This window comes from Vigna unguiculata, chromosome 11 (genome assembly GCF_037176805.1).
Source record: "Vigna unguiculata cultivar grain cowpea cultivar isolate G323 ecotype 2 chromosome 11, ASM3717680v1, whole genome shotgun sequence".
NCBI lineage: Eukaryota > Viridiplantae > Streptophyta > Magnoliopsida > Fabales > Fabaceae > Vigna > Vigna unguiculata.
Genome location: NC_140802.1, coordinates 1,218,225 through 1,462,186, shown reverse-complemented (window position 1 = coordinate 1,462,186; position 243,962 = coordinate 1,218,225). Strand labels below are relative to the sequence as shown.

Here is a 243,962-nt window from a genome sequence, read left to right as displayed (position 1 = left end):
GGTGTGTGTGCATGTGTGTAGGGTGGGTCAGTGTGTGTGTGTGTGGGGTGGGTGGTCGTGTGTGTGCGTGTGGGGGTGGGTGGCTATGTATGGGCATGTGCGTGTGTGTGTGTGTGCATGTGTGTGTGTGTGCGTTTGTGTGTGTTTGTGTGTGTTTGTGTGTGTGGGTGGCTGTGTGTATGCGTGTGTGTGTGTATCTGTGTGTGTGGATGGGTGGGTAGGTGGGTGTGTGTGTGGGGGGGTGTGTGTGTGTGTGTGGGGTGGGTCAGTGGGTGTATGGAGTGGGTGAGGGTGTGTGTGTTTGAGTGCCATTGTGTGTGCATGTGTGTGTGTGTGTTTGCATTGGTGTGTACGTGTGTGTGTGTGTGCGTGTGTGTATGCGTGTGTGTGTGTGAGAGAGAGGGGTCTGTGCGTGTTTGCTTGTGTGCGTGTCTATGTGCATATGTGTGTGTGTGTGTTCGTGTGTGTGTGTCTATGTGTGTATGGGGGGTGGATCGGTGCGTGTGCATGTGTGAGGGTGGGTGGGTGTGTGTGGGTGGGGTAGGTCAGTGGGTGTGTGTGAGGAGTCGGTGAGGGTGTGTGTATGCGTGTGGGGGGATGGCTTGGTTTGAGTGCGTGTGTGCGCGCATGTGTGTGTGCGTCTGTGTGTGTGTGTGTGTCTGTGTGTGTGTCTGTGTGTGTGTGTGTTTGTGTAGGGTGTGGGTGTGTATGTGTGTATGTTGGTGTGTGTGTGTGTGTGTGTGTGTGTTGGGGGGAGGATGGGTGGGAGTGTGTCTTTGGGTGGGTGTGTGTGGGTGGGTGGGTGTGTGTGTGGGGTGAGTGGGTGTGTGTATGTGGGGGGAGGGGTGTGTGTGCATTGGTGTGTGTGTGGGGGGGTGGGTATGTATGTGTGTGCGTGTGTGTGTGGGGTGGGTGGGTGTTTGTTTTTGTGTGTGTGTGTGTCTGTGTGCGCGTGTATGTGCGTGTGTATGTGTGTGTGTGTGGGTGGGTGGATGGGTGGATGGATGTGTGGGTGTGTGGGTTGTGTTTGTGTCTGTGTCTGTGGATGGAGTTCTTGAAAGACTTCGACTTCGAGTTGTTGTATCATCTGGGGAAGGCAAATGTCGTGGCTGATGCCTTAAGCAGAAAAGCAGTTCACGCATCTCATATGATGGTCAGGGAGTTAGACTTGGTGGAACAGTTCAAAGACATGCAATTACAGGTGGCTTTAGGTGAAGGTGTTATTAGATGCAATCATCTAACTGTGTCTAGTGATTTCCTCGGCCTGATAAAGGAGAGGCAACTATCTGATCCCAAGCTGCAAAGAACAGTAGAGTTGCTTGGCACTGAGAAAGCCAAGGACTTTGTGATAGGAGGCGATGGGGTGTTAAGGTTCAAAGGCAGAGTCTGCATACCTGAGGATACAAAGGTGAAGGGCATGATTCTTGAGGAGGGGCACAAAAGTCATTTTAACATGCACCCAGACATGACTAGAATGTATCATGATCTGAAAGAATCTTTCTGGTGGTCGGGCATGAAACAAGATGTTGTTCGGTATGTGTCATCCTGCTTGACCTGTCAGAAGGCCAAGGCAGAGCATCAGAGACCTGGAGGGGTGCTGCAACAGTTGGAGATATCATAATGGAAACGAGATAGCATTGCTATGGATTTTGTTACCCATTTGCCACGGACCGTGAGGAGCCACGATGCCATATGGGTTATAGTAGACCGTCTGACCAAGAGTGCCCACTTCCTAGCAATGAACTTGAGGATGTCCATGGCAAAGTTGGCGCAGTTGTATATCAGTGAGATCGTGAGGTTGCATGGAGTGTCGTCGAGCATAGTCTCTGATAGAGATCCACGATTCACCTCCCGTTTCTAGCAGACGTTGCAGGGTGCCTTGGGTAGCAGATTGATTATGAGCTCAGCTTATCACCCCTAGACTAATGGTCAGTCCAAGAGAACGATCCAGTCACTTGAGGATCTCTTGCGGACATGTGTGCTGGATCATCTGGGTGCTTGGGATGAGGTCGTGCCTTTGGTGGAGTTTACCTATAATAACAACTTCCATGCAAGCATTGGCATGACGCCATATGAGGCTCTCTATGGCAGGAGATGCAGGACGCCCTTGTGTTGGTACCAAGATGGGGAATCAGTGGTGGTGGGACAAAGTTGTTGAGGCAAACTACTAAGAAGGTCAAGCTTATACAAGAAATAATGAAAGCATCCCAGAGTAGAAAAAAATCTTATGCTGATCAGAGGAGAAGACCTTTGGAGTTTGCACCTGGGGACCATGTCTTCTTGAGAATTACCCCGACTACTGGTGTGGGAAGGGCAATTCGCTCGAGGAAGTTGTCTCATAAATTCATTGGTCCATACAAGATCTTGAGAAGAATTGGACCAGTGGCTTATGAGATCACCCTGCCTCCTCAGTTGGCCAACCTCCACTCAGACCCCTCTCATGTGCTTGAGATGGAAGACTAGCAGATTAAAGGAGATCTTTCAGTAGAGGTTCAGCCTGGTTGTCTTGGCGATATCCAGACAAGACAACTCAGGGGAAGTCCATCAGTCTAGTGCAGGTCATCTAGGACAAGAGAACGGGTGATTCCACTTGGGAATTAGAAGATGAGGTGAAAAATTCATATCCACACCTATTCTCGGGTAAGCCTCAAATTTTGGGACGAAAATTTTTATTGTTGGGGAGAATGTGAGACCCCCATTTTCCTTTTCCTTATACTCTCTTTCTCTCTACTACCAATTTCACAGAACAACACACTCCACTTTCACTCTACATTTTCTCTCCTTCTATTTTCACTACCTTCTCTCTAACCAGAAAACTTGAACTTCCATTATGATCCATCCTCCATTTCTGTTACAGCAAACGAACCTGGAACCAGAACATAAATCCTTCTCCCAGTTGAGTCTCCCTCTCCTCCAAGTAAGTCAATTTCAATTTCCTCAATTCTCTTCAAATTTTGAAATTTCTGGAGCTCCATTCTTACCAAATCGAATTAGGGTCCTATCCTCACTCTGAGTTTATGCATTCCAGTTCCTTAGGTTGTGCAATTGAGGTGCCCCATTGTTGAAAGTGTTCTTGCTAGTTGGTGATTGCTAAGGTAAGGGAAGCTAACCTTTTGCTCAAATTTCGTATAGAAATTGTCCTGGCAAACTTGGGTTGCATGATTTCGTGTTTGATTTATGATTTGGATCACTTGTTTGTGTTGAATTGAGATTTCGGTATGAATTTTGTGGCTCTGCATGTGAAAACAGATTGGAATTCTAATAATTTCGCCCAGGCGAGCAACTCTCGCCTGAGCGAAAATACCAAAAATTCACCCCTATTACGCGCGAGGTCTCGCCTAGGCGAGCTGGTCTCGCTTAAGCGAGAGTCACTCTCGTCTAAGCGAAACAACTTAGCCTGAGCGAGAATTCGCTCAGTTTTGGAGTTAATCTCTTTTTGGGGCCTCGCTGAGGCGAGAGTGACCCATCTAAGCGAGACAACCCTTTCGTCTAGGCAAGATCTTCTAGCTTGAGCGAGTTCCACTGCAGAATTTAGTTTATTTCTCTGTTTTAAATGAATGAAGCCATACTAATTGAAATGATGTGATGTTTGTTCATTCTATGCTTGGGTTGTTATGACTGATAGTATATATGGTGGAATTGTATGGAGTTGGTTATTAGAAAATGTGATTGAATTAGGATTTCAAGGAAAATTCTAAAAGGAATGTTTTAGTGAATGTAAGGGCATAAGGACTCAGTTTTGGTGGTATCCTGACGCTTCAATAACCATTAAGACTCATGTAGAGTATAATGGATTATGTCGGAAGGAGTAGCATGAGGTCCTAGTCTATGGACCCAATCAGTCATAGACGCGAAGGGGACTTACCCTAGGAGTGATTGGGTGATAACCCCTTGTGCCCAAACTCTGCAGAGTTTGGGAACTGTCACAGGTGCAAGCCACTAAGAGCTCCAATGTCTTTTACATAATCTGGATATTGAGTCTAGAGTCATGCACATGTATTGTGGTTGTGGTGGTTTAAATAATTCTGAGAAATGTGATAAGCCCCTGATTGATATTTATTATTGAATTGCATGATTTCTCTTAATCAAGTTAGCTTACCCTTTTTGCTTATGTTTGTTCTCTTTGTGTGTTTTCCCTTTTGCAATGATCGCCTAAATTTGGTGTGAGCAGATAAAAGTACAGGTGAATACACACCACTCTTGGATAGGAGTTGATCTGTGGCGTGAGAGATCTAGCAGTAGTATTTATTCCATGTTCTGCTTGAACGTTGGGTGTTTTGTTAACCCTTTCTTAATGTAGGCAGTATATATATATATATATATATATATATATATATATATATATATATATATATATATATATATATATATATATATATATATATATATATATATATATATATATATATATATATAGCTTGTGCAAATATGGTTGTTTTGGATGACTGTATTGATACTTTATAGATCAGCGTATTCCTACTATGTGCTTTTATTAATCATAATATAATGTTTTGTTTAGTAGCGTAAAAACTATTAAATCGGGATGTTACAAACTTTTTATTTTAAAGTATATAATAAAATAAAAAAGTGATTCAATAAATATTAAAAGTAATATAGTTATTAATTTTTATCTATTTTTGTGTGTTTATTGTCATGAATAAATCAACTATTTCATAGTTTTTATCTTATTTTATCAAGTTTAGTGTGTTTTGTATTGTTTTGTGCTTTAGTTGTTCCATGCTTGTTGTTCTAGTTTTTATCTTGTTTTATCCTCAAGTTTAATGTATTTTGTATTGTTTTGTGTTTTAGTTGTTTTATGTTTATTTAGGTTCTAATATCTCTTTTAAGTGTGTTAAAGAAATGAATAGGGAACAAATCTAGTGCAGAAAAACAAGCAAGAACTCAAGGAAACATGTTTTGGACAACAAAAGATTGATTTTAAGGCAAATAGCACATCAAGCGCCAAGGAATCGCACCCAACACTACAAAGTTAGAGACAAAATTTAGTTGCAGAGCATTAGAGGGTTGGGCGGTGGTTATGGTGGTTGGGTGCTCGCTAATGGTGTTGGGCGTTGGCTTCACAAAAACTATTGTTACGTATTTTATCTTATAGCGCTTGACTATGCTGAGATGAAATCGACAACGACGTTGATGTGTCAAAAATTGATATTTAAACATGTTTCTTACGAAGCTTTGGGGCATTATCTCCCTCCCACGATTTCTCTCCACCTAGAGCAACTGAGAGAGGTCCTTGGAGGTTGTTTGAGGTGCTGGGAAGCTCTCTCACTCCTCCTTAGGTCTTTAATATCCATCCATGGTGTTTTCTCCATTTTGGGATTGATGAGGGAGATGATCTACAAATTGGAGATGTTGATGCAAAGGGGTGGCACAATTGAAGCATGAAGTAGCTGCTAAGAATCGTAGGGGAGAGTGTTTTGCGTCTTCTCTTTGATTTTTATTTCTTCCACAGCTCTTCTATTTGTAAACCCTATGTTATGCACTATGAAAAACTAAACTTATTTGTTGAGATTAGATGCAATGAACTAAATTCTTGTGTAACTTGTGTTGTTAATATATATATATATATATATATATATATATATATATATATATATATATATATATATATATATATATATATATATATATATATATATATATATATATATATATATATATATATATATATATATATATATAATTTTCCAATTCAAGTTGGTATTTGATTTCTGTATTTAATGCTTGTTGTGGCTTGTTTACCCATAGCTTGTTTGTGATTCTTGAGGTGTTGGAAAATGTTTTTTGAACCTATAACTAAAATTGATTACTAATGGAGCTTGTATCTAAGGATAGAACATGTTTCCTTAATAATATTAAGACTCTTGAACTTAATGCATGGTTGCTTGCTAAGGATTCAAGGAATTGGAACTTGATGAGTTATCATAGGTCAAAGTCACTAGAAGTAGGATTTGAGTAATCTTATGTGTTGATTTTGACTTGAATATGGAATTGTGATGTTTGTGAATGCATGAAAAAGAAGTGAAGAAATATAGTCTTGACAATTGTATATGCTCTATTTTGAATCTTTGTTGCACACCAATTGTTTGAAAAGAGTACAAAAAGAGTTTATTTATGTTTTTGTGAGTTTTGTTGTCTAATTGAGTTGTGAATTATGAGAGTTATCATGTGTTTCACAAGCCCCCGTGGAGAGAACGATATTTATTACTTGTTACGTGCGACTAATATACTTATTGTTTTCGACTAACAATGTCATTTTAGTTTTTTTCTTCTTGTTTGGTAGAACTCTTCACAACCCCTTTTAACTTCCTAAAATATGCTAACAACAAGTCCAATTAGTATAGTCTCCTTTGTTTAACACCATAACCAATCGTTTGTCTGGTTTGAATGTCCTTAAACAAAAATTAAGCCAAAAAATAACAATACAGTCTAAGGTTTTAGTGATTTGAGAAAGACAGAGGGTTATATTCTGGAGATGGAATACCTAAAACAAAATCAAAAGTCAAATTATTAGTAAGAGTCAAGGGTCATTTTTCAATAACAAAGGTTGTGTTACCATTAGCAGTGGAAATCAATTCTTTTGAGGAGGGTTTCATTAATGAAATTTGTCTAGAATCAAAACTCATATGATTAGTAGCATCTGAATCAATTATCTACGTCCTATTAGTAATAGGTATAGAAAACTCACCACCATTACTTCTAGTTGCCATAGTGTAGTGGACTCCTTAGAGGTATCATCTATGATCTTTGCCTTTACAGTCACTACCATTGGAATTTTTTTTCTTCGTTGATCCCAACTATGATCGCACCATTTTGGATATCCATTAAGTTCAAAACAACGAGTAATGAGTACATTTAAACTTAGACTTATCTGTATTTGAGTTAGCTTAAAGGTGATTCTCTTTTGTTTAACCATGCCAATTTCGATTTCGATTGTTATGTTGTCAGAGCTTCCAGATTCACCTTTCAAAGTTGCTCGACGTATTGCCTATTGAAAGTCAATGCATAAAAATTCTCTAAGTTTGGGACATGTTCTTTGCATAAAATCTCTCCACGAATTTGTTCAAACTCATCATCTAAACTAGTAAGAAATATATGCACCTTTAGTCGTCCAACAAATTTCTTGTAAGTTGTAACATCTCCAGGATCTTTCATCACCACCTTATCACGATGATCTAATTCTTGGAAAATTTCTATCAATTCTCCATAATACTCCAGGATTGACCCACCACTTTGTTTGGCAGTAAAGGCCTTTTTGCTTTGAAGTAAAGACTTGTAACTTGTCATCTTTATTGTAGAATGCCTTAGATAATGCAGTCCAAATTTCATGTGTAGTGGCTAAGCGTAAGTAATGTTTCATAATTTATAAGCTCATGGATAACAACAACCACTTCTTCACTTTTTCCTTCTTTGCATACCATTTTTCATAACCAGGATCTTTTTCTACATGTTGCTTCTCCTTGCCTTAAATATATGAGAGTTTCTCACTCTTTACAGTATGCATTTCCATTATTTGTGACCATATGTCATAATTGGTTTCAATAAGAGTGATTGCATAAGTGAAAGCACTCTCAGATTGAATGACAATAGGAGTTGATGCAGACCTAGACAATTTAGGTGTAATTAGTTCATCAAACATCTTATAGGCTCACACTTAACAAGGGGTTTAAAAAAAATAAAAACATGGTGGATCAAGCTTAAAGAATTGGGCTCGCTATACCATATTGGATAAAAAAAAATCAAACTTATGTATATGATTGCAAAGACTAAGTATATATACAGTAGTAGTAAAGAAAGAACTTAAGTGATTGAGCCACAAGTTTTTTGTTAAATTTCTTATGGTTATTAAGAATTATTGGCATAGGAAGGATCAAGGCAAGTTTCGTGTTGAAAAATAGCCTTTTGAAACAAAGCGAGTCTTGCTTGTCTTGTAAAACAAAGTTCTTTTATAGCCCAACCACATTACAAGCCCAAAAGACCTCAGTGATCTTTGCCAATCATGTGTACATGGCTGTTAGGAATGAAAATATAAAGTCAAGTGGACAATTGCAAAAGATGTTAAGAAAGCATACACTTTGAACACTTGAAAGGATGCAATTCTGCACTTAAACATAAAATCATTTGAGAGAGCCTGTGTTTGATCTTTAGCTATGATAACTGAACTACATTGTGTCTTAATTGATTACATTGGTTCCAATTCAAGTTCTTGATTGCATTTCTCTTAGCTTTTTTTTGTAAGTGTGAATTATAAATTCCTAAACCAACCACAATCAAATCTTTTGAAGCCATTATGTGGAACTATTTCAATCTTTGCTTAGGGACAAGCAAAGAGCTAAAGTTGGGGCATGTTGATAAGTGTCTAGTATTAGTTAATTTACATAACATTTAGACGCTTATCTTGCATTAAATCAATGTAAAAATCATCAAAATGGCCTTAATTGCATATAGATACAAAATGTGATGATGAAAAATCATAAAAAGTGGAATTTAATACATTTGTGTTGTTTTTGCAGGTAAAATGAAGGAAATTACAAAGTTGGTGCTAAGCCCCAAAAGTTGCAGCTCAAGCCAGAAAGATGAACTAAGAAAAGTAAAATTTAAGTCTACGGTTGAGCGGTGAATTTGGTGCTAAGCCACAATTTAAGAAACATTCATCGCATGGAAACATCAAGCTCTAGGTTTGAAGTTGAGCGTCAAAGGAAAACCTCTATGGGAGGGAAACCTCCATTGTTGACCTCCAAAGTTGATTGCCTAAGCTTGGGAAGAAATCCACTCATGAAGGAAACCTCCATGGCTAAACTTCAAAGATGGAAGCTAGAGCAACACTCAAATCTCTATAAATACAAGGCATGTCCCTGAGATTAATATGTTGATTTTGTACATTAGTTTTAGAGAGAGAAACTCCCTAGATAGCTTTAGTTCTTGTTGTATATTCTTATAAAGTTATGGAAGGAGGAAAGCTACTCCAAGTTATTATTGTATTCATCATCATGAGCAGTTAAATCCTCCATAATTGGGATTGAATGTAACTTCTAATCTCTCTCTGTAGTACACTTGATTATATATGTATTGTGTTCTTGTTCTTGATCATCATACCTCATCAACACAAGATGTAGAGACATCTGGTCTAGTGTTCCAATCAAGTCTCATAATCCTTAGCATATACCATATATGGATATACAGATTTAGTTGATTTAAAGAGTCTTGTTCTCGAAACAATACTAATTTCTTATAAACTTATTGTAATTTGAAATAATATTGATTTCTTATGTATATTTGACTTAAATTTCACTATACCCATAAGAGACTCATCATATTATTGTAATTTGAAATAATATTGATTTCTTATGTATATTTGATTTCTTATAACACCATCAATATTAATTTTAATCTAATTGACCTCAACATCTCCAAATAAAATGTCTAACTAATACCTCCTTTATTGATCTAATTTGTATATAATTAAATTATCATTAATTATTTATTTAACTTAGTCACATTCTAAGGTCAAACAAACTTAGGTTTTTTTAATAACACTTTTACTTAACTCATCATCATCATCAAAATATATATATATATATATATATATATATATATTTATTTATTTATAATATGTTATTGTTTTAGTTGTTATGATTCGATCTTCTCTTTAGTTAGCACAACAGAATCTTTAAATTCTAGTTCTTAAGTTTTTTTTTTATTACGCGCTAAGTAGTATTAATATATTATTGTAGTGAAATGATGCGAATTTCTTGAGTAAAATATAAAATATATTATACAATGAGGTGCTCATTTTCAATGGAAGTTATTATATATTCTAAAATGATTATGATATGAATAAGCTTCACATGACCCATTTTCTCGAGTTACATTACACACGTAATTAAACATCATCCTAAATTCTTCTAAATTATAAATTTTAATTATACATAATGTAATGTATAATGTAAATATAGTCACAATTAAAAAAAAATCTATAAGAGCAACCAATAAATTTTCAAATAGACAGTAATTGTTTTCTTTCATGATATTTTGGAAATATTTTATGACATATATAAATTTTATGACCATACAAACAAAGCAATAAATGAAAACATGCATCAATATTAATTATGCATATTGGAGAAAATAAGAGATATTGATTAAAATATATTACTTGTTCAGTCCTGCATATAGGTGATCAATATTAATTGTGCAGATTATGAATTAAATGTCATAAAACATAAAATATATAATTAATTCCATGACTTTTTTACTTTATACAGATGTCATAAATCTACGGGGTTTATGTGATAAATTCTCTTTGTACTAGATAAAGCAAAGATATGATTGGTCCAAAGAGAAAAATGAAAAATGAGAAAAAAAATAGAAAAATTGAAGGAAAAAAATTAAATAGATTTCCTAATTTTTTTTTCCATATTTTTATAAACCAAACTAAGAAAAAAAAAAGTGTTTTCCTTCTTATCAGAATATGGATAGATGTTTTTGTTTCTCAAATAAAAAATATTTTTTGGACAAATTAACAAATTTATTAAATAATCTTTTTTATAGAAATTATAAAAGTAAAGTAATAAAATTTTAGAATTGTTTTTACTAAAAATTAATTGTTTGTCAACCCGAATAAAATTTTATAAAAGTATAATTTCCCTACTCAAATTATTCATAAGAAAAACCTTTGACATAATTTTCTTTCTCTGAAATGGTTCAAAATAATTCTCTCTCTGTGAAAACAAAAAGAGTATAAATAGGCAGCTTCTGTAGTCACCATTGCAGTCGAAATTTCTTCACTCTCCCGCCATCTCCAACGTCAATGGATCTTCCCGTCATAGATCTCTCTCCCTGTCTCTCCGGCAAGTGGGACCCACACCTCTGTGCCGAGGTCAGCCGCACGCTCAGGGAGACCGGCGCGTTGCTCGTGCAGGATCCTCGCTGCACCGTTCAAGACAACGATCGCTTCATTGACATGATGGAACGCTACTTCTCCCAACCCCACCACTTCAAACTCCTCCATGAGAGACCCCACTTGCATTACCAGGTGAAGGGTCGTTTTTTTTCTATTAAAGATTCTTTCTTTCAATCCAATTTGGAGCTATTGACGTTTCTTCCCCTTCTGGGGTGTGCTGAATTTTTCATCATTGTAAAGTAAACCTTATTGAGTAAATTCCAGAGTGCTGAAATGAAGAAGGAAATTTTCTTTATGAAATCTTTCAACTTTAATTCCATCATACAAGAAGTTTGGATTTAAGCTTTATTCAGTTCTACTAGACAGGCCATGAAGGTGATAGTTGGTACTTTATTGGAATATTACACAATGTTTTTCTTGTCAATTATATCATATCCCCTTCTGTGGTGTGGCGGGGTGGCTGGCTTTCGATCGAGTAAAGATAGAATAAATAATCTTGATCAGTTGTTGACATTAGGCTGACCTGCATAACAAATCATGAACAATGAATATGTTGGAATATTACGTAATGGTTTTCTTTGTTAACTATGTCGTGTTGAGTAAATCAATTGTTGATATTACATAGATGTGGGCAATGAATCAAGAATGTGTTGGAATCAGAATTTGGCCTAATACTCTTGTTTTCTTTGGAAGAATCAAATCCAATCCCCTTATCGCACTGCTGAATCCCTGAATCCCTTTATCGCACGGTTGAGACCACAAGTGTCTAATGCTTTAGTCTCTGCTTCTATAAAACTCTTGATTTATTCTTACATTTTTGGAATTATCCTTCTTTTTCAAACTTCTCTATTTCATTTTGTTTGCCTCTTTATCATAATGAGCTGAATGGAACCTCTTTTTATGCAGTTGGGAATGGAGGGGAGATTTTATGAATCTAGTGATTCAAGTTAATAAGATATATGGTTTTGGTGACTAATTTTGAGTTTTCTTCTTTCTTTTTATCTATGTAATTTTTGTTGAGTTAGGTTCATTTTCTTCCTGGAATTGCCAAGATTTTAAGAGTTTGCATTGTTTTTTACCCTGTAAATATTATCTGGTAATTGAGGTTTATCTGTGGTAGATGGATATACTTGTGTCTGAATTTTTTTTTCTCTTCAATATGATTTATCGTTTTGGACGAGAATTTAGTTGTAGAATATGGGGCTGTTCTAGATTGTTTTGGCTTGAGGTCCTTTATTCTTGGACCAAATTGTGGAGATTTTACAAACAGTGAAAATGGTAAATACAAGCATCCTTTTTGGAAACAGAACAAGGACCATCAGTGGTTAGGGTCTTCCTTTTGTTCTGTGGCTTGTGGATCATTTTATGGTAGTTTTTGTGATCTCATCCAGACAATTTTGTTGGCAAAAAAATATGCTTAAGTAATGGTAATGCTAAATGGTGCTTCAAATGGGTGCAACAGGTTGGGGTTACACCAGAGAGAGTTGAAGTTCCAAGAAGCTTGGTTGATGAAGAGATGCAAGAAAAACTAAAAGCAATGCCTAAAGAACACCAGCCTCACACTCCTGTTGGGCCAGATCTCAAATGGCGATACTTTTGGAGGATCGGTCCTCGACCCTCAATTACCCGTTTTCAGGTCTTTTGCTTCTCATTCTTATCTATAAAGATGATACCTTGTTCTTAGTTCTAATGTTCATCTAAATTATACAGGAACTGAATGCTGAGCCAGTAATACCAGAAGGTTTCTCTGAATGGAAAGAAACTATGGATTCTTGGGGATACAAAATGATAGCAGCAATTGAAGTCAGTCATTATTATTTGGTTTTTTCATGTTATTTCTTATATGTGATCTAAATGTGCATATTTGTTCCTTAGGTTGTTGCTGAAATGGCAGCTATTGGATTTGGTCTTCCAAAGGATGCATTCACTTCTCTTATGAAGCTGGTAAGTACATCTACTGCTTCATGGCGATTTGTTACCTATAATTAGGCAAAAAAACTTATATCTCGTGACAAGACACAAATTCACACTTTCATGTCATTGATAACAGGCATTTTCTTTTGACACAGTGCATCATCATAAGCATCTTATGTTAGTATTGTCCATTTCTCAACATGAAAGTAAAGGTTACCCAGTTTCTGTCACAATTTTATTGTCAGAATTGCAACCTTTTTTTCATTTGATGTACTTACTATCACATTTTGATACTTTTTCTTGTTTAAAATTATATTTGTATCCAGCAAGACATGTATTCTTTGATACATTCAAAAGGAACAGGATGGCCTACATGTGCCACAGATATATTGCACAAATCTCTTTTGTATAAACGGAAAGCACAAGTTCTTTGATAAATTTTCTCACTCTTAGCTGGTTCAAAACTATCAGTCCCTTACTTTTCCAGTTCAATAGAACGCTAGCCTTCACTACACTGGTGCTTTATGCACTGGACTGCCACTTCTGTTACTTTAATAACAAAAGGAGCATCTTTGTTAACTTAATTTTATTGGCTAAAAATGTCAAATATTTTGTAATAATACATTTTATTGGCCAATACCCTTTTAGCATTATGAACAAGTAGAATAGAATGATAAGCTAAATCATATTCTTACTTTCATAGTTCAAGTAATTACAAGTAGAATTGAACGATAGTGATTGTATAACGTATTTTCTCTCTTTACCATGTACTAGGGCCCACACCTGTTAGCTCCAACCGGTAGTGACCTTGAAAAATATGGCCAGGAGGGAACAGTTTTTGCAGGATATCACTATGATCTTAACTTCCTAACTATTCATGGTAGAAGCAGATTTCCTGGTTTAAACATCTGGTTAAGAAATGGACAAAAAGTTGAAGTAAAGGTTCCAATAGGATGTCTTCTTATTCAGACAGGAAAACAGGTAATTCAAAATTACTAAATTTTGCTGATATTTTCATGAGAAGGAAGTTATAGTTTATATTGCAGCTTGAACATGTACTTGATTCCTTATCCTCTCATATTTCCTGCATTTTTGATGGAATAACCTTACAAGCTTTCTAATTCTGTCTATTCTGTCTTTTCTTTTTTTTAGATTGTCCAGTTCAGCATTTTTAGTTGTCTCATGATTTCAAATTCCTTTTGAGATCAAAATTTGAAAGTCCTCTATGATAAGTACGATTGACTCTGCATTATGTGTTCTTCTGTGTGTTTTCTATTTTTGTTGCTTCAAAATACAGATAGAGTGGTTAACCGGAGGGGATTGCATAGCTGGCATGCATGAAGTTGTTGCCACAAAGAGGACAGTTGATGCAATTACTTTAGCACAAGAGCAGAATCGTAGCTTATGGAGAGTCTCTTCAACGGTGAGTGAGGAATGGATGATTATTTTTCAAACTAGGAAAAAAAAAAGCTTCATAAAATTGACTTGTCAGAGTTATATTGATGATAAATTTGTGTGTGCGTGTAGTTGTTTGCTCACATAGCATCAGATGCAGTTCTGAAGCCATTGGGACATTTTGCAGAGTTGCCACTTGCAAGCAAATATCCACCTATGTGTGCAGGAGAATATGTTGAACAAGAGCTTGCAGTGATCAATCTCAAGGGAAACAACTGAAAACTTTCACTGTAGAGATCGTAATGGAAAGTTCAATACATTTTTCTTAAACTGGATCACATTCACACAGCTTTTTTTGGCGCAAGAAACTGAAAATTGTAGTTTCATTTTTTTCCCAAGAAATGGAACAATGTGACTGATTAATTTCAATACACATGAAACGTTTATACATGCCTCAGCATTTTATCTCTTTATTTACAATCATATCATTGTTTTATTTTTCCTTTGTGAAGTGCCACTAACTAGATATATAAGATCAAATCACCATTTTCATCATTTAAGAATTGTCTTCTTCCTGAAGTGGTTCTTAAACTAAAACTATTTTACTGGTCTCTGCCCAAGCAAAATATTCACAATTTCATGTTCCTTGAGTGAAAAAAAAAGATCTAAATTGTAAAATAATAATGACAAAATATTGACATTTGTTCAAATTAAAATTGAAGAATAAAAGAATATATCCGACTAAAATTTTAAGAAGAAAAAAAGACACGCATAGGTTACACACAAAATTACTTTTTTTTTTCAAGTTTTTAAGAGTTAATTTACTAAAATCTTAAAAAAAGATAAAACAAAAGAACTACGTGAACGCATGCAGAACCGAAAATGAACACGACCATGAACATGAACGTGGCCTCGGAGCTAAAGAAGTGTTTGGTTTCTGGCTGTCGGTCGTTGCAGAAAGTGAAGCAATGCCATTGTCGCCTTCTCCGACTTGGTCTCAACCACGACACCTTTCTCATCAACACCCTCTTGCGCACTTCCCTCAACCTCCGCGCCACGCAATACGCCACCGTCGTTTTCGCCCAAACGCCGCACCCCAACATCTTCCTCTACAACGCAGTCATCCGCGGCCTCGTCTCCAACGATGCCTTTCACGACGCCGTTTCGCTATACGCTTCTATGCGCCAGCGCAGCACCGTTGTCCCCGACAACTTCACCTTCCCCTTCGTCCTCAAAGCCTGCGCCAGGCTCAAAAACACCCACCTGGGTCTCACCCTTCACTCTCTCGTTATCAAAACCGGGTTCGAAAGGGACGTGTTTGTTAACACCGGCCTCGTTTGTTTCTACTCCAAAAACGGGTTTTTGAGTCATGCTCGCGGGGTGTTTGATGAAATTCCTGACAAGAATGTTGTGTCTTGGACTGCCATCATTTGTGGGTACATTGAGTTTGGTTATTGTGAGGAGGCTGTTGGGTTGTTTAGAGGATTGCTGGAAATGGGTGTGAGGCCGGATAATTTTACGTTGGTTCGGGTTTTATATGCGTGTTCGAGAACGGGGGACTTGGCTAGTGGACGGTGGATTGATGGGTATATGAGGGAGAATGGGTTTTGTGGGAATGTGTTTGTGGCAACCTCTTTGGTTGATATGTACACGAAGTGCGGGAGTATGGAGGAAGCACAGAGAGTGTTTGATGGGATGGTGGAGAGGGATGTTGTGTGTTGGAGTGCCTTGATTCAGGGGTATGCTGCTAATGGGATGCCAAAGAAAGCGCTTGAGGTGTTTTTCGAGATGCAGAAGGAGAATGTGAGGCCGGATTGTTATGCCATGGTGGGGTTTCTTTCTGCATGTGCGAGGCTGGGGGCGTTGGAGTTGGGGGATTGGGCTAGGGGTTTGGTAGATGGCGATGAGTTCCTGTGTAATCCTGTGTTGGGTACTGCATTGATTGACTTCTATGCCAAATGTGGAAGTGTGGGGCGGGCAGTGGAGGTTTTTAAGAGTATGAGGAGGAAGGATCGTGTGGTGTTCAATGCTGTTATTTCTGGGCTGGCTATGTGTGGACATGTTGGGGCTGCCTTTGGGGTGTTCAGCCAAATGGGAAAGGTTGGAATGCAGCCTGATGGGAACACTTTTGTTGGTTTGCTCTGTGGGTGTACTCATGCTGGTTTGGTTGATGATGGTCGGCGTTATTTTAGTCACATGAGTTGTGTTTTTGATGTGACTCCTACTATAGAGCATTATGGATGCATGGTGGATCTTTTGGCTCGTGCAGGTTTGTTGGTTGAGGCACGGGATTTGATCAAGAGTATGCCGATGAAGGCGAATGCTATTGTTTGGGGAGCACTGTTGGGAGGATGTAGGTTACACAAGGATACCCAATTGGCTGAACAAGTGTTGATGCAGCTCATTGAGTTAGAACCGTGGAATTCAGGACATTATGTTCTCTTATCGAATATATATTCAGCGAGCCGTCGATGGGATGAAGCAGAAAAAATCAGGTCAAGTTTGAGTGAGAAAGGGATGCAGAAATTACCTGGGTGTAGTTGGGTTGAAGTTGATGGGGTTGTTCACGAATTCCGTGTAGGAGACACTTCCCATCCTTTAACACACAAGATATATGAAAAACTTGAAAGTTTATTTAAGGACTTGAGAGAAGCTGGCTATAGTCCAACCACTGAGTTTGTGCTCTTTGATGTAGAAGAGGAGGAGAAGGAGTACTTCCTGGGCTGTCATAGTGAGAAGTTAGCAGTTGCGTTTGCACTGATCAGTACCAGTGTCAAAGATGTGATTCGTGTTGTTAAAAACCTTCGTGTATGCGGTGATTGTCATGAAGCTATAAAACTTGTTTCAAAAGTTACAGAGAGAGAGATTGTTATTAGAGATAATAATAGATTTCATCATTTCAGTGAAGGATCATGCTCTTGTCGGGATTATTGGTAAAAAAATTATATATTTATTCTGAGATGTGAAGAGACATTTTGAATTTACTCCCACAAAATTTAAAACGAAATTACATGGAGACGATAGGAAATGTATTTTGCAAATTAAACTTCGGATAGTGAATGTTTATTCACTTGTAAGCTTGATTTTTCATATTATATTGGACTCGGAATCTTCCTTCCCTTGTAGAAAAAATGATCCATTATAGTATATGTGAGACTTGTTACTTTTTATAAATGCTTAGCTTGAAGAAAATGCATTGATTTTTTTTGTTATTCAGTTACCAATTTATCCTTGTTTTTACACACTTCTATTATCAAGACATTTGTAATTAATTTATATACATTTATGCTATTCATTTCCCTTTTTGTAACTTCTTGTGTATTTCTACTATAAAAGTATATAAAATATTTTTAATACTCCACTAGTTATTTCTATTTTTGCTACTTTAAACTACTATTTATATTCCCGTCTTTAATTATTTCCTATTTAACCATTTTATTTTCTGGTTTCATACTATTTCCAATTATTTATAATCTCTCTACTAGCTTTCATTATTAATTTATTAAGTCTATTTGTACATTTTATGTTGATAATCTTGAACATTTTAAAGGAGTATTTTGGTTTTTCTGTTGAGAATCCCCAGATAAACATTTAAGCAAAAACTTCCAATTATAGCTTCTCACAAAATGTACATAGGACATGTACCACTGAATGTAAAAACAAATAGAGATAAGTTATAAGTAATGTTCTCGAAAATGATACTTTTAGATTAGGTAGCATATCAATCCGAGACCCAGTAAAGGCTAGTTTAACCATTATGGTACAAAAAGAATGACAGTATGTGACTTGCACACCTGTTAAAAGAAAAATATGTACAAAATTGACTACAATTCCATTGATGTATAGGCCCAAGGGAAATTATCTTCTAAATACTAACCTTTCAAATTTGGATTGTGATCTTATGACAAAAATATTACATACACTATGTGGATGACAAAGAAAAAAAAAACTTTAATGCTCCTACAAAATTTCTAATAGCAGGTGGGTTCCCACCCAGTTGAGCATGACTTTGCCATAAACAAATAGTGGAGATTCTGCAGATATTTTCAACCAGAAGCTGAAGCACTTCTCCGTTTATCAAATTCCTCTTGCTCTTCCTTGGCAAACTCTTCAATCAACTCTCGTTGTCTCTGAGTCAGGTTTCTGTAATAACATTTCAAATACAGAAGTTTTATATGCTAAGCATCATCTATCATAGAACCTAAACACGGAGTACAAAGCACATTGAAAATGATACAATAAAATATGTAATGAGACACTCACGTTGGGATATTGACATTAAAATGAACATATTGATCACCAAATGTGTAAGAATTTTTTGTCTTGATCCCTGTTAAAAGAATAAACAAAGATTAGAATGATGAAAGAAATGTGCTTAATGGCTTATACTAGAAGGCCTTTAAGAATTCATGCAGCATGATGTCCATACATTTCCAAATGAATTGACAAATTGTATAAAAAATTAACAAAAATTCACCGATTTCGGAAAAGGGTATTAAATTGCTTACCTTTCTTTTTCAAAACCACTTTCTGACCAGGTTGGGTGCCTGGGCGAACCTGCCAAACAAGACCCATGAATCAAACTTCCCCAGTTACTGAAAGTGCCATAAGAAATAAAATTACGTACTGTGATATAATACTAACCTTAAGTACAACTTCTCCAGTAAGAGTCGGGACTTGAATAGTTCCCCCCAAAATCGCCTGAAACCCGTGCATACCAAATTTCAAGTATTTAGTTTAATTACAATAAATCTCTAAAAGCAACATAAACATGTAACAAGATGTTGGAGATCCAAAATATTGACAATAAACTTCCACCACCACTACTACTGCTATCTTTCATAAATGAAACATATGTCAGCCCACACTCTCTTAGGGGCCTCAGTGGATGTAGTATAAACAACTATGTTGCTTCCAGACAATTATAAATCATCCAGTTAAAAACAGACACAAGTGGATCGTGAGAAAGCTTAACCAGATAACTGCACAAAATATTGCTGAGAGAATTTCTTCGTGATCGATAATTACCTGAGTGATACTTAAAACAGCATCTACGTGAATATCAGATCCTTCTCTGCGAAAAACAGGGTCTTCTCTAACCTGAAAAAAAGAAAAACAGAAATAAAAATGCTGATCTTAAAAGTATTAACAATTTAAAAAGCGACTTCCAACTTCCAAGCTATTGAATTAATTACCTTGATAGTAACATAGAGATCACCATGATGATCTCTATCAGGATCTGCTCCACCGCCTCCGAAAACCTTTATGGTCTCATTGGTGTCTATCCCTGAAATGTTAAAAACAAAATTACTCAATATATTAAGAAATAAGAGAAGGGATGTGCATACATATAGCAAGGAGTAGATTAGAGTTGGCACATGGATGGATTATAACACATTGGATGAATATGGTCCACTGATGCATTAAAAATTCAATTAATTTAATACTAAAAGTCCATTCAATCCATCCATTAACATTTATTTATGGAAGGATATCCAATCCCTCCACAAAAATGATATTTTATAAAATTATTCTCAGTGGTTTAAACTTAATCTTACAAAATCAGCTTGTAATGTAAAGAATGTCTCTACTTATATATTGTATTTTAAAATATTCTTCCTTTCTCTCTTACTTCTACACAATTTGTATGTTCTCCCAATGCTAAGTTGGTTTCATGATCAGTGGATTCGCTGTGCGGTTGTGTTACGTTATGGAAGAAAAAAATATTAAGGGAAATCCCTTGCTGAACTAGATGCATATTTGAATGATCAATCATATGGCAAGGTCCAGGGAGAACCTCTCCAATATGAGATGGTTTACAATATCATTGCCAATTCTGACTATTTTAATTTTTCATTAGGGAGATTTAGGCTGCAAGTTTGTATAACGATTTCAATATTAACAAGTGCCAAAGTTTATGGTATTATGGGTGCAGAGAAGACCATAGATATGTAAAATACTGAAGTTGACTGAGTTTAATAATTTAAGTGGACTTTTGTCATCAATTTCCTTGATCAAATGTTGCATCCATACTCCATTAATATATCATGACAAATGAATATCACGTATAGAAGTGTATCAATTTGGGCACTTCAATTTGTAAATTGTAAAATAGTATACAAAATAGAGAGATAGAGATGAGGGGGAGTGTGAAAGAGAGAGGCTAGCATTTTTTAATTTTTTTTTATCCAATGGATTTTACTTTTTTATTTAATAAAATCTATGGATATTGAAAAATTACAAATTAACTATTACCCATCGATATAAAATTAAATGGATGTATAGGAAACCATTTGGTTAGCAATGGATAGGATAGATTTACCTATAGACCAATAATAGATAAAATGAATTATTTTGTCAGTCCTGGCAGAGGTTGAACCAAAATTTGTAAAACTCTTCAACTTTAGTATCTTAATGAAATTATTTAAAATTTAGGGCTTCCCAGCTTTAATCAGACATTAAGTATCTTTTCTACTGCATGCTGTTATTATTATGATTATTATGTTTACGTATCTAGCAGTAACATTTTATAAAAAATTTAAATAACAATTACCAGGCATAATATCCAACTTGACCGACTTCGTTCCTTTGACAACCTTCTGACCCCTGCAAGACTTGCAGAAATTCTGATATCGACAACAAACATATTATCACAATTTTGTAATCCGTATGAAAAACCATCATATCATAGCCTTACGTGGATAAAGCAGGGAAAGGGCTAGTAGAAGGATAACTTCAGATGTAGAATTTTCCCAAGCAGCAACAATATAATTAACATGAATAAAAAGGTTATGTGGATCACACTATCATTGAAACTCCATCCATCATATTGTCTAAACTGTAGTGCAAAAGATGAAAAAAAAATATAAAAAAGAAAAAAGACTTAATACTACAAAGGAAAAGGAGGGGTTATATACACCATACCGATACAATTTTTCCAGTTCCCTTGCAGGTACCACAGGTACTCTCCATTCTGAATATGCCGGCTTGTACAAATAACTGAATGTTTCCAAAATTATCAATTTAATAACACTTTGCTGACTTAAAAATTATAAAAAGAAAGTTATTTTCGAGATAATACTGACCACTCCTGATCCTTTACATCGCTTACAAGTTTCAGGTCTTGTACCAGGAGGAACACCACTCCCACCTGCAATAGTTCATTATGCAAAAGGTTTGTGGCTGAGAAATTCATTCCAGGTGCATTGACTTGACAAAATACAAATCAATATGAAAACAGTATAGTAGAGACAGATAACTGTTTGGAGCTTGTTAATAAATGTACCACAAGAATTACAAAGCATATCTGTTTCAAATGTTATAGTTTTGGTGCACCCTTGTACAGCTTCCATAAAAGATAGCTCAACAAAAGTCTGAAAATGAAAAAGAAATTATTTAGATGACTTTGGTCAAACAACTCCTTAGCATACTTAGAAGTGTCTACATATGAACAAAACTAACCTTCACATCCTCTCCACCAATATTCTGATGGAAGAAGCTCTTTACAAAATCCTGTTCACCATTGAGAATTGGAAAAAAAAAAAACAATTAGATTTCAAATGTGGAATGAATGCCACATGAAAGTCCATAGGCATTTATATTTAATCAAACACTACATAATTACAAAATTAGAAATTTCAGGATAAAAGAAACTGATGCATTATCAACCATCAATTAAAAGGAAAATTTTGACTAAATTTTATAATATACATTTTTGTCTGAATGCTTAATAAATCTATTGTGTAGATTTTACAATTGAAATGAGATAATAATGACATTTTCTTATTACTGTGAAGTTTGAATGTAATCACATAGTTCAACAACAATGCAGGGCAACAAAACAATGAAAGAAGTATCCCTAGAAGACACCATTAATAAAATAAAAAGGGAAGAAACTACCAAGTCCTTACATGATCACGGAATATCTGCTCGAAGGGATTGAAGCCACCCTCACCACCACCGAAACCAGTGCTTTGTTGGTTTACATAAGCATCATGACCAAGCTAGATATTTATATTAAAAGTGAATCAAATGAATAATCCATTCAACAATTTGAAAATACTCATTTAAGTAACAAACATGCACACGAAGTATGAGTTGTACTAAACCATGAACTAAACCTAAATTTTTACTGGTACAAAATATGAAATGCTAAAGCCATAAACACTACTGGAAATGTAAGCAAAAGTTTCCTAGTGAGTACAGACACTACAAAATGAATGTTGTCTAGATTTAGATTTTTACAAGATATTAACTCAGCAAATGACCACATTCTCAGCTCTTTTAGAAATATCATCACTGTACACCAAGAAAAAATACCAAGGATAAGAGAATATTCATTATATTCCAACACAAATGTGCATGTTACCCACTCCTTTCCTCAATTTTTTCTTCGTAAGTATCCTTAAGCAATTTTCTAATTCTCCATGAAGCAGAATTCCACTGTCTGAATATTCCAATTCCCTCTTCTTCTTATTGCACTAAAGTTCATGTAAATTCATTCATCTTACAATGTATCCCAACTTAATGAACAATAGGTAACGGAAAAATTGAGAGCAGAAGAACTAAAAAGTAGTGGGGGAAATGCTAAACCTGATCATACTGTTGTCGCCTTTCCTCGTCCTTTAAAACCTACCACACAAGAAAAAAGACAACAAATAAGCAGTGAGCCAATTTAGTATTTGAAAATTTCAAATAGACCTCTGGCGGTACAAACGAAAAATGAGAACAAAAGCAGCAAGAATCCACCTCATATGCTATCGAGACTTCTTGAAACTTCTTTTCGGCTTCGGGATCATCTTTGTTTGTATCTGGATGGAGCCTTTTTGCAAGCTGCAAAGCATGAATAGACTTTAATAGAAAATAAGAATATACATACTATCATTTAGAAAGGTAATTCCTATGCTGGCTAATCGTTTTTGATGACTTCATGTCAAAGTACAAAGATGAGAGAAAAGTAAGGATGAACTGAAGTACTTTCACAATTATGAAGCACAATATAAAATTGCATATTTAGATTATTAGAAAAACATATAAAACAAAATAACAACAATAGCCTCATTATCGTGTGACAGATCAATATGTAAATTGATGTAGACCTCTCCTTATAGGAAAGTCCTTACAAACTCTTGCACCAGTAATTACCACATTATAGTAGTCTTGTACAGCCTAGATCAGATATAAGGAACATGGACATCTTTCTTTTCCAAAATCTTAAACAATACGTCTCATGACACTTGATCATAGACTTTTTCCAAGTAAAAAACATGTAATTCCCTTTCTTTACTTTCATACCTTTCCATGAGCCTCCGCAGAAGATAAATATCTTTTGTTGTAGATCATCTTAACAAAAATGCAAATTGATTCACCACAATCCAAGTCTCTTTTTTAATGAAACACTATTTTCCCTTTATTTCATAGTGCCTCATAAGTTTTATCTCTTTGTAAGGTGTACAGTTTTGAATATCTCACTTGTTCGTACATATCAGAACCAAAATATTCATCCTCCATTCATACATTTCTGTAAATCTCATAATTGTTTACACATGTTCAAGCGTCAATACAGCTCAAACTGAAATTTTGTTCTAGTAAGCCAAAATTTTCTCAACCTCAAGTTTCTAACCCTTCCATATTACAAATTCTAATCTATCGTTGAAAAAATTTACCAATCTCTTCCTCATCCACTCCACTCCACCACCAAGATTCTTCCTCTTCATTTCACCTAAGATTACTTCGCATGTGTAACTAGGAAGTGGGTCAGACAACTATCTATTTTTTTCTATTCTACCATCGTATTTCTTACCTATCTATTTTATTCGTCATCCAAACAAATCATCAACAAATTGATAAAGTTTAACCATGAAATGGATAAGATAACAAAATTCCAAATATTTCAGTACATAAAGTCATGGGTATTGACAATGGCAAGGGAAAACTTACCCCATAGTAAGCTTTCTTTATTTCGGAAGAACTTGCGTTCTTACTCACACCAAGAATATCATAATAGTCTCTTGCCAAAAATGCTGTAATAGAATTTGGGGAAAACAAACTGGTCACCAACATGCATGAGACAACTAACAAGTATGCATTCGGAAGCAAAGAGAGTACTGAATTGAGTGAAAGGTAAACAAACTTGAAACTCCTTCTGTAATAGCAAAAATCAAGTCAAAGTATATGATGTACAATTTTAAAATTTATACCTGAGCCATGAATTAATCTAGATGCCTCCCAATATTTATTTGCAGAGCCCAATAGTAACCATTTCTTCAAATTAACCCCACCTCCAACTGCAAACGGATAAAGAGGAGCAGGTGAGCATAAACAACAATTGAAAAGTATGTAACACTTAAATTAGACTCAACATTACAACAAAACAAGATATGGACCTGTATTCAATTCATTAAGCAATTTATGAACTTACATAAAATCAAATAACCATATAACCAAATAACATAACCAAAAATGAAAAATTTGAAACTAGACAAAAATTCACAATTTGCTTAGTTTCCCAAACAGTTACACAATGAAAAGGGAAATAAATAAAATAAAAGAGTTTATTTAACACACACCATTAGATGCAAAAGTACCAGTAACTCTGGATGGATTGAAAGGCCCAGAGTTCAGTGTCCTATAACCCCTTTGGAACACTGCTTGATAAACCTGCAAATGAGAATTTCCATCACAATTGGAAGACCATATTTCATAGAAGCACCCAGAAAATGAATTTGAAAAGATGCGTACAGAATTGTTGGCACCACAGGAAGATCGACGAGCAAGGCGATTAATGAGAGTGACGCCATGTGAGCGAACCATTTGGATAATGAGAGGGAGAAACTAAGAAGGCCAATCAAAAGGGGTTTTGGGAATTGGGGGAATTAAACCCTAGATAAACCCTAAATTGAGGGATTTGATGTGGAAGGTTCTGGTAAGAGCAGGAAGAGAGGGGAGATGAACAGAACTGACAAGACCAACGGCTCCTAAGTTGATGGAACTCTTGTGACTGTGTGGTTCCTGACCGTACAAGTGTTTGGCTGGGGATTTATTAAATTATAAAATAATTCTATTAAAATAAGTATAAAAATGAACAATTTATCCAATTTTTTATTATTAATTATTTTATTATAAATAATTCTTTGAATTTGAAAAAGGTAATTATTAAAAAAATAAAATAGTGAAATAATTATTTTAAATTATAAAATAATTAAAGTTAAATTAATGTCGTGATTTAAAGAAATAAAAATAAAAATGTAATTATTTTAATTTAAAATAAAAATTACTTAAAAGATAAAATTAAAATATGTTCAAAAAAAAGGCAAATATTTTTTTATATATAAATATAGGTATAATATATTTTAAGTAATTCATCATTATTAAGATTATTAGTTTAACCAATAATCAAAATATATTTATTTATCTAAAATTATAATATTTTTCACAATCATGTTTAAAAATTATGAAAATATTTAAATATAGTAATTTTTTAACATTTTAAAAAAAAATCAAATAATAATTAAAAATAATAAATATGATTCCTTAAAGATGGTATTTTGGTAGATATTTATCAAGTCATCATCACGTTGATGTAATGTTAATTTAATAAAAAGGACACATTCATTCTTCTTAATAAATATTAAATATTGAATAAAAAAATGAGAAAAAAACATTAAACAATTATTACAAATACGAAAAATAATAAAATATTTATTTCAATTTAAGAAATTACTCATTTTTTCCGATTATCATTAGATAAGTACCCACTTCTAAATTATTTTCTTTTGTTCTAGCTTTATTTAGAAGACTGGAGTAATTAATTATTTTGACTAATTATTACTTCCTTGATTTTTCCACGTAAAACTTGCATGGAATATAGAATCACAAATTTCAACAATGAAAAAAAGTGTGTTAAAAATTTATTCTTAATTAACACTCCTCAAATACCATTATAATTTATAGTACTCAATCTTTTAAAAAGAGAAGGAGAATGAAGCACAAGAAAAGTATCATAGTAATTATCCTTTGTTTTCTTGCAGCTTCAGCTATGCCTTTTCTGCTACTTTTCTTCACTTTTTCTTCACTTAGACATTGCTGCACATTCAAGAAAGCAATTATCCTCAAAATTCCATACACAGTAACCAAGTAACTAATACACTCACACACAGAAAGTTCAGATTCATCTTTTGCTTTATCAGTAAGTTAAGAATCATACAAATTTTCATTGTTGTCTCATTAAACAGTGATGTTAAAATTACATACACAGTTCATATTTTATACTTTTAACCGTTACATTTTAAAAATTTCATGCATTTCACCAATCCATTAAATATGTAACAACATCATGATAAATAATACACACACAAAATTTGTGTAGTAAAATTTGAAGTAGTGATTATATTGTTGAAGAACTAGCATAGAATTACAAGAACCTTCAGACCAGAAGAATGATCCTGGCTTTAAGTTAGATCAATCAGAAGCTTTCTCATTCTTTTCTGCTTTCTCATGCAGCTTCTCAATGAAATTATTCCTTGCTTAACCAAAAGTGAAGCAAGAACTTGTGAGAAGCAGGAAAGTGAAAGAACCATAACATAACTCTGTTGTTTTCTTTTGCAAGAAACTGGTTACTTTGCATAGCAAGAACTTTTGCATTCTTAACAAGTAGAACTTCTCTGGTTCAGAATCGAATTTCCTGCTACTTTGGCAAGCCACCTAGCTGCAACTACTTGTGGAGTGAGGCTAGAAAGAAAAAGGGACATGAAACTGGTTGTGGAGGTTATTAATGCTCATGATCTTATGCCAAAAGATGGTGAAGGATCAGCCAGTCCCTTTGTGGAAGTAGACTTTGAAAACCAGCTTAGCAGAACCAGAACTGTCCCAAAGAACCTTAACCCCACATGGAACCAAAAACTACTCTTCCATTTGGATGCAACAAAACCTTACCATCGCCAAACCATTGAAATATCTGTCTACAACGAGAGGAGAGTTACCCCAGGTAGAAACTTCCTTGGAAGGGTGAGAATTCCTTGCTCCAACATTGTCAAGGAAGGTGAAGAAGTGTATCAGATTTTCCCACTTGAAAAGAAATGGTTTCTGTCACCAGTTAAGGGTGAGATTGGACTTAAAATATACATTGCATCAGACTCCACAAACTCCAAACCAAAACCTCTTGTTTTCTCTTCAGAACTAGAAAAACTCCCACCTTCTACTCCACTCCAAGCACCAGAATCAACAACTAGTACTACCCTTCCTCCTCCTCCTATTACTCCTTCACACAGAACAACATCAGAAGCTGATTCCATTGAAGATCTTCCAGCATTTGACACCCCAAAATCAAGTATAGAAGAAGCAGAAGTATATTCTGGTGCACAGGTTCGGTCTAGTGGTGTTGATATCGATCCAGAGCTAAAGAAAGAAAGCAGAGAAGCTGTGCCAGAGACAACTCAACAACTAGACAAGCATCAAGTTCTTCAGCCGCAGACGATTTCAGTACAGAGAAGACCACCAGGTACTTCATCTGCCATGCATTCAGTTGATCCTCAAGTCCAATCTAGTCATCATCATGAAAACTATAACCACAATGACACCAATCCACAGCCTAGGATTTCAATAAAGAGGCGACCTCAAGCACAAGGTACTCCTTTCACAATGAATCCACAAATCCAACCAAGCCATGGTGAAGGCTACAATCACAATGACACCAACCAGAAGCCAAGAATTTCAATCAAGAGACGAACGCGAGGACCCTTTAATCCACAAGTCCATGCTAGCCATGATGAGGCCTACAACCTCATGGGAACCAATCCACAACAGCCAAGAATATTAGTAGAGAGACAACCTCAGAATACTCCACTCACCACACACCAAGTTAGTCCCCAACCCCAACCCCAACCCCAACCCCAACCCCAACCCCAACCCCAAGTCCATACTAGCCATGATGAAAACTACAATCTCAGTGACACCAACGCACGTCACGGAGAAAGGTGGCCAAGTGGTGGAGCTTATGGCAGAAGAGGGTGGATGAGTGGTGGTGGTGGTGACAGATTCACTAGTACATTTGACCTTGTTGAGCAGATGTATTATCTGTATGTTCGTGTGGTGAAGGCCAAAGATCTTCCTCCAAGCACCATCACCTCAAGCTGTGATCCTTATGTGGAAGTGAAGCTGGGGAACTACAGGGGAAGAACAAAGCACTTCGATAGGAAACTGAACCCGGAGTGGAACCAAGTGTTTGCTTTCTCCAAAGACCGCATTCAGTCTTCTGTTTTAGAAGTCTTTGTGAAAGATAAAGCAATGATGGGGAGAGATGAGTATCTTGGAAGGGTGGTTTTTGACCTCAATGAGGTTCCAACAAGAGTTCCACCAGATAGTCCACTGGCTCCTCAGTGGTATCGGCTTGAGGACTGGCGCGAAGAAGGCAAGGTGAGGGGTGACATCATGCTTGCAGTTTGGATGGGAACACAAGCTGATGAGGCTTTCTCAGATGCTTGGCATTCTGATGCTGCCACTGTCTATGGAGAGGGTGTTTTCAACATCAGATCAAAGGTTTACATGTCACCAAAACTGTGGTATCTCAGAGTGAATGTGATTGAAGCTCAAGATGTAATACCGGGTGACAGAAACAGATTACCTGAGGTTTTTGTGAAAGCTCAAGTGGGGTGCCAAGTACTAACAACCAAGATATGCCCCACAAGAACAACCACCCCATTTTGGAATGAAGATTTGATTTTTGTAGCCTGTGAGCCATTTGAGGAGCAGTTAACAATCACTGTGGAGGATCGTGTGCACCCTTCAAAAGATGAGGTACTTGGGAAGATAAGCCTACCAATGACCCTCTTTGAGAAGCGTTTAGACCAAAGGCCTGTTCATTCCCGCTGGTTCAGTCTGGAGAAATTTGGCTTTGGAATGATAGAAGGTGATAGAAGAAATGAGCTCAAGTTTTCAAGCAGGATTCACATGAGAATTTGCCTTGAAGGTGGATACCATGTTCTTGATGAGTCCACTTTGTATAGCAGTGATCAGAGACCAACAGCGAGACAACTATGGAAGCAACCAATTGGGATACTCGAAGTAGGCATCTTAGGAGCTCAAGGGCTTCTCCCAATGAAGATGAGGGATGGAAGAGGCAGCACTGATGCATACTGTGTTGCCAAGTATGGTCAGAAATGGGTCAGAACAAGAACACTGCTTGACACTTTCAGTCCTAAATGGAATGAGCAATACACATGGGAGGTTTATGATCCTTGCACTGTGATAACATTGGGAGTTTTTGACAACTGCCATTTAGGTGGAGAAAAAGATACAGGTAGAGATTCTCGTATTGGAAAGGTAAGAATAAGGCTATCAACACTTGAAGCTAATAGAATCTACACCAATTCTCACCCTCTTCTTGTTCTACACCCACATGGGGTTAAGAAGATGGGAGAGCTTCAGTTATCAGTGAGGTTCACAGCACTCTCATTAGCTAACATAGTTCACATCTATGGCCAACCTTTGCTTCCAAAGATTCACTACTTGCACCCTTTCACAGTTAACCAAATAGACAACTTAAGGTACCAAGCAATGAACATTGTGGCTGCAAGGCTTGGCAGAGCCGAACCACCACTGAGGAAAGAGGTGGTGGAGTACATGCTGGATGTTGATTCCCATATGTGGAGCATGAGAAGAAGCAAGGCGAATTTCTTCCGCATCATGTCACTTTTCTCTGGTATGATCACAATGGGAAAGTGGTTCAGTGATGTTTGCCTGTGGAAGAACCATGTTACATCAATCCTAGTTCACATTCTCTTCCTTATACTGATATGGTACCCGGAATTGATCCTACCAACTGTGTTTCTATACATGTTCCTGATTGGTCTGTGGAACTACAGGTTCAGGCCAAGACAGCCTCCCCAAATGGATCCTAAACTCTCCTGGGCTGAAGCTGTTCATCCTGATGAACTAGATGAAGAGTTTGACACATTTCCAAGTTCAAGATCACAAGATGTTGTGAGAATGAGGTATGACAGGCTTAGAACTGTGGCAGGTAGGATTCAGACAGTTGTTGGGGACATAGCCACACAAGGGGAGAGGGTTCAGTCTCTGCTGAGTTGGAGAGACCCCAGAGCAACAAGCCTCTTTGTAGTGTTCAGCTTCTGTGCTGCTGTGATTCTCTATGCAACACCATTCAGAGTGGTGGCTCTGGTTTCAGGCTTGTACTTTTTGAGACATCCAAGGTTTAGGAGCAAGATGCCTTCGGTGCCAAGCAATTTCTTCAAGAGGCTCCCAGCTAGAACAGATAGTTTACTGTGATCTTGTTTTGCAAAGTTTTCGGTTCTTGTAATACATAGTTGTTGTTGTTATACATAGTTACACACAGTTTGCAGTTTCTTCGTTTCCTGCTTTAGTAATAATATATCAGTGTTACTTCAGAATAACAATCGGTGCCTTGAAGTCCCACATCGCTAGAATGTGAGTTGTTAAACAAGTCAGGTTGCGATAGATTATCAATCACTTCATGTATAATAGTGTTTATCAAATTCTAACTATTATTTTAGTTTATGATGATGACTACAAAGTAAACTAAAATGGAAGTTGGAATTTGATTTTCGAAACACTAAATTCTGTAGTTGTTTTTCAGTTTTTTTAGAAAAAATAAATTTTGAAAAGCTATTTCAAATTAAAATTTTAATGATTAAAATAGTTAAGGTGATATTTGAAGTTTAACAAAAGAAAACGATTATTAACAATTAACAAAAGAAAACGATTATTAGTTAAGAAAACGATTAACAAAAGAAAAACTTTTTCCTAAATGAAAAGAATTTAAGTAACATTATTAACATTTTACTACTTGATTAAATGTTGTAATAATTTAAATAGTTTGATTAATTTAATTATATAATATTTAGAATAGCAAATTAAATTAAGTTGTAAATGATTATAGTGACATGTTATAATTATATATATTTTAAGTATAGCATTGTTTTTAAAATATGATATTCGTAAAGAAACTTTGTGCTTTAAAATAAACTACATTTTAAGATGACTGATTGTAAGAAATTTATTTGATAAAAAAAATAAGTTTAAATATTGATTTAAATTAATAATTTAAGTACATTTAAAATTAAACCTATTTATTAACTTAGTTATATAAAATATGAAATAATATATACATATTTAAGAAATTAATTTCATTGTAATATCTTATTTGCGATAGTTAATTGATGGAAAAAAACTATATATATATATATATATATATATATATATTTATTTATTTATTTATAATGAGTGTAGTAAATATTTTAAAATTGAATGAATAGATTTAATTTTGTTCTTATTATTTTGTGACGTTGAAGTAAATAATAAAGAAGTATTTAGAAAATATATAAAAATAAAATATTTCTGAAATGAAAAATAAATAGTATATTAATTGAAATTATTAATATTTTAATAATTTATTAAATATTGTAATGATCTAAATAATTTTATTAAGTTAATTATTTAATATATAGAATGACATATTAAGTTAAGTTGTGAAATGATTGTTAATAAAATGGCATATTCCAATTATATATTTGAAGTATTATAGTATTTTTTTTAAAAAAAATATGATTTCTTTTAATGAAAAAAAATAGAAATTGAAATATTGATTTAAATAACTAATTTAAAAGTATATATAAGTAAATCTATTTATTAACTTAACTATGTAAATCATGGAATAATATATACATATCTTAAAAGTAAAATTTATTATAATAGCTTATTTGCAACAGTTAACTGATTCAAGATATATTTTTTGTAATATCTTATTTGCAATACTTAATTAACGGAAGTATATAATTTTGTTGAGTTTAGTAAACATTTTAAAACTGAATAAATATATATAATTTTGTTTTTAATACATTTGTAACATTGAACTAAAATAATAAAGAAGCATTTAAAAAATAAAAAGAAAGAAAAAGCTGTCTAAAAAGAAACAGAAATGGTATATTGTTTTTTAATGGAAAACTGTGTTTTAAAATAAACAATATCTCAGGTCAGGTCCTTTGATTTTAAGAAAATTTTTTGATACTAAAAATTTAAAAGTTGAAGTTATAATTTAAATTAATGATAAGATAACAGTATAAATATGCATTTTCTATTTTTTTGTATATTAGCAAATATGTTTTAGTATTGAAATAATGCAAAATAAGATTTTAAAAAGAGTATGAGTAATCTTTGTTTAATTAAAACATAATAAATAAGTATGAATTAAATGTAGACTCTATCCTCCAATCTCCTATCTCAAGGGGAACAGCTGGTTCTCATCGATCACAGCTTTTTGCCACTAACAGCTGTACATTCTGAATCTCTGTCACTGCTTTTGTTCTTATTCTCACACTCAAAATACATTTCAAAATAATTAATTTCATTTCAGTTTCAAAAATCAATTAATCTCAGTTAAAATATATTTTTTTCTTTAAAAAATTGATAACATTAATGAAAAGTTCTAGTGAAATTAGCTGCATAATTACAATGGTTTTGACCCAGATTCTTTGAAATTTGACAATTCTAGGAACAAAGACAGATAACCTAATTTGATGTTATTTAATGTAGTTCACATCAATATCCTATTTCTGAGGATAATGGTTCCAAATGGCACCCTAATCCTATCTTTAGAATAAATCAAACTGATAACCTTCTGCTTCAGATAATAATAATATCAAAGAAATTTTGTCTTATTCCTGGATAACAATTGATTTATTTAATTAATACCTTGATTGATACATTTACCAGATAAATGTCATCCCCACCAATCTCAATCTGGTAATAATACATATACAAGGTTTTATGTTCTCAGAAATTGCAAGTGTGCCATAAACTGAATATTAAATTAAACCTGATCTGATATAAGCCAAATCTTTAACCTTTGTTATGCTTTGAAAGGGAAACAAACACAAACATGGTATGGTGGTAATAAATGGAGTGCTAATTTTTTTATGGTTAACACACAAGACCCTGTTCAATTATTCAATCACTGGTTCAGTTTCTTGCATAAGGTGATCTAGAAAGAGCAAATAAATCCATCCAAAACTGGGAATTTATACTGATATGTACTACAAAGAATTGGGAATGTACTATACAAACTCTATAAAGAATCAAAGAATGATCTGTTCTATGCACTGATTGAGCCTATTATCAACTGATGAAAATCTACATTGCCTCACATAGTTGAATACATATTCTGTGTATTTAATGAATAATGTGAGGAAAACCTACAGGGACATGCATGCTTCACTTCATGCCTCTCAAGATGATGCTATCAAGAACTGTGGTTCCCATGGAACTGACCTCAAAATCATACTGATTGTCAAAACCAGCTTCCTTTCATGTTTGTGCATCCATTTGTACCAAAAGCTTGGTATGATATGTGCAATTAACTAGGATGAATGATGTTATGAGTCATTGCACATGCACTCAGGAATAGGATATTTAGTGACATCTCTTGCAGCCTTGCTAGTCCTGAGTTCTGGCTGACCTAATGAGTCTTGATGCAGTTCCTTGATGATTCTGTTGAACTCTTCTTCAGGGAGGGAAGAGTTCAGAAAATAGGGTAGCATATGTCTTTTGTTTGGTGTTATATATTTCTTGTGACCTGCATAAGCCCTGTGACCCTGAAATAACATAAAAGTTTCAAAAATTAGAAGCTGTCACATTGTTGTAATATATATAATGCAAACAAAACAACCATATATAGAACTTTCTTAAAGTAGAAGCTCTTTGAACCAGGAATCCAACTAGGGGACTGATTGAGTAAATTTCTCCATAAGCTATTTCTATCTTCTAGAGAAGTTTTTTCCTTTTAAATTTGTCTCCAATGAATGCTTCTAAAAAGGTTTAGCCAAACTTATTCTAGCTAAAGAAATGCTTGTTATAGTCTTACAATACCTGAATTGCATGGCCCATATTTCCTCCATGAGATGGCATGAAAACATCACTCTTCTCAGAGACTATGTAATCTATGGCAGCCATTAGGGAAGCTTTATTTGCAAATGGTTCTAGTTCTTCAGGTAATGCAAGATCTTCCTTGCTGTAAAGATTTTGAAACTCATTGATTAGTGGTTGCAGTGCCTCTTTACCACCTAATGGTTGTCCTCCAGCCCAGTAAATTCTTGCACTTTTTGGAGCTCCTAGAGCTTTAAGCAGCCTATAAGGAGAAAAAAGGATCAGAAAAGCTTCACACACTAACACTTTGAAGACACCTAAATCCTACTTGAACAAGGATTAAGGTCACACTAGTCACTTTTGTTGACAGAGATTAATAACTGATAAAAGCTTATCATGGTAGAAAAAAATCAAATGAAGGATTATTTATATCTACCTGGTAACCTCGACAGCATTTAAGGGACAGAGACCAGCCAGCTTCCTTTCATGGTATGTCATGTTTGATTTTGCAGTTAAGAGCTCAGGCCTATTTATCCTCTCAGTTTTTACAATCTCATCATACTCGGGACTCAAACCAGGTAGACAACCAGTTCTCACCCAGACATCCTTTTCCATCCGTAGATGAAGAGCAAGGTAAGGTCCCTTGCTTTTCATTCTCTCAGCAATGTTGTTACCAAGTTCCTGAACAGGCTTTGCAAACCTCAATGCATCAAAAGCAACCTGAAAAACAAGTGACAACATTCAGAATGTTTTTCTCTAGAGAAACTACCAAATGCCACTTTCATCTTTATATCCAAACATGCATATAAGGTATAAAGGAAGTTCCAAATTGTCTATCCCTCTTTATCATGAGAACATAGACTTTTTCATACCTTGCATCTAAGCTTCTGAAGATCAGGAGGAAGATCCTTTGACAGCCTCGAATCCAGTCCACGTAAAAGCAAGACACCTTCTCTGTTGAACTGCATAGGACAACAAGAATCATGTTAAACTCTTGTTCAACAAGAACACATTTGAGTAAAAGCATAGAAATGATAAACTCTTGTTCAACAAGGACAACAACACTTGTGTATAACACTGCAACAGTTATATTTCTATCAGAAATTTTAGTGATATCCACAGAAATGAACAAAAGTGGAGATAAAACAAACTTACTCTTCTGAGATAGTGTGACCGAATCCAACTGGGAGTGGCATGAGGAGGAGGGCTTCCCTCCACTGGCCTTGTCATTAGATGTGTTGATGGCAAAGCTGAAACCACCCTCACATCATTGGCAAGAACACTCTTGAAGTGCTCCAAATCAAATATATCAGCAAATTCACTGCAAAATGGAAACAAACCTCAGGTAAGGAAAAAGACTCTCTTGTGACATTTCCAAATAAGGAAAGAAATTAAACCAGTATCAAAAACTAGATTGAAACTGCACTTATGCTTTGTGGTCATCATTAAAATCTAATCCAAAAATGATAATCAACTCTTCATTTAACATGAAAGATCAATCAAGAAAGAGACCAGAACAAGAATCTGTATATCTTTTTACCTTTCATCTTCCCAAATGACATTGACTTGCAATATAGGAACAACCAAAGCAGCCCCAAGAATCCTAGCAATGACAACGGCATCAACAATCTGATTCCTCTGCTGATTCATCCCTCCAGAAACCACCACCATGAGGTACCTCCTCCGGTTCTTCACAACTCCCTCACTCTGCCTCCTATACTCCCGGCTGAAACCTAAGCAAGGTTTGTACCCTAACCCATCTGGCTGCTCCCAAAACTCACTCTTTTCAATCTCTTCACCAGTTTCCACCCCTCTCGGAACCTGTGCATGTAACTGCACACTGGTAATCAGAGGCTCAGAAACAGTGTCATCGCCACCATCCAAAACACCACTCTTCCGTGATAAAACTACTCCTCCGGGGAGGGATTTTGAGAAGCCTACTGAGGTTGCACAGGGGAAAGGAGAAAATGGGGTGGCCAGATTGAAGCCCAGCTTGAGCATGGTGAAGAAGGCGAGGAGAGAGAGAATGAAAAGGAACAATCTTGGCCTACCCCACTTGAAAAAGCTGAAGAATTTTGAATGTCTTGCACATTTCTTGGGAGATTCTAGCAAAGATTGAAGAGAAGAGGAAGATATGGAGTTGATGATCTGAGAAGGGACTGAAATGTAAGACAACTTCTTGGCATTGTTCTTGGACTTTGCCATGGCTTTCTTCTTCAAGATTCAATGCTTCTTTGATTGGTGAGTTTTTATAATAGCCTTGTTGTGATGTGTTGTTTGTTAATGGCTAAAATGGCTTTTTCTATTTCAATTATTTTCTAGAGAGAGAAACTATGGAGGAGAGAGAAGAGGCGGCGGGAACACCGAGTTTGTCTGACGACCAAAGGCAACGCGTAAATCAAAAAGTCGCTGCGGTTTTGAGTTTGGACAAGATTGTTTTGTTTGCTCATGATGTGTTTTGAACAAGATTGTTTAATTTTATTGCCTTAACAAATACTAAATATTTATTTAAATGCATGTTCTTTAATTATTTCTATTCAAATACTAAAATAATAAACATTTCTACAAATGTATATTAATTAAGTTAATTGTGCTTTTAAAATCTTTTTTCACACTATACTTTTTAGATAGCCAAATAATTGTTAAATAAGTCTAACAATTTGTTTTTTTTTTTTACTTATACAAGGATCTAGTTTTCTTTTAATAAATAAATAAAAATCAATATTAAAAGTTTGAATAAAAAAATAATATTCAAAATTGAAAGCAACCTAGATAAGCATTAAATATAGATTCATTAATATTATAAATGAGTAACTTCTTCACTAAATTTAACTCCTCTCTTACAAATATTATCACATTAATCAACATGTATAATTTAGGTATTTTCACATGGTGAAATATATACTAGATCTTATCTTATTGTTTTCTTTTTTTTTCTTTTTCTAGATAGTGTAATATAGTATTATTTTTCTTTTTTTTCTTCCTATAAGTCCTCCTAAATACTATCCAAATCTTCCATCTTTGAGATGCAAGAATGAGAAGGTTATTAAAAAGAGAAATTTTATTAAAAATGGTCACTAAATCTTTAAAAAAGAATAAGAAATTAAGAAATATTTAATATCAACATGACATTAAAAAAAGGGTTTTGCCAAGTACAGCTCACACCAGCAGATAGTGAATAGATGGAATAGTAAGAAATTGAAATTTGAAACACATGATGGAATAGAAAATTTCTTGAAGTGTGAAAAAGGGTAATAGAAAAAAGATCATGATAGAATATGGAATATTAGGGTTAGGGTTTGGCAACAGTCTCTATAAATGCATAAAAAATAGATATACATTGAAGTGTGTGTGCATTTTTTTCATGGCTTAAGCCAGCTGCCATGGAAGAATGAATCAAAAAGTAAGAAAGGTATCATTGAATATTTATTGGTAACTTCCACAATGTTTATTCTTACCACAAATTGAAAAGTAATTACAAACACTTTTTATATTATATTATGAACATATTTGAGATAGTTTGCTAAAAAAAAAAACTATCAAAAAAATTATTTTATGTATTATTCCTTCTAATTTACAAAATTTTATATTTATCTTAACTCTTTTGTATTTAAATTTAGCCTTTCAATTTTATCCTAACAGTTTATATAGAAGCAAATCTAAATTTTTTTTTTATTTTAGGTATTTTCCATGTGAAAGTAAAATTCATACTTTTTTTCAGATTTGTGAAAAATAATGAGAAATAATTCTAAATGTGAGATTTTTAATATTCAAAATAGGTAGAATTATTATTATTATTATAATAGTCTCTGTTTTAGGACCCACTTGTCATTGCCAGCTGGATCCTCTTCATTCTACAGACACCTCTGACACGTGAGACAAACTCATGTTCCAACAACTGACACGTCAGCACTGCTTTGTCGTGTGGGAATGTGCCCTATCACAATTTTTCTTTTTGTCCATTTGTTAAATTTAGTTATGTTTTAAATAAAATGGAATTTTTGCAATTATTTTTTAAATTTTATATCAAGTAAATCTTATTTTTAATTCTTAACTTAAAAAGTTATTCACAGAAATAAAGAAACATGGGTTTTTAATTTGGTCAACATTTTCCACCAATGAAGAAGCTTTGTGTCTTCAAGTTTTCACAAAAGTCATGTCAACAATTATGACATTGTTAGGTTTACTGCAACTACTTTGTTACAGTGTTCTCTATCAAACTTTTTTCAAAATGATTTTATATAATTGTATATATAGTAAATTATATTTTATTTCATTCATAAAATCACATTTTAATTCATTTTTATATTTTTTAAAATAAAGATTAACCTCAGAAAAAAACACACCTTAGAAAAATGGAGATTAACTCCATGTGTAGCCTCCAAAAACATCTTTTTTTGTCACTTTCTTTCGCCATTATATTCCTAATAATTAATATTTCATTTTCATTCCATCATAAACATAGAAAAATGGTGTCATTTAAAAAAATATTATGAATAATTGCCACTACCAAGCACAATCTCATGTCACCAACATGATCTACTTAGTTTCATGATTTTAATATATAACAATTCAATTATCAAAGGATACAAACAATAATTATTTCATCCCAAGCCTTCAATTTATTAAGCTAAATTTTAAATTATCTACTATAATGCTTAGTTGGGTTTAATCATAATAGAATTTGAATGTAAAAAATTTATGTACGAGTTCAAATAACTAAAAATTAAAAAGTTTAGTATTTTATTAAAAATTTATTATTTTAAGGTTTTGAGTTAAAAAATAATTAAAAAATTTATATAAATTTAAACTTATATTTTATGATGAATTATCCATTAAATGACAATATTTTTAACTAATAAATAAGATGTTATGGTAATGATAAATTTTTTTATTGTGTAATAATCTCTAACTACTTATAAACCATGCTTTAACAACTCTTAAATATGTGCAAATGGGTACCTAGTTTCTTTAGTTTTCTACAATTTTCTTCAATTATTTGATCATTATTGATTGTTTTTCCATGATAATAAGTAATTAAGATTAAGAAAATAGTTTGTGGGGATATTAAGGGCAAGTGGGGGAAAACTTTCTATTAATATTATTAAGACTTTAGGAATATGCCAAAAACTTCATATTTGACAAAGAAAGAGAAAACCAACCATCATCAATATATTCATATCTTTCTTTTTCTAAGCTTAAACCGATTTATGATTGGTCAAAGTCATTGAGAATTATAAAGGCTAATGTCCATATTAAATAACCTAACATTTCCCTCTCACATGACCCATTAAGAATAGCACATAGCATTTTATTTTATTTTTATTTGTTTTTTTTTTTAAGGAAGAGTGCATTGTAATGGAAGAATATTAACCCTGTACTAATGATATTGGAAACCTAGTTTGCATCCATTATGACACATTTTCTATGGTTGGAATGGTAGCAAGAGAAGGTTGAATTGCACCATTAACTAACCACTACTCAAGCTATTTATTAAATCTTTTTTCAATTTTGTAGTATTAAGCAAGGAATATTGCACAAACAAGTAACTCTTTGCAATTGAATTGTTGAAAATTCGGTGATTATGGTCAAATTTGAGTATAATTGAAGAATCCATATCTAGTTTTAGTTAAGAATATGTTATATATCTTTGAAGAACCTATCTCAAAATTAAAAAAAAAAAAACATCATGAGAATTTGTTCTAATAAATTGTGTTAAATATGTTTTTGGTCCCTTAATTTTTAATAAAAATTTAAATCAGTCTCTCTTCGAGACCAATTTAGTCTCTCATCTTTAATAAATGGGTGAATTTAGTTATTTTAACCAGATTTTGTTAAGTTTATTTGACGTTTAGATGCGTTTCTAAGTAAATATTGAAACAAAAATGAGTTAAACAAGGTAAATAACTCAAATATTATCATAAAATGCGTTTAAAAGTCAAATAAACTTAAAAAAAAACGGGTTAAAAAGACTAAATACACGTATTTCTAAAATTGAGGGACTAAATTAGTCTAAAGTTTCAATGATGAATTATTTTTAATTTCCACCGAAAGTTAAAGGATAAAAAACATATTTAATCCAATAAATTTTAATGATGTAAGAATTGTAAAATAAATAATTGATATTATCTTGAAATTTTTAAATTAAGAAATTGGTAAACATATTCCAAACCCATTAATGGTGTGGGTGAACACCAATCATGGTTTTGCTTCATCATTGACAAAGTAGAAAAATACAAGAAGGTGACAAGTGGGTCCTACCCTAATGTGTACATATTAACCTAATTTTATGAATAAACCCCTTTTGAAGGAACTCTACCTTTAATTCCAAGGAAATTGAATGGCCCATCTTGCTTTTGTCAGAACAGACAAGTTATATAACTGGGTTCTAAACATGGCCCATTCGAGTTTTTTTTCTTTAATATTTAGTAATCACAAGTATATAGAATTTTTATTTGTTATCTAACTAATTTTCACCTTTTGTGTATTCTAGTGTAAAAAAAACTAGTATTTAGTGAAATTAAATAAAAATAATAATTCCTAAATGACACTATTATATTATTTTAAAGAAAAATTATATCTTTACTCTTATTATATATAGGATAGAAATATTAAATCAACTAACTACTATTTTTAATCAATAGAAAAATAATTAATTTTTTGTATAGATATTCAAAGTGAAAATATTCAATCTTTTTTACCGAGATGAAACCATTCTAGTTATCTAATATTTTTTTATTGAATACAATAAAATTATTTATCATTTTTCATTAATCTCAGTATTTTTTATATTAATTATAAAATTTTATATCTCTTGAGAAACGAAGACAAGTAAGCAAAATTACAATACAAAATAATAATCACGTTATTAAATTAGTGAAAAAATTAAATGATTAGAGCTTCATTGAAAAATATAAAATTGTTGAATATTCAATAAAAACTCAATTGAAATAATCAAATCTAGATCCGAAACTTAATTACACAAAATTAAATTTACAAAAATTAAAAAGATCAATTAAATATTCAAATTGTGCTTGTTGTAAATATATAAAACAAAAGGATAAATATAACAATGATAAAAATAAACATTAATAAAAAAAACAAGAGTTTTATAAAAAAGATGTGTTTAAATAAAATACAAATAATTGGAATCTTTTTATTTATCTAAAAACTAAAAGTGCAAAAGATAATATGTAAGATATTGTGACTCCCAATTTCTTCATGTTTAATTAAGCTAAATATAATTATACATAATTTGAGAAACTATCCTTAACTACCCTAACATATAAATTTACATTGATTAAACATAAAATGAAATTATAATACATGAATGTAAATTTCAGAAGACATAAATTTTACATGGTAAATTAAGATTAAAATTATATTTTAAAATATTATTTAGAAAGAATCTAAACAATTATTGAAAGTGAAGATTGGGAGAAGCAAAAGTGATTTGAGAAAGAGGATAAGGAGAAGAGGGTGTGATTGGATTTAGGGTTTGGACACACCAAAGTGGGAAAGCTTTGTAATGAGGAAACAAAGCTTTGTTACATGTGAGGATTGTCTCTTCCATATGCATTTATTCAATCTTTTTGGTTCATGTCTATTTAACCAAACATTCCATCTTCTTTTTAATCTTATAAAAAAAGGGACTCCATTGTGCATTATTGGAGCTACAATGTTTCACCATCATTCTAATTATCTAAACATAAACCAAAAGAAAAAAAAAAAAAGTCACTCATAGTTGGGTCTTATATTTCTTTGTTAATTTAGTTTTGCTTTCAATGTGTATTCTAATATTAGTAGGAGAAGAAATTGTCTACCCTTATTTCTATTTTTTTCTCCAAAATTTTGGATATAAAAAAATTAGCTTTCGAAGGTTGTAGAGGAACATTGTTGTTGGCCCCATGCCTATGATAGAGAACACACTACACCATTGATGTTGGGGAGGAGAATTAAAAATGCATTTTTTTTCTCAGATAATGTACTATATAGGCATCTAATCAACTTAAACTATCGTGTTTTATTTTTCAGAATTTAAAAGTTTGTTAAAGCATTAAATACTTAAATTTGTATGAATTAAATGAATGCCACTTAGTTAAAGAGTAAGATCTATTATCAAGTTGATTAAACATTGTTTATAATAAGTAGGGGTGTGGTCGGCGGGTCAACCTACAAGCTCGTCAAAATAAGTTAGGCGGATCGAGATATTGAGTTCGTTGGCTCGCAAAAGTCAAGTTCGCATAATCTACAGCTCGCGCAGATTGGTCCGCGGCCAACGTTATAAAAAAAATGTGCACTTGTATATACTAGTTACTTTGCATCTAGACTTCTGCATGAACGTTCCAATTTTTTTGTATGAGTAAAAAAGACAAGTGCTATGTATTTTTAAATGTGTTAAAATTTGAAAAATACATCATGTATGTCAAAGTACAAATATTAATATGATGAAAATATTGAATTATCAATTTATCATCCAACTCCCCCAAAATCTTTGCTTAATTTTTGTGAACTTGTTAAAACTTTTCAATTCATTAAATATTGAAAGCTTTGTTATACTTTAAAAAGAAAAACGATTCAGCCTGCAAGCTAAAACTCATACTGAGCGGGTCAAACTTTCTCACCCATCACACGTTTTGCAAATCAAGTACGGGACGAATCTAAAGAGATCCACTCGGACTTGTATTACCACCCCTAATAATAAGGAGAATAAAAGTGAATCAACAACTTAGCCGAAGTAAGTTGGCTCACCACAAATTGCTAAAAATAAACCAACAAAATTCGACTTATCTAATATGTTATTCATTTAATTTATTTTATATATTTATTATATTTCAATAAAAATGAATTGACTAGTCTCAATTTTTTATAAGATTAAAATCAAACTGTTCATTTATTTTATCAAATATTATTAAAATAATAATTAAAATTTAAAGTATTAACTTAAACTGCTAACAAATAAATTAAATATTCTAAATATTAAAATATTGATGAACAATATTTTAGTCTTTGAAAATATCAAACTATCAACCTACAAAATTAAATAATTACAAAAAAAAACTTATGAAATAATCAATAAACATGAAAATAAAGATTTGTTATTAGAATGCACCTTCATTTTGCCTAAGTTTAACTCACGAGTTAAACAAATCAATTACAATTTATACAACATTTAAAAAATAATGATTTTTTTTTACCTAAACCACGTAAGTTAACTTACAAATTAGAAACCATTTTAATTTTAACCTTACTAGTTCCGACCCAAATCATTAAGAAATGAAATGCTAGTTCGGCATAAATTGTAAAGTTTAATTCGTTCATTACAAACTCTTCTAATGTTAATTGATATTGGGTATTCCCTTTTTGTATATTTGAGAAAATGGTAGAATAAGATTTGAGTATATCATGTTAAATATATTATTTAATTTTGTCATTTTTACCTTACATAAAACTTAGACTCACACTCAGATTATTTTCGACAAAATCAAACACAAATATAAGAAGTAAGACAAAAACGCAAAACTGAGGAAGAGATTAATGGAAGTTACACAGATAGATTATCAGAAATCATCAAAGTCTGCATAGTTCTTACAATGGCCTAAAGCAAATGACAAGGATTAAGAAAGAAAAACAGCATATTCTTTTCTTTACCTTACTCCATCAATTCATTGGTGAAGAAATATTTTGAACCACAAAGCTGATCTTTTACGGTATCTTTTGAGTCCATTCTTGTAATCCACATAAACCAGTCCAAACCGAAGACTGTAGCCAGCACGCCATTCAAAATTGTCCAACAATGACCATGCAAAGTATCCCTTCACCCTCACTCCATTCCTACCAAATTCATACTTTTAGCCTTCCAAATTCTTTGAACTCATAACAACAATGAACACTTTAAACTCACCTTATGGCTTTATGAAGATACACAAGGTGGTGGCTGTAGTAATCTATCCTTGCTCTGTCATTAAGTACCATTTTTCCATCATTAACCTCATCAATTCCTGCAAAAGTTTGCATGGCACAATTCATGGATACAGAAAAACCAGTGTTGTAGCATGGTAAAGATTGTATTTTAGAAAGAACAAAAAAGTGACATGGATCACCCCAGAAGATTTTTTACCATTTTCTGTTATGTAAATAACAGGGTTGTTGAATTTCTCCTTGGTGTATTCTAGTAGACCTTGAATTCCTGGTGGATAGACGTAGAGCCAGTCCGAGGCTGCCTGCAAAATATTCATTTCTCACATGCTTTGTGAAAAATTCTATGGAAGAGGTAGGGTGAAAAATTCAGCCTGGATCAGTTATCTCGACTCGACTTTTAACCCAGGCTTAAAGCGTTGTTTTTAAGATTTAATTGAAGTATTGTAATAAGGTCAAATCCAACTTCGACTTGACCTTAATCCATTTGAGAGGGGAATTTGGGGGTTGAGACTTTTTTTTCGGCCTTGTCATTTGGGGTCAGGACTGATCCATGGGACACGAGCCAAATTGACAACTCTAACTCAGACTAATGTAATGATAAGTAATCATTGTCATGCACTGAATGACAGAATTTAAAGTGAGTAAAACTTATCTTCATATACAAGTACCTTTGGACCAATGAGAACTCCATTTCTTCGAGCTGATGCAAATGCAACAACAAAAAGGTATCATGCAAGTTTATGAGGAAAACTCAATAGAAGTTGATTGAAAAGTGTGTGTGAGCTTCAGTTAGAATAGCTTACAGGTAAGTGTAACACAAGCATCTGTGAAAGCAGTTGGTCTTTCACGTGGGCATGGAGCACTAGTTGCATAAGCTGAAGTGTAATAATTTAACCCTATGAAATCAAAGGACCCTTTAACCATCAAATATTCACTTCTGGTAAACTTTGGCAAACGTCCTCCAACATTTTTTACCATTATCGCCGGATATGCGCCGGAGTAAAGTGGTTCCATGAACCTTGAATGAACACAAAAAAATGAGTTAGACCTAACCATGTCACAGAAAATGTTAAAAACAAAACCAAATCCAAGACATTCCTAGTGGTCAATGGCTAATAAGGAAAGAAATCCTAAATGGCTCAAAAGCCTTACATTTTCTTAAAATAAAAGATATGCAATAGAAAGGAAAGAAAGATATATTTTTCTGCCATGAAATTTACCATGAATGTAAACAAAAAAAGAGTGTTTCTTAGTGGAAAAGACACTTACCAGTCATACATAAAAGCAAGACCTCGATATGCAGCTTCTCTGTCCTCTTTTGATTGAGAAAGTGGCAGAACCCAGGCAGAATTCAATGTTACCCCAATTTGACCCTTCTGAGAAACCTATTAGAAAATCATTCACCATCACATAATTTTCTATGTAAAATCTTAAAAAGTGATCTTAATCTTAACTCAATACTACAAAACCAGTTTTTAAGGTAAAGATTTCCCCTAGTTTTATATACTATATTTGGACACCATCTCCAGTTGATATGAACTTGGATTTTTTTTTTTCCAATATAAAACAAGGGAAAAAAAGTGATTTTTGGTTCCTATACTTTCAATGAAACTTCACTTCAGTCCCTCCACATTCAAACTGATAATGTTAATCCTCAAACTTCTGAAAATATGTGAACTGAGTCCTTATTTCAAGTTTGTAATGGTCAAAAACTGTTACTAAATGCTAAGTTTAACAAGAGGATGGACTAAATTCATACCATAACCTCTTTTCTCTCAAAGTTAGGAACTAAAATCTCATTTTTACTTTAAAAACAAGAATAATGCATTAACCTGGAACTTCTCCCTGTAAACTTTTACAGCTGCAGCATGAGAAAGAATGAGGTGGTGTGTAACCACATAGGGCTCAGTGGTAGAATCACCGGCCGTGCAGTTAGCAAACCACTTGGAGCATCTATTGGGTGGGGATCCACCATCTCCATAACCTTGAGTGCTATATAGAACTGGTTCATTTAATGTAATCCAGTGTTTAACCCTGTCACCAAATTCCCTGAAGCATACTTCTGCATAATCTGCAAAATCCTGACTGTTTGCATAATCAAAAAATCAATTCTTTATCAGTTGTGAGTGAAGGGAAAGGACAAGTCCATGTCCATGTCCATGTATTCTAGAGAACATAATGATCTCACTATTGCTTACACAATTTTGGGATTCAGAAAACCACCATATTCATCTTCAAGAGCTTGAGGGAAATCAGAGTGAAATAGAGTTATAAAAGGTTGTTGTCCTGTAAACAAAAACAGATACATCTAGTTTAGTTTGATTTGTAGAGTATCAAGAGAAAGAGAGCATGAAAATTAATTCTACAAACCATTTGCTATCAGATCATTTATGAGATTGTTGTAATATGCAATGCCTTCGCGGTTAACTCCTCCCTGCAAGTTTCCACCTAAAATCAAGGTAGTTTAAACTTAACTGCATTATGAACAAACCATACAAAGCTCTTCTGACCATTGTGTGTGATTCAAGATAAAGTGTTAAGAATTTCCTCAAAACATGCAAACTCATGATTTAAATTAGCATCTTGTTATACAAAACAATAAAAGAGATGATTATAGTTTCTCACGGGGTAGTATTCTTGGCCAAGAGATGGAGAACCTGTAGGCATTGAATCCAATATCCTTCATCATAGCAACATCACCCTAAAAAAAAAAAAAATCAAAATCATCAATCTAGATGAAATAAAATCTCACAAAACTAGGGCAATTCTTCTAGAACTAGATTTCTAAGTTCAAAATTATGAGAAAGAAAGTACCTTGTAGCGGTGGTATGAATCAATGGCAACATCTCCATTACTGTGGTCTGCTATTCTATCTGAAAAACCAAGAAAAATGTCTCAACATTTTGTATAAACCAACTTCATTGTTCAACAAACCAACTCTGTTCTATCAAATAGTACATTGCATAAACCAACTTCATAATGAGAAACCCAAAATCAATTTGGTCAAGCAAATGGTGGACATGCAAACAAATAGAAGGCATGCAAACCTGGGTGGTTATGAGTGAAAGTGTCCCATATACTAGGGCCTTTGCCACCTTCACGTGCAGCACCTTCATACTTCAAACCCCAATAGCACAGAGCCCAGAAAGGAAACAGAAAAGTGCCAAGTAAGAGACAAAGATCCAACCTTTACACATAAAGATGCAGAGGTTTGAGCAACTTGGGACAGAACAAAACCTGGTAAGCTGAAGAAGCTGTTCCAAAGAAGAAATCTGAGGGAAAACTGCTCCGATTAAGAGAAGCTGCAGAGTGAAAAAGAGAAAGCGTTGCAAGGAGAAGAACAACCTTAAGCCACATTGTTCAAATCTGAACGAATGAACTCAATTCTCAAACTTGGTTTGGTTTTTGCCCCCCAACACTGAAACTTTATATTATTTAACTATCTTCACCATGTATTTAGGAACCCCACAAGGAAAAGTAGGATTCTTTGTTTTTTGCAAGTGAAAAGGTGAGAAAAATTGCTGTTATATTGATTATTATATTTGTTTTTTTAGATGATGTGGTAAGAAAGGGTAAAGTACTTGAAATGAAAAAAGATGCTATTATTCCAGAAAAGGGTTAAGAGGTTCCATGCTTAAACCACTTCAACTTCATGCCATCTTCCTCATACCATTCCAGTTGTGTTGTCAAAGCTATGAAAATGTGTTATCTTTTCTTGAAGTTGATGAAAACCTTTGAAGGAGGGTGAAAAATAAAATTATTATTTCTAAAATTTAATTTATTAATTTTTACAATATGTTTACTTGAAGATATCTTTCATTATATCAAATGTCTTAGTTTGTGTTATACTTCCCTAATACCACATCATTTTAAAAATTTTAATGTATTTTTTATTTCAATACATTTCAATTTTAAGATTTTAAAAAGCTAATTTAATTATTATAATTAAATTTTAATGTTACTCTAAACAATGTAGCAATGAAGACAACCTATACTATGGTACTTCAAATTAGTTCCTAAAAATGTTGAGTAATAGAAGTGGACAACCTATGATACTAAAAAAACAGTACCCTAGAATCCAAACTTAAATTAGAAAGCTTGTCAGCGCATTTACTTTCTTCTTTCTATAGATGTGTGTGTGAGAAAGAAACATGAAAATCAATAGCCTTACATATATACAAATACAACATCTTCCTCTATTAGATCTTAAGAAAAAGCGACAACTATTTCAAACACCTTTGATATTATCTTTCAAGAGGAAACCATTATCATTGAAATTCTTTAGAAGTTGCAAGATAGTTATCTCATCCCACAATACATAATCATAAATTGATAAAACAACCGTTCAGGTTATCTTTCATATGTGTAGGAATGACAATCTAAGATAGATTATGAGTCTGTAAGAAAATATGTAGGATAGACTAATTATTTTAGTCTGCTAATCCGTTTAGGTTTGTTTTGTGTAACTCACAATTTGTATGACTTGCATGACTAACATAATTTAAATTTCTAAAATTTAGTAGCACCAGCATAATATGTCGTATGTGTTCTTTCTAAACAACTTACTTATTTGTGTTTTTTCTTCGATCCATCAAATAGTACCTCGCTCATTCGCATCTAATCCATCCAAAAACAATTTTCTTACCAATATTTCTTCCATTATTTTAATTCAATTCAAAATTATATTTATATTTCAATACTTGTACTTACAAATTAAAAATTATAAAATTGTAAATATTATTCATTTTAAAAAATAGACTTACAAAATTTATTATTTCTAATAATTTAATTAAATAAAAGTAGAAGTTATTAAAAATTTTCATTTTAGTATTCTACATAAATTTTGTTTAAACATATAATTTCTTACATGGATAGATCGTGAACCGACCTACAAACTAACGGGTTACAAACCGACCTACAAATCCACGAATTGAACCACAAGTTTGTAAATCAAATATTATGTGAAAAAAACTAGAAAAATTAATCAACATTTCTTATATCGGTCAAGTCAATCCAACCCTCTTTTATCATGAGTTAAAACCAAACATAACGTTTGGATTGTCATTCTTAATACTATGTAATCATTGATACAACTTAACCAATATTTTTTATTTTTTATTGTTTTCAATTTTATAACATGTTTCAATGGAAGATTCCTAATACACCTTAGACCATCTTTAATGCAAGAGTTACCATGTAAAATTTTCTTTTTTGGTCTCACTGTAACACTCATGTTTGTTACAACTTGTTAGAAAAATGGATGTTTTTAAAACATTTTTGTTTACTATGTTTAAGACTTCTTACAACTCATTGGAAAAGAATATACTTTTAGCATTTTTGTTTTTATTTTTAGATTTTGGAATCTTTTATAATAATCGTAATCTTAAATTTTATGTCGTATATTTTTGATTTAGACGTCTTAAATTTATGACTTTTTTATATGATACGGGAATGTGGCTAGTATTATATTTATGATCTTAAATATAAACATATAAAGAAAGACACCTTAATAACAGATCTGTAAAGTGTATCTCAACAAACTACCACAATAAATGTCACCATTTTTTTATAGAAATAAAATAAAGATAGCAAACATTTATCGAATTTTCTAATAGATTATATGTTAAATTATTCAAGAGGTTTTTATTGTTATAGTCAAATCTCAATAGATTCCCTCATTTTTATTTTACTTAATTGAGTTTTTATTTTGAAAAATTCGTTGTAATTAGGTCATTTTGGTTAGTAGTACATTAACATGGTTAATTATGTATTACGTGTTAGCATGTGATTTTTCTATTTTTTTAATTATTTATTTATTTTTTATAATTTAAAAAAATAAAAATTGTCACGTGTCAATTTGATATTGTGTCAAGTGACAGAGACAATGTGATGTGATAGTGATAATGTCAAGTGTCACATTAGATGTGAAAAGTCTTAATGTAATCCTTGTATTTGTTATTTTATCTCATTTGAGACCAATTTTTTTAAAACTGAATCAATTTCATTCCTATATAAAATTTAATTTTTATATAAATTTTACAATGGTACTTTTATTATAATTGATATTTTTAACAAAATTAAGTTTATTTAAATGTATATTTTGCATTGAATTTTATTTAAATTTTGTTTTATATATATATATATATATATATTTAATTTATAGATAAATGTTAGAGTTGCTTTAAAAATAAAAACTTTATAAATTCAAATATAAAATTTTAAAACAATTTTATTCAAATCCAATGTCCTTCGTTATATCTACATTTTTCTGCTAATTTTTCTACAAAAGACTTAGAAATACCTCATAGCTATGATAAGAATCAATAATAGTGTCAGATTTAAAACTCTAAGTCAATGGAAACGATATACTGATGGAGGAAGGCAAATATATAAGATTAGAGCAGAGTAAAATATATATTTTTTTTATATACTTAGTAATAATTTTAACAAAACAAAGAATGAACTTATCTACCCTCGTGTACGTGTAGGTCGGCCATCGATCAACAATAGACTCTCCACTACTTTGATCTCTTATCCTATATGCTAAAATATTAAAACACAAAGAAATTCTTGTGACCACTTTAAATTTAAGTTGGCGTCAAAGTTAGTAAGGTGATGTTAAACCAAGTTAACATGCTCAAGGACTCATTCTTCAAAAGAAAAAACAAAAAATCTTACAAGTTAAAAAAGTAAAACCAATGAAAATTTTGGCAATCTTCCAATAAAATTGGTTCATTTGTCACGGATGAACAAAGAAAGAAAGCTCAATTTAATAAAAAGGGTAATGTTTTACAATTTTCATACTAGTTGGAAAAAATTCTTGCAACAACAAAGAAAAAATAGTGAAGAGTGGTAGTTTACAAAAGTCATGGAAAAATAGTGAAGAGTGGTAGTTTACAAAAGTCATGGAGGGATTACCAACTTTGAGAAACTCAAAATTACAGAAAAAGTAGCAAAAGCACAAGAAAGATCACAGATTATGCCATTTACACTCAAAATTTGAGTTCTCATGCTCACACTTTCTGCCTTGTAACATAAACTGACTGTGAAATGATTCACCAATTTATACCTTAGAGTACATCGTCTTTAAGAATCTAAATATCTAAATATGAATCTAAGTCTCACATTAATTAAAAATGAGAAAGTAGAGCATTATATAATTTTTCTTAATTTGATTTTGAAAGGTATTCTCTACCTTATAATTGACATTGATGCAATTTACTATCTGTATAAAGCTGTTTCTCTTTTTCTTATAGTATGACATATGAAATTTGACAAACAGTTAGTATTTGATAAACATTTTCTAAGTTACACACTTGGTCGAAACTTCATTGTATTTATTTAGTATGCAGATATTAAGGTAGTTCAGCCTTCTCTGTCCACACATCCTTATATTGGACCTTCTCAACATTATATCAATTGAATTAATCAAGAATAGCATAAAATTGATGAAATTTATTATTTATGAATAAAAATAATTGCTTTATTATTTAAGGCATTTGACCACATCAGACTTTGTAGGTTCTTATTTATTTATTTTTACATAATTAGGATAGTTTTTTTTTAATTATCAAAATTAATTTATCGAAAATATTAAATAAAGGACCAGTTGGGTTTCAAAAAAATAAAATAAAATTCAGGACATAAAAGTTGTATTTTGTAATCTGGTTATTTTTATTAAAGTATATTGTATACACAATTTTATTTTAACTATAACTTTTATTTTTTTAAACATGATTTTAAATTTTTTATTTTTTATGCAAATTCATTTTTTTTATTTTAATCCGTTTGCATAGAAGATATTTTATTTGAATTTTCAAGAAAAAGTTATGCCTCTAAATGCAATCTTTGTTTTAAATGGAAGAATTTTCCTAAGAAACTTTATGAGGAGTTGAATAGAAAGGTAAGAGCAGGTAAAGGATTTAAATGAAGATATGTGACTTTTATAATAATTAGCAAAACTCTCAGATTCTTTATAATTTTAAATAATTTTTCAAACTTTCAAGGATTACTTATATATTTTAGCACTAAATTATTATAATTTCACAAATTTTATCGTTTAATTTTATTATCATACTTTTGAATTTTATTAATTTTATGAATCATATAGATTCGATCATCTTATGCTAATTTAGTAGTTATTTACTAATCAAATGGTTGAACATGTGCAAAGACTTTGCAGTGTTTTGTTATCATACAAAGAAAAGAAACAAAAAGCTCAAGACAAAGACCGTATCAAACAATAGCAGAGACCATGACAACAACGAAACCATGGTATCATCATATAAAAATGTTGTTCGATGAATCAAAATTCAAAGGTTGGTTGAGAGCTACGATGGCTTCTCTAACTTTTCCTTATTCGTACGTTGTTCTGCTAACCGTTCTCCTCTTTCTCTCATCTTTGTTCAGTGCCGCTACTTCTTCAAACTGTGGTGATTCTAGTGTGAACTTAACCTCCTCTCTGAACACCAATGATTCATCAACGACATGGAATTCACCTTCTGGTCACTTTACCTTTGGTTTCCAAACAGTTGTATACGACAACAAGGAGTTCATGTACGTGCTCGGAGTTTGGTTTGCCAAAGACCCCAACAAAACCATGGTATGGTATGCAAAGCCAGAAAACGAAAAATCTCATCTTTTTCCATTAGGGTCAACGGTGAATGTCACAGACAAAGGAATTGTAGTGTATGATCCAAAGGGTCGTGACATGTTGTGGCAACGTCCAGAAAACAACACTGTTGCTTTGGTATCGTGTGCTTCTGTGCTGGACAGTGGAAGTTTTGAGCTTGTGGGTGAGGATGGGAAGAAGGTTTGGGAGAGCTTTGGGGAACCCACAGACACTATTTTGCCTGGTCAGAATCTGTCTAGGCCTAGAAGCTTCAGAGCACGCCAATCTGATGCGAGTTTTGATGATGGGAACTTTGAACTCAGTTGGCAGGGTGATAGCAACTTGGTTCTTTACTATTATCCAAAATCAAGCAACGATGATGGTGAAAGAGCTGAGTCTCCAACACACGAGGCTTATTGGGCCACTGGAACTGTCGGAACTGAATCACAGCTTTTCTTTGACGAGTTTGGACACATGTACATAAAAAATGACACGGGCACGGTGCTCAGTGATATCACAAATGGTGGATCTGATGAGTTCTTTTACATGGCGAGAATTGACCCTGATGGGGTTTTCAGACTATATCGCCACCCAAAAGGTGTGTACCTATGAAAAACATCGTCATTGCCATTTGTTTCATGTTTAAGATATAGAACTATGTTTGAGATAGAAGATATAGAACCATGTTATTCTTAATGTTTCAGAAATATGTTCTTAATTTGGTAGTATCTATGTTTCAAATATAGATGAGAACAAAGGTGTTGCTAATAGCTGCAGTGCAAGGTGGTGGAGTGTGGAGCAAAAGCATCCAGATGATATTTGCCTTTCCTTCACGAAGCAAACTGGGAATGTTATCTGTGGTTTTAACAGCTACTGTGTTAGCATCGGTGACAGGACCAATTGTGAGTGCCCAGAACATTATTCTCCTTTCGAACATGACAATCTCATAGGTTGTAGACCAGATTTTCCACTGCCCAGTTGCAACAGAGACGGGTGGGAGCAGAATAAGGATCTTGTAGATTTCAACGAGTACACCAATCTGGACTGGCCTCTCTCGGATTATGACAGATTAATAGAAACTGGAATGAACAAGAGTTTGTGCAGACAAAGGTGCCTTGAAGATTGCTTTTGTGCTGTGGCCATATACGGAGAAGGAAGTTGTTGGAAGAAGAAGTATCCTCTGAGCAATGGAAGAAAACATGGTAATGTGACTAGAATAGCTCTTGTCAAGGTGCCTAAAACAGATTTAAACAACGGTGGAAAAGAACAGACCACACTTGTTCTTGTCGTGTCAATACTCCTAGGAAGCTCAGTGTTCATCAATGTTGTCCTACTTGTTGCTTTGTTTGCTGCTTTTTTCATTTTCTACCACAAGAGGCTTTTGAACAGTGAAAACCTATCAGTTGGTACGGTGAGTCACTTCACCTACAAGGAGCTCGAAGAAGCAACCACAGGGTTCAAACAAATGCTGGGTCGAGGTGCTTTTGGGAAAGTTTATAAAGGGGTGTTGAGATCAAGATCAAACACGAGTAGGTACGTTGCAGTGAAGAGGCTTGACAAGGTTGTGCAAGAAGGTGAGAAGGAGTTCAAAACAGAAGTGAGTGTGATTGGACAAACACACCACAGAAACTTGGTTCGTCTGTTTGGTTATTGTGATGAAGGGGAGCATCGTCTTCTGGTGTACGAGTACATGAGCAATGGTTCATTGGCTGGTTTTGTGTTTGGGATCTCAAGGCCTCATTGGAACCAAAGAGTGCAAATTGCTCTGGGGATTGCAAGAGGGCTAACATATTTGCATGAAGAGTGCAGCACTCAGATAATTCACTGTGACATAAAGCCTCAGAATATACTCTTGGATGAGTTTTTCACTCCAAGGATTGGTGATTTTGGGTTGGCGAAGTTGTTGCTGGCCGAGCAAAGTAAAGCTGCTAGAACTGGTTTGAGAGGGACAATTGGTTACTTTGCACCAGAATGGTTTAGGAAAGCTACGATCACAACGAAAATAGATGTTTACAGCTTTGGAGTGGTGCTGTTGGAGATCATATGTTGCAAGTCAAGTGTTGGTTTTGCGTTGGAGAGTGAAGAAGAGGCACTCATAGATTGGGCTTATCGGTGTTATAGCCAAGGGAAGGTGGGTAAAATGGTGGAGAATGATGAGGAGGCTGAGAATGATGTGAAGAGAGTGGAGAAGCATGTGATGGTAGCAATTTGGTGCATTCAAGAGGATCCTTCACTGAGACCTTCCATGAAAAAGGTTACACAGATGCTTGAGGGTGTTACACCAGTTTCTGTGCCCCCTTGCCCTTCTATCTTCACTTCATCTTCTTTTTAAACCTTGATTACTTTGTAACTGCTTGATGGTCTTACCAAAATTTTCTTTAATATCGGTAGAAATACAACATCAGGGAACTTCAATTCAAATATAAGATATTAACACCACCGACTCAAAACTTTAGATTATATAATATATCTGCTGGGTGTGAAAGTAGGTCAACATTTCTATGGGCAAATAGGGAGTTTCCTAATACTTATCCAAGTACTTATTATTTTTGGATTTTGGATTGTAATCGATATTTTATTAGTTTCAGTCCTTTTGATTATTCGAAATATGTAAACTATTCTCACTTTCGATCATAATTTATTTGATTATGTTTTTGAATTTATTTGAGATGTTAACAAAACTCAGATAGGAGAAGAATATGGTTTGTGCATTCTTTTTATTGGAATTTTGTTTTTATCTATGTTTGTTTCTAATTGGTCAAGGGCGAGTTTATGAGTCTTCGTTGTTTTGATACGATGTTAATCATTTTAATTTTTATTCGATATCAGACTTAAACTCATTCTTAAATTTTCGGTCGATGGTTATACTTAATGTAAGTGTTGCAAGGGAAACTTTTGATGGAAAGAATCTTCACATTTGGAATTCTTCAAATACATGAATATTATGAAGACGAACTAATGATTCTGATACCGGTTTTTTTTGAAGGAAATTCGCAAAATATTCAACATAATTTTTCTAGTATCTTGGAAGTGATTCATTTTAGTGGTTGGTTTCTTTCATTCATCTTATGCAACTTTCCAAAATTGTGATTTGGCTCTGAACTTTCCAGATAAATATGTGTGCAGTATTATTAGATTTTGTTTTCTGTCAAAACTGAAATTGGATGAATATAATAAGAGAAGATAGAAATGATTTAGGTTAACTATCATGTTTCAGATAATGTTTATTTAAAAATTGGATGTTTTCATTTCACAAATAACGTATCCTATAGTAGAACAAGATAATAAAATATTTATAAATTATTATTGGTTTTAAATAAAAAGTAAGAGATATGAATAATCTTTAACTCTCTTTTTTTTTCCTACAGATAATAATGTTTTAATATTAAGTTAGTCAAAATATCGTTCTTAAATTTATTATCCAGTTTGATATTAATATGATTATTGGACATATATATTTTATATATAATCTTTGCTTTTATTTTTTAAAAGTATATTTTTAATAAATTTTTCAAAAGATATATAACAGTATTTTTTTTAACCAAACACAATAAACCCTGAAGATAATTGAATAAAAAAAATACGAAACTAAATAAATAAATAAAAATATTTAACTAAAATTTTAGTTATCCAAGAAGCACAAGTGTACAATTTTAATATTTTACGCTCTATAACTGTAGGATCTTATTTTTTAAGTTTGATTTCATTTTTTTATAATTAGGGTTACTGTATTTAAGATATCGTACTTTAATAATAATTAACTTGATGTTGATTTCATTCTAAATAAAGGGATAAATATGTTTTTGTCTCTTAAGTTTCATTAAATTTTGGAATTAGTCTTTCTTGGAAATTTTATACCAATCTAGTATTTCATCTTTAAAAATCGTGAATCCAGTCATTCTTATCAAATTTTGTTAATTTTATTTAATATTTTAAACGCATTTTATGATAATATTTGAGTTAACATTGAAACGAAAATGTGTCAAACAGGGTAAACAATTCAAATACTAGCATGAGATGTGGTTGAAACGTCAGATAAAACTTAACAAAATTAAAAAGATTAAATTCACGCATTTTTTAAAGATAGAGGATTAATTAATCAAAAGTTTTAAAAATGACTAATTCCAAATTTAACTGAGTCTTGGACCAAAAACATATTTAATCTTTAAATAAATTGTAATTGATGTGAACAAACTCTTGGTTAATGATAATGTCTCTTGGTTAATGATAATGTATAAGAAGATAGTTTATTTAATATCAAATATTTTAGTATTTGATGTGAAGATGAAAATTCAATTAAGTTTTTTTTATTAAATTTAGTTATTTAAAAAAATAATAATTAGCTAAACTTTTATACAAATTTAATCTTTCACAAGCTATAAATGTAGGATCTTAATCTTTTTTTTTTTCAATCTCAATATTTTTTTTCTAGTATAACTAGGGTTAATGCATTTAAAGTATCATTTACTTCAATAATGAGTAACTTGATCATGATTTCACTTCAAATAAATTGTAATTGATTAGAAACAATTTTAATGAACCATAACAAACCCTATATTAATGTTAATGTGTAAGTAAATGATACTTTGTTTAATATCAAATATCTTCTTATTACTTGATGTGAAACAATTTAAATCAACAAAATCTAGATTAATGTTGATATATAAGAAGAAGATAGTTCTTTAATTATCAAATTTGTCAACTTTTATGAAAACTTAATTAAGCTATTATCTATAAAATTTTAAAATAGTATCTATAACAATATATAAAGGGGATTCCCCTTTCTGTGTCCACTTTCTTTAATTCCTATTTTACCCTTTTTAATAATATAATAAATTATTTATTATTTTTAAAATTGTTTCAAAAGTAACCGTTATTTTACAGTTTGTTTTTCTCTGCAACCACATCATTTCTATTCCTTTCGTGAAGTTGTTTTGCGTTGCTTATTGTCTTTGTTTTCACACTCACTTTGTCGATGTTATTTATTTTCATTGGACTTCATTGGAGAAAACAATAACGGTATTTTCCATTGTTCCTTTTCATTTATGATTATTCGCTTTGGGTAATTGTCCAATTTCCTTTTTTCATTTATGTTATAGATGTTGGCGACATCTTCTTCGTTGGTGATGGAAATCAGGGTCTCCAAGTCTCCCTTGGGTAATTGACACTTCAAGATCACGAACGAACCGCAAAACTCAGTAAGTTTGACTATCACTTCTGCACAACGACGCATCAAAACGTTAAATTAAATTCATGAAACAAAGTAACGAACCTGAAAAGGAGATGAATGAACAAAGGAACAACAAAAACACTTACTTTCGGAACCTCCAAAACATGCCAGATTCAAAGCCAACTTAAGGATACTTCATATCTGGAACATTGTAATATATTTCATATCTGTTTTCAAATTAAATTAACGCAATGTATTCTAATTTATTTTAAAAAGTACCGTGGCCACTATAAGATAATTTTCTAAACAAAAGCTGTAGTTTATATATAGATTAAATTATTTTAACTTTGAAATCTGAAGGTTAATTAATTCTTAAATTATCAAGCACTGTGCAAAGGAACAGTGTAAAGTTTTTCGTTATGGAGATAGAAGATGAGCGAAAACTGTAAAATAACAGAAAATTGCAAAATGTATATAAAATGTAGGCTGAATTAAAAAGTTCAAAATACACACAGGCGCATAATTCAGCCTGTGTTTTAAAGTTCAATTTTGTGACAGAGAATACCGAAGAGTATAGTATTCATCAGTTTTTAAGTTTGATTATTTATAGAAATCAATTAAACTTAATATTTTTAAAAATAGATGCTTGAACAATTTTAATACGGTTGGAAACAAAAAAACTTAAGGCACTAATGTTAGATTTATTTATATTTAGCCAGTATACATCTTAATGTTCTAATTAAAACATATTTTATAAACTTTTTAATTCAGCCTACATTTTATATCCATTAGTTCAGCCTACATTTTATAACAATTGCAAAATCTTTAAATCTATTCAATGCATAATAATGTTTAGGCATGTGAATTTAAATAGTTATGATGAGATGCAAATCGATGTTCGTGGTTCTTTATTGTGGATTTTCCATTATTAAATATTTGTTCCTTCGGTTAAAATTCTCACCTTTATGTATATTTAAACCATATCCAACAAACTATTTACTCTATCAAGAAGATGCTACTATAAGTAACAGTAGAGTTTTTTCAACCATTGGACTAATTCGACTTATCTGAATTTGATTCATAAAAAAAAAGAAGAAGATGAAATTTAGATTTAACCTGATTCATTTATAATTTAGATGTGACCAAATCCAGTTAAAAGTATAATCCATTAATAATGATTTTTTTAATATTTTTATTATAATTATTTGCCGTTTGTAATTATATTAATTGATAATTTAATCTATAACAATATATAAAGGGGATTCCCCTTTTTGTGTCCACTTTTTAAAATACCGATTTTACCCTTTAAATATAACAATTTATTAAATTTTTTAAAATTGACCGTTACTTTTACAAAAATTTTATAAAATCAGATGTCTCTGCTTCTTCTTTATTTATTAATGGTTATTCTTTTATCTGTTCTGATATATTTCACTTTATTTTTAATAAATATAATTCTAATATATATATATATATATATATATTAACTTAATAACATTATCATATTATCACCTACTAATATAATATCACGTATATTTAAAAAATATATACACACAGGCGCGATAGCGCCTGTGTTGTTACGCTAGTTATTTTAAAAATAATATATTATTTATGTAACACAGAGAGAGCGAAATTGAGATATTGTATTGCATTGGAGTTAGAGGGTATTTTGTAATTTTGTGTTGTGTGACGGTGGCTGAGAGTGTCCGAGTCGGAGTCCGAGTCGACCCGCCGCGATCTCATACACTCATTCATTTTCTCCGACTCACAAACCCAACCTTTTTGTTTTTTCTTCGCTTCTTCTCTTCCAATCCCAATCGCTCCACCGGATTGCTTCGATCTGCAAGCTGGCTATGGACTACGAACCCTACGACAGTAGCGGTAATCTCTCTCTCTCTCTCTACTCTCTCTCCTCCTTTTAGGTTTAGGGTTAGGGTTTCTCTTTTTCTCTTCTTCTTCTTCTTCTTCTTCAATCTCCCTCAGCTCCTTTATTTTAATTTTTTCCGAATCGAAACTCCTACGGACAAAATAACCGAAGTGCCGGAGCCGCAACGACTTACGGCATCGATTCGTCCGACGATTTGTGTTTCTGTTTGGTTTTCCTCGATGAGCAGCTACTGAGATACGCTCTTTGCTTTGTGGTTCTTGCTCGTTTACTCGCGTGGCCTGAAATTGGGGGTGAGGCAGGGGGTTTAATTGGGGAACGAAAAGATACTGTCTGTGCTTCGAGTCGAGATCCTGGAATGTTTTTCTTTTTTTCGTGCTGTTGTCTTTGAATGGGTTATGTTATGTTCTCTTTGAGTGGTTTACTGTGATATTGACCAACGTTGAATTTAAGCTTGGGGATTATGGGCTCTGTTAACGGAGTTCTTAATGGGTCAAACAAATGCTGGCATTAATGTGTTGGAATTTGAATAATTCGTGCATGGTGAGAAGTTGGTGGATTGTTTTTAGTTTGTAATTGGTTTAACCCAGGCAAAGCAACGGCATCTGGTTGTTTTTTTTATGTGCTGGTTGTGTCTTGTGCTGTGTGGTTAGTTACTGCTGCTGCTCCTTATGCAGAGAAGTGTTAGTTGCAGTGTGTTTCCTGTGGATGGGTTTAGCTTTCTGACAGTGCTGACAAATATTGGGGTGTTGATATTTGATTCCTGAGTTTAAGGTTCGGACTTGGTTTTTATGTTGCTTTACTTGGTTGTGATGATTTCAGGAACTGATGATGATCTTCCACCAACACATCAAAATAGAATTTCCAGGGGAGGAGGTGGAGGAGGAGGAGGTGGGGGACGTCTTGCCGGGAATGGAAGATCTGCTGTTGGTTCAATTCCGTACCCTAGGATGTATGGGGAAATTGATATGGAGACCCAAATTCATCAGCTTGAGCAAGAGGCTTACAGTTCAGTTTTAAGAGCTTTTAAAGCTCAAGCTGATGCCATCACTTGGGTATGCTTTTTTATTGTTGTTTGTACAAATATAATGTTTTTGAAAATTTTTATTAGGTTTAAGTGACTTCTATTCACACCTGACACATTTTGTTTTTCAGGAGAAAGAAAGTTTGATTACAGAGCTGAGAAAAGAGCTGAGATTGTCGAATGAGGAGCACAGAGAACTTCTTGGGCGAGTTAATGCAGATGATGTGATCCGGAGGATAAGGTCTGATTGAATATTGAAGCACGGTTTTTGTTATTCTTTTTTGTAGTTTGTCATGAATTTCCACATATGCATGCACTGTCATTGTTGTCAATAAATGCTTTACTGGATAATGACACCAGGGAGTGGAGACAGACGGGAGGCCATCAGCCTGGTGTACTTAATACTGGTCAAGGTCTTCATGACTCGGTTCCCAGTCCCACAGTCTCTGCTTCTCGCAAGAAGCAGAAGATTACACCATCCGTACCATCACGATCTTTTGCCGGGCCTTCTCCCCCGTTTCACCCCCAAACAGTGAGTGCACCCCACCAACCATCTTCTTCTGCAGCAAAACGAGGATCTGTTCCTGGATCAAAGGGAAAAAAACACAAACCAGTAAGTTGGTTTTGTATAGAATCTTGAGTGCTTTTTTTTTTTCTTTTTTCTTTTTATGTACGTTCACTGAGTTTATTGTGATTTGTTCTTTCACTTGCAGGGTCAAATATTACCTGGAGTCTCTTCGATGAAGCAGTACCCTTCCACTGGACCAGGTGGAAGGACTCAAGTGCCAAATAGAGCTGTCACGGGTGAGCATGCAGAAGGAGCATCATTTGACTCTTTGGTTGGTAGGAGAGTGCGGACAAGATGGCCTGATGATAATAACTTTTATGAAGCTGTTATCACAAACTACAATCCGGCTGATGTATTTACAAACCTGAATTACTTAGGCATTTGTTTTCCATTAATATGTTGCTTAAATGTTCACTTTTGTTCCTAACTTTTTCAGGGACGCCATAATCTTGTCTATGACATGGGGAGTGCAAATGAAACATGGGAATGGGTTAATCTTTCAGAGGTATATCTGTCCTCCTCTGGTGATAACTGATTTAATCTGCCTATTGGATTATTCTTTTTAACACTTACTTTTGGTACTTCATTTTTATAACACTTACTGTAAGATGGATGTTACATTATTTGATGTGTTTCTTTATCTCATTTTTTGTATTTTAGTCCTGGATATTGTGGCTGCTTCGTGGTCCACTTTATTGATGGTTAAAGATCGTAAAATATTGTGGTTCTAGGTTTAAGAAACTTGACAAAACCCAAATCGAGAGCAAAATTAAGTATGTAATGTGTGTTCAATACACCTGATTAGTGTAACACTGACATGTATAAAACAGAAACCCCTAGTGAAGCAAACAATATTTTCATTTGTTTTTAACTTTCATTTAATTCTCAATTGTGTTTCTGTGATTTTGGTAAGATGGAATACATGATTGTCCTATTTTCATGAATGTTTAATACAGCCTGGAATATGGTTTTAAAAAGTCTTGATATTGACATGTTTAACACTTGTTAATGATATATTGTTTTTGCTAATTCAGATGCAGTATTTTAACTGCAGATATCTCCTGAAGATATTCAGTGGGTTGGTGAGGATCCAGGAATCAATCATCGTGGGGGTTTTGGGGGCTCTGGTCATGGGATGAATAGGTCAGTTGGACGGGATGGTGTTCCTGGAGGTGGAAGAGGTAGGGGAGCTACAAAGGGGCAATCCAGAAAAGATTTTTTGTCATCACAAAATGGCATAGGAAAGAAGGCGCCTGATGATATACAAATACTTCACACAGACACACTAATCAAGGAGGTAATGGAAAGCATTTCAATTTGAACACTCTTTGAGATAGTTTTATCTTTTATGGTTTTAATTGATAAAGCAATAGATAGTCTTGCTGAGCCCTGATCACATGAAGTATAGCAGTTCACTTGCTGTCTCTATAAAGTTTCCGACTGCGTATTCTCCAGTGTAGTGAAAATCGTGGTTAAAAACTTGGAAACACACGATTTTGCCCACCATGTCCAATTTAGAGCCCATGTAAGATCGAGCTAGAGTGGGATTGGTGGAATCATTGTTGAAGATCGTGTAAATGGTCAAATCACAGTCTTTTTGTGTTGAGTCGCGATTTAGGGTGTGGGGTTCTGCATTACTCAAAACTCTTCTTGGGTCTATGGTTTCTGGGTGAAAACTCAAGCCCAATAAGTTGACCTCCTTCATGCACAATTGGTTTCATGTAATTACGTTATTGGTCTTGTGTTCCTCCTTTCTTCTTTTCTGCAAGCAACCTTTTTCCCCAAAAGAAAACTTGACCAATTGCTCGATCATACTAGAATGTAAAGCTGTGCAAAAGCATACCACTCGGTTTCACGTTTTTCTCCTTCACTCACAGTTGTAACTTTTTTTTCAATTATTTAAATTATTTGTTGTCGCACACACACACACATGTATTATGTCATAGTAGAATCTACTATATATGTTATAATCCCACAATTCTGATTGCTTGACCATACCATGATTTACAATGAGTTGTATCACAATCCCATGATTTACTATCTTGAGCCCTTTAGGATCCCAACCATAATCTCAATCTTTACTACCTTGGTATTCTCTATCCGCAAACTGCAAAACGTTCTACCTAATTACAAATATACCCTGATACACAACTGCGATCAGTTATTTTCTATGAGTAACTTCAAAGAGGCATTTTTTTAACACTGAACTAATATGGAACAGTTAATGCAAGATAAGTTATTTCGTATCACATTCTAATAATACATGGCAGCCCGTTGGAGTTATTTATTGCTTTTCACTCCTTTATTCCATATATTAAATTTCTGTGGTGAACTCACAGGTGGAGAGGGTATTCAGTGCAAATCATCCTGATCCCCTTGAAATTGAGAAAGCAAAGAAGGTATTGAAGGTAAGGGGACCATTTTATTTCTCTGCTATTATATGTACTTAAGGTTATTGACTTCTTTGAATTTCTTGCTTTTGGCGTGTATTACCTGATCTATATTTCATGTATTGCAGGATCATGAGCAGGCTCTTATTGATGCAATTGCAAGACTTAATGATCTTTCTGATGGTGAAAGTGGTACATCTCAGTTTCTGTATCTCATTGCAATACTTCTGATTCTTTGTCTTTTCCTAATTACCCTCTAAATGGTAGTAATTATACTTGTGGTAGCTGTGTGTAGTAGTCAACTCCAGACAGCGGTATAGCAGATCATACAGTGGCTGCTCCACTAAAGACAGTTGATAGAATGAAGAAACTTAGAAAAATGTGCAAAACCCTATCAATAATCCTAACGGTTTTAAACTCTAGTACCATAAACAAATGAACAATAGGAAACTATCAGCCCTCTGAAAAAAATCCATGAAGTTACTATAACCAAAGAAGTTTCTGTTTAGATTGAATTATTTGAATGATTTCTTTTCAAGCTTCCCTATAGACCCATTGAAGATCAGGAAAAACATCTCTCCTCCCTCCAAGAAAAAGAAAAAACATATACCAAACGTGAAAGTATATTACTAGCGGGTGGTGATGCTAAGATCAATGAAGCCTTTTCTTTGAATAAATTTCCAATATAATAAATGTGTTTGGCATTCCTGTAATCATGTTTGTCATTATGAGGATTTGGGGTTACCTTGCCTGTGTGGCTGGGAAAGAGGGAGAACCTATAGAAGCAAAAACAAATTGAAAGAAATGCTGGAAGGGTAGGCGGAGAAAATTCATCCAGTAATTATTGTCTTTTATTGTCTTGTTAGTGATTCTGACATGTAATTGAGTTCTATCCGGATCTCTCTGTAATGAAAGTCTTGATGTTGAAAATTCATCCAAACAGTATATTGATGTTGTTATGGTTGTACAGATGGGGCTGGACACCATTTCTCACATGCTCAATCAATGGATCGAGAGTGATGAAGAAGACGTGTTACTTTGTACAATGAGCAGAGGAGGCAATGTGGTGCGAAATTCTGGAAAAAAGGGTGTATTACTCTTGTATTATGACATAAAGATTATTACCCTCTCTAACAGTTTATAGCTGTAGGCATTATCTAGGATGGCAAATATTGTAGTTTGGTAATAATTATTTATTTCAGTTTGAAAGTTGACCTAGGACCAGCTGATACTTGTATAATTCTATCTCACTAGTGATTAATGTGTGGTAGTGTATAAATTCTTGTATTTGATGTGTCAAATTGACCTTTGGATCCAAATCTCATTAATGACGTTTCTTAGGAGTATTTTAAGTAGGTCATACTAGTCACCATAATTACATTAACGCTTTTAATTACTTATCTTCTCTTTCTAAAACCCCAAAGGAAAACACTGTAACGAGGACGGATTAGACTTAAGTCTGAAATAAATGCAAAATTCCCAAATTTTCAACTCGAACTTGTCACGTATTCAACTTTATACAACAAACACCATATATTCCCCTTTTTAATTTCTCCTAAGGCTAATTTCTTATTTTAATTCTGTAAAAAAAATCCGTTTATCATATTTTAACATTAGTAGTTGTTTTTTATTCTAATTTTATATGATACTTAATAATTTATTATGTTAGAATAAATAACAGATGTTATGACTATTCCACGAGACACCCATTTGTTATGACACAACGTTGTCTGGTAAATATTTAAAAGATATTAAAATAAATACTATTTATTTAAAAGATATTAAAATAAATACTATTGATATATCTTAAACAAATATTAGTGATAAAAAATAGTTTTTTAAATTTTTGGAAAAATGAAAAAAAAATCAACTTTTTATAATGACAAGAACACAAATTCACTTAATATATACAAGGATGAAATACAATGTTGTTTTTAATAAAAATAAAAATAAAATACATCCATTTCAGAAAGACAGAAAATATATTTAATCTTAAAATACTTATATTTGCTGATTATAGATTAAACCGGTCCAGCTCGCGGGTTCGAACATGGGGCTAGGGTGAATTGAAGAACCCACTTAAATTTTTAAAAAGCTATTTTCTACAATCAGAACCTAATTTCCATTCTCTCTGTTGCCGCTTTCGTCCACTTGGACACACACACACACACACACTCCTCTGTAACACTCGTCTACGTGCTGATCCTCCGTCGTCGTCGGTCCTCCTCCGGCAGTCCTTCTCCGGTGATCGTCATCCTCCTCCATTCATCGGTTCTTAAAGTTGGTGATTCGTCTACCATTTCGTCAATTCGTCTGCGGCTACTCCTCCTCCGTCGTTGGAGGTTGCTCTTTCGCCGTGAGTCGTTGCGCGTCCGTTATTGCTCTGTTGGTTCTCTTCGTTGTGTTCTTTGTGTTCCTCAGCGACTCTCTCCGTTCCGGCGTCAGTCCTTCAGCATTCGTCTGTTGCTCCTCTGCTATTATCCTCCGGGTAGGATTAGTTTGTTAAGTCTAGTTTGTTAACTCGTCTTTTTTATTTTCAATTTGATTTCGAATGTCTTGAGGACCTGTAACAGAAGTTAAATTATACACTCCGTATTTGGTCTCTACTCTGTTGACATCCTCTGGAATCTGTTATGCTATGTCAAAGAGAGTGTATGTTCTGTTCTATTTTTTTTAGTGAAATGATGTCTTGTTTTCTCTCTTTCAGTGTTCTGTTTGGATAGGTACCTTATGTTTCCTTTCTTCCTGTTCTTTTTTTTTTCTCGCAATTAATATTGTTTTATTCTTATTATTGCGGAATAGGATATCTATATGCTAACATCTATGCCTTACTGTTGTTATTTTGTGTGATCGTCTTTATATTTCAGCAGTACGCGTCTAAATAAATATTTATTATGCACTTTTCCATTTGATTGCCAGAGTTATGTACCTTCTAATATACACAGTTCAGTGAAAATTTGGTTCCAAATCGTGTTTCTTTCATTTGTACTCCCTGAGTATGGAATTTGACATTTCCCTTGACTTTTCAGTTTTACGAGCAACATGTTATTTTGAATATTAATTTGATTACATCCCATGGTTCAACAATAATGTTGTCCTGTACATTCAGGCAATTCTATTTTTATCTTTCTTGAATAGGAGATAATGTGCAAATGGGATATGCTAATTATTATTATTATTGTTGTACAATTTGGCCTAATGAGATGTTATGCAATTTCTTTAGTGACTTCTTTATCTTCTTTCATCTTCTCAGTTCCAAACTAATCCAATATGACTCGCGGAATAAAACATCGGAAGAAAGCCAAGAGCAAAAACAAGGTTAAATCTCCTTCCCTATACAAAGTTGTTTTTTATTACTATTATTATTATTATAAGCTCACTTCATTATGGTCTTTTGTGGACTATTTTCATTGTTTTTCTTTACTTTTGTTTAAATTTATGGAAAAAAAATCAGGGCTCTAAGAAAGAGAGTGGGTCTTCTCCATCTTTGGCGCCACAAATTCCAGCGAAGGTGTGGCAACCGGGGGTGGATAAGTTAGAGGAAGGTGAAGAGCTTCAGTGTGACCCTTCTGCTTACAATTCGCTTCATGCCTTTCACATTGGATGGCCCTGTTTGAGGTCTTTTTCCTGGCTCTTATTTCTGTTCAGTCATTTGTGTTTTTGGTGTTCTGTTTGAATCAGAATCGAGAAAAACTTTGAGCTTTTTTTGATAAACTAACCTGTTTTTCTTTTGCTTGTACTGTTGTTTTTGATAATAATGAAACCATAAGTTGTTATGTAAAGTTCCTTTCGAGTTGACATTGCAATTCAATTGAGAATCTTGGCCAACTTTACAGGGCATTTGCTTTACTTTCTGCTTAGTATCGGTAATTCTTCTATTTTTGCTTGTCATCAGTAAGTAATCTTCTACTTATGTTTTGGGACATTTGACAGCTTTGATATTCTACATGACTCTCTGGGCTTGGTTCGAACAGAATTTCCACATACGGTATATTTCATGGCAGGGACTCAGGTCAGTGTTGTTTCTTATATTTATTTTTGTTTGAGGATGTTTCATTATTGAAATTGAAGGTGGTTGGTATTCATGAGCAATATCACATGGGGTAGCATATATTAGGTTTTGTGGTTATAAGAAAACTTTCCTTTAGAGGGCTTTTGAGTTTTGAAAACAATTTTTTTTTTCTTTATTATAATTTGTAATTATTTCGAGAAGAGTTAACTTGCTATGCGTTAAGTTAACGCATAGCAACAAATAGTTATTTGGTCACTTGCTTTGCTTCCTTTGTCTTTTTTCATGTTGCTTCTTTTGATTGAGAAACTCATGTTATGGAAATGCATGAGCCACAGGCAGAGAAACCTTCTTGGAATTCTATTGGAATTTTTAAAGTATCAAATATTTCTGGAAAGAGACGGGAACCGGTACCTAAAGTTGAAACCGATGACTCTGAAATGGATGAGGATAGTGATAGTGATGCTGATAGGGAGGATGAAGATGAAGGTGTTGTTCAGGGTCCCAGTTTGCAGGTATCTTTCTCTTCATTTTAGTATTTATCGTTTCATTTGTTCACTGCTTTAGATTTGGTTATTCTATCTTTTTCATGCCTTGGTTGACTACAGTTACGAAAGGTTGCACACCAAGGATGTATCAACCGTATACGCTCCATGCCACAAAATCCCCATATATGTGCAGCTTGGGCTGATACCGGTCATGTACAGGTTAGACTTTTAAAGATTTGGTTTTCTAATTTGTCATAAATTTCAAGAAAACGTTTCCTTGTGTCTTTGGAATTAAAAATTAGGGCAAATTCATGTGATTTGGCAATGTTCATTATGTTATGTGATAAAATGAATGAAAGTAAAACTGCCATATAATGGAAAAGTGTTGTTTCATAGTCATATCGACTTTGTTTTAAGACAGTGTAATGCTAAATGTTCACGAAATGACTCGTGGCTAAGGCTAAGATTGACTATTATCTTAAGTCCTAGTATTTTATGGTTTTGGATGCTATTTCTGAGTTACATTACACTACAAATTCTTTTTTAAGTTTTCTGAGATGTATGGATTGGACCTTGACTAAGGAAATATTTGGTAAAATTGCTAGTGATTTTCTAAATAAGTAATTAGATTAGTTTTCTTAGTTTAATCTGAAACGAATTTAGATTCTATTTGTTCATGAAAGGAGCTCTTATTTGGCACTTTTAAGTTCTTTGCAGTGTCAAAATTTTCCTTCATGTTTTCCGAAGGCTTATTTTAATTTCACAATTATCTTCCAAAAATGCAACTAAGACAAAAGGTTCATAAAGGGAATCTGGGGAGTATATTATTTGATGGTTCAAGTTCTTTTCAGCCAATTGTATTGTCCAGTTTTATTTTGAATGCTATTATTTGTCTATGAGTTGACAACCCAGATTTTGATATTGCTAGTTGAGCCATTGTATATGTTCAGCATTTCCACAATGTTCATTTCCTTCACTAATCAGTGGGCTTGTACTGCACCCTTGTATAATAAAAGAATTTGCATCAAAGGTTATAGAAGATTTTAAAGATTTAGTTATTGACTTAAGGAAAATTAGGGACAAAAAGAACATGCTTTATGGTCAAAGATGAAGAAAGGGAGATTTCACCAATTCCTTGAGAAGTAACTTTGGGTTCACTGGCTAAATTAATAACATGAGGAATTTTAGGATGAGAAGTGGAAGAAAATAAGGAAGCATTATGAGAAATGTGATCAAAAGCACTTGAGTCATTTATCCATAGTCTTAAACATTCCAAGGTTTGAGAGATGCAAAGGGTGTGCTTGGCTACCCGACTTTGAACAGAGATATTTTTTATATTCTTCATTAGAAAATGTGGTTCAATCTTATTGGATTGAAGATGTTTGTTGTCTTGCTAGGAAAAGTATTCAACGAGAAACATTTATTTTGAATGTGGCCAATTCTTTTACAAAAGAAACATTGAGGACGTTTGTATTCACCTTGAGAAATGGAAGACAATTGCTAACTACCCACCTTGAGAAATGGAAGACATTGCTAACTACCTATATTAAATACCTATGTTAACAACTACCTATATTTCATACCTATTTTAACATTAGCATAATTAAATTTCTGAAATTATTAAATTATTAGCTGCTATGGTTAAACATTGTGGAGTGTATTTTCTGTCTTCTCTTTTATCAGAAAATTTATTTACCGTTCCAAGCCATGCCTTCTTTTTATATAGTTTGATACTTGAGAACAATTTGTAGGTCTGGGACCTAGGCTCTCATCTCAATGCTCTAGCTGAGACCGAAACAGAAGGTGTCCAAGGAGTTGCAGCAGTTTTTAATCAGGACCCATTGCATAAATTTAAACACAAAGACGAAGGTTATGCTATAGACTGGAGTCCTCTTGTTTCTGGAAGGCTTGTATCTGGTAATCTTTAGTTCTACTTTTTTTTCAGTTTATCTATATTTTTTTATTTTTCCCTGGTATGTCTTCATATTTTGTGATATTTTTGTGATATTAAGCATCTTCATTTTTAAGGGGATTGTGATAATAGCATTTATCTGTGGGAGCCTACATCTGCTGGAACATGGAATGTTGATAATGCTCCATTTACTGGACATGCTGCTAGTGTCGAAGATCTGCAAGTACGTGTACTAATCTCTCACGTTACTAGTTTGTCTTTATTTTTAAATGTGATAGTTGTAATGTTCAATTGCAGTGGAGCCCTACAGAACCTCACGTTTTTGCTTCTAGTTCTGTGGATGGAAATATTGCTATATGGGATATCCGTTTGGGGAAGTCACCCGCCGCATCTTTTAAAGCACATAATGCTGATGTGAATGTCATATCATGGAACAGGTATTGATTAGTACATAATTCTATGGTGTTCCATGAATTGCCATTCTAGATCTCTTCATTACTTTGTGTGCTATATTGTACTGAGCAGGTTGGCTAGTTGTATGTTGGCCTCGGGAAGTGATGATGGGACTATTTCTATTCGTGATCTCAGACTGCTCAAGGTATAGGTAGTCATCATAACGATCAAAAAGATGGTAAACATGCTTCATTTGATGCATTATGGGGAAGAAATATTATTGTGGGAGTATGATTTAGAAAGTAACTTTCATGATGTTTGATTTGTTTCAGCTTATTGATTTACTTTTTGTTGTTATTAAAGCTGACATGAAAAGAGCATTCACTTATGTGCAGGAAGGAGATTCTTTGGTAGCACATTTTGAATACCACAAGCACCCAATCACATCCATTGAGTGGAGTCCACATGAAGCCTCTTCATTGGCCGTTTCATCTGCTGATAATCAACTTACGTAAGTACAACTTTTGATACTATTCAGAGAGATTTAGTGGTAAAATAGCTGAACTTTTGTTGGACACAGAAATTTATGGTATCCTTGGATCCAAATAGCTGACTGATACCACTTGGTGGTAAAATCCTTAGTTTTTTGGTACTTTATTATGATGTGGGATTTAAATAGTTTTATAACCTTTCACACAGAATATGGGACCTTTCATTAGAAAAGGATGAAGAAGAGGAGGCTGAATTTAAAGCTAAAACCAAAGAACAAGTTAATGCTCCTGAAGATCTGCCTCCCCAACTATTATTTATTCACCAGGTAAGTTCATCCAAATGCCCAACTCTGTTTATCTGAATGGTAGAATAAACTCCCAGATTAACTGTTCATTCGTTTGTTTTTTCCTTGAATTAAAACAGGGACAGAAAGACCTGAAGGAATTACATTGGCACGCACAGATTCCTGGAATGATTGTTTCTACTGCAGCAGATGGATTCAACATACTTATGCCTTCAAATATTCAGACCACACTGCCATCAAATGGATAAGCTGTTTCTGTGCAATCTACTTGAATATTGGAGAAACTTTCTTTGTACTCTTTTTTTGCCTTTGTTCTTGTTGTTTCCTTTTTCGCCCATGCTCTGGCTTTGTATGCTTCACTTGATTTTGATGCAATTTTCGTGTATGCTGTCTAAACTGATGCTCATAGTAAGGTTAGAATGGAAACAAACAGGCTAATTTACCCGAATATTTGTCTTAATTTTGTCGTTATATTGGTACGGAATTTTGATAACTAGGATGTTAAATTTTTATGTGAACTTGTGTGATTCCCCTCTCCATAGTCTAATCACATGGAAAAAGACTCCTAAATATCTTCATATTCAATGTAAGTATTTTAAGGATTAAATATATTTTCTGTCTTTCTGAAATGGATGTGTTTTATTAAAAACAAAATTGTGTTTCATCCTTGTATGTAAATTAAGTGAATTTGTGTTCTTGTCATTATAGAAAGTTGATTTTTTTTTTCTTTTCTCCAAAAATTTAAAATAATTTTTTGTCTCTAATATTCGTTTAGGATATATAAATAGTAATTTTTTAATATTTTCTAAAAATTACCTGGTTACTTGTCTCGCAACAAATGGGTGTCTGAATGAATAGTCATCAAATCTCTAATTCTAAGCAATTAGTAAGTACAATATAAAATTAAAATAAAAAACAGCTACTAATGTTAAAATATGGTAAAGGGATTTTTTTCTTACAGAAATTAAAATAAGAAAATTAGTCGTAGGAGAAACTAAAACTATCTTTAAGTGAAAGGGGAATATATATCAAAATTAAGTTTTCTCTTTTAAGTTAATTACGTGTTCGCGTTGAAGGACGCGATATATATATAGTAAATTTGTCCTTCTTCTTCAACAACGATTCATGTCATTATCAATGTAAGAAAAACATCATACGAAAACTATGCTAATTTATATTTGTATACAAAAAATTGTATGGAGTTATTGGGACAAAAAAACAGAATTATCTAGTACGTGTTTTTTTTTCTTAATAATTGTGTCGCTGCTGTTTTGGCGTAACATCTGATGTCTAAGTCAATCCTTAAATTGTTATTGGACCAGACACGTACACGAACGCCTTTCTGTAACAGTAATCACGTAAAAGTGATAAAATCTGATTATTTTTTGTTAGATCGTTCCATTGAACTCATCTTTTACTTTTGATACTAATTTTTGGATTAAGTTTTTACTCTTAGATAAAAGTTATAAGTCTCGATTTGGTGGGATGATCGATTGAATATATTAAAAAATTGGGATAAATATGTTTTTGGTCTTTTAATTTTCGGTGAAATTTGAAATTAGTCCATTTTGAAACTTTGGACCAATTTAATCTTTCATCTTTTAAAATATGGGAATCTAGTCTTTTTAATCAAATTTTGTTAAGTTTATTTGATATTTCAAGTACGTTTTATAATAGCATTTGACTTAATATTAAAGCAAAAATGTGTCAAACATTATAAACAACTCAAATACAATCGTGCAATGTATACAAAACATCAAATAAATCTAACAAAATTTGATTAAAAAGACTAAATTTACGTATTTCGAAAAAATGAATAACTAAATTGGTTAAAAATTTTAAAATAAACTAATTTCAAAATTTACTGAAAATTTAGGGACCAAAAACATATTTAACCCAAAAAAAATTGATACTCAATTGAATAAAAAAATTATGTAAATAAAAATAAATTATAAATTTAAATAAAAAAATTAAATTGCTTATTAAACATATTAATAATTTAAAAAAAATAATAATGTGGATAATAACCAGAACAAACAATGACAATATTATTAAAAGATCGTTATTATTGAAAGTTAATATATTAAAGAAATAATTGATATTACTTAAAACTGAACAATTAATTACTCTTAAGGAAAAAAAATTATTTTATTTAAATTCTTATCTGTCTAAAGAACCTATTAAAACGCTAATGTCCAGAGGTACACAATGAAATATCATATATTTGAAGACACTTAATGATACTAGTTATTGCATTAATATGTGATGTTAATAAAACATTTAAAAGACATTAAGAAGAACCCAAATAAGAAAAATATTTAATGATTCACAGAAATTCCATTTATTTAATTTATATTGCAAAAGTGTTGAAGTTTGTCTAATTTATGTGAGTTTCAGAAAAAGAACTGGCAAAGCGCACTAAGGCTGTTAATAGAGTACTGTGTTGAAGCAGAAGAAGACACTGTTTTTGTTCATCCAAATTCATCAGAAAATCCACTCTCACAACCATCTGTTACTGAATTCTTCATCCAATCCATTGGTGATCAATGGCTTCTGTGCAGATCCTGTGTGCATGCACAAGTAGTAGCCAGGTTCAACACCAGGGTTCGATCAGATACAGATATGGATACCCCAGTGAGAAGATGAATGAAAAAAGGTGTTCAGTCAGAGTTGAAGGTGGGAATGGAATGGTTCTTTCAAGTTCAGAGGAAGAGAAGAGAAAGCTGAGAGTGTTGGTGGCTGGTGGAGGCATTGGTGGCCTTGTTCTGGCTCTGGCTGCAAAGCACAAAGGGTATGCAGTGAAAGTGTTTGAGAAGGATTTGAGTGCTGTTAGAGGGGAAGGTAGGCACAGAGGCCCAATTCAACTCTTGAGCAGTGCCCTTGCTGTGTTGGAAGCCATTGATCAGAGTGTTGCATGGCAGATAATGGAGGCTGGCTGTGTCACTGCCAATAGGACTAATGGCCTTGCTGATGGTCTATCTGGAGAGTGGTAATTTCTTATGTTTCTTCATGTTCTTCTCTCTGATTGCTGTTCTTTGAAGCACAACATGAAACTTCAATAAGACAACATGGTATATGCTATATAGTATAGGACAAAGCATAGATACTGTTTTTTGACTGTTTTTTTTTGTATTGTTCTTTGATTAAAATTGGAGTTTCATTTCATCTCAGAAATTTTTGTTATAAAGGTGTGCATGCACTAAAAGATTACTCTGATTACCTATGTGAAACTCCAATTCTAACAGGAGAATAATGCCAGAAGAAGATCCTGAAGAACTCTGTCTAAGTTCTGTCATATATCAGACACTATTTAAATTTAGGAGTACTAGAAATACACTCTCCATCTGCAATTGGTTAAAAATTATTGGAAACTAAGAATCATGGGAGAGACTCATTACATAAGAAGTAAAATCCAATCCACAAAACCTTGTGATTTCCAATAAGTTTTGGTCAGTAATAAAACTTGTATTCAAAAGATTGTGTTGCTAGCATTTTCATTTTAGTCAGTATGTGTTTGAATATGGTTGAAAGAAACCACTGTACTGTGGCATGCTAATTATGTTAGTTACTATGTTAACTTGGCCTTCTGAAGGCTTGTACTTGAAAAAGTCTTCTGTGAGATCTTAGATTATTGCAGTTTTATTTTCTATACATTGCTTATGACCATCTCAGAAGGTTTTAGGTGGTTTAATATACAAATTTTGTTTTATTGTCACTCTCTTTTCTTTTTCTTTTTTCCATTTCAGGTTCGGTGAGTTTGATCTTTTGACTCCTGCTTCAAGGAAAAGGCTTCCTCTTACCCTAGTCATATGTAGGATGACACTGCAAGATATATTAGTGAATGCAGTTGGTCCAAACATACTAAGAAACAAATCTAAAGTTGTGGATTTTATTCAGGAACCTAGCAAGGTTTGAGTTTCTCTGAACAACTAATTTCTGATTGCACAAGACTTGTGTTAGTGTTTTTCTGATTTTTGACGTTTTTTCCACTCACATCAGGTTAGAGTGATCCTTGAAAATGGTGAGCAACATGATGGTGATATCTTAATAGGAGCAGATGGAATATGGTCAGAAGTAAATTATACCACCCTTCTCTTCCAGTTTTGTTTTCAAGCCAGTTCCTTGTTTTTCTTGCTTTTTCCATTCAATCTATTATGTTTTGTTTTCTCAGGTTCGTTCGAAACTCTTTGGGCGCCAAGAAGCAAATTACTCAGGTTTCACATGCTATAGTGGATTAACAAGTTATGTACCACCATATATTGATACAATTGGGTAGGTACTTCATTCCCAAATAACATGTTAGGACAAGGTTAATAAGCTATTCTACTGTTTGAAGTTTCTGATTTGGTGATTAATTGAAGGTATCGGGTGTTCTTGGGCATGAACCAGTACTTTGTTGCTTCAGATGTTGGCCATGGAAAGATGCAATGGTATGCTTTCCACGGGGAACCCCCTTCAAATGTCCCTTTCCCAGAAGGTATGTTTACCTTGTGTTGTATGGAAATTGGATTTCTGTTGTCTATCTGTCAAGTTTTCAGAATATAGTGATGGATACTGATTTTAATGTTTTAAAATATATTCAAAGTTTTTTTTATATATCAACATCAGTGTATTTTGAGGTCTCAATAGAGAAACAAATACCAAAATCTCAGCAGAGAATCTGGATTTGTGCTGTGTGTATCAATTGCTATGGTGGTTGAAAATTTGAAACAAGTTCATTTGTCCAAGTTTCAGCAGGTAAGAAGAAGAGGATTTTGGATCTCTTTGGTAATTGGTGCAATGAAGTGATTGCACTCATATCAGAAACACCAGAGAATATGATTCTGCAGAGGGATATATATGACAGAGACATGATAAACACTTGGGGAATTGATAGAGTGACTTTGTTGGGTGATGCAGCTCATCCAATGCAACCAAATCTTGGTCAAGGGGGTTGCATGGCAATAGAGGTTGGTCATCTGCAACATTCAACATCCAAAATGAAATGCATTTCCTTCAGAATACACAATTCTGGCAGCATTAATATATATATATAGTGCTTCATGTATAATATATACGTTATAACTAAAATCTTCATTTTGTTTATTAATGTGCCTTATTTTCAGTTTCATTCCTCTATAAAACTATAGCTATACCTAAGTAGCTAACCTCTTCAGGAATAAAACAAGAATCAAAGGTGTGAAATGTATTCTCTTAATTTCCCTTCTTCTGTTGTAATACATTTTCAGGACTCTTACCAATTGATACTTGAGCTTGACAAGATTTCTGAACATGACCCTGATGAGTCTGAAGTTATCTCAGCCCTTAGAAGGTATCATATTTGTATTCTCTTTTGTTTTCCTCTTTGGTATGTCATTTGTTATTTTAAACAGAAAATGATTCTCCCTTTTGATACCATCTGAATGTGAAAAGCATCACATTCTCTTACAACTCCTAAATGTGTTGTCACCTTAATTCATGACCCTGAAACTGGTATGCTGATAATTTGGTTGAACTTTTGTGACTTCATCTTTTGTTAGATATGAGAAGAAAAGAATTCCAAGAGTAAGGGTGCTACACACAGCTAGCAGAATGGCATCAAAAATGCTAGTCAACTATCAACCCTACATTGAATTTAAATTTTGGCCCCTTTCAGTATGTCCTCTCTTCATCTTCATCCCTGCAGAATTTAATTGAGACAAAATTTAGATGCAGTTTCTTATGTTCTTTCAATATTGTTCTCAAAGTAGAATCAAAGTTTCAACTTGATAGCTCATACAGGAACGTTTCCATTAAAGCTCATAGTGACTTATGCAGGCAATTGTTCCCACAAGACAAGTTTTTCCACTCCAACCTGTTTGATAATTTGTTTTTGCCCTCATAGGACAATTTTCTTAAAGAATGTAAAAAGATGTAATAGAGAACAATTTGGAACTTATTTTATCATTTCATCTTCTACTATATACACTTTTTCTTATAATATACTCACTGACACAAAAATGTAACATTTCAAAACAGAAAAAACAGTCCTAAACAGAGGCAAAAGTTAAGACTCATGAGATTATGTACTTGGTAAAAGCTTGAAATATTTTTCTTCTGTGAAAATATTTTTCTTTCTGAAAAACGTCTGTATTCACCATTGAATAAGAGAATAGCAGCAAAAAGCATCTAAAGAACTGCATATAAAGTTTTGTCCATTTAAATGTGTAAAATCTCCAATTCTATCTACTCACCAAAACAAAAATGTTGTGACACTTGACCTTTTGATCTTCAGAATAATATAACAAATATGCAGATAAAGCACCCTGGAATTCATGTGGCTCAAGCCCTTTTCAAGTTCACTTTTCCACAGTTTGTTACTTGGATGATGGCAGGACATGGGTATCAACTTTGCAGAATTCATTTGAACCCTCTTTCTTGTTTTTCATATGAAGTTTTGAATATTGATTTTGGTCTCTTTTTTCAGGCTGTGGTGAACACACACATGCAACATGATGAAAAAAAAAGGGTCATCAATTTTAACATGATAATAACAGTTGAAGTTAATTTTATTGGGGTGTGTAGGATTTTTTTCTATTATGTATTGAGGGTGAAAGAAAGTGTAATTATTGATTTCAATAATGACATAGATCTTTGAAGAATTAAAACAACCTTGATTTTCATAAAGGGTAGGAGTGATTGAATCTTTGTTGTTGTGATGTGTAGTGGAAATGGCTTTGTATTATGAGTCGCATGGATTGTGTATAGTGTGTGGAATGTTTTACACCAAAATATGGAATTGCTTTTGCAGAGACACAGGATGGTGATGATAATGATGATGTCTTGCCACTGTTATACTTTCATTATTAAAAAGTTAGATTAAAAAAATAAGACTATCGATATTGAATGTTGATGTTTAATGTCAAAATGATAAAAACAACATTATAAATTGTTGGGATTTGGGGTTTTGGAAATATAACAGACATACATAGAAGAGGTTATCATTTTCTTTTATTTATGTCATATATATATATATATATATATATATATATATATATATATATATATATATATATATATATATATATATATATATATATATATATTATATTATAATATGATAGAATAGTAAATATTTATAATACTTTTAAATCTTAATTTTCTAAATATAAATAATAAATAATTATGATATTTTAAAAATTTGAAAGATTTCTTATAAATTAATTTAAATAAAGAGGTATTAAACAAATATTTTCAACGTTCTTTCTTATCTTTATTTATACATATATATATATATATATATATATATATATATATATGTATGTATTTGAATTTATATTTGATTCTTCATTATTGATTTCCTTTATTTATTTATTTTTTCTTTTCCCATGAAATCTCGTCTTCATTGAATTTTACATTTTTTATTATATATTTTATCTATCAACCCCGTATTTTGTTTTTTTTCTATTGCATATCACATGGAAGAAATATTGAAATATTATGATGTTAGAATGTGACTTTTCATCCATTTTTCTTATTTTTTTAATCATATTTCTTCAAGATTCAAGAGATATTCATATTTTTTTTATATTGATCTTTCTTTTATATCTTATTAGTTAATTAGTTAATTCTTCTTTCATTAAATCTAAAGCGATACATTTTTCTTTTATGTGAACTTTAAATACTTTTAGATTATTTGAATTTTTAATCATAGAAAGTTTGTTTTCAAAAGACACTTTATAATATTTCTCTAACAATTAACAAATCTTGATTAATCTTAATAACATATAAAATATGAGAAATTAATTTGACTCTTGAATGAATCATAATTGCAATAGTTCTTATGTCATTTGCAACAAGTTTTTTTTTTTATTCCCTTCTTCTTTCTTTAGAAATATGTGATTTCTGAAGTTCTTGGGGATATTTTCGATCACAAAAACGTGTGATTTGTATAACCATTATCTATGTCTATAAGTCAACCTCTTTTTTGTAGATTTGTTAGGTTGTAAAACATAATGTTTCAAGAAGTAGATAATTTATTGACTTGTCTTGTACAATCTTGACATCTTTTTGGAAATGTTGGGATTTGCATACCTTTTATACAAGTTCCACTTAATCACATTTGTGATATTCTTCATCTCACAACCAAGGTACATTTAATTGCGTGAGATTCTCTGATTAATTTATGTTGCTCTTACACTTGCAAGACATGTATCACTTCTATTAGAGTATCTATAAACATTTCTTTTTTGTGTTTTTCAATAAAGTAATAGATGTTTCATGCATTTCTACATCGTTGCTAGAGTTTTCTCAATCATAATGAGGACCAGATTGAAACATGAACAATTAAACAAGACTTTGTCTTTGTCTTATTTACTTTTTTCTTTTCATTTTGATTTGAGGCAGGATATTCGGTTGTGGATGAATGATGTAATATTTTTTCATAGTTTTCCATAAATTTAGTCCTTGTACACAAATTTGCATTACCATGAAGAAGGTTATAATTTTATTTTATTCATGTAATGTCTATGTATAAAACAAATTGTGACACATTATCATATATTTTCAATGTTAGTAATGAAAGCTTCAACTACAACCTTACTATTACATTTAGACTTCATGGAAATGAAGTATCCAAAATTAGACTGTGAATCCACTACTTTAAAAATGGTGGAAAATCCTTAGGAATGAGATAATTGCACAATAAAATCCATGACTATATCTTCCCATATTTGTTGAGGAATGGGAAGAGGCTACAATAATCCTATTGGCAACACATGAGCAGCCTTGGCTTGTTGACAAATTGCACATTCTCTCACAAACTTGCTAATATCACTTCTCATGCTTCCAATAAATTTGAGTTGCGATTTTGGTTATTGTTATATTAACTCTCGAATGCCGACCAATTTTCGAGCTATGAAATTCTTTCATAATCTATTGAATTGATGCATGATCTTGAGGTAAAACATATTTGCCTTTCAACAAGAGTAATCCATTATGTATACTATAATCAGAAGAAGAATGTTGTTCTTGTAAGCGATTTTGATAGATTTTGGATAATTGAGGAACACTTTGATTCAAAATTATCACCTTATTAACCCAATAATGCACAGGAGTAGAAACAACCATCATAAAACTCTTAGATAAAGCATCAACAAGTATATCTTCTTTCGCTTATGTATATTGGATTGTAAATTCATATCCCAAAAACTTAGGAAGCCACTATTGTTGCTTTAGTGTTTGCAGTTTTTGTTCTAAGAGTTTCTCAAGACTTTTCTGGTATGTTTTAATTGTGAACTTATGACCCAATAGGTGATGTCTGAATTTAGCCAAAACCTTTATTATAACATAAAACTCGCGAACATATGCTGACTAATGCATTCTCAAGTATAGCTTCTTAGAGAAATATGTAATAGGATGTTTGTTTTAACTAAGGACATCACCCACTCCACTTCCTGAAGCATCAATATCCAATACAGAAATCTAATTAACAAAATTTGATGGTATCCCGACCTCAAATCCAATTTAGAAAATAAAGAAGCTCCAAACAAGTCATCAATTAATTCATCCATCGTCAAAATAGGGAAACTACATTTGATAGTCACTACATTGAGAGGCCTGTAATTTGTACAAACTCTCGATGACTCGTATTTCTTTTTCATCAAAATGATGGCAGAAGATAAAAGACTTTTACTATGTTGTATAACGCATTCCTCTAATATAATTGACACCAACTTCTCAATTTATTCCTTTTGACTCTGTGGGTATCTAAATGGTTTAACCTTAACATGTTCAGAACCTTCCACTAAAGGAATATGATGATCATGGGACCTCAGATGAGGTAAGCTATTGGGAGTATGAAACACGTCAATGTTAGTGTGCAATAATAATGCTAATCATGGTTCCATAGTAATCGGTAAGTCCAACATAAATTTATGACTAACATTTGCTTATATAAATTACATACTATAAACTTTAGCAATGGAATTGGTAGCCACTATTCTTCTTATGTGATGTAATTGTGCATATTCTTGTATCAACTCACAATCCCCTTGACGTTGTGAATTTACTCTGGAATAAAAATTTCAATTGTAATTTATTATAATTCGTAATGTAAGGAACAAGTGTTTTTAACCAATTGACTCTTAGAATGAGGCCCACACCATATAAAAAAGCAAAATTATTAATAATTGAAATATATTTCCTTGATTGGAAAGTTGTTCGAAACATTTCCAAAAAATTGAAAAACATTTTGTAATAGTTGATTCATAGCTAAATAAATTTAGTTATTTTAACTTAATTACGTATATCATATATATTTAAAACTAATATTTGAGTTGTTAAACATTCTTGCCTCGATCTTAGTCCAAAATATCGTTTAAAAAGTTTTAAAAAATTAACATCAGAAGAACTATTTTTGCTCATTTAAAGTTGAGACTAAAATTAACGCTATTCAACAATAATATAGTTAAAAATTATTGTAGTTTGGGCCGTTAGAGGGATTGTCCAAAAGCATTGCTTTGGAATCCGAAGCCCATTTATTTAGGGTTGAATGTGGCAGTGCGGCGCCTTGTGAGGGCTATATATATAAAGAAGAGTGTTTGCGAAACCCTCATTCACAGTTCTTCCCTTTCTCTCTATCTCTCATTGTAACGCTGCTGGTATGTTATCAACCATTTTCTGTTACCTGATTTGCTTACAATGGATCTTGTAGTATTTTCCTTCTTTTCTCTTTTCGATTTCATTGATTAGTGCATATGTTTAGTGTTGATTTAACAGTTGAAGCTGCAGACGATGTCGCATCGGAAGTTTGAGCACCCCAGGCACGGTTCCCTTGGCTTTCTCCCAAGGAAGCGAGCTTCTCGTCACCGTGGAAAGGGTGACGTGTTGATTATTTTTGGTCTATTTGTTTGATATTTTTTGTTACTGTTCTTAACTGTGAGATTTGATTGATCTTGCCAAGGGATTTTGGGATCTTAATTAACTGTAAGTGCTTGAAACCAATATCTTCCTTGTAAAGAGATTTTGTGCACTGTGCTGGCATGAACAGTTTATTGCCATTACCTGGTGACGATTGAACAAAATTGCTTCCGTAAAAAAGTGAGTAATCAAGGCTGGAGTCTCAGAAACGGCTCTTCTTACCAAAATTCTGTTAAAGGTTTTGGGATGGAAAACTAATGAGCTCGAGAATTGGCATGCATTTCGCCATAGGCCTTTGGTTTGGAAGCATTTCTTCATCGCTATTGGTATTTGGTGGCATTCTGTTTTATGCTTGGCACGCGGAGCTTGAACAAAATTTTCTATTTAACCTACCAAATCTTATAGGAAAACGAGTACTTTCGGTATTTTTTATTCAATATTGAAGTTTTTAATGATTTTTGGAAGCGTTTTCAAAGTTGATTTTGAAAGAAAGTGATTTCGCCAAAATTCATTTTGAAATCGTGATTTATGTTAGTAAACTAGTTAGTAATCATTATTTGCATTCTTTTTTCTTACAATTCAAGCAATTTTCTTTCATTTTAACTCAATAAACCTAGTTGTAGAATCTATGCGAACATAATATGTGAACATTAATCTTAAATAATGATTTCTATACTTGGAATTTTCCTTTAATCAAGGGAATTGCAACAGGTGACGTGGATATGAAAATTCAAGCATTGTATTTGTATTGTAATTATTTATGATTTTAAACCTTTTTGGGGTAATGTCTTTGCAATTCAGATGTTTTCCAATAAAGGCTTGGGTTTGCGGATTTTGATTAATCGTATTCTTTATCATATAATTTAAAAATTCAAACATCATTCATACTGTTGGTCATTGTTTAATCTTTTGAAGTTGTATTATTATTTAATGATAGATGTATCATACATCATCACTTTGAAATACACTTCTAGGTAAGCACTTGTATGCATTGTAACTGTCGAAGTTATGTTGTATGTAACACCTATACTGTATGATGTTAGCTTAAGTCAATATGTTATTGATAGTTGTCGTGACAAGCCTTGTGTTTTTTATACTGCAGTGAAGTCTTTCCCTAAAGACAATCCTAGTCAACCATGCAGGTTGACTGCCTTTGTGGGCTACAAGGCTGGAATGACCCACATTGTCAGGGAGGTTGAGAAACCAGGATCAAGTAAGCATAGATTTTTGTCTAAATTATGTGAAACAGACCAAACTGTAATGGTCATTTCTGAATATTTCTATAGATATTACATGGATCTCGATTGTTCACTTTTTATTTGTTCTGTGATGGACTAATTAATTACACGTGTCAGTTGTTTGTTCCTTTTACAAGAGTCATCTTTTATTGCTTATTTTGCATTCTTTTTACTGTCACTATGTGAATACTTATTGGGGTTTTATATTTTTATATATATTCCATGCATTTTAATGGTTGCCTTGTATATTTTCTTCTGTTGTAGAACTTCATAAGAAAGAAACATGTGAAGCTGTCACTATCATTGAAACTCCTCCGTTGGTTGTTGTTGGAGTTGTGGGATACGTGAAGACACCACGTGGCCTTCGTACACTCAATACTGTTTGGGCTCAGCATCTAAGTGAAGAAGTCAGGAGACGGTTTTATAAGAATTGGTGCAAATCTAAAAAGAAGGCTTTTACCAAATACACAAAGAAGTATGAAACGGAGGAAGGGAAGAAAGATGTTGAATCTCAGCTTGAGAAACTGAAGAAGTATTCAACTGTCATTCGCGTTCTTGCTCATACTCAGGTAGAGGAAGTGTTTAGGTTGTCTGAGTTTGGTTAGTTTTTTATGTTGATATAATGTGGCGTGTCGTGTCTTTTTTTTCTTTTTTGATTTTTTCGTAAAAATGTTGAACGATTTTGTAATGTCAACTGATTTACTGGCTACTCTGATTATTATTGAATTGTAATGGTTTTTATTTTTTACTGTAGATAAGGAAGTTGAGGGGTCTGAAACAGAAGAAAGCACATTTGATGGAGATCCAAGTTAATGGTGGAACAGTATCACAGAAGGTGGATTACGCATACAGCTTCTTTGAGAAGCAAATCCCAGTGGATGCAGTTTTTCAGAAAGATGAGATGATTGATATCATTGGTGTGACTAAGGGTAAGGGTTATGAAGGTGTTGTGACTCGTTGGGGTGTTACTCGACTCCCTCGCAAGACTCACAGAGGTCTGAGGAAGGTTGCTTGTATTGGTGCCTGGCACCCTGCCCGTGTTTCTTTCACTGTTGCCAGGGCTGGTCAGAATGGTTATCATCATCGAACTGAGTTGAATAAGAAGATTTACAAAGTTGCCAAGACTGGCCAAGAGTCACATACTGCCATCACTGAGTTTGACAGGTACACTAGTGCCTCTTTGTTATTTTAGTCTGTGTTGTGGTGCCAAATGGTTTATATGCAGATTGTTTAAGATAATGAAAAACTTTGATGTGATTTGTTTGCTAAGTTTACTTTAACAATGACAGGACTGAGAAGGATATTACGCCTATGGGTGGATTCCCACATTATGGTGTTGTGAAGGATGATTACATTATGGTGAAGGGATGCTGTGTTGGACCCAAGAAGAGGGTTCTCACTCTTCGTCAATCCCTTCTCAAACAGACATCTCGGGTGGCTTTGGAAGACATCAAACTCAAGTTCATAGACACCTCATCCAAGTTTGGACATGGCCGATTCCAGACCACTCAGGAGAAACAAAAGTTTTATGGTCGATTGAAGGCATAAAACTTTTCATTTTAATGTTCCTAGTGTCATCAATTTTTGCAGCAACATACATTGTATTTTCTCTTTTTTGCGTTTTTCTCTTTTTAAATTTCAATTTGGTAATGATAACTTCTGTTGGTAGCTATTAATCAATTCAGCTCATCAGTTGCCAGTTCTATAAATTAAGTTTTTGCTGATTTTACGGTCAAGCGAGTGTGGTTACTGAAATTTAGTCTGTCATTTTTTTATAGTTATGAACAAATCTAATTAATCACCAAGTTTGTTTGCTTAATCATGTATTCAAAGCTTCACTTATTATTCGCAATAAATGATCTTTTTAGATTTAAGTTAAATTGTTGTTGTGTAATTATTCTTTAGAAGCAATCCAAGATAACTTTATTTCAGAAAGAGTATTTTCAACTATAAGTCAAATGGTTTTAAAATTTTGAAAAATCATGAAATTTGGTTGTACTAATCATTCTCTGATCTCTGTAACCTCATTTAATTTTTCTACAGATAAAAGAAAAGTCCCTCCTGAAATTTTTTCATCTGTATTTTCTCCTTTTTTCGTTCTATAATTTCTTATTTCTAATTCACCTCTGATTGATAAGAAGGCACGAGATCATTTAATTTTCATTTGAATTTCCGACGTTTAAAGATTTGACCATGTTTTAAGGAAGTTTTAATAGTTTATGATAAGATTAATACAATTTTAAAATAATTAAAATTGTGAAAGAATTAATATCAATATTTTGTATCATAATATGTAATTTATTTACTCAATATTTGGTTGTACTCATTTCAACAATTTTCAATATTTAATAAATCCTACTTAATTCTTTCAAACATCAAACACATAAATTTGTAATCTAATTTCTATTTTCAAATGCGTCTATCTGGACAGATAATAAAAGGAATCCTTACGAACACTCTTATTTTTCTTTGATATATACAAATCTTTATCATTTTATTCTTTAAGATTTTTTACTTTTAATTTTTTTTAATTAACTAGTCCTAATAACAAAAACTATAAACAAAATTATAAAAAATAGTTTACATATCTATATTTGTAAAGACAATTATTTTTCAACACAAATATTTATTATTTTACATTTTAGATTTTTTAATTATTTTTCAAACTCAAATAACTATCGATAAAAAAGGTTATACACAGTAAAATTATAAAAATTTCTTTTTAGAATTATTGTTATGATTTTTTAATATTTTTATTTTAATAATTATTATAATAATATTTTTATTATCATAAGAAAAATATGGATACACATTCCCGCGCATGTTTCTTTTATTTTTGAACTTTAAGTAATTATATTATCTTTAACTATACATTAAATAAAAATGTTAAATTTAAAGTTAGATCAGACTAAAATAATCTGATAAATAGTATTTGAAAGAAAAAAAAAAAAAAAAGAAAACTGCTGAGGTATCCCTAACAGGCCTAGCAAACATTCGCGGGTCATTCATACAGAGTTGAGCTTTCTCACAGTTGGGTTTTCTCTCTTCTCCTCTTTACTTTCATCTCTCTCAGGTTTGTTTGTTTACTGTGACTGTATCAGTAACTGCAACTGTTTGCATCTAACCTGTTTGACAAATTGACATTCATTTACTTGACTTGAACTCTTCCTATTCATTCATCTTATCGTAGCTGTTATCCATCCAGAGAGAAGTAAGGGTTGTTCGATTCCATGACGACTCGAATTGCACCTGGTGTGGGAGCCAATTTGCTCGGCCAACATGCCGCTGAGAGGAATCAAGATGCCACTGCTTATGTCGGCAATCTCGACCCTCAGGTAACTAACCTTCCCTTTCTGCACTTTCCTCACTCCCTTAACCAATTACCATTCTTCTAGGGTTTATACTTTTTCTCTCTGTACTTCAGATAAGCGAAGAATTATTGTGGGAGTTGTTCGTTCAAGCGGGTCCAGTGGGTATGTTTTATTGTTTTTGTTTCGTCACCATCTGATTTGTTCGTTTTCTTAGTTTTAGGTTTAAACATACTCACTTTTCTTTCGTATGTTTAAGTTAATGTCTATGTCCCGAAGGACAGAGTGACCAACCAACACCAGGGTTATGGGTTTGTTGAATTCCGGAGTGAAGAAGATGCTGACTATGTAAGTATTGTATCATTTGGAATTCGCTTCTCCAAACCCGAGTAACCTCATTTTGCTAATTTTGGGCTGTTGGCCACCCCTTTTCTTCTATTGCAGGCCATCAAAGTTCTTAACATGATCAAGCTTTATGGGAAACCGATCCGTGTGAATAAGGTATTTGCTTGAGAAGCTCGTACTGTCGCTTTGGTTCCCATTTGTTTGTGTGTGGTGTTTAAGCACGGGAATGTTAGTATAGGAATACTTATACCAACTCTCCTGTTTGTTTTCTTGTGTTTAGTTTTCTTTTGAATGGAAGTTGTATTTTTTTTTATTTTTTTGCATTTTAATATGTATGGCTTGTATGATCGAAATTATTAATTAAGATAACTAATGGAACGAAGCCATCCTTAATTGATTCACGATCGCTATTAGTTTCCTTGACCAACTCTCCTGGAGGGATGCTAATTCTCGTTTCTCACGACTCTTGGCTTATAGCTTGGAAATGCACTCTCTTCCTGTCTTTTTTCTTTTACTGTGTATAGTTGTTCCACCTAAGGAATGGGAGAATGACATATGTGCTAAGTACTATTTTAAGTAAAATTTGGTTATCGATCTTCTATTTTCCCAACCCTTATTGTATGCATTCCTGGATATCATTCTTATAGTTGAACTTCTCTTATTTTTTAAGTACTTATTAATCTTTCTTAGCTGTATTTTGTTTGTACAAAGTTTGTTTTACACTGTTCAGGTGGGGTCATGTCACCTGATTAAAGAAATATTTAGTTTCCATGTTACTTGATTGATTGATTTGCAATTGTTTTGGTTCCAGGCATCCCAAGATAAAAAGAGCTTGGATGTTGGTGCAAACCTTTTCATTGGCAATCTTGATCCTGTAAGTCACCTAATTATGCACATGTTAAACAGACTCATGCCTTATGCATTGAGTTCAGGACTAAACTTGAGTGCTCCTAATGTTGCTGCAGGATGTAGATGAGAAGCTCTTGTACGATACTTTCAGTGCATTTGGAGTTATTGTTACTAATCCAAAGGTTTGCTCTTTGAATATCTTTATTTTTATCTAATTCCATAATGTCCAGCTAGTAGGAGTTGCTATGCTACTAATTTTCACGCACTGCTGTTTTCTTATTTCTCATTGTTGGCATTTTCCATTTTGTTTTTGTTTAAAAATGTCTAGTATCAAGCCAGTGGCATTTAAAAATACCCACCTGTTTATAGTCTTTTTGCTCTTTAAAAATACCCACATGATAGTCAGAATCCTGGGGAACATACATATTTGTATATGATCTGATATGCAACACTTATTTTTGCTGCAGATCATGAGAGATCCCGAGACAGGAAATTCCCGTGGTTTTGGCTTCATCAGCTATGATTCATTTGAGGCTTCTGATTCTGCCATTGAGGTATGTTTCAGTCTATTTTAATCAATTCTATGAATATAGCAAGGCCAACCTTTCATTTTTTTTGTGCTTACTCAGCACATGTGGATCATTAGTTCAAACTAGTCAAAATATATAACACAATAGTAGGGATGAGGGGTTGCCAATAATTATCAAATCTTAGACTCATTGACCAACTTGTGTTTCTCTAATTGGAAGGTACTAAAATTCCAGGAGTATGTGGTCTTGGATTTGTATTATGCATATAGAAAAAAAATGTTGTAAGGGGTTCCTTCTCTAGTGCTTGACTGTCTACCTAGAGAGATTTGTCTCTTTTATATCATGGGAGGTAGTGTAGGAAACCACAAATACCTAAAATGAAATATTTACAGTTGTTTTTACTTTTCATACCCTAAACAAATAGAAACAAAAACGTGGCAATGCACATACTGAATCCATCAAAATTCAAGGTTCTTATAGTTATATTGTATGATATAACTTATATCTAACTTCCGTATTATTGCTTAATGGTTTGTTTGCATCAATAGTAGCTTTCTAATATATCCTGTTTTCTCTAATTCAAACTGATCAAAATAAAAAAATGGAATAGTTTCCTACTGCAGAAGAGGGAATGACATTACAGACCATTTTGTTTCTGCATGTTGGGACTGAAACAAGGGACAATCCCAACGGTAGGATGAATTTAAAGAAACTAGAAGTTCGAGAATTTTATTTTGACATTTGTATTGCATAATATATTCTTTTTTACATTTTGTTCTAGCGTAGGGCAAAACACTAAGTAACAGAATGCTACACAAACCTAAGTTCTTCAATTTTGGGATGTGGTAGTTCTTCCTGGAATATAGATTTGGGAGTTCTTCTGATTTGTCTTGAACAGGATTGCCTTCACCAAAAGCATGAACCCTTCTTTGTATCTCACTATGTGGAGCTGATAAGTCCTTCTGTTTTTAGCCAACCATGACCGGAAGTATTGATATTCAGATGCTGTAATGCCCCTTCTAAAAGTTGAAGCTAGTAGGAAGCGTGGTAACTTTTAAGGTTAAATTAGATGGAAGGGGTGGAAGTTCTCATAATGTAAAATCAAATACCAACATAATTTAATACATTACGATGAAAAATTCAACCAAAGTTATAAATTAGGGAGATAAAGTACATCTAACCTCTTTTCATTTTATATTAACACATGTATACATTAGAATCTTGTGGATATGTTAGAATCCTATATAATAGCTATTGATATTAGGATCAATTAGATTGATTCTATATTTGTTATAAGCCTAAAACCAAGGTAACTGAATATTTGTGTGAAAACTAATAAAATTTATTGTATGCCTTCACAATTTCTCTCTTCTTAACATGGTATCAAAACCTAATGAGAAGGGAACTGTAATCCATGCTTTCCATGTGGGCCCACTTCTCATAGTTGTTCTGGATTTTTTTTTGCCGCATTTTAGTGTTCATTCATGACAACTTTCTGGCAAGCTTTTTCTGGCTGATGATCATCACAATTGGCATTGCTTTACAAAGGCCTACTCTACAGCTGCCACATCCTCCTAACATTTTTGGACTTTGTTTTCTACCGCACCCTCCGGCAGTGTTTGCTCTCTGATAGTCACCCTGCCTTCTAGACACCATTTGCTCTTCAGCTTCCACACTCTCCAAAAGTTATCTTGCCCTTTGTGCCCTCCAAGCATTTTTCCTTTCCAGCAACCACTATGCCCTTCGAGCCTTTTTGCTATTCAGCACCTGCTGTACCCTTTGAGCAATTTTGCTCTCTGGTAGCCCATTGTGCTCTTTGATAATATGTTTTGCTCTCTGGTAGTCATTGTGTCCTCTACGCATGTTTGCTCTTTGGTGGCCGCTGTTCCCTCGTACGAGTTTTGCTTATCAGCAGCTGCTGCACTTTCAAGCAGTTTTTGCTATCCAGCTGACGTTGGAAAGTTGCTCTTCAGACAGAAGTTGCTGTCCTCTGATCTCTAACGTGACCCCATGATTTGAGCTGTCCTTTTCTGGCAAACATTTTGTGCTTGACTTATGGTCAACTGCCACCATGTCATCTTCACACGCCTACACCAAATTGATGTGTGAAACTGTCGTTATTTAGTTTGTCAGCTCCAACAATCAACTGGCTGACATGTTCATTAAGTCTTTCAAGGGATCTTGTGTTGATAACATTTGTAACAACCAAGCTTGACTTTTACGATACATATGTTCCAGGGGGGAGTTTTAAAAATATGATTTGAAAAAACGAGGCATATCCAAGTGAGAGAAAGTCATGTCCGTATAATGTTTTAAGGGGTCTTGTGTTGATGACATTTATAACAAGCATATTGAAGTTGATTATTTCTTTGACAAAGAAATTCAGTAAGGGTCCTCGGATTAACTACATATGAAATAAGCTCGGTACATGTCCTTTTGTGCTTCAGCTCGAGTCGAGTGTTAGAATCTTGTAGATATATGCTATAATCCTATAGATATAGTAGCTGCTGATATGTGGATCACTTAGATTGATTCTATGTTCACGTTATTAGCCTAAAATAGAGTAGTTGAATATTCCGTAATTATGTTTTCTCAATAAATTGAGTAGCTCTGTTATGGTCTAAACACACGGAACTTATCATGTCTTCTGAGTTTCTTTATTGTTAACAGTATAAAAAGGTATTAAAATCGTTCAATTTCAATTAGTTGTCTGGGTATCCAAAACACACATAACAATAGAATATAGAAATTAATGTAAGCATTTCCAACCCACTGATATTGAATATTTCTATATTTCATAGGCGATGAATGGACAATATCTTTGCAATCGTCAAATTACAGTGTCATATGCTTATAAGAAAGACACTAAGGGTGAAAGGCACGGTACCCCGGCAGGTAAGGCCCTTTCCTGCTGCTACTTCTATCCTTTTTCTGGATTAATTCATGCCTATTGTTCCTTTTTGTACTATCTGACTATCTGCTAATATATTTCTTCTGTGGTGCAGAAAGAGTTTTGGCTGCAAGTAATCCAACTGCACAGAAGAGCAGGCCCCATACTTTATTTGCCAGTGGACCTCCAACACTTCCCAGTGTTCCTCAGGCTAATGGGGTTGCTCCAGTGCCTCCCCGTCCCTTTGCTAATGGGGTCGCTCCTGGTTCAATTCCCGCCCTTCGTCCACCTCCGCCTCAAGCTGCTGCATTCCAGCCTATGCAAGTACCTGGACAACCAACCTGGCACCAGCAACAGCCCGGCCAACCAATGTTACCTCCTGCAATGCCACCTCCACCTCAAGTTCAGCAGTTCAGACCACCACACCCTGGTATGCAGCAGATGCCACCACCTCCACAAGCTCCTCCCAGGCCTCTTCCACCACCAGCAGTAATGGGAGGTCAGCCACCACCTGTCTGGCGTCCACCACCACCACCCCAGCATCAGGGTGGACGGCCTATGCCATACCCTCAGTCCATGCCGCCGCCACCACCTCCTCAGTAATCCTGCTATGCCACCACCTTTCAATTGAAGGAACGCAAATCATATTGAGTAATGTTCTTGACTCCCAATATCTGGAATTTTGCCCCTTTATTGTTAGTTAGTTGTATTGTTGCGTTATATTTCTGAAATAGTGTAGATTGTAACATGAACTCCATGACAGCTAACAATCTTAAAATTATTCTTGTCCAGTAAAGATAGACACATTTGAGTTTTGGCATCATTTTACCAAGGTTGTTTCCTGTAAGATTATTGATGTGTGATGAAGCAACCAATTGACTTTAATGAGATTATTGAGTTCTAGACTTCCATAGAAATGATATTGTTACGGGAAATGTTAAATTAACATTCATGTGTAAAAGTTGAGTATTGTAGTAAGCTTACATGGATTGGGTTGAAAAAAGGGAAACTTGTCACTGTTTTCATGGACACTTGTTTTTCTAATTCTTTTAAAATGTATTGTCTAGCTATTATTATTATTTATTCCGTACAGATTCCTGTATTTTGTACAGAAATAAGAGCTGCAAAATTTGATGACAAATAAGTCTTGACAAAAAGTTCTTTCCGAAGTATTTGTTTAGAATATTATATTAAATTAGTATATTACATATATTTTCTAAAACTGTGATGTTTTGTTTTTTCTAGAACAAATAATACATTATTTTTCTCGATAGTTTTTCTAAATATAGCAATTTTTAAAATGTGTATGGTCAACCTTGTGCAAATTGTTCAACGACCCTTTTATCTACATAATACGTGCATGTGCATACTGCGAGTCCGTGTACACTGAGAACAGAAAGTAAAAGGGATTTTTTTTTTTCTTTCTATGAAGATGTTATCTTTTTGTTTCCTTCTAATCTAGCAATCACTTAGTCTTTTAGAGAAGTAAAATAAAGAATATGTGCCAATAAAAATTATTAAATTTTGTAAAGTGTTCAAATTTTTGTGCTTTCATATATTTCCTTCTCTCATGCAACAATTGGTTAGAGGACAGTATCTAAGGGGAGTGGATTAAGTAATGAACCATTTTGTGTTGGAATCAAATTCCAATGCCTTTTTGTTTTTGCGACTAGCATATTTTTTTTTTCTATAAATTCTTCCTTTTCTCTTTTTCCCTTGGTGAAATAATAGTTAAAAGATTCCGGACTTTGCATTTTCTTATTAAACGTGAAGGAAAAGAAGTAAATAAGAATAATAATTTTGATTGATGCCACATGCATTGATGCTATCATGGATTTGTTTTGACAAATAAAGATTTATTTGCTATTATAAATCTTGTTAAAATAACAAGAACTTAATTAAATTGAAAAATATATATAAGGACAAAAACAAATCAAGCATTTAAATATATAATCAAATTACTAAGTAAGTCCATTAAAATTGTATTTTTTCTAAAGTAAAAATAAATGAGTGGTTTGTATTAAAAATACTAAATAACAGAAATTGAAAATAAAGATGGTTTTTACTGGATAAATTTAATATTTATAAATTTTAAAATTTTGTAGTTAATACTTTTTCTTCCAGCATTAAATTATTAAAGTTTATGGAAATTTTTTTCATAAATTTGAGTACAATGTTTTGTATAAAAGATGTGAATTTAATCATGGTAATACTTTAAACATTGTAAATATTTTAATTTTAAATTTGTTTTTATACTTGAAGAAAATTTTCTAAGAATTTATTTGAACCTCTTATTAAGTGTATAAGTGTATATACCTAAATAGTTCTTTGTAATTGAAATTTGAACAAAATTGTTTTTAGGTCTTGTGTTTAAAAATTAAAAATATTGTTTAGACCTATTCTTTAGAGTTGGGAAGTTATTGGTTTAATTTTAAAATTAAGATGCTGTTAGAATTTAATTTTTTGTTACATTTTTTCTCCACACACAAAACTCATTCATTAATAAAATATTTTTCAAACTCATCTGCATAATACATCATCTCTGATTCTTCTAAAGTTTATTCACTAAAAAAACAAACTTTACATAAAGTATATAGTTTATGTTTAACTAAATATTATTCTACCTGTTTCAAAATTTAGATTCTATTAGAAATACTCGTTTATTGAATATTATACAATAGCACACTGCAGAAAAAAAAGATTACAAAAAATACCATTTCTACACACTCATAAAACCTTTATATAATTTTAATTTCTCAACTAATTCCCTAAAACACCACTCAGATGTTACAAAATAAGGATCAAAAAACTATCTTCCATGATTAAGCCTAAAAAGAACTTAACTCCATGTGACCTTCCATTAAAACAAGGAAAAGTCAAATATATAAGATGGTATTGAGAGATATGAATGAAATTTTATACTGGTTTTTAATGCAGTTGATGCAGAAAGTGGTGATGTCAAGTCCTTTGTGTGAAAAAGTTTTGATGATAACACTCTGCCAAGAAACAAATTGCAAGTCTTTGGAGATTAAGTTACTATTGTTTCAATTACCAATCTGAAGTATGCAAGCTCCAATAGAATCAACTTACTTGAAGAAAATATGATTACAAACAGACTAGACTAAACCTGATTTAGAAGATAAAAAAAGGAGTAGGATTATAAATTTTGTGGTCAGAACATGAATTTGGTAGCAGTAAGAAGATGCAAACTAAACAATAAACGAGATAATATATCTGCATCGTTCAAAAGCTAAAAAAGTGTAACATCAGAAGCAACAAGCTCATAACAATCAGAGCAAGCCAAATATCAGACGATTCATGCACTTGCAATATTCAAAAACAACCAGAAAAAGCATAAATTTAAAAGCAATATTCTTGAAATCTTTCATAACTTACAAGAGAGTATGGTCTCAGAAATCTATATTACATCAAATACCAAGAATTCAGGTCCAAATTTTGAAAAGGCAGAAGGTATCAAACAAGTTTATTCAATGGTGGATCAATCAGTGAACTAGAGTTGTTTCATAGTCTGAACAATTGCATTACCTGGAAATCTGAACAATTGAATGGAACATAATACAAGCAAAATTGTCTGATGTGATGATGACAGAAGGAGTCAAATGAGTCATTATTATCTGATAATATTTTTGAACAAGAGTGTGAGAAAAACAGAGAAAAAGAAATCAGGACTCAGTGAGGAAGAGCTTGAAGGATGTCCCTGATGAAGTTGATGAAGGAACAGAGGCCACCCAAGAAGTTATGATCAATCACACCATTCCCTGAAACTACATGAGCAAAGTCAACGAGTTTGACCAAAGGCTTGGTGTTCCCCTTCTCCTTCTCATACACCACCAGAACAGAACACGAATAGAAATGATACAGAGTCTGAACCTCAAACCACGCCTTCAGCTCCACCAGCCGCTCCAAGACGGCGCCCAAAACCTCCGCCGCAAAGTCGCAATCAGGGTCGGAACGGGAATCGTCGGAGTTGGAGGAGGAGACGAATTTGCGGAGGACCACGGCGACGCCCTCGGCGGAGAGGGTCTGTAGGAAGGTTCTGGACGGTTCCCAGGAGGAGAGGGAGTCCTTGACGCCGGTGATTCGGAAGCCGAGGGGGACGGTGGAGGTGGTTCTGTCTTTTTTGAGACATTTAGCGATGTAGTCTTCGGAGTGATCGAGGTGCCATGTTCGGGAGCCGATTTTGACGTCCATGACGGAGGGTTTGGTGTAGGGCGCGATGAGGTCCTGGAGGAGGAGGTGGGTGTGGGGGCCGGAGCCGTCGGAGGCGGGGACGACGGCGGTGCCGTGGAATGCCGGGAAGAAGGGGCGGATGGAGGCGGGGACGGCGAGGGTGGTGTAGAAGGAGAGCTCGGCGGCGCCCCTGTCGTTGTCCTGCAGTGGCTTGTAGAACTTTCCAGAATCGTCCACCAGCGGACCCAGAATGCCGTTCTTCGCCATGTGACCCGCCACCTGGTGCTCCGGCACTTTCAGCATTTTTCACGATTCTGAAACAGAGAAAAGGGTGTGTGAGGAAGAAAGCGCACACCACAAAGACAAGGAAACAAAGACAACCATTTATATTGTCTTGATACACTTCAGATCCGAAGATGTACGTAACTTCACCATTATATATATAATAGTTTATGATTTAAGATCCGAATCAATTCTTTAGCTTTACTCCATCTAATCATCTAATCACATTTTTTTGGATTGGTTCAGAGTGAAAGACAAAAAGTTCTGATTTTTTTGTTTTGGTTTGCAATGAATGTCACATGACGTAAAGGACAACACTGTCACCATTCATATGAGTTTCATTAATTCTGCGAAAACAAACCTACATGTCACATTCAAACGAGGGAAAAGGAGGTTAAAAAAAACAGCTTTTCCTAATTTGTTTTTCTAATTATAATTGGTAATTATTTCGAGAAGAGTTAACGCATAGCAACACAGTTTTTTGGTCCACTTGCTTAGCTTCCTTTGTCTTTTTTCATGTTGCTTCTATTGATTGAGAAACTCGTGTTATGGAAATGCATGAGCCACAGGCAGAGAAACCTTCTTGGAATTCTATCGGAACCGGTACCTAAAGTTGAAACCGATGACTCTGGAATGGATGGTGAGGATAGTGATAGTGATGATGAAGATGAAGGTGTTGCTCAGGGTTAAGGAAAAAGTTATTTTCACATTATTATTTCTAAATAATTACTATTTGATACCAACTTTTTCTAATAAAATATTATTTAAATAAAATATTAATTTATATGAGTCTCAAATGAAAGTATTGGTGTCAAACTACCTCTGATTAATTACAGTTACGGAAGGTTGCACACCAAGGATGTATCAACCGTATACGCTCCATGCCACAAAATCTCAATATATGTGCAGTTGGGCTGATACTGGTCATGTACAGGTTAGACTTTTAAAGATTTGGTTTTCTAATTTGTCATAAATTTCAAGAAAACGTTTCCTTGTGTTTTTGGAATTAAAAATTAGGGCAAATTCATGTGATTTGGCAATGTTCATTATGTTATGTGATAAAATGAATGAAAGTAAAACTGCTATGTAATGGAAAAGTGTTGTTTCATAGTCATATCGACTTTGTTTTAAGACAGTGTAATGCTAAATGTTCACGAAATGACTCGTGGCTAAGGCTTAGGGTAGCAACACAACAGATCCTGTGGTCTTCCGATTCTGCAGGTCTTCATGTGCTCTTGCTGCCTCAGACAAGGGATAGGTGTCAGTAGTCCGCACCTTTAAGACACCAGAAGCAACCTTGGCAAACAAATCTTCTGCAGCCTCCAAGAGCTCATCCCGAGTGACGTTGTAATGTTTTAAGGTGGGTCTTGTAAGGAACAAGGACTTTGTAGCCAGGGAAGATAATGGAACTGGATCAGGTGTGCCTGATGACTGCCCAAAACTTACCATGTAACCTCGAAGCTTCAAACAAGCCAAAGATCCCTGTACAAATCACAGTATGCATAGTTAAGAGCTGTGCTGATAATATTCCTAAAATTGTGAAATGATAGCATACAAACATTAATGAAACACAGGGAACCAAAGTTCAGCTTGCTGAAAATCTATATCGACTAGAGATAAGACTAATATATGTATGTGCAAACCTCAAAATTCACCTTACAAGTCAATTTTGTAAGGTTGAATTAGACTTAAAATCCACTTCCTAACATAGTATCAGAGTCATGAGTTAGAACTTATCCTAGCAAAGTTTGTTATTTCTTGAATTTATTGTTCCATTCGTTATTAGGTCACTTATTAATGTCTAGTCTCACTCTACAATATATATGTGAGTGCAAACCTCGCTTTATAACAAGCTACAGAGAATGGTATATATTGTCTTAATCAACAGACAGTTATCTGAGAACTTTAGGGCTCTATTCTACTAATTAAACCCAGTGGCCTATGAACCTTTTCCCTCTGAGTTTTCTGTTTTTGACTAATAATATTGATAGACAAGAATATTCACTTTGACATCATCCCGTGTCTCGCAAGCTCAAGATGTAGCACTACGATTTCATTTCTAAGTAAGAAAATTATCTAGTTCTGAGCTTTTAACAGGGTGTATGAATTCACTTGTAGATTTAAAACAACTATAAATTTAGTGTTCATCATCTAGGATCTGGTTGGTGTTTGTTGATGTTTTAGTTTCCTAAGTACTGATCAACATAGTATCAACTGAATCATAAATCTACGTGCATTCTTTTGGACACCCTAATTATGGATCAAGAATCACAATACAAGTAAAAAGCTACTTATGGATACCACCAAGGAAGACACAACATTGTTATTATTGTTTTCACTCAGTGCACCCAACAACTCGATTTTTAAATTCCACTTAGGCATAATATAGAACATGACAAGTATACCTCAAATGTATCTTTTCCCACAGAATCATAGACTACTTCAACTCCATTGCCTGATGTAATTTCGTTGACACGAGCAACGAAATCTTCTTTTGTATAGATTATTACATGATGACATCCATCCTCCTTGGCTTGAGCAGCCTTCATTTCATTGGATACAGTTCCGATAACGGTTGCACCAAGAGAATTTGCCCATTGGCACAATAAGGATCCTACTCCACCAGCTGCTGCATGTACAAGAATTGTGTGACCAGGTTCAACCTGCAAAACAATAGATATCTTGTGTATGTCATCATGTTGAGCCAAGATTATGGGAAATAGATTGACTATACGATGAAACATATTTGGTTAATGTTCTAGTCAGCTATGATAACAACAAATGTCAAATATTTGCCAGCTGCAACTATGTTTTCTGGTGCTGAACCCGGGACATCACATGCATGAATGAGGCAATCACAGATTCACCCTAAGTGAGGAATATCTTAGCTCATTAAATCCTGTATTTGACTTGATAACTTTATTCTCCTCCTTAAGGTGAAATTTCATTTTGAACATTTCTTGAGCTTTGACATCATTGAATAGAATTCCTTTTTCTAAGAAAATACAGTAATGAATGTTGGTAAAAACAGTAAAAGATCCTTCAGCAAGCATAGAAATACACACACCTTGAAACATTGTTGAAGCAAATAACGAGTTGTCAAGCCCTTGGACATGATGGATGCCCCAACAATTGGGTCAATTGAGGGAGGGAGGGGAACTAGATCTTTTGCAAGAAGAATGTGCTCTTCAGCATATGAGCCCAGTGGTTGACACGAATAAGCTACAGTTTCTCCAACTTGTATGTCAGAGACTCCAACACCCACAGCAGTGACCACCCCAACACCCTCCACACCTACCATACCAATTTATCACAAAAAGTAAAGCTTCATATTCTATTTTTCTTTTCCAGGCTTAATTACCCTTTTAGTCATTCAGGTTTTCATTATACCAATTGGGTCTTCAAGTGTTGCAATATGAAGCCTGGATATGGACACGGAGATATGACTAAATTGAAAAAATATAGGACATGGGACACGGCGTGCATATATACAAATTAATTTCAAACTGTCAACTAACAAATACTAATACAAAAATGAATCTAATTTATCTTTCTAATATCCAATAAATGAAAATAGTGATTATATAAGATTTGTTCCTTACTTTTATAATCATAATAGTATAATAAGTTTACAAGTTTATAGATTTTTTAGAAAATTATTGAATTCGTAATGATTAATATTATGTTCGAGCTATATGTCAAAATCATGTTAAAACAAAAAATTGTCTTTCAAACTGGACAGTTTACCGATATGAGGATCGTACGTGTGTTGGACAAACATCATTGCAAGTGTGTGATCAGTCTACAAGTTCTAATTCTACTAATTGGGTCATTCAAGTATCTCAATTGAAGAGATTAAAATTACACAATTGCAACATATAGTAGACCAATTAGCTCAATGGAAATCTGGGAATTAAATCCACACATTTGTGATGAATAACTAAGAGAACCAAATGACACAACTGACAGTACAATACAATTACAATATTAATAAAAGTTTGGTAATGGTAATGCAGAGAAACCTGGAGTGTAGGGTAAAGAAGGAACTTTGTAAACTCCTGTGCGAAAATAGATATCAATGAAATTAATCCCAACAGCTTTGTTCCTCAGACGAACCTCGCCTTCTTTTGGGTCTCCGATTTCCACATCTTCCCACTTCAGAACCTGAGGTGTTGAATTCCACAATTCAGTGTTGAATTACAATAGAAGTGAGAGTGAAAGAGAAATGAAGAAAGAGACCTGAGGGTCACCGAGTTGGTGAACTCTGATAGCTTTCACCATGTTTGAAGTTGCCGATGATTTTGAAGCTCTGGTTTGTTGTAAATCTGCTTAAAGCTAAAGAAGATTAACAGAGGAACTGCACTGTATTGTGTTAGTGTATACTACCATTAAGTTCAAAGGGAAAAGGATATATATAATAAAGAAAATGATAATTATTACCATAAGAAAAACAACTTCATGTTTTAGAAAATTTGGTACCCAAATGAATGATACAGATTCCACAATCATTGGTTGTTCTATAGTCAAACAATAATTGAATCCTAAGTTTTAATCTTTTTCTGAAATTTTTATGATTTGTTTTTGTTCAGCTTTTTGCTTTTTGAGGTTGTTGTGGTCCATTTGTTATGGTGGCCGGCTGAAGAGTACAAAAAGGATAAATATATCAAAATAAAATTGTCTGGAAGCGACATATATTTGATTATTATTCATTAAAATAATCTTTTTCCTTTATGTAAAAAGAATAAACTTTGGTTGAAGTTTCTGCAATTTTTTTAGTTTAAGTCTTTTAAACAAAAGTTACGTGACTATTTTAAATATTAGAATGTTTTCAGGTGACCTATTTCAACATTGAAAACATCATTTTTCTTTTTGTTAAAAAGTAAAAGTTTCACCCTTTTATTTGTTGATTGAATTGTTCTCACATTCATTTTGTTAAAAAGTAAAAGATCAAATCATAATTTTGAAATTTCTATTTTTTTTTCTTCTTCTATGTTTTTAGTCTTCCTAGTTTAAAAATCCGCAATTTTGATTAAACCATTAGCTCACAGTTTATTTTGATCCAATCGAACTTTACCTTGATATATCCATTTAAAATATATTTTATAAACAATTTAATTAATTAAAAATAAACAACGTATGTCAATAAAAAATCAGATTAAAATTATGGATATTTTAAATAACAATAACTAAAATCATTAGAAAAAAAAGAACAAAATCATAGATAACTAATTAAAAAGCACCAAAGTCATAATCTAACCAAACACTTACATTTAGCTTTGTTATTTTCTTCATTGCAGTTGGATTATAAAAGGGGAGGCAAAACTAGCAAATCTCTATGTTCAAAGCAAGATAACACGAGAAGAGTACTCTATAGCCAAAATAAAGTTATCAAAGAAATCACTATTATTTAAGTACACCGACCTGTGGTGAATAACACACACTAGCATAGAATTCATAGTCTATAGTTCTTTTCAAGATGAATCACACAAGGATTTGGTGTATAACACCTCTACACAGAACACGAGAGTGTCATGGTATCAACACAATAGATCCTGAAGTCTTCCGATTCTCCAAGTCTTCGTGTGCTTTTGCAGCCTCAGACAATGGATACGTATGATTAACACGAACCTTCAAGACACCAGAAGCAACATTAGCAAACAACTCTCCTGCAGCCTCCAATAACTCATCCCGAGTGACAACATATTGCATTAGGCTGGGCCTTGTCAAGAACAGGGATTTTGCAGCCAGAGATGATAATGGAACTGGATCAGGTGAACCTGATGACTGTCCAAAACTTACCATGTAGCCCCTAAGCTTCAAGCATGCCAAAGATCCCTGCACAAATCATCACACACCTCAGCATATATATGCATGCCTTGTTAATGACTCCTTGTTAATGAGAAACCAAACACTAATAGAATGCAACATAACATTATGAATTCTAAATTAGAAAAAGGTTTAATGTAGAGAAATTCATTAAGATGTATGAATTCAGATGTAGGTGGGGAATGGTAATCATCATATCTAGGACTTAGTTGGTGTTTAGTTCTAATTGGTTATTAACATAGGATCGTCTGAATTATAAATTATAAATCTAATCACATACCTACAAACCAAATTATTATCATAGAAGGAACCTGTAAAGGATTAGAAAATAAGCAAATTCTAATGGATACATCCATGCAATAATTTAGCTTAATAACTTTTTAGTGCTCGTGGTATACACCCTATTATCCTGAAAAATCAGTGATTTTGCTTTTGGTCCTCGTTATTTGGTTGTACTCCCTGTAATATTTGATACACGTTGAATTAATGCTTGTAAAATAGAAAAAAGTGAAGTATTAATTTAGGGACTAAATCAATATAACGCAGCATATACTTCGGACTAATTCAGCTAGATATTATAGGAATTAATATCAAACAAAGACCAAAAGCCAAAGTGATTGAAACCAATAGTAATTTTATGCAGGGATTAAAACCAAGAAGGACATATATTACAAGGACTAACATGCAATCTAATCCTAATCATTCTAGTTTTCCACTCAATTATCAAGTCTCTAATTTTGAAATTTAATTTGGGTGTAGCATAGAATAGAATAGGTACTACCTCAAAGGTATCCTTTCCTACAGAATCATAGACTACTTCGACTCCATTGCCTGACGTAATCTCATTGACGCGAGCAACAAAATCCTCTTCTTTATAGATTATAACATGATGACACCCATCTTCCTTGGCTTGCGCTGCCTTCTCTTTATTTGACACAGTTCCTATAACAGTTGCACCAAGAGCATTTGCCCACTGGCACAATAAGGATCCAACTCCACCAGCTGCTGCATGGACAAGAATTGTATGACCAGGTTCAACCTGTAAAGTGATATGTACATAAACTCTGTTAATGATCATGCTAGGGGCAAATTAAGAGAAAATGTATTTATTTCAAGACAAAGCGTGAATTCATCAGTTAATATACTATAGTCCACAGTTGGAAACAGCAGATACAGAAGGAGTAGGCCATAAAGCAACAAGTAAGCCCAACCAAGCTCATCAAAACGGGGACCAGGTATATGAACTAACAAAGAACTAAATTGAAAAGCTAATTAGTAGAGATTCTCAATAACTACAACTGACTAATATTCTGAGTCCTAAACTCATCTGCTAAATATACTAATGAATTTAGATTAGTACGATAAGAAAACTAAGAGATAAAAGTAAAATAGCTTCAGCTACAAGGACTATAACATCATAGAAAATGACCTTAAAACAGCGCCGAACCAAAAAGTGTGTTGTCATGCCCTTCAGCATGATGGATGCTGCAATAGGTGGGTCAATCGATGAAGGGACAGGGACTACTTTATTTGCAGGAAGTATCTGCTCTTCAGCATATGAGCCCATTGGTTGACCTGCATAAGCCACAAGATCTCCAACCTGCCTACCAGTGAGTCCAGCACCCACAGCTGTCACAACCCCAACAGCTTCCATACCTACCACGTAAAAAGGGGCAATGAATTCAATACATGATAACTTGGGAATTTGTGTCTCTCCATTCTCAACAATTGTAATCACTATTAATAAGTGAACTTTAACTTTAACTCAGTTTTACAAGATTGGTAATCACTTAACTCAATCTTACACAACTGGTTTCTAAGATTTTTGTACCCAGTTATATAAACTCACCTTATCTCTAATTAATGGGTGATTTCCAAAACAAACACATTAAAGAAAGAAAAAGTAAAACAGTAAAATAATGAGAAGAGGATAACATTGACACCCACAATGCAACTAGTTATATACACACACATACATCTACATACTAAACTCACATCACACAAGAAAATAAATAAATAAATTGTAGTTGTTGTTTATTGAGAATGAAGACAGGGAAAGAACCTGGAGTGAAGGGAAAAGAGGGGGGTTTGTAAACTCCTTTACGAAAGTAGACATCAATAAAATTGACTCCAACGGCTTTGTTCCTGACGCGAACCTCCCCTTCTTTGGGCTCTCCGATTTCCACGTCCTCCCACTTCAGAACCTGCGACGACGCGATGTCACTCATCAATTCAATTAACATCACCGAATTCAGAAAAAACGAAAATTTATGCGTAATATTTACCTGAGGGCCTCCCTGTTCGTGAACCCTGATTGCTTTCACCATGTCTGTTGTTGTTGATGATGAAAACGAAGCCTTGATTGTGAGCGAAGAAGAAGAAGAAGAAGAGAGTGCAGAACGAGTGAACAGATGAAAGAGAGGAGGATTGTTGGCTCCCAGTAACCTTAAAAGTGACATTTGATTTCGATTGTTTGATTGTTTTTTTTTTTTCCTCAACAAGGGGCGGTGAGGATTTGCTTGGACTAAGGTCCCAAATAGTTAACTAACTTTTTTCAAACAAAATAATGAACAGTTGTTTTTTTTTAATAATAATAAAATAATCTTGAGATAAAATTAGTTTTGACTGCATGTAATTGGCAAAAATTTTTTGGTGCAAATATTTAGTAAAATTATCGGAATAGACAAATTTAAAATTAATTAAGAAAGTGTGTATGTCGTGACAATAGTTTAAAGTTGTGTCCAAAATCTATACGATTTTAGTTTAAAATATTTTAAAATCTATACGATTTTAAAATATTTTAGTTGTGTCCATAATTTTTAAATCTACTTATTTCTGTAGTTTTTCATAATATATTTCGAGTTTGCAACTTCTGTCACACGTTGAGATGGTAAAAAGAAAATCATCAAACTGTTTGACGTGGTATTTTTGGTAGATAAACTACGATAACGTGGTTCATTGTTGGTTTTACAGAAATTCCATTATGCTTTTCTACAACTCTAGCTCGAGAGAATCATTTTCAGGGACGAAAGAGAATTCATCAAAACTCTCGACATTTATGTTGAGCACTGTCACCGTCTTAGAATGTCAAAATCACTTGTCGAGAAAAAAATACATTGGTATCAAGCGAGTAGATAAAAATTGGTTTATTCCAACCTTAACGTAAAGTTGTATGCAAATAAATAACACATCAAAACTTGATAAATTTACAAATTCCTATTCACCTTCTCTGAAGAATAAGAAGAGATTGAATAAAGAGGAAATCAGTAACTTTACTTAATTATGCATAAGCTGAGGCATGAGTTGGTAACACTTATAAGATAAGATACTATTAGCCTGCTTTTGATCAGGTGAATTTAAGAAATTGTTACTAAATGAAACCAGCTGCTTCAATATATAGAAGGGACAGTGCCAGAATGATATGCTATAGTACTGCATCATGATTTATTTCCACTAGTTAAGAAACAAAGTCCTACGTCTCTGCTAAAAGGGCAGGAATTAATCAAGGCTCATCAAAAAGACTTATGACTTTCTAATATATACATAACGTTAACCGAAACATTTACATGCTGATATACAAGTATGAAACACAATGTCAGCCTAAAACCTAACTTACTGAGACTGGTGCCTTGAATTTAGTTGTTTTACCTTTACCTCCATCCCATGCAGTTGTGAGGATGACCCTTCATCGGGTTGACCCTACAAGAAAGTGAAATTTAAGGAATGAGAGAAGGGCTGAGAATATGTGTGTGTGTGTGTGTATATATATATATATATCACGAGTGCAACTCTGCTGCCACATTTGGTAAAACTATCTTAAACATAAAAAAACTTTGGGTTATGTGTTGTCTAAAATGTAACTGTTCCTTGTAATGCCCTACAGCCATCAAACTAAATACAGAAAATATTATAATTTAAATTTGGTCAACTTTGGAAAAAGATCAAGGTATTTCTGAGATAAATCAGCCAAGAAAATGTAAGACATTTTTGTATTTTCCTCTTTCTATGAAGAGACATACAAAAGCAGTACCATGACAGGTCATGTCATAATTTCAGGATTAACTTCAGGAATCATAAAGGTGTTGAAAATTTTAATATCGAAATCTTTCAATTATAACTTCTCTCCTTTTCTTTCCATTTTTGATAGAGTCCAATAATGTTAGTTAACCATAAAACCGATCCCACCAAGAGTGATAAATCTTGCTTGGTTAGCGGTTCTTATAGTTCATTCCATACTAATCATGGATGCAAAAACACAAACTATAGGGAGTAATAGATGACTAGATAGTCATTTAGTCCATAAAATATTAGGAGCCAGCCACTCATTTTAGTTCTTGAAAAAACTGAAATTGCTCATGATATCCCAGAAAGTTAAATCTATCAGTCAGTTTCATCACTACTTCACCTTATGTCAGTTAACACTAACGGGAATACATGTGATACATAATGCGCAAAGTTGAATTCACATGTGGCTTTGAAACAACATCATGTGAAATTACAAAATGTAGCAGATCATTCATGAGATTCACCAAGAAATGTGAAACTTTGTCCACACTAGCTGAGTACTTAGAAGGTCCTCTCTAATCCATTTTCTTAACTTTTAGTTTCGCACAATGTTTTTTTACTTAATTCACTGATTCCTTTGTATTGAAATTTGAAATTCTCCATTACAAAGCTTCGTGTTTCATTGAGCAGAGGGAAGAAGCAAACCGAAAAGAATGTGTGAAATGGGTAAAGGAGTACAGGCAGAAGTTGGAAGCTGCTTTGTTCAATATGTGCATAAAATATGGAACTTAACATGCCACACATCCACTTCATTGGTGTTAATTTAACAGACAAACTCAAATGACAAACACATTGATATTTCAAGGACCTCATGAGCATTTTCAGTCTTTCAAGGACTAAAATAACGAATTCCTTACCTTTTAAAAATTACTATTTACTCAACAGTAAAAGTATAGTAGAGTTCATACCATCGCATGCACCCTTTGTGGGGCCATGTAACAGGGATCATGGATGGATGCAATTGAGTTCAACTGTCCCTAAATCAAGATTCAACCCAAAACTAGATGTTATAAATCTAAAATCCCAAACTACTGAAAATATTAGAAAAAACCAAAGAGTAGACATTATTTATTACCGGGTCTTGGATGCCATGCTGGTTGCAGTGATAATCATTACGAATAGCAGATACCGAATTCAATTGATGGCACTTCAACAAATTAAGGAGAGCAAATTATTCTTTGAAGTAACAGGAAGCAGATTACAACTGGGTAACTGCTACATCATATTGAATTTCAAATTTCTAAATTTAGAGACCAACTACCATTCCAAAATCAATCCGCTGAGTAGCAAAATAGCCATCCAGATTCTGAGCCCTGGAGTTTAGCCGCTCCTGTAACAGAGTTTGTTAAATTGGCTGAAATTTCAGGATCCACACGCACTCTTTTGTTTGGCACAATGTAAGAAGTAGAAATGGGAAAATGTCATACCATCTTTTGAATGCTATGCTGTGATTTATGTGAACAAGGAAGACCAGCTGCTTGTGCATTGGGGTTTTCCTATAACAAATACAGACCATAAGATATTTTTCTATGATGAAATATCACAATCAGTAATGAATCTGACATGTACTTCAAACAAGAAGCACTAACCACTTGCTGCCAGCTAGAATCGACTCCCATAGCAATGGTATCTGGTTCAGGGCTTACCTATTAAGCATCACTACATAAGAGGGGCACACAAAGGCTATCTGATTATGGAAACGGAGTCTGTAACATTAGCATTATGTCTGACATGACAAAATAACCTTTCTTTTTCTTAGAGTACCATTCTTTTTGTTAGTAATGATCAGCAGTATTACTTAGACTTACCTCTTGAGAACCAAAACATGGAAGGTTCGGTTCTCTGACTCTCTGAATTGAACCATTCAGGTTCTCACACTTTCTCAGAGCTTCTTCCAACGCCTTTACAGCAGCAATGTAAGTCTCGTAGGATAAAGATCCTTCATCACCCAATCCAAAAGCTCGTTGACATAAATTACTATAGCGCTCAGCCCTAGAGTCAGAGACAACGACATCTGCCACAGACAGATCTCTTTTCTTGGCATCTTTTGTCCAGCGTTTTAATATATACCGAGGAGGGATGCTATGTACACCAGAAATCTGTAGCACAATCATTACATGCCTACAAAGATAGCCATTGAAATCAATTGAATAGCAAGAGCATGATGCTTCTGAAGTCGATTCATTCCACGTCACAACAAAATCTTGATTGTCCTCGAAATCCCGAACCTTAAACATTTTCATTGCCCCATCTTCGCTCTCTTTCCTTGGATGACAAGCAACAGCTCCCAAAACCTCACCCTGGAACTTTTTAAACACCGCATTGGTGTACAACTCCACCATTTGTTTCCCAAAAGGGGATGGAGATTTCAACACTGGCATTCTACACAGAGTTTCAAAATCCGCCTTGGCTTCCTCCTCACACTTATCCCTCAACACCACTCTGTACTGCTCCAGAAACTCTTTCAGAGTAGTTTTCCTCTGCACATATTTATCAAACATACAGTTCATGGCTTCTGATCTCTGCACAGTCGACATTCCTGCTAAAATCCTGCCATTCATAAACGCAGGTACCCACCGTTTCCGATCCTCAAAAATCTCACACAACCAACTCTCATCACCCATGTCAAACCTCTCAACCATCTCCCCCCACCTCTTCTCAAACTGCTCCTTTGTCCTAGACCTCAAAACACAATTACTAAACCCACTCATAAACTCACCACCGTGCCCATGAATCCGGCGACCGAGCTTCTCCGGAACCTTACTCAACACATGCCACAGACAAAAGCAATGACAAGACTCAGGAACCACTTGAGCAACCGCTCTCTTCAGCACTTCATCACAGTCAGTGAGCATCACCTTTGGAGCACGTCCTCCCATTGCCCTCAACCAATTCCTCATCAGCCACACATACGTGGATTCAGACCCATCAGACACAAACGCCAATCCCAGCAACAAAAACTGAAGATGGTGATTCACACCAACAAACGGAACAAAGGGCAATCTACACTCGTTTTTAACGTGAGTGGTGTCCAAAAGCACCACATCGCTAAAGTGTCTGTAATCAAGCCTAGCCTTAGCGTCCACCCAGAAAACACTCCTCAACCGCTGTTCCTCGTTAAAATCGACCGCGAAAAAGAAATTAGGGTTTTCATTCTGCATAGACATGAAAGCGTTGAGCAAAAATTGAAGGTCACCTTGGGCGAAAGGTAAGTGTTGCAGTGTTTTTTTAACCTTGAGTTTCCTTGAAGGACTTGCGTTGTTGTTAACATTATTATTGGGTTTAGGGTTACTGTGAATGGGGGAAATTTGGTGGTTATGGTGTTTGATGAAAGAAGAGATGATCCATGTACCGTGGGGTGTTCGTTTCACGTGCATGGAGGCCTTGCAATCGGTTTTGGCCCGGGCAGGGGCCCGTTTGGGCTTGTGGCTTGGTGGGGCGCCGTAGCGAGTGCAGGCGAATTTGGCGTCGATGAAGTTGCCGGAGATCCGGGATCGGCGGCTGGCTTTGATTATGGCGGAGAAACCCACAGATTTCGCGTGGGCTTGGTAGAATGCGAAAGCTTCCTCCTTCGAATTAAACTCAGGCCCGGGCCCAGCCGCGGGCTCCGCCTCCATTTTAGTCGGCGATTGTGAGATGGGAAGTTCAAAGTAATACAATTGGTGGGAAACAAACAAACCAAAAATCTCTTCTTTTCGCTTCCTTTGGTATTTTCTTCCACTTAAATAAGCATTCTTTGTTTTTTGCATCCTTGGAAAAATAAATAAGAATGTTGTGGCATAACATGTTCCTTTTTACTAGATTTACAAAATTAAGTTAACATGTACATACAAAGTCTTTGAAAAAATGTTCTGAACCTTTCTTTCTCTAAGTACATTGTCGAAAAGCAAAAACTGTTCCAAATGTACACTGTGTATATATGTTCATAAAAGCTAAGTACAAGAACAAGTACAACTTTATTGCACTTGAATACCTACCTAATCATGCAATAGTCCTTTCTTGACATCTCTATGTTGCTGAACAATCAAAACTGAGCCATGAATATCAAAGTCTGAAGAGGCCAAGACATCACCAACAGTTCCCAGTTCTGGACACTCTTCCCAATCACTCATACCAATTGTTAGTGAACTCTGTCCTCTACCACCTTTTCCTACTATAAACAAAGAATACATGTCCCCTATCTGTTTCAAAGCAGCCACCGTTTCTGCTCCATGCTTCACAAACTTCTCCACATACCCTATATGGCCTGAAGTCACATACCTGTTGTAGAAGTCCACCATGAAGGTGTTGTCAATCTCATTCACCGTCTCCTCCCCAGACAGTGACATCAAAATTTCCTTTTCCTCTGATTGTCCACTCTCTATCTGTTCGCTCTGTGATGAAGATGTCAGAAGAAATCTTATGATCGTTAAGTTCACTCGTGGACTTCCTGAAATGCGTAGGCTCCATGCAATAGCCTCACGGTCATCAGGGCCACCAAAGAAAAGTGTTGCAATGTTTTGTATGCCTTCAGATGCTACTAGCTGTGAGAAGCCAGGTACCCTTGCAAGGCCTCTTTCCACTATGACACCTACTGAACAAGGGGCATGTCTTAGCACCTTCTGGTTGGTGATCCTTATACCCTCTTTTCCACTTTCCAATTTCCCATCAATGCGTTGGTGCTTGTGGAAGGGGAGTAGCACAATTGACACTTGCAGATCTTCTGCTTCATTGCACACATCTTCGTACAAGGAGGGGAAAGAAGACACTGCCCTTCTTTGGTGGACTAGAATCTTTGTTTCTGCAGTGAATGAATCCAAAGAATTGTTGATTTCCACCACATCATTGCCCCCATAGTCCTCATCGTCGCTAAGGTCAGCATTTTCTTTCTCATGGTACAACAGGTTGGACTTGATCTTCTTCACAAGCTCTATTAGGTGCATTAAGTAAGTGGTAGATGGTGATACTCTAGACCCATGTACTGCTAGCACTGTTGCAAGTATGGCAGATACCTGACGAGGGTCATATACACAAGCCAGAATTCGAAGCTCATCTTCCATTTGTTGTGGTTCAATTGCAGTGTAGTTGTTTGCAAACATTTTGTCTTCCCCTCTCACTAGAAAAGCCACAATCATTCCTGATATTATTGTGTTAAGTACTATTGATACCAACAGAACATTGTACGCTTCTGAATCGAAAGTCTGTGAATCAACACAAGAACCATTGAATTAGTCTGCAAATTTGAGACGAGGAAGAGATAGGGAGGTACAATGCATCGAGTTTTTCCTTATACCAAAATCAACTTACACTCAACTTTTAAGCTCGTAACATCAGTTCATTTCATCTTTTTATCCAAACAGGTTATAATTCAACAAAGTCAGGAAATATACTCACAATTACTTGCTTTGCTGCTGCACCAATGAATAGAAGGTCGGCATAACCTCTAGTGTTCAATATGAAGCCAAGAAAAATTCCTTCACTTGTGGGAATTTTGAGGTAGCGGGAAGCTATAAGAGTTCCACCGAGCTTGCTTCCAATGCTCAATAATATCAGTATGGCCATATTGGCCACACGCTGCAAGCTCTTGAAGACATTTATCAGGTCACACTGCAACCCCAAGTAGCCAAAATACACCGGAAGCACAAAGTTGTAAATAGAATAACCAAGTTTGTGCAGCAATGTTCTAGCTGTTTTCCCTTCCTTGGGGAACAACAAACCAATGATGAAACAACTCATAATACTGTTGTAACCACAAATCTCTATTATCATTGAGCTAGTCAGAAGAATGAACAGAATGAGTAACAACTCAGGAGCCTTGAGGTACTTCTGGTTTCTGTTTCTTGCGTTTAACCAAACTGCCAAGTGCCGGTTAACGTAAACCACGAACACAGTGATTACAAAGCAACCTAAACCAGAAGAAATGTGATTTGCTTTTCTCCAGTTAACCATCACATTGAAGAGCAACAAGCACCCCATTTCTGTGATCAACGCAGATGACACTGCCGTTCGCCCCACGTCTGATGCTGCAAACCTCAACTCTGCTGCCAAACGAATCACCATTGGGGAGCTTGTGTATGACACCACTAGCATGATGATCATTGAAAAATAATACAAAGGGGCATTGTCAAGGGTGTTCAACTCTTGATGCAAGTAAAATGAGACAGATAGACCAAAAACAGCACCCATCAGGGCACCACCACAGGCTACAAAGTTCACCCTACGCAGATTGCGCATTGCGTAGTGCATATTCATCTCTAACCCAAACAAAAACATGAAATGTATGCGACAGAAGAAGCTCACAACTTCATAGTAGTTTATTGAACTAGCAGGAAAAAATGTAGCCTTAATATACGGAATGTGTGACATTGGACCTAGCGCCAACCCAGCCTGTTGAACAATTTACAAACAGAAAAAGAAAACATCATTGTTAAATATTCATTGACAAAATTAAGGTACTTGGTGTTTGATTACTACCAGAATCTGCGCAATTGGTCCAGGTTGACCCACAGTCCTAAAGACAACGTTGAAGATATGTGACACGACAAGAATGCAGGACACTTGCATGCCCATTGAGCTTAGGGGGTTAACCAGATCATTGTTGCAGAACATGGAGTGAGTGGCATCCATTGTGCTTGCAGTGTTTCTCAAAACTCAAACCAAAAATTCAGAGGAATCAAACGTTGTAGAAGCAATTCATACGAGGTTCTATGTTCCGTCAATCTTCTTTTGCATAAGGGAATGTTGCAATCTTTGTTTCAGATCCTAAATTATTGGTAAAAAACACGTAACACAACACAGGCCCCTTATAGTTATTCTTCCTAAACTTTAGCTCATGCTAACACTTATTTATTATTTTTTACATAACTCAAAATAAAATATTTTTCTGGCCGCAATAGTTATCATCATTATTATTATTATTATTATTTATATAACTGAAAATATTATTAGTTATAATTTTTTCATAAAATAATGAATATTTGATTAAAAAAAGAGAGTGAAAGACAGAAGTAGTTTGGTGGTGGTGAGTTAATATTGGGACTGAGTCAGAGCAGTCACCTTCCAATACCCATATCTCTGTCTTGTCATCTGCTGCCGTCTTTTCTCAGAAATCCAATTTTTCTCTCTGTTTCTTTCAGCTTTGGCGCAAAACCATCAAAAAGTTTTCACCTTTCTTCTCTGTCCAATTCGTTCGGGTAAAAAATAGGTTTTTCAATTCCTTCATTTTTCCATCGGATTCTCTTCTTTCGTTTTCACTGTTTAACACTACAGACTAGCCGTGGAGGCCCGATCGATTCTCTTCCCTGGATTTTACTGCACACGATAGTTGTTGTTGCTGTGATTTCACTCTTTAGTTTAATTATTTCTTTTATGGGTTTGATTTTCGAGGAAATCGGTGATCAGAAAGCTGTCAACTAACTTTATTCTGTTTCTGAAGGACTTGGGATCCTGTTCCTGACTAGAATTTTGTCAATTGTCGTTGTTGACTCGTCTTTTCTGGGTTCACTTGCAGGATCAAGTAACGATTTTTGAGTTTGTTCTTGACCTCTGTCTTCCATGCCTTCGATCATGTCACCCCAGTGGCAAGACAAGGCTGCTGGTTTCTTTTCTTCCTCTGGTATCATTCGCTAAATTGCTTCACTTCTCTCTTTCTTATTTCCTTTGTTCTTATTTGTGGATAAAGTATAACATAAAATAAACTTTTGGACAGTTTGTAACTGAGATTTTTGTGAAAATTAATTCCATAAGCTTATTTTAGTTCATGAATTACTGAGAAGTTTATTTGAATTAAGCCTTTCTGGTCTCTGATTGTTCACATATAGGAGTCAAGCTTAAAGAAGCCAAGGAATCAGCAGGAACATTTGTTGGTGAGGTCACCAAGGATACAAAAAGTAATGTGGCTGAAGTGGCTGGACGAGTGGGATCAATGGTCAAGAGTCGGTGGGCACTTCTCCAGCAGCCATCCACGAGACATGCTGTGCAGGATCGCTTGATATCAGCGGCTGCTACAACTGGCACGCTCCTGAGGAGAGGCTTGTCAGGGACAAAGGATAAGGTGGTTGTGGGAAAGTCCAAGGTTGAAGAGGTAACTTAGTTGAATAAATGATTCTAGATTGTGATGGGTAACTTTTTAGAAAGGTATAAATGATTTTGTTCACAAGGTTTTCAAAACAAGAAACGGAATGAGCACAATTTGTAATTTTAGTAAATGTTAAGTATATTAACTTCAAATGAAGACAAAACAAAGTCTTATGGGATTTTATTTTCTTATGACATCTAATCCCTTTCTTTTGGTAAAGGGAATGCCTTATCCAAATTGATTTTGGATTATAGAATTCTTTCTTTCAGTTGGATGTTGGATAACTCGTTATCTGGTTGTAGATTGTTCTAAACTGATATTCTGAACTTGGTGTTAATCAAATGGATCTTTGGAATTTTTGTTCTCTTGTTTTTCTCTTTTCTGTCCTTTCCTTCTTTAAATATCTTACTTGCTATTCACATGCCAGGATATCATCGGTTTGTTGCTCCTAATCTTTACTTTCTTCTCTTTCTGATTTTCCATCATGTTGATTTATTTCAGGTGGCAAAAATTACAGCACAAAAAAGTAAGACTATCTTGACAGATATTGAAAGATGGCAAAAGGTAAAACGACTTTGGGCTATCGATCACATATTTTTTACTGTATGCGAATTTGCAATTGTTCTTACTGTAATTTTCTTTTGCAGGGAGTTGCAAGCACTGATGGTAAGTTTCTCAACCACATGACGGAGAAAGAGAGCAGTTTTTCTCATGCATCACAGTCTTTGTTGGCTATGTAGAATAGGTTCCATTATTCCCACAAGGCATTTTGGGATAAATTCCACTTTGATGCTTTTTTAGTAACAGTTTTTGACTGTCAAGTCATATAGAAGTATAGCATTCTTTGTTTTTGTGTAGCTTTTTACTTTGTATTTAAGATTTGCTGCCTGCCTAGTGCCTGCACAATGGTGCTTAATTATTAGCTTATCTTGATCCCAGTATTTGGAGTTCCAATTGAGGTTACTGTGCAGAGGCAAGATTACTGCAAACCTATTCCTCGGATATTGGTCAATTGTGCAGATTATCTTATAGTTTCAGGTAGCTATTTCTAGAGTAAGACTCCACATTCATGGAGCAGTTTTTTTTTTAATCTTTGCTTTTGATCTAATTGTTATTTTAAAAGCATTTGGTCCAATGGTAATTTCATTAATTTTATTTAAGCAGGTTTGAACTCGCTAGATCTTTTTAAATCTGAAGGGAATAAAAAGGTTATTCACCAATTGGTTTCCCTATACAACCAAGGTAATAATTCTTTCAGTGATGGGTAAGTTTGAGTTATTATACTTGGATGATATTATGCATGCTACTGTAATTGCATTGCAGATTCTACGGCTTCAGTACCAGAAGGCACGAATCCTGTTGATGTAGCAGCTCTTGTGAAATATTACCTTGCCAGCCTTCCTGAGCCACTTACCACATTAGAGCTTTATAATGAGATTAGAGGTGCTCGGTCCAGTATATACTCCATGAGAAACATACTCAAGAGGCTTTCCAGTGTAAACTACATGACCCTAGAGTTTATAACAGCCCTTCTACTCCGTGTTAGCCAGAAGTCACTTCTCAACAAGGTAGAAAACTTACCTTCAAATCCTATTCTTGATATTCTTAAGCGTGGTTTTTTTATTTTTTTATTTTTTTATAGTTTGATCAATAATAATTTATTATTTTTTGTAATTGGAGCACCCTGTTGTACAATATATTTACATTTTTTTATCAATATATTGTTTGTGTGGTAAATGGAGCACACTGTTTTCCAATATATTTATTTTGGACCAAGAGTAATCATGAGTGTAAACTATCCTCATAAATCATAATAAAACAAGAAAGAAAAGAGATAGAATATGAAAAAGAATCATTAGCAAAATTCTCGTCTTGTAATATTATTCATTCTTTCAATATCACTATTTCCTAGGTGCATAACTTGCTTTGTTATGATTGGTTGCTTTCCTCAGTCCCTGCAATATCTCTGTGCTTTACTATTATTGGTTTCCCATCACTTGGGTGACCTTAAGAATAATCATGTAGTCTTTACTTGTTTATTACTTCATAAAAATTGGATTAGAGTAGCATGCTGAAGATTGTTGATGTTTGCCAGATGGATGCTCGGAGCTTAGCTATGGAAATGGCACCTGTTATTATGTGGCAAAAGGAAAACAGACCTGAATTTTATCGTCAATATTGGAATCAGATGTCAAAAAGTCCTTCCGAAAAGAGTGTGGATACACCACCTGGTTCATATACTGCCTGGGACATGCTTGCCGGTAAGCAAAGTTATACTAAAACATGTAAATTTTTTAAGATAATCAACACGACTTCAAATATTATTTACTATTGCCGGTGGCCAGAAGGTTGGTGACTACGTGGGGCATTACATGAAATCACTCTAGTTTCTTAAACAATGTGGATTTTCTAAGTCAAAATGATCTATATGCAATAATCTTAACTAAGCTTAAACTTTTACATTGCCATGTGAGGGAAGACCAATGAAAGGCCTAATAAGGGGAGTTGATCACATGAAAAATAACTGATGCAATAGTTGAGGAGGACTATCGGACACCTTAAGGAGGCAGTTGATATACATTAGTCTTCTTTAGTTCATTGGAACTATAGATAGTCTTTTTTGTTAAGCCTTTAACAGGCTCTTGTTGCTGGTGTAGTTGAAAGCATATTTTTTTTACTGTTTAGTGCTGAAACATAGTAAGTGGAAATAAGAAGATTTTTAGTGCCATACTCCTTGAATAACAAACCTTAATAGTTGGTACCAGTGAATGTTCAACAAATTTCTCATAGGGTTGACACTGATTTCTGATGTTTTTACGCCAGTTTGGTTAAGCAAATCAATACTATCATGCAAGTCAATTACTAAAATTAACTGATACTAGCTTTATCTTGGGATTATCTTTCTAAAAATTTGTTTTGAGGTTGTTTTTTGTATATCTTTCAATTGACATTGCATTTTACTGACTAGCCACTGCAGTGTTTTCTAGGAGGGTGCCAAATTCAGTTTAGCAGTTTATTATTTTACTTCTCTTGAACTAAACTCCATCTGAAAAAATTAATGCAGATTATAGACTTATCAGATTAGTACTGATTCGAGATTACCATTTCTTTTCTTGTTTCGTCTGCTGCAGATGATGGTGAAGCCATAGATGCATCCTCTCCTATTCCTTTGGATGATGGCACGCCAGTAGACTTTGGTGCAATTGAAGTTATTCAGTTGCTGGTGGAGCATCATAATGCAATCTTCACAGATGCAAATGAGACAGTTTGGAAATGAGTCGTTTTAATCCTCTTCCTGTATTTGTTGGCTGATTTGGATATATTGGTCTAGGAATATTTTTTTCCCGATCTGGTCAAGAAGATCATTCTTAACAAGCTATATTTGAAGTTATCCACAATCATCAAGCTGCAGAATGATGTTGGATATTACCGGTCGGTTCTAGTGATAAGGGTATCCGTTTTTCGATTTATTTTGCTTTTAGGGTTTTTTACTTCATGAGAAATGTTAGCAACACTTATATAACACACTCTTCGTAATACACACTCTACGATTGGTTAAAATTTGTTGAAAACTACTGAAAGAGAATCATTAAATGAGTACCCGTCAAAATTTGTGAATTCCCATAAAATTCAATCAATAGTAGAGTGTGTTCAAGAGTGTGTTAGAAATTAGTGTTGGTATACCTATGTGGGGGTAAGAGTAGCAAACTTTTTGTACAGCCATAATTGCAGAAATTATTGTCACTCGTGCTCTGTTATCATGGTCTTTTGCTTGGATTGATGATATGTGATCTTTGTTTATAGTTACGTATAGAATCGTGTATTCATATTTGGTACACTGTAGTTGAATGGATCATTTAAATACTGTCCCTGATTGTTGGAATGCTGCGAAAGGGGTGAAGTTTGATTTGAGGAGCTGCTGAAGTAAATACCAAGATTTTTCTTTTTTCCTTCCAAACTGGAGATTTATAATTCATTTTTACTCTTAGGATCTTACAATTCAGTGTACATAAGTGCCTGATTTTTGGGGGGCCATACTAGAGGATAGTCAAAGGCTATTCTGTTCATATTGCAACTAAGTAGGATGCAGTATATAATGAAAATAGTTCTATTTGCTTTTTGTTTGTTTCTGGTTGATAAAATGAAGTACCTACAAAGTATAATAAATATGGGGAAGCACTCAAATGTGCAGGTATTAAGTTCAACGACTAATTAGATATTGTTCAGCTCAGCTTGAGTTTTTCCTTGATTGTTTCAAGCAGCCTGATATAAGTTCATACATTGGCAAACATCTAGTGTTGACAGTATACCAAAAGGATGGCACACTTAAAGGATAAAAACGATTGCAGGGCATAGCAGTTAGCACTCCAATCAAAAGAAAACAGTTCATTGTTCTGTTGAGGTTGGAATGTGCTCAAAGTATTCAAAAATCTCACTTGGGAAGTCCTTGAATAAGACATTTGAAGTTGTAATTTGAGAATTTTCCTCCAATCCAAGAGTTGGCAACCCAGTCCCAAGCTTCTGGCTGCATACACATTCTGAAAATTTCTTCTGGTCGAACCCATCAATAAAATTTGGATCAAAGGTCTCTGGAACAAGGTCCTGGCACTCTGGGAAGAGTGGAAAGTCGATTAGTGGCTCAGGGAGCAGAGGGAAGTTGTACCCTGATGAAGACTCAAACGATGGTACTGTGTGAAGTGGGGTGGCATCAACCTCAACACCACTGAAGTAATCATTTTCCATCTGTTCATAGTTTGGCTTTATCAAATCTTGAAGGTTGATCATCTCGAACACCTCGGTGTTTCCCACGTAGGAAGTAGTGTAACAAAGGTTTTCCTCCACCTGGTTTGAACTGCATGGAGGAGCCTGAATAGCCACATGTTATGTATTAAATCGAGCATTTTATAAAAGATATGAAAACCCTGCTACAATGAAATTGCTGACACATCTAAGTTTCTGATAAAACATCTTCCACTTCCCCATTAATCATGAATTACACGCAGTCATGCAATCGCTATTCTATTGCCGTTTTTTCTCATAACCAAAATGTGTAATAATACAAGGCAAAACCAATGGTTACAAAACCCTGAATGTGTGTAATTTCTATGGACACTAAATAGATACATACCTTATCCACTAGCACTTGAGTAAGAGGAGTTTTTCCCTTGTTTTTCTGCAACTTTAACGTTGGTGGCTTCTGCAACATCCTCTCCAACCTTTTTCTCCGACTGCTCCAAAAGTTTTTCACATCATTGTCCGTTCTCCCCGGCAAATACGTTGCAATTTTGGCCCATTTGTTTCCAAACTGTGCCTGCATTTCCATCACCAATCTCTCTTCTTCTGCCGAAAACTTGCATCCACTACACATTCCAAACTTTCCTCGTAAAACAAAACAATCAAATTTTGTACATCATCATCGCATCATCGTTATAGTACTACAACACCAACACCATCGTCATTATCAATAGTACCAAACATAATCACTTTTGACTTTTAACAATAGTTACATAGATTGAACTGAAAGAGGGTGAAAACCCCAGGATGTTACATCAGATTTTAGATCGAAAAAAGAATCTGATTTTCTTCATAGTTTTCCCTCAGAGTCAGATTCTGCATGATCAAACTTTGTGAGACATATCATAGGATAAACAAACCGATAACTTTGTGGGACAGATCATAGGATAAAGAAACAGATAATTTTGTGGGACAGATCATAGGATAAACAAACAGATAACTTTGTGAGACATATCATAGGATAAACAAACAGATAACTTTGAGGGACAGGTCATAGGATAAACAAACAGATAACTTTGTGGGATAGATCATAGGATAAAAAACAGACAACTTTGTGGGATAGATCATAGGAGAACACAAACAGATAACTTTATCACTAATACTGGTAACAAAACACCAACTTTGTTGTACTAGGAGTCATGCACAGGATAACACAACAAAGAATTCATGCATGCATGCATGCACAGAAAAGGGTGAGAGAGAGAGAGTTAGAAGTAAACTCACGTCTTCAAGTTTGGTCTAAGTTTGTTAACCCATCTAAGGCGACAAGATTTTCCTGTTCGTGGCAACAAGCCTTTGGATCGAATGGAGCTCCACTCTCTCGGACCATACTTTTGGACATGTCTCAGAAGCACTTCATCTTCTTCTCTACTCCATGGTCCCTTCTTCACGTACCCTCTCTCCAACTCTCTTTCCATTTCAATGCTTCTTCCTCAATCTTCACACACAACCACACTAAATCTTTTTCAAATGGGTATGCATGTGTTTCTCTTCTCATCTTTCTGACGTGGCAGTATCCGGTTGGAGGTGCCTTTTGGTGGCGTAGGTGGACTCCATGCAGAGGATTGCTCTCTCCCCCCACTCTTGCACTTTCAACGGTTTTGACGGTTAGTGGCAACATGCGCCATTTGTTCTCCGTTCAATTAAGGTTTCTATTTCAAACTGCCCCAACACTTCTTCCATCTATATTTTTTGAGTTAAAAATTTAAATATTTCAAATTTAAATATTTCAAATTCAAATTTAAACGAGCACACCATTTATAAATTATAAATTCATTTAAGAATTTAACTATGATTTAGAGTTTCAAACGTTGAAATTATTAGTATATACGTACTCGGTAATTTTATTTTATTTTTTTGTGAATAAAGGAAATAAAGGAACAACAGTAAATAGATGTTAGAAGCACCATCAAGATGAAGACAAAAGTGAGAAATTTTGTTGATGAAAATTGTAACAACTTGTGTTTTTTATATATAAATGTGAGTGTGTTTAAAAAGTGTTGATTAAATTTATTTATTTTTTTATCTTTAATATAATTGGTATGGGATAGTTCTGGTTTTATATGAGAAATGATGAATGATGGTAGATTAGAAAAATGTGTGGGAATAGAAAGTTATTATATCAAAAGAGGTACAACAACCTACAAAACAAAACACATAAAACACTTATAGGTGTACACTCACCAATTATTTTTTTAACATATCTAAAAGAACAAAAAATTTTAAGATATTATATTTAAAATTGTATTGATTTTAAACACGTGATTGATCGTAACACTCATCATCAGAATACAAAAAAAAAATGTTCTTGAATACTTATTAATAATTCAAACCTATGTTTTAATTTTTGTCAAATATTTCCTCGACATCTAATATTGCATTCTTAAGAATGATATTGTTCATTTAGTTTCAAATACCTAAATTATAGTCATCCACGTATATTTTCAAACAATATTGTATGTTTTACTCGGTCCTAAAAGAATTTATCTCATTTTTCTTAAATGAAAAACAAACACTTTATAATAGCTAATTAGTCATTAACATATGTTTCTTAAAAAATATAATAATAATAACAATTATTATTATTATTATTATAAAATACTGTGGACTATTGAAAAATTATAATGATTTTTTAGTGATAAAATTAGTCATAAAAATAATAATATGTATTTTTCTTTCTAAATAAAGTTATCTCCTAAATTAGTTTTCGCTCTTCATTTAGCTATTTTTTATTAAACAACCTTTTCTTCTTTACTTTTTTTCTTCCTACACCCTCTTCGTTTTGCCTTTGCACCAACTTTAGTTCGCAATGGCAAGTGAGTAGAAGTTTTTGGTTGATTATAGTTTGATTAGTTGATAGTAATTAACATGATTTTGGCCTTAAGTGCAGTGTAGAATTTTGGCCCTTCGCATTTATTTTCAAACTTTGCATCTATAAAAAGACAAAATCTCAATTGAAATTCCCCACCAACCTTCTATACCTTTGACACAAGTCCTAAGGATCATTCCATTCAGACGTTCTAACTAAAATTAAATAACTTGATAACATTATTGGAGTAAATGAATTCTCTTAAAAGTTATTTATCAAGTAATACTAATTAAAAGTACTTTTATGAGTGCAAAAATGAAAAAATTAAGAAATTAATAGTGTATCATGAAGAACTTAATCTAACACAGAAAAAGCTCTTACATGAGTCATCTAAAATTAAACTCTATGGATGAGACTCAATATGTTAAGCTACCACCGGTTCACAAACCACCATATGGTAAACCTCATATAAATGAAACTCAATATACTAAGCCACCACCAATTCACAAACCATCACTAGTTCACAAGTCACCACCAGTTCACAAGTCACGATCAATTCATAAGCCATCATATGGTAAACCACCTCCGCATATGAGATTCAATATGTTAAGTCTCCTCCACTTCACAAACCACCATATGGTAAACCTGGCTCAATATGTTAAGTCTCCTCCACTTAACAAACCACCATATGGTAAGCCTCATGTGAATGAGGATCAATACGTTAAGTCACCACCAATTCACAAGCCAACACCAATTCATAAGCCACCATAATGTAAGCCTACTGTGAATGAAGCTCAATATGTTAAATCTCCTCGAGTTCACAAGCCACCATATGGTAAATCTCCCTTGAATGAGGCCCAATATGTTAAATCTCCTCCGATTCATAAGCCACCATATGGTAAACCTCCCTTAAATGAGACTCAATATGCTAATTAAGCCACCATCACTTCATAAGCCACCATAAAGTAAATCTCCTATTAATAAAGCTCAATCTGGTAAGCCACCACTCATTCACAAGCCACCATATGGTAAGCCTGTTCTGAATCATGTTGAATATGTGAAGCCTCCTCCGATTCACAGGCCACCTCACCCAAACTCCAACTAAAGTGATAACCTTCTTTATGTTGAACTTATAATTAAAATATATATTGTCTTGGTTGATGAATCAAGTTATTGATTAATCTTTAATAATTATTTAACAACTATGATCATCATAAAAAATTGTCATCGTACTAGGAAGGTGAATCAAATTCACCGTGGAAGTACATAGACCGAAGAAGTTAGTGTATCTCATTCTTCATGCAATGTATCTAATCTAGCATGAAATTTTGTAGCTTTAGATTTAATTGAGTGATACATAAGTTGAGTGGTAATTAATCAGTGGAAATAAATTCAGAAACAGAATCTTATATGACAATAAATTTTAAATATTTTTCTCTCTCACTTGCTTTGAAATAACTTTAAAGTTTCTATAAAGTACGTAGCTTTTTATAATTATGTGTGATTTTAGTATGGTGATTAGCTGCATTAAACTATGAATATGTCTAAATATATTAAGATACTTTGCTTAGACCTTTTAAGCTATTGAAACGACAACAAAGAAGAACAATTACTTAGTAACATGCTTAAAAATCTGTCAATGATAAACATGAATTCAGCTTACATAAACTAGCGAAAACACAGGCGCTGTCGCGCCTGTGTGTTCGCTTTTTTTACGTATTTATACGTATAATATTAAGAATAATCGATTACAATTTATGATGGGTATAAGTAGATTGGTTGAAAAAGAAAACAGTAAATTACTAATTCATAAAATTATATATCAACTAATATTTAATACATTTGATCAAGATTTGGAGTTAATGAGTTATATGTGATGGAGTCAATGGTAGGTGTTTATAAATATACAAACTATTTTAGTAGGTGTTTATAAATATACATTCATTAAAAGAATGAAATATATATTTCATACATACATGATGCAGAAAAAAATAGTAAATGAAAGTATCATATATCGACATCCTTAAACATTTCTTTAATTGGGAGGCCAAATAAAGATTGATGTCTAGGATGTGTTTCAGCTTCCCTGCATTGTAAAAAAAGTAAATATTATTGCTAATATATATGCAAATAACAGAAATATTATGTAGCAATTGAATTATGTATAGATAATAAAAAAAACTTTATTTACCTTTGGAGCAGTCTTCTTAATTCTTTGTAGAAGACATGGTCCATAAGTTGTTGAGTTTTAAAGAACTAAAAAATATCATTGAATAATGTTATTTACTTATGAGTCATTAAATGTATATGTAATGGTATACAAATATTGAAGAAATAGTAATAACCTCATTGATGCATATATTTTGATAAACACAAAGATTGTTGTTGTAGCGAGTATGGATTGGTAATGATTTTTGTTGTTTCCTGGTAATGGAAAGAAGTTAAATAAAAAAGAATAAAGATTTTTTGTGGTATTATAGAAGAATAATGGAAGAAAGTATAATGGAAGAAAGTAAATAATTTTAAATGTGCATAATACCTGCATGTCTTTTGAGAAAGTAATTCTCGTTTGATTAGATTTGAAAGTTGTGTTTTATCAGTTATCACAGTGGATCCCCAACCAACAGAATAAATTTTCAAATGATGAATCTACAATTGAAGAACAATATATGTAAACACGATGCACAATAGAGTTGTATTGATATATGTAAACATGACATATTATAATTGAAATGAATTAATTTGATTACCTTGTTGTCTATTGGCTTAACCAATGAAAGTGAATATTCATCCTTCCAAGTGTTCCATTGGTTCATAAATTTTGCATTCTACAAAGAAAATGTCAACTATTGCAAGATTGGGAACTAAACTTTTAAAACTACACTTATCGCATATCACCTCTTGTGGTATAAATGTGTGGAAATGACTTACATGTAATTCTTCATTGAGGTGTAAGTTGTCCTTAGTTATTATCGTACCTGCCAGGTATAAAATAAATATGATGAATTTTATTTTCGTAGTTGTAAATATAAGTATAATTGGGTAGAATATGAAAATATAGTCATTTTAATGACATAAATGAAGTAAAAAACGAACAATACCTAGTTTTGAGATAACAAAATTTCCTTATAAACAACATTCTTGGTAAAAATGCCTTCTTGTCCTTCAAGGTGTCCTTCTTTAATAAGGATTTTTGTGGAAGTTTGAGAAACACCTCTTGATAAAGCAACATATAATTGACCATGGCTAAAAACATGTCGTGGAAGGTAAATTCCAACGGTAGGTATAGTTTGTCCTTGTGATTTATTTATGGTAATTGCAAAACTCAATCTCACAGGGAATTGTTTCCTAATAAGCACAAAAGGAAGACCTGCACTCTCTGTTGTTTTATGTTTAATTCTTGGTAAGAAAGCTCTTTTTCCTGCATGGTGACCTGTCAATATTTCAACATCCAGCATGTTCATATAGAACCCACGACATAATAATCTTGTCCCATTACATAACCCAGATTTAGGGTCTATGTTTCGCAACAACATTAACGGTGATCCTTTTTTAACCTTTAAGTTATGTGGTGGCAAACCTCCTGGACAAATAGTGTGTAAGTACTCATGTTGGTATAAATGATATGTGTCTCCTTCAACCTCATCAAATGACAACAAATTACGATCTTCTCCTGGAAATAGATCGATCATTATGTCATTAAGTTTTTCTACATCTTCATTTTTTGGAGTTAGTATGGCTCGTTCAGCCATATAAGATGCATCCCATGTATGAAATTGTAACTGAGGAAAAGTTTGGTGTATGAGGTGTTGTATTGAGGTTTCTCCTTCCCATGATATTGCTAGTTGTTGGGGTATTTTAACCATGTCATCAACTTGTGTTGGTTCAATACCATCTCCAATGCGCATGAGATATTCAGCAAAATTGTGATCTTGTAATGATCTCATGTTTTGTTGTAAATGTAATATCTTTGTGTTACTCCATAAATGAGAGTTAATAATACAGGCAGAAATCATTTGTGCTTTTGTACCTTTTTGAACAACTGACAGTACCTGACGAAAATCACCTCCTAATATGATCACTTTCCCCCCAAATGGAGCATCAGAATCTAGAATGTCCTTTAATGTTCGATCTAGTGCCTCCAAAACATATTTGTTAATCATGGGTGCTTCATCCCAAATAATTGCCTTTGCTATTTTTATTAGTTTTGCAAGATCTGATTGTTTACTTATAGAACAAAACGAACCGGCCTCGACATTGATAGGTATTTTAAATCGAGAATGTGCAGTTCTACCACCCGGTAATAATGTTGCTGCTATACCAGAGGAGGCTGTAGCTAAAATAATTTGATCGTTGCTCCTACAATGTGCAATTAAAGTACGATAAAGAAATGTTTTACCGGTTCCGCCTGGTCCATCCACAAAAAAGACTTGACTTTGATTACGGTTGATTACATCTAAAATGGTATTGAAGGCAATGAGTTGGTCATGATTCAATCTGTGTACATTGTCAACATCTTCAGTAGGTATCTGTATTGATAATTCTTCTTGTATAATTCTTGGTACTGAAGTAGTTGCCAATGCATCATAAGATAAAGGTGGCAAATCAAAATCCTTGATTGTTTTACCATGCTGAATTAAAAGGTCATTTAAATCCCTCAATAACATAGGAATCAAGTTCTCATTGACAGAAGTGTTGGTTGAAGTATAATCTTCTAGCATATAGGTGTGGAAGTGATTCCAAAGGCTTCTAACATCAGTTGGTTCACAAAAAAGTAATATGGTCACAAATAGTCTTCGTAAAGCATATGGCATTTGTAAAGTTGATGCTTCAACTAAGCATTCATGAATACTATTGTCACTTTCTAAAAAGCCCCATTTCTCAGCCGCCTTTTTGAATGTGTGACAATATGTTTCATTTGGTGATAATAGATATTCCCAACTGGTTGGTCCTCTTATGTGAGAAAGCAAAACCCGCAAGAAGAACTTATCTCCTTCAGAAGGAGATACAGTATACATTCGGCCGATAACTTTCTTGTTTGACCTTCTTGGATACCATTCCTTATGTCTATTATTCCAACAATAATGCTCTGGAATTTCCCGATACAAAAATGTTCTAGATTGGGGATCTCTTTGATTGAGTGCAAAAAATTGTGTGAGCATGGTTTTGGAGTTGTTATCATCATTCAACACGTCATTGATGTTTTGGTGCTTATAAAATCGCACTTGTTGTCGATTTGGTAAATGAATTTGCAATCTTTCAACAGCTGGATTCATTCGATAGATTGTAAATCTGAAGATTTTCCATAAAGCCTCGGGAGCACAAATCCATCTAGCATCGAGATATTGCTGGACTTCATCTATAATTGGTCCTCTATGAATCTCCATTGCTACTCGATCCGGTCCTTTGTAAACATACTTATACAAATATTTAATACTTTTGATGCTGCTGCAGACCTCAACATTTATATGACAGTCGTATTTTAAGAGTAACCAAGGATTATAAGGAACCACCCATCTATTGTCAACAGTCACATTTCTATTTATGGAAATTGGTTCATCAAAACGTCTTCTATATTGTGGATATGAATCATTACCTTGTCGTGTTTCTTCCAAGAAATCCTTGGGAAATCTCTTTTGGCATTGATTGCGCTTCATACATGGTGATCTAGGATTGAGAGTTCCGCAAGGACCATGTATCATGTGTTTCAACACAGCTTCATGCAATTGTGGTTCTTCTGCCTTATTTGGTATTTCTGCCCTCACAATGCTATCATAATCTTGTGGATCACGTAACTTATCATTATTATCTAAGATCAATAGCATATGTACATGCGGCAACCCACGTTTTTGAAATTCAGTAACATACATATAACTATTAACTTTTCCGAGGACTCCTTTATTAACAACATCTTCCTTCAATTGCTCAAATTTTGCTCGAAAGATTCTTGTGAGCAAGTCAGGGCGATCTTGTGGAGTTTGTTGATTTTGTAGTTCAGAAGAAATTTCACTCCAAGATGGATTGCATGTCATTGTAAGAAAAATATCAGGTTTTCCATTGTGAGCAACAATTGCCATACCATCTTGATATCGTTGTGTCAAGTCTCGACGACTACCAATAAATGACGATGGTAATATTGTCCTCTTTCCAACAGTATCTTCAAAGAAATGAAAGAGTGAATGATAATATAATTAGATGTAATAAATGTTGTTTTAAATATATTTACCTGCGTGAGTTTGTCCTTCATGCAAAGCATCCTGCAAACCTTGGTACACTTCAGCACGAATGTTGTTTTGATGATTACGAATCCATCGTAACCTTCCGGTCTCAATCTTAACGTAGTTATCTACAACATATTGTTGTAAAAGTCGTCCCGCTTGTAATATTACAGACTGATCATTTGGACGAATCTACATTAAATAATCACGTGTTTCTAAAATATGTTAGCCTTCTTAATATTACATAATTTAATGAAACTGGGATAATTATGATAGAAGTTACCTGAAGCATGAAACTATAATATTCTCGGCAAGAGATACTTTGGCCATTATGATTTTTTGTGTTGGTGTCCCAGCCATATGTTCCAAATGGAAATAATAAAGGATATTGTAAAGGATCATAATATCCTACGGTTTCTTGTATGTTTATTAAATTTCCATCATGACCTACAACTTTAATATCTCGGCCACGTGCCATTGATTATGTGTCTGCAGTAACAATAATAGCTGCTACTTGAGATGCAGTTGGAAGATTATACTGTGGTTGATTCGCAGGACGCTCTTTAATGAGTAAAGAACATATCTGAATATTTGGTTCTTGAGCAAGTTGTCGAAATACATGCACAAAAGGATTGCACCGGTGTAATATTTGTTGCAATTTATGAACAATAGTTTGATGAAGTTGAGGGTTTTCCAACATCCTATTTTGTAATTCATGTTCAGTGTCATAAATGTACAACTGCAAAAACCGGGGTCTGGACCCATCATTTGGATAAAATCCTCCTATCCTATGATAGATTGCACCTTGAGCACGAAAACTATATATACCACGACCATTTGCTACTATAGTTTCATCCATATGAACACCAAGAGAAGTGAATGAGAAGACATGATTGTAACTTCTTATATGTTGTCTAAAATGTCTACTTTCAGATGTTTGATCTGAAAATATTTGAAGAAGCTCATGTGGAGGAGGAACACGTGGAAGTAAGACTTTCCCACCAGAGCAACACATATCGCGCGATTCATGATAAAATAATCGTGCATGACAATGTGGACATGTAGTTGGTGTAGACAATTGAAATTTGAGCATCGGAACCGTATTTAAAAAATTTCTAGCACTATTATGTGTTCGGGGGAATCCATGTAGCATATCTACATTATTGTGATAAATTGGAGGAATAGTAAATAATGTAGTATTATAAATTCCAAAAGTATGAAAAGTGCATTCTTAAAGCACAACATGTATTAATTATGGTAGGAAAAAGATACAAATAAGGTTCAATGGTACCAAAATTAGTATTAACTATTGATGGAAATAATTTACTAACCATGTTGAAGGGCATTGACGTGTGTATTACTTTGTCCTGCTTCATTATGATTACATCCTTCCAATCTTTGTGTAGGAAAACCATAACCTGTGTGGTATTAAATCAATGAAAAAAAGTGCATAATAAAAAACCAATATCACTGTAATAAATAAAGAGAAAATTAAAAACCATGATAGTTGGTAATAAAGTATAATCATATCTTGATACATAGAGAAAAAAAAGGAAGTAATTGCAAAAATTAACGATACTTAAAGGTGTTTTATTTTTCAACATCGTAATAAATTATATCAAAATCATAATTACAAATCCTATAATAGTAAATAAATAGAATGAAAATATTTTTTGAAATGGTATGTAAACAACATAAATTAACTATTGATGAATAAAGTTGACTAACCATGTTCAGTGCCAGTAATGTGTGTATTACTTGGCCCTGCTTCATTATCATTACGACCTGGAAACCTGTCAGTAATGTGCGTATTACTTGGTCCTGCTTCATTATCATTACGTCTTGGAAACCTGTCAGTAATGTGCGTATTACTTGGTCCTGCTTCACTATGATTACGTCCTGGAAACCTTTGTGGGGCAAAACCATAACCTAATATTTAAAAAATAAGATAAATTGTATTTGAAGCAAATATATACTTTACAGGAAAGAACTAAAAAGAATGTAAGCATATTCGGAAGGATTTTCTCGGCTAATGACATACAGTAGTGATGAGGTGGGTTTAAACCTAAACAAAGAAGTTGTATTATACTTTTTTGTATAGGGTTAGATATAATTTTACATTTAAGCGTAAGTAAATGTAATTATCTATGAAGTATTTTTAAGATTGTTAGAATACATTATTGTTTATATATGTTTTTTACTGTTGTACATAATACAAATATAGTGTACTAACCACAATCTATGTTACTGACAGGTGAAGTACTTGACAATGCTTCATATACATTATATTCTTCAAACCTTTGCGGTGCATGAGGAGAACCTGTTATGTGAAAGCATGAAGCATAATAAATATAAATATGTAAATATTTCATAAAATGGTAAGTAAATAACATGGATTAAATATTGATGAATAAAATTGACTGACCATGTAGGGTTTCAGTAATATGTGTATTACTTGGTTCTTCGTCATTATCATTACGTCCTGCAAACCTTTGTGGGACCAAACCATAACCTAATATTTAGAAGCTAAGTTAAATTTTATTTAAATCGAATATATAGTTTACATACAATAGTGATGAGGAAAAATGTGATGTTACCTGCATTAGTTACGGACCGAGCCATTTGTCGAATAGATGTCATTCTCAATCGGGGAGCTCTGTTTGGCATTTGGACAATGTTGGTTGTGTTTTCAGGATTATTTTTCCTTCTTTTAGACTGTTCAATAAGTCTTTGTTGGGGGGTCATTCTACGTCTTCTATTTGCAGCATTTATTCTCCATCTTTGTCTTTGTTGTTCTGATGTTGATTTGTTAGAAGGAATATTTTCCATTTAGGTATGTTGTCTATTTAAACAAAAAATAATAAATAATAAATCCAAAATTAATATAAATTTAAAAATGTATTACTTGGAAGAAAGTAATGAATGAAAAGAAGGACAATGAAAGTAGTGCATAATATGTACAACAAATAAAACTAAAAGAAGATAATGATATAGGAAGAAATACCTAAATGTGTGAGTAGAAAGACTACAAAATTTGATTTGATGTAACAATGAAGAGCAGCAATGCAAATGATGACAGGCTAGTTAGCAAGTTACTGAAGAAAAAAAAAATTCATAATTAAAAAAAGTAATTTGTCAGTTTTAAAATAACACAGAATGTAAAAAAGTTGCTAATTTCTAAAAAAAATTGCTTAGTATTAGTATATTTTATGTTTTGTTTGGACATAAGGCTAGGGACATAGAGATTTGTACAATAATAAGAAGAAAATTACATCTTAAATTTCATATTAATACATGATTATACTGTTATAATTTATTACTTTAACACTAATCTTATTATAATATTTATTTTATATATTTATTATATTATAATATAACTCACTTATTTATAATAATATAATAAAAAATATTTATTTTATAAAATATTATTGTAAAAATAATTGTTAAAAATTAAACCGTTAGTTTATATATATGGACCAACAGATAAATTAAATATTTAAATAAATATTATTAATATCATAATAATTCTTAAATACTAGCGTAACACAGGCGCTATCGCGCCTGTGTGTATATATTTTTTAAATATACGTGATATTATATTAGTAGGTGATAATATAATAATGTTATTAAGTTAATATATATATATATATATATATATATATATATATATATATATATATATTAGAATTATATTTATTAAAAATAAAGTGAAATATATCAGAACAGATAAAAGAATAACCATTAATAAATAAAGAAGAAGCAGAGACATCTGATTTTATAAAATTTTTGTAAAAGTAACGGTCAATTTTAAAAAATTTAATAAATTGTTATATTTAAAGGGTAAAATCGGTATTTTAAAAAGTGGACACAAAAAGGGGAATCCCCTTTATATATTGTTATAGATTAAATTATCAATTAATATAATTACAAACGGCAAATAATTATAATAAAAATATTAAAAAAATCATTATTAATGGATTATACTTTTAACTGGATTTGGTCACATCTAAATTATAAATGAATCAGGTTAAATCTAAATTTCATCTTCTTTTTTTTTTTTATGAATCAAATTCAGATAAGTCGAATCAGTCCAATGGTTGAAAAAACTCTACTGTTACTTATAGTAGCATCTTCTTGATAGAGTAAATAGTTTGTTGGATATGGTTTAAATATACATAAAGGTGAGAATTTTAACCGAAGGAACAAATATTTAATAATGGAAAATCCACAATAAAGAACCACGAACATCGATTTGCATCTCATCATAACTATTTAAATTCACATGCCTAAACATTATTATGCATTGAATAGATTTAAAGATTTTGCAATTGTTATAAAATGTAGGCTGAATTAAAATGTAGGCTGAACTAATGGATATAAAATGTAGGCTGAATTAAAAAGTTTATAAAATATGTTTTAATTAGAACATTAAGATGTATACTGGCTAAATATAAATAAATCTAACATTAGTGCCTTAAGTTTTTTTGTTTCCAACCGTATTAAAATTGTTCAAGCATCTATTTTTAAAAATATTAAGTTTAATTGATTTCTATAAATAATCAAACTTAAAAACTGATGAATACTATACTCTTCGGTATTCTCTGTCACAAAATTGAACTTTAAAACACAGGCTGAATTATGCGCCTGTGTGTATTTTGAACTTTTTAATTCAGCCTACATTTTATATACATTTTGCAATTTTCTGTTATTTTACAGTTTTCGCTCATCTTCTATCTCCATAACGAAAAACTTTACACTGTTCCTTTGCACAGTGCTTGATAATTTAAGAATTAATTAACCTTCAGATTTCAAAGTTAAAATAATTTAATCTATATATAAACTACAGCTTTTGTTTAGAAAATTATCTTATAGTGGCCACGGTACTTTTTAAAATAAATTAGAATACATTGCGTTAATTTAATTTGAAAACAGATATGAAATATATTACAATGTTCCAGATATGAAGTATCCTTAAGTTGGCTTTGAATCTGGCATGTTTTGGAGGTTCCGAAAGTAAGTGTTTTTGTTGTTCCTTTGTTCATTCATCTCCTTTTCAGGTTCGTTACTTTGTTTCATGAATTTAATTTAACGTTTTGATGCGTCGTTGTGCAGAAGTGATAGTCAAACTTACTGAGTTTTGCGGTTCGTTCGTGATCTTGAAGTGTCAATTACCCAAGGGAGACTTGGAGACCCTGATTTCCATCACCAACGAAGAAGATGTCGCCAACATCTATAACATAAATGAAAAAAGGAAATTGGACAATTACCCAAAGCGAATAATCATAAATGAAAAGGAACAATGGAAAATACCGTTATTGTTTTCTCCAATGAAGTCCAATGAAAATAAATAACATCGACAAAGTGAGTGTGAAAACAAAGACAATAAGCAACGCAAAACAACTTCACGAAAGGAATAGAAATGATGTGGTTGCAGAGAAAAACAAACTGTAAAATAACGGTTACTTTTGAAACAATTTTAAAAATAATAAATAATTTATTATATTATTAAAAAGGGTAAAATAGGAATTAAAGAAAGTGGACACAGAAAGGGGAATCCCCTTTATATATTGTTATAGATAATTCACACTAATTTTAATTCAAAATTTTAAAATAATAAATTCACATATAGTTTAAAATAATATTTTATTTAATATTTTTATTATTACATAAGACTTAGATTTAAATTTAAAGTTCTAACAATAAATATTAAAGCTACAAGAAGAATAGTTCATTATGTGCATTTTTTATATATCGTTTCTGTTATACAGATTTTTACAAGCACATTTCACATCACAATTATTCTAATAAAATAAAGCACATATAATTAATAATATTTTTACAAGCAGATTTTGTTGTACGGCTTTATCGTATTCATGTTGGAAAAAGTTTTATATAAATTAGACTCTTAAAAGAAATTAATAGAATATAAGTCAAACTAACCAAGATAATAAGATTTCAAGCCTAAACTAGACTTTTGAAAAAAAAAATTAAAAAGGTCCATATTTCACCTTGAATTTTAAATAGACCAAATCTGTTTAGTCAATTTTTTTATTGAATTTTTTATATTATCCGTGCCTTCAAAATATAAATATAAAAAATATACATAAATATATTTCTAAATCATCAAGTACAATATCAAAAATTTTAAAAACAAATTAAATTGATCGATATTTAATGTGCACAATAAATAAAACCTAATAATTGTAAACTAGCGTAACACAGGCGCTATCGCGCCTGTGTGTATATATTTTTTAAATATACGTGATATTATATTAGTAGGTGATAATATGATAATGTTATTAAGTTAATATATATATATATATATATATATATATATATATATATTAGAATTATATTTATTAAAAATAAAGTGAAATATATCAGAACAGATAAAAGAATAACCATTAATAAATAAAGAAGAAGCAGAGACATCTGATTTTATAAAATTTTTGTAAAAGTAACGGTCAATTTTAAAAAATTTAATAAATTGTTATATTTAAAGGGTAAAATCGGTATTTTAAAAAGTGGACACAAAAAGGGGAATCCCCTTTATATATTGTTATAGATTAAATTATCAATTAATATAATTACAAACGGCAAATAATTATAATAAAAATATTAAAAAAATCATTATTAATGGATTATACTTTTAACTGGATTTGGTCACATCTAAATTATAAATGAATCAGGTTAAATCTAAATTTCATCTTCTTTTTTTTTTTTATGAATCAAATTCAGATAAGTCGAATCAGTCCAATGGTTGAAAAAACTCTACTGTTACTTATAGTATCATCTTCTTGATAGAGTAAATAGTTTGTTGGATATGGTTTAAATATACATAAAGGTGAGAATTTTAACCGAAGGAACAAATATTTAATAATGGAAAATCCACAATAAAGAACCACGAACATCGATTTGCATCTCATCATAACTATTTAAATTCACATGCCTAAACATTATTATGCATTGAATAGATTTAAAGATTTTGCAATTGTTATAAAATGTAGGCTGAATTAAAATGTAGGCTGAACTAATGGATATAAAATGTAGGCTGAATTAAAAAGTTTATAAAATATGTTTTAATTAGAACATTAAGATGTATACTGGCTAAATATAAATAAATCTAACATTAGTGCCTTAAGTTTTTTTGTTTCCAACCGTATTAAAATTGTTCAAGCATCTATTTTTAAAAATATTAAGTTTAATTGATTTCTATAAATAATCAAACTTAAAAACTGATGAATACTATACTCTTCGGTATTCTCTGTCACAAAATTGAACTTTAAAACACAGGCTGAATTATGCGCCTGTGTGTATTTTGAACTTTTTAATTCAGCCTACATTTTATATACATTTTGCAATTTTCTGTTATTTTACAGTTTTCGCTCATCTTCTATCTCCATAACGAAAAACTTTACACTGTTCCTTTGCACAGTGCTTGATAATTTAAGAATTAATTAACCTTCAGATTTCAAAGTTAAAATAATTTAATCTATATATAAACTACAGCTTTTGTTTAGAAAATTATCTTATAGTGGCCACGGTACTTTTTAAAATAAATTAGAATACATTGCGTTAATTTAATTTGAAAACAGATATGAAATATATTACAATGTTCCAGATATGAAGTATCCTTAAGTTGGCTTTGAATCTGGCATGTTTTGGAGGTTCCGAAAGTAAGTGTTTTTGTTGTTCCTTTGTTCATTCATCTCCTTTTCAGGTTCGTTACTTTGTTTCATGAATTTAATTTAACGTTTTGATGCGTCGTTGTGCAGAAGTGATAGTCAAACTTACTGAGTTTTGCGGTTCGTTCGTGATCTTGAAGTGTCAATTACCCAAGGGAGACTTGGAGACCCTGATTTCCATCACCAACGAAGAAGATGTCGCCAACATCTATAACATAAATGAAAAAAGGAAATTGGACAATTACCCAAAGCGAATAATCATAAATGAAAAGGAACAATGGAAAATACCGTTATTGTTTTCTCCAATGAAGTCCAATGAAAATAAATAACATCGACAAAGTGAGTGTGAAAACAAAGACAATAAGCAACGCAAAACAACTTCACGAAAGGAATAGAAATGATGTGGTTGCAGAGAAAAACAAACTGTAAAATAACGGTTACTTTTGAAACAATTTTAAAAATAATAAATAATTTATTATATTATTAAAAAGGGTAAAATAGGAATTAAAGAAAGTGGACACAGAAAGGGGAATCCCCTTTATATATTGTTATAGATAATTCACACTAATTTTAATTCAAAATTTTAAAATAATAAATTCACATATAGTTTAAAATAATATTTTATTTAATATTTTTATTATTACATAAGACTTAGATTTAAATTTAAAGTTCTAACAATAAATATTAAAGCTACAAGAAGAATAGTTCATTATGTGCATTTTTTATATATCGTTTCTGTTATACAGATTTTTACAAGCACATTTCACATCACAATTATTCTAATAAAATAAAGCACATATAATTAATAATATTTTTACAAGCAGATTTTGTTGTACGGCTTTATCGTATTCATGTTGGAAAAAGTTTTATATAAATTAGACTCTTAAAAGAAATTAATAGAATATAAGTCAAACTAACCAAGATAATAAGATTTCAAGCCTAAACTAGACTTTTGAAAAAAAAAATTAAAAAGGTCCATATTTCACCTTGAATTTTAAATAGACCAAATCTGTTTAGTCAATTTTTTTATTGAATTTTTTATATTATCCGTGCCTTCAAAATATAAATATAAAAAATATACATAAATATATTTCTAAATCATCAAGTACAATATCAAAAATTTTAAAAACAAATTAAATTGATCGATATTTAATGTGCACAATAAATAAAACCTAATAATTGTAAACTAGCGTAACACAGGCGCTATCGCGCCTGTGTGTATATATTTTTTAAATATACGTGATATTATATTAGTAGGTGATAATATGATAATGTTATTAAGTTAATATATATATATATATATATATATATATATATATATTAGAATTATATTTATTAAAAATAAAGTGAAATATATCAGAACAGATAAAAGAATAACCATTAATAAATAAAGAAGAAGCAGAGACATCTGATTTTATAAAATTTTTGTAAAAGTAACGGTCAATTTTAAAAAATTTAATAAATTGTTATATTTAAAGGGTAAAATCGGTATTTTAAAAAGTGGACACAAAAAGGGGAATCCCCTTTATATATTGTTATAGATTAAATTATCAATTAATATAATTACAAACGGCAAATAATTATAATAAAAATATTAAAAAAATCATTATTAATGGATTATACTTTTAACTGGATTTGGTCACATCTAAATTATAAATGAATCAGGTTAAATCTAAATTTCATCTTCTTTTTTTTTTTTTATGAATCAAATTCAGATAAGTCGAATCAGTCCAATGGTTGAAAAAACTCTACTGTTACTTATAGTAGCATCTTCTTGATAGAGTAAATAGTTTGTTGGATATGGTTTAAATATACATAAAGGTGAGAATTTTAACCGAATGAACAAATATTTAATAATGGAAAATCCACAATAAAGAACCACGAACATCGATTTGCATCTCATCATAACTATTTAAATTCACATGCCTAAACATTATTATGCATTGAATAGATTTAAAGATTTTGCAATTGTTATAAAATGTAGGCTGAATTAAAATGTAGGCTGAACTAATGGATATAAAATGTAGGCTGAATTAAAAAGTTTATAAAATATGTTTTAATTAGAACATTAAGATGTATACTGGCTAAATATAAATAAATCTAACATTAGTGCCTTAAGTTTTTTTGTTTCCAACCGTATTAAAATTGTTCAAGCATCTATTTTTAAAAATATTAAGTTTAATTGATTTCTATAAATAATCAAACTTAAAAACTGATGAATACTATACTCTTCGGTATTCTCTGTCACAAAATTGAACTTTAAAACACAGGCTGAATTATGCGCCTGTGTGTATTTTGAACTTTTTAATTCAGCCTACATTTTATATACATTTTGCAATTTTCTGTTATTTTACAGTTTTCGCTCATCTTCTATCTCCATAACGAAAAACTTTACACTGTTCCTTTGCACAGTGCTTGATAATTTAAGAATTAATTAACCTTCAGATTTCAAAGTTAAAATAATTTAATCTATATATAAACTACAGCTTTTGTTTAGAAAATTATCTTATAGTGGCCACGGTACTTTTTAAAATAAATTAGAATACATTGCGTTAATTTAATTTGAAAACAGATATGAAATATATTACAATGTTCCAGATATGAAGTATCCTTAAGTTGGCTTTGAATCTGGCATGTTTTGGAGGTTCCGAAAGTAAGTGTTTTTGTTGTTCCTTTGTTCATTCATCTCCTTTTCAGGTTCGTTACTTTGTTTCATGAATTTAATTTAACGTTTTGATGCGTCGTTGTGCAGAAGTGATAGTCAAACTTACTGAGTTTTGCGGTTCGTTCGTGATCTTGAAGTGTCAATTACCCAAGGGAGACTTGGAGACCCTGATTTCCATCACCAACGAAGAAGATGTCGCCAACATCTATAACATAAATGAAAAAAGGAAATTGGACAATTACCCAAAGCGAATAATCATAAATGAAAAGGAACAATGGAAAATACCGTTATTGTTTTCTCCAATGAAGTCCAATGAAAATAAATAACATCGACAAAGTGAGTGTGAAAACAAAGACAATAAGCAACGCAAAACAACTTCACGAAAGGAATAGAAATGATGTGGTTGCAGAGAAAAACAAACTGTAAAATAACGGTTACTTTTGAAACAATTTTAAAAATAATAAATAATTTATTATATTATTAAAAAGGGTAAAATAGGAATTAAAGAAAGTGGACACAGAAAGGGGAATCCCCTTTATATATTGTTATAGATAATAATAAAAACACATAATTTCAACTTTAATTTCATTCTACATATACTTTACTTTTTCTTTATAATACACCATCTATTTTTCATTTAAAATAGCGATGATATGTATTCTTGATAAAAAAAAAATCGTTCTCTCCTAATATTTTAATAGCCTTATATCAGTCATTAAATTTAAGTTACTTTCTTTAATACATAATTCACAAAAAAATCCTTACGAGATAATGATATATATTTCAACTTGACATCTCAATTCCAGCTACTTATTTAATACAAGTACAGTGTGGTAAAAAAAATAGTAATGTTTTATGGAAATTATTTTATACTTTCGACATAAAGCCGGTAAAAAAATAAAAAAAATAAAATGCATAACAAATAAATAATGAATAATTGGTGTGATTTATATCCGTTTGTGAGTTGAATTGCAGTGAGAAAGATCATTGAATTTGATGTGTCTTCACAGAGTGAATTATTCAGTTCTCTGTCCTTACGCAACACAACATCATCCATCACATTAACATTCACACATCAATATTGGTTTTTTCTTACGTGTTTGTTGTACGTTGGATGTTGGGTGTTGGAGTGAGTGATGTCTGAAGGCTATTCCTGTGGCTGCTCCGACTCCGACTCTTCGTGCGGCTGTTGGTCCACCGCCGCCAGCGCCGCCGCCGCCACCAGATCTGAGGCTTCAACCGAACTCAGACTCTACAGAGCCTTCATCTTCTGTGTCCCCATCTTCTTCACTCTCATTCTCCTCTTTCTCTTCTACCTCTTCTACCTCCGACCGCGAACCAGGCTCCATTGGATCACCAACTTTGGTCTTCCCAACAACGACGACGACGATCACAACCACAATGCCATCTCCACTGTAAGCAAAGTCACAATCTTTTTCACCCTCTTCGATTCATTCGCATTTCTTTCTCTTCAATTTGCTTCTGGCTGCTGCTCTGCCAGGTTGAATTGGGCTTGAACAAGGAACTCAGAGAGATGTTGCCCATTATTGTCTACAAGGAAAGCTTCTCTGTCAAAGATACCCAGTGAGTTCGTTTTCTTTTATCACTTGTTGTTTCCCCTTTTTCTTAGATTATGGGTTGTTTTAGTTATTTCTATGGCGAATTTTGAGCATGAGATTGATAAGACTAGGCATTCACTTCATGATGGTCGTTCTATAGGACGAAGGATAGACTTTGATATCATGTTTACCAGGTTGATCATATGTTGCCCGGATACGGACACGAGTACGGATACGACACGGACACGGATGCGGAGATACGGCTAAATTGAAAAAACATAAGACACGGGACACGTAGTGTATATACATGTTAAGTTTGAAATTGTAACTAACACATTGTCAACTAACACAAAAATGAATTCAATCTATCTATCTAATATCCAATATACGAAAAGTAGTGATAGAATAAGATTTGTTCCTTATTTTAATCATCAAAATCATGTCAAAGATAAAAAAATATTTTTCAGATTGGACATAGTGTGTCCTACAAGTATCGTACGAGTGTCGGTGTCCGATACGTGTCAGACACGAGACACGCCATTTATGAGGCGTGTCGGAGCATCATATCAGGAGTCATTAGATCAGCGTTGCTTCTCAAATATATACGCTTTTAGTAATGTTACTAGTTGATGATGTGAGATGTCTAACATCTTCCATAAATTGAAGACTAGACAATTTCTAGTGTACTGAGCAAGGTTCAATTGTAAGATAGACTTCGATAATGTGTTAGAATCATTGCTAAGACCTAGCTCATCCTAAAACTTATCTGTTCCTGTATTTTAATTATATCAACAATGTAGGATTTTCAACACATTTTACGTTGAGGACTAAACATTTTAGTGAGAACCAGAAGTTCGTAGTACAGAACATTTGTTGCAGGAGGTCTAGCAATAAGTGACACGATAGGTCTAATAAAACAATTATTAATTTTGTTAATGTTGTAGTTGTTGAAGTTGAGTATATACTTAAGGACAGGACAATTTTGCAGTGTTCTTTCTGGAGTTAATGTCAGCTGATGTTAAAGAAATGTCCCAAATAATGCTCTAGGACTTGCTCGTGATGCCCTTAGCTTTGAGCCTCATTTGTTGGACCAGAAAACAATTGTTTTCATGGTTTTAGGTTTCTTCATGCATGATATGCTTTGTTGCAGATGCTCAGTATGCCTTTTGGACTACCAGTCAGAGGATAGGCTTCAACAGATTCCTGCATGTGGCCACACTTTTCATATGAGCTGCATTGATCTTTGGCTTGCCACCCACACCACCTGCCCTCTCTGCCGCTTCTCCTTACTGACCATAGCTAAATCTTCCACACAGACATCTGATATGCAGGTAGATATCAGCAACTTCAATAATTTTGTAGGTTCCTTTTTCAGCACTGGATTTTTATATATAAATAGTTTTATGACTTTAATTTATAACTGTTTGAGAAGGAGTGCTTGCAAGTCACTACTTTGTCCCACATGGTTTTAAGCTTGACCCTTTTTCAAGTCCACATGTTCAGCATTAATGACAAATCAATACAATATACCTTTTCAAAATTCAAGTGTAAACATACTCATATCATATTAATATGGATGCATATAATTCAATATTGATATATCTGCGTATAAATCTTCTGGTTTTCTACAAGGAAAGTATTGAATAAAACAGTAAATAAATTTTAATGTCTTGGAGATATAAAGGAGGATTCATAGGAAGATACTGTAGTAGGTGAATTTATAGCAATTCAATTGAGTCATTGTTTATATTAGATGAGTGGTTATTCTCAATAGAACTGGACTGTTTAGATCACTGATCAATGGTCATGCATCACACATATACTGACAACTGGAACAGACACAGTCACAGAACAATGAAGAAGCACAAGCAGTGGAATTATCTGAATCAAGATCTACTGTGCATACAGAAACCACTGTCCTCCGCAATGTCTCTGGAGAAGTTGCAATCAGCGCTCCTTGCATTGATGTTGAAGGGCAAAATGAGCAAGACAATCAATAAGAGCTAAAGAGCATCGTGGCATTAGAGACTCTTTATGGTAATTTATTTTGCTTTCTTCATATTTATTGCAATCAATGTTTGCACCTCAATTGATACGGACAGTGACAAAGCTACAACATGGTATACTTGTTCACTGTATGGTTTATTTACAAGGTAGCTTCGTCAGTTGGTGAAAGTTTTCTGTATGAAGTATCAGTGTGTTTGAAAATTCGGTCATGTAGAAGATTGTATGAAATGATATGTTTTTGCACTAGACTTTAAATTCATGTTTGATGAAAAACAAGTTTCTTAGGTTAATTTTCTCAGTCATTAGTGTTTGATGTTGGGAATGGTTGTAATGAGAGAAACAGAGACAAGATCTAAGAATGTTGAAGTAACAACTAGAGATGGGGATGAACAGTGTAGAACAACCAATTCATAAGGATAAAAGTAACAAAAGAGAACTAGAGATGGGGATGAACAGTGTGGAGGAATGAAAATATTGAATTTATTTATTATTCTTGTAAATGATTAAAAGCCTTAGAAACTATTGTTTACTTTTCATAGGAGGGATTTGTATATTATCAGAAGGGAATTTTGAATGTTCAACATCATATGACATTGGTTTGTACTAGTGTGGTTACCTGGGTCATGCATGGGATATGTGTTATCTTTTACGTATTTAAAATAAAATACATGTAATCTTTTTTGTGCTTCAATCATTTATATAACATTATGAAATGAAAAGCTAATTCTTTGGTTCAATTCATGTATTTATTGAAATAAGATTGTTTTGAAATGTTTGCCTTTTATAAATCTTTATTTAAGGTAAAACAATTAAGTTGATTTCCATCTTCAATCCATTACCTTTCTTTTCATGTATCTTCTTCTGCTCATTGGTGAAAAACTTGAAAAGGATCATTAGTTGAGTTATGATTCCAACTTTGCATTGAGTAGTTGTATATCATGTTCTTAATCACTCCCATTATTAAATTGATGAAATCCAGATAAATTGCCATACTTGGATCTTCCAACTCAGTTGAAGCTCTCCAGAGTATGCACAACAACAATCTGCATAGATTGATACTTGAGCAAGAAATGTCTTCATTCGGGAAACTACAACTTTGATGGCACATATGAATTGACTCATAATTATTGTAACTTATGGTTCACTGAATGAATGGATCTTTCAAGCATTATAACTTTAGGTAGTGTACCTAAAATAGTTTACTTCATAAGTGAAAAGTATCTTTTGATTCTCAACTATTAATTGATAATTAAAACATGATTATTATCTTTATGTAAATTAAAGATATTAAAATGACAATTTAGTCAAAAATTCATGTATACTTGACTTTTTCTCATGAGCAAATCACGTTATCATTGATTAATGATTGTGGAAGAAGTTTTATATATGTACAAGTGCTGTTACTTTTACCCTTGTAACACACACTTAAAAGAAAAGAAAGAATATATTTATTAGATAAATTTAAGTTTATAAATAAATAAAAAAATTAATATAATGATTATATTTTTGTAAAATTGAATAATTTTACTGTGGAAATATATTTAAATTATTTATATATTTTATTTATAAAATGTATTTTACGATACAATTTGAATCAATATATGATAATTAGGTCAAACAAAATAAAAATAAATAAATCAAAATGAAAAACAATTTTCAAGTGTTCTTAAAACAATCAATACATACGATATACATTAATTGCTATTTCAAAATTTGCTTCACATTTCTATAAATAAAGCAAAGAAAACAAGTTAACAAAAGAGATATACATAGAACATGAAAAGGTAATTGATTTAATTAGTCGGATGATATTCATTTTTGTTTAGATGTGTCTTTGGTACCCGCTTTTAATAATTCATTATTTTTATCACTAAATTTTGATATAAATATCAATACTTAGTTTTGTAAATCACTTTAAATATCAATATTGTTAACGCTATTAATAATTTTTTGCTCGAAATGTCCTAATTGAGACATCTTTTCAAAAGTTGAAACTTAATTGACATCTTTTTAAATGCGGATATCAAATTGATACATCTAAATAAAAGTGTGTATTATCCGATTAATTAAATCAAAGATAATTTACTCTAATAATTTACTCTAAGCAGATAAAATTAAAAGAAAAGAAAAATAAACAAGTTTAAGACCTTTCACCCTACGAAACTTCAGAAAAGCATAAAAAATTTGCCTTGTCACCCATTAACATGACAGAGGGAAGTTTCCTTCTTTCATCTCTTGCTGATCCATGGTGTCAGAAAGAGGCATTCCTCTGGTCTCAGGCAAACTCAACAACGTTAAAGTGGAGGAAATTATAAGCACTCCAAAAACACCATAAGAGAAAAGGTTGTTCTTTCTCCCTGCAGCTATCAGAAACGGACTGAACACGCAGCCAAACACCACAGCTTGTCTCGCAAGTGATGCTGTAGTGTTCCTCACGCATGTCGGAAACAGCTCCACCATGTATATCAGAAACACGTTAAATGCAGTGCATGCACAGAAAAACGATGCCACTGCAACCCACACCTTAACACCTTCACTGCGTATCACCACACACACTATGCAACATATCCCACTTCCCACTGAGAACACAAAAATCGATAACTTTCTCCCACACTTTCCCAAGAAATAGGTCACCACGCAAGAGGGTATTTCCATCAAAGCATTCAACACCACTGCAAGGTAAATGTTGTAGTTCAAGTTTCCCACTGCTAATGGCATCCCAAAATACACCATTCCAATGCCAAGACCTAGCCCCATAACTCCCACCATCCGTTTCGGACCCCAACTTGTTCTCAACAACACTGCTACTGATGAGTATGGTTTGGAAAACGAAACCCTTTTTTTCTTTTTCTCTTCACTCCTTTCAAGATCACTTTTTTCTTCACAAGATTCAGTATTTAATGTGGAAACATCAACCCTTTTGAGATAATTATACGTATCTGTTGTTGAAACACCATTTTCTTCTGGTGCAGCGTTGTCATGAACTCCTTTGAGCATTTCCATGGCTTCTTTGACTCGACCTTGCATGAGAAGCCACCTTGGAGACTCGGTGACGAAAAGGTATGCGATGAGAGAGTAAGAGAGGGCAGGAAGAGAAATCCAAACGTAAAGATATTTCCATGGAGAATTTCTGTTGGCGTACGCTACACCGGGCAAGGACATGTACCCTGATGTGAAGAACACAAACTCTATAATCCCCGCCGTGAACCTCCACTCGGTGCTCACTTTCTCCATGAGCAACACCAAGCAACATGTTGAGATCGATGATCGACAGAACCCGATGAGGAATTTCAGCGCCGAGTAGATCCAGACGTTGGTGGAGAAGATGATGATGAGTGAAATTACGGACATTGATAAACAAGACAGAATGATCATGTTCTTTCTTCCGAGAGATGTGTCGGCTAAGGTGGCAAGAAGAAAGGAACCAAGAAGACAACCTAGGAAGAAGGAGGATTGAGGTAAACCTGTGATGAAGCTGGTGGCGCATTCAAGGCCAAACTGTGAAATGATTGTCTTGGAAGAGGGTCCATCCCATGCCCATGATGTCTTTGGGAGCTTGCAGATGTCGGAATTTGAGGTACATGTTGTGGTGTGGTTGGTGCAGTGCCATGTCGGGTAATCATCAGTGTAGATTGCTATGAATAGTTGCTGTGAATCGAAGAACATTGCCACTGATACGAGGATGCATTGAAGGAACTGTGTCCACCCGAAGTTCCCCAAACCCTTCTCTATCATTTCATCCCACGACACAATTATCTTCTGTTGTTGCTGAAGAACAGAACTAGACTTGGTTGCATCTTTAACCGAATCCTCCATTTCAATTCTGTGTTTGCTGATGCAGATTCAGAGAGTGTTCTTAGGATGAGTGAGATTTTACATTTTTTATCTTTCTTGGTATGAGTTGAGATAAATGGTTTCCAAAAAAACAAGATTTAGAATCAGAATTTAGATTTCTTTTTTCTCAAAAAATGAAAAATATAATTATTGATATCTGATTAGGGGTGTCAAAACGGGCCAGCCCGGCCCGTTTTGACCCGGCCCGATTTTGGCCCATATTAAACGAGCCGGGCAGGGCTGGCCCGACATGGTAAAACGGGCTACATTTTTTGGCCCGGCCCGCGGGCTGGCGGGCCCGCCAGTTTTTTCTGATCTGTATAATTTTTGGCCCAATCAGTCAGATTTTAATTTTGAATTTTTTTCACATCTGTACAACAACAATGATCTATTATCACAACACAAAAACAGCCCTGGAATGCAATATATAATAACATATCCTCTTCAACTACATCAACATTCTCAGACTCAGTACACACATTTTCAGTTTCATGATCTTTACTTGGAGGAGGATTAGAATTAGACTCATGCTCATCCATGATATTAAATCTGATTCACTAAATCCTAATACAAACAAAACAAATAGAACCACAAATAATGTTCAGCTTTAAAAGTGATTCAAAAAATCAAATACATGTCACTAAAAAATCAAATTCGACAAAATTCAGCAAGATCAACCTCCATACACATTATTAGTCACTCAAATAACCGAGTCACTCAAATCAGGGCTTGTACAACAACATAACACCATCAATAGACATATGAATATGGAATTCCTTAAAAAGATAGTAAATAATTCATCAAAACAGCAAGGGTGGTGAATAACAGAAAATCAAAACAGCAAGGGTGGTGAATAATTCATCAAAACAGCAACACACTGTGGCAATGTGTCCCCATTAGTAGTAGTCACAATTGTCACTCCATTTCTTTCTATTAGCTCTATCTCTTCATCCTTTGGTTCTTCATCATCCATTTCCATCAACAACATCTAAGATTTCTTATGTTTTAGTTGGTGAGATGGTGTACATGGCTCGTCAGAAAACATACGGAAAGTTCTTGCCTCCTTGGAGTCTTACCAATCTGAAATTTAGTTGTATGTGTTTGATATTTGAATACCACAACTGTTAGATTTGTTGACTTCTACCATGGATTTAAAGAGTGAACTATGGTGGCTGTGAAACCAACACATATAAGCAGTGACAGCTACAAACGCACAAAAGGTTGAAAAAGAAAAAGCTGTAACTGACTTCTCTACTGCCCTATTTTAGTGATTGTGCATTCTCACATCAGCAAATGGCAATAGAAGAAATAAACCCCAAACAAAAGAGTTAACCTATAAAGCGAAATAAAAAAAATAACGTGCAAGCTACAGCATTGTTAGTATTACCATGTAAATGCCTGTAACATTGCCCGCGGGCCGAATGAGTTACACACATGTGGCAAGACTTCTCTATTGATCATCAGTAGGCAAGATTTAGAAACATCCAGAGGACAGTACACACATGTTAATAACAAGCAGTGGCAGCAATTACTTATCAACAAACAATGTATCTGTAAACAGCAACACAACACCACTCACTACTTCTTCTTCCACTCCAAAACCCCTTCACACCTCGCCACCCTTAAACCCAGCACCACCGCACCAATTTAGAAAACAACACATCTCGTTGTCTACGAAATTGAAATTGGGGGAAAATTTTAAGCAAGAACAGCACAACAATTACGATTTACAGAATGGGTCCAATCAAACAAGGGCAAATCGCAGCAACAACAACCACACATACACCATAACCTCCAATTTAGGGAAACCAATTTTAGGGTTACGAAAATCATAAATTTAGGTCACAAATCGAAAAAAAAAAAGAACCAGAACTCAAATTACGAACAAACCTATCTTCGCGGTGGTGGTGGCCGTCGGAATCGTCGTGAATCGCAGTCCGATGGTGGCTCTGCGTTCTCCGTTCACTGCGCTTTGCCTTCGTGAATCGCAGTCCGATGGAGACGTCGTGAATGGCCTGCACTCTGCCTTCGTGTTTCCTCGCCAGCGACGTGGGTGGAGGAGAAAGAAAAGTGGGTGGTCTCTTTTCTGGTTTCCCAAAACGCGGGTGGAGTGGAGTGGAGTGGAGTGGAGTGGAGTGGAGTGGAGGAGAAGAGAAGAGAGTGTGATGTTTGGAAAGGAAGAGTGCACGTGTTTTTTATGATTTATTAGTAACTCATTCGGCCCGTGGCCTGGCCGGTTTTGGCCCGTGGGCTGGTCCGACGGGTTATCGGACTTGACGGACCAGACTGTCTCGGGTTGGTAGGCTGAATTTTTTGATCCGACCCATGTTTTTTTGGTCGGTCTGGCGGGCCGGCTCGTCGAGTCCGGCCCATTTTGACGTTCCTATATCTGATATCGTTGAACTGATTGTTACTCCCTAGTGATGAAAGGTCAAAATAAAGGTTATTGGGTTTTTGCACTCTGATTTCAAAATTCTGAGTGATTTTAGAATAGTTGAAAGAACAGCTGTTGACTTATAGAAATGTTTTTGGATGTCCTTTGGAGTTATTTATGTGACAATACAGATAAATAAGAACTTTGTAACTTAAAAATAATGGTAGCGGTTGACCTATTAAAAGTTACAAGTTAAAAATAAGAACTTAAAGGCAAAATAAACTAAAAGAAAGAAATAAAGGCTGATAAAATACTTTGAAATTAAATAAAAATACTTTGTAACTTTTTTTTTTTCAGTTAGATTTTGAACTTGTTTTTTCCACATGATAAACTACTGTTGTAAAGATTCAAAAAAAAAAAAATCACAACTTCAAACATGTCAAATTGAAAACTATATTAAGAACACGTAAATTGAATTAAAATATTCAAAGAGATCAGTAGTGGAGAAATTCATTCCATAACATTTGCATACACAACAATAAATTTAATAAGATTCGACTGAATTTGGAATCTACATGTAATAAAGGAGTACAAGTGTATTCGAGATAATTACAGAAGTTAAATTATCTCAATAGTATTATTTTTTGTAATCAATTATTTTAGTGATGATAATTAACATATATTAAATTCTCTTAATGGGTACTGCATTTGCTCCATATCAATGATACCCAAATTCTATCGGAGAGAAACATCCGCAAAAGCTAAATCCATGGAAGAAGACAAATTCTATAGTTAAAGTATCAAGTATATTATTTCTAAAAATATTCTAAAATAAATTTCAAAATATTTAAATTAAAAATAAATTTCAAAATATTTAAATTAAAAATAAATTTCAAATATTTAAATTAAAAATAATTTTAAAATATTTAAACTAAAAATAAGTTTAACATATTTAAATTAAAAAATATATATTTAAACTATAATTTTAATAGAGATGGATTAGGTACAAATATATGTTTTGGTAAATCTGTAAATATTTTGTCAAAAACAAACCGTAATTTTATTTCTTGTTATTTTGCTATTTTTTTACAAATTAATGAGAGATTATTTACAAATATATGTTCCGGTAAATTTATAGTTATTTTGTTACGAAATACCTACAATTTTATTTCTTTCTTACTTTCTCACAATTAGTGAGAGATTAACTACAAATATATGTTTTATAAATCTGTAACTATTTTATTATGAACACGTTACAATTTTATTCCTTTGTTATTTTTTCATAAATTAATGAGAAATTAATTACAAATATTTTTTCTCATTGATCTCTCTAATTAAGTAGGAGATTTCTTATAGTGAATATCGATTAACACTTAATATAGTAACTTAAAAAGAACAATATATAGATTTTATAGTTAACACTATAATGTAAATACCAAATTATATAGGATTAAATAACAGTACTCTCAATAATAAATTGTTTAAAATTTATAGTTAAACTTAAAGGCAAAGACATTGTGTGATGTTTCATGGTTATGATAGAATAGAATAGAATTGAACTTTTGAAGATAAGAAAGTTCAACTTCTTTTTGTTTATTTTTATTCTTCTTAAAATCCTTAAAGGATTAAATTTGGAATTGGAAATAATATTATAAAAGATTAGAGTAAGAACAAAATGAAACATTTAAAGAATTTCATACGTCATGAGATTTAGAATTAAACAAGAGAAAAAGGGTCGTAGATGGTGGCATTATGCTTAATCTAAAGATAGCGGCAGTCTTCAAGAACATATTTAAAAGGATCTTGATATCTTGAAACCCCATTTTTATTTTACACTCACTTAATAATAACTTTTAATATTAGTTTACTAATTCTTTTAGATCATTTTAATTACAAATTGAGAATGGTTAAGTAGGGTATTATGATAAGGATGCGTACGTTGCGTTTTAACTTTAAACACGATCATAAAATGCTTCTTCAGCGTGATTACAAAGTCCTCTATTCAATTTCGATCACCATAGTTGAAGTAATTCAGACGTCCTGTAGTATAATCAGGAATCGTATCATATACGAAAACAAACACGAATCGTATATAATTTGGAGAATGACACGGACAATCTAAACCATATTTGGAGAAATATATAACTTTTTTACGGTGATTTTTTTACACTATTAGTTCTTGAAATTTGATCCTAAATTAGAAGTCGTCTATGTCTTAAATTTTGATACGTTTTGGTCCTTAAACTTAAAAAATGAACGAAAATAATCTTTTTTTTACAAATCGGTTTATTCCTATTTAAAAAATTTGAATTTATTAAATTTATTTGAAAAAAGTTTTCTTTAAAAAAATGTTCCCGATCATTTTCAAAATATGATATATAATTGGTCATATAATTATGGTTATATAGATCTTTTTTATGAAAAATCTTTAATTGCTAGTATCAAAATATTAGTGAAATTAAATTCTTTTTTTTTGATAAAAAAAGAATTGATGGAATTACGAATGGAATAAGTATTACAAATTTTTTCTAGGAGAAGTTATTAAATATGTGGGGGTGGACGAATAGCTTCGTATATATTATTATATATTCTAGATATATTAATCTTTCTAGTAATTTTGCTTTTATTCGAAACAAATAAATATTGATAAATCTCATGAATATTGAACTCGATAAGAAAAAAAGGATTTAAAAATTGAAAAAGAATCTTCTTTGAATACTAAAATGTTAGTATTGGAGTTGTTTACACCATTTGACACATTTTTTTTTTAATATTTTTTAGAAAATGCATTCAACACCTCAAAATAAGTTAATGTAATTAAGTTAAAAGTACTATATTCATTCATTTTTAAAGTTTAAGAACCAAAATTTATGAGATAGGTAAAATTCCAATTTTGAATTAAATTTCAGACACTAAAAATATATTTAACCTTTTTTTTATTACTATTTGATATTATCTCTTATAACTATTTACTTTCTTTTTCTTTTAAAATCTTTTAAAAATATAAAAGTTAATTTTTGTTAAAACTATTTTAATCTCGTAAAAGTCTTTAAATAATATAAAATCAACGTTTTTTCAACTTTTTCTTAGCCCAAAAGTAGGGGCCGGATTGGGTGACGATTTTAACCAACGGCTGTACCAAGAGAAGCCCATTTTTTGAAGCAGCACTTGATTTTGGTGTTCATAACCCTCTGCCTCCTGTTACTGCAAACGCAGGAGAGAGATGGAAGATTCAGTTCCAGTTGTGCAGGAAAACAAGATTCAGTATTCGGAGGAAATGATAGAAAATGGTTTGCGAAGATTTGGGTGGTCGGGGATGATTCAATGCATCCTTGTCTCGGCCGCTATGTACTTCGATGCACAGCAATCCTTCATGGCCATTTACTCCGACGAGTACCCCACTTGGCACTGCGCAGATCCCACAACATGCACCTCACATTCCGACATCTGCAAGCTCCCAAGGTCATCATGGGCATGGGATGGACCTTCTTCCAAGACAATCATATCACAGTTTGGCCTTCAATGCGCCACCAGCTTCATCACAGGTTTACCTCAATCCTCCTTCTTCCTCGGTTGCTTTCTTGGTTCCTTTCTTCTTGCCACCTTGGCCGACACATCTCTCGGAAGAAAGAACCTCCTTGTTATGTCCTGTTTTTTTATGTCCTTAGCTTCTGCTACCATTGTCTTCTCCACCAATGTTTGGACCTACTCCGCTTTTAAGTTCCTCATTGGCTTTTGGCGTTCTTCCATTGGGACCTGTGTTCTGGTGTTACTCACGGAGAAAGTGAGCACAGAGTGGAGGTTTACTGTGGGGATTGTTGAGTATTTTTGCTTCACTTTGGGGTACATGACCTTGCCTGGAATAGCTTATTTAAACAGAAATTCCTCATGGAAATCTCTCTATGTGTGGACTTCGGTTCCTGCTGTTTGTTATTCTGTGATTGCTTACCTCTTTGTTGCGGAGTCTCCGAGGTGGCTTCTCATGCAAGGTCGAGAGCAAGAAGCCATGGCAATGCTTACAGGAATTTCTGAATCTGCGGTAGAAAATGGTTCTAATATAACTGCAGGGCTACTAAAAGTTCCTGCTGTTAAACAAAAGTCAATTTTGGGACTTTACTCATCGATAGCAGAGTTGTTTGAGAGAAGCTGGGTTGGCAAACGGGTGGTGGCAATGATGGTGCTTGGTCTTGGGATTGGGATGGTGTATTTTGGCATGCCTTTGGCCGTGGGGAACTTGGGATTCGACATTTACTTGGGCGTTGTGTTCAATGCTTTCATGGAAATACCCTCTTGTGTGGCCACATATTTCTTGGCAAACTGCAGGAGAAAGCCCTCGATTCTTGCATTCTCTGTAGCGAGTGGGATATGCTGCATGTTGTGTGCAGTGGTTAGCAATGGGGTGAAAGTAGCGAAGGTGGGGATATCGTTGGTGGCATTTTTCAGTACTGTCACTGCTTATAATGTGTTTCTCATTTACGTCGTAGAGGTGTTTCCGACGAGTGTACGGAACACGACGACCTCGTTGGTGAGGCAAGCCGTTGTGTTTGGTAACATATTCAGTCCATTTCTTATATCTGCGGGGAGGAAGAATGAATTTTTCTCTTATGGGGTGTTTGGAGTGGTTATAATTTCATCCTGTTTCACTTTGGTCTGTTTGCCTGAGACCATAGGAGTAGCTCTTTCTGATACCATGGACCAGCAAGAGAAAAAGGACAACCTATCTGCATAAAATGATGAAGTGGGTCAGCTTATGTTGTTTTTGTAGGTTCAGTGTGTATGCTGCATTATTTGTTAGGAAAAGTTATGTACGTTTTCTTGTTGAATAAAATTTTCTTACAAAAGCAACATTGGAGAATTTGGGGAAGAAGACCCAATTTTCTTTTTACAATGATTATTTTCTTTTTGAAACAAGAATATTGTTAACATTAAATTTAAGGAATAAATCATATCCATACATGTGCATACACTTCTAAGACGGAAAAGGCCAAATGAATCATTTTAAAAAGGTTGAAAATATCAGATTAAACTTTTTAAAATTTTAAAGGATCAAATTAAAGCAGTCTTAATGGCATGCATTTACATTTGGCTATTACTACCCCGTCCACATCACGTGATATCGACTTGGTTCTCTCTAACATATTATATTTCCATCCCCATTTCATGCCTATCATTTAGACTCTAGTGATGTCGATTTGGCCGATTGTCTTGTCTCAGTACAAGTTGCTACATTATGGGTGGATGTTTACTGTACATGCTGATATCATGTCATAACACAAGAAGCACTATCATGCCTCCAAAATCCATATCATACAGTGAGTCTGAATATTGTGTGATTGCTTCTGCATGCACTGTGATTACTCAGCCTTGTCTATTGAATTGGGCCTTCCTCAAACATTCTTATTAGATTGATTTGTTGTAAATCCTAGTACAACAACCTAGAAATCAATCAAAAGTTTTGTATATTAATATATCGAGAAAAATATAATCATAGTCAAGAAACCATTCATTTCTTTTCCAAAATGATGTACAGTTGTATCAAGATCAACGTGAACAGCTAAATTCACAGCCTCCAGAAGTTTCATGTTCTCTAAAAATATTAATTATTTAAAGCGACTGTGTATTCCTCTCCACAAGCACATTTTACCACATGACGAATCTCCTGTAAAATCAGAGGCATCTCCATGAGTACAAGGGAAATTAAGATAATGAATTGTCACTTGATTATTCCTATTTGAAGTCATGATTTTTCCGGATAACTATTTAAGTACCTCGTAAAAATTTTTGTGGATTAAACTTATCTTACCTTAAGTTTCTCAACTTGTCTCTCTAGAGATTGCAAGTATTCAGTTTCTGCAGCTTTGTCTGACAAAAGAGCTTTATATTCCTCTTCAAGAGCAGTTAAACCTGCTGCTTTCAGCTCCGGCTAGCGTAGTTCGTTCATTAGAGTTAAATAAAATAATTTACAAAATCATTGATAATAAGTCACAAATTTATTACTTGCCTCAATAAGAGAAGAAAAGAAAACAACAGCTTACCAATCAAAGATCTAATATAAATGAATGTATAGGGAAAAACTTATATATAAAATGGAAATCGTTTTCCACTTGATCATCCTAACAGTGGAAATTATGATAATCACACGTTTCTCAATAATTCTTGCAAAATAACAACAGACCTTAAACTCATTTTCTCTGCACTTCACATCCTCGATAGCCAGTTTTATCTAAAGACAAAAAAGACATAATAGTAAGAAGCAAATAAAGTATACTGAAAATGTAAACATAATGCCATATTAAACATCAAAATCTTCCTATTCTTATTTTCTTGAAAGAACTAAAGGTTGGAAAAGAAATCCTAGAGTATCTTTACACCCCTAATTACGCTTCAGGATCATTTTTTGCATCCCTATGTTTGCAAAAATCAATCATCGACTATTTTAACAAACTTATCGAGGGGAAAATGGCTGCAACTAGTTAACTTTGTTAAAACTTGAAAAATGGTAATTTTCGGAAAATAACTTTTGCTAACCGGAAAAAGAATATCAATTCAGTTAAGGAGAAATTGATCCATGATTAGATGAAACAACATTTAAATAGAATGAACCACAATTTTCATGTAGAAGGCAGTTATAAACTGGAGAAATAAAGACTAAATTGAAGAATTTTTTTTTATTTGCAGCTCTCTATATTTTAATTAAAGAGCATGTAGGAAAAAGTGTCCTTGCCTATCCATTTGTATAATTGATCAATTTTCCAAAAATTCAGCAGATCAAACTTCGAAGACACTGAATCTTTTTAAATTAGAATATTAACGTATGCTTAAAACGCCAGGGTTCAACCTTGATCACGGTAAATGGGATGTTCCATGTACATATTCAGTCATGTATTGTAATAAAAAAATATGGCTGAAATGGAAAAAGTAAAGAGAAAGAAGAAAGGTTATTTTAGAACGCATTTTAAAAAATTAGGAGGGACCAGGAGAATTTAAATCTTATTGTAATTATTTTGTTTAATTTAAAATTGAATTTTTGTTTCTAGAATGAATTAAATATTTCATTGTATTTGCTATAAAAAAATTGCACTCAGCAAAAACAAATTTAACAACCGAAAGCTTGAGTAATGTATACTTCACAACCTAAATGGGATGCAGATAACTAACCTTGGTGTTCTCGGTAAGAACCTTGGCTTTCAGAGTAAGAATCTCCTCAAGCCTTGCTTTAGCAGAATCCAATTCATTGATTAAATTGGTCCTTACAACACTTCCCTGTCAAACAAAAATAAATTAGCAGATTCCAACGCCATTGTAGTATATATTTATGAAAGAAGTGGTCTACCAAGTTATCCACGACAAGGTTACAAGTCGCACCAGTCTTTCCTGTAAGTTATGAAACGAAAGCTTGTACATCAAATTTAGTTTTAAAAAATGGATTATAAAATGCCCGTTAACAAAATAATAATAATAATAATAATAATAATAATAATAATAATAATAATAATAATAATAATAAACATCCGATTCAATGTTCAGCCTTGACAAAACCAAGGTATCTCAATCATTACTGATTTAGTTACAGTAAGCAGATATAAGTAGGTATTCATGGGGTGGTTTGAGTTTAAGCTTAAACTGCTGAACAAAACTCAATTGGTTCTCAATTTGAGAAATTAAACCAAGCCATGCTATCTTAGAAACAGTCCAACAATGTGATAGACAGTCACAACTCTAATGCATCTTAAAATACAAGAACATTGGTTTGATCATGCGTTGCTATCAAATTTGTGTCGAGTTATTTGAACATGTTTATCTCTCTTCTTTTAAGAAAATTGCTTTGGTAGAAGCAAAGAAAAAGATTCTCCTGAAAGTTTTGGTGGAGTTTAAGAGTCCTTTTTCGTAAAACGTTGTGTCAAACACCACACTAAAGTATAGAGCCATGCCTTCAGCTTTACTTATTTCCCCCACCACCTTTCCGGTGACCTGTATAAATCCAAAAAGAAAGTGACAAGAATCAGAAAAGCATATAGATCAAATAATTAAATCAATACAACCTGAGAATGGGATGAAGTTTTGTTTGCTTTATTCTTCCTTTTAGTCAATAATTTATAAAACAAAATCATACCATTTCCTTAGAATTAAATAAATAAGCAAGCTCAAGAAGTTTGCTCAAACACTTGCCAAGGAGCCTTATTTTCACAGGAACTTTAGGTTATATACGAGTAGTCCTGATAAATGGCTTATAGTTATTGGTAAGAATAAAAAAGGCATACCAAGTCATGCTTTTGCAGTTCCCTGCTAATATTCCGAGTACTACTGACCCATTCCTGCAAAATACTTCTTTTCAGTACAAAGTTGCAACTGAATGAAAGAACTCGCGTGAAAATGAAAGCATAGCTGATAACAAGATAGAATTAATGGGACAAGGATGCAGGAAAATAGATTTACTCAGTGAACAAAAAGGTAATCCCTCCGGATTTGAACATAAGAAAAAATCAACTAATTTCAAGGGACTCAAAATATTTTTGAAAATGAAATCTGAATTAAATAAACGATATTTATGGGACATTTCATTAGGAAAAGTGCTAACCAGCAATAATTAAAGAATTAAAAGTGAAAAAATTTCTACTGAAATTGTAGCGGTGCACTCTTGTGATTTTCAATGCAGCTCAACATAATCTTTAGCAAACTTTTTATTTATTGATTCCTTACAGAACTTGTTGGCCGGATCATTTTATTGATTGATCTGTTAACATTTTTATCCACCATTGTGGTGATGAGAGACTTTTCTTTGGAACTGATGATAAAGACTCTTCACCCGACCTCCCTTTTACTAATGCAATAGCTAAGAACGGTGGTGATTTGAATAAAAAAGGGTGCTGTAGTGGTAGTGTCATTGAGGTAAAAAGGGGAGGGTTTCTAATTGGGCATATTGGGTCTTGGGATGTCGGCCATTTTGCTCACAATATGGGAATTAAGGGGTTGGACGTGTTGGGCTTTGAGGTGTGCGTCCATCGTAGACCACATATAAAGGTGGTTTGGTGGTCTATGATAGAATTCATTCATATATGTGTGTGTGAGGGAGATAGAGAGACAGACGGAGAGAGACAGAGGGAGAGAGATTGATGGCACTCAATATTTATAGACTAACTGTTCACGAGTGTAATTTTGTGTAAAAAACGGGAAACCGTTCTTCCACGCATAACACGTATATGTATTTCAAATGGAATTATTTCCCAAACATAATAACCCCTTTGATGTCAACATTGTTACTAATTGTTCAATTGCTTTCATGTACTGAGCCTACCCTCCAAAGGTCACGGAGCAATAACAAAGAAGAAGAATAATGAAAGTCAACCTGTTGCTTCTGTAATTTGGCATTCATGTCCTCCGCAACCTTGCTATAGTAGGCTCTGAAAGGTTAAAACAACTTAGATGAATATGCATCAAATGTGTAAGATTACTCCCTAAGTATCTTCAGCTACCTCTTCTCTGAGAGTTTGGAAGATAACCCAACTCTCTCTTGCTGAATAAGCTCCAAAGTCTGTTGGTAGAGAGTCAAGGATAAGAATACCATGAACACAGCTCAAGACTTTACCAAAACAAGAAATAAGGCCCAAATTCTACATAACCAATCCTAAGAACCCATATTACAAAGCTTTCATTTCAAATCTCCATATTAATTATAGACTTACTATAAAAGACAACTTTTAAATTAAACTTAATTTTACTTTATTGTAGCAAGTATAGCTACCACATCTCAGTTTTGCGTTCTTGAACTCAAGATACTTGATAACAGGTGGAATGGTAGGTCTAACAAATTTGACTAAATTTTGAATGGCTCAAATATCATCTTAGAAAGTGAATTTTCACTCAATCTTGCAAAACAAAGTAAAATAAATATTTGTGATATATTTCTAGTTGATGAAGGATCTCCAACCGTTACCGTAAATCAGCTAATACATAAACGAACTTTCATTTAAAAAAGAAACTTAATTCATTTTACTTTATTGATTTTTTTCCTACCATAACGATGAACATATCACGCTCTACACCAGAGTGGGAAGAGGTAGCTCAACTAAAAAAATAAAAAATGTTCCAACACTTTCACAGTTAAGGCAGTGGTCAGTTATAAAATGCTGAAATGCTGATGCCAACATTTATGTTATGGAACCAATTGACTTAGACCTGGGAGAGTTTGATTGTGTCAAACTCCAAAGAGGCAATCCTTTTCTGTTTTTCCAGTATCTTCGAGCATATCTCGCCCTTTGCGGCCCTCATCTTCTCAGTGTCTTCCTTGAGTTGCGTAATTCCCGATTTTGCTGCACAGTTACAGAGCATAGCTATTTCAGTTCATTATGCATGAATTTTACACTTTCGCCTTGCTACAAACTTATATTATAATTATGATAAATTATATCAATGATGATTAATCACTTCATAGAAAACTAAACTCTATAAATAGAATAATAGTGACGTCATGAACACTCCACAGGCAATTGAAGGAAAGTGGTGACCTGATTCAATGTCGTTTTCCAAAGTGCGTACGTTGGTCAGTTGCATTTCTTCTTCGACGGAAATCTTCGCCGCTTCATCCTCCACGTCTAATTCAATTTCAGTTTTCATTTTCAGTTCGATTAAAATAAATAAATAAATGAAGTAACAGTGAATGGATTCCGATTTGCAGGTACCGTTCATTTGAGAGCGGAGAGTTTTCATGTACTGCAAGTACTCCTCCATCTTCGTCCACAATCAGAGAAACGAGTTTCGCGGTGATTAGAAAACCGTTATACCCGGATTTGGCGGGAAATGGTATTTATATATCCTAATTATCCTTTGTCACGTTTTCTTCTACATTCTCTTTTGCCAAAACCCAGGCGCGAGAACGATTCACAAGGTATTCGTATTTTTTAAAATTTAATAAAATGATAGAAGTTATTATTAAATATCTATAACTATATATAAAGGGGATTCCCTCTTTTGTGTCCACATTTCATAATTCCAACTTTACCCTTTATAATTTAATTATTTATTAAATTTTTAAAAATTAACGGTTACTTTTACAAGTTTTTATAAAATTATTTACTTATCTCCTTTTTCTTTTTTTCTCTTACTATTCATCAACAGTTATTTTTCTCTTATTTTCTCCGTACATTTTATTTTATTTTTTATAAATATACTTTTATTTTGTTTATTAAATTAATAACATTACAATATCATCAATTATTAATATAATTCAAAAAATGCGTACACACAGGCGCGATAGCGCCTGTGTTTACACTAGTTATAATTAAAAATCATTAAAAAAACAAAATTTGTAAATTATGTTCAATTTATCTTTTTCTGTTTGTTTCATGTATGAAATATTAAAAAGTTATATTATTATAGGAAAGTTAACTATTATCTATCTTACATATATAGAAAATAATTATACTCAGACCAATTAAAAAAATACAAAAAAAAATCATTATACATTTTATAAATTAACAGTTTATTATACCTATATAGTCATGTGAAATTAAAGATGGTAGTTAGAGAAATTCAAAAGTAACAATCATAAAATTCGAACCTCAGATTTATAATTTACTTTGAGGGATTTTATTTTTCCAACTTACGAGGCTTCAAAAAGAAACCAAACATAATAATAGACAAACGTGTCATTTATTGGGTTATTTTCCAAACTAGAGATTTGATGTTAAAGGAAAAGTTGCATTTTGTTAGAAAGACGTTATTATCCTAACTAAAAATAAAAAAATTAAATACTTTTTTCATCCTCATTTTTGTAGTGTTTGTTGCGAATAATTATTTTTGTATTACATTGTACTGGAATGTATTACGTGTATCATACAGATGTAATATTAGTATTTAGACATAAATAGGTGAGCTAGAGTTTTGAAAATGAATTGTTGGGCAGTTGGTAATCTTCTTTCTTCATTTCCAATTTGTATTGTTGCAATCTTCTTCTTTTCCTGCAATCACGGTCCAATCTTCTTCCTTTACCTCCGATTGTAATCGTTGGAGACAACACTGTTGTAACAAAATGTTGGTAGTTCAACGAGAAATAGAGGATGATGATGATTAACTAGAAAATTGAAATTAAACAACTAAATCGTCATGTCCAATTGCTACTTCCTTGCAAATCAAAGATGAAGAAATCGTCTTACTCATCAATCCCTAATTGTAGCACGACCTAATTGGAAAATTTTTGCCTCGAATTGAAGAGTTAACGTTAATAATCCACTTGTACAGTACACAGTGTCACCTGTACAGTGTTCTGTTACTAATTTAAACGGCGTCACAGAAAATGATTAAATTAAACACAAATTGCAAAAATGATGATCATTTTAAAAATTTGGTCAAAATGAAAACCATCTGCAACACACTACGAAAATAAGAACCATTTTAAACATTTGGTAAAAATGAAGATCATCCGCAACAAACACTACGAAAAATGAGAACGAAAAAAGTATTTAAACCAAAATAAAAATACAACTCTTAAAAAGAAAGATAAAAAGGAAAAGAATTGCTCTCCTCTTATTTTATTAGTAATTGTGCAGTGAGAAAAACTAGTATGAATCTGACTTAATTATTTAGGAGACTTAAATATTTGGTTCTCATAAAATGACCTCTTATGACTTGACTTATAAATAAAACAACATTCACATAAAATGGAAAAGAGATACTAGTAGCAATTTTTTATTTTAGGTTATAGTTATTCTTTATTTTTTTTTTCATTTCTATAAAACTTGATGTCATTGTTTTAAAACTATATTTAATGTAAAAAAATAATTTAACTAATGCAAATATAAAAACAAAAGAGAAAAACATGGAAAATTATTAAATCAAAATTACAAATTTCTAAAATTATAATAAGACTACATTCAAGATAATAAAAAAAATCAAAATTACCTACGTAAATTTTTCTTGAACATAGATCAATCACTTTAATTTCCAACCTTGAGAAACCCTCATTTTAGCCTCAAACTTTACAAACATCGTTTATTTTAATCTTTATTGCAAGTGAGAAACTTAGTAACAGAGAAAAAATAAAGTTATGATGTTTTAGAAAATTAGAGACTAAAGTGAAGGTTTTATAAAGTTAAGAGTATAGTACCAATCTCAAAGATCACAGGGAGAGTTCAGTCTAACAGATCGAAGAGTGAAAACAGTGTGAATGTTGCCTCGACTGATCAAGTTCGTTGATCTGAATGGTGGCATCCTCCATTCAGAGTTTCACAATAAACTCGAAAACAGCAATTTTTTGAATCGGAAAGAACATTTGTGCTTTGTCCATTTCTATTCTTTGCTCGCTCCACTTATATTAATCTCAATCAACCCAATAAACCAGGGTGCGGAACATACAGAACATACATCTATAGGCATCCAAGTAAAGTACTCCCAGCAGCGTTAAATAAAAGCATTGTAGGTAGCTCATTTTTTGGTTTTATCAAGCACTTCAATGTATCTCTTTGGAACTCCGTATTGTTCAATCAAATGCCTAGCTAAGTCATCGATAACTCCTCCTTGAACCAAAACTTCATGCCCTTTTTTACCTGCAAGCAAACAAATGCCTTAGAATTTCAGATACACAATGTAATAAACTACAAGTCAAAGTTCACCAGGCAGAATAATGGATGTTGCAAGGGTGAATCTCTGACCATATTCCCCAAGCCAATTCAAATTTCAAACCAAAAAATTGATTAAAGAAACATATATACAGATAGCAACCTGGGGTTGCAACGAAAAATACAGCGGCGCCATTCCAATTTTTAACACAAAAAACGGATTTCAGGTAAAACCCGTTTCACAATAGTAGCACTCCGACCAATTGTATTCTTTATAGTGGTCAAAAATCTCATTTTGTAGCTTCACTAAAAATTGTCATTCCTTTGATGGTATAATGTCTTGATTTCCTTGTTTTCGCGTTACTCACTAATATGTAACCTCATTACATATTACCATTAATATGTCTGTTAATGTCAAAAAAAATGCCTTATGGGAAGGCAAGACAAGACGAGACCAACAACAAAGAAAAGTAAGATATAACAGATTTATTTTTTTCTCTTTTCACCTTTGAGGCCAAAATGTAGTTTTATGATCTTAGGTATCAGCATTTTATCAAGCATGTGGAAAGATAAAAACAAAATAACTATTCTATATGAATGCTGAGGAATAAACAACTGAGATTCGATACTTTATCCTTTCCACCTAAGAGACCACAAATGTAGTTTTATAATGTCAGGTATCATCAGCATTCCATCAATTATAGAAGATAAAACCAAAGCATATATTCTATATGAATGCAAATATATTAGTTAGACAACACCATATGAGATTGGATATAAATAAAGAAAAGCAACATTTAGTAATGCAGTCACTCTTATGCTCATAAATCCCATATTTCTTGATGATTATGAAGCACAAACCAAAATAAAACTTGTAATTTTAATGCAACCAATAAGTACCTGGCAGTTCTGCGACAGAGGTACTGCATGCAAACTTCTTCTGCAGTTCTGACGCCAAAGCTTCAGCATCTATAAGAAAACTTTCCATACCAGAGAGTTTGGTTACTTTCTTGTTGCCTTGCCGTCGTTCTGTCAATAATTGAATTGTTTTAAGTGCACCTTTACGAACTACAGATTCATTCCCTCTGGTTACAACATGGTGAGGCTGCATACGGCTCACAAATGTTGATCCTAAATCCTTCTTGTGAATTTCTGTAGGATAAGTTGTTCCTTTTTTAATAGCACCCTTGTACAGTGAGTCACATAAAAGCGCATCAAGAATCACAATGGATTTATTTGTTGGTTTAACAAGATTTTCTTTTTCAACATATGTGAAGACAATATCGGTAGCTTCAGAAGCACTAAAAAGTTTCCCCGGATCAGCTCCTACAGCTGAAAATATGGCATTGACATGTACACTTGGCTTGTAGATTTCAGTCACTTCCAGTGTTTTAGATGTACGAACTTCATTAGTAGACTGAACGCTAGGCTGCTCACTTTTCTCGACTCGCCTTTTTTCAGGCTTAAAGGATGAATAATCAGCATGGTTTCGGTTTACTGAAAACAGCATAACTTCCTTTTTGTGTTTATCTTCTTTCACTGATATCTGTACAAAATGTAAATACATGTGAAGAAAGAATCCAGAAACAGCATTGCAGAATATATCAATGAAGAAACAGCAGAAGACAAATTATTAAAAGGGCCAAATACATTAAAAATTGAAAATGTCATTTGATCATGATATATAAAATAGACATGTAACTAGCTCCGCATAAGAAACATCCCGATAGAGAATCATTGCTTGAGTTTATTCTAGCAGCCATATCAGTGATCCCTCCCTTCCAAAAGCAATTAATTCACCAAAATACTTCAAAAAAGCCAGCAAGTTGCATCTCACAAGAATATTACAAATTTCAAATCAACGTTTTTCTGTTCGGTCTTTTCTCAAGGTAATGAATTTTTAAATACTGATTGTTATATAAACATCTAAAAATAATATTTTGCACATGGAACTAACGGTACTATTCTGGTCCCAATCTCCTATCACCATGAGTCTTTATCTCAATTCCAATTCTTCATGAAACGAAATCTAAAGCATAAAAATGTTGTCCAACTTCTTTTCCCATAGTTCCTTGACCTACATATCTAAAATGCTAAGAGGCTACACATCTAACGTGCTAAGGAGGCTACAAAGTGTCAGAATGCTTCATTTATAGGTGTATCCTGACAGAACAGAACATTAGGGAAATGTATTCCGGTAGAAACCTATTTTAACATTTTCTAGATTCTAATATTATGATTCATATAACAATTTAAAGATTTTCCTGTCAATATCACCAAGTTTCTATTACTATTCTACAAATCCAAGTAACAAAAAAAAAAGCAGTAGATGACAAACCAAGCCAGAGGTGGATTTTGCTTGTAACCACTTTGATAACTTTTTGTAGGAAGATTTCTTGATATCTAAAGTAATTCCTGAAGGTCTACATGGTAATACATGGTTCGACCTGCAATGCCCAAAAATAAATAATTATTATATCACTGAAGGTAAAGCTGACTTCTCAATTCAATACACACTAGAAATGTATGTTTAATATGAACTGAAATGAATTTAAGACAAAAATATGTTCAATATTAATGGCAGTCCACTTGAATAATCACCTAATATATTCGACTAACCTAGATGACAATAACTTGCTTGAATGAAGAGTTAGTTCTTATGAGTCAATTGAAAAAGCTTATTTTTCATACACCGACATTTTCAACCAGAAATCTTTTCAAACAGAAATTCGAAACTCAATTTTTTAACACTGCTGTCCAAAGCTAATTTTTCAAGTTTAGCTTAAATGCCCTGCTCGGTATAAAAATCGAGATCTTGAAAAATCGTAACCGAAGTTCTCATGATGTCAAGTGCACTCCACATAGATCATATTTTGGTGCCAGTGTTGTTACTGAGCGAACTATCTTTTTAAAATATATAAACCGCAACGAATTGTCAACTAGAATTCCTGGTTTAAAAGATTTTTTGGCCAATCTATTTCAGATGGTTCAACTTTGTAAACCAAGAAGCAAAGAGAGAAAATCCCACCATAGAGTGCTTCCAGGCAATGGAAGATCTTTGTCCTTCACTGTTGTGTGCAGAGCTTGAAGAAGGCACTTATCTAACAGGGAATCTATATCTGCAGTTGATAGAGTCTGCTGGTCGTTAGGGTCATTACCAGAGGCAGTATCCGGTAACTTCAAATCAGACAGGCCTTCGGTTACTCCATCCACAGCATCATTTTCACCATCATTCGGTGGCACCAATCCAGACACGGAATCACGTTGTAACTCATTCACATCCAGAGATTCCACCACTCCGTCACTTTTTTGGTTGTTCTGCTGATCAGTTGATGTCTCACCAGTAACATCAGTAGAATCGGAATCACAAGAAGCTTGTAACGAAGAAGGATCCTCAAACACAACATCTTCGAAAAAACCTGCATTAGGCACATAACAGCCTTCGGCAGATTCCCTGCAAATCCATAGAACGAGATTGATTCAATTTAATAGCTGAACTGAATAAAAGGATCACCACCAGGCTCTCTCTAGCTATACTTGCCAAAGCAAATCACGATAGTAATGAGTTATTCTCAGCGCCTTTCCACGTAATCCAGCTTTCAATGCTTCATCGCTGCTCATGGTGGTACTCCCAACCTTTAAGAGAATCAATGAAGGTTAAGTTTACACGTAAACCTATAGAATATAAAGGTTCTGTGTCATCCACACACAAAACATGTTGCAATAGCAACCTTAAAAGACAACAGGATTGATTTCTGATTAGTTGAAAGTAGGAAATTAAACTCAAGCTACTAATGAAGCAATGCATGTTACATACTGCAATGGGAGCAGGATTTCCGGGTACTTTGACGGCCCAAGGCTCCCCTGCCCGAAACGAAGGAAGACCTTCGGGCGGCACCGTTATACCTGGGAACATCAAGTCGGCGCCTCCAATAACAAACCGCGACACCTCACCACCCTTGAGCACGAACGCAGGCAGAAGCTCAGGGACAATCCACAGTGCATAAACTGCGTCGAATAATTCCGAATGTAGTTTCAATTTATCATTCGAATTCGCAATTCTGAGCAAAAGTAACGAAAGAAAACCTGTCGGGAAAATGTCAGAGCCGCGGCCATCGACGTCGAAGAACACCGGAAAGCCTCCCTCCACGGCGTACACATGGACGCGGTTTTGAAACTTGGCCACTGCAATCTCTGCCTGCTCAATTACTCTGTTAATTACTGGTGTGTGTTAAACGAAATGATCGAAATGAGAAGAAGCGAAGAATTTTGATTTACCTTGGGAGGAAGCAAGGCGTCTAAGTCGGAATCCGAAACCCTTTGGAATTTGTCCTTAATGCTTCGTCGGAGCTTCTTTCTGTCCGCACCAGAGAGCCTCTGGTGAGATTTGGCCTCCACCGCCTTCTTGAACATTCTCCACTTCTCTCCAACTCACTCACTTCGCTTCTCTGCACCAAACTCAACCCACTCTCAGTTTTCCTTCCTCTTTTATTCTCTAAATAAATAAATAAACCCCGTAACCTAGTTAACCTTTTCTCTGCACCCTCCCATTCTTCCTTTCCAAAATAATTAATAATTTAGTTTGTATATTTAAATTTTTATTTTATTGAGTGTTTACTTTTATAAAAAAAAAATTCAATGCACTAAATTTTTTAAATTAATATTAATATTATTTGAAAGTAATGTATCTCAGAATCTAAATTTATCACGTATTAAAATTTACTTAAACATTTTTTTTTTGAAATCTCTTTTATTTTAACATGCGGCACATTCTAAACAAAAGACTTTTCAAATTTTCACCGAGAGACATAACTTTTAACATATATCATTTCCGATCCGTATAAGATGAATTTACCAAAAAGCATTAAGTTTTTTTTACTAGAAAAGTAATATATATATATATATATATATATATATATATATATATATATAAACATTAAAAGTCATATAGATAAAAAATAATGTGAATTCATATTAAATAAGGAAGTACAAATTTCATTTTATACATCAAATTTGTAAATTGAATTGAACTTAAAATTATTTTTGATATTAGAAATATAAATTTTATAAAATTAAATTAAATTTTAAATTCACTTAAATCAAATAAATAAATAAATATAATCGAATTAGTAAGCTACCCAAGTACAAAAGCACAAAGCATAGAGAAAGCAGGAATGTAGAAGCTCGCTTAAAAGCTTTCAGACATTGCTACAAATAATCTTGAACCGAGTCGAATTAATATAAAAATTATATGGTTGTATATTTTTTTCTTTTGTGTTATTATTTAGGTTGATATGTTATAATTATAACTAATATTGAAAAAAAATGTTCGTAGCTTTCATTTTTCTTAATAAATGATTTGTGGGATAAATAGTTTTTTTTTTGTCAAACTGTTGATGATTGAGTGCTCATTTCCAAATAACTTTTAGAAGTATCTAAGAACAAAGTTTAATCTTTTCCAAACTTTAACCTTCCTTTTAATTTTCTACTACCTTATTTGTCACACACTTCATAACTACTCATTGATAATAATTAATCTCATTTAAAAAATGTTACGTCATAAAATATAAATTCAGATAAAACTAAACTCTTACAAACTAATTTTATTTTCACATATTATAAAATAAAGGGTTAATTATGTTTTTCGTCACTCAACTATTGCTATTTTTTTGTTTTAGTGTCCCACCTAACGTTTGCACTATTTTAGTTTTTGACGTTTTGAATTGAATGGAATTAGTCCTCAATTTTAAACTCCGTTAATTTCAAATGACAGACGAAAGGCCATGTCATGATCCATTTTAAGTTGAGTTAAAAAAAAATTTACACGTGGTTATTTTTTTGGATCAGTATTGGCCTTTGAGGTTCATGTTCGAAAACAACCTCTGTGTGGATATAAGATCATCTAAAAGTTTCAGAGTTTCATCCTTTGCTAACCTTCGTGGTCATCCTCCACGCCTTTTCATCACTCACGCCATCTTAATTTTTATTCATCCAAAATCAACACACTGAATCACCAACTCAAGACCATTGCCAATCTCATATCCTGCCAATCATCAAAATCATCTTCCATACCAAAACAAAAAACACAGTACTCACGCCACCTTAGAACCTCTGTCACTTCTCATTCTTCTCATTCTTCTCCATTTTTAATTTCTCATCAATAATCACAGAAGGAGAGAATCAGTAAAGAGAGAAGGGTGTCCTTCGGTTGTGAAATCTCTAACAAGGGCGTTGGTGACAGTGCCAGTGGTGGAGCAGGGCGCAGTGGCAATTATGCAAGGAACAAACCCTCACACGATTCTCGGAGGAAGAAAATGGTGTTGGCGGCGGCCTCGATGAACGATGACGGCAACTCCGACCGGCTGGAGGCAAGCAGCGGCGAGACCCAAAGTCCCAGTATTGGTTGTCCACGCGCGAGGAAGAAGAGAGGTGACAAGGGTTTCAGATGTTATGAAGAAGATGAAATCAAGGCTCCAATCCTGAAAACCAAATTTTAGGGTTTCACAAATTACCCAGATCCCTTTTTACTGTAAACATTTTCCTATCTTAAAATGTTACCCAAAAAAATAATTAGTTGCAAACTTTTTTTTTAACTCAACTGAAACGTTACACAAACAAATAACAATGTGCAAAAAAATTTTAACTCAACTTAAAACAGATCATGACGTGGCCTTCCGTTTAACAACTGTCAATTGAAACTAACAGAGTTTAAAATTGAGGACTAATTCCATTCAATTCAAAACGTCAGAGACTAAAATAATGCAAACGTTAAGTGGGGGACTAAAACAAAAAATTAGCAATAGTTGATTGTTCTGAAAATATATTAAATAAAAATTATTAACAGTTGATATAAAAATATTATTTTTTCAAATTGGTATTTAAATGTTGAAAAATAGATTTAAAAATTTGATGTAAAATATACACATCTATATATTTTAAAAGTAAGAGGCAACATTGTACACTTCCTATTAATTGAAATATTTGCATTAGTTGTTCACATTAAAAAAAATCAAGCAATTTTACTTTCTTATATCTTTTGAGAAACATTATACTTTTGCCACCACTTTGTTAATACTTGGGATTTATCTTTTGCAATAAAATTTAGATATACACACCTCTTTTTAACATAACGAGAATATTGCTCTACCTTTGTAACACAAATTGTTAAATTCCAAGAATTATAATGTGTGAAATACAATTGGTTGGAGTTTTAAATAAGATCAACTTTATATATTATAAGTATATTTATTTTACCTAGTTTGTTTTGTAATATTGAGTTGAAATTTACTTTTTAAGATTAAATTTGAGTCGTTTAAATTTATCTTAGTAAAATTTGTTTAACCTATCTACCATTTTATTGGTGTTTTACCACTATGGTGCAATTTAAATCAGAAATTACGAAATTAGTGCATTTTTTTAAAACATTTCCACTAAAGGTAAGTCGTGCAAAGTTGGAGCGATTTCATGATGAAGAAGTTATGTCAATTAAGGGTGGACATGGATCGAATCTTTAGATATTTGATCCAGATTTACTATGAATCCATATATGTGGACCAGATTTTGAATCAAGATCCACTTTTTTGTGAAATAACAATTTGGATATTTTAAAATCCAAATCCAAATATTATGGTCAAATTAGATATCCAGATTCAAATATTTGGATCAATTGAAAAATCTAGATCCATTCTAAATCTACTTTTAATGAAACTTAATTTTTTATAAATTTAATTTTAAATTTATATTTATATTTTAAAAATAAAATAATTATTTCATCCAATACATAAATATTTTTAAAAAATTAAAATAATAAAATATAATAATATTATAAATTTAATAGTATTAAAGATTAAGATAATATATAATTTAAATTCTTAACAAAAAAAAATGACAGTTCATCTAAAACAAATAAAGCAAACCTGATGGATCACGTGTAAATATATTGTAATACATAAACATTCTTTAGTTTTTGCCCTTTAACTAAATATCATGTTGAAGTAGTATGTAAGGACTTAACATAACTCATTAGCAATAATTTGGGAATCAAATCAAAAAACTTAAGAAAGAATAAAAAAATCATAAACAGGAAATTGCTATAAAATCATTCTTTAGGTCAAGAGGGTTCTTTGGTTTATTAGAGTGAGCAATATTTAGAAAATAGAGCTTCTTTGAGACCACAAATGTTGTAGAAAATATCTTCTTCATCCCTCCACGAGTATTATCCACCTTGTATTCAAATTCATAAATTTGCAACCCTCCCTCTCATGGTCTTTCTGCTACTATAATCAATTCAGCCTCTTTTATATTTTCCTGAATGTCAAGGCAATAACAACAAAAGTTAATACATCACTCAATCATTTTATCTCCACCCACCAATTATAATAAAACTAACACATTTTTTGTGACTTATAAATGTTGTTCCCATCAAAGTGTCATGTCAGAATACAACTTAAGGTTTTAAGAAAATCACTAAACAATAGAATACAAAGAAAGAAAAGTTATTCACATGAAAAGAGAAGTCCATTCATTACTTACTGATTGCAAGAGGCATGGAGCGTGAAGAGATGATTGACCCCATTCCAAATTCCTACCACTTCTAACATGTAGATATTACTAGTAACATAAGAGTTATCTGAGATGCGCAAAGTAGCTTCATAAAAAATGCTCAAGAAAGGTAGAATAGACTCAACATACTCCCAATCTTCATAAGAAGGCAATCCAATCCCCTTTCCTAACTCATTAGCATATTTTGCATCATAAAACTCAAGCTCAACAAATGTCATTTTATGCTTGAAAGCAACATCTAACATCAAATATGTTGAAGTCCACCTTGTTTCAACATCCAAGCAAATATGACCTTTATATTCAATCTTTTGTCTTTCAACACACTCTTTGAATTTCATAAATCTAGAAGGAGATGATCTAATATATTCCACTACAACACGAATTCTTAAAACAGAGTTATCAATCTCTTTTAGACCACTACTCACAATTAAGTTCAAAATATGTGCACAACAACGCATATGAGTATAGTCACCTTTCAAAACTGAGTTATTCTAAGACAATAGTATTTTTTTTTCAAGTGTTGAACTCCCGTGTCATTTTGTGTAGCATTATCTACTATCAAGGTCAAAACACGGCTTAAACCCCATTCATGCAAGCATGACTCCACAAATTTAGCCATGGCCTCCCCCGTATGACTTATTACTTGACGGAAATTCAAAATCCTTTTATGCAAATTCCAATCATTGTCGATGAAGTGGGCTGTTAAACACATATAACTTTGATTTTGAGGTGAAGTCCATGCATCAGTAGTGAGACAAACTCTTTGACAATGTTAAGAAAGAAAATCCTTCAAATATATCTTTTTTGCATTCCATAATGTCACAATATTTCGTGATATGGTATAACGTGATAGGATCTTAAATCTTGGTTGCAAAGCATTTGAATACCTCCCAAAAGCAACATGGTCTACAAATCGAAAGGGGAGTTCAACTTCCACAAACATTTTTACCAGTTCTTCTTGACAAAGTTCTTTGTCAAATCTACCATAAGAAGGAGAGTTAATATTTCCATCAATTGTTGAAGATGAACTTACTTTTTGTATTTTGTTTACTTCTTTATTGGGGTTATTTAGACATCTCAACACATGATTACGCATTGCAGTTGTTCCTTTCTCATATCGAATAAGGATATCACAATACTTGCATTGAGCCCTCTTATTCGATTTTGGTTATAGTTGAATGAAATGGTTCCCAGCTTTTGATCGATTTTTCCGTCCCTCATGAGAAGGGGGTCCCATATTTACAGAGCCACTGATAATTGATGGAGTAGAAAGTGCATGCTCAATCGATTTTGAGACGAAACAATCATCTTCATGGATTAGTGACATATTTAGAACAATGTTGCAAAATTGACTAACCAAGAACACAACCTAGAAGATGTCATATCATATCAAATCAAATACGGTATTTCTGGTAGCTGAGAGGCTATAACAACCCACCTTTGAATTTGTTCATTTGTTAAAAATTGTACCATAAATGGTTTGCAACAATTATGATATCCATCAATATCTATAATTGTTTCTAAACAAGAATGTATAACTAGAGATATGTGATAAACTTATCTAATAATTTCTCTGAAATAAGTACATGTAATTGTTATTATAATAGCCTGTAATTATGGTTATTGCTGCTCATATGCATGAAAATAGTCTTAATAAAGGACAATTAGTAAGTAATGAAATTAATATATTGTGTTTGTTTACACTAATATCTAGTTTTTTGATTTCAAACAAGCTCAATAATTACACAAGAGTTTATCATTTTATTTTTATCTAAACATAGCAACATGAAATTTGGATATTTTTTAAGAAATGTTTGGTATAAGAGAAAAACACTAAGATTTAGTAACATCAATTTGTCACTTAAAACTTGTGTGTTTCAATCCTCATTTCACAGTGCAAAGAGAGCAACATAGCATTTTAAACACAACATGTCAAAACTTTCAATTCCAAAAATCTGTCATTAGTTGAGATTTGGTCTGAATATACACTTCTTTAAGGAAGTCAGTTTAACTAAAAAGCAAACAATGTTAAGAATGTAACTTTTGTGTCTAATTTAGTGAGCATTAAGTACCTATTTCCAAGGATACCATGAAGTTATATGATGAGTTTTTCTTCCTCAAGAAGACTAGAAAAAAAGGAGAGTTAGAAGGCAAGTTATGTGACCAATTATTCTTTATTTACAATATTCTAAGCAAATTCAAAACAAATTTGCATGTAAAGAAAAGCCTTCAAATGCACGAGTGAATTGGCACTTGCCTACATCAGTGTAACAAACCTTGTAAAAATGAAGACCAAGTTTTAAGTTAAGAACACAAAAAGAACAAAAGAAAATCATCAAAGAAGTATTAGGAAAGAAAATGGCCAGTAATATACATTTTACATCTAATTAAACTTGACTTGAATACATGCATACTTCAGTCATATTCAATTCTTAAAAGCATTTCTATTTAAGAGGAAAGTAAAAAAAAAAAGCATTGTAAACAATATGACATGATAAAAGGGAAAAAAATAAAGAAAACCAATAGATATTAATGTATACTTTTATATTAATTTTCATACTTTTATATTACAAATATGCACCACTCTTACTTTATGATTACAAGGGACATTGAATTATACTATATATGTATGTATAATAATGATTTTACAGGACACCGAAAGTGGCATTCTTGAATCATTTGTAAAGTTTCGATGTACATATGCGTATATGAAGCACATTAATACTCTAGCACACCAATTCATGATCTCTTAAATACAAATTAGTTAACTTCTAACAAAGTTAATGCTGACACAACCTGTATTTTTGTTTCACAATGATTCTTTTAGCAAATTGGGCCATGATTAGTTTTTTAGCCAAGTTTTTAAAAACAAATGTGAAACTTACCAATGGATGGAACTATACTCTCATCTTTATTTCAAAGTTCAGTTCTGCTGGATTACACTAATTTCTCCCTCTGTGTGTGAGTGCCTCACAGCTTGAGCCGTGAAAGTGCAGAAAGAAAGGAAGAGAAAAAAAGTGATAGAAGAATTTGTACAAGAAAGTAAAACATACGAAACATATAAAAAATTTATCAAACAATTCAACTTCATTGGAAAACTACACATTCACCAGAAGAAAATTCACATCCAAAAAATAAAGGAGAGAAGAAAAAAGAAAACAGACATGGGGCTAGCAACGTTGCCGTCAGTGTTGGTGTCGATCTCGGTCAAAACGCAACATTGTCATTCGTTCTCTAAAACAAAATCAAACAAATGAATGAATCAAACTTAAAACTAGATAAAATGAACAGAGGAGAAACGAGAAACATTGTCGGAATAGAGAAGAGAGAAGAGATTCAGATACCTTGGATCAATCAACCGCAACAAAAGAAGAGAGAAGAAATTTAGGGTTCCGAGAATTGAAATCTTGGAATAGAGAATACAATTCAGATAAGTTTGGATAAAAGTCTGATCCAATGTTAAAATTTAGATTTCCCATATTTTAAAATCTATAAAAATAAAATAAAAATTTGATCTACAAAATATATAAAAATGGATATAAAGTAGAAAACAAAATTTATAAAGTAGTTTTATAGTGGACTAATTCAGTTTAAAATTGGACCAGATTGGGTAAACCAATTTTTTTGCCTACCCTTAGTGTCAATCAAACATAATTTCACTTAAATTGAGTTGGAGTCGTGAGATAGTGGTACGAATTTGGTATGTAAGCAAAGGTGTGCCATCATGGTTTTGTTTATAACACAAAAGTCGTAGTAGAATGACATGAATTTCGTTGCTCTGAAAACCAAACAAACTTTCTTCTTTGCTCTTATTACTACCTCGTGTTACGGTTATTCGAAGATCCAAATGTGCTTATTCGAGATTCGCCACATAATTTCATCCATTTCACCCTCTCTAAAACAACAATTAGAAGGAGAAGAACAATAAGAACCCTTCCCCACCACCGAAGGGGTTGATATCGATTTGAATCTCAAATTCCCTTCCTTCATGGAATCAAAATATTCTAGAAAGGACATCACATTCGCCATGCTTCAAAATACCATCAAAGAAAAGCAAGAAGGTTTGACTCGAAGAAAGAGAGAGGACTTGGTACCGAGTCAACAACTCAGATAGCGAGTTAGGAGAAACAAAAAGAAAGGTGGGTGGTTACGCCTTGGAGGAGAAAGAACTAATGGTCCGGTCTAAGCAAGGGAGGAACCAAGCGTTCCCATTTCGGGAACCCATTTGCAGCTACAATATGGAAGTGATTTTGGATAAGAATTAGGAGACAAAAAAAAGCATAAATTCTGAGTGGGATAATGCACATTTGGGTCTTCAAATAGTCGTGACACTAAGAAGCTATGGGATTAAAGGAGAAAGCTTTCTTTGTTCTCAACGCAAATGAAGTTGTGCTATTATATTATGACTTATACATTATAAACAAAATCATGAAAGTCGAACCATGTTGACATGACTTTACTTTGGAAAGTCATTAACTTCAATCAAAATTGTGCGAAATTCTGACAACTTCAACTTATACATCAAAGTCATATCATTGTGCCACAACTTAAACTCAATTTAAATGAAATTGTATTTGACCAACACGACTTGTTCATCATGAAGTCATTCTAATTTTGCATAACTTGTCTTGAGTGACATTTAAAAAAAAATATTACATCACTTTCATAATTTCTAATTCAAATTGCAACATAGTGATAAAAAAAACATTCCACTTATTATTAAGTCTCTTATAATTTTATAATAATTCTTTAGATTTATTAAAAAAATCAAGGTATAATTATCATTTTACCCATATATTTTCTTTCTTTTATTTTTGATAATTTATTATACAAAGTACGCAAAACATGCAAAGTAAACAAAACTTCGTAAGTAAACTACACCATTTCGTTACATTTTTTATGACATCATTTTCATTCATATAAATGTGAGGGCACACAAGTGTATAATGAATGTGTTTAAATTAATTTAAAACAAATATGTTTGATAAATTAGACATAAAACAAAACTCATAACCCTAAAAATTAATTAAAGCATAAGTATCCTCAAAATTATTGAAAAAGATATTATACTAAATTTGTCATACTTAAACAAATATATATATATATATATATATATATATATATATATTTATATTTATATTTGCAAATAATTAAAAAAAATTCAAAATAAGTGGTTATCATCCTTTCGATGTTGCTTTTGTACTTATTTTTTTTATGTATACATGATAGATTATCACGCAAACAACACATAATAGGTTATTCGAAATGTTTTTTTAATATAAAAAATTGATTATTAATTATTAATAAACAATTCATTTTTAATATATCACACATTATTGTTTACATTAATATTAATATATATATATATATATATATATATATATATATATATATATATATATATATATATATATATATATATATAATTACAAATAAAGTTCAAAACAAGTTGTTATTACTCTTTCGATGTTAGTTTGGTACTTTTTCTTACATATGTGTACATAATATATTATCACGCAAACAACATACTATTGATAATGTTTTTTTAATATAAAAAATTAATTATTATAAGACTTGTATTAAGTATTATATGATTTTTTTTAAACTTCACTTTACTAACGAAATAAAAAAATATGAATTAAGGTAAATTCATTACGATTCATGTTACACATCTATACATATCGGTGTGTTTAAATTTTTTTTTCTAACTTTTCAATACTTGATATTTTAATTTTTATAACTTAAATGGTCAATGAAATAATTTTATCTCTATTACAAAATAAATGTAAAAAATGTTCACACATCATCCTTCACACATCATCCTATATATATGATTTTAATTCATCACTATCAACCAGCATTCATATAATATAACTCATTTAAGAAAAATTACAAATATAAAAAAAATTCACATTTATGAAAAACTATATAAGCAATTAGCCAAAGAAACAAAAAGAAAAAAGAAAAGAAAAGAAAAACTTAAGTAAAAATATGATTATTTTAGTGAAAATTGAACACAGTCAGAAAATTGAACGCAAAAAACTGCATTAAACAAATATAAAATCAAAACACTCAAAAAACAATAACAATAAAGAGTATAAAAAAACATGAATTTCAATGTTACATGTGTGTTTCTTGTCTCTCCTCCATGTATCTTTGAATACCTTTAAATTTTTTGTTCTGAGTTGTATCATCTCCATTCCAATAGGGAAATACAAAATCATGAGTTGTATCATCTCCATTCCAATAGGGAAATACAAAATCATCAATGTGCAATCAAATATAAGTTATCTTTAATTTTGATTTGATTAACATGTGAGAAGATTTAATATATTGACTAATTTCTTTAAATATTTAGGATTTCAAACAAAATTGTTAATGCTGTTGAATATGGTAAATATTAAGTTTAGTGTATAATCTTAATCTATTTCTCTAATCAAAATAATTTGTTAAAAATAAGCTGAAAGAACGAAGAAAACTAACATAATTTAATTTTTTTCCTTCTCCCTTAACCATCATAGGGTAATATATCAAAGTCCTAGAATGATAAATTGAACCAAACCATTGTTAGGGGTGAAGAGACGTTGGACGGTGAATTAAAAGTTAATTAGGTTGAAACAAAACAGGATTCAAAATAAAAAGACAGGACAAGACGACTGGGACAACTAACCATTTCAAAACGCTAAGAGAAAGAGAGATAAAGAGCGTGTGCTTTTTGAAATTTCTGAATCGAAGTTCAATATAGTAAAGACGAAACCCCCACTTGTTGAGTCCTAGAGAGAGAAACTCGGAGATCTGATTCACACCTTGCTCCAGATCCTGATTCCCAAGCTCTGATTTAGGGTTCGATTCCGATCGATCCCTATACGGCGAGAGCGTGTTCCTTCGATTCCTCCGCTAAGATTCTTCGTTTTTGATTTGCTGATCGACCGATTCATCGATGGCGGCGATCGAGGACTTGTCGGAGCTCGCCGATTCGATGCGCCAGGCAGCGGCGCTTCTCGCCGACGAAGACGTCGATGAATCCAACTCCTCCTCCAATTCCCGAAGACCGTCCACTTTTCTTAACGTTGTTGCACTCGGCAATGTTGTAAGTCTCCGTTTCTCCACGTTCCTCTTCTCGTACGTAGTCGCTTTCTTCACTACTCAGTGATTCCGATTTTGTAGGGTGCTGGTAAATCCGCTGCTCTCAACAGTTTGATTGGACATCCCGTTCTGGTAACTTCAACTCTGAACTCATTCTTAAACCCTACTCTGTTACGCAGGCAAAACTTTGAAACTGAATGTTGAATTTTGTATTATTCTGCAGCCTACTGGTGAAAACGGAGCTACTCGGGCTCCTATTTGCATTGATCTGCAGCGAGACACTTCGTTGAGCAGCAAATCCATTATATTGCAGATTGACAACAAGTCTCAGCAAGTCTCCGCAAGTCAGTTCTTATTCTCCTTTTCAAACTGCAAGCGCCGAAGTGCCTGATCTGTACAATTTGCTTCTTCTTTTTTACTGACGAACATATATGCGTGCTTCGTTGCGTTGCCGCAGGTGCTTTGAGGCACTCGTTGCAGGATAGACTCAGTAAGGGTTCCTCCGGCAAGAGTCGAGATCAAATTTATTTGAAGCTGCGCACGAGTACAGGTTTGTTGTTGATTGATGATTTTTACTCACCTTACTATCGTCAGGTGGTGCGATTATTTAGAATTATACAGCTTTGAGAAGGTGAATTGCCTGACATCATAACCTGTTGGTCTTATGTTTGTTTGCTGAAAATAGTTCTTGGGTTATAGTAGCCATGCAAAAACTTGAGTTTCGTGTTGCTGCATGCAATTAATGTTATGATATCAGATGACCACAGGCTCCAGTTATATGCGCTGTACTTTGTTTTTTTTGTTCTTTCAAACAAAACGTCCTAAAATACTAACATTCTTTCTACCATTTTATCTTCCCAGCACCACCTCTTAAATTGGTCGATTTACCTGGGCTGGATCAACGCATCATGGATGAGTCACTGGTAACTGGTGTCCTACATCTTGCTTTTTGTTATCATTGCACAGCTTTGAGATTCTAATGCTATTTATTGGGATCGTTTCATAGGTTAGTGAATATGCCGAGCATAATGATGCCATTTTGCTAGTTATCGTACCTGCAGCTCAAGCACCCGAAATTGCTTCATCTCGAGCCCTTAGATACGCAAAGGAATATGATGGAGAAGGTAGACTGTTTGCACGGTTCTTTTTAGGATTATTGTTATGTAAAACTTGTTGAATTTATGAGGATTTGCTTGATTCTATTCTCTATTTGGTAGTTTTGTCATTGTCAACTGACTAAATAGGGGAAAACATATATTCACAGGTACCAGAACCATCGGAGTTATTAGTAAAATAGATCAAGCTGCTTCAGACCAAAAGGCACTTGCTGCTGTACAAGCTCTCTTATTGAATCAGGGTCCTCCAAAAACAGCAGATATCCCTTGGGTTGCATTGATTGGTCAATCAGTTTCAATAGCTACGGCACAATCTGGATCTGCTGGCTCCGAGAATTCTTTAGAAACTGCATGGAGAGCAGAGAGCGAAACCCTCAAGTCCATATTGACTGGAGCTCCTCAAAGTAAGCTTGGAAGGATAGCTTTAGTGGATGCCCTGGGGCAGCAAATTCAGAATCGTATGAAGCTTCGGCTTCCCAACCTTCTTTCTGGGTAAGTTATATGTAGTGCAGTGTGATATTTTCTCGTTTAATTATAAGTGTTGTTGTTTTGAGTTGGTTCTTGTTTATAGTAGTGAAAAACTTAGTGGTGGACAATAGATCCGCGCTTCCTGTTTCTTTCGTGTAAAGTCTTTTGTGTTTTTAATTTTCATGATTTTGTCTACTATATGCGTAGCTTGTCTCTGCTAATCTTAACTTTACTGATGCTGTTAAGGTTACAAGGGAAGTCTCAGATAGTTCAGGATGAATTGGCTAGGCTTGGTGAGTCAATGGTTACCACTTCAGAGGGTACACGTGCTATAGCCTTGGAACTTTGCCGTGAATTTGAGGATAAGTTCCTACAGCACATCACCAGTGGCGAGGTTTACTGTCTTGGCTCTTATATTTAATTGAATTTTATTTATTTTGATGTTAGTTACTATTGGGATGTTATTCTTTAGCCTCAAATAATCTGTAGCTTGATAAACCATATTTTACGAGCTCAATTTAATTTTAGAATCTTTTAGCTTAAGAGGTTTTAGATCTGAGAAAGAGCATACCTTATTAACTTGCATTCAATTTTCTTAATTATTGTTATGGTGCTTTAGATAAAAATGTAGTTGGCTAGGTACTTATTTTACATGCGATATTTGGTATTGCTACAATGTTATTTTTATGTAGTATGAATTGTTATTGCATTTTTTAACGAGAGTTGTATTAGAAATAGAAAATAAAACTGGGCAAACAAGATGGAGGATAACGAATCCTCAGACTAATTAAATAAAACCAATAAAATGACAGACAGAAGTGCTGTGAACCATGTGCTGCATATGAAAGAGAAGCCATATACCCAATGCACAGTTCTTTACAAATTAGATATGAAGGTGTACCCTTGAAGATGCAAACTTTCCTTTCCTTTCCACCCATACAAACAACCAAAAATCCCATTTACCCATATTGGTACCAAGTATTTTTTTCCTTTCCAATCACTTGTAAAGGGATCATGAAGAAGCTGGTCCAACATACTAGCTTAGGGCATACCCAATTCTGAATTGTCTTGACATATACTACAAAATCATATTTTGAATGCAGATATCTACTAAATGATGGAGAAATAAATGAAGAAAGGGTCATTATGATTAATTGATCAGTGAATTATATATTTTTATTTGAAATTTCAGCATTTTGGACTAATTTATTATCCACATTGTGTTAATGAGTAATTAATTTTATATTTGTTCTTGGGCATTGTTTTATATACGATTAAATTATCTGGCAGGGATCTGGTTGGAAAATTGTTTCTTGTTTTGAGGGAAGATTTCCTGATAGAATGAAGCAATTACCTTTAGATAGGCATTTTGATATCAACAATGTGAAGAGGGTAAGCTTTGGACAAATGTTTTGTTGATATCTTTCTTCTGCAGTGCTTTTTCGTTGTTGTCCCCTTGTTTTTGTGGGGAGGGGATGTTACTACTGTTGCTTAGCCCTTTTGTCCGTTATCAGATTGTGCTAGAAGCAGATGGTTATCAGCCTTATCTTATTTCCCCTGAAAAAGGATTGAGATCTCTGATCAAAGGAGTTCTAGAGCTTGCGAAAGAACCATCACGTCTTTGTGTTGATGAGGTAATGCTTTAATGTGTAGAATGAACTTGAAATATATTTAACCTTCTTTACTCTGCTGAGTTTCTAAAAGATAGTTGGTTGTTCCTTATAACTTGAAGTGTTTTTCTTTGTACGGTCATTGGGTTTGTCATTTAGGTTTGAAGTTTTCATTTAGTATCTATATTCTTTGCCCTTTCCCTTCCATTTGGATGTATTCATTCTATCTATTGTGAAAATATGTTACTTGTAGTGGAACTATAAATCTTTTGTAATTTAAAAAGGGTTCCTTTAATAGCTTTTGAGATTCCTCTCAAAGTACATTGTATTGTGGATCCAATTGCAAGGTACGGGGCTTAAGTCCCACACACCGGAAGCATGAGATTTTGGTGTGGAGTTTCCAAGATTCTTATTACCACATGTTGAATGAGCACTGCATCATTTTTATGTAAATCACATGGTTGTAATTCAACTGAACCGATATACCACTATTATGGAGGAGGGCAGAATAGGAGTTTGAAGGAATGTTCGTGTTGTCATATATAGAACACATCAGAATGTCTGGAAAGAAATTATGGGAGGTTAAATGCTCTAGCGAAGAAATGGGACTAAAGGAATCTTAGAGGCTAGAATAGTTTAGTGCATGATAGGGCATGAATAGGAGAGAATGGGTTTGGAGTAAGTGGTGATGCTAGTCTCCATTTTCTGTATCAGAGGAAATGAGTTGCTATAAGAAATCCTACATTACTTGCAGTTAATGGTAGCACTGCATTTTTTCTAGTGTTCCTTCTTTTTATACTTTTTAGTCATCGTGATTCTCCTTTACCATATGCTCCAGGTACATCGTGTCCTGATAGATATTGTTTCATCTGCTGCCAATGCTACACCTGGTTTAGGAAGATACCCACCTTTCAAGAGAGAGGTATGGTACTTTATTGCTCCTTTTCATTTTCTACTTGATGTCTTCATTGATTTATTATGATAAATTTGAGTCTTTTTCCTTGTTGTCAACCATTCCTTTATACATTTTTTGTTCTTTAAGGTATCCCTTGGTGGGAGTGCACATTCCCGTTCTTTATATAACATTGTTTAAAAATGTTTCAAGGTTGTGGCAATTGCAACTTCTGCTCTGGAAGGGTTTAAGAATGAATCGAAGAAAATGGTGGTTGCACTAGTTGATATGGAACGTGCTTTTGTTCCACCACAACACTTCATTCGCTTGGTACAAAGGAGGTAATTTGGACTTTTCTTGGAACATGCCTTTTCTCATTTGATAGTTCTGTTGAATAGTGTTGCATAGTTAACCGTGAAATTCTTTTTATTTTTTGCTTATTTTCAATACTATAGTCTATATGTCTAAATGTCTCCCAAATTTAAATTTGTGAGGTCATTACTGATCTATTTATTCTATGCTATTCACATTAGGATGGAAAGGCAACGTAGAGAGGAGGAGCTTAAGGGGGGCCGATCCTCTAAAAAAGGACAAGATGCTGAGCAATCTATACTTAACCGGGTAGGTGGTCTTATACCGTAACAAAGGAGTTGCATATTGTTAGATGTAACGGGCTTAGTTCCATCTCTTTGTATTGTTCTATTTTTAAATGCTGAATCTGAAATGTTCTATACAAATTAGGGATTCAACCTATGCCTCTTTCTCTTTTATTCAACATGTTTAAATTTTAAAACATATAATATTTCCTTTTATAATTTTAATCTATTTCATTTATATTTTACTCTTCTTTTTGTGATTTGTTGAATTTAAACTGCTTATTTTTAACTTGTAGGCCAGTAGTCCCCAAACTGGTGGTAGCATGAAGTCAATGAAGGAGGAGAAAAAAGAGAAGGAAAAAGACAAATCTGGTCAGTCAGAGAAAGAAGGGCAAGAAGGCTCAGGTTTAAAGACTGCGGGTCCTGAAGGAGAAATAACAGCAGGTGTGTCCTATTCTATATGCTACTACAGTTTGCTGACAGAAATGTCTTGTAATCTCAAATTCCTGGTTGGCTCTTTCTTAGGTTGTTTTTTTTTTTTTTTTGTATAGGTACTTTTTCTGAATTTTTCCAGCATGCTCCTGGATATATCAGGATAAAATTGTATATCATCGTGGAAATTTACTTGATTTGGGATTTATGAAGTACAGTATATTTTATTTTTTTACAATAGTGTTGTCATTAATATAATATTATAATATGAATAAAATGAAAAAAAAAAAGCAAAAGCCTCTGCAATTATTGGACCATTTGGGGGTGGATGATGCCCCAATTTGGAGGCATGCCGAATCATCCTTCTCACCCAAATAAACCCTAGCCTCTTTCTTTGTTTCATTTCAGCAGCACTTCCTCCTCACCTATACTTATTTTGGGTGAGAATAGTGTTGGGCCTGCATCACAAACTGGGCCATTGTCTAACCAAAAAATGTTTAAAATATTATAACATTATTATATGTATATATTATATAAAGGACAATGTATAACATATAATAATATAAGAATTATGTATGTGTATATAATAAGAAATAATATAACATAATGTTAAGTAAAACATATGTTTAGTATTTTAAAACGTAGACTGCACTTACCTCTTCAACAGGAAACTGTACCTATGACTAATACATGTTCTTGAGATTCGATCTGGCATTCTCCTGTGTAACCCAACTCCTACTATACCTGGGCTATTCTGATACGATCCTGAATGGCAGGCTTTCAAAAATGAACTTAACTCTAAAAACTATGCAATTCTGTTTCTTTGGCTAATTAACCTAGACTGGTGTGGGAGCTAAGCGTAATCTGCCCTAATGATGCATGAATTTGGAAATTTGAATTTGCTAAACTTTATATTTCAAAATCATTAAGAAGCTAAATCTAGTTTTTTTATTGTTTACAGGATTTTTGTTAAAGAAAAGTGCTAAAACTAATGGTTGGAGTCGGCGATGGTTTGTGCTAAATGAGAAGACAGGAAAGGTCAGTAACTATTGGCCAAGTTATTAAATTGTTTACATGGAGGCTTTTATCATTATTTTTATAAATTCTAATTTCATTTTCTTCTAATTGACATGCTAGTCTTTTGACTAATGGCTACTTTTTTTAGATGTTAAAATATAAACATCTAAGACGCGTGGTGCTCTAAAACATCGCACTGATGTAATGTTCTGTTAACATAATGTGGAATCAGTGACCTAAAAGTAATGTTTAACTTATGAGTTGTGGTAATTTCCTAGTAAGAAATTAGATGAGGCAAGCTGATGGGTGTTGAAGTTGAAGCAAAAAAGCAATAGGGGATGGCTGGATATGTAGTGAAATTAACTGTGGTGGTTTTTTTAGTAGCTTTGTAATTATTTAACGAGTAAGTTTCAGACAAGAAAAGGGAACAGGTCTAACAGCCCTGTGCTTCATCAAAATGGGAGCAACTGCAATACCATATTAGCTTGTGTCGAAAGAAACTGCCTGAAAATGTTAAGACAGCCACTGAAATTGAAAGCCAGAGAGTGTTATTGGTTTGCAATGAGGCAGAGTAATTGTAACTGCAGTAGGCAATTGGTGATGGGTCATTCTAATACCATGTTGAAAGTACGGAATTGAGGTAGAAAAGATGGAAAACAATAGAGAGATACTATGTGTAACTATAATATGTGAATAGTACAAAGCAGCAACTGCTGTTTGTTCTGTTAAAGATATCCTACAAATAGTCTGCAGATATTGAAGCTATACATACTAACTATAACAATTAGGAGTTGGAGTACAGTAATCCTTTTATAAGATGGCCTAATAAGAGCAACAACAGAATAGCAAATATTTTAATAAGAAACAGCTGTGACGCTTTAAAAGTTGTCATTGATGTTTGAATTATGATAATTCCTGTAGATTTCAACTATTTATCATATTTTTGAATCTGTGATTCATCTTTGTTTATTTTTTCATTCAGTTATGAAATTATAATTTTCCTCTTTTAATTAATTTACTGTGTAGTATCGACTTTAACCTTTCACTCCACAGCTTGGGTATACAAAAAAACAAGAGGAAAGACATTTTCGTGGTGTTATTACATTGGAGGTAAGGAGTACTTTAATTATTCATATAAAATCATGGTTGATAGATTCTAGAGTACTGTCTGTGCATCATACAAATATGCTGGAATTCTCAACTCTGCAATTCATTATATTTGCTTGAATAGAGGATGCAGGTGCCCGCACATGGCTGGCTTAGTTAAGTGATTGTCAAAAAATTCCCCTTATGATTAGGTTTTTTAGTACTGTGTCTGGAATGCTATAATTTAAGCTTTAAAGGAATTCATTTGAAATATAATGATTTATAAATCCTTGAAAATATGACATATTGCACGCCATATTTATTTCTATTTTATTTTTGTTTTTAAAATTTAAAACGAGATAATTAATTTTCCAGAAAATTTATTTGTCTGTGTCAAGTCTTGAGTTGTAATAAAGCAATTATGACTTCGTTGGTACAGCTGATGTTTAAAAATATGCTCCTTGCCTAAGCAAACATTTTGGAGTTTTATTCCTAAGGTTAAGTTGACAAATGTACCAAATTAACATTCTGGACATATTTGCCTTATAAGGAATATTTACAATTAAGCTGCATACATCGTGCTTTGGACTACCCATTTTCCTTTACTTCTGACTATTGGGGATTTCGTATTTCGTTCTTCTAATTTGTCGTGACCACATGTCAATCAACTTTTAAGCTCTAGGTTTTACTGTGTTGGGTTGTAGTCTGAAGTTTACACCTTTTCAGTTATGACACTGGCTTTGGTTTTGATAATACCATTAAATGAGTGGAACAATGCATATGTTAATTCGTGATAAGCATGCTATTTAAATTGCTATCAGGAATGTAGCATTGAAGAGGCTGGTGATGAAGATGATCCCCCTACCAAAAGCTCAAAAGACAAGAAGTCCAATGGACCGGATTCTGGCAAAGTCAACCTTGTATTCAAAATTACCAGTAGAATTCCTTATAAATCTGTTTTGAAAGGTAAATTCCATTGTTGATATAGCTGTCAATGGAACATGCACACTTTTATTTCTTATAAATTTTGAAACCATTTTAATTACTGTGTTTTTATCTTGCAGCACATAGTACTGTTGTTTTGAAGGCTGAAAGTGCATCTGATAAGGTTGAATGGATTAAGAAGATAAATAATGTTATACAAGCAAAGGGAGGACAGATTAGGATCTCTGACGGTGGATCTACCATGAGGCAAAGCCTCTCTGATGGCTCCTTGGTTAGTTGCTAGCTAAAAGGCATTATTAACATGCATTGCTTTTTTTATGGTGCATTCATTACGCTTGAAAATTAAAGCTAGTTCTTAGAAATTAGAATCTGCCTCATTTATCTACCGTAAGCTTAATAATATTACAATTCTACTGATCTTCAATTAGGGATGGCAGAACGAGCCAACTCACCTCTTTTTTGTTAGTCTCGTTGTAGGCTAGCAAAAAATAGGTCAGGTGGGCTAGCTCACCATGTTCAAGGTGGGTTGAGAGACCTGACCCACCGCATCTGTTTTTCCTTATGTTTTTTTTTTTAATTTAATATATATATATATATATATATATATATATATATTAAAAACGTTATCATGTTAATATTTTGTGCCTTTCACTAGTTAATTAATTGATGTCTTTAATTGAACAAATGTTAATAATTTAAATTATAGCCTATTTGCATATTTTATCATTCAAACATAACACAAAAATTTTAAACCTTTAAATTATTTTTTTATTTTAATTCCAATTATTTGGAAAAGGTTTATAGCCCTAGCTCTGGAATGACGGATTGGTTGATTGAAAATGACAACCCTTCCCCTGCCAAATTAGTGGTGGGCTGGCGGGCCTGGTTGGTTTTGCCTTCCCTATCTTGAATTCTAGCATGAATGCTTGGTTTAGTTCTGTAAAGAAATTTGTGGGAACATTATGGAATTGGTAATCAAAGAAAAATGTTTGAAATATTGATAATAATTAGCATGTCATTGGGTACTCGAATTATTGAGTTATAATTTGCGTTGTTCATGTAGAAATGTAAAATTCATTTACCTTTGAAGTATATAAATATCAGGGATGCTGAAGGCTCTCTCACTCAAGCAAATTGTTGAACTTTTGCCTAATTTGTTAAAGTCTATTTAGGTTCTTGACCATGGCAGTTTAAGCTGAGAATTTGCATACCAACAAAGTAAATTATGCATAAGTTGTTATTCCGGCGATTGTGCTCATTGACAGGCTATTATTATATTTCATATGTTATCTCAGGACACAATGGCTCGACGACCTGCGGATCCCGAGGAAGAACTCCGGTGGATGTCACAAGAAGTTCGCGGATATGTTGAAGCAGTATTAAATAGTTTAGCTGCTAATGTACCAAAAGTAAGATTTAGTTTTTAACGTTTGCTATTTTTATAATTTTTTTCAGCTCTTCCATTTAACGTTTCATGCACTGTCAAGTTTTTCTGGTTACTGTCATTCCAAAAGTGGATATGTTGATTCAGTTTTTCTGGTTACTTGTTTTATAGGCAGTTGTCCTTTGTCAAGTTGAAAAAGCTAAGGAAGACATGCTGAATCAGTTATATAGCTCTGTCAGGTTCAGAAATTTGTTATTGCCTTTTATTTTTACTCTCTTGTATTAGTTTACTTTGCTACATTTGCTACGTGTAAGTCTCATTCTTGAAGATTTTGAAGGAACTGAAGAGATTACAAAATAAACTGTGTACACTTCCTTAAAAGTAGTTTATGCATGAGTTAGTTTGTAGAAACTCTTTCATCTAGTTCTTCTCGATTTGAGTTTGTAACTTGTACATTAGCTAATTTTAGCTTATGGAGGAACTTCTCCAAATAACTCCTTTATCTGTTATCTTAAAAAACAGATGCCGAGTTTAAAGTTGTGGGGGATGCTAACCTATATATGTGTATGTATGTGTTCAGATGTGGTAATTTTGCTTTATGATTTATAGGGAAAATCTTTGGTACTATCTGAACCTGAGACGTGGTTCATTATTGATTCAAGTGGTAATTTATATGTTACATGCTAATTAGTTTGGATGCTGTAGTTTTGAATATGACAATGACGATTATTCATAAATAGCTGTAAACCTGATATATTTTATTGTTGATTTTTTTTTATGTTTCCATGATTAGTGCACAAAGCACTGCTAAGATTGAGGAGCTACTTTTGGAAGATCAAAATGTTAAGCGCAGAAGAGACAGAATCCAGAAACAATCCTCACTTCTTTCAAAATTGACACGCCAACTGAGTATTCATGACAACCGAGCAGCTGCTGCTTCTGGCTGGTCAAATGGTAGTGCAGGTTTGTTAAGCTGCTTTCTTACTCATTTTCATATGGATGGGTGAGCGTTATTTTTTTTCATAGCTGTTACCGTTACCAATTGCTTGTTATTGTGTAAAGTGCTTTGTTTTAAAGGATCCAATTCTTATATCTTACTACCTTGATTGTCCTGGTAATTGACCTCAATTCGTGGAGGCTTATTTTGTTGAAACTCATTCTTATTTTATTTTTTATACTTGATTGATACTGGTAGTTTCTTTCTGTGTTTTTCAAGTGTGTGCTTATTTATTTGTTTTGCAGAGAGTAGCCCAAAAAGCAGCGGACCAGGTGATGACTGGAGATCTGCCTTTGATGCAGCCGCCAATGGTCCTGTTAGTAGAAGTGGTTCTTCAAGATCGGGATCCAATGGTCACAGTCGACATAATAGTGATCCTGCACAAAATGGTGATGTGAACTCTGGTTCAAACTCCGGCAGCCGTCGAACACCAAATCGGTTACCTCCTGCTCCTCCTGGTTCTTCAGGTTACAAATATTGACATGTGGCTGACTGGTGATCATCGCTTGACAGTTAATATTTTGATACATTTTTGGAGGGTGAGGATGCTCCTGCCCCATTTCATACCTTTGAGGATACGGCCATCACCAATTCTTTGTCTCTGCCGGTGGTATATTTAGGTGAGGAAGTGTTTGTGTATATAGAAGACAATAGTTTATCAGTATGTTTTCCGGCATTCGTCTCATTATCCGGAAGTTTGGTATCAAGGTGGACTTGAATACATTTATCATGTTTTGCTATTCAATATTCTTTTTACTTCTATTATAGCTTTTTTAATGTTTCCTTTTTTTTGGTTTAGAATTTGCTCTTTTTGGATGCAACCCATGTATCTTGTTTTGTAATGATTGAAATAATACACCATCGCTGATGGATCTGTGACTAAACATATGGGGAGTATCTTAATTACGGGTTTATTTTATGTGGGTCTGTTAAACTTTTGTCCCTTATATTTGGTTTATTTTTAAAATTTGGTCGTTGCATGATTTTATTTATATAAACTTTTCGTAAAATGGTGTCATTTTCTGATGCCATAACGATAGTGTTAAATTTTTACTTTGGTGCATAATGTGATATGCTTATTTTTAGTATGGATTTATACTTTGTATTTCTTTTTCTAAATTAATGAAGTCCGCATTTAAATTTACTTTTATTTGGATAAAAAGTTTATTTGTGATTGAGGTTGGAAGATGAAGCATGATTGAGATTAGGTCTGTTAACTGAGTTTAAAGCCAGGGTTAGTGGGCGGGGGGTTTCGTGAACTGAGTTTTTAGGATTTAATTAGAACATACACGCATAGAGAGAGAGAGAGTGAGGACAGGACACAGAGCGAGAGAGTACACAGTCTCTTTAATTATGTAGTTTGATTCAAGTTATTTTCATGTGGAGATGGAATTGTATGCAAAGTTATGAATATGTATGCAAATCATGTTTTGGTGTTTTCGATGATTTCATGAGAGATGAACACGCCAGTTTCATCTGAATGAATAGCTGTAAATTGTTAAAACAATAATAGAAAGTAATTTAGAAAATATGCGAGGCATCTAAGAGGAAAAATGTCATCTAACTTATCATGCATAACTATATATTGTATGACGAAAAAATTCCTTGAACTTGAATATTTAGTCCCCGTAATGTAATGTTTAGAGGTTGAGTACATTATTAAAGCTTTTATTTGATATATCTATCACCCTTGATTCTATCGTTACCATATTTTGATCAACTGCATCACTTCCTCTGTTCTTGGTTTAAAACCAAAGCCACTCTAGTAATGCAAGTGGGAATGAATACTGAAAAGCTTTGGAAAAGTTTATACATCTACACATTTAAAAATTGGACTATCACAAAATTAATATAAAAATAATAATGATACAATTCAAAAATAGGAGAAACCACGGAGAGCTAATGGCACAAAATTTTGCAGAGTAATCTGTTGTATTAACACTTAGTACTCTATAGACAGTAGTAGCCATATCCAGAGAAAGCCGAAATATAACTAGCAATGAAAAAATACAACACACGAAAAACACTGCCGCACTCTTGTTTTCTAAAGATGCTTGCTTCCTCCGGACTTCATCCACCTCGGACCTGAATTATTATTGGGGAATAAATCAGATCCCAACGAATTAAATAATCTTCAAGCTTTGATAATCAAAGAGCAAATTCACAGCATAGGTAAGGTCCAGAAACAGTAAATAATATATCAACTTTCTTCGTAGTATTTTCGTTCTATGGCATGATTTATTTTTATTCCCGAGACCAAGCTCTTCAGAATCTCGGTACTGTAAGTCTACGAGTATTGTTGTCATAAATATAAAGCGAAACGAAGGTTACATTTCCCCCCAAATACATTACCATCTCTCATTGCTTTTATTTGATTTGCCAAACCCGATTCTTTACCTATTTTTGACCCAATAAAAGTGAAAGAATGGCCAGAGATAAGACAAAAACCCTTCCCTAAACTTTCTTTCAACTTAAAGAGAAAAACCAACAACCAGTTTATAAACCGGTCTAACAATTAAAGTTGATTCTGAAATCCAAACTGGTTTCAAAACCAGTTTTGAACCTTAACAGATATAATAACAAGTTTTAAACCAGTTTGTAAGATATCCAAATAAATTTTCAAAATAAAAATAAACTGGTTTCCAAATCTAAGTTGGTTTTGTGGTTTGGATTGGTTTTAAATCCAAACCATGCCTACTACTGTTAAGTTACATGATTACATAACAAGCTTACAACAGTACAATGGAAAGCGTAATTCAGAGCTTTCTTCAAATATAAATGAACTTACACGTCCTCTGTCTCTCTCTCTCTCTCTCATATATATATATATATATATACTAGATTTCAGATATAACAGATAATTAAATAAACCAAAAACATAAAAATTTGGACAATTATATACTTTTGGTTTAGTTATCTATATTATATCTGAAATCGTGTGTTTGTGTCTGCGTGACATATGGGATATAATAAATAACTAACGTGTAAAAGTATTTATGTTTAAACAGATCAAGTCATAAAATTAAAACACAGTTAAAAGTAGCAAGTTATATGATTGTAAATTATTCTACACAGCAGACTATTGGTGGACAGATTTAAAATTTTATCTTTTTCTTTTTTATCTCAACAGTAATTATACTGAGTACTTTAATACTCTTCTAAACCTTTTCCCTTAATTGTCATAAATATTCAACTACTCTACTATTTTAAAGATACTTTCAAAGTGAAATAATTACTAAATTTGAACTAGCTCTTACGTTCATATAATACAAACTACAGAAAACTTATACATTAAACTCTCACCTTAAAGCAGCATTGTCCCTGACTAGATTATCCAACTGCATGGAAATATGAGCCTTCCAGAATTTGAGATTACGAGCATCTTTTGTCTGCAAGGTCAACAAATCATTTGAAAAATGAATGAAATGTAGATTAATAATGTTTTATCGAATTAAACACATGTGACAACAATATCCAGGACAGATTTAACATACGATAGCATCCTGCTGCTCAATGAGATTCTTAATGTCTTCTTTGATATTCTGTATATGTATATCTTTTCCTCCCATGTCTTTGCTGTACTCCTTGAAAATATTGACATATCTAGAATTTAAGTCATCCATATACTGCTCCAGAACAAACAAATTTAAGTCTAGAGTTCGAACTTTCTGCATCAGAATCTTGAGAACAGTATCCCCAGGCATCCTGCCAACTTGTTGACGGGTTTCTTCAACTGGATCAGGAATGATGGTGTTTACTTTCTCATGATTTGAAGAAGAGATATCTGAAGCATGATCAGAATTAATCCCTCCAAAATTATTTTTATGAACATCTTCAGTCTCTGAAGGATTAGAATGCTGGGGTGATACTGTCCTTTTGTCAGTATTACCATCCCCGGGAGCGAACATATTATCTTGAGTATTTATCAAATCCTCCAGCATCCTCTCAACAGCATCCACACCATAAACTTCAACCACACTAAGCGTGCAATAAAATTCAGAACCATAGTGACTTTGAAGATTCAGCTTTAAATATCTCACCCATTTTGGTTCCTGAAGAACAAACCTTTGAGTATGCCTCACATTTGAGGCAGTGAAATTCCCAAGGAAAACCCAACCATCTGTTGGAAAGCTCATACTGCCAAGAAGTTCAAAAGCTTTTAAATTTGAAGAATGGTGCTCAAAGTTAGCTATTTCTATAGTATCTACTAAGGTTTCTTCGGAAAGTTCTATAATGACAAATTTCTGTTCAACAGAACATGGATTTCGTAGATACTTATCTTTGTCTCTGCTTAAGATATTAGATGCACCTTTGGATTCTTTGTTAGAACCTAAAACTTTTGCTCCCTTTGATGCTGAAGCATAATTGTATTCTTCACCACCAGGCTCCACTCTATGCATTACACTTCCAGATGAACCAGTGCCAGATTTAATTTTTGAACTAATTGCTCTGCTCTTAAATTCATCAAGACCAAGAGGCACAGTCCAAGATAAATGATCAGATTTTTGCACATGATCTTCGAGTCTGGCCGAAGAATTACCACTTTCAACTTCGTGTACCTCGGTAATAGGAGTATCACAATCTTGCTTATTACAAGTACCATGTTCAGCATAATCACGCGTTTCTTCATTGGGGAGTGACTCGGTAACAAAACCATTGGTCTGGGCATCTTCAGAGTGTAAAGCCTCAGGGGCAATGTATGCAATGGTTTCTTCGACCAAACCTTTCTCAGCAGAATCAGAGCTCTTACACTGTCCAAGCTTATCTTCCTCCCAATTCGGTAAAGGAACTGAGTATTCTTCAGATCCATCTACATCCATAGATAAGAAACTGACTAATAAGAATATGCATCATGCATCTGCAGTTGAATATGGTATGAAAGGAGATTCTCCTACGAACGAGTGAGTAGGTTGTGAGGTTTTAGAGTGGCTTATTCCCTACAACCTACTAGGGTTTTGGTATCCTAAAAGAAAAGGGTTTGGTGAATTGATGATTATGGGTCAGTTCCTAATCCTAAACAGAACAGAGTACGATTCATTCCATTCAATTAATTCCAAAACAAAACAAATTGATTGATTGGATTACCTGTGGGATTGGGGGTGTAACCATGGCCGCGACTGATCCATAAGCTTAAGAGGAAGATCAGAGTCCACAACAGAAAAAGCAGAGAGAGGGAAACTGCACACCCGGAGGCAGTTTTAGCGTGGGTTGATGTTGTTGTTCTTCTTCTTCTTTGGAGAAGAGCTTCACGTGATTTCTGCATTGCAATTGCAATTGCACACGCAGTTGCACATGAGTGCCTATGCTCAGCACAACAACTGCATCAATTCAATTCCCTCTCTGCAACGCACAATAGTTGACAAACATTCAATTCATTTGATTGAGATCAGAAAACGAAAGAAAACGAAAGAAAGAGGGATCTGACCTGTGTTGGGGTTTTGAAGAAGCGATCTCTGTGTTTGCAAATCAAAATTCAGAAACAGAAGAACCATTCAATTACAAGTCAAGAAACGGAACCTGCTACCAAACTCTTCGTTATTAAATTTCCATAGCCCGTTACTATAATTTTCTTAATTATCCATTAATTAGGTTACATGTGATTTTAAAAATTATTATAAAAAATGAAAAGCTTATCTATACTATTATATAACACAATATTCTTTTTGGTGTACACATTTTTTATTTTCGTTTTTACTTTTTAAATAATTATTTTTTAAAACTAAAATTATCACTTTATCAATTTTATTCTTATAATGGTCGTTAAATTTAATTATTTGTTATTTAACCCTCTTTTTAAATTTAATCATTTTAAAATTAAAATAACCATCTATAATGAAAATATCATTCAACCTTTTATACTTTTTAAGTTTCAGTTAACTGTTAAAATAAGACAAATTACATAAGAATTTATTAAATAATCGAGATATGATACACTCTTCTTATAATAAGTTGTTTAATGCACAACTAAAATTTATTTTTCTTGAGCTAATATGGAACCTTCATGATTCTCTTCCACTCAAAAAATTTAGCTAATGTGGTTAGGTTAAGTTATGACTTTGTCCACATTTTCATTTAAAAACTTTAAATTCGTCTTTCAATTTTTTTTTTCTCTTCTATTTTTGGAAATGTTATATAATTTGGTACACGTTAAAAATATTTATTCTAGAATTCGAAAATACCTTTCAAAACATCTTGTCCGAAAATGTTTTTCCTATTTTCTCTTACTCCTTTTCTTCACCCATTTGGGGTGGATACATGCATCAGACAAAATCTGGTAACAGAAAAAAGAAACATTCTGAAACGTGAATCTGGGATGTGTGCATCAACTTTGAATGTCTTGGTCATTTAGAATCGTGGTGCTGGTCTCACACCACAAACATGCTAGAAGGAGGCACTGCGCTGAGGAAGACACTTGGCGAAGGAACCAAAAGATGTAAAATTAATTTACACTCAATCTCATTAAAAATGTATTTTTATTGATCTTAGAAACGTTTGATTAAAATTTAAAATAAAAGACATAGCATTCGTTGCCAACATCTTTCTTCATGTAGCATGGGATTCTTTATTATTGATTTTTTTTTTTCAGTTTCAATACACAGCATTGCAAAACTTATTACGAATATGCGTTTTTTGACAATGTTCATTCTCACATAACAGCATATTTCACATTCCCTGTTAAGGAACTGCACGAGATAAAGAAAAGAAATACATGACCCATCGCCATACAGAACATGAACTATAAGTTTTCAGTTTGAGGAGATGAGTTTGCAGGTATTTGTGTTTTAATCCGGATGTATATCTTGCCCAACATGAAGCCAGGAATCACCACCTTGTTGCTGCTCTCCATCAATAGTAGCATGTTTCAGTAATATGCCAAACAAAATCTTTCCCTGTTTTGATATATTTATATTAGAACAGTGATGCATCAAGAAAATCAAATATATAACTGAATTCTAGCTACAAAAAAAGGCCAACCTTTACCCTCCTGTAGGATGCTAACGTTGCCAGTGGTTCATTTGACTTTTGCACTTGTCCCGAATTTAGTGCAAGGTTGATTATCTGGCATCGATTACAGCCCCCTAGCGACTGATGAATGAACCAAATTAAATATATTAAGCAAAAGAATTATGCTCTCTTTTGTCTTATTCTTATATTTTTTGTAATTAGGATGATGACTAGGATTTCACCAAGCTATTCCTTCATGAAGAACTCATAATTATAGAGAATCCGTATTAAGACTAAATTGCACATAATCCTCTTTCTTTTATTTAGAGATAAAATCTAGTCCACGTTATCTAGAGATAAAATCAAATTACAGTATATAAATCCAATCCAAACCTTACTTAAGAACAAGTTTTGTAAAATTAAGTTAGGCTTAAATTCTATTTTCTTTAGGTCATAAAATATTGTGCTAACCAAGATCTCATCGAAAAAAAGGATGAATAGTCACATTCTCACCTAAAATATCTTAGATTAGCATATTGCTACATTAGCAGTAAATGGAATTTATAACATAGACGGACAGAATCCATGAATTTGCTCAAATAAGTACCATTAATCAATGCAAAGCGTAGCTCAGGTTAGTCAAAAGGGGTTATCTACTATGTCTAATTTCTCAATAATAAGAAATTTGTTTTATCATGCCATATAAAAGGTTATTTGAACTTACACTGAAATGCTTATTTCCAATCTTAATGTGTCTCCATCCATCTTCAGCATAAGGCCTACCTCCAGATACCACAAGATTGGGACGAAACCTACTTGCACTAACTTGCACAATTGCTCTTCCAGATATCCCCTTCTGTACATCTATTTAACATCATTACAATTAGCAAACATTTAATATTCCAAAATATTGGGGCTGAGAGACTAAGAACAATATATTATTAGTTTGACTAGAAATATGAGAACTTCAATATTATTTTTACTGGAATAATCTGTACCGAGGGATTTCAACATTTATAAGACACCTAATAAAATCTAGCCTCATATATGTAACAAATCCACTATACTAATTAATGGAAGTAAAGGAAAAGAAGAAACAAAAACTATACAAGGAAAAAATATTTGGACAACATGAAAAGGGAACAACAAATAACACATCTCTCAACTTGTGAATGGATATTTATCATTCCTTGCATGTTAATAAGATCTCAGCAGCCTTCCACAGAAAGTATCTTGTTCAATACATCTAACAATTGACATCCAAAAATGGAAGTATGTCATTTGTCCTTGACATAGTGTAGATTTTATGTACTTTGTCCTATCATGCAATTATGTGGAATACAAAGAGTAAATTTAATTTTGTAAAGCATCTTCCAAGGGACTTTATATTTTATTAAAGCCATCAAGTCTGATGTATTATTTATGGTCTAGTACTTCCAAGGATCTTTTCAGTTAGATCCTTCCTTTCAATGTGGTTAAGGTTTCTTTCTACCCTAAGGTTCAAATGTAGGGTTGCATAGGTGTTACAGTGGAGGACAGTTTCCAGAAAAATGCAGTCAGGCATAGCAAATATGCAGTTCAGTTACCCCTCCGGTTTAGCAACAATTAATTATAATGTGTAGTGGGAAGAGAGAGAAAGGGGGTGTGATATTTTGGTTAACTTCCCTTTCTCCTGTGAAATCCTGTTTCTCTCTGTTGCCTTGTATTTCTTCTATATTATTGTTAGAAGTGGGTTTTATGTCTAACTCAACCCCACAAAACCGGCTTTTAAGGTGAGGTTTGCACCTCACTTATATATTGTGAATTGACCTTATCTTTAGTCGATGTAGGACTTCCAACACACCCTCTCACACCGAGATATATTTATCTCGTGCGTAGGACAAGAAATTAGTGGGTGGTCCGTTAGCTGCCCGATATCGGGTGGAACAGAATGTCTAAGAAAGTTCGCTAGGATATGCTCTAACTTGACTCTGATACCATGTTAAAAGTGGGTTTTAAGCCTAACTCAACCCCACAAAACCGGTTTTTAAGGTGAGGTTTGCACCTCACTTATATATTGTGAATTGACCTTATCTCTAGTCGATGTGGGACTTCCAACAATTATAATCATAATTTCCTGTGCTCTGTATTGCATTTTCTGGATTTGGTATAATTTCTCACATCAGACTTATAAAAATCATTACAATAGGTTATCGATCTGCTTTGGTCCCTACCGAGACCCAGATGTCAAGTCTCAAACAGTCTAGACATATTGAACGACCATTTTTGATGATAACAAATGAGATTACGTTTTGAAGTAACATTGGCTAATCAAACGTAATCAGAAAGTACATAAGATTTCACCATCGAAGAGAATGTAAATAAAATGGATTCTCTATACATAACAACTAGCACACCTTCTATCATCTATATGATCATCTAGTGTATCAAGCGTGAAAAGCACTATCTTTACGAAAGGATCTTTAGTATCTTTCTAAAACCAGTGCTATTTAAAATAAATATCCTTACATGCTTTATTTCTGGAACAAATCATGTTCAGACAGCTATGTCACACTTTCTTAAATACAGTATCACCATATAAAAGGAAATATACTATTTGGGATATGTTCTGTATTTTCACCTCTTTCTTGTTTTAGATATCATAAAAAAACTACAAAAGTATCTTGGAACAAAACCAAAGATTATCACAGTCTTATATATCCAAGATATCAAGATCGCAAGAAGACTGACTTCAATACACATAATAAAGTTGTCATGGTACTATAACATATACATTCCAATGAAGCCTATAAAAAATAAAGACCTCAAAGAAAAAGACACAAGAATCTTGCACAACAATCAGAAATAAGAAAAAGGATCCTTCAAGCAATACAATAGTATTAAGAGGGATCTGTGCAAGAAAAAAGTCATGGTCATGTCCTTCACCTACTGAAAATTAAATCCCTGTTTGGAGGGTCTAAATTGTACGTCTTCTCTGAGAATTGACTCCTTTTGTTGCTCACATACCTTTGTAGTGAGAAGTGACAGCAAAAAATACTTGGCACTCTTAGATTTAAGGTGAGATTAAGAGTGTTTTCCAAGTGTGACTTTCTGCATTTGGTCAGGAGCAACTTTGTGTACTTGAGTTTTCAAAGAGTGACTTTGTGCACTCGTGTTTACTAGGGGTGATGTTGTGTATTCATTTTGTAATCAATAGGATTATGGTAGAACCTTTTAAAAGTTTCTTAAACGAGGACTGGATGTTGCTTAAAGTTGGAATGAACAACTACTTGTTGCCTCTTTTATCTTTTGTAGAAGGTATAGACGTTTGTCCTAGACTGACTACCAATTGTTATCTGGATCGCAAAAGCTTTTGCACAAAAAGTATTAGACTCTATTCAACACTCCCTCCCCTCTTCTCCTTCTAGAGTTAGCCTGTTACTTTAATTGGTATTAAAGCTATAACCTCTAGGGGTTACTTTATTGCAAAACTTGAGGTGATATCCATAAGACGATATAATATGTTTTTGGATCTTTCAACATATTCTAAAAAGAAAATCTACCATCAACTTGAAAAATGCCAACTGAAATATTAGTTGACTGAATAATTTGAAGTGTTATTACAACATATATTGACTAACTAATAAAATCTAAACTAGTATTTATATATTCACCAAAAAGAGCAAGTATTTATGGGCAAAAAATCTGCCATCCTAGTTAAAGGAAAAAATGATACAAATTTTAAGATAACATACCACAAAAATTAACCATTGTAGTGGGATAGCCCTAGGCCATGTAAACCTACACAAAAATCCCATACTTCCAATGTGGGATCCAAGTTGCATACCATGCAATTGGATCCTTACAAAGATAAAGTAAAAACTGTAAAAAAATCTAATCTATACAACATGAAAAGCCGAGAGAAGGAAGCAAATTAAACATTAGTCATAATAGTTGGTGAATACCTCGGGAAGAAAACTTAATATTTTCTAAAGCATTTTCAATGCCTTTCCGCTTTGTTTACTACATTAAAATCCCTTTTGCATTATTATGAATATCAAATAATCAAATCAATCAGCAAAAAAGCAATCCATCATGCATCATGAACGAATTTTTTATAATTGCCAAACAGTTATTAAAATCTTCCATTACATTTTGTAATGAAATTAAAACAACAAAAGACATGGACAGGTATATTATGTCAGAAAATCAGTATACCTGAGCTTAATCTTCTGTTTAGATCACAAACACTTTCTTCAGAGACAAGTAAGAACTGTGCTTCATTGGCAAAATTAAGTTTGTTCTTCATATCTCTACATGTGGCTGCACCTTTGATTTTTTTTAACGTAAAATCTTGATTGAAACTAGAATACTTTAACAAAGAGCAAGTTCTACCAATTGCTTCGGTAAACCATGCATTGGTCTCATTGTCATAACTATATACCTTGTATCTGTGAAAAACAATTAATTACAAGTATGAGACCAAAATAAAATTGACTCTGAATAACATGTTATTAACTTCTTAAAGCTTAGAATAGAATATATTTTCCAACGACAAGACAAACTATTAAGCTTCATGAGATACCCTTATATTCAATTAATCAAAGCCAGTTGTTAGACATGGAGTTTAAGCCTAACTTAACTCCAAAAAAACGGCTTGTAAGGTGAGGTTTGCACCTCACTTATATATTATGAAATTGTCTTATCTTTAATCGATGTGGGACTTCCAACACACCCCCTCACGCCAAGGTATATACATCTCATACGTGGGACTAGAAATGAATGGGTGATTCGTTAGCGGCCCGATATCGGGTGGAACAGAATGTCCAAGAAAGCTCGCTAGGATAGGCTCTAACTTGGCTCTGATACCATGTTAGAAAGTGGAGTTAAATAAGGCAATTTCATAATATATATATAAGTGAGGTGCAAACCTCACCTTCCAAGCCGGTTTTGTGGGGTTGAGTTAGACTTAAACTCCACTTCTAACATGGTATCAGAGCCAAGGTAAAGCCTGTCCTAGCGAACTTTCTTGGACATTCTGTTCCACCCGCTATCTCGGGCCGCTATCGGACCACCCATTTCTAGTCCCACGCACGAGATGAATATACCTCGGCGTGAGGGGGGGTGTTAGAAGTCCCACATCGACTAGAAATAAGGTCATTTCATAATATATAAGTGGAGTGCAAACTTTACCTTAAAAGTCGACTTTATGGGGTTGAGTTAGGCTTTAAACTCCACTTTCTAACACCAGTATATGTACGAAACTAATGAAATCACCCATAAGATACAGAAGAACATTCAAGAGTCTGAAAGTAATGTCTCCCAGCACTCTTTAGATGGTCAAGAAGCATCTTGAGCTAACTACATAAGACTAAGCTTGTTTTAAGGATAGGCCAAAGTTGTCAAGGATCACAATTTAATCTTCCCTTCTTCTAACTCTTTAATCCACTTTAAAAGAACGTCCAAGAAAGATAACAAAGATTGATTGAATAATCATCCTCCTCACTATTATGATCACCGGAATGCAATGATCTTATTACTGATGTACATTAAAAGGGTTGTTGGAAACTACACACCTGTTCATGTATTTTCATATTCATGTATAGGCCTTTTCCATAGGAAATAGTATTATACAAACATACATATAAAGGAGGGTTAAAATTGTTTCCAAAGTAACTTGAAGACAGTACTCTACATCTTGACCCTTCATTGTTTTTTCCTATCTGATAGTTCTAGAATGTAACTCAGTTTTAAATACTAAATTAAGAGAAAATGAAGGGTTGACTTAGCAAGTCTCTTCAAATTACTCTGGAAATAATTTGATATATATATATATATATATATGTGTGTGTGTGTGTGTGTGTGTGTGTGTGTGTGTGTGTGGTGTGTGCAAACTTTGCTAGGAGCTTTATTCTCTTAAGCAATTCACCAACTCATTTGGATTAAACAACTTCAAGAATTAAGTTCGGAGACACTTGGAAAATGAAATTATGCCGTAATAATCAAGTGGCTCTATCCATATCTCCACTCTAGTGTCCTAGCATACTGCAATTGATTTGTCATTTTACTCGCAAGAAAGTTCTCTAGAAAGGTGTCACTAAATTTGCCAATTCTAATAATTAAATAACAGATTAAAATGCCTATTGGAATCTGCAGCAATTAATTTTCCAAAATTTGTATTTGTAGTAATATTTTCAAAAAAAAGTTGTCTGACAATCAAGAGTTCAATGTATGTGTTCCAAGATTAGACCATTTATGTGTCAACTTGAGGAAGAGTCCTGGATATAGTATTTAATGCCTACCCAAATTAGTACCAATTCATTTTCAAAATCACTTACATAGCTAGTTTTTTACCTTAGAGTATATTGTCCATGTATTTAGGAACTAAAACCACCTTTTCCGCCTTGTAATCATAAAATCGTAACCAATTCAAAAGTGAATAGTAACTTACGCAATTACTCAATTTATTCTTACAATCCCAGGAACTTTCTCAAGCACAATCATTTATTTGCAAAAGTATGTTCATCGACATCTTTGCAAGAGTCCAATTTAATTAGTATACATAGAAAATTAATTATGCATATAAGATTGTATACCTCTGACCATATAATTCAATATCCTCTATAGCATCCTCATAAACATTTGACTCAAGTGTAATTTGCAATCTTTCTTTGCAACGTGGAGATTCTACAAACAAAATTCCCTGACTAAGGTCTATAAAGGTGCTTACAAAGCCCATTTCAGGAACCTACACAAAATTCAGATCAAACAAGTCAAAACTCAACAATAACCATCATCCTCAAAAGTAAAAGCTAAGTAAACAAGCAACACAGTTCAAGGTGAGGGATAGATAGAGTTGGATAGAATATCCATTAAAGATTAGTGAAGGTAACAACACTACAAATGTTAGCTTAGTACCTAAATCCACAGAAGCACCATACAGACATGATGAATAAGTATTAACAAGTGTATAAACATTAAAAGCGTCGCCAAACAAATTAGATGAATGAATATCTAAAAACTCTAGATTCAAAGTGTATGTCCTTGTCATGCTTGGCCATTTCCCAAGGCTAGGAATGGGTAGAGCATCCTCCAATTCTAAACTTTCTATCACCAAAAAGGAAAATCTATACTTAGAAGCAACCAAATTGATTAAAAGTTAAGCATCATAGATGTCTAACATTATAGGCTTTCTTTTTGGGTTTTGACCTAGCCTCCCCACTTGCATGTGAGATGCTCTTTCATTGTTTTTATGGTACTTGGGGTGCTGCAACTGATTGCTGCTATTAGGGATGCCAACATAGCTGAGATTCCAAAATGACAATGTTATGCTTAAGAACTTCCATCTTTTGATAAAAAAAAACATCACGGATGTTTATACCCAATGCTTAACAACATAGTGTGCAGAAAAATAAAAATGCATTTAGGAATTAACAAAGTATTTATTCAGAATTTTGCGGAACAAAACAATTTATATGTTCGACCATCCAATTGAAACATAACAAATTTGAAAAGGCCTTTTTCTTCTTGGGGGATGGATGTCATTAACGGGTATGTTATTCCACAATTTCTCTTTAAACTTATCTTTGTTCCATGCACTTGTGAGGTCAGAAAACACACGATTATGAAGGACCTTGTATGGTCAGGTGAATCAAAGTCAACAAGACATCATATGTTTCATCATTGAAGATGGTAGATTTGTATTCATCATCGAAAGAGGATTTGGGTCTTGTTCATTTAGTTTCAAAGAACATTATTTTAGCATGCATAAATCGGTATCATGGAAATTCCTCAAACACTTTGCTGAATATTGGATTATGTTCCCTAGGGTAGGAGGTTAAATATAAGCTATTGTTTTTTGTTGATGGTACCGGTAAACTGATTTCCAAAAGATAAACTTGGAATATAGACCCTGACTCAAACTGCTTTAGAGTTGAAATGGTCACAACAATTACTTGAAGAAATTGATTTCATTAGAGGATGGAGCATACTGAGGTTGGCCACAGTTTTCTTCCAAGAAAAACTCCAACAAAACCTTATTTCCACATTTCACGCAAGGATGGGATAGCAGCTTTATGACATTTTGACTGAGTCACTTAGTTGTAACCAGGTTATTAGGTTAATTCTAAACGCATAAGGATTTTAAATTATATAAATTGTATTTGTCTTTCGTCAACAGATACAGGACACCTGGGAAAAAATCAGTTCACCCAATATACAATTTTCTTTCCTCGGTACAATGGTGGTCCTAGACATTTGAGTAGGTGGAGTACAAGGACACACACACGAGATAGTCCCAAATATTTATATTTACATGTGTTCCCTACACACATTTTTTTAATGTTAATACCCTCCGAGAATATTTTGTCTATATTTTTAAATAACAGTACTGAAGTTCAATCCTTCTTATAAATAAAGAACCACAATGACAGATTGCAACTAGAAAGGAAATCATAAAAATTTACCTGGTATGATATCAACATCACAAAGATTGATTTACTAAATTACAAAATATTTAATACTAGCCTAATAAATCAGAATATTTAAAGCAATAAAATAAAAACCACAACTAAATCATTTTCACCCTATTTATGTACATGATCATATCAAACATTCAGATCTTCATTGATCTATAATAAAATTAAGAGTTTGAATTCAAAAGATTCCTGCAGCCGTAAATATCTATCAACCCTTCGTTTTGGTTCATTTTAACTGTTGTTAATGGCAAAAACTAACTCCTATGAGAAAAAGAGTCTCACTGTTGTGAATTCACCAATCTATTTCCATAAAATCAACCAAATTGAAGCACCAAATCAAAACTGAAAAAAAAAGAAAAAATGCAGTTCCCAAAGCATGCACCCTGCATCCACAGATTATCTAAATTTTAGATCTTGTCTCCATAAAACCATTACCTTTTTTTGGGTAAGTATTTCACCAGTTGGGCTTTTAAGAATCCACTGGCGATCATAGGTGAGGCCTGCACAAAATTCAAAGATATTGTTGTCAAAAGCTATACGAAATTGTAGATTGAAAAAAATGAAAGTAGTTTTACTCCATAAATGGAATGATGTGCTCTTTTTTTTTATTTTTAGTTGGTTACTACCTCTATTAACTTAGTGTTGAGAATCAGGTTATAATATTCTGAATCATATTGTAATAAATCAAATTTATAGCCATAAATATCTCATTTAGGAGAAACAAAGCATGCTCTTATCATGTGTAATGAATGCAATTAGTCTATATTTTTATAATCAAAAAGTAAGAATGTTAATGCATGAATGTACTGACTAGGTTAGAACCCCATCATATCAATCATCTGCAGCATTCCCAATAAGCCCATATATTCAAGCACCTTAGTGTATTCCAACTCTTAGAGAAAAGAGTCTTTTTGAATAAGGTTGTAAATGTACTTGCTTTGAGTCATTAGAAGAGATTTATTGGGTAACCGCTTGATTTCAATGGCCAGGATATAGTCCAAGTGGCCAAAATCCTTCAATTTCAGCAGGTTCTAGTTGTTCTTTCTCTAACTTTCTTATTCTTGAAGTTGACAAAATTATAAGTGTGCCTGTAAAATCAGGAAAAAATTACCATTGCTGCTAAAAGGCCAACTCCTTGCACTGAAACCTCCGCATGATTTTATTGGATATATTGTAATTGATTTGAGATAATAACCAGTATCCACAAAACCATTCTCTAGACCTGCAGGTGATCAACTGAGTAAATGTCCATCTAAAACAGTAAAAGCAGAATTATACTGTGAAAATAATGTGCTACAAGGCTTTTAACAACAAATTTTTAACATAATCCTGGATTATTATCTGACAACAGCAATACAATAATTAAGAAGTTAATTGATGATTAACAAATACAAATAAAAAATTTGAATTTGATATACGGCCCAAGATGTTGAAATTTTGAAATTTTGTAAGAAAGGGTAATTGTCTCCTTCAGTATCTCTTGAATGCAAATTCAAGAAGGATTTTTTAGAAGAAATATATAAAGATTCATTGCCCAAGGGAAGTGTATGAAGCAATGGAGACTTTTTATATACAAAATCTAGTCTTTTCCCAATAGACAGGTAAGCTACATAAATCAAATGACCCCGTTGTATCTATCCATAACTAATTCTTCAAAAAAGTGATTTAATTTGGAACTCCTTTAGATGGTTTTCCTTGTACTACTTCACAGACTACCTCAACCTCTAGTTATCCATTCATTTCTAGTATCGCATCAAAGCATTTCTAGTTTTAACATCAGGCCATTCACATGTCTAGGCCTGTAACCTTCATACTCCAATCGAGATGTCCATTCTTTGGTAGCCGGTGTCTTAAGAAATCCTATATTAGCTAGAAATAAGACAAGATACTAGTTATATAAGGCTTGAACCCCAACCTCTCTTAACAACCTTTTGGAATTGAGTTAGGCCTAGTCCATTTCTAGATGTCTGCATCATCAAGTATTGTGCATGCAAAAAAGAGTTGGTCTACATGCTGTAGGATCCAAAATCAATTTCTTGCACACAGATGGACTCTAATTCCCAACACCATCCGATTTCTTCCTTGAAATATTCAACCTGAAAGTTTTCCAGAAGTTGAAACAGCTTTGTGGCAAATAGTGGTTTATTTCTTGCTATTTGGCTTCATAAATTTTTTAATATCTCTAAAAGGGTGCTTTTCCAATGATGTGTGTCATTCTAATAATGATCTAGGTCTGTTTGATAAGTTCCAATGGGTCTGATCTTATTTGGGACACTCATCAATTTGGAGCCACTTGGTGTTCTTCCTTCTAATTCTCTGTTTTCTAGGGTGTTCCTTCTTGTGGTAATCTTCTGTGCCTGTTTTGTAGTGCCTGTCTTTGGCACTTGTAATTGTCTTTGATTTTCAATGGATTCAACAGTAGAAATGTTGAAGAAGATAATAAAATTCATGGAATCACGATGACCACTGTTGGACCCAGCCAAAAGATTTAGCTGACTACAACCCCATAAAGGAAAAAGCAGGCAACCCAATACACGAGGCTCCCACCAAGTGAGGTTTGGGGAGGGTAGATGTATGCAGCCTTACCCCCAAAAGCAGACAGGTTATTTCCACAATTTGAGCCCATGACCTCCAAACAGAAGCCTTGCCCTCGCATAAAAGAAAAATAATCAACAGCATCAAATATTTGATATCAGTTAAACAGACCTCCTAAAGATACTATTAGAAGACCCACATATATATATACTATCGAGAATCTCTTACTGAAAATTGATAAGTAAGCATACTAAGTAGCTGCATTAAAGTATACACTATAATACACAACTATTTGTGCCTTTTCATGTGGGAAGGAGAATGGCAAAAGTACAAATGCAATAAAAGTACAAGTCCTTGTCATTTAACGAACATAACCAACAGGATGTGAATTCATCAACTAAGGGGAATAAATTAATTTGGAAAAGGATGTTGACCTTTCATTTGATTTCCATGGTTAATGTGATTTTGAGGTGACACAAAGGAACTTGCAACAAAATCAACAAATTTCTGAAAAACAGAAGATAAAGGGTATAACAAAATTAGTTTTGTCAAATGGGTAACCGAAATCATGAGAAATGAACTTAATCCAACATCAAGGAGAATAGAAATTCGTAATAACATAGTCTTTGATTCCCAATTAAAAACTGAACCTTATCCAAAATAAACATGTTGCCCCTTTTCCATAGTAAGAAAGCATAGGTGTTTCTTTTTAAAGTAAAGGTTTTACTCATGAATAAAATAAAAAATGAATCCAGAACCAGATGGGGGTAAATGCTTCCAAAGGTTGAAAAAATTTCAAAATGATCTAGAGATTCCTAACCTTGGCATCCTCATATGTTGACATGTAGCCAAAGGATACTCTTACAGCACCAACAGGTTTACCATTGATTATATCATGATCATCCCAACAAACGTGGCCAGCCTAAATACAAACAATTTGTCATGTCATATTATTATTTTAAATGAAAATAAGAATGCTACAGAATCATCATACATTCGATAATACTAACTAGGTTAGCACTATTGAATTATAGTATACACTCATTACATTGATATTAATTGTTAGTAAGTAAAAGAATATGTAGAAATACCTCAGTATTTGAAATGAGATCCAAATGAGACAAGCCAAGGTATTTTGCACATGCACCTGGATTGCAGAAGCATCCTGTCTAAACAGATAGGCAGTGAAGATAAATAATCAGAATTCACTCAGTATCCTCCTGAATATAAAAGAATGGCAAAACTATAAATAAACAATTAGTTTACTACCATGATTACGTGAATTTATAAAAAGAAAACGTTAACAAGAAGAAAACTGTAATTTATACCCTTAGCTGAATTGTTGAAAGTGACGCCAATTTTTCCACTTCACGATATCCATACCAAGAACCATCTGGCCGTTTCAAGTTGAATGAAATTATCGACCCCATTTCATGATGCAATTTCTGGGTGAAAATAAAAAAGCATTCATTGGTTGCATGTTACTAAAGATGGATGTAGAGTGAACTTATCGGTTCTATGTTGAATGAAATTATAGGTCCCATTTCATGATGAAATTTCTGGGTGAAAATAAAAAAAGTATTAAACGGTTCCATGCATTGTATGTCTAAGGCAATGTGTGCTTTTTTATTTAGAAAAACAATAACCAAAGTATGTCATTTCCTACGTTGTTTTACAATGTTGTCCTTACTACCAGATGAAAAGGCATATCAAATAATATTGTGCAGCAAGGAGAAAAAACACCTCAATGTTTAATAAGAGGAACAACTTGCAGAAGAGGCTAGATGGGAACATGCTTGTAGAATAATTTGCTTCCTGAGGTTGACACAATATGGACATGATATGTCAACTAATCCAAGTAGAAAATTGCAGTAGCTCAACCCATTACTTGATTAGTGCTTGCCAGAACTAAAACATCATGGATACCAATTATACTTTTCCGATTCTCAAAGACAACTTGAGTACTATAGCTCTAACACATAATCAACTACTACATACTCTTCTTACGCAACACTTGATACTATATCTCTCTTTTGTTCAAGAGTGGGTCATCAACAAGAACATGCAACTGGTTCATGTTCCTACATTTGATTAGATTGTGATGTTCTCACTAAAGTCTTATTTCCTACTTATTTATTTCCCTAAGGTCCAAGCTCAAAGTGGCTATTAAAGATCCTTCATTAACTAGAGATAAGACCAATTTGCAGTTTATAAGTGTGGACAATTTTCACCTTACAAATCAGTTTTGTGAGGATGAGTTAGGATTAAACTCACTTCTTAAGGGTGGCTAATGGTTGATTATCCCCTTCTCATGAGCTAGAGGAGTATTAGAGTAGAGATGTACTCTAAACACTCATTAGTGTTCTGACTCTCTATTAGTTAGTTAGTCCTCTGATGCTTATTTGTATAACTATATATAATTGAATCTATGATCACTGTAAGGTTGTTTTTCATTCTTCAAAATACAAAATACTTTCTAAAATCCCTCTAAACTCCAGTACAGCTATTAAAGCACAAATAACTAAAAATAAACCATGCATCTAAAAAAGTAAATAGGACAAGAAATTGTGAACAAACTAACCTTTGAATTATGATGCCCGTAGAGGATGCAGACACTAGATCCATTCCCATGCCTCATGGCCAAAAGCATTCTCCTTGTATACAAGGCAAGAGATGCTACATGTCTACAAGGCAACCAATTTTGCATGCTTTAAAAAATAAAAAATCAAAGGATAATGTTAAAATAACTTAAAGCAAAAAAGTAATATAATAAATTTCATCTAGAACGTGTGTTGAGATTCAACATCAACTAGAGACATGTTACCAATATAGTTCCTCAAGGCTTAGGCAATCCTCACTTTTCAAATTAGTTTTGTATGGTTGACTTAGACCCTAAACCCAAAATCACAAACTTCGTAACACATCATAATGCACTATACCAATTTAATACCCATTCATTGTGAACCTTTGCTCCCTCCTTTTCACCTTCCTTACCTACACCCAATAATATCAACAATCCCCACTCTGCATCCATGGGTTATCATAATGTAAAGCACAAGCACCAGACAAAAAGAAAGATTACCCTCTATTACAAAAATTTAATTGTTGGAAGTCCCTAATCAACTAAATAAAACCTACGGCTGTACAAAATGACTTACATGTGATGACTATATAAACTGTGCAAACTAACTTGTTTCTACTAACATCCTCCCTCAAACTCAAGGAGAAGAAGATTTTTCAGAAGAAAAACTCTTTAATTGAATTTACTCCTAAGAAACATAAAACAAATTGAAGATAGAGGCTTGGTTAGAATATCTGCCCATTGATCAGGAGCTAGAATATGACAAATACATAGCTACAAGGCCATAACCTTCTCTCTCACAAAGAAAACATCAATCTACTTGTGCTTAGTACGATTATGAAATACTGGATTGTGAGAAATAGACATACCACTTTGATTGTCACATAAAAGAATTAGTAGTGAAAGAAATTTGTAATTTAGTAAAACGAGCTTTAAACTTATTTATTTTCCATGTGCATTATCCTTGACTTGAAAAACTAATGTACAGCCAACAACCTTTCTATTAGAGGGTAGAGGTACCAGATCCCAAGTCTTTGCTTTATAAGAGCATCATACTCTTGATTCATTGCATCCAACCAATTTGTATCTTTAAGTGCTTGCTTGACACACTGGTAGGTTCAGAATGATGTAGTAACAAAGAGGGATGAACTTTGTTATGAAAATACCAGATTTAGATCTAGTATGCATAGGATTAGTATTAAGTTGGGGTGCAATATGAGATACTGAATTAGAAGATGAGTTAATTGTGTAAGGAACAGTATTAAAAATAGAAGGAGTTACACAGATATAGATGAAGTTACACTAAAATCAGGTGTCATGGAAGTACTAGACAAAGGATTTAAAGCCTGTCGACGTTGTGTCAGATTTGAACTTAAAATATTGACCAAGATCTTTGACAGAATTTGGTGTATTTGGAAAAAGATCAGGAAAAGGAAATCTATGTTCCTTAAAAAGAACATCCTTTGAAATATGTATTCTGCCACTAGATGATATAAATATATATATATATATATATATATATGTGTGTGTGTGTGTGTGTGCGCGCTTGTTATCTTTGTGTAACTCTATCTGAAGAGAGAATTAGAGAAGATGAGCTGAACATGAACTGAAAAATTTTACTATCACCTATAGCTCACTAATAAAACCTATAGCTATACAAATGACTTACATGTGATGACTATATAAACTGTACAAACTAACTTGTTTGTACTAATAGTTACAAACTTTTAGAGATCTTGTAACACCTAGAGATATGGTCAAATTATAGTATATAAGTAGATGCGAACCTCTACTTACAAACTGATTTTAAGAGGTAGAGTTAAGCTTAAAGTCCACTTTATAATATGGTATCAAAATCTATCCAAGTGAGGTTTGTTGCACAATTCAGGCCACCTACTATCATCCCGCTATCAAACCACTTACAAATATCTAGTCACACGGTCGAGATGTTAAATTCTTGACAGAAGAGGCCGATTGGAAATTTCACATTGACTAGAGATATGGTCAAATTATAATATATAAGTAGATGCAAACCTTCTCTTACTGGTCGCCTTTCAGGGGTTGAATTAAGCTTAAAGTACACTTTTGAAGATAAACTAACAGTCCATTTTATCTTTAAAGAACCCAAGTAAAAATACATAAATTTCTTAAAAAATTGAACAATGAAAAAAGCCATTGATGTCCCTTTAACCAGCTAAAACATTTGGGTTATACTCCACAGAATTGCAACACAACAACTCTAACCACAATGTGATGCTGCTACAGAACTACCTATCACATGCTTAGAATAACTAATTTATACTTATGTCTATTTCTTTTTTTTTTCTTCCCTTGATCAGATGTTGAAATTTGAAAAGTATAATCAGCAAGTTAAATTAGTCATGATCAAAAAGAATAATATAATATATAACAAGAACTTCGAACGGTGAATAAGATTATGATTGTAAATTCATGTCATAAGCAGGATATTTTATATATTTATACAACTTTATATACCTTGATATTGCTGATACAGTTAGAGAAGACAGGATTTTGAAGCCATGGCGGATAGATACTATGCTCAAGAATGAAACAGTTCCATCCTCAAACAGTTCCTCAATGCCTTCCCTTCTTTTAACAAAATCAATATCAGCAATGGATGCGCTAACCGTTCCTGTGATGGGGTCCTACCAATCAAATAGCCATGTATAAACTGCAATGAAGCAAGTAAAGTCTAAGCCACAAACCTCCACTAAAATAAGTCTTCTTCAGTAGCGTGGCAGCATCTGCAATGTAAAAGAATAAAATAGTCAATAACGGAAAAACTTCTACAGAGTCAAATGAATAGCCATGAGACAAAAGTTTCACGCTCAAGGTAAACAAGGCACAGCATCAACAGAATTCACCCAGAATAGCATACAGTGAATCAATCAAGCATTTTCATCCTGAGATATAGATACCAGCATAGATGACTGTCTTGTACTTAAAGTCAATAGATTGATGAATGAATGAATGAATGAAGTATAGTTCTAGCCAAAGTTAATAACAATATCACATCATAAAGACTGTATACTTTGTAGATAATTCAATTAGTGTTGAATGTTTGTGAGGTAGTTAGTGGGTTTAACTAACTGCTTGTAAAAGTACTATAAATAGTAATGATGTATTGTATTGTGATACATATGACTGAGAAATAAATTTCAGATTTAGTACCCATATCTCTTGTTCTTTTCCCTTTTTCTTCTCTAGTTTGTAGGTGTGTTTAGTGAAGAAGCTGCATAGAAAGATGATAGGAGTGTTGTCTACTGTTAATCTAAATCAAGGGGGAATATTGTAAATAACTCACTTACTGTTGTTTGTTAGTTAGGAAGTTAGTGGGTTGTTAACTACTGCTTGAGAACTCAATGTCAGAAATGAAGATTATAAGAGAAGAGGAAATGAAGATGCTAGTAGACAGCAAGTCAGCTCTTAGCTTGGCTAAACATCCTATTGCTCATGGAAGGACCAAGCATATAGAGACAAAATTTCACTTACTAAGGAATCAAGTCACTAAAGGGAAGTTGGAGGTAAAATACTGTAGTACTAGTGAACTGATGGCTGATATTTTAGCAAAGCCTCTAAAGGCTGACAAATTCAAGCTCATTAGAGAGAAGACAGGAGTATTGTCTATTGCTAATATGCATTAAGGGGGAGTGTCTTAAATAATTTAGTTAGTGTTGTATGTTAGTTAGGTGGTTAGTGGGCTGTTAACTAACTGCTTTTAATTAGTGAGAAATAAATTTCATATTGAATACCCATATCTCTTGTTCTCTTTCTTGTTTGTTCTCCGTTTTGTGAGTTGCTCAGTGTGTATTCTAACACTATAAAATTAGAATTTATATCCATTGCTCATAACACAACCAGTAGCTTACCATTTCGAACAATGAGAGCTCCAAGACCAGTTGGATAGCCAAAAAGCTAACAGAAACGCAGAAAGAAAAAACTTCAGTTTTTGAAATATTCCTTCATAAAGCAAAATTAAAATATATACTCTTTTACCTTGTAAAATGAGATAGCAACAAAATCAGCTGGATACTTAGACAAATCAGGTGGCATGGTAGCACTTCCCTTGGCAGCATCAATTAAGACCATCCATTGCCCATTTCTTGTGAAAAGAAATATACAAATAAGCAAATATACAACCATCTATGCTTCACGCTTTAGAGAGTTTCAGAAGATAAATAAAATGTTCTCTCTCTCCATACATATAGACAAACATTGCAAAACAAAACAAAAAGAGAGAGTGGCTTAAAGAAAACAACAGCCAATTATTTGTTTCTTACAGAAAAAGAAAAAAGTAAGCAAATAAGCAAATATCTACACTTCTAAGAATTTTCAAAGACAAATAAAGCTCTTTGTGTTATTAATTTTTTGTATTTGTTTGTAGGGTGGAAGAGTTCTGTATAATGGATCCTCTTGTACTATTTAGATCAAGCATTTGAATCATAATTTCTTCCATATTTTTAACCTCTGTCCTAACCTTTTCAAGTGTTTCTCTGTAGAAGAAATATATATAACAATCCTAAATGAAAGCTGTAGCCATGAGGTGACAGCTCTGTTAGTTATAAATGTAATGATGAAGGTTATATCCTGATACAAAGAATAACAGACCGTTTACAAACAGCTAAGAAAAACAGAAAATAAAGAAATTGACATTTGCTTATATTCTCCTACACCAAACATCTATGCTTCAAAGAATTTCCAAAAAGAAATAAAGCTCTCTCAGAGTGACTTAAAAAAGACAAAGTAATTCATCTATATATAGTCTTGTTTTGTCATTGGGGTATCTGTCATATTGAAAAGAACAAGTAAGACAAAGTGAAAGAAAAAGCATGTAAATAAATATATGAAGTACAAATGTTGTACAACTAATGCTCTTTTTGGTGCTTATGGTAGATCTAGAGAGATTGTCATGCTGCTACATGTTTCTTTTTTTACATTTTTATTCTTGATATTTTCTGAGGATTTCTTATCATCTTGCTTCTGTACCTCTGTTTTCCCTCTTAAAACGTTTGCTTATCAAAAAAATACATAGTACTAAAATTAAAGTTCCTGCATACAGGATCAGTCTCACTGATGTGTCCTTATATTCTAAAAAACAGTAAAAATGACCCAAGAAATCATGATTAATATAACTCAGAAGTGTTCAGAAATGTATCAAACTTAAATGTAGCTGTAAATATATGCATGTTGTAATGAGTAAAAATACAAAAAGGACAAATGAAACACATTGAAGAATCTGAATAGGTAATGACTAATGGCCAGGTAGCAGTAGATGCGCATAATCAGAGAAAGAGTATAAGTGGGAGAATCAAAACAGTCAATCCAAGTCTCAAAGATTGCATGTGGGCGTCAATCCACGATTCAAGGATTACATAGGGCAGTACTTGCATACACAATAACTGTAAAAAGAAAACTTGCATACATGGTTACACATTTGAATGTTACAGTTTATTTAATTATTGTCTATCATATACCATTTTCAACAAAAACAGAACATTTTACCTTTCAAAAAGAAAACATAAAGAATATTTTGAATGATGACAGACAAGAAAATAATAAATTGCACAGCATAATCAGTTCGACATACAAGTTATTTGAGAGAGTCTGCATTATCAAATAGATATGCATAACTAAGTCTTTATTATGTTATTTGGACAAAATGATTCAATGCCATATTGAAGGAGTCAATAAGAGAGAATGACGTATATTACTTGCAAACTGAAGAAATTCCCAAAATCTTGCTTGAGTCTTCCTTGATAATGTTCACCAAGTCTAGACCAAATCTTAATCCAGAGAAATTGCACTCTGAGGGAAAGGCAAACAAATTATACACATCACCTGCATTGAAGAAACAAATATAATAAGTCATCTAAAGCCCAGCAACATATACATGACGTAAAGAGTTACCTGTTGACTCTCCTTCCGTTGACCTAGCGACATTTCTCCTCTGAATCTGGTGTAGTGACATCTTTGTAGTAAGTGTTTCTCCTGTAATTCCAGGATGTATATCTTCTTCAATATCTACTGCAATAGCCGCTGCTCCACAACCAAGAGCATATCTATACTAGTTAAGGGGGGTACACAAAACGGTGTTATTAATCATTTAATGTAGCAGAGAAATCACAGTGGAAAAAATTAAAAACATATCCACATTTATCAGAAAGTAACAGGAACATTTTACTACAGTAGTTTTATTGCATGAGAAGATTATTTTCAATAACAGCCAAATGAAAAAATAAGACATTCTCTGAAGACAAACTTGAGAAAGTAAAAGAAAATCACTGAAAATATTATATAAAATAGACAAGACCTCGAGTCTTGTTGAACACAAAAATCGTTTGAAAAGAAATGGATTTAGAGTCACATCAGGACCAAAAGAAATATCTTAATGAATTCAAGACATCTAATGCCAAGATTCATCCCATTTTACTAAACTTAAACAAAGGCATTGTTTCATCAGTCCAGCAATATATTGAACGGTAGCTATCATGATAAGCTCATCCTTTTTCCTTACAACAGCTCTGTGACAGGAAAGTGAAAACTAGAATATCATGATGTCTTCTACCTCCGTGTTGTAGAGCATTGTTAACCTTCGGTATCCAGTATTTGACCAAAGGAAATTATTATAAAATTGAACAATGTATCATTTTTTAATCGCGTAGGATACTCTCTTATCCCAAGAACACTATTATGATTCTCCATTGTATACATAAAACTACTGCTACAATTCCACGGAAAAGCCTCTCCAACCAGCTTCAGCGCTGCTGTTGCCCCAGAGGTAAATATACATTTGTATTCTTTAGGTGATGCGTTGCAGTAGTCAAGGACCTGCATGATTGATAGTTCGATAATCCGTGCAAATGTAGAAATTTCCAGAACATATATGAAAAAGTACAAAAAAGAAACACCAATAGCAACTTCCAACTACTAGTTGGACACACCTATTTGGGTGACCCAACTTGGTCCAACCAGTCAACCAAAGCAAGACAAAGTAAAGCGAAGAAAAATAATTACGTTCAAGGACCTGCATGATTGATAGTTCGATAATCCGTGCAAATGTAGAAATTTCCAGAACATATATGAAAAAGTACAAAAAAGAAACACCAATAGCAACTTCCAACTACTAGTTGGACACACCTATTTGGGTGACCCAACTTGGTCCAACCAGTCAACCAAAGCAAGACAAAGTAAACCGAAGAAAATTAATTACGTTCAAGTTGCCATTGAACTTCATTATTCTCTCCTCTATCATCTCCAGAAATCGATGAACAAATTCTTGCATATAATAGTAACATCTACTTTTCACTAGAAAAAGATACACCATCCCGAATCAAATCTCAAAATTATCATAATTTAATTACAAATAAGACGTTTAACATGCTTAAAAATTAAAAATTTACATATACCTGCAGGCGGGCATTCTTCACAATGTCAAGAGTTGAAGAACTGGAGTCACTTTGGCTATCTAGTATCAATGCTAAGGAAATTCACTTCAGAAAGTCGGTGTCAACCACCACTTACGTAAATTCACTCTGCATTCAGTGTTAAGAATATCGAACTACAAAGATTGTGAAACATATTAGGATACGAGGATTTCCATATACGTTACTGGTGAGATCGTTGAAAACTGATTCCATTTGCAGGTCAGAGTATAGAGTTGCCCCAGCATGGTCCAAGTAGACAAGATCTGTAAAAGCAGAAAAAAAACAAAAATAAACAAAACAAAACAGAGAATAATTGATATTACTTTATCATGTTGATAGCGTTTGAAACTGGATAATCAATGGGAAGTACGAGCATGACCTTGAAATTGTAATCTCTTGAACTCAGTAGCTCGAATTTGATCAATGGACTTGGGGCCCTTAGGATAGCCGTAATGTTCACCAAAATCTCTGAGGAATTCTTCTTTGGCACCGTCGCCCATGTGTGACGCCATGACTCGAGAATGTTAGTGTTAGACGGAACCGTAAGAAGAACCCCGATAAAGCTCCAAAGGCAAATAAACTAAAGGGTATCGCGAACAAGATGGAAAGTGATTGCCTACACGTTTCATCCATAAGTCCAAAAGCGAACACATGGACGATAAATAAATATATATATATATATATATATATATATATATATATATATATATATGCCACGTCATGCGCCGTTTTTGGTACATGGGACAAGAAGTTTTTATTCCTGCACCCCATAACTACTGCTTGCACTCCTATAACTTTTAACATTATCTTTCTATGCTTTATGGTGATTTGTGGATTATTTATTCTGGAAATACTTTAAAAGAAGTTTTTTGAATAAAATTTTTAATATAATACTTTTAGAATATTTTGTTTCAAAACATATTTTATGTTGTTTTTTAGAATCTAATAAATGATTTTCGAATACTATATAAACATTCATTTCTCTTTATAGATTTGAAAATATTAAAATCCGAAAGATTTCTAATTAGGATTTCTAGAATGAGAAAAAAATTATAAAATTATATGACCTCGAGTAAACCTAACAGTTTACTCTTCTTCTCTTTTTTTCTTATTATCTTCATGATTCAAACTTCATTCTATCATTACGGTGTATTTTAATGATGACTTTCAGCTTATTTATTTTAAAAAACTTTTAGAACAACCTTTTTGGAATAATATTTTCAAAACAATATTTATAGAACAAAATTTTCAGAATATGAGAGATATTTTATGGGACAATTTTTTCGGATACTTCTTTTAAAATTTATGAAAAGTTATATGAAATACTACATGTACATCTATTAACATAAAAAGTTTAAAAGTCTTAACGTCCAGTATTTTCGACTTTTAATGTCAAACTAAACTCCAATATCGTATCGGGATACGTTAAATTGATGTTAATGTTCAAAATCGACATCCAAAAATGTTGGTTTGGTGAGGGTTTGACGTCCAAGAACGACGGATGTCAAACCAAAAATAGGCATTTCAAATTAAAATTAGGCATCTTTTAACGTTTGTCGGTGTATACTAACTGAGGTCAAAGAATGTCAGACTGTACCACAGTTGACGACAATTAGTATATCGTCAAACATCAAAAGTTAAAATTGTTTGTATCTACAATTTTCTCAAACTTGAAAAGCATAAAACATTTCAGTATAGTTTAGAAAATTTACTAACACATATTTTATATCAAAACTGAAGTTCTTAAAACAAAATGTAAATATCAACACTTAAGTTATCAAAATTAAAACAATTAAGACAAAACTAAAAGTTTTATCAAAATCTTGTCCTAAACAGTTTTCAAGAAAATCCTAATGCTATTGTAAGAGGTGATAGATTCTTGAACCGTTGAAAAAATAATGCAACTTCATTATATATGAACATCAATACATGTCAATAAAACCAAATTAAAAAGTGGTGAGAAAAACTCCTTCAAGCAAAGTTCCTAAAATCCCTATTTCTTTTGGCCAAGATAGATAAAATATGGGAAAACATAACCAAAATCACATGTAAATCAAGCCATATCCAAACTTCAACGAAGATAAACCAAACTATTCAATATTTGGTGCATATATAAACCTTGAACGAAGTTGGAGGTGCAGTAAGCACCTCAATCCTCGTTATCGTCGCCAACAATGGAGAAAGGAGAACTCGCTTGCCGCTTGAACGGGCTCAAAACACTCCCTGCACGAAAATAATTGGTGAAAACAAAAAAGAATCATGCCCAAGGCAACCAAACAACATGCATTTGCATTAAATGAACCACAACTTAACTTAGGTGGTGGTCAAACAAGTCGCTACAGCAGCCAGGAAGGCTTGAGAGAGATAGTGTGAAGAAAAAGTGCAGCAGAGGTCACGTCCTTCAACTTCGGTTGCAGTAAGGTCGACGTCCTTCGACTTTAGTTGTAGTAGGGCCGACATCAAACTACAATTAATTGTCTACTTCGTGAGTGCCCAATTTTTTAATATCTTTTAATTGTTTACAACGATCTTTTAATATGTTTTATCTCAAACGAGCTAAGAGAATCAATGAAACCATAAGAGAAATACTTTATGTTGATGTTATTAATATCGCAACCTTGGTGCGTTACTACAACTTCAACATGAGTGTCATTCTAGAAGCCCTGATAGTCATTCTAGAATACCAAGAATACCTAGTTTTTAATATCAAATCAATCAATTGTCAACCTTGGGCAGTAGGAGAACTAGAAATGTAATAATATGTTATCAATTGGTTGATTTTACACTAGTTACAAGTAAAAAAAAAAAAGAGATAGCATATGATGACTGTTTCACAACAATCATTTTTCAACAAGTGTACTGATACGAGTAGTATCAATAAGTGTCGTATCCACATGAATTTATCAAGTATATTTGTAGTTTGATTTTTAGATTTTTGGTTTTGATAAAGAGTGCATGTAAATTGTTAAATACTTCAATTAAAATACCTTACTATATGTACTTTATTTGGATAGGATAAACACTTTTGTTTTTCTTTTTCAAAAATTTATTTTTAATAAAAATAGTAAATTTTCTTCATTTTTAATGTTATTTTATCAATTAAACCAAAAGTTAAAATTTTCACATAGGAACATATAATGTGTTGTCATTTTTAAGTGAAACTTTAATTCCAAGTCATATGACCATTTTAGCCTCGTGAGTAAAGATTACTAGCTAAATTGTCGTGTTACAAGTGAAAGACCTAAGTTACAGAGTATAAAGGAATTTGTGTACTCTTATCTTTCTATTTATTATTTGTATACTTGCCATGTAGTTTTTATTTATTTTTATAGTACATAGCCAAACTTTAAATTATTCTCAAACTTTATCTCATATAAATATATATCTCGAGCTTTAATTTTGTTGTAATTGATTCATAGATTTCATTTTTTGGCAGTAGTTTTCTTTCTAACATATTCCATATTTGAGTTAAATCATTTATATTGAACATCAGTAAGTCGAAATTTTTTCTTTCTTTATGCTGCAATTCATTTTGTAAGAATTTTATTTTTATAAAAAATATTAAGTTTTAAGGATTAATTAAAATAAAAATAAAGTTATATATGTAGGCATTAACTTTTAAAAAAATAGTCAACAAGAAAAAAGAGAGTTTAAGGTGTACTATAAAAGAAATAATATTTAAGATCAATTAAGGCGACTTAAAATTTAGGGTATCTATTAAAAAAACATTAAGTTAAGGAGGTTGGTTAGACACTATTTCCCTAGTTAGAATGATTTTGTTAGTTGAGAACCACACAGTTAACCATGAAAGATGAGTTAGTTATTAGAACCGTGCAGGTCACAGTGCTCGGTTATTTTAATCTTAAAATACTAAACTATGTATTTGTGTATTTAGATTACTAGCTTAAGTATTTGAAGTGGGTGTAAAAGGAAAACGAGTTGGAATATTGGATATAGCTGAATTTCTTATACTAGGTTTAATAATTAGGATTTGAAGAATAAGTTGTTGTTTGTTTTAATCTCCACAAACCTAACTCAACTATCTTTCATAATAAATTAAATAAAAAATTTATTTGTCTACTAATTCCGCTAATAATTTTTTCTTATAGTTTTTCATGTTATTCTATGAATATTGTGAGTAAGTATATCACCATATCATACATGTTATTACGAATATAAAACAATGTCCCAATAGGAATTTGTCTAATTTTGTTCTAGAAACTTGATAATTACTTATAATGATTTTTGCTGGAAAGTGTAAAACCTTATTTATAAAATCTTAAAAATATATTTATGGTTTAAGTTAATAAACATATAAATATATTTATGGTTTAAGTTAATAAACATTAGAAGGGTTGAATGGTATAATAATTTAAAAAATAAAAAAAGAAAAAAATGAGAAGGAAGGCATGGTAGAAGAAAAAGATGAAGGAGGACAAAATAGACTAAAGAAGAAGGTGGGTGGGCTAAGGAAGATGAGATGCAAGAGTATAGAAGGAGAAATACAAAGATAAAGGGGAAAAGAGGAGAGAGAGAGAGAGAGAGAGAACGTGATCGGGGCACAGTGTGAATCTGCAATCCATCTTCAAAGTCTGAATTCAATTAGAGGGAGCTGTGCCCTGTGACGTGCTGTGTAATTCAGTCATAAAATCTTCGAAAAATGTCGCTCAATATGAAAACCCTAACCCAAGCATTGGCCAAAACCGCCGCGGTCATAGAGAAGACAGTGCAGACCACGGTGCAGGAGGTGACGGGCCCCAAGGCACTTCAGGACTACGAGCTCCTTGACCAGATCGGCTCTGCGGGGCCCGGGCTCGTCTGGAGGCTCTACTCGGCCCGGGCCCGTGATCCCGCGCGCCAGCACCAGTACCCTGTCGTCTGTGTCTGGGTGTTGGACAAGCGCTCTCTTTCTGAGACCCGAATGCGCGCGGGCCTTACCAAGGCCGCCGAGGATTCCTTTCTGGATTTGATTCGGACCGATGCCGCCAAGCTCGTTCGCCTCAGGCATCCTGGGGTCGTTCACGTCGTCCAGGCCCTCGACGAGAACAAGAACGCTATGGCTATGGTCACCGAACCCTTGTTTGCTTCCGCTGCCAATACTCTTGCCATTGTTGACAACATTCCTGTTCTTCCTAAAGATCTCCGGGGAATGGTACCTTCTCTTTTCAGCTCCTTCTTTTACGTATAAATGATTCGTTTTGTTACGTGATCTACCAGCTTCACTCGATCTACTCACTGCGTTGCTGTTTCTTTTCGGAATAGACTTCTATTTCTAGTCCGAGTTCGTGATGTTTTTGATTCAGTAGTCTCCGAATTTTAATACCGTGGCAAATGAATCCCTGGAATTTAAATCTGTTTGACGCTTTATTAGTCCTGTCTTTATTTCTGTTGGTCCCTATTTTTGAATCCATTAGTCACGATAGTTCTGCCTTAGCTTCGGGATGGACTGTAAGCATAGTAAATTGTGCGTATTAGAGACTCGAATTACAAATTTTTGGGATTTACCTACATTTCTCTAAATTTAGGGGACTAGAATGGGGTTTACACTTATTTTCACTTGTTGCTGATGATAGAGCCTTTGCTTTTCAGGAAATGGGTCTGTTGGAGGTGAAGCATGGTTTACTTCAGATTGCAGAATCCCTGGACTTTCTGCACAACCAAGCCCATCTTATTCATCGAGCTATAGCACCCGAGGTGATAACCTTTTTGCATTACTGCGGCTCATGGTCTTAATTTGGGTCGCAGTTTCGTATTTCTTGATATTGTAGGAAATTGTGGACAATGAGGCCACAATTGTGGTCGTTGACACCTAAAAATGTCTTGACGCGACTGAAAACACAGTTGTGGACTGTTTTAAAATCTTGCTTCAACTTAATTTCCCCCCTTATTTTTTGTTTTTTTTTTTGTTTAGCCGCATATTTTATAAAAACGAAGAAATTCTGGCTAGTAAATTGCCCGTGTATGGCATCTTAGTGGAAATGATTTATAGCAATTAATTGTATTGTAAATTTTTTGTACCCGTCGGCAGCCTCTATGTATTTCTAGTTGTCACTTTCATAGCCTCGCTTAACCTTAAATGTATTGTCTGCTCTTTGAATTTTTTCGGAGGTGTCATATTTAACCTTTCACAGTTCATTCATATGACTTTTTCGTTTAATAGTTACCCTGTGGTACAAATCCTTTTCTGTTCCTTCATTGTGAAATTTAAGATTGGTGAATTAAATACAGTTGTATATGTTCTGCAGAACATTCTTATCACCTTGAGTGGAGCCTGGAAACTTGCTGGATTTGGTTTTGCAGTTTCTGCTACTCAGACTCCTGGTGACTCATCTAATCTGCAACCCTTCCATTATGCTGTGAGTGGAACAATTAATAAGATTAATATTAACTTTGTTCACTTGGTCTCCTTGATGTGTTAAATACTGTGTCACAGTCATTAATTTACTGTTGCATATGATGTCTAGTTTTTGTTTTATTTTTAATACTAATAACTCATTTTTATAAATTTGTTGTATATATTTGATCAATTCAGTGTTATATTACCAATTATATAATCTTGTACAAAGCTATTCCTTTGTGTTATATGTTTCATCTTCATCAGGATCTCAATATTTTCTTCCTTTGATTATTTTTAGACACAAACTCTGCTTTCAGTAACCTTATATTCCTATGGAAGTAGACGTCTCTGCATTTTGTAATCATGCCTGTGCTATTATTCTTCCTGGTACATGTAACATGATTGTGTATATTGTAGCTTCATTTTCGTGATTATAATTGTAATATATGGTCTAAACTGCGATTTATAAGAAGGCTGAATAAAGTTATCACTTCTAAATGACAAATATACTATCTCTATCTCTATCTCATTCTCATCCTCAGGAGCAAAGTAATTTTTGCTTAAACAATCTGTAATGTATGTTATTTCACTTCAACTGCTGTACAGGAATATGATGTCGAGGACTCTATTTTGCCTCTTCAGCCATCACTTAATTATGCTGCTCCTGAGCTGGTGAGGAGCACCGGGTCTTCAGCTGTGTGTTCATCTGATATTTTCAGTTTGGGATGCCTTGCCTACCATTTAATCACCCGCAAGTCTTTGTTTGACTGCCACAACAATGTGAAGATGGTACATACAAGTCCTTTATTTTTTTACCTTTTGCAATGAGGTTTTTGTTTGACTGCCACTACAATGTGAAGATGGTAGGTGCAAATCATTTAATTGCCCCCCTATTGCAATTAAGTTGTACTGATTTTAAAGTTATAGATTTTTGTTTTCAAACTTTCTGAATAGAGATTCTCATTAATGGTTGCACGTGTCTTGTCCTTTAAGAGACTTTTTAAATATTTAATTAGAAAGAAGGAAAATTATTAGTTTCATTACTTGACGACACGATTTTAGGCTCTATTATTAATTCATTAGAAGGTAATAAGAAATTTTGGTTTTGTACTTATGCAGTACATGAATACCTTGACTTACTTATCCAGTGATGCATTCTCATCAATCCCATCAGACCTTGTTCATGACCTGCAAAGGATGCTTTCTCTGAATGAGTCATCCAGGCCAACAGCAATGGATTTTACAGGTAAAGATAGCTTGGAGAATCAATGCATTTTCTCCATTGCTTAAATAAAAAGCACACAACATCTTAAAGTAGTTTTTTTTTTTGGTGAATTTCTTGTAAATGAATTTCTAATAGGTGTTCATTTCATTAATTAAAACTTTTGGTGCCATATCTGAACAGGAAGGTATAGGTTTACATTTCACAACAGATGACTCTTGAGTTGGTTACCTTAATGGTGTATCTTGGGAAGTGTTTGAACTTGGAAGTTAGAATATCTGAGTTATCTAGTTAGATTGGTAGTTTCACTTGTCTATGCTAGTACTGCTTGTAGTACATTACTAAATAGGTAAACCTTTTGTAATTTATATCACATCAATATCAATCTATTATCATTCATTCAGAATATTATTGTGAGTCTCCTTTCTTTTTCTCCTAAACATATGAACATGGTATCAAGACCATTGTTTGCCTTTGAATGTGGGTTTGATCCTAACTCAATCATACATATTTGCTTTCGAGATAAGGTTTCCCCACTTATATACACACTTTTAGCCTTATCTCTAGTTGATGTAGGATTTGGGTTTTTCCTAGTACACCCTCTCATGCCCAGACATATTGGTTTGGTGAGTGAATAATATAGTAACTCACCCATTGACAAGGCTAAGATACAACCTGATACCATCCTAAAATTTGGGTCTGTTTTTCATCTCAACCCTACAAAACTGACTTGTGAGGTGTTGGTTGTCTCCCCCACTATATATACGCTACTTTAGCCTTATTTATATTTAACATGAGACTTGTGTTTCTGCCAATAGTTAGTGTCTTAAATTCCCCCATTATTCTCCTGTTTTCACTGTGCTGTAGGTTGTGGCAACTGTTCTCACAGCCTTCCAGCTACTTGTCTGGAAAATCTTTGTAGACTGGGTCTGCTTACTTTTACTGTTAAAGTAAATCTCACTGGTTGAGATCTTAGGGAGCAATTTGTGCTCCGTGCAGTATCCCTACATCACACAGATCCATAATATCTTTAGGAATCTTCTTGACTGGTTGAGGGCCAGAGAATGATGCTGTGAGTGGCTGAGAGATGGAAATAGGGGCGAAGTTAGTTACATAAGTGTGGTGCAGTTATTAGATAATGCAGGCAGAGTAGAAAATCCTTTGGGTGAAAATAAAACATGTTTATTATGGGTGGGGGCAGTAGTTCTTTGTAGGATCCTGGCGGTTGGTTGCTGTAGAAGGGTTTCTCCACTGTAATTTTGTTCTTTACAGAAACAATACCCACTTTTCTCTTCATTTCATTTAATGATTTCTGTGTTATTACTTATACTGCTTCTTGATTGCATCAAACTTTTCCCATCTACTGGATTTGTTGAGAGGGGAAGTATGGGGGAAGGGATCAGCATTGTAGGAAAGGGGTAGGTGAATGTCGCATTAAAAAAATGGATGCTAAGTTTGCCATTCTGGAGAATGAAATAACAAACCTCAAGACAACTTTAGCAACAATGCTGTTGATGGTGGAAGGAAATCAGAAGAAATTGGTGTCAATGCTGGAGAAAGGTTTGGGTCAGAAGCAAAAGACAATGATGAGATGACATCAAAGCATGACGAAGGTGCAAAAGATTAGAAGGCTCCAAGAATTGGACAAGCTTGGAAGGTAATGGCAAGGGGAATCATTGGAGGAATTCCAACAATCAGTGAAGAAGGTGGAGTTGCCAGTGTTTGATGGTGACGATCCCCACTGTTGAGATCTCTAGACTGTAAATATCCTTCCAGGTACAGGACACACAGAGAGGTGAATCTAACACAATTATGTATGGAAGGACCGCTATCCGTTTTTTCAATTGGCTGCCTGATTATGAGCCGAGGTTGACATGGGAGCAGCTCCAGTTAGAGCTATTCGGGAGCAGCTATGAGCTGTTAAAAACTTTACATCAACGGGCCAGTATTTATGAAAATATATAGGAGTTTGAGAGGTTGCAGGCTCAGATGACAAGGTTGCATGCAGTGTCCACTGCAATTGTCATAGTAATTTCTTGAAATAATTCTTCAAGTTACTAGAGACTCATCTTAAAATGAGTTTGGCTTCCTAAAACAAATGGGAAACCAGAGGTTGTTAATAGTTGTGTTTAGGTTGAAGACTGTTGAGATGTTTTATTACTGGTCAACTCTTTGGTTCAATGGTTGCATTGGGCTGAATACTGGTATGAGTTTTAACACTAATTTTCATGAGACTATAGCCGTGACACCCTCTGAGCAGCTTATGGAAGGAAGCCACCCATGAGTACAATGTTCTTACCGGGTGAAACATGGTTGCAAGCAGTTTAAAGAGAGCTAATTCGTTGGGTTGAGGATCTTAGGGCACTGAAATATCATCTCCAAAGAGCACTAGGGAGGATAACTATTTGAGAGAGGAGCTTTGAAGTAGGAGAACGGTTTTTTTCTCTCTGAAATTGCATCCCCAAAACAAAAACCAGTGGCTTTTAGAATTAGTGCCAAGATCTGTCTGGAAGGTTCTATGGACATTTTTAGGTGCTGGAACGTTTGGATGCAGTGGCCTATAAGCCTGAACTCCCTTCCACTTCCAGGATACATGCCGTGTTCCATGTATCATTATCAAAGAGGGCTGTTGGGAATTGTCATGTGGAAAGAGTTGCCTGTTAGGCTTGGAGAGAATCTGCTGATGTGCTGTAGCCTGCTGTACTGCCTGCAACCCTCCAAAGTTCAACCTTGACGACAAGGCTGAAGCTGAAGAAAGTGGCAGTGATAGGGCACAAAATAATTTAGAGAAGAATTTGGAAATCCAGAGAGAGGTCTTGGACATTCATGATGCACATGTCAAGTGGGACTAAAAGACTTGGGAGGTGTACACTAGGTGGAATAGAGGGTGATGTTGTGATGGTTGTGTTGGAAGAGAGAGGGGAGTAGGGAGGAAATTAGTTATTATGCGAGTGTGGTGCGGTTACTAGAGAATGTGATTGGAGTAATAAAACGTCTGTGTGAAAATTAAGTATATTTGGTATGGGTTGGAGCTAGTAGCTTTCTATAGGAGCCTTGTTCTTTGGCAGTATCTCTACATAGGAACCTGGCTTTCTATACTGTAATTTCTTAGTTCACTGAAATAAATACTCACCCTCTCTTAAGTTGTTTGGTGATTATTGTGTTATTGCTAATACTGTTTATGGTGTGCATCGATTACAAGTGTAATTCTACAGGATCAAGTATGCAAAATCATTTGGTTGTCATTGAATATTGCAATTAATATAGTCTCTGCTGGCTGTTGGAGCCTTTAGATAATCAGCTGAACATGCTTGCTGTATTTCTTGGCTCCATTATCATCTCTGTCATCACGATAATATATGCTTCTCACTTTTGCAGGATCACCATTTTTTCGGCATGACACCAGGTTGCGTGCCCTACGGTTCCTTGACCACATGCTTGTAAGAAATTTTAGCTGTCTGCTAGTATTACAAAATAGGTGACGTGCAAATTTTAGAGTTGAATTTCTTGATTACGTGTCTTCTTTTCCTTTAGGAAAGAGATAACATGCAGAAGACAGAATTCTTAAAAGCATTGTCAGATATGTGGAAAGATTTTGATTCCCGCGTCTTGCGATACAAGGTATGCTATATGCTGTTTTGCTGAAATTTGTGTTTTGTTTCTGCTAGTCAATTTTATGTAGCTCTGTCCCATCATACACAATTCGTGTACTCTTGCTAGCATTCTCAATTCAGTATAATCTTTTTCTGTCGATTACTTAGTCCTGTGCCCTATAACTTTGATAGCCAATATGGACTCTCTATCATGAATTTTGAATTTATGTTGCATGTGTTAAAATCATGTTATTCTGCTTTTCCCGAATATGGTTGCTTTTGAGTTATGATTTTCTAATTGTCATTAATGTAATTTGGACAAATAAATTTTCATACAGGTCCTTCCACCACTTTGTGCAGAGCTTAGGAATGTGGTGATACAGCCAATGATTCTACCAATGGTTCTTACCATTGCAGAGTCTCAGGTACTAATATCCCTCTTACATTTCCTCACTTCCATAGAATATCTAAATTTTTGAGTCTCTGAAGTTAATAATAATTAATATCGCTCTGATCTTTTTTTTTTTTAATTTGGTTTTGATGGATCGCAATGGTGTGGTTCGGTCCCATATTTATCCCCATCCATCCTTGAGAGATGAGGCTTGGCTTTGATTGTTTCTCCTGCCCTACTGGTTGTTAATTTATCAGATATCTCATTACTTTTGTCTGCTTGCTTTATTTGGAAGCAGACATTCTGTTTTTTGCTTTTTCTTGATCTATGGTTTAGGAAATTTAACAATCCAGCCTATGCAATGATGAAATGAGTTAATATTTTGTTGCAACTGTTTATCTCTTTTTTGGATTTTGATAAACAAGAGTAGTGTATCATTAATAAATCAGATATATGCAAGGGATTGATTAATAATTTAAGTTTCTTTCTTAATTTTGTGTATAAGAAATTCATGAAATTGAAGTGCAAAGAATAATATACCTTTTCAGGACAAGAATGATTTTGAGCAATATACACTTCCAGCTCTTGTCCCCGCTTTGAGTACTGCTTCTGGTGACACACTGTTACTGCTTGTGAAGCATGCTGATCTTATAATAAACAAGGTAGTTGAGAGTTTATATAAGTTTCCTTATTTTGTTGATTGAAAAATCTTTGTATCTAGTGGCTATGTTTATTCGAACTTATTAGACCATTATTGTTCTCTTAGACTAGTCAAGAGCATTTAGTTTCTCATGTTCTTCCAATGATTGTTCGGGCCTATGATGATAATGATGCTCGTTTGCAAGAAGAGGTCCTGAAAAAGTCTATATCCCTTTCCAAACAACTAGATTCCCAGGTGAGTGCTCTTTTCTAATGGAGTAGACTTGAATTCTTCATCAAATGTTTTCCATTGAATGTTAGTACATTGTAAACTGGGATCACACACTTCTTAACTTCTATTGTTTCAACTTGCGATGTTTGTTTTTGGGGACTGTTAAAACTTTATGATTTGAACAACGAAAAGGAAAAATGGAGAGTAAAGGCTAACAGTTATAACAAATGCACCTTATTGTAACAAGTTACAATAAATTGAATAAACCTTGCCATCTTAATCGTCACCTTATTCTCCATTTCCCCTGTGTTGTCCAGCCCACAATCAGATAAACATTAGCACTTTTTTTAAACTTCAATTCAAATGTTTGCTATCAAAGCAGGAATATCTGTTGTGTTTTTTAATTTTCTTGTTCTGCCTTTCAGCTTGTCAAACAAGTGGTTTTGCCCCGCGTTCATGGATTAGCACTTAAAACAACGGTTGCAGCGGTATGTTAATATTGTTTGAACTTTTACCTTGTAATGTCTCAATTTGACCCTGCCCACGCTCTCACATGCACATATATATGGTGTCTCCTTAGCATCTAACCCTAAATCAGAATAGTTAGATCCTTATTTGATTGTATGATTGTTACTTTATTAAATGGTAGTTATTAGCATGTCAAAGTTTCATATATATTTTTTTTCATGTTCCACATATTTCCTTCATTTAACATATGAACATCCCAGTTTCAATACTGTTGTTTTTGTCATTATCTTACTTCAAATTGCATTATGAAAATTACTCTGTGGGGTCCGTGCATCATTCTTCAAACTCTTGTTGGGCAAGTGTTGTTGGTTTCCAATTCTTTGAACCTTTCTTGCTATTGTATTTTTGAAGCTCAACCTTGATTTTTTGCTTTGGATGGGTTCTGGGATAGGTGATGGGACTGATTTCTGGCACCTTTTTTTTTTTTTTTCTGCATAAATGAGTGTGCTATTCTTGGTTGGATTACGTGACTGCGGCATCCTTCCTCTGTTATTGCATTCTGGTTTGTGGGTCTGCTAATCTGTTTTTGGGTATTCAAATTTTGAGCTATGCTGGTCTGTGAGTGATGCTTTTGCGGTACTCCTGTTTCTGCCACATAATCTCAGTTTTTTCTCATTAATGTTGAGAGTTGCTACTACTAACTTCAACTGTTTTAGAAACCTATTTTGTTACAAGGCTTATCTTTGATAGGTTAGAAGCCTTTTGTTTTCTTACAAGGCTTGTCTTTGGTAGTTTAGGACCCTTTGTCTTGGCTTGTTGTGCATAACCTTACAAACTCGTATCTGGTGTGCATTCAGAGTTTGGAGATTCTTTAATGCTAGACGTGATTTTGTTTTACCCAGCTAGATGTGTATGTTATTTTATCATTATTATGGCTTATTTGCTGTGCGTGTATCCTTGAATTTAATTTTATATAATTGGTAGGACTTTCGTGTGATAATCTTGTGTTTTTATTTTCTACCTCCAATCGGAGGTAAGATCTGAGTTTGACATTGTGTAAATATGCTGGTCTTTTCTCCTTATATGCACACATGTCTGTATTTCTCTCTTTTTGTTTGATAGGTTAGAGTCAACGCGTTGTTGTGCCTTGGAGACATGGTTAACCGACTTGATAAACATTCTGTCTTGGACATCTTGCAAACAATTCAACGCTGTACTGCTGTTGACCGTTCCCCTCCAACCCTTATGTGTACCCTGGGGGTTGCAAATTCTATTTTCAAGCAGGTGAATCTTAGTTTTTTTATATTATGGACTGCTATGATCAATGATATTTGGAGTTGTTGCTAAATAGCTTTTGGAGTAATGCTTAAGTTTTGTTTGATTTCTCGTATTCAGTACGGAGTAGAATTTGTAGCTGAGCATGTTCTTCCATTGCTTATGCCCCTCCTGTCTGCTCAACAATTGAACGTCCAACAGTTTGCCAAATATATGCTCTTTGTCAAGGATATGCTCCAGTATTGTTTAATTTTTCACACCCTCTAACTTTTACATTTTCTTTGTCTTCCCCTCTGTTCTTGGTCTCTGACAAATCTGTCTAATATTTTTTTGAATTGTTTGCTTTGTACAGCAAAATAGAAGAGAAGCGAGGAGTGGCTGTGACTGATTCTGGAATGCCAGAGGTAAAACGGCCTCCCGTGGTTAATGGTGTTCAATCCGAAGCCGTGCGGACAAGCAGCAGTTCTGTGCCTGCTTCAACAAGAAGCAGCTCCTCTTGGGATGAAGATTGGGGTCCCAAAACAAAGAAAACTGCCTCTTCTACTGATAATTCTATCGATGCAGCCAGTCCATCTCTGGCAGGCAGCCATGTGGGTCAAGTAACATCTTTACAAAAGCATTTGTCCTCAACTGCTTTATCTGCTCAGCAAACAACCAACTCATGCCCGTCAGTAGATGTAGAATGGCCACCTCGGGCATCTCCTGGTGTTACCCCACAATTTAGTGATACTGAGAAGCAGACAATAGGAGCAGGAACTTCATCCACATCTAATCTTGAAGCTGATGATCCTTTTGCTGATTGGCCTCCACGTCCTAATGGCTCAGTATCAAGTGGATCTGGAATTCCCAACAATGGTACTTCAGGGATGCCCCTGAACATTGGGTTTAATTCGATGACAAATACTTCAAGCAATATTGGTCCCCAAACTAGCATGAGTTGGTCTGTTAGTTCCCAAAGTTCTGCAGATCCCATTAGTTTGAATTCAAGGACTAGTTCCACAGTGGGTAGCCTGAATAGTGGCCTCGGGCATCAGAATTCTCTTGGGTTCCTAAAGCAAAGTCAAGCTTTTCCAGCATCGAATGTTTCATACAATAATGCTCAGTCACCGGCAACAGATCTAGGATCAATATTTTCTTCCAACAAGAATGAACAAATTGCGCCTAGACTTGCACCTCCCCCATCATCTGCAGTGGGTAGAGGACGAGGAAGAGGGAGGGGAGCTGCGTCAACCACTAGGTCCTCTCACACCAAGTCACACGCTGAGCAGCCACCCCTTTTGGATTTGTTAGGGTAACTTGCTTCTATTGCCCATGTATTAGTAGGTTACTGCTGAGATTGTACATTTTGTGCAACATCCCGTGCTTGGAGACTTTTAGTGTGATGGGAGATTTCAGAAAATCTTGCCAGGCAACATGTTTTAAGGGACGGCTACTCTATGTAAAGGTTTTGTTGTACGTTGCTTAGTCTATAGTGATTTTGCAAAATTTGGATTATTATTTCTTATTTTTTTGTCCTTGTTATGTTATATTTCATTCTTAGGGCTTCGGGCAAAGTGTATTCAGAAAAGTCCTTATTACTGTGACCGGGTTGGAAATAATAAAGTCTGTCATAAAGTTTCTTTTGTACACAAGGATTTGAATTCTGATATGTATGATTTTGACCGTTAGCATGTTAGAAATTGCGTGGCTAGGTTAAGATTTAAGCAAGACGTCCTGGGGGAAGAAATGATGTTGGGACTGAAACGCTAAGAACAAGTTTTGTTTTCTTACTATTGATGTTCATTTGAGCTTTTGGTTGTAACTCTTGACTAGACGTGTAATTTCATTTGTGAAAATGTTTGTAAGAAGCAATTGGAAGGGAACTATGTTGCATCCAATTTTTCAAATTAGACTAAATTGTTGTTTTTAAAGTATTTAAAAGTAGTAATTTGGATTAGTATAAGAAATGAATAAATTAGTGTAACAATTGTGACTCATTATTTAGGATTCACATTTGTTGAATAATTTGAGTTGAGGCAAATGAATAAGTGCAAGTGTTTCGATAGAAAGCTTGAGTGTCTAAAATCAGAGTTAATAACTACTTAATTCAAAATAATTCTGTCCCATGACAATGAGAATATATTTTAGTTACAAAAAATAAAAAGTAATAACAAAATACAAAAGATAATAACGAAATATAAAATTTCTCCTATATTATAATATCTATTAATTAAATCAAAATTAGTTATAAGACAAACTTAGACTTAATTACTAGGATTATAAATTTTAGATTATCCTTTGGATATTTAGTTCATCTTTGAGTATCAAGTCGAATTCTATATGACTGAGACATGATTGAGACGATACACAACCCCTTAACCTTAAGTTGAAGTATCTGAGGTGTAAAGATTGAAAAAGTCCACTAAACCCATTCTGGATACTTTCTTGCCAAACTTTTCCACTTATTTAAACTAGTTCTCTTGGCTTGTCAGTTTTAAATTTGGTGTCATCTCTTTACATACATAGTTTCCACTTTCTCTCACATGATCTTTAGGTAAGTTTCTCTCTTTTTGTTGAATTCAGAGTCCGTCTTTAGCTACTTAATAATTTATGATTTGATTACTTCACCTGTAAAAAAACAAGTTATTGATTATCCTGTCCAATAAAAAACCTCCAGTCATGCTAGGCTTGATTTAAACTGACTTTTTACGCCAACCCCCAGCTAAGTTGGTATGTCGATTTTTAAGTTAGAATGTTGTTTACTCCTAATCGAGTTAGTATGTCACTTTCTTAGTTAGGCTATGACCTACTCCCAACCGAGTTGGAATATCACTTTTTTAGTCGGGCTATAGCCTACTCCCAATCAAGCATGAATGTTGCTTTTTTAGTTCGAATATGACTTGCTCCTAGCCAAGTTGGAATGTCGCTTTTTTAGCCATGGCCTGCTCCTAGTCGAGCTGGAATGTCAATTTTTTTTGGTCAAGCTATGCCTTGCTCCTAGTGGAGTTTGAATGTCACTTTTTAGTCAGGTGGGAACCCGCTCTCAGCTATGTTGGAATTCTCTTTTTCTTTAGACGGGTGAGCACCAACTTCCAACCGAATTGCTATGTCGATTTGTAAGTCAAGCTATGGCTTGATTCTAGCTGAACTAACATGTCGCTTTTTTAGTAGGCTATGGCCTACTTTCGGCCGGAATGGTACATCACTTTTTTAGTCAAGGTATGGCTTGCTTCCTACCGAGTTGGAATGTCACTTTTTTAGTTAGCAATGACTTGCTCCTGGTCGAATTGGAATGTTGCTATTTTAGTTGAGTGAGAACCCGCTCCCAACCGTGATGAAATTATTTTTTTCTTTTTTGGGTGAGCCCTTGCTCCCAATCACGCTGAAATTCTCTCTCTCTCTCTCTCTCTCTCTCTCTCTTTTTTGTCGTGTGAGCACCCACTCTGAGCTGTGCTGCAACTCTTTTTCTTTGTCGGGTAAGCACTCGCTCCCGATCGTGCTGGAATTTTCTTTTTCTTTCGTCAAGTTAGTACCCACTCCCGACCGTGCTGGAATTTTCTTTTTCTTTAGTTGGGTAAGCACCCGCTCCCAACTATGCTGAAATTATCTTTTTCTTTAGTCAGGTGAACACCCACTCCTAGTCGCGTTGAAATTCTCTTTTTCTGTAGTCGAGTGAGTACTTACTTCCAGTCGTGTTGAAAATTTAATTGTTATAATCGGATGTCCCTATCCCACAACCTAATTGGAGTTAATTGATTTAAACATGATGAATGAATTTTGAATATAACTATAAAATAAATTTATATATATATATATATATATATATATATATATATATATATATATATATATATATATAAAATCAAAGTTTAAAATCCTCGTAACAGTGCCTATGATTTTTCCAAATTGCAATACACGACTTCAAATCGCGCATTGCCTAGGCGGTATACTCCAACTGAATTCCAATTGGAAAAAGAAATTAAAACCCATGCACCCAAATAAATGTTGATTTGGTAGGGAACTAAATTTTTCAATTAATGCAATTGAAGACCAATTGCACCTTATTAACGTTGCAATAGTAAAAGTGTTTTCTTTATTCAATTCCGATTGGAATTAAACCTCACAAAGACAACGCAACATGACATCGTGCATTTATGATTTCAATTTGCAATTCTATGCTTTTGATTAAGGGACAACTGGCTTCACGTAACAGTTGCAACATGACATACGCACACAAACCAGTCCAAAACATTTATGAGCAATTAAGGAATTCAGTTTCATAGCAGGAAATTTTTCCATTGCATATCAGGAAATTGTTTTTACCGATCAAGGCTATTCAATATACACTCCAAAGCAATTGATTTTCGATTAAAAAACTTGACGGGGTAAACTTAAGTTGAGATTTTTACGTCTATTGGATTTTAGCCCCAAAAGTCTCAACATCACATAATCAAGTTTTAAAAGAATTATTCAACTCTCTGACCTATTGACAAGTACACCAAATCAGTTGTAGTATAGTTGAATGATATTTATCTTATCGTATCCAGAGGAATTTAACAGGTATATTGTTAGTTTCTTTTTGGGTTTTATTTAGGAAAATATTGATAGTAGTATATATTATATAGATTAAGTGGATGATTAAAAATGTAGTAGTGGAGTATAAATATAGTTGGAGGTGCGAAAAAGATGCTCTTATTGTAAATTTGATGTATAGATGCGGTTGGGATTGCATTACAATATTTTATGGGTAGTTGAACTCTCTCGTGTTGAGGTTTAATGTAATCAATTCTAATTCTTTGCACTCCTACTTCTTGAATATTTATCTATGATTTCATTCAATTGGTTATGGTTTGATTTATGTTTAATAATGAATTAACAACTCATTTTAATTGGTATGTGGTAAACTTAAGTTGAGATTTTTACATCCGTTGGGCTTAAGCCCCAAAAGCCCAAACATCACATAGAATCAAGTTTTAAAAGAGTTATCCAGTTGTGTGACCTATTGGCAGATGCACCAAGTCAGTTGTAATACATTCGAATGAGAGTTATCGTATTCACATGGATTTAGCAAGTATATTAGTAGTTTGTTTTTGGGATTTTTGTATAAAAATATTGATAATAGTATATATTATATAGATTGAGTGGAGTGGATGCTATGATTGAATTTCATCACATCATCTTCTACTACACCCCTATTGATCTTATCTATTTACAATGCAAATTATTCAATGTCCTTAGGAGTACTCTAAGGTAGATCTAAGCCCATTCCTGCAACCTAGAACCTAAGAACTTTCAAACCCAGTGCAATTCCTCCACTCTTGTAGAATGAATTATTGCCTTAAATGCATGCATCTTTTATCTAACCCACCCTTTAGATCATGTGGAAGCCTCTAGCAAAAATGAGAGGATTTGATTAGACCACAGTTTGAGACCAATCTTCTAACCTAATCCAAACCAATTAAAATGAGTTATCAAATCATCACTACGCATAAATCAAACTACAAACTATTGAATGAAGGCAAAGATAAATATCCATGTAGTAGAAGTACATAAAATTAAAATTGATTACATCCAACCTCGACACAAGAAAGTTTAACTACTCATAGAATATTGCAATGCAATCCCAACAACATCTATACATAGGATTTACAATAAGAGTATCTTTCTAGTGTCTCCAATTATATTTCTACTCTACTACTACATTTTTAATCCTCTATTCAATGTCTAAAACAAGATATGAGGTCCTTATTTATCGGAATTTTCATTGGCGCTTAGCTCTAGTCTTTGACACTAAGCCACAAAGGTTTCCTTTTATGGAGGATTTTCTTATTTCTTTGTCGCCTTTAGTGCTCAACGCCATTTTCTTGTGACTCAGCTGCAAAAGTCACATTCTAGATCTTTCCTACTGCCTTTCTAGCACTCAACGCTATGTTCTTGTGACTCAACTGCAAAATTCACATTCTAGATATTTCCTTGACCGATTTACTAGCGCTCAATGGATGATTTTGGGGCTCAACTGCAAAACCCTTTAATTACTTGAGAAATTTCTACACATCATCACAAATTCACCAATTTCCTATTTTTTGCTTCTCAGTACCTCATTCTATAATTATAAGCTAAAATGGGTTGTTTACTTACAAAATAGGATTAATCAAAACATGATAAATGTCAAATTTATATAGAAAATTAACGTGTTCTTGAAACTTATCAGATTCACTTGACAACATGGTTTTAATTAATTCAAAAAATGCAACTTCATAAATGTAATAACCTAGCTTTAATACACATGTAAGTTATTTGTAGTTTTCCCATGCAAGTAATTCAATTCCAAAAAACTACTCTAGAATCTTAAGATTCACGATTCTCACACATTAACATAAATCATAATCGGGAGACACTAACCTTGATCCGTGAGAGATCCAATGAGAATGTGTTCTTTAATCTTCTTATTCTTTAACTTCCTTTTTCTAATCTATCTCTTTGTCTTTCTTTCTTCTCTCACACTTTCTTTTTCTTGATATAATAAAACAGACACACTTGATTCTTCACCTACACTATGAAAAAGCGGAGATCTCTTGAGGTGGAGGGACAAAGTCTCCAATCAAGCCAAGTTTTGATCATGAGGATTAATTGTCTAGTTGTAAGTGGAGACTGAAGAGAAATCCAAAGTCTTCTCATGACTTACACATGTTGGAGGTTTCTTGAGAGTGCTGTGGAGGCAGGATCTGCTACATTGTCAGATCATTATCTTTTTTGTCGTCGCCTTGATGATTCGCGTTATTCTTTGTATTCCTCCTTGTAGTTGGTTTTTAACAATAGATGGGATTGGGAACTGCAATATTCCTACTCATGCTCATCGTTTATTTCATTACAGATTTCTTCTCCATTATCCACAAAAGGCTAAACCTTAACCTAGTTAACAATTTTGCAATTTAGTTCAAGCAAAAATTCTAGGTCTTCATCAAAATATATACAGAAAAACTCTCGAAACGTAGTAAAAAATGTACTTAAAAACAAAACTGTTCAAAAGAAACATTTTTATAATTCTAATCTTAATACAAATTCAACAAATAGAATAAAATTAACAACACAAATAGAAAGAAAGAACATACTAACTATAAATGAGTATAAAAGGATTAGTACACACAAACAACATGAGATTCGAGGAATGAAATTTGCCAAAACCTTCAAAAGAAGAACTCTAGAATAGAAGAAAGCAATGAGAGACAAGGAATGAAATAAGTAGATGAGAAGTCACATAGATATAAAAGAAAAAAATAGAAATAAAAAATTATTATAAGAGAATAAAGATAAATAATTATTCTCTTTTTCCTAAATAAAATTATAATTTATTGAAAAAAGATTTTAACTCATTAAATATCATTTTTAATACCAATAAAAATTAGTAGACAATGTAATAATTTAATAAAATTTTATTCTCAAACATAAAATTATATTTAATTTAATGAGGTATATTAGTACTAATTTTTTTAAGGCATGTTTTTTCTTAAACATAATTTTATAATTAATTTAATAGAGGTATATTAGTATTGTTTATTTTAGGTTTTTTTTCTTAAACATAATTTTATAGTTTATTTAATAGACGAATATTATTATTAAATTTTTTTTTGAGGTCTAAAGTGAATCTTTTACCTATTTTACCTTTGAGTCGACCTTAATCTTAAAGCGAAGAAAAAAATAAAATGGTTACAATTCATTTATCCTCTAGATAATAAGAAGAAGATATTTCTCTTACAAAAAAAAATAATAATAACAAAATAAAAAGATAATAAAAACATATAAAATCGCTTCTATACTATAACATTTGTTAATTAAATAAAAAACGGTTCTACGACATACTTTCAAAGAAGAACTTGATCGTTTGAGAACAAAGTAATGACCAAGTCCTTTAGATTGCATCTTAACTTATAATAGGTAAGGTTACATCTAACTTACAAAGTTTTTAATTGTTCAGTAACTTATCTCTTATCTTGTATTTCAAGACCTTGTCACAAGGTAAACAGTTGAAATTGCTAGGTAAGGACAGTTGTATTTGTTTGAATTTGATAATCAAAACAAAACAAAGAGCATTAGCCAAGTTGCATAAAAAACATGGGTAAGTTTCCAAATATGACTCCATGATAAAATACTTAAACATTCCTCCTTCTCCCTTCTTTGCTATAGGAGTCACTTGAGTCTTTAAAATGTGATATTTGTCAATTGTCAAAGTATTATTGTACATCTTATCTCATCTTTATTAAGAGTAACTTTTCATTTGACTTCATTCACTATAATGTTTAGGAACCTGTTTTAGAAAGAATCTACTTCTAAAATAATATGATTTGTTAAATCTACTAATGGTTGATGATTGTATTCGTACACTGTGAAAAGAAAATATACGTGGTTTTTCAAATCTTTAATTTTTCTTTTGTCCAAACCAGTTATAAAGAAACATAAAAAGTATTAGATCTAATAATGACACTGAATGTGTGAATTATTAATCTCATAGTTTTTGTTTCATAATATTTTTTTTTAAATTAAAATGTTTTAACACTCCATAATAAAAGGAAATTGTAGAAAGGAAGAATCACTATCTTCTAGAAGTGGCAAGAGCCCTCACTTTCCAGTGTCTACTCTTTGTTGGGGAGAAACTATGTTAACGAAAACATGCCTGTCAATAAAAGGTTACCCACTCATATCTTAAATCATATCAGTTGCATTGAGTTCATTTTGTCTTTAGTTACCTCTACTCTCCTATTGTAAACTTTACTTTGTCGAGTCTTACAAATTGTTTTGGGGTGTAGAGTGAAACGTCCACTTAAAACATTTTCCAAGTCCTTCAAGTTTTCTATTTTGCTCTCGGTTCGGTGCTCCTATTCATTAACTGATTGAGAGTACCTGTTAAAGGTGCTCCGATGTTAAAGTGAGCACATGATCAATCAGTCAAAACAATAAATGTTGTAATTAATACGAGACAAACGTTTCAACAACCATACCTTTGACATATTTATTAGTTTTTCCCATGAGCTCGTGATTAGGATCTATCTAACCACGACCCAATCATTCTTAATCCTAATTACTGATATGTTTACATTAATTAAATGGTTAGCTGGTTGTCTTAGGCATCGTTCGATCGTGATCGATCACCTCGAACTACATAATTTATATAAAGGACCAAGGTTCTTGTGGGCAGTCCAATTTATGACAACTGGAGAGGTTCGTTCGGTGTAGCCGAACAGTCCAGATTGTGGTTCTCAATTGAGCTGACGGTGATTGATAAGCTGTGTGAGATGGTGTCCGACACTGAATAACATTTGTGGAAACCTGCTTCGAAGTAGTCTCCACAATTGGTTCCCGTTGACTTGGCCGATCGGGCATGTCTGAATTGGTCAACTAGCCATACAATATACAAATGTTATCATAGTTAGAATTGTTGTGCATTTATCACCATGGATGTCACCTCTCATGAAACAAAATTCCTTTTTGTCATGTCGTTACTTTAAGTGGAGAAAACACTTGAAGTGGAGGATTTTTTTCTTGTCATTACCATATATATATATATATATATATATATATATATATATATATATATATATATATATATATGAAGTGCATTCAAGATCCAAGTTATGAAGTCACCACAAATGGGATTAAACCAAAGAAGACAATCCATTTTTACTTTAAAGCAAGAAAAGTTGTTTAACCTAAAGGTGAGGAGCCTTAAAGATAAATAATAAGGAGCTAAGTGTTACTAGAAAGATCAAGTGCTAAATATCCCATTTCTTAGTATTTTTGTCTAAACAATCTCTCTAATGGACATTAAAACCTTACTATTACCTTTGATGTCATAAAAATTTCTACCTCAGTCCAAGAAGCTATGAGAAATGAAAATTGAATTCAAGCAATGAGAGAGATTTTTATTTCTCGTGTAGTAAACATGAATGCAATTAGATTTGACATTGTTTTATCAACTCTTTTTGGATGAGATTTAAATTAATATTTGGATTTAAATAATGTCTTTCTTTATAATGCTTGAGCTTTAGAAGAAGTGTATGTGAAAATCCTGCCAGATTTGAAACTCAGCGGAAGGAATAAGGTATGCCTCCAAAAATCCTATGTGCTCTTAAAATATCTTAAAGATCATGGTTTGAGAGATTCAAATATAATAGTTTTGATAGGGTATACGAAAAATCAAGAAGATCATTGTTCTAGCCAAAATGTTCAGAGTCGGTCAACTAGAGAACTCTAAGTGTCCGACTCCTCCTTGCTCGAGGTCCTCCTTTATGCTTATCTTTTTGATCCCTTGGATTCTCCTCCTACGTAATGCACATCAAATTTCTCTATTTAATTCACGTCTCTTGCCATGTCTTGGATAGTTGCATGAGTTATCAACATTAAACTCCTCAATTACTACCTCATACTCCTGTCTTAGCAATCCCACTAGTATTAGTCTAACAACTAGATCAACCTTGGGCCTAGAAACTAGATTATCCTTTTGGCATACCAGATCAACCTTTTGGCAGTTAAAGACTAGATCGACCTTTGGGCAGTTAAAAACCATATCAACCTTTTGACAATTAAAGACCACATCGACCCTAACACTACATAGTCCCTCGACCTTAACTTTTATAAAGCTTAAGGCTAAATAAAAATATTTATGATCACACTTATACATTATTTATACTTGTACTAGCAAAAACGTACTAAGACTGATTAGTCAGAAACAATCAATAGTGATCTCCTAATTTTCGATCTCTTCCTTCTATTACAAAGTCTTCTTCGTATATTTCCCACTTCTGACCTAGCCTTTCTTACTCATTTGGACTCGATGTTCAAGTTGGCTTTTGACCTGATGACCTAATCGGCATTAGGCCTAACAGTACATAGTCCCCTAGCCTTTGGTCTAAAAGACTAAAAAGGCTATAAAATTTGAAGAAATGACTCCTTTATCAATTGATATTGGGGCTAATGATGTGATCGATATGTTTCCTATCACCACGTAGCAACCTTCACAAAATGTTGAGAAATCCTGCATTATTGCCTTTATTCTTGTCTCCATAGTTCCTTAACGCCACCTTTTTCATGATAATTAATATTGATTCTAATAAATGGGATCAACCACTAACCCATTCGTTAGAAAGATCGACCATTAAATCTATTCAACTAATGAGATCGACCATTAGGCCTATCACCACACAACCACCAAGCCTTAGTTTTGAGGAAGTGTGAGGCTTGATATCATTAGGATCCAGAACATACATGTTCCAACTAATGATGTGCAATTACATTAATTGTAGCCTAATCAGATGATATATTATCATTTTAAATTGATCGAACAATATTTGATGGATGATACCTTGATCGGATGATACTTGATCACCATCTTACTGATCGAATGATTCTTGATCATCATTTTATCAATCAGATGATTCTTGATCATCATTTGGGATAATATTTGATCGTCTTTCTTCTTTAGGATGATACCTGATAATCTTTTTACATACTAGATGATGCTTGATCACCATTTGACGAATCAAATGATTCTTGATCATCATTTAAGACGATACTTGATCATATTTCTTGTTTAGGATGATATCTGATCATTTTTTTTACCAACCAGATTATGCTTGATCATCCTTTAACGAATTAGATGATTCTTAATCATCATTTAGGATGATACTTTATCATCTTTCTTCTTTAGGATGATACTTGATCATCTTTTTACCGACCATCATCATTTAACCAATCAAATGATTCTTGATCATCATTAAAGATGATACTTGATCATTTTTCTCCTTTTACTATTATAAGTTGTCTTTTACCTTTGTTTAGTAGTGCAAATCGTCTTACATCACATTTTTTTCTTTTTGGGCACCTTAACAAGCCATCTTTCATCTTCTTTATGCACTTTGAAAAGTTATCATTTCTTCTTGGCCGCCTTGAAAGGTCGTCAATATTTTCAGTGCCTTGATAGGTCACTAGGTGCCTTGAAAGGTCACCTTAATTTTTGGGTTTAGTGCCTTGAAAGGTCACTAGACGCCTTGAAAAGTCACCTTAATTTTTAGTTTAGTGCCTTGAAGGGTCACTAGGCTCCTTGAAAGGTCACCTTAATTTTTGGTTTAGTGCCTTGAAAGGTCACCAGTCGCCTTGAAAGGTCACCTTAATTTTTGGTTCAGTGCCTTGAAAGGTCACTAGACGCCTTGAAAGGTCACCTTAATTTTTTGGTTCAGTTCTTTGAAAGGTCACTTTTATTCTTTCTTGGAAGCTTTGAAATCTCGCACCTTCAAAATGAGAAAAAATAGAAATACAATATACAATATCCTTTAAATATGAAAAGGAAAAGAAATAAGAATCTCTTACTTGACAATAGTAACACTATTTCTAGTTCTCCATTTTTGCCTGACGATTTTCAACGAGTAACTTCATCGTCATGTGGAAACTCTTCCTGTCGTTTGTGGCCTTCTTAGCGAATTCTATTTCAATGTTCTTCGGAAAAAAGTCTTTTCTAAGGATGATCTCATTAAGGCTAAGTGCTAAGGTCAATCTTCCTATGGTTGACTTCTCTATCGACCTCCCTGTGGGTGACTTCCCTAACCTTCTTATGCGCGACCTCCTTATGACTAGAGATGACAACGAGGCGGGACATGGACAAGTTTCGTTATCTCATACCCATCCCCATAGAAAAAATTCATACCCATCCCCATACCTAAACCCAACGAGTATCAAAATTTTGTCCCATCCCCATCCCCACCCAGTAACGGGCATATTCTTGTACCCATACCCGTACCCGTTTTCTTACTACAGTACTAAAAAAACTCATATTTCCTGCCAATTTTGTTTTGATTTTTTTTCGTAGGAAATACTTACAATTTTTGTTGTGAAAAAAAATTTGTAAGAAATTGCTACCAATTTTTTTGCAAAATATTTTGTATAAAACACTTTTCGCAACAAATTTTGTAGGAAATACTTGCAAATTTTATAATTTTGTAGGAAATAATTACCCATGAAGGATTTACCTGCCAATTAAGATTTCTAAAAAAATGGCAAAAAAAAGTCTTTTATGACAAATATTTTTAACAAATTTGCAAGAAAAGTCACATGTAATATAAGAATTTCTAGTAGTGCTATTTCAATATTAATTAATTAATTTTTATAAAATAATAAAAAATTATGGTAAAAGAAACAGAATATTATCAAATATTCAATATTAAGAGCATGGTTGTTTCTTTGATATCAAATGTTTAGAAAGAAATTATAATTGTATACATTTCAAAATAGAATACCAAATAAATTTCATGAGAACCAAAAATATTTATTAAATTTGCAAACATTAATGGAACCTAGTTGATAAAAGTTAAAAATGTTTTGAAAAAATTATAAAAGGAAAACAAATATTCAAATTAAAATATTTTTAAATGTCTGTTTATTTCAATTTTTTAAATTCTAATGAATCTCATTTTTATGCTCTAATAAATGTTATAATACATCACTTGATCAAAATCACGCAAAGAACAAATATTATACTAATAATATTAAAATTTTAACATAAATCTTGTATATTTTGAACTTCAATATGTGTTGGATGATGATAAAAAAAATTCATGGCAAATTACATTAAATTTTCGTATCATAGTAAATAAAATTTATTCATACAATTATACTGACAAAATTAGAATATGATTGATAATGAGTTAGAAAATAAAAGATAATTATATAAAATATATCAAAATAGTATTCTACATGATAAAAATAAACAAAAAATAAAAATATTAAAAAATGATCAAATGTGTGTCTTAGAAACAAATTGAGAAACTATTGAATGAAATCACACAAAGAAAAACAAATGTATAATTAAGGGTATGATAAGATGAAAAATACCTTAAAAATCTAAGAAAACTTTTCAAATATCAACATAGTCAATGGTTGAGAAATAATGAAAATTGTTTTAATAAAACAAATAAGTTCTTCAATTGCATCGGTAATTTCTCAATGCTTCCTTCCTCTCACCAAATTTTCGGTAAAAGCTTGAATGAGCCATATGCATCAGTAATTTCTCGATGCCTCCTTCCTATCATCAGATCGTCGATAAAAGCTTGAATGAGTCATATGCATTGGTAATTTTTTTATGTTTCTTTCCTGTCATTAGATCGTTGGTAAAAGCTTGAATTAGGCATATACATATTTATCGATGCTTCCTTTTGTCTTTTGACCGGCTTATCAGTGTCGATGGCCTTCTAACATCCACTTCCGCAGTTCAATTTGGCAGGGAGCCGTTTGGGTATTTTTTATGTCTAAGAAAAGAGAAGTACCTTAATTTGGGTGTCGGGAAATGTTTTACTAATGCCCCATGGTGGGCGCCAAAATATTCTAGCCAAAAGGTTCATAGTCCGATCAACTAGAGTACTCAAAGTGTCCCCCTTTTCTTGGC

The 243,962-nt window shown here is 33.4% G+C and overlaps 27 protein-coding genes and 2 pseudogenes across 50 annotated transcripts; 14 read left to right on the top strand and 15 right to left on the bottom strand.

Annotated features, from left to right (window-relative positions):
- The first annotated feature begins 10,726 nt into the window (after nucleotides 1-10,726).
- LOC114168744 (2-oxoglutarate (2OG) and Fe(II)-dependent oxygenase superfamily protein) lies at nucleotides 10,727-14,680 on the top strand. The gene is made up of 7 exons (XM_028053656.1): nucleotides 10,727-11,053; nucleotides 12,384-12,557; nucleotides 12,632-12,724; nucleotides 12,797-12,865; nucleotides 13,610-13,816; nucleotides 14,133-14,258; nucleotides 14,363-14,680. The coding sequence occupies exons 1-7, from the start codon at nucleotides 10,829-10,831 to the stop codon at nucleotides 14,507-14,509; spliced, it is 1,041 nt and encodes a 346-aa protein (XP_027909457.1). The 5' UTR covers nucleotides 10,727-10,828; the 3' UTR covers nucleotides 14,510-14,680.
- A 269-nt stretch (nucleotides 14,681-14,949) lies between these two features.
- Nucleotides 14,950-17,212, top strand: LOC114169073 (Pentatricopeptide repeat (PPR) superfamily protein). Its single transcript, XM_028054092.2, has one exon. It carries the CDS (start codon nucleotides 15,113-15,115, stop codon nucleotides 17,165-17,167), a length of 2,055 nt encoding a protein of 684 aa, XP_027909893.1. The 5' UTR covers nucleotides 14,950-15,112; the 3' UTR covers nucleotides 17,168-17,212.
- A 692-nt stretch (nucleotides 17,213-17,904) lies between these two features.
- On the bottom strand, nucleotides 17,905-25,229 carry LOC114168554 (chaperone protein dnaJ GFA2, mitochondrial-like). 2 transcript variants are annotated; one of them, XM_028053428.2, is made up of 18 exons: nucleotides 24,971-25,229; nucleotides 24,817-24,889; nucleotides 24,430-24,516; nucleotides 24,170-24,252; nucleotides 22,979-23,062; nucleotides 22,823-22,861; nucleotides 22,141-22,233; nucleotides 21,692-21,742; nucleotides 21,516-21,603; nucleotides 21,316-21,380; nucleotides 21,155-21,229; nucleotides 20,784-20,856; nucleotides 19,426-19,517; nucleotides 19,259-19,330; nucleotides 18,875-18,931; nucleotides 18,739-18,787; nucleotides 18,494-18,560; nucleotides 17,905-18,373 (listed from the first exon to the last, which is right to left on the bottom strand). In XM_028053428.2, the coding sequence occupies exons 1-18, from the start codon at nucleotides 25,040-25,042 to the stop codon at nucleotides 18,277-18,279; spliced, it is 1,317 nt and encodes a 438-aa protein (XP_027909229.1). In that variant the 5' UTR covers nucleotides 25,043-25,229; the 3' UTR covers nucleotides 17,905-18,276. The 2 variants fall into 2 exon arrangements, with proteins under 2 accessions (XP_027909229.1, XP_027909228.1); XM_028053427.2 differs by having other exon boundaries at nucleotides 24,799-24,889; nucleotides 24,971-25,228.
- Nucleotides 25,230-26,619: 1,390 nt separating this feature from the next.
- Nucleotides 26,620-30,639, top strand: LOC114168986 (FT-interacting protein 1-like). Its single transcript, XM_028053990.2, has one exon. It carries the CDS (start codon nucleotides 26,978-26,980, stop codon nucleotides 30,509-30,511), a length of 3,534 nt encoding a protein of 1,177 aa, XP_027909791.2. The 5' UTR covers nucleotides 26,620-26,977; the 3' UTR covers nucleotides 30,512-30,639.
- Nucleotides 30,640-33,260: 2,621 nt separating this feature from the next.
- Nucleotides 33,261-36,434, bottom strand: LOC114169624 (O-fucosyltransferase 20-like). Its single transcript, XM_028054859.2, has 6 exons — nucleotides 35,664-36,434; nucleotides 35,279-35,444; nucleotides 34,996-35,085; nucleotides 34,560-34,843; nucleotides 34,127-34,385; nucleotides 33,261-33,852 (listed from the first exon to the last, which is right to left on the bottom strand). The coding sequence occupies exons 1-6, from the start codon at nucleotides 36,326-36,328 to the stop codon at nucleotides 33,634-33,636; spliced, it is 1,683 nt and encodes a 560-aa protein (XP_027910660.1). The 5' UTR covers nucleotides 36,329-36,434; the 3' UTR covers nucleotides 33,261-33,633.
- Nucleotides 36,435-43,657: 7,223 nt separating this feature from the next.
- Nucleotides 43,658-47,529, bottom strand: LOC114168522 (beta-glucosidase 13-like). Its single transcript, XM_028053374.2, has 13 exons — nucleotides 47,282-47,529; nucleotides 47,092-47,161; nucleotides 46,859-46,917; nucleotides 46,670-46,745; nucleotides 46,415-46,492; nucleotides 46,243-46,330; nucleotides 45,877-46,129; nucleotides 45,314-45,429; nucleotides 44,848-45,062; nucleotides 44,713-44,744; nucleotides 44,244-44,346; nucleotides 44,028-44,124; nucleotides 43,658-43,957 (listed from the first exon to the last, which is right to left on the bottom strand). Exons 1-13 carry the CDS (start codon nucleotides 47,399-47,401, stop codon nucleotides 43,789-43,791), a joined length of 1,476 nt encoding a protein of 491 aa, XP_027909175.1. The 5' UTR covers nucleotides 47,402-47,529; the 3' UTR covers nucleotides 43,658-43,788.
- A 4,745-nt stretch (nucleotides 47,530-52,274) lies between these two features.
- LOC114168971 (G-type lectin S-receptor-like serine/threonine-protein kinase LECRK3) lies at nucleotides 52,275-55,281 on the top strand. Its single transcript, XM_028053976.2, has 2 exons — nucleotides 52,275-53,253; nucleotides 53,402-55,281. The coding sequence occupies exons 1-2, from the start codon at nucleotides 52,299-52,301 to the stop codon at nucleotides 54,985-54,987; spliced, it is 2,541 nt and encodes an 846-aa protein (XP_027909777.2). The 5' UTR covers nucleotides 52,275-52,298; the 3' UTR covers nucleotides 54,988-55,281.
- Nucleotides 55,282-59,460: 4,179 nt separating this feature from the next.
- LOC114169700 (protein EMSY-LIKE 3-like) lies at nucleotides 59,461-65,011 on the top strand. 2 transcript variants are annotated; one of them, XM_028054965.2, is made up of 10 exons: nucleotides 59,461-59,706; nucleotides 60,533-60,765; nucleotides 60,866-60,975; nucleotides 61,095-61,347; nucleotides 61,448-61,654; nucleotides 61,739-61,807; nucleotides 62,357-62,599; nucleotides 63,642-63,710; nucleotides 63,821-63,884; nucleotides 64,663-65,011. In XM_028054965.2, the coding sequence occupies exons 1-10, from the start codon at nucleotides 59,679-59,681 to the stop codon at nucleotides 64,710-64,712; spliced, it is 1,326 nt and encodes a 441-aa protein (XP_027910766.1). In that variant the 5' UTR covers nucleotides 59,461-59,678; the 3' UTR covers nucleotides 64,713-65,011. The 2 variants fall into 2 exon arrangements, with proteins under 2 accessions (XP_027910766.1, XP_027910767.1); XM_028054966.2 differs by lacking the exon at nucleotides 59,461-59,706 and adding an exon at nucleotides 59,734-60,003.
- Nucleotides 65,012-65,799: 788 nt separating this feature from the next.
- On the top strand, nucleotides 65,800-71,738 carry LOC114170044 (protein HEAT STRESS TOLERANT DWD 1-like). The gene is made up of 13 exons (XM_028055518.2): nucleotides 65,800-66,180; nucleotides 66,946-67,010; nucleotides 67,147-67,310; nucleotides 67,626-67,704; nucleotides 68,040-68,216; nucleotides 68,310-68,408; nucleotides 69,941-70,106; nucleotides 70,218-70,324; nucleotides 70,399-70,538; nucleotides 70,627-70,699; nucleotides 70,890-71,005; nucleotides 71,194-71,311; nucleotides 71,410-71,738. The coding sequence occupies exons 2-13, from the start codon at nucleotides 66,963-66,965 to the stop codon at nucleotides 71,536-71,538; spliced, it is 1,416 nt and encodes a 471-aa protein (XP_027911319.2). The 5' UTR covers nucleotides 65,800-66,180; nucleotides 66,946-66,962; the 3' UTR covers nucleotides 71,539-71,738.
- Nucleotides 71,739-73,666: 1,928 nt separating this feature from the next.
- LOC114170043 (zeaxanthin epoxidase, chloroplastic-like) lies at nucleotides 73,667-78,062 on the top strand. 4 transcript variants are annotated; one of them, XM_028055517.2, is made up of 10 exons: nucleotides 73,667-74,279; nucleotides 75,037-75,199; nucleotides 75,290-75,364; nucleotides 75,462-75,562; nucleotides 75,652-75,767; nucleotides 76,019-76,239; nucleotides 76,519-76,601; nucleotides 76,810-76,924; nucleotides 77,565-77,650; nucleotides 77,736-78,062. In XM_028055517.2, exons 1-10 carry the CDS (start codon nucleotides 73,837-73,839, stop codon nucleotides 77,743-77,745), a joined length of 1,413 nt encoding a protein of 470 aa, XP_027911318.1. In that variant the 5' UTR covers nucleotides 73,667-73,836; the 3' UTR covers nucleotides 77,746-78,062. The 4 variants fall into 4 exon arrangements, with proteins under 4 accessions (XP_027911318.1, XP_027911315.1, XP_027911317.1 ...); XM_028055514.2 differs by having other exon boundaries at nucleotides 73,668-74,279; nucleotides 77,544-77,650; XM_028055516.2 differs by having other exon boundaries at nucleotides 73,669-74,279; nucleotides 76,028-76,239; nucleotides 77,544-77,650.
- A 3,771-nt stretch (nucleotides 78,063-81,833) lies between these two features.
- On the top strand, nucleotides 81,834-85,142 carry LOC114170045 (large ribosomal subunit protein uL3). 3 transcript variants are annotated; one of them, XM_028055519.2, is made up of 6 exons: nucleotides 81,834-81,909; nucleotides 82,014-82,127; nucleotides 83,271-83,381; nucleotides 83,671-83,975; nucleotides 84,161-84,570; nucleotides 84,696-85,142. In XM_028055519.2, the coding sequence occupies exons 2-6, from the start codon at nucleotides 82,043-82,045 to the stop codon at nucleotides 84,952-84,954; spliced, it is 1,170 nt and encodes a 389-aa protein (XP_027911320.1). In that variant the 5' UTR covers nucleotides 81,834-81,909; nucleotides 82,014-82,042; the 3' UTR covers nucleotides 84,955-85,142. The 3 variants fall into 3 exon arrangements, with proteins under 3 accessions (XP_027911320.1, XP_027911322.1, XP_085525540.1); XM_028055521.2 differs by having other exon boundaries at nucleotides 81,882-81,909; nucleotides 82,028-82,127; XM_085669414.1 differs by lacking the exons at nucleotides 81,834-81,909; nucleotides 82,014-82,127 and having other exon boundaries at nucleotides 83,004-83,381.
- Nucleotides 85,143-86,345: 1,203 nt separating this feature from the next.
- EMB2444 (RNA-binding (RRM/RBD/RNP motifs) family protein) lies at nucleotides 86,346-92,151 on the top strand. The gene is made up of 10 exons (XM_028055523.2): nucleotides 86,346-86,479; nucleotides 86,597-86,741; nucleotides 86,831-86,879; nucleotides 86,974-87,062; nucleotides 87,159-87,215; nucleotides 87,871-87,933; nucleotides 88,025-88,090; nucleotides 88,376-88,462; nucleotides 91,240-91,333; nucleotides 91,444-92,151. Exons 2-10 carry the CDS (start codon nucleotides 86,637-86,639, stop codon nucleotides 91,929-91,931), a joined length of 1,098 nt encoding a protein of 365 aa, XP_027911324.1. The 5' UTR covers nucleotides 86,346-86,479; nucleotides 86,597-86,636; the 3' UTR covers nucleotides 91,932-92,151.
- A 2,631-nt stretch (nucleotides 92,152-94,782) lies between these two features.
- LOC114170048 (inositol polyphosphate multikinase beta-like) lies at nucleotides 94,783-95,923 on the bottom strand. Its single transcript, XM_028055528.2, has 2 exons — nucleotides 95,901-95,923; nucleotides 94,783-95,833 (listed from the first exon to the last, which is right to left on the bottom strand). The coding sequence occupies exon 2, from the start codon at nucleotides 95,820-95,822 to the stop codon at nucleotides 95,019-95,021; it is 804 nt and encodes a 267-aa protein (XP_027911329.1). The 5' UTR covers nucleotides 95,823-95,833; nucleotides 95,901-95,923; the 3' UTR covers nucleotides 94,783-95,018.
- A 965-nt stretch (nucleotides 95,924-96,888) lies between these two features.
- Nucleotides 96,889-100,229, bottom strand: LOC114170047 (uncharacterized). The gene is made up of 5 exons (XM_085668794.1): nucleotides 100,046-100,229; nucleotides 99,824-99,970; nucleotides 98,869-99,095; nucleotides 98,207-98,464; nucleotides 96,889-97,283 (listed from the first exon to the last, which is right to left on the bottom strand). The coding sequence occupies exons 1-5, from the start codon at nucleotides 100,080-100,082 to the stop codon at nucleotides 96,978-96,980; spliced, it is 975 nt and encodes a 324-aa protein (XP_085524920.1). The 5' UTR covers nucleotides 100,083-100,229; the 3' UTR covers nucleotides 96,889-96,977.
- A 922-nt stretch (nucleotides 100,230-101,151) lies between these two features.
- On the bottom strand, nucleotides 101,152-104,148 carry LOC114168221 (uncharacterized). Its single transcript, XM_028052966.2, has 5 exons — nucleotides 103,913-104,148; nucleotides 103,690-103,831; nucleotides 103,057-103,283; nucleotides 102,409-102,666; nucleotides 101,152-101,636 (listed from the first exon to the last, which is right to left on the bottom strand). The coding sequence occupies exons 1-5, from the start codon at nucleotides 104,084-104,086 to the stop codon at nucleotides 101,331-101,333; spliced, it is 1,107 nt and encodes a 368-aa protein (XP_027908767.1). The 5' UTR covers nucleotides 104,087-104,148; the 3' UTR covers nucleotides 101,152-101,330.
- A 901-nt stretch (nucleotides 104,149-105,049) lies between these two features.
- LOC114168220 (protein FAR-RED IMPAIRED RESPONSE 1-like) lies at nucleotides 105,050-109,516 on the bottom strand. Of its 9 annotated transcripts, XM_028052963.2 has the most exons (8): nucleotides 108,926-109,496; nucleotides 107,501-108,847; nucleotides 107,282-107,338; nucleotides 107,120-107,188; nucleotides 106,954-107,022; nucleotides 106,768-106,839; nucleotides 106,601-106,669; nucleotides 105,050-105,326 (listed from the first exon to the last, which is right to left on the bottom strand). In XM_028052963.2, exons 1-8 carry the CDS (start codon nucleotides 109,439-109,441, stop codon nucleotides 105,240-105,242), a joined length of 2,286 nt encoding a protein of 761 aa, XP_027908764.2. In that variant the 5' UTR covers nucleotides 109,442-109,496; the 3' UTR covers nucleotides 105,050-105,239. The 9 variants fall into 9 exon arrangements, 5 of the variants coding, with proteins under 5 accessions (XP_027908764.2, XP_027908765.2, XP_027908763.2 ...); XM_028052964.2 differs by having other exon boundaries at nucleotides 106,601-106,663; nucleotides 107,501-109,503; XM_028052962.2 differs by having other exon boundaries at nucleotides 107,501-109,495.
- A 126-nt stretch (nucleotides 109,517-109,642) lies between these two features.
- Nucleotides 109,643-112,422, bottom strand: LOC114169045 (cation/H(+) antiporter 2-like). Its single transcript, XM_085668793.1, has 3 exons — nucleotides 112,146-112,422; nucleotides 111,066-112,058; nucleotides 109,643-110,872 (listed from the first exon to the last, which is right to left on the bottom strand). Exons 1-3 carry the CDS (start codon nucleotides 112,296-112,298, stop codon nucleotides 109,670-109,672), a joined length of 2,349 nt encoding a protein of 782 aa, XP_085524919.1. The 5' UTR covers nucleotides 112,299-112,422; the 3' UTR covers nucleotides 109,643-109,669.
- A 250-nt stretch (nucleotides 112,423-112,672) lies between these two features.
- LOC114169043 (small G protein family protein / RhoGAP family protein) lies at nucleotides 112,673-117,577 on the top strand. Its single transcript, XM_028054060.2, has 10 exons — nucleotides 112,673-112,864; nucleotides 113,182-113,286; nucleotides 113,492-113,754; nucleotides 114,250-114,312; nucleotides 114,396-114,414; nucleotides 114,688-114,786; nucleotides 114,913-114,990; nucleotides 115,072-115,316; nucleotides 115,844-116,009; nucleotides 116,880-117,577. The coding sequence occupies exons 2-10, from the start codon at nucleotides 113,226-113,228 to the stop codon at nucleotides 117,023-117,025; spliced, it is 1,140 nt and encodes a 379-aa protein (XP_027909861.1). The 5' UTR covers nucleotides 112,673-112,864; nucleotides 113,182-113,225; the 3' UTR covers nucleotides 117,026-117,577.
- Nucleotides 117,578-117,784: 207 nt separating this feature from the next.
- Nucleotides 117,785-119,978, bottom strand: LOC114169362 (transcription factor DUO1-like). Its single transcript, XM_028054501.2, has 3 exons — nucleotides 119,767-119,978; nucleotides 118,877-119,108; nucleotides 117,785-118,614 (listed from the first exon to the last, which is right to left on the bottom strand). Exons 1-3 carry the CDS (start codon nucleotides 119,958-119,960, stop codon nucleotides 118,135-118,137), a joined length of 906 nt encoding a protein of 301 aa, XP_027910302.2. The 5' UTR covers nucleotides 119,961-119,978; the 3' UTR covers nucleotides 117,785-118,134.
- Nucleotides 119,979-123,358: 3,380 nt separating this feature from the next.
- On the bottom strand, nucleotides 123,359-128,047 carry LOC146880819 (uncharacterized). The gene is made up of 9 exons (XM_085668866.1): nucleotides 127,853-128,047; nucleotides 127,578-127,761; nucleotides 124,909-127,508; nucleotides 124,722-124,784; nucleotides 124,102-124,179; nucleotides 123,891-124,000; nucleotides 123,697-123,775; nucleotides 123,543-123,607; nucleotides 123,359-123,437 (listed from the first exon to the last, which is right to left on the bottom strand). The coding sequence occupies exons 1-9, from the start codon at nucleotides 128,045-128,047 to the stop codon at nucleotides 123,359-123,361; spliced, it is 3,453 nt and encodes a 1,150-aa protein (XP_085524992.1).
- A 10,840-nt stretch (nucleotides 128,048-138,887) lies between these two features.
- On the top strand, nucleotides 138,888-142,814 carry LOC114169044 (RING-H2 finger protein ATL7-like). The gene is made up of 5 exons (XM_028054061.2): nucleotides 138,888-139,334; nucleotides 139,421-139,503; nucleotides 140,629-140,809; nucleotides 141,317-141,515; nucleotides 142,465-142,814. The coding sequence occupies exons 1-4, from the start codon at nucleotides 139,056-139,058 to the stop codon at nucleotides 141,476-141,478; spliced, it is 705 nt and encodes a 234-aa protein (XP_027909862.1). The 5' UTR covers nucleotides 138,888-139,055; the 3' UTR covers nucleotides 141,479-141,515; nucleotides 142,465-142,814.
- A 649-nt stretch (nucleotides 142,815-143,463) lies between these two features.
- Nucleotides 143,464-147,776, bottom strand: LOC114169041 (organic cation/carnitine transporter 3 pseudogene; annotated as a pseudogene). 3 transcript variants are annotated; one of them, XR_014986377.1, is made up of 2 exons: nucleotides 147,210-147,473; nucleotides 143,464-145,317 (listed from the first exon to the last, which is right to left on the bottom strand). The product of XR_014986377.1 is annotated as an organic cation/carnitine transporter 3 pseudogene, transcript variant X1 (transcript). The 3 variants fall into 3 exon arrangements; XR_014986378.1 differs by having other exon boundaries at nucleotides 143,464-145,308; nucleotides 147,210-147,344; XR_003600813.2 differs by lacking the exon at nucleotides 143,464-145,317 and adding an exon at nucleotides 145,934-146,399 and having other exon boundaries at nucleotides 147,210-147,776.
- Nucleotides 147,777-150,782: 3,006 nt separating this feature from the next.
- On the top strand, nucleotides 150,783-152,655 carry LOC114169099 (organic cation/carnitine transporter 3 pseudogene; annotated as a pseudogene).
- Nucleotides 152,656-152,882: 227 nt separating this feature from the next.
- Nucleotides 152,883-158,954, bottom strand: LOC114170750 (tropomyosin). Its single transcript, XM_085668416.1, has 12 exons — nucleotides 158,373-158,954; nucleotides 158,199-158,285; nucleotides 157,870-158,003; nucleotides 157,167-157,225; nucleotides 157,040-157,094; nucleotides 155,955-156,008; nucleotides 155,625-155,664; nucleotides 155,027-155,067; nucleotides 154,852-154,956; nucleotides 153,869-153,916; nucleotides 153,497-153,616; nucleotides 152,883-153,352 (listed from the first exon to the last, which is right to left on the bottom strand). Exons 1-12 carry the CDS (start codon nucleotides 158,419-158,421, stop codon nucleotides 153,290-153,292), a joined length of 855 nt encoding a protein of 284 aa, XP_085524542.1. The 5' UTR covers nucleotides 158,422-158,954; the 3' UTR covers nucleotides 152,883-153,289.
- Nucleotides 158,955-160,751: 1,797 nt separating this feature from the next.
- LOC114169788 (eukaryotic translation initiation factor SUI1 family protein) lies at nucleotides 160,752-165,751 on the bottom strand. The gene is made up of 8 exons (XM_028055092.2): nucleotides 165,525-165,751; nucleotides 165,333-165,444; nucleotides 165,064-165,254; nucleotides 164,788-164,882; nucleotides 164,275-164,700; nucleotides 163,585-163,693; nucleotides 162,147-162,792; nucleotides 160,752-161,234 (listed from the first exon to the last, which is right to left on the bottom strand). The coding sequence occupies exons 1-8, from the start codon at nucleotides 165,657-165,659 to the stop codon at nucleotides 161,113-161,115; spliced, it is 1,836 nt and encodes a 611-aa protein (XP_027910893.2). The 5' UTR covers nucleotides 165,660-165,751; the 3' UTR covers nucleotides 160,752-161,112.
- Nucleotides 165,752-176,466: 10,715 nt separating this feature from the next.
- On the top strand, nucleotides 176,467-188,370 carry LOC114168329 (dynamin-2B-like). Its single transcript, XM_028053104.2, has 22 exons — nucleotides 176,467-176,898; nucleotides 176,976-177,026; nucleotides 177,118-177,238; nucleotides 177,352-177,444; nucleotides 177,756-177,817; nucleotides 177,901-178,018; nucleotides 178,159-178,501; nucleotides 178,724-178,871; nucleotides 179,768-179,869; nucleotides 179,992-180,111; nucleotides 180,926-181,009; nucleotides 181,193-181,320; nucleotides 181,513-181,600; nucleotides 181,872-182,019; nucleotides 182,969-183,045; nucleotides 184,078-184,134; nucleotides 184,932-185,076; nucleotides 185,175-185,326; nucleotides 186,351-186,464; nucleotides 186,611-186,678; nucleotides 187,233-187,402; nucleotides 187,682-188,370. Exons 1-22 carry the CDS (start codon nucleotides 176,749-176,751, stop codon nucleotides 187,915-187,917), a joined length of 2,775 nt encoding a protein of 924 aa, XP_027908905.2. The 5' UTR covers nucleotides 176,467-176,748; the 3' UTR covers nucleotides 187,918-188,370.
- An 888-nt stretch (nucleotides 188,371-189,258) lies between these two features.
- On the bottom strand, nucleotides 189,259-193,017 carry LOC114170476 (SUN domain-containing protein 4-like). Its single transcript, XM_028055963.2, has 5 exons — nucleotides 192,862-193,017; nucleotides 192,522-192,776; nucleotides 190,931-192,246; nucleotides 190,740-190,825; nucleotides 189,259-189,521 (listed from the first exon to the last, which is right to left on the bottom strand). The coding sequence occupies exons 2-5, from the start codon at nucleotides 192,697-192,699 to the stop codon at nucleotides 189,275-189,277; spliced, it is 1,827 nt and encodes a 608-aa protein (XP_027911764.1). The 5' UTR covers nucleotides 192,700-192,776; nucleotides 192,862-193,017; the 3' UTR covers nucleotides 189,259-189,274.
- Nucleotides 193,018-193,959: 942 nt separating this feature from the next.
- Nucleotides 193,960-216,047, bottom strand: ABA3 (molybdenum cofactor sulfurase (LOS5) (ABA3)). Of its 6 annotated transcripts, none has more exons than XM_085668568.1 (23): nucleotides 215,778-216,047; nucleotides 215,563-215,661; nucleotides 215,381-215,439; nucleotides 214,642-214,802; nucleotides 213,882-214,033; nucleotides 213,686-213,812; nucleotides 211,971-212,076; nucleotides 211,844-211,889; nucleotides 210,680-210,718; nucleotides 210,450-210,606; nucleotides 207,954-208,080; nucleotides 206,701-206,817; nucleotides 206,464-206,541; nucleotides 206,193-206,294; nucleotides 205,807-205,879; nucleotides 205,424-205,480; nucleotides 203,949-204,059; nucleotides 203,273-203,337; nucleotides 200,957-201,108; nucleotides 198,579-198,811; nucleotides 195,106-195,245; nucleotides 194,412-194,522; nucleotides 193,960-194,326 (listed from the first exon to the last, which is right to left on the bottom strand). In XM_085668568.1, the coding sequence occupies exons 1-23, from the start codon at nucleotides 215,908-215,910 to the stop codon at nucleotides 194,219-194,221; spliced, it is 2,553 nt and encodes an 850-aa protein (XP_085524694.1). In that variant the 5' UTR covers nucleotides 215,911-216,047; the 3' UTR covers nucleotides 193,960-194,218. The 6 variants fall into 6 exon arrangements, with proteins under 6 accessions (XP_085524694.1, XP_085524695.1, XP_027909805.1 ...); XM_085668569.1 differs by having other exon boundaries at nucleotides 194,418-194,522; XM_028054004.2 differs by having other exon boundaries at nucleotides 207,954-208,056.
- Nucleotides 216,048-219,847: 3,800 nt separating this feature from the next.
- On the top strand, nucleotides 219,848-231,186 carry LOC114168668 (SCY1-like protein 2 A). Its single transcript, XM_028053568.2, has 14 exons — nucleotides 219,848-220,550; nucleotides 220,988-221,092; nucleotides 221,644-221,754; nucleotides 222,342-222,524; nucleotides 222,855-222,981; nucleotides 226,336-226,397; nucleotides 226,492-226,578; nucleotides 226,889-226,975; nucleotides 227,490-227,603; nucleotides 227,708-227,836; nucleotides 228,238-228,300; nucleotides 229,403-229,564; nucleotides 229,676-229,794; nucleotides 229,908-231,186. Exons 1-14 carry the CDS (start codon nucleotides 220,059-220,061, stop codon nucleotides 230,848-230,850), a joined length of 2,784 nt encoding a protein of 927 aa, XP_027909369.1. The 5' UTR covers nucleotides 219,848-220,058; the 3' UTR covers nucleotides 230,851-231,186.
- Nucleotides 231,187-243,962: the final 12,776 nt, after the last annotated feature.

Bases quoted from the DNA above. Each gene is read 5' to 3' on its own strand.
- LOC114168744 (XM_028053656.1), top strand. From the start codon at position 10,829: ATGGATCTTCCCGTCATAGATCTCTCTCCCTGTCTCTCCGGCAAGTGG. The intron at 12,725-12,796 runs GTCAGTCATTAT...TTTGTTCCTTAG, and splicing joins AAATGATAGCAGCAATTGAA to GTTGTTGCTGAAATGGCAGC. The intron at 13,817-14,132 runs GTAATTCAAAAT...TTCAAAATACAG, and splicing joins TTATTCAGACAGGAAAACAG to ATAGAGTGGTTAACCGGAGG.
- LOC114169073 (XM_028054092.2), top strand. From the start codon at position 15,113: ATGAACACGACCATGAACATGAACGTGGCCTCGGAGCTAAAGAAGTGT.
- LOC114168554 (XM_028053427.2), bottom strand. From the start codon at position 25,042: ATGGTTCGCTCACATGGCGTCACTCTCATTAATCGCCTTGCTCGTCGA. The intron at 21,381-21,515 runs GTACATTTATTA...GAACTATTGCAG, and splicing joins TATGCTTTGTAATTCTTGTG to GTGGGAGTGGTGTTCCTCCT. The intron at 18,374-18,493 runs GTGAGTGTCTCA...ATGTTATTACAG, and splicing joins TTTAATGTCAATATCCCAAC to AAACCTGACTCAGAGACAAC.
- LOC114168986 (XM_028053990.2), top strand. From the start codon at position 26,978: ATGAAACTGGTTGTGGAGGTTATTAATGCTCATGATCTTATGCCAAAA.
- LOC114169624 (XM_028054859.2), bottom strand. From the start codon at position 36,328: ATGGCAAAGTCCAAGAACAATGCCAAGAAGTTGTCTTACATTTCAGTC. The intron at 35,445-35,663 runs GTAAAAAGATAT...TCCATTTTGCAG, and splicing joins GTCATTTGGGAAGATGAAAG to TGAATTTGCTGATATATTTG. The intron at 33,853-34,126 runs GTATTGTAAGAC...ATGTTATTTCAG, and splicing joins ATATGGGCCATGCAATTCAG to GGTCACAGGGCTTATGCAGG.
- LOC114168522 (XM_028053374.2), bottom strand. From the start codon at position 47,401: ATGTGGCTTAAGGTTGTTCTTCTCCTTGCAACGCTTTCTCTTTTTCAC. The intron at 46,493-46,669 runs GTGAGAAACTAT...CCTTGATTTTAG, and splicing joins TTGGCCAAGAATACTACCCC to GTGGAAACTTGCAGGGAGGA. The intron at 46,130-46,242 runs GTAAGCAATAGT...TTATGCAAACAG, and splicing joins TTTCTGAATCCCAAAATTGT to TCAGGATTTTGCAGATTATG.
- LOC114168971 (XM_028053976.2), top strand. From the start codon at position 52,299: ATGACAACAACGAAACCATGGTATCATCATATAAAAATGTTGTTCGAT. The intron at 53,254-53,401 runs GTGTGTACCTAT...TTTCAAATATAG, and splicing joins ACTATATCGCCACCCAAAAG to ATGAGAACAAAGGTGTTGCT.
- LOC114169700 (XM_028054965.2), top strand. From the start codon at position 59,679: ATGGACTACGAACCCTACGACAGTAGCG. The intron at 60,766-60,865 runs GTATGCTTTTTT...TTTGTTTTTCAG, and splicing joins AAGCTGATGCCATCACTTGG to GAGAAAGAAAGTTTGATTAC. The intron at 60,976-61,094 runs GTCTGATTGAAT...TAATGACACCAG, and splicing joins GATGTGATCCGGAGGATAAG to GGAGTGGAGACAGACGGGAG.
- LOC114170044 (XM_028055518.2), top strand. From the start codon at position 66,963: ATGACTCGCGGAATAAAACATCGGAAGAAAGCCAAGAGCAAAAACAAG. The intron at 68,409-69,940 runs GTTAGACTTTTA...AACAATTTGTAG, and splicing joins CTGATACCGGTCATGTACAG to GTCTGGGACCTAGGCTCTCA. The intron at 70,539-70,626 runs GTATTGATTAGT...TGTACTGAGCAG, and splicing joins AATGTCATATCATGGAACAG to GTTGGCTAGTTGTATGTTGG.
- LOC114170043 (XM_028055514.2), top strand. From the start codon at position 73,837: ATGGCTTCTGTGCAGATCCTGTGTGCATGCACAAGTAGTAGCCAGGTT. The intron at 76,240-76,518 runs GTTGGTCATCTG...ATACATTTTCAG, and splicing joins GGGGTTGCATGGCAATAGAG to GACTCTTACCAATTGATACT. The intron at 76,925-77,543 runs GTATGTCCTCTC...TTTGATCTTCAG, and splicing joins TTAAATTTTGGCCCCTTTCA to AATAATATAACAAATATGCA.
- LOC114170045 (XM_085669414.1), top strand. From the start codon at position 83,177: ATGTTGTATGTAACACCTATACTGTATGATGTTAGCTTAAGTCAATAT. The intron at 83,382-83,670 runs GTAAGCATAGAT...CTTCTGTTGTAG, and splicing joins GGTTGAGAAACCAGGATCAA to AACTTCATAAGAAAGAAACA. The intron at 84,571-84,695 runs GTACACTAGTGC...TAACAATGACAG, and splicing joins GCCATCACTGAGTTTGACAG to GACTGAGAAGGATATTACGC.
- EMB2444 (XM_028055523.2), top strand. From the start codon at position 86,637: ATGACGACTCGAATTGCACCTGGTGTGGGAGCCAATTTGCTCGGCCAA. The intron at 88,091-88,375 runs GTTTGCTCTTTG...TTTTTGCTGCAG, and splicing joins TTATTGTTACTAATCCAAAG to ATCATGAGAGATCCCGAGAC. The intron at 91,334-91,443 runs GTAAGGCCCTTT...TCTGTGGTGCAG, and splicing joins AAGGCACGGTACCCCGGCAG to AAAGAGTTTTGGCTGCAAGT.
- LOC114170048 (XM_028055528.2), bottom strand. From the start codon at position 95,822: ATGCTGAAAGTGCCGGAGCACCAGGTGGCGGGTCACATGGCGAAGAAC.
- LOC114170047 (XM_085668794.1), bottom strand. From the start codon at position 100,082: ATGGTGAAAGCTATCAGAGTTCACCAACTCGGTGACC. The intron at 99,971-100,045 runs CTCAGGTCTCTT...GGAATTCAACAC, and splicing joins AGTTCACCAACTCGGTGACC to CTCAGGTTCTGAAGTGGGAA. The intron at 97,284-98,206 runs GTATACTTGTCA...TGATTTGTACAG, and splicing joins TGGGAAAAGATACATTTGAG to GGATCTTTGGCTTGTTTGAA.
- LOC114168221 (XM_028052966.2), bottom strand. From the start codon at position 104,086: ATGTCACTTTTAAGGTTACTGGGAGCCAACAATCCTCCTCTCTTTCAT. The intron at 103,284-103,689 runs GTTCTTTCCCTG...TTTACGTGGTAG, and splicing joins CTCTTTTCCCTTCACTCCAG to GTATGGAAGCTGTTGGGGTT. The intron at 101,637-102,408 runs GTAGTACCTATT...TGATTTGTGCAG, and splicing joins TAGGAAAGGATACCTTTGAG to GGATCTTTGGCATGCTTGAA.
- LOC114168220 (XM_028052962.2), bottom strand. From the start codon at position 109,441: ATGCAAAAAACAAAGAATGCTTATTTAAGTGGAAGAAAATACCAAAGG. The intron at 107,339-107,500 runs GTAAGTCTAAGT...GATGCTTAATAG, and splicing joins CATGTTTTGGTTCTCAAGAG to GTAAGCCCTGAACCAGATAC. The intron at 105,327-106,600 runs GTATGAACTCTA...ACTTTCTTGTAG, and splicing joins CACAAAGGGTGCATGCGATG to GGTCAACCCGATGAAGGGTC.
- LOC114169045 (XM_085668793.1), bottom strand. From the start codon at position 112,298: ATGGATGCCACTCACTCCATGTTCTGCAACAATGATCTGGTTAACCCC. The intron at 112,059-112,145 runs GTAGTAATCAAA...ATTGTTCAACAG, and splicing joins GACCAATTGCGCAGATTCTG to GCTGGGTTGGCGCTAGGTCC. The intron at 110,873-111,065 runs GTGAGTATATTT...GTTGATTCACAG, and splicing joins CAGCAGCAAAGCAAGTAATT to ACTTTCGATTCAGAAGCGTA.
- LOC114169043 (XM_028054060.2), top strand. From the start codon at position 113,226: ATGCCTTCGATCATGTCACCCCAGTGGCAAGACAAGGCTGCTGGTTTC. The intron at 114,991-115,071 runs GTAATAATTCTT...ATTGCATTGCAG, and splicing joins GGTTTCCCTATACAACCAAG to ATTCTACGGCTTCAGTACCA. The intron at 116,010-116,879 runs GTAAGCAAAGTT...CGTCTGCTGCAG, and splicing joins TGCCTGGGACATGCTTGCCG to ATGATGGTGAAGCCATAGAT.
- LOC114169362 (XM_028054501.2), bottom strand. From the start codon at position 119,960: ATGGAAAGAGAGTTGGAGAGAGGGTACGTGAAGAAGGGACCATGGAGT. The intron at 119,109-119,766 runs GTGAGTTTACTT...TGGAATGTGTAG, and splicing joins CTTAGACCAAACTTGAAGAC to TGGATGCAAGTTTTCGGCAG. The intron at 118,615-118,876 runs GTATGTATCTAT...GTGGCTATTCAG, and splicing joins CTCAAGTGCTAGTGGATAAG to GCTCCTCCATGCAGTTCAAA.
- LOC146880819 (XM_085668866.1), bottom strand. From the start codon at position 128,047: ATGGCACGTGGCCGAGATATTAAAGTTGTAGGTCATGATGGAAATTTA. The intron at 124,785-124,908 runs GTTAAAAAAGGA...AAATATTGACAG, and splicing joins TGCCACCACATAACTTAAAG to GTCACCATGCAGGAAAAAGA. The intron at 123,608-123,696 runs GTTATTACTATT...GATATTTTTTAG, and splicing joins AAAATATATGCATCAATGAG to TTCTTTAAAACTCAACAACT.
- LOC114169044 (XM_028054061.2), top strand. From the start codon at position 139,056: ATGTCTGAAGGCTATTCCTGTGGCTGCTCCGACTCCGACTCTTCGTGC. The intron at 139,335-139,420 runs GTAAGCAAAGTC...CTGCTCTGCCAG, and splicing joins ACCACAATGCCATCTCCACT to GTTGAATTGGGCTTGAACAA. The intron at 140,810-141,316 runs GTAGATATCAGC...CAACTGGAACAG, and splicing joins CACAGACATCTGATATGCAG to ACACAGTCACAGAACAATGA.
- LOC114170750 (XM_085668416.1), bottom strand. From the start codon at position 158,421: ATGGAGGAGTACTTGCAGTACATGAAAACTCTCCGCTCTCAAATGAAC. The intron at 155,665-155,954 runs GTATGCCTTTTT...GGATTTATACAG, and splicing joins AACTGCAAAAGCATGACTTG to GTCACCGGAAAGGTGGTGGG. The intron at 155,068-155,624 runs GCATGGCTCTAT...CATAACTTACAG, and splicing joins GGAAATAAGTAAAGCTGAAG to GAAAGACTGGTGCGACTTGT.
- LOC114169788 (XM_028055092.2), bottom strand. From the start codon at position 165,659: ATGTTCAAGAAGGCGGTGGAGGCCAAATCTCACCAGAGGCTCTCTGGT. The intron at 164,883-165,063 runs GTATGTAACATG...ATTCTCTTAAAG, and splicing joins GAAATCCTGCTCCCATTGCA to GTTGGGAGTACCACCATGAG. The intron at 162,793-163,584 runs GTTTGTCATCTA...CATTTTGTACAG, and splicing joins CAAAATCCACCTCTGGCTTG to ATATCAGTGAAAGAAGATAA.
- LOC114168329 (XM_028053104.2), top strand. From the start codon at position 176,749: ATGGCGGCGATCGAGGACTTGTCGGAGCTCGCCGATTCGATGCGCCAG. The intron at 178,872-179,767 runs GTTTACTGTCTT...ATTATCTGGCAG, and splicing joins AGCACATCACCAGTGGCGAG to GGATCTGGTTGGAAAATTGT. The intron at 183,046-184,077 runs GTCAGTAACTAT...TTCACTCCACAG, and splicing joins TAAATGAGAAGACAGGAAAG to CTTGGGTATACAAAAAAACA.
- LOC114170476 (XM_028055963.2), bottom strand. From the start codon at position 192,699: ATGCAGAAATCACGTGAAGCTCTTCTCCAAAGAAGAAGAAGAACAACA. The intron at 190,826-190,930 runs GTATGTTAAATC...TTGACCTTGCAG, and splicing joins TTGAGCAGCAGGATGCTATC to ACAAAAGATGCTCGTAATCT. The intron at 189,522-190,739 runs GTGAGAGTTTAA...ATAATAATTCAG, and splicing joins AGGGACAATGCTGCTTTAAG to GTCCGAGGTGGATGAAGTCC.
- ABA3 (XM_085668568.1), bottom strand. From the start codon at position 215,910: ATGGCGTCACACATGGGCGACGGTGCCAAAGAAGAATTCCTCAGAGAT. The intron at 210,719-211,843 runs GTAAGCTACTGG...TTTACATTGCAG, and splicing joins AGCTCTCATTGTTCGAAATG to ATGCTGCCACGCTACTGAAG. The intron at 195,246-198,578 runs GTATACTGATTT...GATGTTAAATAG, and splicing joins AAACAGAAGATTAAGCTCAG to ATGTACAGAAGGGGATATCT.
- LOC114168668 (XM_028053568.2), top strand. From the start codon at position 220,059: ATGTCGCTCAATATGAAAACCCTAACCCAAGCATTGGCCAAAACCGCC. The intron at 221,755-222,341 runs GTGAGTGGAACA...ACTGCTGTACAG, and splicing joins TGCAACCCTTCCATTATGCT to GAATATGATGTCGAGGACTC. The intron at 229,565-229,675 runs GTGAATCTTAGT...TCTCGTATTCAG, and splicing joins CAAATTCTATTTTCAAGCAG to TACGGAGTAGAATTTGTAGC.